The sequence below is a fragment of the Leptopilina boulardi genome, unplaced genomic scaffold (genome assembly GCF_019393585.1).
Source record: "Leptopilina boulardi isolate dan_hultmark-lab unplaced genomic scaffold, ZJU_Lbou_2.1 LbouV2_341, whole genome shotgun sequence".
Lineage (NCBI taxonomy): Eukaryota > Metazoa > Arthropoda > Insecta > Hymenoptera > Figitidae > Leptopilina > Leptopilina boulardi.
In genome coordinates, this window is record NW_026137909.1 from 2,980,819 (window position 1) to 3,253,992 (window position 273,174).

The 273,174-nt window shown below is 28.9% G+C and overlaps 10 protein-coding genes across 18 annotated transcripts; 7 read left to right on the top strand and 3 right to left on the bottom strand.

Annotated features, from left to right (window-relative positions):
• The first annotated feature begins 2,449 nt into the window (after positions 1-2,449).
• LOC127285793 (E3 ubiquitin-protein ligase Bre1) lies at positions 2,450-29,176 on the top strand. 2 transcript variants are annotated; one of them, XM_051311968.1, is made up of 14 exons: positions 2,450-2,981; positions 9,063-9,249; positions 9,343-9,531; positions 9,612-9,733; positions 9,907-10,269; positions 10,730-10,903; positions 19,498-19,887; positions 19,995-20,269; positions 24,140-24,293; positions 25,710-25,823; positions 26,044-26,225; positions 28,037-28,257; positions 28,357-28,451; positions 28,658-29,176. In XM_051311968.1, the coding sequence occupies exons 1-14, from the start codon at positions 2,832-2,834 to the stop codon at positions 28,937-28,939; spliced, it is 2,898 nt and encodes a 965-aa protein (XP_051167925.1). In that variant the 5' UTR covers positions 2,450-2,831; the 3' UTR covers positions 28,940-29,176. The 2 variants fall into 2 exon arrangements, with proteins under 2 accessions (XP_051167925.1, XP_051167926.1); XM_051311969.1 differs by having other exon boundaries at positions 26,062-26,225.
• LOC127285794 (pre-rRNA-processing protein TSR1 homolog) lies at positions 28,996-170,579 on the bottom strand. Of its 2 annotated transcripts, none has more exons than XM_051311971.1 (12): positions 170,335-170,579; positions 162,293-162,563; positions 124,541-124,784; positions 90,552-90,746; positions 89,819-90,061; positions 88,162-88,330; positions 74,566-74,754; positions 73,929-74,155; positions 73,359-73,622; positions 72,721-72,831; positions 72,427-72,634; positions 28,996-29,472 (listed from the first exon to the last, which is right to left on the bottom strand). In XM_051311971.1, exons 1-12 carry the CDS (start codon positions 170,438-170,440, stop codon positions 29,318-29,320), a joined length of 2,382 nt encoding a protein of 793 aa, XP_051167928.1. In that variant the 5' UTR covers positions 170,441-170,579; the 3' UTR covers positions 28,996-29,317. The 2 variants fall into 2 exon arrangements, with proteins under 2 accessions (XP_051167928.1, XP_051167927.1); XM_051311970.1 differs by lacking the exon at positions 28,996-29,472 and adding an exon at positions 55,415-55,777.
• LOC127285798 (odorant receptor 9a-like) lies at positions 34,828-48,558 on the top strand. Its single transcript, XM_051311979.1, has 9 exons — positions 34,828-35,016; positions 37,281-37,400; positions 37,480-37,594; positions 37,843-38,104; positions 40,249-40,374; positions 40,446-40,536; positions 47,729-47,865; positions 47,970-48,108; positions 48,159-48,558. The coding sequence occupies exons 1-9, from the start codon at positions 34,873-34,875 to the stop codon at positions 48,234-48,236; spliced, it is 1,212 nt and encodes a 403-aa protein (XP_051167936.1). The 5' UTR covers positions 34,828-34,872; the 3' UTR covers positions 48,237-48,558.
• Positions 106,192-130,943, top strand: LOC127285797 (antifreeze protein Maxi-like). Of its 3 annotated transcripts, none has more exons than XM_051311976.1 (10): positions 106,192-108,420; positions 109,762-109,951; positions 110,106-110,195; positions 110,297-110,395; positions 110,520-110,632; positions 128,308-129,187; positions 129,365-129,493; positions 129,596-129,874; positions 130,225-130,449; positions 130,519-130,943. In XM_051311976.1, exons 6-10 carry the CDS (start codon positions 129,004-129,006, stop codon positions 130,938-130,940), a joined length of 1,239 nt encoding a protein of 412 aa, XP_051167933.1. In that variant the 5' UTR covers positions 106,192-108,420; positions 109,762-109,951; positions 110,106-110,195; positions 110,297-110,395; positions 110,520-110,632; positions 128,308-129,003; the 3' UTR covers positions 130,941-130,943. The 3 variants fall into 3 exon arrangements, with proteins under 3 accessions (XP_051167933.1, XP_051167934.1, XP_051167935.1); XM_051311978.1 differs by having other exon boundaries at positions 106,194-108,420; positions 130,529-130,690; XM_051311977.1 differs by lacking the exon at positions 109,762-109,951.
• LOC127285802 (recQ-like DNA helicase BLM) lies at positions 139,093-140,529 on the top strand. The gene is made up of 3 exons (XM_051311985.1): positions 139,093-139,787; positions 139,890-140,180; positions 140,256-140,529. Exons 1-2 carry the CDS (start codon positions 139,278-139,280, stop codon positions 140,145-140,147), a joined length of 768 nt encoding a protein of 255 aa, XP_051167942.1. The 5' UTR covers positions 139,093-139,277; the 3' UTR covers positions 140,148-140,180; positions 140,256-140,529.
• A 2,462-nt stretch (positions 170,580-173,041) lies between the features above and the next one.
• Positions 173,042-188,989, top strand: LOC127285723 (ankyrin-3-like). Its single transcript, XM_051311861.1, has 2 exons — positions 173,042-173,173; positions 183,016-188,989. The coding sequence occupies exon 2, from the start codon at positions 183,080-183,082 to the stop codon at positions 185,417-185,419; it is 2,340 nt and encodes a 779-aa protein (XP_051167818.1). The 5' UTR covers positions 173,042-173,173; positions 183,016-183,079; the 3' UTR covers positions 185,420-188,989.
• A 785-nt stretch (positions 188,990-189,774) lies between these two features.
• Positions 189,775-197,408, bottom strand: LOC127285713 (lysosomal acid glucosylceramidase-like). Its single transcript, XM_051311851.1, has 12 exons — positions 196,238-197,408; positions 195,903-196,164; positions 194,632-194,745; positions 194,466-194,556; positions 193,830-194,384; positions 192,973-193,733; positions 192,594-192,912; positions 192,173-192,435; positions 191,663-192,094; positions 191,510-191,577; positions 191,076-191,365; positions 189,775-189,877 (listed from the first exon to the last, which is right to left on the bottom strand). Exons 6-12 carry the CDS (start codon positions 193,013-193,015, stop codon positions 189,775-189,777), a joined length of 1,518 nt encoding a protein of 505 aa, XP_051167808.1. The 5' UTR covers positions 193,016-193,733; positions 193,830-194,384; positions 194,466-194,556; positions 194,632-194,745; positions 195,903-196,164; positions 196,238-197,408.
• Positions 197,409-208,536: 11,128 nt separating this feature from the next.
• On the bottom strand, positions 208,537-231,254 carry LOC127285814 (lysosomal acid glucosylceramidase-like). 2 transcript variants are annotated; one of them, XM_051312001.1, is made up of 8 exons: positions 231,150-231,254; positions 224,210-224,276; positions 216,452-216,764; positions 214,575-214,837; positions 213,818-214,249; positions 213,424-213,503; positions 208,865-209,151; positions 208,537-208,767 (listed from the first exon to the last, which is right to left on the bottom strand). In XM_051312001.1, exons 2-8 carry the CDS (start codon positions 224,250-224,252, stop codon positions 208,665-208,667), a joined length of 1,521 nt encoding a protein of 506 aa, XP_051167958.1. In that variant the 5' UTR covers positions 224,253-224,276; positions 231,150-231,254; the 3' UTR covers positions 208,537-208,664. The 2 variants fall into 2 exon arrangements, with proteins under 2 accessions (XP_051167958.1, XP_051167957.1); XM_051312000.1 differs by lacking the exon at positions 231,150-231,254 and adding an exon at positions 230,716-230,763.
• Positions 231,255-235,335: 4,081 nt separating this feature from the next.
• LOC127285812 (serine/threonine-protein kinase tousled-like 2) lies at positions 235,336-249,079 on the top strand. Of its 4 annotated transcripts, none has more exons than XM_051311997.1 (2): positions 235,336-235,501; positions 246,294-249,079. In XM_051311997.1, the coding sequence occupies exon 2, from the start codon at positions 246,370-246,372 to the stop codon at positions 248,539-248,541; it is 2,172 nt and encodes a 723-aa protein (XP_051167954.1). In that variant the 5' UTR covers positions 235,336-235,501; positions 246,294-246,369; the 3' UTR covers positions 248,542-249,079. The 4 variants fall into 4 exon arrangements, with proteins under 4 accessions (XP_051167954.1, XP_051167955.1, XP_051167953.1 ...); XM_051311998.1 differs by lacking the exon at positions 235,336-235,501 and adding an exon at positions 235,753-236,233; XM_051311996.1 differs by lacking the exon at positions 235,336-235,501 and adding an exon at positions 236,518-236,698.
• Positions 249,080-259,844: 10,765 nt separating this feature from the next.
• On the top strand, positions 259,845-266,350 carry LOC127285818 (60S ribosomal protein L35a). Its single transcript, XM_051312006.1, has 4 exons — positions 259,845-260,000; positions 262,467-262,708; positions 265,851-266,009; positions 266,268-266,350. Exons 2-4 carry the CDS (start codon positions 262,469-262,471, stop codon positions 266,289-266,291), a joined length of 423 nt encoding a protein of 140 aa, XP_051167963.1. The 5' UTR covers positions 259,845-260,000; positions 262,467-262,468; the 3' UTR covers positions 266,292-266,350.
• The last annotated feature ends 6,824 nt before the right edge of the window (positions 266,351-273,174 follow it).

Below are 273,174 nucleotides of genomic sequence, written 5' to 3' on the forward strand. Positions count from 1 at the left end.
GTTCCAAAATTTCATTTAAGCGAGATATTAAAAAAATTCGACTTCATCCTGTACATTTCTTAAGTTTGTTGGTGCACCGCTTAATCGACATTTTGGATTTCTCCCCACCCAACTTGAACAACCTAATAGGCCTAAGCACAATAGGTTGATTGTGATGCATGAGATAGAAAAGGATACGAATATATCTCTGTCCTTTTCTAACTCATGTGTCACCTTTGCGAACGTCTTTCGCGAACCTATTGGGATATGAAATACTGCGATACGCCATCTGGTGACGACCTCGTGGTGTCAGCCATTTTTCGTTTCGTCCTTTTTAAAATATATGTAGAAGAAAGAGATAAAAAATCAAGATGGCTGACGCAACGGGGTCAGTTTCCCCATAATTCCCTATGATTTCAGATCCCAATTCTGCTTAGGCCTAATCTCTGGCCACAACAAGTGTACATTTTCGTTTTAAGGTGCTTTTATATATTTTTGGTTTTTGACGAGCTACAGGCCGTTTCCCAATTGGGATTTTTAGGGCATCTTTTGATTAAGTTAATTCTTGGAAAGTATGCAGTGTACTTTTTTTCGCATGGAAAAAATGACACTGCATACTTCCCGAGTATACCTTTATCAAAAGAGCGCTAAAAATCCCAATTCGGAAACAGCCATACATTTTTAACGGAGAATCACTGAATTTGATTGGCTCTGACAAATATTCCATTTCCACCGTTAAAATGAAAAGTTGCTTTTCATTGTCCCCATTCGCAATTTGTCATAATTCTCGTCAACTACCCCACTCTGCCCTAGTAAAAATTTAGTAATTTTATTATTAATATTAAAAATTACTACAAAGTTACTAAATTTTTACTAGAGCAAAGTGCGAGTATTATGACAAATGGCGAGTGGGGACAATGGAAACCAACCACTGCCTATTTCGGAAGGTTACCATTTTCCACACTCGCCATTTGTCATAATTCTCGTCAACTGCCGCACCTTGCTCTAGTAAAAATTTAGTGCTATTATAGTAACTTTTAATTTTAAGTATAAAGTTACTAAATTTTCACTAGAGCAGGGTGCGGTAGTTGACGAGAATAATGATAAACGGCGAGTGAGGATAATGGCAACTTTTCGTATACGTTTACATTTATTAAGGGCCCGTTCCATGTTGGCATCAAAGATTCAACAAAAAGCGAAAACCACGTTATTGAAAGAGATAAACAGATATCACTCTCTCTTTTACTCACATGGTTTACGCTTTTCGCCGACGCTTTTACGTTTATATGAGACGAGTCCTTTAGGTAGTTCACGATGGATGGAGGAAAATCCAAGATGGCGATTATCTGGGACACAACTTTACATTGGAAATATGTGGGATAAAATTTTTTTTTTTAATATCTCGCTTAAATGAAATTTTCGAACTTAAGTATATTAAGGCGCCGTCTTATGACAGCGTGAAAACCCCGGCGTAAAAGCAGAAAGCATGTGAATGAAAGAGATAGTGAGATATGTTCATCTCTTTCGTTCTCATGCTTTCCGCTTTTACGCCGACGTCTCACAATGTCATGGAACGGCGCCTTTAGGCAATAAAATAAAATTTGCTTTTATTAATGCATTGAATAGTTCTTTAAAAATAAAATGCTAACATAATTAGGTTCGAAAATTTCATTTGAGCGAGATATTTAAAAAACTAGGTTTTATCCAATACACTTTCAATGTAAATTTATTCCCCAGATAATCGCCATCTTGCATTTTTCTCCAGCCAACTTGAAGGTTGGTTTCCATTTTATTGTTAAAATTAAAAATTACTATAAAGTTACTAGATTTTCACTAGGTAAGGGTGCGGTAGTTGAAGAGATTTATGACAAATGGCGAGTGAGGACAATGGAAACCAACCCGAACTACTAAAGGCGCTTGTATACCTCACCGATCCCGAGTATACTTGCGTCGTGTACCATTGGATTAAAAGAGACGGAAATATCTTTTGTCTCTTTTATTCCATTGGTACACGACAGAAGTATACTCGGGATCGGTGAGGTATACAAGCGCCTTAAGGCTGCAGTAGGCCTAAGCAGAATGAAATCTCTAATCATAAATCTTAAGCTTTTACATGAGAGAGAAAAGGATAGAAATATCTTTTGTCCTTTTCTCTCTCATGTAAAAGCTTACGATTTACGATTATAGGGATTTCATTCTGCGCAGGCCCAGTCCCATGGCAGCGTTTTGCGTTTTGTCACTAGATCATGAGTGTAAAACAGATGCAAAGAGAGAGAGAGAGAGAGAGAGAGAAATTTCCATTTAACAAACATTTTATATTTCAGATCTTCTACCATCTAAAATTTGAACTAGTAGCGCTACGTCAAAAAAGTGAAACATTTGACAGTCAAAAAGATATCTCATTCTTAGAAAGAAAGTTTCCTCCTTACCCTCTCTACCCCGCCCAAGTTCTAGACAATTTGTCAGATTTCAAGCCGATAGTCGGCAAGCTTTACTTAGATTTTTTTCTATAAAAAAATAAATTTAATAAAACGATTAGAAAAAAAAATGCTCTCATATTTAATTAAAAGTTTTCATTTTTATTTAATTCGCAATATAGAGAAAATTTAGAAAGATAATTATCTTTTTGTAACATAAAAATTCCTATTCATATCCATATTAAATGCAAAAAATTTTTTACACAACAAAGATACAATTATTTTGAAGCTTGTATTTTTATTTTTATCATTAAGTGCAAATTATTTATTTGTCATAAAAGAGAGTAATAACTTTTTTTTCGTGTGAAGTTTGTCATTTAATTGTCGGTTTACTCTTTAAATTGAAAGAAAAAAAGTAAATAAATTACATTTAAAATGTCTAAACGATCAGCAGAAGGTGGCGATTCAAGTTCACAGCCTCCAATTAAAAAAGTTCAATTTGAACCAATTTTAATTGGACCCATTTCAACACTTGAAGAAATGGACATGAAAGTTTTGCAGTTCCAAAATAAAAAATTGGCTCAGGTGAGATGATTTTTTTTTTTTTTTTTGTATAATTATAAGTGTATATAGAGGGGACAATGAGAAATATATTGAAAATCGAGGATTTCTCTATAGTTTGAAAGTGAAAAGATGGAAATTTTCTATTCCTTTCAAGTGTTTACTTTGTATTTATTAAATATTTCGTCTTAATCCACTAATATTTGCGTTCCATTCTAGGAGAAATTTACCTCATTTTGGAGTAACATCAACAATTTACATGAAACTTGATAGTATTATACTTTTTTTTGGTAAAAAGCTCCAAAAAAATAAAATCAATATTTTGAGTAAACACAATTGTTCACTGAGAAAACAATTTATTTAAATTGAAAAGGAATTCTTTTATCTTAAACGGATTTTCCTTATTTAATATTTAAGACGATTTTCTTTTGTGATAAAGGGAAAGTTCTTTAAAATATATCCTTTAATTATTAAAAGAAATTATTTTACTATCAAAAGGAAATATTTTGGAAAAAAACAAATAGATTATTATTTTTTTATTAATTATTAATTATTTATTAATATTATTAGTATCTAATTAATTTATTATTATTTATTAACTTTAAATAAAATAAAATTGAATAATAAAAATTAATAATAATAATTAGTTTTTTTAAAAAAACTTTAAATTCAATTATTTAAAAAAAAAATGTTATCTTACATTATTTGTTAAATTATAGTTAACCAATAATTTTCACAAATTTCTTTAAAAATTGAAATTGTTAAAACTTGTTTAATCAAAAATTCTGTAAAATTTAATTATTGTTTAAAATTAAAAAAAAATCTTGACAAATTAAAATTTTCAATAACTTAAAATCTTTTGAAATTGAATTATTTTTAAAAAAATTTCAACTGTAACTTTTTCAAAATTCAATTATTTTTAATAACTTTAATATTTCCAGGCCTCAGATTATTAAGATTATTAAGATTATTATAAATTTTTTTACAAAATTTTTAAACACTACGTTTTTTTTATTATACATTGCAAATCTTCTTCAGATCTACTTTATTTCAATTATTTAACAAAAATTTTAACTAAAATTCTTTATTAAATTAATTATTACTGTTAATAATTTTAATGAAATTCTTCACAAATTCAATTATCTTAAAAACTATTTTTCAATTACAATTTTTATAAAATTTAATAATTGTTTATTAATTTAAAAAAAATAGCAAATAAAATTACCAAATTTTTTAAATTCAAAATCACTTGAAATTTGATTATTAATAATAATTTCAATTATAACTCTCTCCTGAAATTCAATTTTTTTAAATGATTTTTATAATATTCTTCAAAAATTCAACTATCTGAAACCATTTTTCACTTAAATATTATTTTCAAATTATTCTATTTTTGTCTACAATTTCTAATAAATTTTTTCGTGAAATTATCAAAAATTTTAATTTAAAAAAATCACTTGCAATTTAATTAATTTCAAAAATCTAAATTTAAAGTTTTTGAAAATTCAATTACTTTAAAAAAATGCTATCTAAAATTATTTAATAAACTAGCAAAATTAAACGCGCGCAAGCGCGCCAAATTGAGTATTTAATTGTTTGTTATAAAGATAAATAAAAGATTAATATTATCAATAATAATTTAATTTATTAGAATATTATTACATATTAAATGATAATAATGAAAATTATATGTTTACAGGCCTCGGATTATACGACTTTTTCCGACTTTTTTTTCAAAAATACGACTTTTATCGACTTCTTTTAATAAAATGCGACATTTTTTTTACATTTGAAAAAAATGTAAATAAAATACATGTTTTTAGTATCAAATGTAGATCTTCTTCAGATCTTCTTCAAATTCAATTATTTAACAAATTTTGAACTAAAATGATTCTTCACTAAATTAATTATTTTTAATAATTTTAATGAAATACATCATAAATTCAATTATATCAAAATTATTTTTCAATTAAAATTTTTATGAAATTTAACAATTGTTTATAATTTAAAAAAAAATATTACAATAAAATTGAATTATTTTTTAAAAATTTCAATTCAAAATAAACTAAAATTCAATTATTACCTAAAATTTTAATTCAAAATCAATTAAAAATCCAATAATTATCCAAAATTTTCAATTTAAAATTTAATTATTTACCAAGTTTTCAATTTAAAATGAAATAAAATTCAATTATTTTCTAAAATTTCTATTCAAAATTAATTATCCAAATTTTCAATCAAAAATGAACTTAAATTAAATTATTATCCAAAATTTCAATTAAAATTCAATTATTTCCCAAAATTATCAATTCAAAATGATTTGTAATTCAATTATTTTTCAAATTTAAAATCAAATAAAATTTAATTATTCTCAAAAATTTGAATTCAAAATTAATTGAATTTTCAATATTTTGAATTTAAAAGCATCAAAAAATTAATTATTTCTAAAATTTTCCATTGAAAATTTTTTTATTGAAATTTAATAATTTCAATTATAACTCTAAGGAAATTCAATTATTTTTAACTATTTTAATAATATTCTTTGAAATTTCAACTATCTGAAACCATTTTTCAATTAAAAATGATTTTCAAATTATTGTATTCTGTCCGCATTTTCGAATAAATTTTTAGTGAAATCATCTAAAATTTTAATTACAAAACACTTAAAGTTTCAATTAATTTCAAAAATCTCAATTTTAAATCTTTGAAAATTCAATTAAATTTAAAAAATGTTTTCCAAAAATTGTTTGATAAATTATTTTTAGTTCTGTAAAATTTAATAATTGTTTGAAAATTAACAATATCTTTTGAAATTGAATTATTTTTAAAAATTTCAACTTTAACCCTTCGAAAAGGATTATTATTAAAAAAAAATTTTTTTATTTAAAAATCTGTAAAATATTTTTGTTAAAATTAAAAAACAAATCCACTTTTTTTGGAATATAAATCGACTAAAACGACTTTTTGTGTCTTTAAGTTGATTCGAGGCCTGTGTTTTTATAATTAATATTTAATACGTATTCGTTGGCCCCTGGTACCTTAAAAATAAATTTTTTTCAAATTACTATCTTGTACGAAATTTCCTAGCGCATCTTTTTTCTCATCATAAATTTTTTGTATTTGTATACAATTTTTGAATGAATATACAACTTTAAAAAAAATTTCGTTGGTAAACGTTGTGTACTTCAGCTTCGTGAATTAAATTTTCGAATTTGGAATTTGAAAGAAACTTATTCCGAAATTTGGAAACACAATTATACAACTTTGGCAAAAATGAGAAAAAGAATTGTCAAAATTTGACACGTCATAAGATAACTATTCCAAAAAAACACGTGAAATCAGAAAAGGCCAACTTCAAGTTAGGACAGAAGGACAGACCAAGCATTTTATTATTATACATATAATTATTTTTAGTTTTGTAAAATTTAATTATTGTCTGAAAATTAACAAAATCTTTTGCAATTCAATTATTTCTAAAAACGTCAACTTCAACTCTTCCAAAATTATTATTTAAAAAAAATTTTTATTTAAAAATCTGTAAAACTTGATTAAGTATTGTCTGAAATTTTTTTGACCATAAAAACTAAAAACTATGACAAAATTTTAAATTCGAATAAATTGCTTAAATCAGACTTCATAAAATTATAAAAATGAAACTTTAAGAATTATTTTCGTAATTTGACATACTTAAATAAAATTTTGAAAATTTGTCTTACAATTAGTTCGATTCTGAAATATTCGAAATAAATTTACTTGATAATATTCATTATAGAATTATTCTCATTACAGAATTGATGAAATGAATTAAATATCTAATAACATTAGTTATTTAAAGTAAAATATGTATTAACCAATTAAATTTTGTTACAATAAAGAAAATCGACTTTTTCGACTTTTTTTGGAACATAAATCAACTAAAACGACTTTTTTTATGCCTTAAAGTCGATCCAAGGTCTGAAATTAATTTTTTGTTAAGAGGTGTCAATTTTTTTTTTCTATCATTTGGGATCTAAAATTATTGTGAATTATCAAAATTTAAAAAAAAATTTTTTTTTGTCTTTTAGAAATTTTATTTTTTGAAAATATTAAAATTTTTAAAAATCCATACGATTAATTATTTAATTGTTTAGAATCAAGAAAAAAGCCTAAAAAAATTACCGATAAAAAGTAATAAAAATTGTAGACGGTGAATTACACTGGTAATTATAGTAATTTTCAACATCTTGCATTATATTTATTATTTTTCATTGCTAAATTCTATACACTTTTTTTTCATGAATTTAAAAATTTACTAATTGTCGATGCTTTTAATATTATTAAATAAATAGTAAAATTTCTAATTGGAAGAGACAGAACCTTTATGCTTGAGCATAGAAGAAAATAAATAAATTGGTGCTTAATTTGAATAAAAATTTTTTAAAATAATTAAATTTTAGAATATTAGCTGTTATTTTTTACAGCAATAAAATTTCAGACAATTTTCATTTGAAAATTTAAATAATTGAATTGAATTCATGAAAAACTTTATACAAATTTCTAAAAAGAAAATTTAATTTAAATTTTTGAAAATGATTTGATATTTCAAAGAAATGCAATTAAAGTTTTAGGGGCCATTCATTAATTACGTAAGGACGATTTTGGCTAATTTTGACCCCCCCTACCCCCATGTAAGGATACATAAGATTTTTCGGACCCCCCCTCCCCCTTCTTACGTAAGTTTTTAACAATATTAATGTAATTAAAAAATTAATTACATCAATACAAATGGAAAATACTAGGAAAAATCTTACGTAAGATTAATTTGTTGAAAAACAGGATTATACTGGATCAAAAAATGATTTATTTTATTAATAATAAATCACAAAAAAAATTACAGACGTTTCGACACCAAACGTTGGTGTCCTCTTCAGTGTATATAAAACATCTGTTGAAACAAAAAATACAATTGCCATGAATTTGTGGATTCTAACCTCCATAATGTTGAAAACACTTTTTATTGACCAATTTAAATTTAAAATAATTTTTATAAATTACTTACCATATTGAAAATTAGAGGGAAAATTTTTTTGTAAGATTAGCTTCTACCCCCCACCCCACGTAAGACCATGTAGAGATTTTATAAACCCCCCCTCCCCCTAAGGACCCTTACGTAATTAATGAATGGCCCCTTTTAATATCAATCAATTATTTTTAAAAATAATAAATAATACATCTTTTTTTTTTGAATAATATAATTATTATTTGGATTTAAATATAAATAATTCAATTTTGAAATATTTGTAATTGAAAGTTTTCATATTAGTTTAAATGATTTTAAATTAATTTTAAAAGTAATTTAATTTTCCAACAATTTAGAATTATTTCATTATAAATATTATATTCTTGAAAAATATAATTACTAATTTTGGCATTAAGTTTTAATAGCATAATTATTTAAAACCATAATTGTAACTTTTTTGAGAGCATGAAACGTCTTTGTGAAAAACATAAAGTTCCTCTTTTTACTAATATTATCCCGTTATGTTATAAATTAAAGAAATCATGAATTTTATAGTAAGAAAAAGTTTATTTTGTTGAATTTTCATTTTTTTGTTTTACTTCTTTTTATTTTTCGCTATGTGATGCGCTCCGAAGAAAGGGACCTTAGAAGCAAAAAAAATTGTAGGTTTTGTTTAAAAATTTTTTGAAGTAAAAATACACAAAGAGGATCAACTTTCAATACGTTTATTTCTTCATTACAACCAAAGTATTCAATAAAAACTGATTTCGACTTTAAATAAATAAAAAGAAACTTTTAATCAAGGTGAAAGTCCCGTAGACATAACCTAAAATTCGTTTACTTTTAAGGTCCCCTTCTTCAAAAAAAATGATTCTTTAATGTAAGCTCTTAATAAGTTGTTAAAAAAATTTATTAAAACTAATCAATAATTTTTATTTTGTAACAATTTTTATTAGGGTCCAATAGACCCTAGTGTGATAAATACGTGTTTTTACACAATTGTGACTTAATTTTTTTTATTTCGGCATAGTGTGAAATGTTTTAGTTATTTTAAAAATTATTTTATTTTATGAACCAATGAATAAAAAAAAAATTTTAATTTACAGAGATTAGAGCAACGTCATCGTATGGAAGCTGAACTCCGTCAAAGGATAGAACAATTAGAAAAGCGTCAAACGCAAGACGATGCAGTTTTAAATGTAGTCAATCGATATTGGAATCAATTAAATGAAGACATTCGTGTTTTACTTCAAAGATTTGATGCCGAAACAGCCGATGAATCAGAAAATAAAAGTAAAAAAAAAAAAACATTATTATTTTATTTTTTTGCACAACATTTTTGAATTGAAATTTTATTAAAAAAAAAATAAAATTAATTATTGACAGATGAAAGTGAAGCCACTACCTCTTTTCTCATGCAACTTTCGTCTTGGGATAAAGAAGAACTTGACGATAAATTGGCTAATCGAGTTCAAGTTTCAAAACGTGCCGTTTCAAAAGTTGTTCAAGCCTTCGATCGACTTTCTCAAAGAAATGAAAAAATTACTATTGCTCTCAAAGGCGAATTTGAAGGAGGTATTTTTCTTTTTTTAATTCAAATAAAAAAAAATTAATAAAACGGCTTTTGAATTAAAAATATTTTTTTTGCTTTACAGAAGAAGCACCAAATATCGATGAAGTTGTACGAAACGCAAATACGGAGATTCAAACGGAAAATAGAAATTTACAAGCTATTAATCTTCAGCTTCATGAGAAATATCATACAATATCGCTTAAGGTAATTATTTAATAATCAAAGAATTTAAAAAAAAATTATTAGCGGAAAATATCACTTTCGAGAAAATTTTAAAAAATGTAAACTTTTTCATAATAAAATTTTTTTAGTATAATTTTAATAGAAATTTATTTTTTTAAATTAGTTTAAAAAAAGGAAAAATTCTACGTTTTTAGATGTCAGAACTTCAGGATACAATAACGGGCAAAGATACGTTAGCGGCTGAATTGCGAAATCAAGTCGATGATTTACAGTACGAATTAAATAAAGTTCGTGCACGAAATGACAAATTGGAACATCATTTAGGAGAAGCTATTGAAAAATTAAAAGCATTTCAACAAATTCATGGATCTGATGATAAGGGTAGTAATAAATCGAATACAATTGTTCCTTCCAGTGTATCGCAGACAAAAGTCGAAGATCTACAGAGAGAATTAGAAGAGACACGGGAAATGGCTAATAATCGACTTCAAGAACTTGATAAACTTCATCAACAACATCGCGATGCACTCAAGGAAGTTGAAAAATTAAAAATGGACGTGAGTAAACAAAAATTATTTTTTTTTTCTTAAATTTTGTCAACATAAATCCTAATTTTTTTGAAGGTAAAATTTTTTATTAATAGAAATTTTAATAGATTCTACATTCATTTTATTGATTTTATTTTCAAATTAATAAAAAAAATTTTTATTTAAACAAATTATTATTAAGCAAAATTTTCTTTTAATAGAATTTCTACTTAGTCGATTTTTTAAATAGTAAAATTCCACATTTCATCAAAAACTTTATTTGTTGAAAATTTTATTTGTACAAATTATCATTTAAGAGAAATATTAAATCACAGAATTTTTATTTGACCGAAATTGCAAAAAGCCGAACAAATATCCAACAAAAAAAAAAAAATTGTGGCTCATTCGAAACGCTTAGAGCAAAATTTTGTGATGTGTAATTTTCATTTTTGTTTTAAATTAATTTAGAACGAATGTTATTTTTTTTTAGATTCGACAGTTGCCAGAATCTGTTATCGTTGAAACTACCGAGTACAAATGTTTACAATCACAATTTTCTGTTTTATACAACGAATCAATGCAATTGAAAACACAACTAGATGACGCCAGACAACAATTGCAAACAAGTAAAAATGCTCACTTACGGCATATTGAAATGATGGAGGTAGGTTTCTACTATTAATTTATTATTTATTTTTTTATTCACTTAGAAAATATCAAAGTTCTTAGAGATATTTTATTTAAATTGTACACGGGTTTACAAAATTTTTACCCTTCATTAAACGAAAAATACATAATTTGTTGAAAGAAAAGAAAAATTAACAGAAAAGTTGTCCTTGCAAAAAGAAACATACAAATTAAAAAATGTGATCATTAAAATCACTCCAAGTGACTTAAATAAGTAGAAAGTTCTTGCGCAAATTCACTTTTAGAATTATTAATAAATTCCACACTTTAAGCATGATTCGCTTCACGATAAAGTCGAGTGAGAGGTGAGTTACTACCTAAATTTGTGCTGTGGAATGGCACTTTAACAATGGACCCTTTCCCTTATGGAAATATATGGTATCCTCATGATTGACCGCAGTTCCAAATAATCATGACTAAAGTAGTCAGTACCAAGTTGTCTGGCAGCAAATCTCAAGAAAATATTCTAAACTCTCTCAAGCCTCACTTTCTGATATTCATACTGAGAGGAATATATTATTGATAAGAAATCTACATGAGGCCTGACAAGAGAAAAGAACAAAATCAATAATTTCCCAATAACAATCGTTATAGTTTAGAGCAGGGTCACAAGTCACGCTGCCGATTAACCCTCGTTAAAGGAGCACCACAGATGTTATAATAAAAATTTATTATTTTAATTTTCCTATGAAATGACATTATATTACATTTATTTACATTTAAAGGCAAAAAATTCTTAATAGACCACATATAAACTCTATCCAGGTCCTCTTGTAACGCATAAATGCAAGATAAAGAAGTGATTAGTTTAGAAAATTTTAAGTCGTCTGCATAAACAAGAAATGTGATATGAAGAAAATAATTTTTGATATTATTTATATATATCAGAAAAATAAGAGGACCAAGATAAGAGTCCTGCGGTACAGGTCCGAGAAGAGTCAGAAGCGTGCCCATCACGATGATCGATCTGGGACAAAGAGACTCCTCCTGGCGTCACTCAAAGAAGGTCTATAATAAATCGTTGTCAGTCTTGCAGATAGAATCCACTCATTCGTTATTAAAAATGTCCGAGTGTGAAAAAACCCAGAGGAAGCAAAAAGTGGGAAAAGACTGGATGAGGAGAAATCAAGTCAAGAATCAAGTATATAATTTCGGGATTTTCTTTGTAAAGTAAACAGTTGTGAAAATAAGAGATAACTGCAAGTGAATCTGTTACAATCAGAATAAGTTGAGGATTTAAGGTCTTAGCATAAAGAATAGCTCTGAAAATATTAAAAGTTTTTGCTGTAAGGATAGGGGAAAAAGGTTACAAAGGAATACTATGGGAGTATTCAGTAGCTTAATCGAACAAGGCCACAGAAGCCAACCCCGAGTCCGGATACAGAGATACGTCGGTATAGATTAATCTGTAATCAGAATAGTTTGTGGTAATCAACTGATAAAAGCAGACCTCAGAGGAAGAATGATTCTGCATTTCGTGGCCAGAGTGGCCAAACTCCGTTTTATAGCAGAGTTCAACAATAGTGTAAATGTGAGAGTATGAATTGAGGAGCGACAGTTTCTCCAAGTTAAAGCTAGGCTTATTTCTGTATGCTTTGCGGAGCAAGAGTTTAAGGCTGAGGATAAATGTCACAAATTAGGTTACGGTATACACAAAAGATGATTGAATCACTCACCACTATATGTACATTAAGAAAGGACTTCCTAGGTTTTGAGAAAATACAGCAGGTCTTGGTTTGTGCGACATCCACGCCAAGTTCCTTCAGCGAGATGGTCAAGCGGCTGAGAATAAAGAATAAACTTGAATTCGCGCAAGTAAAGACTGAAAAGAATGGGTTCCGCACGCCATCCTGCGGAACACCAACACTATAAGTTCTGAGGTTGGAGCAATCTGCATCGAAAGAGATGCGTCTATTAGCTGTAATAAAAGAAACGAAATTAATTTTTTTACGAGGGAAGTGGAAAATCTGCATAACTCTGGAGGCCTACTTCTAAGTCAGGTACCTGAAACCCTTACTCGCAGGTTATGTTGGGATGACCGCTCTTGTTCTGTCCGACCCACTCATCCTCCTGTCGTCCTCCGTCATCATTACTTGCGAAATGAAGGACACGATGTTCCTCCAAGAGTCAGCGCTCTGCAAGATAATAGAAACCAACTGGAGTTTTCAACTGCGACTTCAGTGACTACAGCCGAGAACATGGCTTGCCTAAGTTCACGCCAGTGCCCGCAAAAAAGAGAGTGTGCTCCGCGTCGTCAACGACCCGACAACGCTTGTGTAAGGTAGTAGCCAACTTCGCCGTGTTTTCTTTCCAACCATGTTGCGAGGTGGAGAATCAGGCGGTAGGTCCACCTACCTTTTTACTCCCCATCCCATATTTTCTGCTATTTCTGAACAAGTCTACTTCTGGACTCCCTGCGTATTATCGGTTTAAGTCTATTGCTACGCTCTGAAGTAACCGCCAGATCTTTGTTAAGGTGGAAAATTTCTTTTCTTGACATCGCCAATAAATTTATTGGCGGTAATCTAGCGAGTACTAGAACAGCGCAAGTAGACACCGTTTTGAAGGCTGACACTATTCTTTGTACTGGGTCTCTCTGTATCGCGAGAAGCCTGTTAGAGATGCTGTGGATTTTTAAGGCCGAAGCCCAATCAGGGCCAGCATAAAGTTGCTTTGCTTGAACCACTGTCGCCACTAGATTTCGTTTCTTTTCCCTGGGGCCACCGATATTGGGCATCATCTTCGAAAGGTTTCCCATGCACAATTCGACCATTGAGATATGATACATTGAAAAGATTCTGTTCACATATCAGCTTAGGGATGATTAATTTCAATGTCATTGGACAAACACCTAAAAGAAACATGTGAAAAAAGTGAAATTAAATTATTTTAAGCAAGCATTTATTTGAAATATTTTAAAAGACGTCAATGTTCGCTATTATAATATTATAATTACACATTTTTTATTGCAGAATTCGAAAGAGTATATTAAATATATTCTATTTTTCTATACAGTTAAAATTCGATAAAATATAAGTTAGATCCCTCTTCGATTCGCGGCTTCAATTCTGATCTCGATATAAGACACATTTTGCAGAATTGATTGGATGCCGGAGACAAATATCCGTAGACATCACTCACTGCTAATCCGTCTCCAGAAAGCGTTGTGAGAGTAGTATAATTTTTACTCCTTCGTCAGATTCCAATTTAATCAAATCTAGCAGGAAAAGCTTCAATATTTTTTTAAATCCGTGTTTCTTAACATCTTCGGTATAACTTGAGGATACGACATGAATGCTGCTGTCACCAGAATTTAAATGTGGAGGCAGATTTTGAATTCGAAAGTAAATTTATGAATTCCAGTTTTAGAACCAATAGGATTTACTATTTCGAAGTCATCGTAATACAGTTCAATGCGAATCGCGTGTCTATATGTTTGCAAAGATGTGTGATTCTTATAACATTGACCATCCATAAATCCTGCTAAAATATTTTCTTCAGACTCCCTTTCCGAAAGAATTTCACTGTTTGACAATACCATAGTTAGAACATCGATTATAGGAACGTATTGAAAAGTTTCGGAAACTTCGCTTGGCAAATAAGTATTAGATTCTTTATCCCATCGTTGATTACCTCTTTTACCTAGAGGTTCTATATAATTGTAATATTCTTTGAGGGAATCAATTTGTTGATCTAAAGATTTTAAATTTTGGTAAGGACTGTCGAATTCAAAATGCTCTAATAAATCTTTTACCTCTGCTTCTTCTCTCATGTCACGTCGATCAAAGAACTGAGTAACAAGATTTTTAAAATAATTTACAACCTCAAACAAAAGTTCTTCTGACTCATCAATTACTTCCGAAAGCAAAGCAAAGCTTCTTCTTCTTCCGGAACTTGATTTACTGCTTCCACTTCAGGAACAGCTTCATTATTTTCATAATTTTCTATACCAAATCTTATTTTAGATTGAACTCTTGCGTTTTCTTTGTTCAGTTCCTTACATTTTTTATTTTCTTCATGGACATCAACATCACTGCTAATGTAAATCTTTCTCGTTGTTTTGTCCCAAAGTCTGTAGTTCGAAGATTCACCATCATATCCAACAAAGATAACTTTTTGCGATTTCGGATAAAATTTTCTTTTCTCTTTTGGAATGTTTAAATTAAGCATCCGATTCGAACACTTTTAAATGCGCGATTTTTTGTTTTCGGTTAAACCATTTCTCGAAAAGTGTCATAATTTGACCTGGCTGGATCACTCTGTTAAATATATAACACGCTGTGTTGACTTCCTATGTCCAGAGTTTCTTTTCTATTCCACTGCTGATCAGCATTGATCGTGCACTTTCCACAAGTGTTCTGATTTCCCGTTCAGCCCTTCCATTCTGCTCATGAATATAGGGAGTAGAAAATTCATGCACTATTCCATTTTCTTTAACATGCTTGGAAAATGCGCTACACGTGTATTCAGTTCCATTATCTGAATGCAACACTTTAACCCTATTTCCAGTTTGTTTGAAAATAAAAGCTTTAAATTCTTTATATTTGCCAAATACTTCGAACTTGTGTCAGAGGAAATATACTTTTCTAAAGCTTGTAAATTTATCCTTGAAAGCCACAAAAAAATTTGAACCTCTTGGTGATTTAATATTTACAGGTCCACACACGTCTGTGTGTATTTTCTCGCCTGCCTTAAAACACTTTACATTCTCGATTGAATAATGTGGTTTACGAGATTGTTTTCTCATTACACATACTGCACAAAAGAATTTGTTATTTTTACTGTCCAAAAAATCATAATTAGTGAAAGCTTTACCTGTTTTTACTACAATTTGAATATTTACGTGTCCCATACGCTTATACCAAAGCTTTAACATGTTCATTTTATCCGTAACTACGCAGAATTTCACGGGCATTTTTACTGTAAATAGCATTTGAAACAGATTCTCGTACCGCTTTCCAATTGAAGTCACTTTTCCACTAGAGTCACAAATCTCACATCTGTCTTTATAACTGTCGTATGAAAAACCTTTATTGTTCACTGATCCGATGGAAAACAAATTTATTCTCAGTTCAGGCACTAAAAGCACGTTTTTCATTTATCTCCTGACGCACTGTTCATTTACATTTTCAATAATTGTCACTGTCCCTATGCCAACTGCACTTAACACTTTGTCATTTGCAATTTTCACAACATGATTTTCAGTTAAAGGTTCAAAGCAAGCAAAAAACTCTTTTCTACAAGTCATATGCATACTTGCACCAGAATCAGCAATCCACACATCAACATCTTTCGTTGTAATTTTTGAATGTAGTACTTGTACATCACCTGTGTAAACTACTGTCTTCGGTATTGACAGTTCACTTTCGCTTTGTCTAAACTGCCTCTAAACATCATTAACAACTGTATATTATTATTGTTGTCACTGTCCACTGCACTATAAACTTCTTTATTATTTGTCACTACTTAATTAGTGACATCACTGATGTATGCTTCTTGTTCTCCTGTAGATTGTTTCTTTCCGCCTTTTTCTGCTTATAATCTTACGGGACATTCGCGGAACCAGTGTCCTGTTTCTTGACAGTATGAACATTTTGTCCGTTTTTTAAGGGCTTCAATTTTATTTTTCTTACTTGTTCCCTCGTTTTTCTTGTTCTTTCCTTTAGGATCGTGGATATTTCTTTTTAACTCGAGTGCCTGAATTTGAAGAGCTATTAATGAAGCATTTTCTTCCGTTTCAGTCATCCGCTTGTCTTCACGAATTAATCGAGCAATGAGAGCATCATTTTTCCTTTCAGCTTTCCACAGAAAAAATCTGGTGTTATTTTTGTTGCGGGTAATTTTCTTAAATGCTGAAACCCATAAGATTTAACCCAGATTTAGGGTGAAATTTGTTGCGTGTTATTTTAACACCAATTCTGGTGTTAAAATAACACTTTGTTTTTCTCGGCATGCATTGCCAAGCCATTCGGAACGTAGAAAATTTTGGTGGTATGCTGCTTAATACTTTGATTCCACTGCTGTATTAGAGGGCTTATCATTGTGATCTGCAAGCTTTTTACAGATAGATTCAAATTCTTCAATTTGCTGCGAAATTAATTCTCCTTTTTTTATATGAAAAGAATAACATTGTTCCCACGCACACACGCAACCATGCTACATACCTGAACCATACAAAATATCATTCATTCTACAAGAAATTTAACAGAAGTATTCAGAGGATCTAGAGTTTGTGTGTTATTCAAAGAACGTTTTTTATTTTCATTAATTTGTTTAAAGTAAAACTGACTGTTTTATTTTCAGCATTCTGTTTTAGGTAAATGAGGGTAATATGTCTCCGAATGTCAGGGCAGGCGATTGAATATTTGTGGATTTTTCCATTTTGTTTCACTATTATATTATTTGTGTGGAATTGTTTATCAAAATATTCGCGTTTATTTAATTACAATTTAACTGTTTTCTAGAAGACAGAAGTTATTTGAAGTTAAATTTATTTTATTTTCATTAGTTATCAAAATAAGAGTATAGCAGATATCTGTATACAGAAGTAAACACAAGACGATTATTTGAATTTCTTTAATTTTTTATATCTTACTTTACCTGATTTGAAGGAATTATACTTGTATGCAAGGATCTGAGTTAAAAGGACGTTGCAGCACGTTGTATGACCCAGTAGTTTGTCTTCTGGTTGCAATTCTGCTGCCCGCTTCTCAGTTGAACCCTACGTGCACGTGGTTATTATATGCTAATTACGTTGTTCTTATTATTTCAGAAATTATAATCTATTTGTTATTTTTAATTTCATTGATTTATTTATGTATTTTAATCCCTCTATCTTTTTCGATAGAACCACGTACTGCGCGCGAAATTTTAAAAAAGACAAATAAATTAATTTTAGTTATTAAATACGTAGTTGGACTTAAAATTCCATTATTTTCAAAAATTTCAATTTAAAACCTTTTAAAATTTAATTATTTCTATAATTTTCCATCTAAAACTTTCTAAAAAAATAATTTCAACTATAACACAGGCCAACAAAATTTACTTTTCATGCACATCAGGTTTTCGAGTTATTCTAAACTTAAAGTGCAAAAAACCCGTTTTTAACTATATTTGAAAACATGCAACATCTAAAGACAATTTTTTCTAAAAGGTAAATATTGCATCTGAAAGTGCTACTCTTCCCCTTTAAAAGCCATTTTGAAAATTTAAATGCCTTCATTTGAGTCATTTGAAATTGGCACTACAATCTTAAAAAATGAAAAACCGACAATGAATTCTAGGTAGATTAACAATAGTTCTAGAGTTCTATAAATTTTAAAACAATAGTTCCATAGATTTAGACCAAAAAACGTGATATTGAAAAAATAAGGTGCTAACTTCACCCAGCACTATAATTTTTGCAAAAAAGAATTCTGAAATATTATTCCTATAGAAAATACAGAGTTCTAGAGTTCTCTTATAAAACAAAAAATAGTATCCGTTAAATGGATTATGTTTGGATATATTATTCCATTAATTTTCACAAATAGAGGAAAAGGTTCCTCCTCCTCTACTACATTGCTATTTTTTTATTATGAAACAAATATTGATCAATATTTAGTTTTACATTTTTGATTTTAGTAATTATCGGCTTGTTTTTTTTATTTTTAATATTTTTTTTTTAGTTTGTTTCTTTTCATTAAATTTTTTTTTCTGTTATTGTTTTTATCTTTTTTTGTTTGTGTAGCCTTATTGGCTACTTCAATTGTTGTGGTTTTATTAGTGATGCAGTAGTCGCTGGCAGAGATTGTTAGAGGACCTGCCTCATCTGTTGCGCCATCGCACACAGTACTCGTCGCCTGACTTTTTTTTATTATTAATGCCATCTATAGAAAAAAAATAGAAAAAAAATTTTCTTTTGGCTATATATAAAAAATAAAAAAAAATATATCTCTAATTTTTATTAATGCATGCGTATTTTACAGATTTAAGATTTGTTTTATTTTAATCTATAATAATTGTTGTAATACTAATTTTATGATAAGTATTAGCACTGTAGCATACCTCAAAATTTAGTCAATTACAAACACAATTTCTTTTGACAATCACGAAATAGCACTGAATTAACCAAATGACAGTTTGTACACTACAATTTTATGAATTTATATTTTCCTACTTAATTTTGATATTTCAATTTTCTTTTGATTATTTTTAATGTATTAATATAATTGGTTTCTGTTATAATAAGGTAATTGACCAATTATATTATTTATTTGATTTAGGCGCTATTTATTTCAAATTTGAAAATATATAATTATTTATTATGTATATTTTTTTTTTTTAATTTATTAGGAGGAACAATTTTAAAAATTTTTTTTTTAAATTGTTCCTTTTTGTATCACATATATTATTTAATATAAAACACATATTTTTTAAACATTTGTTTTTATATCAAATAAGTTCGCCTCGAGTACGGAACCCTTGATTTCAGTGCGAGTGTAACTTGCACTTGTCCGATTTTTTGAGTTAATTAATATATCTTATGATGTAAATAATAAATTGTAATTTAAAATTAATTTTTCTTTTTAGAGTGAAGAACTTATGGCTCAAAAGAAATTACGCGGAGAGTGTATTCAACTTGAAGACGTTCTAGCCCAATTACGTAAGGAATATGAAATGCTACGTATTGAATTTGAACAAAATTTAGCAGCAAATGAACAAACAGGACCAATAAATCGAGAAATGAGACATCTAATAACTTCACTTCAAAATCATAATCAACAATTGAAAGGTGAAGTTCATCGTTATAAACGAAAATATAAAGACGCTTCAACTGAAATTCCAAAATTAAAAAAAGAAGTCGAAGAATTAACTTCAAAACTCGGTCAACAAAATACGCAGGACAATAAAGAAGGAAATAATTCTGATGGCAGTGGCAAAGAAGAAGATCCTTCTAATCCTGTACCTGGTTCGGCTCAGGTAATTTTATTTTTAGTTTTTTAAATTTATTTACTATCTACTTCCGGTTAGATAAAAAATTAATTTTTTATAGAAGTGAAAAATTTGAAAATTGTTTTTTTTTGTAGATAAAAGAAGAAAGTAATGTATTAATAAAACGAGAAGTTGGAATTGATGAAGAATTAGAGACAATTGAAGTGGGTGAAAATGAAGGAAATAAAGTAGCTCATGAATCATCTACATTAACATCACCAGTATTAAAAAAAGAAAAAGACATTAAAAGGGAGAAGGATATGAAAAAGGAAGCTGTAAAAACAGAACATCGTGATCCAACTCATAGAGCATCGAAGGATGCTAAGGCTGTGGAAGCGGAAATTGTTCGAGATTTAAAAGCGCAACTGAAGTAAGTTTTTTTTTTTAATAAATCAAAAATCAGTTTCTATAGAACTGTGAACAATTTTTTTTTCAACTTATGAAAAATAAATCTCAACTCTTTCACACGCCTAGGGGATAAATATTTATTTCACAAATAAAAATCTCAAGAACTTTAATAAACATCAATGTTATTTTTTTTAGTCGACTTTAACGTATTTTTTTAAGAATAGATACTTTCACAATACAAAGTGATTTTTATGTTTAGGACCCCCTAAAAAAATTTTTTTTTTAATTCCACTTTTTTTGTTTAAAAAACGAAAAAAATTAAATTAAAAAAAAATTTTAGGGGGTCCGGAACATAAAAATGACTCTGTATTATAAATCGATTGTGTCCAAGACTTTCTATTGTTTAGAAGAAAAATCTAAATATTAATTAAAAACTCTTAAAATAATTTTTAAAAAATTTCTAAATTCTGGACAAATTTATTTAGAACAAAGAAGTTATTGGTAGTTCTTGAACCGATTAAAAAAATTAAGAAAAATTACGTAATTTTTAAATAAGTTCGTAAAAGTTTGAAATTTTGATCAAAAAAAGTACGAAAATTAGGTACTTTTGCCTAAAAATAAAATTATGTTGTTCTTTTACTACATACCGTCAATCGTGGCTATAACACTAAAAAAAAACGCTACTTTTTTTACTTCACAAAAATTTAGAATTTAAATTTTTTAAAAATATTTCACCTCTTGCGTTATGTTGTAGACATCCGTCTAAAAGTATCCTGTAAGTTAAATGACAAAAAAAAAAATTTTTACCAGAGTTTTAGTAACTTGAAGTGGTGAGTATAATAGCCCCAAACGTGAGGCTATTATATTCAGTTGTTGTTCCTCAACAAAAAAAATGTTGAGGATATATTATAAATAAACAAACATTACTGAGTATAATAGCTCCAAACGTGGGGAAGGAAAACAGCCCCGCGTTTTGGGGCTATTATACTCAGTAAAGTTTGTGTATTTACAAAAGATTCTCAACATTTCTTTTTTATACAGCTTTAGCTATATGAAATCTTTTCTGCAGATAGTCTAGATTACGATTAAAAAAAATTGAAAATGGAAAAAAAAAATTTTTTTATAACAATTGTTTAACAAATTTTGAAATTAAACATTGAAATTTTACTAAAATCTATATTTATTAAAAACGGTGTAATTTTTTTTTAAATGATATTTTTTAGGTTAATTAAACAACATAATTTAATTTTTAACATGCTCTTTATGTTAATTTAGAAGAAAAAGTTACAGAATTAACTTTGAAAAACATATGGGCGATTCCACGTGAGATTTACCTTTGACCTTTTAAATTCGTCTAAATATATTTTTTCTTATTCTTTGTAGAAAAAAAAGGTTTACGTATTTTATTATTTTTTTATAAGTGATTTTTAAAAATCTGATTTTTTCAAGTTTTTTTTTTGAAATACACATAATTTCAATGACATGTGACTCTAAAAGTATTGAATTTAGGAATTATGATTAAGATACAAAAAAATTTCAGTTTTTTATTGACTTTTAAAATATGTTAACGAAAAAAAAATTTTGGAATTTGTTTATAAAAAACAGCGATTTTTCATAAACAAATTAAATTTTTTTAAATTTAGGCGCGATTTTTTTTATTTTTTTCTTTAATTTTTACACACATGAAAATAAAAAGAAAATTTTGTAATAAGTTTTGGAGTGGGCCTGATGATCTTTTTGTTTATATGATTTGTTTAAAAAAAAAATTTTACTTTTTTTTCGTTTTTTTTTTTATTTTTCAAAATGAAAAGTGTTTTTGACACTAGGATCTACTAGTAAACTCATAGAAAAGCAAATTGAAATACATTTTATTTTGAAAAATAAAAAAAAAACTAAAAAAAAGTAAAAATTTTTTTTTAAAACAAATTATATAAACAAAAGGATCATCAGGCCCACTCCAAAACTTATTACAAAATTTTCTTTTTATTTTCATGTGTGTAAAAATTAAAAAAAAATTTTTAAAAATCGCGCCTAAATTTAAAAAAATTTAATTTGTTTATGAAAAATCGCTGTTTTTTATAAACAAATGCAAAATTTTTTTTCTTTCGTTAACATATTTTGAAAGTCGATAAAAAACTGAAACTTTTTTGTATTTTAATCATAATTCCTAAATTCAATACTTTTGGAGTTACATGTCATTGAAATTAAGTGTATTTCAAAACAACTTGAGAAATTCAGATTTTTAAAAATCACTTATAAAAAAATAATTAATTTTAAGAAGTGAGTATAATTACCCAGAGAATTTTCGTTTTTTAGTTTTTCACACCTCTTAAAATACGTAATAAAAAATCAGAACTAAATTGACAACATTTGCAATATTTTGCGAAATACTAGAAAACTCTTCGAAATCCAGTATAAAGTTTTGCGAATGTGAAAAAAAAACTTTTTAAGACTTTTTTTACTTTATGAATTTTTTTTAACGTTCTGACAAAAAATTAAGTAATAACATTTAGGGCCCTCTGTAGTAAAACTATCAAACAATATTTATACTAAGCGGCAAGTTTAAACATTTCATTATAAATATTTTATTAATTAAAAACTGGTACTGGGTATAATAGCCCCTAGATGAGTAGAATCGCCCCAGAAGAGATATATTAAATTCAATAATTTTAATACGTTCTATAGAATTATTATAGTGAATTTCTATATTCTAGTCAAATTCCAAAGAACTTTTTTATTTAGGTCTTTAAAAATTTTGCTTAAATTTGTAATTAATAACTCACGGTGCGCCAGAAGGTGGTTTTAATAAAAATGAATTGGCACTTAAAAATTCTTTTTGATTATGATTCTTAGATGAATAACAAACATTTCTCAATAGTTTTTAAAATCAGTTTACGTGCACGATTTAAATAAAATTGAGTTTTTATATAAAAACAGTGTTTTATGGGGAATCAGAATTTATTTAATCTAATAAATACTGTAATAAATGATAAAATAATTACTTATTTTCAATTTTACATATAAATAATTATATTGCCGTAGTGTGTGTGTCCAATTTTAAAAAATTAAATTTTAATGTTAAAAGAACGATTTAAAGAGTGACAAAATTTATTTAAGAGAGTCGAATGGTCTCTGAAATTTTTTGGCAAGAAGAGACCTTTAAGTATCGCTCTATAAAAACGGCACTAAACGTGAAAATGATAAACATTGATTTTAAAATACTTTCTTCTCGAAAGACGGACACTTTTTACAAAAGCAGCTAGAGATCCTTATCTTATATAAATTTCCTAATTCCGAAAGATTATGCGAATCCATACAAAAACACGATTGCAAAACGAAAAGTAATATAATGACAGGTACATTACCTCCTGCCGCCGTCAGATGGCAGCAGCAGGCAGGTCGCACAAAGTCGCGATAATTAAAGCTCTCTTCTTGCCAAAGAATTTCAGATACCGTTCAACACTCTTAATGCATAAATATAAAAACGAAACAAGAAAATAACTTCATTGTTAATAAATTTATATGAACCCAAATCTAAAACATCTATTATCTATACGCATATAAGTATACATTAAATGAATTCTGGTTCCTCATAAAACACTATTTTTAAATATTTAAAACTTAATTTGTTTTAAATTGGGCACGTAAGCTGATTTTAAAACCTATTGAGAAAAGTTTTTTATTCATCTTAGAACCATAATCAAAAAGAATTTTTAAGTGCCAATTCATTTTTATTTAAACCTCCTTCTGGCGCACCGTGAACTCTAAAAACAAAAAGAATAACTGTAGCTTTATTTTTTTTTTTTTAATTTTTGTTATTTCTGGGTAGTGAAAGAGTTAAACAAATTTTTTTTTACCAATATTTTTACATTTTTAATTTTATTTTTAATAGAAAAGCCGTTAATGAAATGAAGGAAATGAAACTGCTTTTGGATATGTACAAAGGTGTGGGAAAGGAACAACGCGATAAAGTTCAACTTATGGCTGCTGAACGTAAAACGAGAGCTGAACTTGAGGAATTGAGACAACAAATTAAGAAAATACAGGTACAAAATTGTTTATTATTAAGGGTCCCTATCCCATTAACATAACCTTAAACTAAAAAGTTGTTTTCAACAGGAAATAAAACTGTAAATAAAATTAATTTCAGTCAAATTCGAAAGATTCAGTTGTACAATTTTCATAGAAATTTGATAAAAATTATAATTTTTCACTAAATTTTAAGAAAAAAAAAACACAAAATGATTATTAATTATTATTTAACAACAAATTTTAACTGAAAATAATTTTTTTTTTGAAAATTATATAATTCGATCTTTTGAATTTAAGTGAAATTAATTTTTAAATATGTCTTTAGTTCTGTTAAAATCTAATTTTTAGTTTGAGGTTAAGTTAATGGGTTGAACGTTGAACCTCCTTGGGTGTTTTCGGCATTCACCTCAGAGTTAACTCTAGAGTTAACAGTGGTGCTCAATGATATTATCAATGAAAATTTATTTACCTAAATAAAATAATTGATTTTCTATTTTCATCACCCTGAGTTTGAAGTTAGTTGTCCTTGTTTGCTTACTTTTTTTTAATTTATACGTATTTTTTGTTTTTCATTTAAAAATGGAACATATTTTTGCTACCCATAAACGTGTTATTTTTTTAAAGTTTATAATTTTCAAATTTTTCATTATTTCCCTAACTTTAATTAATCTGAATTGTTTTAGAAACTAGATTATTTATTTTAATTAAAGTTGTTTTTTATAAATAAAAAGTTAAAATAATTTTTAATAAAAATAAATTATTATGTTTCAATTTACACTTTTCAAAACAAACAATTCGTTCACAAATTTTGTCGACCATTAAAAGTTAGGACTGACCCTTTTTCTTTACTCTCGCAAGAAAACAGAGTTAACTCTGGGTCATCTAGTAATAAATTTTTGGGGACTTTTATGAAATCTAGAAACAAAAAATTTTATTTTAACATTACATTACTAGAATAAAAGGCCCGTTTCACATGTTGTTACAATTGCAAACCCTGCGCCAATCAAAATGAATCGTCTATGCCAAATTGCCAATCAACAACGTTCACAACCAACAGACGAACTGAAAATCAAAATTTACATTTGAGCACCACTGCTAACTCTAGAGTTAACTCTGAGTGAATGCCGAAAACACCCCTTAAAAGTAGATGTAAATTAAATTTTATTTTTTTCAACATAACATTTTTTGCACAATAGCTATTAGTAATTAGTTTCTAATTTTAAATATTTATTTTATTATACTAAGATGTATGGAGGCTTTAAATTATTTAAAATTAAATTTCATTAAATTTTTTGTTTACGTTAAAAAACATTTTTTAATTTCGAAAAATAGAGAAAAATATTAATTTTTTAAAATTTCTTGTATACATTTCTTTAATATGAAGAATATTTTACATAAAAATACAACAAAAAAAATTTTTGTTTTTAAAGGAAAGTAAACGAGAGGAGAGAAAGAAACTAGCGGACGAGGATGCTCAAATGAAAATCAAAAAATTAGAGGAACAAACGTATTCATTACAAAAACAAGTTGCTTCTCAGAAACAGGTAATTAATGTTTTCCCCTGATTTTTCCTTTAGTTTTGCGCATATACCACCAATGAGATTTAGTTTTAAAATATTTTCATTCTTTTTTTTTTCTGAAAAAAGGAAAAGATTGTTTTATTTTTAATTGAAAAAACTTATTTGGGGCGGTAAGTGCGCATGAACTTTTAATTAAGTTGTTATCAGAGACTATGAGCTCGAACGGTGTTGTAACGCTGAACAGAGTTGTGTGTGGCTTCAGGAGGAGGAAGCTCTACTTAACGAAATGGAAGTGACAGGTCAAGCATTCGAAGATATGCAAGAACAAAATTCAAGGCTGATTCAACAATTACGAGAGAAGGACGATGCTAATTTCAAATTGATGACGGAGCGCATAAAAAGCAATCAATTGCATAAACTTGCGAGGTTTGTATTTCAAGATTTAGAGTTCTTTTTTTTATGGCATGTAAACGCGAAATGCAGCTCAACTTTAAAAAAAAATTTATTTCTTCCCTTTTTACCAATTTACCTGATTGTTAATTTGACAGTGTTTTATTCTTTCACTCGCGAACTATTTTAACTTAATAGTAAGCAATTGATTTTCCTCAAATTTTATCAGAAAAAATATATGCCAGTTGAATTTTTTCACGATGGAATATTAAAAATGATTATTTTTACAGGATGTCTAACGGTTAGGAAAGTCAGGGAATTTCTTTAATTTTCTGGAATTTTTTTTAGAATAAATTAAAGTAACTATTAGAGGACGCATGAATATGTTTTAAAAATCATTAGTTAGAATTTTCATTTTATGGAATTTCATTTGTCATAATTATTTTTGAGCCAAATTTTTATTTGTTCGAATTAGTATTTTGCAGAATTTTCATCAAAACAATTTTCTATATTACACAATTTTTATTTTAACCGAAAATTCACTTCACAAAATTTTTATTTGTTCGAATTTTTATTTGTCAGAATTTTTATTTTGCTCAAATTTTCATTTAACATAATAGACATTTTAAAGAAATTTTAATTGGGTATTATTTCATTTTATAGAATTTTCTTTCAGATGAATTTTCATTTGTCCGAAATTGTAAATGGCCGAACAAACAACAGACAGAAAGATTTCGGCGCGATTTTTATAATCAACCAATCACAATTTTTATGGATAATTTTTGATTGATTGATTGATTGATTTTAAAAATCGCACCAAAATCTGTCAGACTATTGTTTGTTTGGCCATTTCCAATTTCGGACAAATGAAAATTCTATCTTATATATAAAAATTCTGTAGTATGAAAAATCGGCTCAAAAATAATGATGACAAATGAAATTCCATAAAATAAAAATTCTAAATAATGATTTTTAGAACATAATAATACGTCCCACTATTAGTTTGAAATTTTTTTTTTCCTTTTTTTCCAAAGCAAATGCAAATTAAAAATTTGGCCTTTACACTCAATTATTAAGCAAATGTGATATATCTTATATTTATTAAGTTAATAATTATTTACTACTATTTATTGAATCTAATAAATGATTTTCTGAACTTTAAAGAATTAATTATTTTTTTTCAGTGAAATATTTGGTTTTTTAATATAAATAAAAATTATTTGTTACAATTTTATTTTACCGGTTCAACTTCAAATAAAGTAAATTATTCATTAATAAGAATAATTATTTTCTTATTTAATGCTAATACCCACATTTAACTTATAAAAATTTTTACTGCGTCGAATCTTAAATTATCGAATTTCTATTTAGCAAACTTATATAAAGTAGATTTTATATTATGCAAAATTTTCAATTTACATTTAACTAAAATTCGATTTAATTTCTATTTAGCAGAACTCTTATAAAGCATTGTTTCTAATACTTCTTTAAAAATTTTAAATTAATATAATTTCAATTTAACGAAATTTATGTCTAGAAAAATTAACAAAAAAAAAGAAGAACTTAGTAGAATTTTTTTTTTAAATGAGAATTTTGTTAAGTAAGAATTAGTACGAATTAAAATTTTCTTTAATAAAAACTTTGTTAATTAAGAATTTTGTTAAATAGAAATTCTGTTAATTGTGGATATATTCAATGACAATTCAGTTAAGTAAATATTTTAATAAAGAGAAAAATAAAAAAAAAAAAGATAAAACCTAAACATTGATTTGTTTTTAATAAATAAATTTTTTAAAACTATTTCTCGCTGGAATGTCTCATTAATTTTAATGATCAACGTTTTTCAGAGAAGAAAAAGATGTCCTAAAGGAGCAAGTAACAACATTGACAACACAGGTAGAAGCTGCTAATGTCGTTGTACGAAAATTAGAAGAGAAAGAACGTCTATTACAAAATTCTCTAGCAACTGTGGAAAAAGAACTTGCACTGAGACAACAAGCCATGGAAATGCACAAGCGAAAAGCAATTGAAAGTGCCCAATCTGCTGCTGATCTTAAACTTCATTTAGGTAATTATTATTAGATTAATTCTTATTTTTCAGTCTTTTTCTTAGACGAGCTTGAGAAATTTGCAGTTAAACATATTTTTAATTGTTTTTTTTTTTTAGAAAAATACCATTCTCAAATGAAAGAAGCACAGCAAGTTGTTGCTGAAAAAACCAGTTCTCTTGAAGCTGAAGCATATAAAACGAAGCGTTTACAGGTAAATATATTTTTCTATAGTTAACATTGTCTACTTATTAATTCGCATTTTTTTTTTAGAATATAAAAACTATTTCTATATTATTAATATTAATAATATAAATTTATTAACATTAATAATTTCATTTCACTGAAGTAGATGATTTATTTTATTTATTTATCTAGTAATTTATTTAATTTAATCATTATTTTTCTTTAAATTTCTAGGAGGAAATAGCGCAACTACGACGAAAGGTGGAACGAATGAAGAAGATTGAATTGGCGGAGACGGTGGATGAAGTGATGGCCGAAGAACTCCGAGAGTACAAAGAAACGTTGACATGTCCCTCGTGCAAAGTGAAGAGAAAAGATGCTGTTTTAACAAAATGCTTTCATGTATTTTGTTGGGATTGTTTGCGCACACGTTACGAAACACGACAACGCAAATGTCCAAAATGCAATTGTGCCTTTGGGGCCAATGACTATCATAGACTTTATCTTTCCACTTGAGAGAAAAAACGTCGGTCTTAAATATAATTTAATGCCTATTTGTAAATACGTATTAGTACACATGCATGTTCGAAAACATTCGATTAAATTTTTTTTACTTTATTATTATTTTTTTTTTTTGTTACTAGTTTATTCATTTATGCAGACGTGAATTCAAAGCAAATGAATTGCAATTAAATGTATGTAAGTTGTGTATTAAAAATAGTAATTTATACAGTAAAATAATTATCATATTTATTCGTAGTATTTTTATTTTTTCCAATTAGAAAATAATATAATTTTTCGAAAAATAGTGAAAAAAAAGTACTTAATACTAAATTATAATTTTTTTTTATATTTATTAATTTGCAAAATAACCATTTTTAATTTTCTTCAACTTTATTTCATTTCTTCATCAATGAAATTCGATGAAATCGTTGGGAAGTAGGTTTCATACTTCCATTTAGGAAAAACTCTCTTGTAGAGTTTCATCAGCACAGTGTCTTGTGATTTCAATTGACCATCAAAGTGACATTTCATGTGACCATGTGTTCCTGTTGAATAAAATTTTTTTTTATTTATTTTACAATATATACATTTTTATGTATTTTCTTATATTATTTCATATATCAAAATATATTTTTAAAAAATTTTTTATCACGTTTTTCATATGGGGAATTCCACGGGAAATTTCCATTCAAAAAATTTTTTTTTCCCAAAACATTTTTTTTTCGAAATCTATATGAAAAATAAGAAAATACTTATTTTTTAATTTGATAAAAAAAATGAAGGAAGTTATGATTTTTTAAATTTTAACGTCATCAACGGCAGTGTATTTTTGAAACATTTTTTTATCTATTGTACGAATGAATAAAAAAATATGCTGTAGGGTCGGTTGGGGTAAATGGGGACAAAAGGTTTTGGAGCTTAATTTACAGTTTTTAAAATTAACTTCAACGTCAATATTTTTACCTCAGATCACCTACAAGAGGTTTTGATTATTGCCAAGCTTTTATCTTGACAATTGGCAGCAAGATAAAAAAAGTTATCGCTCAATGCATAAAAACTTGAAAATCAAAGTCAAACTATTTTAGTATTTTGTCTCGCATTTCAAAGAAAACAGACTTCAAAATCATACCAAATTTTTTTTCTTATTCCTTATGACTCTTATAACAGAAATTCTCTTGAATTTTTGATTATTGTCAATTTCGTTAATAATGACAAGCTGTCCCCATTTACCCTGAGTTTTCAAATTTTTGGGGTAAATGGGGACAGCTTGTCATTATTAACCAAATTAACAAAAATCAAAAATTCAAGTGAATTTCTGTTATGGGAGTCATAAAGAATAAGAACAAAATTTGGTATGATTTTTAAGTCTGTTTTCTTTGAAATGCCAAAGTTGTATAATTGTGTTTCCAAACGGAATAAGTTTCTTTAAAGTTTATATTCCAAAAAAGTGGATTTGTTTTTTATTTTAACAAAAATATTTTAAAGATTTTTAAAAAAAAAAATTTTTTTTAAAATAATAATCCTTTTCGAAGGGTTAAAGTTAAAATTTTTAGAAATAATTAAAATTTCAAAAGATATTGTTAATTTTCAAACAATTATTAAATTTTACAGAACTAAAAATAATTTATCAAACAATTTTTGGAAAACATTTTTTAAATTTAATTGAATTTTCAAAGATTTAAAATTGAGATTTTTAAAATTAATTGAAACTTTAAGTGTTTTGTAATTAAAATTTTAAATGATTTCACTAAAAATTTATTAGAAAATGCGGACAAAATACAATAATTTGAAAATCATTTTTAATTGAAAAATGGTTTCAGATAGTTGAATTTTCAAAGAATATTATTAAAATAGTTTAAAATAATTGAATTTCTTTAGAGTTATAATTGAAATTATTAAATTTCAAAAAAAAAATTTTCGATGGAAAATTTTAGAAATAATTAAATTTTAGATGCTTTTAAATTCAAATTATTGAAAATTCAATTAATTATGAATTCAAATTTTTGAGAATAATGAAATTTTATTTTATTTTAAATTTGGAAAATAATTGAAATTCAGTTCATTTTAAATTGAAAATTTTGGGAAATAATTGAATTTTAATTGAAATTTTGGATAATAATTTAATTTAAGTTCATTTTTGATTGAAAATTTGGATAATTAATTTTGAATAGAAATTTTAGAAAATAATTGAATTTTATTTAATTTTAAATTGAAAACTTGATAAATAATTAAATTTCAAATTAAAAATTGTGGATAATTATTGGATTTTTAATTGATTTTGAATTAAAATTTCGGGTAATAATTGAATTTTAGTTTATTTTGAATTGAAATTTTTAAAAAATAATTCAATTTTATTGTGATATTTTTTTTTTAAATTATAAACAATTGTTAAATTTCATAAAAATTTGAATTGAAAAATAATTTTGATATAATTGAATTTGTGATGTATTTCATTAAAATTATTAAAAATACTTAATTTAGTGAAGAATCATTTTAGTTCAAAATTTGTTAAATAATTGAATTGAAGAAGATCTGAAGATCTACATTTTATACTAGAAAAATGTATTTTATTTACTTTTTTTTCAAATGTAAAAAAAAATGTCGCATTTTATTAAAAGAAGTCGATAAAAGTCGTATTTTTGAAAAAAGTCGGAAAAAGTCATATAATCCGAGGCCTGTAAACATATAATTTTCATTATTATCATTTAATATGTAATAATATTCTAATAAATTAAATTATTATTGATAATATTAATCTTTAATTTCTTTATAACAAACAACAGCAAGACTTGCAAAATAAAATGGTCTACTGGACCCATAGTATCAGTTAAGGGTTAAAAATGGTTAAAAAAAAATAATCATGAATTTTTTTTAATCCAAAAATTTTGAAAATTTTTCTCAATTAAATTTTGAAATATTCTAAATAACATTTTTTAAAAATATTTTAATGAATTATTCTTAATAAAGAATTCTATTTTATTTATCACAAATATTTGGTTTGTTATTAAGTTTTTATATGATAAAGTAGTAAATAAAACAAATTTAGTTTTTAATATTTATTGAAAATATATTTATTTCAAAACTTTTTTTAATTATTTGACTCAATTTAATGAAGAATATTGACCTTGGATAAATTTTTTAAGAGACTTTTTTGTTCTTTAAAGTCGATCCGAAGCTTGATTCAATCGAATTTTCATTTCGTATAGAGTTTTTATAAAAGCGAATTCTATCTATTAATTAAAAATTAGTTGAAATAGAAAATTAACTAAATAAAACTTCTGCTAAATAAAAATTAAGACAAGTGAAAATTCGATTAAATAAAAATTCAGATAAGTAAAATTAAATCAATAGAAAAATTTAATTAAATAAAAATTCTATTAATTAGAAATTCTTTGAAATAAATATCAGTAAAAATTCCTTTACATTTAAATTTTGTTTAAAAAAAATTCTGTTAAATAAAAATTTGCTCAAGTAGATAGATGAAAAATCAGATAAATAGAAATTTTATTAAATGTAAAATCAATTGAAAAATTCTTCGTTAAGAAAATTCCATTCATTATGAATTTTACTTTATAAACTTCTTACACGGGGGTTTTCTGGGTCGCTGATTACGAATCCGGTGTCCGTTTTTCAAAATTCAAAATGGCCGATCCAATATGGTGGAAGAATTTTAAAAAAATCGTTCGGTATCGCTTGAAAATCGTTTCTCGGGAGTTTTTGGGATCGATGATTACAAATTGGATGTTACTTTTTCAAAATTCAAAATGGCGGAACCAATATGGCGGATATATTTTTTGAAATTTGACGGTTTTGATTGAAACTCGTTATTCAGGAGTTTTCAAGGTCACTGATTACGAATTTTATATTAGTAGGTTGAATTAATTTTTAATTTTCCTGTCTGCCATATTGGATCCGATATTTTAAATTTTGAAAAACTTACATCAGATTCGAAATCAGCGACCCCAAAAACCCCCGAGTAACAAGTTTCAAGCGAATTGCATTTAATTTTCTAAAAGTCGTCCGACATATTGGATCCGCCATTTTGAATTTTTAAAAATAGACAACGGATTCGTAATCAACGATCCACAAAACCCCTGAATAAGAAGTTTTAAGCGAATTGCATTTGATTTTTTAAAAGTCGTCTGCCATATTGGATCCGCAATTTTGAATTTTTAAAATCTGACACCGAATTCGTTATCAGCGACCCGGAAAACCCAAAAATAACATGTTTTAAGTGAATTTTTAAAAATTTGTCGGTCAAATATTAATTTCTTATAATTTTTTTAAAGAAAAATCAATTTGTTTAAAAAAATAAAATGCAGAATATGTGGAAAAAATTCTAAAAATAATTTTAGACGTTTCTGATTGTAAAAAAAATTATAACTTAATTTTCATTATAGGTTAACAGAAAATGCATTTTTATTTTAAAAAGTACTAATTTTGTTGTTTTCTGAAAGTTAAACAAATTTGTTTTTATTAATTTTTTAAACAAAAAAAATTTTTTCTTATTTGTATGCTATTAGGTCTGGAAACATAAAAAATTTCGACTTCTATTGGTTATTTTTTACTAAAAAAATTAAAAAACAAAAAAAAGTTGGGGCGCTCAGCGTCCCACCATACAGCAAAAGGGTTAAGTAGAAATTAGATTTTGTTGACGTCGAAACATAGAAAAAAATCATTTTTAATTTGAATAATTTCATTTTGCGGTTTCTTGCAAGAAATTAATTTACAGAATATTTTATTATTAACTTAATTGAAATATTTTGTATTTATTGATGTAAGAGATTAAAAATTCATCAAAATAGATTTATTATTAGGATCTGGAATTTTTTTTAAATGGTCTTGAAAACCTGGAAAAGTCATGAAATTTGAAATTTCGAATTTTTTTCGTGTCAACTCTGTTAAATTATGTTCAACAAAACATTAACTGGAATACATCAAAAAAATAAATAATCCCGTATGGGAAATTTCACAGATTAGACCAGTTTGAGAGTTTGTAACCTTTTGAAAATTTTGAAAATTACTACAAAATAAAATAATTTCTTGTATTGCTTTATTATTGATGATTGATGATTCATATTAGAAGTTCCTATAAATTACATCATTTAACTTTTAGAACTAATTCTATCAATTAGAAATTTTGTTAAATAACTTTTCGGTTAAATAAAAATTCTGTAGTATGGAAAATCGCTTATATGAAAATTATATCAAATAATAATTCTAACAAATAAAAATTCATCTGAAAGAAAATTTTATTTAATGAAATTCTACCCAATAAAAATTCTTTAAAATGCCTATTATGTTAAATCAAAATTCGAGGAAATAAAAATTCGAACAATTGAAAAATCTGTGAAGTGAATTTTCGGTTATATAAAAATTGTGTAATATAGAAAATTGTTTTGATGAAAATTCTGCAAAATACTAATTCGAACAAATAAAAATTTGTCTCAAAAATAATTATGACAAATGAAATTCCATAAAATGAAAATGCTAACTAATGATTTTTAGAACATAATTATGCGTCTCTATATATGAATTATTTACAGCAATTTTACATTGGACTTAAGTAAAGTAATTCTAAAATTATTTCCTTTAATGATAAAACTCTGCACATGAAATATCCTTTCGCGATGTTTCACTGACGGAGATAAAGTTTGAAATGACTAGAAATCAATAATAGTACGAATAAGTGTATCCTCTTTTCCTTCGACAATTTTTCTGCAGGAATTGTATAAATGTCAATTTCCATGAATCTAAAATTATTACAAACTATAGTCCTGACAATGTTTCTATACTACATTTAAATTACTTTCCTAGAATATTTCATTTTCTTGATAATATTCCATGAATAATAAATCTTTTACTCGCCTTATCATAACTTCTATGTCTATAGCCCAAAGCAGAGGAAACTTAATTCATTTAATATTGTACTACTGTTATAAGATATGGACTTCTTTGATAATAGTTGCTTCAGATTCACTAAAATTTTCTCTTGTATTATTGGACAATGGCCTTATCAAACGAAAGCGGAAAAAATTATTATTTCATCTATTTATATATTCCTAAACTCAACTTTCATTTCGGTCACGGTAATAAATTAAGAGTTAAATTTTTTTTACTTTTCAAAAACATTATATCGTTTAGCAATTTAAATATATACAACTGATTATCTTATAAAGTATAACAAACGTTTAATTTTACATATATCATTTTCAAAGTATAAAATAAATTTATAAAATAATTTTTCAAAATTTCTTCTGCAATATTAATTACACAGCCACACACACAAAAAAAAGGTTTTGATCTGGGGGTCTGACTATGCCTACTTTATGTTTTTTGGGTCGCTGAATCCGAATTCGAGATCCGTTTTACCCCATCAGATCAGGATTTTGAGATAACCTCAAAAAACCAATATGGCGGACATTTTTTCGAAAAATTCATCGTATTTGCCTAAAACTCAATACTCGGGGGTTTTTGGGGTCGCTGATCACGAATCTAATGTCAGTTTTTCAAAATTCAAAATGGCGGATCCAAAATGGCTAACACATTTTCGAAAAATTTATCGGATTTGCCTGAAACTCGTTACACGGAGGTTTTTAGGGTCGCTGATCACGAATCTGATGTCAGTTTTAAAAAATTCAAAATGGCGGATCCAATATGGCAACCAAAAAATTTTAAAAATCCACGAAATTTGCTTAAAACTTGTTACTCGGGGGTTTACGGGTCGCTGATTACGAATCTGAAGTCAATTTTTAATAATTCAAAATGGCGGATCCAATATGGCGTACGACTTTTTGAAAACTTAATGAAATTTGCTTGAAACTAGTTGCTCGGGGGTTTTTGGGGTCGCTGATTACGAATCTGAAGTCAGTTTTTAAAAATTCAAAATGGCGGACACTTTTTCGAAAAATTCATCGGAATCGCCTGAAACTCGCGTTACTCGGGGGTTTTCGGAGTCGCTGATTACGAATTTGAAGTCAGTTTTCAAAAATTCAAGATGGCATCGTAACAAATTTCTTAAGTGTATCTGCCATGACGGCATTTTTCGAAAAAGTGTCCGCCATTTTGAATTTTGAAAAACTGACATCAGATTCGTGATCAGCGACCCCAAAAACCTCCGAGTAACGAGTTTCAGGCAAATCCGATGAATTTTTCGAATAAGTGTCCGCCATATTGGTTTTTTGAGGTTATCTCAAAATCCTGATATGATAGAGGTAAAACGGACCTCGAATTCGGATTTAGCGACCCAAAAAACATACAGTAGGCATAGTCAAATCCCCAGATCAAAACCTTTTTTTGTGTGGCTGTGTTACCCCTCATAACAAAAGGATATCCCTAGGATATCCATAGGATATCCATATCAATGGTCGATATCCTAGAATGGTCCCAAGGATATCTTGAGATATCCCTAGGATATCCAAACCGCCGGTCTGTGGGACATCAACAGGACATCCAGAGGATATCCACAGGATATCCCTAAGACATCCACAAAATATCTATTGGATATTATATCGCAGGATAACCATGGGGTATCCTCAGGATGTCCGTGGGATATTCTTAGGATATTCACGGGATATTTAATATCTCAACATATATTTTTAAAGGTTAAAATTGTTAAGCTAATATAATAAATAATAATATAATAAAAACAAAAATCTTATGAGCTTCTAATTTATTTTAAATGAAGATTTGAAACGCATTTTTCAAAGTTTTTAAATAAACTCATGCACTTAATGTATAATTAATATTAATAGTTATTCGTTATTTGCGGGGAAGAATTTATATTGTTTAAAGCCAATTTATTTTCTGACAATATTAAGGATATAAATAAAGGAATGAATCACGAATGAGAAAAAAATTAGTTAATAATTTTTCAAATTAAACAACTTTCTCGAAAACAAGTTGCATTTTATTTTTTATTCACACTCGTAGTCTCATAATGACTTTAAAAACAGTATCCTGAGAATATCTTCTTGACATCCAGAAGATATACTGAGAATATCCTGAAAATATCTGTGGGATATCCTGATGATATCTGTGGGATATCCTGACGATATCTATGGGATATCTGGAGGACATTTATGAAAGTCTATAGAGATATCCAGAAGATATCCTGTGGATATCCTCAGATATCCATGGGATATCCAAAGGATATCCAAACCGTCGATTTTTTGGATATCCTTAAGAGATCCTTTTGATATCCATAGGATATCCCTAGGATATCTGCGGGATATTATCAATATATCCCAAGATATCTTGTGTTATTAGGGATCTATCAGTGTTTAAAAAATGCATTTACTGTAGAAATTTAACAATTAACTGTTAATTTTTTAATAATAAGTTAATTTAACAGATAATTGGACTTTCAACGTTAGAACTTAATTTTGATGAATTAATAAATAATGTAACTATTATCATAACCAACGTGGGAATAATGATAAAATTATTAAATTGCGTCTACAACAAAAAAAAGGTGTGTGTTTATCAATTATTAAAACAATTTCAAAAAATATAATAATATTTATTTTTTGATTTATTTTTTATAAAAATAGATGAAAGACCTTCTTAATCGTTTTAAATCAAATTGGACAATGATGTCAGATACAGAAATTCAGACACTGCAAAAATTTTCAGAAACAGGGAAATTGGTTGTTATAACATATGCCGGTAATTTTTCAAAAAGTCCTTTGATAACACTTTTAGAATCAAGTAATTTTTCCTTTAATTTAAGCGTTTTGAAAATTAAACATTAAAAGAGAATTTTAATTTATAAGTAAAATATTTATCGACAAAAGTAAACTATTCTGCATCAATATAATTATAAATATCATCGAGTACAAATTTTTAAATATTTAGCCTTCGAAAATGAAAATACACATTAAATTACTAAAGACAATTGAATAAATTATTTACAGCTGTTGTGTATTCATCAATGTGCATTTATTTAATGTCTTCATATGTTCCACAAATACTTGATATTATTAAACCATTAAATGAATCTCGTCCAAAAAGAAGGGTTTATAGATCAAATTATTTAGTAGATGATGATGAATATTTTTATACTCTTTTATTTCACGAGCAATTTTGTTTTATTTTAAATATAACAACCGTAATTTGTGTAGATGCACTTTACGTAAAGTATGTTGAACACGTTTGTGGAATATTCTCCATTTTACGGTATACAAAAAATAATTTTATTTGTATTACTTAAATTCTAAATTTACAATATCTGACCCAATATTTCTGAAATGAGCCACTAATTTTTCGATGACGAGATTTATATATGTCATATCAATTATTTTTTAAAGCATTATTTTCGAATCAAAATAAGATCCTAAAGTTGTTTTGCAAAATTTTAATTTTTTTAAGAGTTATTGTTTACACAATTTTTATAAGCATCCAATTAGTAAAAAAAGCTTTTCTACGGTTCTATTTGATGGATTTTGCTAAAATTTGGTATGAGTAATATACAATAATCATATTGCTTTCAAACAAAAAATTTGATTTTGTCTATAATTTGTTTAAAATAGCAATAATTATTATAAACAAATGAAAATATAATAAACTTCTGTGCCTAATTTCGTATTTTTTCTTGTGAATTCTTTATTTCAACACGAGTATTTCAAAAAAAGAAAAGTCAGTTTATTGCATTAGGTCAAAAGTTATTAATATATTTGTTATCGCGCTCCTCCAACTAACTGCTACAGTGGGACGAAAAACACGGCCGTGAACAAATTAACATAGAGCCTACAATTTTTTTTCAATTGTTTATTTAATGTTAAAGTTGAAAAATTATTTTTTCCTCAAAACTTTGTAAAAAAGGCGATTATTAAGTCAACAAGGACGAAAAATGTTAACGTATTCACCTAGAGAGTTAAATTTTTTTTGGATAATGTAATCAGTCCCAGATAGCAAAATGCGCTCACAGTATCAGACATGTAGCTAGCACGCGTGCCGTTCAACCCGTACGCGTGCTTTCACTGGACCAAACAGATGCGTCCTCATATGCGACGCATGTGAGTCGCACGCATGATGGTCCAATAAGTTTAGATCATATTCTATTACTAATTTAAGTTAAAACGAATATAAATATATTACGTGATGCTGAAATGTAGAAATTGTCGTTAAACTTGACTATTAGACAAATTAATATACTTGTAGTGTAAACTTTAAACTGTCAATTATAAAAGAGTAATTTCTAAATAACAAAAACGCGTTTTGACCCCAGTGACCTATACAAGAATTTGTATAAGATTAATGTTACCTACATGAAAGGAATTTTCTGCGCATTTTACAATAGTTTCGGTGCCATATACGCGAATTCTACAAATAACTTGTTTTGAAAAAAAACAAACTTCCATTTTAATTTGGTTAAAGTCATTCTGTCATTTTAGCAATTTATTTATTTATAACAACAAAAATCTTAAATTAAAAAAGTTGTAAAAATGACAGATTTAATATTTTCTAAGTTGATTTTTTTTGTTATCTTGCGATACTTTTAATCAGTAATCTTAGTGAAATTTAATGATTTTATAAAAAGGAAATACAATTTTTAATGATTAAATTTTAAGGTTATGTTTTAACATTAAACGGAAAATGAGAATGTTTATACTAAAAGACTAATATGACTAATATTATTTTGTTTGGATAATTAATTTTATAAAATTTTTCACAAAAAGACGTCTTATTGTGAACCCATTTGAATATACAACATTTAACAAATTCTTTTGCACTTGTGTGAAATTTGTTGTTCACCTTGACTAATAATATTGCACATTTCGCTCAATATGTCATCAATTTCGTAATTAGAAACTTAAATAAAAAAAAATTGTTCATAAAACTTGTTTAAACAATTAAAAATAATTAATTTATAATAACTATTGAACTGGTAATTGATTTTGCATCTTAAATAAAAAAATGGGTAATAATCGCCTTTTCTAAAAAGTTTCGCTGGTTTTAAGAAGGAAAACAAAATTTTTGCAACTTTAACATTAAATGAACAATTGAAAATTTTTTTTCCAAAAAACAAAAACAAATACGTGGTACATTACTCATACAAAATTTTAGCAAAATCCATCGAATAGAACCGTAGAAAATGCTTTTCTTTACTAATTGGATGCTTATAAAAATTGTTTGAACAATAACTCTTAAAATAATTAAAATTTTTGCAAAACAACTTTAGGATCTTATTTTGATTTGAAAATGCTATAAAATTATTGATATGACATATAAAAATCTCGCTATCCAAAAATTAGTGACTCATTTCAGAAATTTTGAGCCATATTTGTAATTTAGACAATATAATTAATTTTAATGTGCAGGAATCGAATAGAAAATATTATGAATATTTTTGATTTGGAATATTCCGAAACTCATACATTCATAACAGATGAACAAATTACAAAACAAGTTTCACTTTGCATTGCTTATCATCGAAAAGCAATCAAGTATTTATTGAGTGACAATTAAATATAATTTGAAAATAACAATTTTATTCATATTTGTTCATTTTTTTTAGATGTGCTGAATGTATCAAATCTATTTATGGAGTTGCATTATTTATTGAAGTAGGAATGAATATGGTATTATTGAGCGCAACCGGATATGTGGTATTAAGAGACAAATTTTTTTTAATTCATTCTAAGAATCATCGACATTGTACTAAATTTAAACATTCATTTGAATAAAATTAGATCAATGTCACTAAAAAATTCAAAATCTGAACTTAATTAAGGGCCTTTATATTTGTAAATGCAGATTCCATGAAAAAAAAATAATTGACATTGAAAAAATTAAAATATATTATTACACAGCCCCACAAAAAAAAAAGTGTCATGTACTTTTGACCAGAATACCCTAACCCTATGTATTTTGACGCGCTGAACGCACGAATCCGAAGTCCGTTTTGCTCCATCACGTCAGGATTTTTTTCTAACCTCAAAAAACATGTCGGATTTTGAGAAGTAGGCGATTTTTTTAAAAATTGATGTATTAACTTCAAACTTGGTATCTGGGGGTTTTTTGTTTTGCTGATTACGAATCTGAAGTTAGATTTTCAAAATCAAAAATGGCGGATCCAATATGGCGGACGAATTTTGAAAAAATTTTAAGATTTACTTCAAACTTGGTATCTAGGGGTTTTTTGGGTCGCTGATTACGAATCTGATGTCAGTTTTCAAAAATTGATAATGGCGTATCTAATGTGGCCGATAGAAGTCCATGTTGGATATGCCATTTTGAATTTTTGAAATCTGACATCAGATTCGTAATCAGTGACCCAAAAAACCCCCAGATACACTATTGCACATTAATTTTTGAAAAATTTCGTAAAATAATGTCCCCCTACCAAAAAAAATTCAAGGGGTATTTCCCCCCCATAAATCAGCTTTTGGGGAAAAACAAAACATACGTGTCAAATTGTTTTCAAAAAACTACAAAACTGCCAAGTTTCAGAAAAATCGGCGTATGGCACTTCCCTAGTGTTACTTGTCAGCAACTTAGAAAACCTGTAGATACCAAATTTCATAATAATCTGACAGTTTTTTAAAAATAATTCCTTAATATTGAATCAGACATATCGAATTTCGGAAATCTGACATCAGATTCGTAATCAGCGACCGAAAAAACCCCTAGATACCAAGTTTGAAGTAAATCTTAAAATTTTTTCAAAATTCGTCCGCCATATTGGATCCGCCATTTTTGATTTTGAAAATCTAACTTCAGATTCGTAATCAGAAAAACAAAAAACCCCCAGATACCAAGTTTGAAGTTAATACATCAATTTTTAAAAAAATCGCCTACTTCTCAAAATTGGACATGTTTTTTGAGGTTAGAAAAAAATCCTGACGTGATGGAGCAAAACGGACTTCGGATTCGTGCTCAGCGCGTCAAAATACATAGGGTTAGGGTATTCCGGTCAAAAGTACATGACACTTTTTTTTGTGGGGCTGTGTTATTAATAATATCCGTTGGAAGAATATATACCGATTTTCAAAAAAATGTGAAACTTTCAAAAAATTTTTATTTATACATTTTGCATATGACCAAAATTTTCTACATATCGCTACCTTTAAAAATGGCTAAAAAATGATCAGACTATGGCGACCAGTTAAGGTTAAAAAAAACTTTAATATTATCGAAAAAAGTATTATTTTTTTAAATACAATATTAATGACTTTTTAAATAAAAATTCACCACACAAAGTTTTTAAGATACTTGATAACAAAGATATTAATAACATCATCGACTGATGGTAAAAGTAGGAATATGATGATATAAAAAATTGCCATCACAAAAATATACATTCCCGATTGATTGTAAAACAGGAAAATGAAAATATAAAAAATTATTGACATGGAATTCTACATTTCGGTCATTCGGTAATGTAAATTTCTATGTCAGTATTTTTATATTTTCAATTTTCCTGGTTTACCATCAGTCGGTAATGTAGATTTATATTTCGATAATTTTTATATTTTCATTTTCCTGTTTTACCATCACTCTGTAATATAGATTTCTATGTCGGTAATTTTTATATTATCATTTTCTTGCTTTTACCATCAGTCGATAATGTAGATTTTTATACCGGTAATAGATTTTTATATCCCGTGTGGGGTTTGCTGGTCTCTTATCGGGCGCTTTCCCGGGTGGCGGAAAGGGTGATCAAGGTATACCAAGTTGGTTGTAAATCCGAAGTGGATATTAAAACCAGCAAAAGGAAAGGAGAGGATAGGGAAAGGAAATGGACGGTCTAAGGGAGGGGGTTATTTCATGGAAAGTATAAATATTAGTGAAGGGGAGGAGGATGAAGGGGGGGGGAGAGGAGGAAAAGAAATTGGTGATCGGTAGAGCACTCGGGGTCTGATCCCTTCGACTGCTGGTCGGACTCTTGTATTTGTCCTGTCCTTGCACCTGCGGCCTCCTGAATCCAGAGGATGCTCTGCTGCTTGTGCGGTATCAACCTTGTGGCTTAAATGCACTTCCCTGGCGGATTCGATTTGCGTAATGTCTACTTAACTAAGCGGACTTTAGGTAGACATTAGGTAGACATGTAAAAAAACGTATAAAAAAGCTATTAATCGACTTATTATGATAAAAAAAAGTTGATAAAAGGGTAAATGAATGTTTATAGAGTAAATTCGTACAAAATTTGTAATTAATAAAGCAATAAATAATTAATAATGAATGGAAATGTGCGCGAGGTACCTGATCAGTTCAGCTGTACAATTATTTTCGTGCTATTTTCATGAAAAGAATATAAATTAACTGCAAAAACAATTGATATTTATAAAAAAGTGTAAAATTGATTTAATTTTATTGTTTGCAATACGAATTATTAAATAATAATTAAGTTTTTATCAAATGTGAATAGTGTTGTGAAAACCTGTGAAAACTAATGAGTTACTACATTACCGATCGCATATGATAATAAAAAGTTCTCGATGAGTGTAACAAAAAAGCTGCAATCATGTCCGTAATTTTGGACGAGAAACAATTATGAAATCAATAATTATTTGTATAACTTTATTCTGCATTTTAAAATTCACTTTTTATTTTCTTTCAAAGCAAAAGCTTGGAAGAAAACATGCTCGCACTGTATTGTAAAAACTGGTGGCGCCATCTCTCATATGCGATCGGTAATGTAGTAACTCATTAGTTTTCACAGGTTTTCACAACACTATTCACATTTGATAAAAACTTAATTATTATTTAATAATTCGTATTGCAAACAATAAAATTAAATCAATTTTACACTTTTTTATAAATATCAATTGTTTTTGCAGTTAATTTATATTCTCTTCATGAAAGTAGCACGAAAATAATTGTACAGCTGAACTGATCAGGTACCTCGCGCACATTTCCATTCATTATTAATTATTTATTGCTTTATTAATTACAAATTTTGTACGAATTTACTCTATAAACATTCATTTACCCTTTTATCAACTTTTTTTTATCATAATAAGTCGATTAATAGCTTTTTTATACGTTTTTTTACATGTCTACCTAATGTCTACCTAAAGTCCGCTTAGTTAAGTAGACATTACGCAAATCGAATCCGCCAGGGTTGGTTGCCAAACGAGGGCAGAGACCTTCCTAGCGCGGGGATAAAATCCCGGAGTCACTGGGGGTTCTAAGGAATGGCAGTTAAACCTGTCTTGCGGATGGGGACGCTGGTTATCCGTCTCGGTAGAGGAGACTGTAGGACTCTCGGACGGGTCAAATTTCGGGTTTCTGTCCTGCATTAGAGGGGTTTCGGCGCCCTGCGTGGTCCGGACCATAACCTGAAAAAAGGGGGGACTCCTTTCTTCCTGTTTCTCGCTGATTCCTACTCTTCGTTTTTTAATTTATTATTTTATTTTTATCCGTTTTGATTTTTTATTTAATTTTTTGTTTTTTTATATCTTCATTTCCTTTTTTTCTTTTCTTTTTCGTCTTGTTTTTATTTATTTTGTTTTGTCCTAATCGTTATTTATTTGTTTATTTTATGTTTTATTTATTTATTTTACGACTTTTATTTTGTTTTCTTGTTATATGCTTTTTACTCCCTGACAGACCATGGACACGAAGAGGCGCTTGGTGAGCCCCAGAGGGGCGTTCTCACCTTAGGCGACTTGCCCCTCCACAGACGATGCGCTGGTGAAACAAACTAAATGGATTCTCAAAAAACAATTGATCTGGAAAAACCCCCTCAAATTCCTAAAGAATTTGAGGTAACAGCCGAAGTTTATCAGGCCCCTCTGAAAATAATGAAGGGGTAATTGGTACTATAGCTTCGGCAGTGCAGCAGACAAGAATTTCTGTCAGAGGAAACAGGAGAGGTTCCTCCACGCCCTTGTGGGTAGGACCATGCAAGCTGCTGCTTGATATTGTGGAGAAACTCAAAGGAAGAATGGAAGCCTAGATAAGGCCATTCATGATATTGAAGGGGCGTTCATTAAAAATACCCCAAATGAACTCAAAGAAAGAGTTAAGGTGGCCAAAGAAGTGTACAGCACGGCAAAAAATGCGGGCCTTGCCGTCGGGTGCTTGGCTGGTAAACTCCAAAGAACTTTAGAAAAGCTGAGTACACCTAGGACGAAAACCAAAAAAAGTGCTTAGAGCAACACCCCTAGAACTACAGGGACACCCCAGTTCAAGCGGGGGGGACAACACCCCTCGGCACAAGCCCTGAAAAGGGGAGCTTCGACCTATCCAATAGAGAGAGTGTCGAAGAAGAGGACTTTTGAGGAAATTCAACAGGAAGCAAAATTCTTGCCTGTCACTGAACCTTAGACGGAAAAAGTCAATGCTAAGGGGAAGTGGATAAAAGTATCCTCAAAAAAAGAGAATAAGGAAAACGAAGGTAAAAAAGCCTCTTCCTCAAAATAACTGAGGAGTACGGAGGCTATCACGGTGACGACGAAGAGAAATGAATCCTACGCCGACATCCTGAAGCAATTGAAGACGTCGGTCAACCCCTTCGAGACCAGAGCCGAGGTCCTGGCAATCAGAAGAAAAAAGAAGCAGGAGTTGCTTATTGATCTCAGGAAAAACCAAGGGGTAACAGGTTTCAGAAAGAAGTTAATAAAAAATTAATTTTTGGGTTCAATGTTTTAGGTAAAAAGTATAAATTTTCATCAATTTTTTTGATAAAAAATGTATTTTTTACCAATTTCTTTGATTAATAAATGAATTTTTTTGATGAAATAATACATTTTTTTCACCATTATTTACATATAAAATTAATTTTTTTCAAATTTTTTTTTGATAAAGAAATTAATTTTTTATTAAAATAATAATTAATTAATATTTTTTAATATTAAATTAATTAATAAATTAATAAAAACATAAAAATTTTATAATTATTCAACATTAATCATATTAAAATGTATAAAACTTATTGATGTTAATAATTATATTATCAAATTCATCATTTTTATAAATTTTAGATAAAATTTCAATTTCGATCTCGTGCTCTACGAATGCTCCGCCAATTTCTTGCAGCATTCGCATCATACAATCTGCCAGGGAAGTGAACAGATTCTTCAGGTACCTTTGCTAAGGACATGTGGCTGAGTCCTGTAAAGGACCAGACAGGAGTAAGGCATGCTGGAGGTGTGGTTCTTCAGACCATTCCCACAAGGAATGCAAAAGCCAGTATAAGTGCTTAACTTGTAAGGAAAAAGGTGTGAAGGAAACAAACCACAACCCAGGATCTGAGCCCTGCCCAATATATAGGGAGGAACTTCGTAAGCTGAAAGCAAATTAAGTTTTCTCCAAGTCAACCTTGGAAGAGGCAGCATCGTACAAGACCTCCTGATGTAGACTGCCAGGGAGAGAGGAGATGATATACCGATCGTGAGCGAACAGTATAAGAAGCAAGGATTCTCAAACTGGTTTCAGGATGCATCAGGGAGGTCCGGTATAATGATATGCAATCCGGCATTTTAGATAAACTGCTCTCCCTGCACGGAAGCTGTGCACGGAGAGTGGTTTCAGCCTACAGAACGGATTCAATGAGTGCAGTCCTAGTTCCGGCGAGCACTCCGCCAGTAGATTTATTTGCGAGAGAAAGACAGGAGGTCTTCAGGCTAAGGAAGGACCTAGCGGGCTCAATGAAACAAGGGAATTGCAATAGCCTAAAGGCGGCTATTCGCAATGAAGCGAGGAAACATCTCGTTAAAAGATGGCAAGAGAGATGGGATGGGGATTTAAAAGAAAGGTGGACACACCGCCTGATTCCTCACCTCGCCACCTGGTTTGATAGAAAGCACGGCAAAGTTGGGTATTATCTGACACAAGCGTTGTCTGGTCATGGTTGTTTCGGCCATTACCTCCATAGATTGAAAATAAGAAAAGCTTCGAAATGCGTGTACTGCCATGCTCAAATCGATGACGCAGAACACACGTTATTTTCCCGTGAGCACTGGAGCGAGGATAGAGAAACCGTGTTTACGGCGGATGAGACTCGATCGATTCAACCCCGATACCATGGTCTCTGTCATGCTCCAAAGTCATAAAGGTTATGTCGACAAAAGATAAAGACGGAAGACCTGGGTCGACCTATGCAGGAGTAGAACCCTGCACACCTCGGAGAAATTGTTGCGCCTCCTTGAGACGGTCTGATCCTTGGAGTTGTAATTCCCTCCTTGATGTAGCGGATTTCCACGCTTGCCCTTGCAAAAAAGTTTTTTATATAAAAAAATCAGTTTTAACCTTGGAGTAAAAAAATATTACTTTTTTCGATAATATTGCAGGTTTTTTTTACATTTGTGGTCCCCATATTTAATATTTAAAAAGTGTCATATATGGCATTAAAAAATAGGCAAAATATAGTGCTTTTTTAAATTAAATCTATTTTAGGCAAAGGGGGTATTTTTTTGACAAAGAATGCCCCATATATACTTTAGTAGATCACTTAAAAAATTTTTCTATATGTTTCAAATTTCATTTTTTTTATAAACAAATAAATAATTAAATTTTTATGTAAAAAATTGACTTGCGGTTCATATACTCTCCATTTTACGAAATAGCGGTTGTAATACATACATTAAAGAAAATTTTTTGGATTTTTATTTTATTTTCAAATTTGTCAGTACAGACAGTTCGCCCATTTTGAACCGCTGGAATTTTTAAACAAGTGGACCACTTTTTTAACTATGGTTATTTATTTAAAAATATTACTAAATAATTTTTTTAGGTATTTTTTATTTATATTTAATTTTTTTAAATGACAATTAAATATTTTTTCTGGATTTCTATTATTTTTTATTCTCGGTTATAAATGTCCGTAATAAAATTAAACTTTAATTTTTGTAGTGTGCTGTAAGATTAGGATCATTAAATCAATTTATACAATTGGTTCCCTTTGCTTCAGGACAGGTGTTACATTTTTTCTTCAATGCCGTTCCAGGACAGCAATTAATTAATTTTAGTGAAGCAATTGGGGATTCAGTGTAAGTTATCAAATTTTTTGTAAATCTAAACAAAAAAAGTAACTTAATTATAATAAAAGACAAAATTAATATAAAATTATAATATTAAATATTAATTACATCAGATGCAATGCACAATGGTATAGAATGCCTATAAAAGCGCAAAAGCTTTTAATTTTAGTAATGTTTCGAAGTTTTCGTCGTCCTTGTACAATTCATGCATTTGGTGGAATTTTTACACTTTCCGTGGAATTATTCAGTGCGGTAAATATGTTAATTATTAATTTAAAATTAAAATTGATTATATTTTTCAGGGTATGAAAGCGTCAATATCATATTTTGCAGTTTTATTATCAGTCAGCCCTACTAAAAATAAAGACACAGAAAGTTAAAAAAAATATTAGTCAGAATTTCTGTCGTTTTGAGACTGTTGTTGTTAAGATTGCAGTAACAGAACGTCAGTTAGGACAGGTTTAATCAGGAAACTTCGACAATTTTTAAAAGTTTATATTTATTTCAACACTATATGTTTGTTTTTCACGAAATCAAATTATTAATATATGAGTTTATTATGTTTACAATATAATATATCTTTGAGAACTTAAATTTAAAAATGATAACTAAATGATCCTTAAAATTAAAAATGATAAGTTTTCGACATAAAATGTTTTTTATAATAAATTTTAGATATTTGTTATCGTAAAAAATTGCATATATGTATTACATATTAAAACTGAAAATTTTATGTTGATAATTGAATTATGGATTCTATTTATTTTTATGATAATTATTTATTTGAAAAAGTATAAATTATAATATTCACTTATCACAGCCCAAGAAGCACGCAATATATCCTCAATATCAAGGTAATATTACACGTGAGATTCATAATACAACGCTGTAATATTACAGTAATCTTACAGTGATCTTAAAATGTCCGCCTCAAGGTTACCGGGAATATTACGGTAATATTACAGTAATATTACAGACTGATTTGAGTTATTCATAAAGCATAAAAAACGTAAATATATTATAAGTCAATTTGGCTTGTTGGAAAAACTCTGGACTCGTGTGCTTTGAGTTCGGGGTTCGATTCCCTGGATGGGTAGATTTTTTTCGTAAAGAAATGTTCCCATAATATTACTGTAATATTCTCTTGTAATATTACCTTAATATTACGGTATAATATTACTGCAATATTACTGTAATATTACCTTAATATTAGCGCGTAATATTACAGTAACATTACCGGTAATATTACCATGAGGCGGACATTTTAAGATCACTGTAAGATTACTGTAATATAACAACGTTATATTACGAATCTTACATGTAATATTACCTTGATATTGAGGTAATATTACGTGCTTCTTGGGAGTTCTTGTTTTCGGAATTTTGACTGAGAAACATCGTCTCTCAAATATTTAAATTCATATTACATTTCAATATATATTTCTTGTAATTAAAGAATTAATAGTTAATTATCATATAAAGTTTGGATATTTTCTCAACATTTAATAAATATTATCTAACAAATTGTAAAATATAGTTTTTCCTAAATAATTTGAATTTGAGAACTAATTCTCAGCCGGGGATATAAATATTTTTTATTTAAAAAGTAATTTTAAGTCGGGGATAACTCGTTTCTAGAAAGGTTGATTTTTTGCCAAATCAGTTACGTATACGAATCAATTACTGCAATTTTACGGTGGACTTAAATAAAGGGATTCTAAAGTTATTTCTTTTAATGATAAAACTAATATATTTTCCAGGTTAAGCTTTACAACATTTTTATATAATGCCTGAAAATTAAAATGAAATAAACTACAATTATAATTAATTAACTACAATTATTATTTAAATTAAACAAATTTTTTTTAGTTTAGTTATTTTGCTCTTGTTTAAAATGAATCTACTCTTAAAGGGTGTCAGTGGAAAGGGTGAGGATTAACAAAACAAAACTACAAACTTGAGAAATAGAATAATTCTTTATTATTATTATTACTTACTTACTTAATGCTATTCACAAAACCTTGACGCACAGAAAGGTTTTTTGGTTAAGACTTCGAAATTTCCCAGGCCGCAGTCGTAATAGAACTGAACTGAGGTTCGCCTCAGGTGGTAACTTATTTTTCCCAACACAAGTAATTAATGAATTTTCCAAAAATTTCAAAACAAGTATAATTAAAATGAACAAGGTTTCCAACATAAACGTTTTAACTCAAAAAAATTATCAACAGCTCTTTAAAAAATATATTTTTACTCAATACAAATAAATTATATTTATATTTTGAATAAAAAAACTTCTTTGACTGCAAATTTAAATTTCAGAACAAATCTGTATCTATTATTATATTCGGCTTTATGAGTTGCAAAATTAAAAAAAACGGCAACTTTCTAGGTACATTACAAAAAAATATAGTAAATAATACATTGATTAAATAATTCCCAAGTAGCACGGAATATTGTTTGAATGTCACGGTGATATCAAGTGGGAATATTCTTGTGACATTCAGGCGATATCCGAGGGGGAATTTACTCAGGTAGTCAAGTGTAAACTCTTCCTGTAATAATTGTGTAATATCGTGTAATACCGTGTAATAATGCGTTATTACGGTACTGTAATAACGCAAAAAAATCTGTAATATCTCTGTAATAATGTGTAATACTCTCTAATAACGTGTAATACTTAGTAATAAAGGTAATATGAGGTGTATTGCTGGTAGTCAAGTGTACACGTTTTTAACTTGTAAATTCCCCCTCGGCGATATCATAATGTCCGCTTCATAGGGACATTCCACGGTGATATTTCTGAGACATTCGTATGATACCGAGGGAATATTTCCGTGAAATACATGTAATATTGAGGGGATATCCCTGTGATATTGAGCGGAATATTCCTCTGATATTGAGAGAATATTCGAGTAATATTGATGAGATAATTTAAAAAAATCTAAAAAAAATTTTTTCTATTTTTTTTTCATTTATTTATTTGTTTATTTAAATCAAAACAAACAACATTTTTGAATTTTATAAGTAAAAGGAATATTCTCTTAATATCACTGGAATATTCTCTCAATATCAGAGGAATATTCCCTCAATATCACAGGAATATCCTGCTCAATATCTCACAGGGATATCCCCTCAATATTACATGAATTTCACGAGAATATTCCCTCGGTATAATACAAATATCTAATACAAATCTATCTTTTTTTTGATAAGAAGAAAAATTCGATCAATGGAAGGTAAAGAAAACACATAAAACAGATTTATGTTATTTTGTCAAGTTGCGACGTTTCCATGGTTTGGTTTACCCTCTTCTTTAGGCTAATTTATTCAGCAAAACACCAAATTAATAAATACACAAAATTAAACACATAAATTAAAACACTAGAGTAGAAGGGGGTAATGTAGTGCACTGTTTTTCTAACGGCTCCCGTAGTCGTATTTTTCAACCGATTTTGATCGATGACCGATCATTGGAAAGATAATTTATTAAGCTACATTTATGCTGTACTGCATTTTTTTGCAAGAATTAATGGTGCTGAGCTATAGCCAAAAAACTGAAAGTACTTTTTTTGATGTTTCAAAATTTGTGGGGAAATGTAGTGCACAACATTCTAAGTGCAATAAAAGCACCAAAATATTCAAGGAACGATAGAAAACTAATTTATTTGAAAAAGTTAAGAACTATTAGGTACATAAAATATATAAAAAATTCAAAAATAGTTATTTGTTTAAAAAAAATAAGAAACTGCTAAAATCTGAAAAAAACGTAAACATGAATACAAAATTTTTTTATCGACGAGGACGTTTAGTTCTGTGCTTCAGGACGACTTCATTAACGTCCTCATCGCTAGGTAAGGATCACTCTGAATATTACACATACATTTGAAATGACGCGAGAAGCATAAATAAACAAAAAAATACATACGAATGACACTCCGTCAGTTGCACTACATTTCCCCCAACCGAGTGCACTACATTTCCCCACGACACTTATTTCACGTCGATTACAATAACTAAGTAAATATAAAAAATATTGCCAAAATAATACCAGATTTGTATTCAAACAGTTTTTGTGACAGGTGCATAATAACAACCGTAATGGCTGACATGAGCATGACTTATCACCACACAGCTCTTATACCAACGGCAAGTAATTCGATTCATTCGCTTAGTCGGTAGAGGCGCTGCACTACATTTCCCCCTGCACTACATTACCCCCTTCTACTCTACATTGCAACTAGTCAATGTTAGAATCCATCTTTAAAATTATCGTTAAACATTAAAAAGTAAAACACTACAAAATTAGATATGCGACAATTTTCGTCATTTCAATGCGAGCATCAAGTTAAAATTACTAAATGATACTTAAAACAAAATCCAGACATAATGTTCACTGTAGCCGATAAGAGTAATTCTACAGTTTGCCTTTATAAATCTGTTTACTATAAAAAAGTAAATGATCTCCTTTCAGATTCTTCAACATATACTATTCTTACGAATAACCCATTGTCTGATCTTAAAGAGAATATTTCAAAAATTCTTAAAAAGTTAAATGACAATGATTTTCTTCAATATAAATACCATAATAATCAATTAACCTTAACAGATACAGTTTTACCAAAGTTTTACGGCCTTCCAAAAATTCATAAAGAAGATGTTCCTTTTCGTCCAATAGTTTCTCTTATAAATAGCCCAACTCATTTTTTAGCAAAAGTTTTGTATAATGAACTTAAAAACAACATTAAAGTCACAAATTCTCATATTAACAATAGTTTCGATCTTATTGAAAAATTTGATAAATTAACTATTCCTGACGATTATGTTCTAATGTCTCTTGATGTAAAATAATTGTTTACTAAAATTCTTCTCAGTTTAGTCATTGAAGGTCTTGAATGGAGAATTACATCTTTGTCAAATTGTAAAATGCTTTTCTCCGAAATAGAAAAATGTATAAAATTTATTTTTAATAACACGTTTTTTGTTTTTGATAAAAAATACGATAAACAAATTGCTGCCACTCCAATGGGTTCTCCCATTTTACCACTTTTCGCCGATATTGTAATGGATGATTTGGAATGTGATTGTCTTAACATCTTAAAATCTCAATATGATTGTATTCCATTATTTTACTATAGATATGTTGATCATTATCATTTGCGTTGATAAGAACCATATCGACATGGTCATCAACATTTTTAATTCTTACAATAATAACTTACAGTTTGCTCATGAACTACAAATGGATAATAAAATTAATTTTCTAGATATTACTTTAAATGTTATAAACAATAAATTAACAAATAACTGGTACCAAAAACCAATATCTTCAGGTAGACTTATCAATTACTTCTCAAATCATCCAATTCAACAAAAAATCAACATTGTATACAATCTCGTTGACAGAGCCATTCTTCTTTTTCACCATTGGTTTCATAAGGACAACTTATCAAAAGTAGAAAAATTTTTGATAAATAACGATTACCCCCATCTTTTTTATAAAAAATATATTAAAATCCGTTTAAACAAAATTAGATTTTAAAATAAAGACTCGAATTCCAAAAAAACACGATCTCTGGTTTATAAACAAATTCCTAAAATTTGTTTACCGTTTAACAATTCTCATTTTGCTAAGTTGTCAAAAATTATTAAACCACATAATATTCATTCCATTCCGATTGTTAATAAAAATCTCAAATCTATAACAAAACTCGGAAAAGATAAAACCGAGAAGTGTCAAGAAACGAATGTTGTTTACAAATTTAATTGCAAGAGTTGCCCTGCAAATTATATTGACCAAACAAAACGTTCATTGAACACACGTATCAATGAACATAAAAATATTGAAAACGATAAATCTGTGGTTCGTGCACATCAATTAAATTTTGATCATGACTTCGATTGGAAGAATACCATTATACTTGATCGTGAAAAAAATTTTAAAAAACGCTCTCTTTCCGAAATGATTCATATTTTAAGTAACGATTCTACAATTAATAAGAAAGAAGATATTTGTTTTGTTAATAAAACGTATTTCCCTCTTATTAGAAAATTAAATTCATAATAGAATCGTGAAGGTCTTTTCCTCTATACACTATTTACCTATGAGTTCATTGACTTCCTTTTTTTAACATGTGTGGTATTCCTACAAAACAAATTTTAATTCAGTTTTGACTTAATGCTCGCATCGAAATGACGAAAATTGTCGCGTATCTAATTTTTGTAGTGTTTTAATTTTTAATTTTTAACGTTAATTTTAAAGATGGATTCTAACATTGACTAGTTGCAATGTAATATTATTTTAAATATTCAGGTATTATTATTATTTAGTGTTTTAATTTATGTGTTTAATTTTGTGTATTTATTAATTTGGTGTTTTGTTTAATAAATTAGCCTGAAGAAGATGGTAAACCAAACCATCGAAACGTCGCAACTTGACAAAATAACATAAATCTGTTTTATGGGTTTTCTTTACCTTCCATTGATCGAATTGTACTTCTTATCAAAATATACACTTGAAAGGGAATTTCTCATTCATATTTAAAATCTATCTTTTATTATATTTGGATTGATAAATTGCAAAATTAGAAAAAAAACTGCATCTTTCAATAGGTGCAGAACAAAAAAAGTTAATAAATAACAACAATAAATTGTTTAAACAAATAAAAAATACAATATAATATTTAAAACCACGAAGTAACGAGTTTCAAGTGAATTCAATGTATTGTAAGAAATTATCTTACCATAAATTTTAAATACTTGAAACTGAATTAATAATTCATAAACAGCGTATATTTCTTATCAAAATCGCCAAAGATTCGTAATCAGCGACCCTAAAAACCACTGAGTAACGAGTTTCAAGTCAATTTAATGATTTTTAATTAGAATTGAATTTGACAATGGACTAAAAAAAACATTACCTATATGCTCATTTTGTAACAAAAAAGTATCTTTTTCGAGCACAGTGTTTAAATTCAAATATTATTTTAATACATTACCTATATGCTCATTTTGTAACAAAAAAGTATCTTTTTCGAGCACAGTTTTTAAATTCAAATCCTTAGTCGCCAGGAACAATGAAAAAATCTAACAAAATATTTATCGGCAGAATGTCAGTGCTGTCCTTTTTCTACACTACCAAATAAGAACTTGTCTATATATTAATAAGAAAGCAATAAATTTTAGGTTTTTAATATTATAGAAATTATTTCTTAAAAATAAAAAATTTCATATTAGGAAAAACTATCGGTCCAATAGATAAAACATAATACAAATTATTCTTTAATTCGTCCTAGTATATATACTTTTATTATACAAGTTGTTTCACTATTGAAAATTAATAAAAGAATTTATATTTTGGCAAAAATAAAAGGATACTACATATATAATTTCATTTACTATAAAAATATTGAAAAATATTCATGAAACAATCATCAAACGTCTAAATGTAATCTTCGTGCGCAATAATTAAATATATTTTTGTACTTTATTATTATTATTATTTTTTTGTTCCTTGTTTATTGATTTATACAAATCTAAATTCAAAGTAAATGAATTGCAATTAAATGTATATAAGTTGTGTATTGAAAATAGTTATTTATACAGTAAAATAATTATCATATTTATGCGCAGTATTTTTACTATTTCCAATTAGAAAATAATACAATTTTTCGAAAAATAGTAAAAAACAATAGTACTTAATACTAAATTATAATATATTTTTTATATTTATTAATTTGTAAAATAAACATTTTTAATTTTCTTCAACTTTATTCCATTTCTTCATCAATGGAATTCGATGAAATCGTTGGGAAGTAGGGTTCATACTTCCATTTAGGAAAAACTCTCTTGTAGAGTTTCATCAGCACAGTGTCTTGTGATTTCAATTGACCATCAAAGTGACATTTCATGTGACCATGTGTTCCTGTTGAATAAAATTTTTTTCATTTATTTTACAATATGAGGCAAAATTCCTGAAATGTCCGAACAAAAAATTAAAAGTTCTCCAACTTAATCCATAATTTTCTAAAATGTTGTTATTGGTGGTAAAAGTCTAAAAATCAATTATTATTGAATTTAATAAAATAGTTTTTGAATTACAACATTTTTAATTTTTGACTTTTGAAAAAAAAATTTTTTTTCAATGTACAATATTTATAAGTAGAATGCATAAAAGTTAACATATATATAATGATTTTTAAAGCTTTTTTGACGAGCTACACGCTGTTAATGAAATTTTTTGTTTTTAAATAACATTTGACCTTGAAATTCAAGGTCAAAATGTTAATTTACGTTTATCTCAAAATCGGATTTTTTAAAATTGTTTTTAATTATCTCAATGGAAAGCTTGACTAATTTCCTACAAAACATGTAATTTTCAGAGTGGGATCTTTTAAAGTTTTTGAGATATTAATTAATTAATTAATTAATGTTTATAACAAATGAAATATTTTACAAACGAATAAAGTTACCGTAATTCTGAAGTTAGTAATTGAAAGTTAACGTAATTCCGCATCCAACGAGCCCTATATGAAGTATTTTGGATAAGTAGATTGTTAATAAACAATTAGTTAACATTGCAATTGTTTATTAACAATCTACTTATCCAAAATACTTCATATAGGGCTTGTTAGATGCGGAATTACGTTAACTTTCAATTACTAACTTCAGAATTACGGTAACTTTATTCGTTTGTAAAATATTTCATTTGTTATAAACATTAATTAATTAATTAATTAATATCTCAAAAACTTTAAAAGATCCCACTCTGAAAATTACATGTTTTGTAGGAAATTAGTCAAGCTTTCCATTGAGATAGTTAAAAACAATTTTAAAAAATCCGATTTTGAGATAAACGTAAATTAACATTTTGACCTTGAATTTCAAGGTCAAATGTTATTTAAAAACAAAAAATTTCATTAACAGCGTGTAGCTCGTCAAAAAAGCTTTAAAAATCATTATATATATGTTAACTTTTATGCATTCTACTTATAAATATTGTACATTGAAAAAAATTTTTTTTTTCAAAAGTCAAAAATTAAAAACGTTGTAATTCAAAAACTATTTTATTAAATTCAATAATAATTGATTTTTAGACTTTCACCACCAATAACAACATTTTAGAAAAGTATGGATTAAATTCGAGAACTTTTAATTTTTTGTTCGGACATTTCAGGAATTTTGCCTCATATATACATTTTTATGTATTTTCTTTTATTATTTCATATATCAAAATATATTTTTAAAAATTTTTTTATCACGTTTTTCATATGGGGAATTCCACGGGAAATTTCCATTCAAAAATTTTTTTTTTCGAAATCTATATGAAAAATAAGAAAATACTTATTTTTTAATTTGATAAAAAAATGAAGGAAGTTATGATTTTTTAAATTTTAACGTCATCAACGGCAGTGTATTTTTGAAACATTTTTTTATCTATTGTACGAATGAATAAAAAAATATGCTGTAGGGTCAGTTGGGGTAAATGGGGACAAAAGGTTTTGGAGCTTAATTTACAGTTTTTAAAATTAACTTCAACGTCAATATTTTAACCTCCGATCACCTGCAACAGGTTTTGAGTATTGCGAAGCTTTTATCTTGACAATTGTCAGCAAGATAAAAAAAGTTATCGCTCAATGCATAAAAACTTGAAAATCAAAGTCAAACTATTTTAGTATTTTGTCTCGCATTTCAAAGAAAACAGACTTAAAAATCATACCAAATTTTTTTTCTTATTCCTTATGACTTTTATAACAGAAATTCTCTTGAATTTTTGATTTTTGTCAATTTTGTAACAAGTTGAGAGTAGGAGAGTGTTTGGTGTATTTTTGAGGGTTATAAAATAAAGGAAACAGTAAAAAGTGAGCGTGGGTGTTTTCTTTTATTGGAGCAGATCCCGAAGAGATTCCTGTCCATTTCGAGTAATCACAACAACGGGGTTTTTGTCAACTTGTTGGATTCAAAGAGTTTGGAAGGATCACCAGAGGGTCTTTTTGTGAATTTGTCGTCGTAGGTAAATCCAACTTTGTTGTGTCGTGTCCCTTTTCTCGACAGAATCTTCTCTGAGAGTTATTTTGTTGATTTTGAGGTTATTTTGTGATTTTTCTGGTTGTAACGATGTGAATCGTTACTTATATTAAATTGCGTGAGTTAGCGTCTTATCCCTCTCGATCAGTCAGCTGTTCGTTTGTTGTCATAGCAAGTCTCGAGATAGGAATTCACGCACGTGTGTGTAGAGTAAAGGTCTCATTGTCAGCGTTGGTTCCCGTTTCCCGAGACAGGTTGCCGCCAAGTTCGTCAGCGAAAAGGATGGAGCGACAGGGGTTGACAAGGATGGATTTTTTATATATAAAGAGTATTTTGTTTTCGTCAGCGTTAGTATTTGATCGGGTAAAGTGGATAATTTTCCGGAATTAGTTTCGTTATCGCGAAGAGTGAAAAATTTGCTTTCATCGACAATGGAGGTATATCAGCGTCACTTTGCGAAACTTTTGGAAAATCCGAATATTAGCGCAAATTGGCAATCGATAACGCGTATGCCTATCAGTGACGTCGTGAGAGAACTGATGAGTCATAATGTGAGTACATTAGGTTCGTTGCAGGTATTGCGCGAGCGTTTATTGCGTGCACGGGCAAGACTAGTTTTTGGCGAAATATTTTTTGTTCCGTGGATAAAAAGATTTGATGCTAGCGATTCGGAGGAGGTTTTTCTAGTGGAGGCTATGCCGGATCTAGATAAATTACCTATACCGGAAGTGCATTTGACAAACGATCAAATTGACACGAACGACGAAGTGGGGGTGAATCTGGGCGATGACGTTGCCAGCGGCGTGGATTATAACACCGGGTTAGATCAGCAGATACTAACGACTAGTGAGTCAGCGGGTATGACTCCAGCCATAATATCAGCGGCTGATACGGCTGTTAGCAGTGCGGTGTCTAATGTAACGTCAGTAGCGCCGACGGTGACAAGTGGAACGTCTGGGACGTCTCCAACAGTAACTTGGGCATTACCGAGCTCTGGCGTGGCTACGCCAAATTTTGTGCCACCTATAGGGAGGTTTAGTCAATTCGACACTCGAATGTGCTATATCCCCATAACGGTACGGTGTTTACCCATAACACTAATACCGAGGTTAATTGGGCGCCGAGGCCTCCCGAACAAAATAGTCAGCGTCAGGGACTAGCGCTACGGAATTCAGCGTCGACTCCGCCTATGCAGGGTACCGATAGTAACCTAGGTTTAGGTACGGTACCAAAAGTTTCACAACCACAAAACTCATTCAGCGAACCTCCCTTAAGTTTCCCAGATCAGTGTCATGATCGCGTGTCCGGTCTGGTCAACGATATTAAAAAGGTTTTAGACCCGCCCGAAAGCGATGAGTGGGCAAAGAGACCCACACAGCACAACATCTTACACCAGGCCTACAGCAGGCTTACATGTAAGGTTTGTAAGGTAACATCGTAAGCCCATAGTAGACTTACAGTAAACCAAAAATGTCCGCCTTACAGTAAGCTTACATGGTAGGGTCGAGGTAAGCTTACATGGTAGGGTCGAGGTAAGCTTACACGGTAAGGTCGAGGTAAGCTTACACGGTAAGGTCGAGGTAAGCTTACATGGTTGGGTCGAGGTAAGCTTACATGGTAGGGTCGAGGTAAGCTTACATGGTAGGGTCGAGGTAAGCTTACATGGTAGGGTCGAGGTAAGCTTACACGGTAAGGTCGAGGTAAGTTTATGAGTAAAGGCTGTGGTAAGGTTATTATTAAGTTGTAAGGTTGAGGTAAGGTTGTGGTAAGCTTACAAGGTAAGGCAAGTTATATTCAAATAATAATATTAATAATAAATAAATATTCAATAAAAAAATTTTTCTTTTGCCTTATTCTATTTTGGGAACCTATCATTTCGCAGAAAGTTTTGAAAACAAATTTAGGAGGAGTAGGATTCGAACCCGGGACCGAAGTATATACCTAACAACCTAACCAACTGAGCTAAACGGGGAACTGACAATGAGAAAAGTAATCTTACTTTTAAAGTGGAACCAAGAAGATAATCAACTCCTTAAAAGCAAGATTACTTTTCTCATTGTCAGTTCCCCGTTTAGCTCAGTTGGTTAGGTTGTTAGGTATATACTTCGGTCCCGGGTTCGAATCCTACTCCTCCCAAATTTATTTTCAAAACTTTCTGCGAAATGATAGGTTCCCAAAATAGAATAAGGCAAAAGAAAAATTTTTTTATTGAATATTTATTTATTATTAATATTATTATTTGAATATAACTTGCCTTACCTTGTAAGCTTACCACAACCTTACCTCAACCTTACAACTTAATAATAACCTTACCACAGCCTTTACTCATAAGCTTACCTCGACCTTACCGTGTAAGCTTACCTCGACCCTACCATGTAAGCTTACATCGACCCTACCATGTAAGCTTACCTCGACCCTACCATGTAAGCTTACCTCGACCTTACCGTGTAAGCTTACCTCGACCTCACCGTGTAAGCTTACCTCGACCCTACCATGTAAGCTTACCTCGACCCTACCATGTAAGCTTACTGTAAGGTGGACATTTTAGGTTTACTGTAAGTCTACTATGGGCTTACGATGTTACCTTACAAACCTTACATGTAAGCCTGCTGTAGGCCTGGTGTAAGATGTTGTGCTGTGTGGGGAGGTAGGAGGGAGGAAGCTAAATCTTATGGGGGGAGCCATATCGGTAACACAGAGCAAAATTTTAACTATGGGGAAAACCGGGAAAATAGCGCGAATCAGTGTAGGGATGGCCTTTCACATAGCGGTAACTCAGCGCGAGGCCATTATGCAGCACTTTTAAACTTGTCTTCGGATGAGTCAGGATCGGAGGACGAATATGGCCCAAACCAGGCTCACTATGGGCAGGGACCGGGTACGCGCGAAATCTCGGGTGCACGCGCAGCTAAGCTTTTAAAGAGCTGGAATTTAAAATTTTCAGCGTCCGATAAAGAAGATCCGGGCGAATTTTTAATTCGCGTGCAGGATTGTAGAGAATGTTACCAAATCTGCGACCAAGAGCTACTAGCGGCAATCCCTAGCGTGTTATTAAATTCAGCGAGTCGTTGGTATCATGTCACCAGAAGAGAAATTAGATCGTGGCGAGTTTTCAAAAAGTTATTCTTAAGAGAATTCAGCGGCGATATCTACGAGGAGGATTTGTGGGAAGAATTAAAAGCGCGCACTCAGGCAAAAGAAGAGCGAATTTCTTCTTATTTAAGCAGCCTTCGTTTAATTTCTCAACAATTTAAACGTCCGATTTCAGCGTCTAAAATGTTGAAGATCGTGTTTAGAGGGTTGACACCATAGTACCGCCGATTCATAGCAACGTATGAGAACATTTCGCTTAGCGAATTGGAGAAAACTTTGCATCGCTACGAGCACATACGCGAAATAGATAAACGTTATGCCCCACCTCCCCCCAAAGATAAAATGAGAGTACCGTCAGCGGCTCCTTCTGGAGTAAATAAGGCGCACAAAATAGATGCGTTATTAGATATTTCAGCGTCGGAATCGGAAGGGGACGGTAGTGCCCCCAAACCCCCCAAAAAGAAAAAGAGTAAGAAAAAGTCTCCGAAACAAAAGGATTCATGCGTGAAGGAAAACGAACCCGTGGTTGAAGCATTTAGGGCGGATCAAGCGCCACCTAGGGGAACTAACGGGAATCAATCTAAGTCGTTGCCTCCTAGACCTGCTCAAGGTGTTCCCAATAGCGGACCACCCAGACCCCAGGTTGGACCTAATTATGGGCAGAAGCGTGGCCCTCAATGGGGACCTAAGAGTGATGCTGGTCAGTCAGCGTCAAATCAGCGTCCGTACTTTGCCCCCTGTAGTGTCTGTCAGGTGGTCGGCCACCGAGCTTCAGCGTGTCCGATGAGAGTGTGTTTTGCGTGCAATAAGGCAGGTCATTTTGCAGCGCAATGTCCAAACAAGGGACAGCCCCAACAAAGTGTTGAGAGTTGTCAAGTATGCGGTACCCATGGGACAGTGTTTTCACAATGTCCGAACTGTGTCGCGTTAAGACAGTGGATGGAAAACTGTCAAGGGGGGGGGGGATCCAATGACCTTCCCCCCCGTTAGCTAATCAGCCTCGATAGTCAGCGCTCCATTCGTTAAAAATGATTGTTTTCTGCGGGTTAAATTAATGGAATACTCGGAACCAAGCAACGATTCGGGAAGTAGTCAGCGTATTGTTCAGGGGTCTGAACAGCGTATAATTAGCGCCGACTTTGCGACTAGTGAGGACGTGTGTCGTGGACAACGCCCAGAGTCACTAGTGAATGATGTTCAAAGGTTTGAACATACTGTTCTAAACAGCAATAATATTCCGATTAGGGAGGACGTGTGTTGTGAGCAACGTCCAATAACTAGTGTTATGTTCTCGACAGTAGCGGTTTGCGTCCAGACCCCGAGAAGATAGCGCCAGTTGTTGAGTACCCTGCACCGCAGAATTTAAAACAATTAAGGCGTTTCCTCGGTATGGTCGGATGGTACTCGCGTTTCATTGAAAATGATAGCGAATTAAAGGTGCCATTGTTACGTCTGTTACGGAAAGACCGAAAATGGGAGTGGGAGGACTACCAAAATGAAGCGTTTTTGGCATTGAAATCTAAACTGGTATCAGCGCCGGTTTTAGCTCGACCTGATTTTAGTAAACCGTTTACGATTCAATGCGACGCGAGCGATTTCGCGATTGGGGCGATCCTTACCCAAGAGTCAGCGGATGGTGAACACCCCATAGTTTATATCATTAAAGCGTTATCAGCGTCTCAGAAGAATTATAGCGTGACCGAGAAAGAGTGTCTTGCACTGCTTTGGGCCATCAAAAAGTTTAGACCGTACATTGAGGGGTATAAATTTACGGTGATTACGGACCACAGCGCGCTTAAGTGGTTACGTAACCTCAAAGACCCCACAGGTAGGCTAGCAAGATGGGCCCTCGAGTTATAACAGTGGGATTTCGATATCGTGCATAGGAGGGGAATTCACCATAATGTTTCTTTATGCTTTATCGAGAATGTTCGAAGAAAGCGAGGAACTGTCTGCGTTCGAAACGGTTAGCGACCCATGGTATTTAAAACGTAAGGAATTAGTCGAGAAATTTCCCTAACGTTTTCCAGGGTGGACGGTAGAGGGTGATAAGTTGTATCGACACAAAGCTTGTCCGATTTTGTCGCCCTTCTCGAACGATGAAAAAGGTTGGAAGTTAGTAGTACCAGCGGAATTTAGAGAGCGTGTCATTAGCGACGCACATAACGAGTTGTCAGCGGGACACTTAGGTGTCGAGAAAACGTATAAGCGCGTTGCTGATGATTATTATTGGCAGGGAATTTGGGTCGACGTCCATAATTTCGTTAAGTCGTGTGATGATTGCCAGCGTTTTAAAGTGTCTCAGGAGGGACCTCAAGGGTTGATGGGTCAGCGTGTGGTTGAGCATCCGTGAGTGGTAGTTGCGGCGGATTGTATGGAGTTTCCGCCTAGTAAGAGTCAGTGCCGCCATCTAGTGGTGTTTCAGGATTTGTTTTCTCGGTGGATCGAGGTCAAACCGATTAGGTCAGCGGACGGAAAGTCGATAGCCCGAGCTTTCGAGGAATTAGTAGTATTTCGTTGGAACACTCCGCGTTTTTTGTTGACCGATAATGGTAAAGAATTTGCCAACAAAGTCCTGAAAGCTACATTGGAAGAATATGGCGTGCAACATTTGACGACTCCACCCTACCACCCACAGGCCAACCCGGTGGAGAGGAGTAACCGTACCCTCAAAACCATGATCGCGACGTTCGTTGGTGCGGACCATCGCGACTGGGACAAACATGTCCATGAGTTCCGACATGCTGTTAACACGGCTGTGCAGTCATCGACTAAAGCGTCGCCAGCGTTCTTGAATTACGGTCGTCAGCCAGAGCCGGTCAAGAGTCTACGTCGTGAAGTCGAGAAAATAAGCGAAATTCAGCGTCTTGATCCGGAATTATGGGTCGATCGCATGAAATGTTTGGACGCTTTGCGCGATCTGGTAGCCAGATTTATAGATTCAGCGAGGGAAAAGCAAACGGCTCACTATAATCGGAATAAGCGTGAAGCGGTTTTCAGCGTTGGTGATCGTGTTTCATGGCGGACACATAAGTTGTCTAATGCGGCACAAAGGTTTTCGGCCAAATTAGCACCCAAGTATGAAGGTCCGTATGAAATAATAAAGCAGTTGTCAGCGTCGGTTTACGAGTTAAAATCCGAAGATAATCGCCGTGTTGCTAAGGTGCATGTTTCTGACTTGAAACGGTTTGTACCTCCTCGTTGCGGGCATTCTTAGGGAATAACAACTTGATGTTTATTTGTTTCAGGTGTTGAATGCCAGCGTGCCGTCGGGAGTCGGCAAGGAGTCACCATCCCCGCAATTCTAAGCGTGCCACCAGGAGTCATAAGATGTGGAGGAGTTCCGCCGCACACCGTCGACAGTGGTCGGGTCGGCAAGATGTGGCTCGCCGTAGCCTTCCCGAATTCCCGCCACGCATGGATGTCGCCCGGAAGTATCTCTTGGACGAAATTGCGGAGGCAAGCGAGGCTTCGTCGCCAAGAGCTTCCGGGGCGAGCAAAAAATTACCGTCGGTGTTGGCGGAAAGCGCCGTAACGCGGTCTCTCGGTGCTGTCCCCAAAACGCAGCGTCAGAGGTCAGAGTCCGTTTCGAAGGCAACGGATAAACCTATCGTCCGGAGCGTCGAAAAGGTTCGAATCCCGCTTGAATCGATGGCTGAGAGCAAGGAGGCTCAGGAGAGTCGGCAAGCGGTGGCCGAATTGGACCAAGTCCTTCTGGACTCTCCCCCCCCAGAAAGAGAGGTCCAAGGTGGACGAGCTGAGGGCCAGGCAGAAGGAGGAGATTCGTCGTCGGAGGGAGGGCCAGCTCTGTAAGGAGGATTTCGTTTCTGGGCGCTCATCATCGGCGGCACGAGCCGTCCGCTCAAAGTTGTCCGCAGAGCCTGAACCAGGACCTCCATTACGGTCCTCTACGGTAACCACTACATGTCAGCGCCGTTCGAGATCCCCGCAATTTCAGCGTCCGTCCAACCCGTCAGCCAGTCAGAGCAGGTCGGACGATCGAGCTTCTCTGCCGATCATTCGACATGGCAGAATGTTTGGCGGATTGGACGTTATTCCCACGGATCGGGAATTGGATTCGCCAAAGAACGCGTGCCATAACTGTGGGCAGAAGGGACATCGCTTGACGGAGTGTCCCCAAGAGTTGGGCTCGTTCTGTTGGAATTGTGGCAGGCGAGGAGTTGTCCTCTCTTCGTGCCCACGTTGTGCCAGGGTGCACAAAAAGGACATGGTTCGCCAGTTCGGTGAGGCCAGTTATGATGAACATCGGCGACGTCGCGCCGACTATTTCGAGGAGTGGCACCAAGTTCAGCAACAATATGAGCGAGGTATTCAGCGTGCGTCCCTGTTGCGGGACACTGACGCTATCCCTCGTCCGTCTCTCGTAGCAGGGACAGCGGTTAGTCGGCCTTACAATAGGGGTACTAATCGAGGTCTTTTACAGATTAGTGCCTCCGCCGATTTGCCTTCATCGAGCCCTTTGTCAGCGTCCAGAGAGAGTGGGTCTCTTCTGGAGGATTTGCGGCTATTGGAGAACCAGTTGGCCAGAATAATTGGCTCAAATGGCGCGGGCTCAATTTTTGGAGGAGCGACGGCCCAAACACTCCCCCTATTATTAGTTTTTGTATCCCCCCCTCTTTTGAAATAAATCTGTTCTTTGATATCGGCGTTTAATTTCGTTTTGGGTTTGATCGGCGATAATAGCGGGCTATTATCGGCCTAGGGGAGGGATTTGTAACGATGTGAATCGTTACTTATATTAAATTGCGTGAGTTAGCGTCTTATCCCTCTCAATCAGTCAGCTGTTCGTTTGTTGTCAGCGTGCTATGAACAGGTGTTCATAGCAAGTCTCGAGATAGGAATTCACGCACGTGTGTGTAGAGTAAAGGTCTCATTGTCAGCGTTGGTTCCCGTTTCCCGAGACAGGTTGCCGCCAAGTTCGTCAGCGAGAAGGATGGAGCGACAGGGGTTGACAAGGATGGATGAGAGCGGGCCCTCTTTTTGGTGGTGATTTTGGGCAGTTTTGGCGGGGTCGATAGTCTGTCGATATTTTGCAGTGATCGAGTCAAGTCATTATTGTCCGTAGTTGTACATACTAATTACTTGTCGTTATTGTATTAAGTGCAGTTGCACAGTATTATTATCTCAATTATTATAATAAATAGAAGTTAATTAACAGTAGTTTAAAGTGATTTTCAATACCCTTGACTATATTCTGTCAGCGTCGTCGTCGTCCGGCAGTCCTTTGGTCAACGTAGCTGAGTCGTATTGTAATCTTGTGAATCATAAATGCACCAGTGATTCTTGTTGGTTGTGAATCTCCCTTTGAGAATTTTTCTTAGTAAGTTTTTGAGTGTTTCGATAATGTGGACGGTGCAAGCGGGTTTTCCATAACGCGCGAAAGTCCATCATTACATGGCTTACCAATTCCATTCAAAAATTGGCTGGCGTCTAACAATTATCACGTTGGGTTATCTTTTTGTAACTTAAAAATGGGTTGTTAATTAAGACATATTAAATTAATTCAATAATTTCGTTATAATCTTAATATTAAAGTCTTGTCACAGTAACCCCACAATTACAAAAAATACAAATAATATTTCCAAATTTCTATAAAATTATTAAAGATTCTAATATTGATAAATTTACTATAAAACTTATAGATTTAATTTATATTTTACATAAAACAGACGAATTTAAAATTACAAAAAATAATTTTATAATTCAATTTCAAGTATCAGAAATAGAAATAAAAAAAAGTTAAAAATTATGATGAAATATTTGAAATTTCTTGTAGTGAACCGAACTGTTATATATTTGAATCGTCCGCACTATTATAGTTATAACAAGCGCCGCTAGTCAGCGAGGTCGCTACACGAGAAATGTTCGTCTCCTCTTTACATATATTTATCATTATTCGAATACGAAACGCATCGCGAGTTCAGTCTACAAAGAGTGCTTTGTAAAGTGAAAATAAACGAAGATCTGTATGAAAAGAAAAAGTGACATTGAAATTAAAATTGAATTCAAATAAGATGAGAAAATTAAAATATTAGAAAAATATTTGATATTTTGTAAAAATAAAATTAAAATTAATAATGTATGCATATAAATAAAATTAATTAATGAATGTATACATAAGAAATTATAAATGATGAGAAAATAAAATAAAATTAATTAAAAAGCGCTAATACACAATCAATATATTTCAGAAAATGACTCATTAGAAAGATTATGGAATGACTTGAACCATACATTGGGTTTAAATAAAAATCACCCGAATGATGAGATTATAGTAATAATAGAAAAAGATAATGTGACACTAAAAGTCAAAGATAATGGAGTTTATCGTACAGGAAGAGTTTAGAAACAATATTATATAAAATGCATTTTTTTAAAAACTCTTGAGTATAAATTATAAAAACGAGAAATTTACATTGAGGTATGTACTTGATGTTCAGTATATACCAAAATGTATCTTAGATCAAATACTATGATGGTCTTGCTGTGCGGATTATTTGGTATTTGATCGTTCTTCAATTAGTCATACTTGATGTACGGTCAACTAACTTTAGAACATAGTCCTTTAAAATTAACATATTAAAATTAATTTACTATAGAAAAACGCATGATGATAAATATGGAATGAAAGGCGTTACAGTCGTGGTACGAAGAGCAAATTCTACAAGGACAAACTCCGATCATGCCAAGGACTTTCTCGGGAAGTTCGGTAACAGAGTTAATGAAAATCGATGAGGTAGATGAGCTAAATGAGGTGTTAGATGAAGATGTTGAGATGAAAATCAACAATGAAAATCTAGAGACAGGTGAGACAGGAGAGAGGAAAGAAGAGAAAGATGAGAAAGAAGAGACAATTGGTAAACAACAAGATGCGAAAACCGAACTTCAAAAATACGGTAATTTAAAATCAAACTCTGAAAAGCTTAAACCCAAACCTATTATTACAAGTGAAAACAAATGTAATATAAATATTCAAAAATTTAAATTAACTAGAAATACTGAGACCTCTAATACTGTTTCCCAAATTAATACAAATAAAACCCTTACAGTTGATCATAAATTCGAAATACAAGATAACAAAGTCGATAAACTTCTTGGCGTGATACATAATTTCTGCAATCTTTCGGTGAAAACGGTTGAACAACTATCTGGTGCTGTTGTTCAAATGAAGGAGGTTCTGATCAACATCCAAAAAAAAATCTGTAAACTCTGACACTTTAAAAGATTTGTCGAGTTTATACAGAGAAAATTACGAGAGACAATTAGACAAAACTCATGACACGGTGTGTATGTTGGGCGATATAGCCAAAACATTTCAAAATGCACACAAGGACACAAGACAAAATATAAGAAAGATAAGCGATGAAAATCCAACATTGCAGAAAAAGGAAACAAGTAATCTAAAAGATTAGCTCACAACTAAGATTAAAAATAAATTAAAAGGGACTGTTGAAAATTTTAAAGAAAAAGATACGAGTAATAATTCGATAAATAAAGAAAGTAATATTAAAAACGTCAATGTCAATGACATAGTTAAATTTGAAATAATAAACAAAGGGGGGAATTACAAAAGAAATTATAAATTAACAAATAATGTTAAATTTGAAAATTTTCGAGATTATTTCACTTCGGAGTTGAGATCCAATGACCTTTTGCATGTGATTGAAGAGAATCATAATAACGATGAGATTAATGAAAAATTATTAAGTGAACAAAAATTTAAAGTACGTGATATTTTGATTAATCATTTGGATAATAATTATCATGCAAAGGTCATGCAATTTCAAGATTCGAAGGAAATTTTAAACAAACTTGCTGAAATTAAAAGATGCGAAATTAATGTAAATTCACATTCAGTTAAAAAACAATTATATAATATGAAATATATATTCGGTAAAACAACGGCGGGAGAATTTATCGAAAAATTTGAAGATACTATAGGAAGCTATGAAAATGCTGAGGGTTCTGTTCCTTTTTCTGACAATGAGAAAAGAGATGCATTTTACAATGCAATTATGGTTTCAGTACCTTCTGTACAGACCATTGAATTTGTTTCTAAAAATACGAAAGGTAAAAGTATTTCTTATGATGACCCTGGCGGATTCGATTTGCGTAATGTCTACTTAACTAAGCGGACTTTAGGTAGACATTAGGTAGACATGTAAAAAAACGTATAAAAAAGCTATTAATCGACTTATTATGATAAAAAAAAGTTGATAAAAGGGTAAATGAATGTTTATAGAGTAAATTCGTACAAAATTTGTAATTAATAAAGCAATAAATAATTAATAATGAATGGAAATGTGCGCGAGGTACCTGATCAGTTCAGCTGTACAATTATTTTCGTGCTATTTTCATGAAAAGAATATAAATTAACTGCAAAAACAATTGATATTTATAAAAAAGTGTAAAATTGATTTAATTTTACTGTTTGCAATACGAATTATTAAATAATAATTAAGTTTTTATCAAATGTGAATAGTGTTGTGAAAACCTGTGAAAACTAATGAGTTACTACATTACCGATCGCATATGATAATAAAAAGTTCTCGATGAGTGTAACAAAAAAGCTGCAATCATGTCCGTAATTTTGGACGAGAAACAATTATGAAATCAATATTTATTTGTATAACTTTATTCTGCATTTTAAAATTCACTTTTTATTTTCTTTCAAAGCAAAAGCTTGGAAGAAAACATGCTCGCACTGTATTGTAAAAACTGGTGGCGCCATCTCTCATATGCGATCGGTAATGTAGTAACTCATTAGTTTTCACAACACTATTCACATTTGATAAAAACTTAATTATTATTTAATAATTCGTATTGCAAACAATAAAATTAAATCAATTTTACACTTTTTATAAATATCAATTGTTTTTGCAGTTAATTTATATTCTTTTCATGAAAATAGCCCGAAAATAATTGTACAGCTGAACTGATCAGGTACCTCGCGCACATTTCCATTCATTATTAATTATTTATTGCTTTATTAATTACAAATTTTGTACGAATTTACTCTATAAACATTCATTTACCCTTTTATCAACTTTTTTTTATCATAATAAGTCGATTAATAGCTTTTTTATACGTTTTTTTACATGTCTACCTAATGTCTACCTAAAGTCCGCTTAGTTAAGTAGACATTACGCAAATCGAATCCGCCAGGGGAGTTAAAACTATTAATTATGCAGGATGAGACAACAAGAAAAGAAAAAGATGACGAGAAAGATGTGAAAGCTGCAAATATGATCAAGAAAGAACCAACAACGAGGTGTTTTGAGTGTCAACATTCAGGACACAAAGCAGCAGACTGTCCTAATCGTGGACTAGGATACAAATGTTACAAATGTAACAAATTTGGAAATCACATTGCTTCTCAATGTACAAACAATAACAAATTATAGTTTTAATTTACATTTTACATAAAACAGACGAATTTAAAATTACAAAAAATAAGTTTGTAAGTCAATTTCATGTATCAGAAATAGAAATAAAAAAAAGTTAAAAATTATGATGAAATATTTGAAATTTCTTATAGTGAACATAATTTAATTATAAAAGTAAAAAAAAATAATTTTAAGTAAAGAAGAGTTAATATTAAAATGTGTACATGTGTACTGTAATGTAATAATTAATAAATGAAATGAAGTAAAAGTAATAATTAAAAGTAAAGGTATAAGAATATTAGTAACATTTCAAGATTATAAAATATTTTGTTTTTTGATAATTTTATACTTTTTTATGTATGAATATGTTAAAGAGTTAAACTTGTGAATTAATGAATATAATAATTATATAGAATGTTAATTAATTAGAGAAAATTTTTTTGAACGCACTTATTATTTTATTTTAATTTATTAAAATAAAACAAGAAAATATATAGTTCTTTTTATAAAGCCTGATAGCATCGGATATCATGATAGCATGTAAATATCCACGGATATGTGACGAGAAATTTCAGGATATTCTGTAGAGCGGAAATGTCAATATGCATATTATATCGCAGGATATCCTTAAAATGTACAAAAACATATCCCTAGGATATCTGTTGGTTATCCGAAGGACATCCTCAGGATATCTGGAGGACATATTAAGTGTATACATAAGACATCCTAAGGATATTCTTAGGATATGCTATGGACCTACTTAGGATATCCACAGGACATTCTGTAGATATCTAGAAGACATGTTGAGGATATCCAGGGGACATTGTGTTGATATCGGGTCTTATTTTTTCTACAAAGTACTAAATTTACACTAACTTAAAAACAGAAGCTTAAAATTAATTATTAGGAGATTGTAAAAAGAAATTGTGTATAATCTTAAATTAGGTTTTAGTTCAGTTCGTTAAATACTACACATTTCCTTTGTTGTAATTTATTTTAATATTAGTTTCTTAAATTAATTATGGCTTTGAAACTTCTGTAAATTTTTTTTAAAATAGTCTTATTGCTCAAAGTGTCATAGGCAGTTTAAAGAAGGAAACTTTTTCCAATTTTTATTTCAGAAAATACTTGATAAGAGAAAATATGGGGGTGAGTATTATTAATTATTGAAGTTATTAAAAACCATAAATCTGAAAAGATCACATCATAATCGAAGTGATGACGCTGCCTCGAGTATAGTTGTTAAAATTTTTCATTATTTAGTATATTTTTCGTCATCTGATTATTTATAGTTACAATTTTCATCTAAAAAAAAGAAAATTATTTTTTTCTTTTGTCTTAATTCATATAATAAAATATATTTATAAAAAATTTGAAAGCTCGTGGTAACATCACCTAAAAAGAGCCGTCTTTTTACGTACAACTAAATCAATCATTTACACAAGATATCTAAATTTTTTGTCTTTATTTGGGAAGTTAATAAACTTATTGCGAGAATGGGTGTGGAGAAGTAATGGAATTTAGAGGGAGTTAAAAACGGGGAAATAACTTTTATTGGGAAGGGGGAAACAGTCATTGACTATGTCCTTGCAGAAAGGAGAACGAAGGAGTTGATTAGAGAAATGAAGGTGGGGAGAGAAGTGGATTCGGGACATTTTTCTTTAATAGTATAATTAAAAGAGGGAAGGAAGGGTTAATAGGAGAGAGGAACAAGAAGAGAGAAAAAAAACGGGAGTAAGATGGACAATTAGAGCAAGGAACGGTTGCTGGAATTCGAAGAGAGGATGAAGGAGAAAACAGAGAAGTTTAAAGAAGAAGGATGAGAAGATTTCAGATTGGAGAGGATGATAAGTATGACGGAGAAGGTAAAAAAGAAGATGATAAAGAAGGAAGAGGAGAAAAAAGGATGGTGGGATGAGGAATGTGACAATCTCCTTAGGAAGAAGATAGTGGAGGGATGGAGCAGGAAAGACAGTATAATGAGAAAGATATGTGTAAAGTCCTGAAAAAAAGATAATAAAAAGTAACAATAATTATTTTCTCTCACCCAGTGGTTCCTTTATATGTCCCCTTCGTCCAAATTTGGTTACAACTTGAACAGGCTTAAACCAATTGATATCTTCACGATTAAAAAACATAAATCTAATGACTGCTGATCGTTTATGAACTTTGAATGGATGACCACTTAAAATAACTCGTTTTACAACCAGCCTGTCTGCATTTGCAGATAGAACACTGCCCGTTGCAACCAAATCCTAATTTGTATAAAATTGAAAAGTAACTTCTAGTAAAAATGTAATTTAAATTTAATTTTATTAGAAAAAATAACCTTAGAACTTACCAGAGTACCACTTGCTTTTTGACGAAAGCATAAAACCGGACAAGGCGAGTACATGATAGGCGCATACATGCTTGCAGCGACTGTACTTTCTGGTTGAATAAATCTTTCATACTGAAAAATAAAAAAAATTTCAATCGTTACCATCTTTGATGATTTTATAATAAAAAAATTATAGTTGTATTAATTATAGTTTTTGGGTTAAAGTATATCCTGTCATTGCAAATCAAAAATAAAATCTATTAGTCTTTGTCTCTACCTGTCAAGTTTATTTGTAAAATGACTTTCTTCAAGAAGATGCAGAAAAATCTGCTGGATATAGAAACTTGGTCGATATTTTAAAATATCCTGAAAGAAGCTCGTAAGTAGAACAATTTCTGTATAAATTCATGAAATGATCAAAAACGTTTACATTAGATTCTTTTACTAGTTAAAGAAATAGAAGATTATCTCAATCTTTTGTCACGGAAAAATATTTTATAGCGTCATTCTAAAAATTGTCAAAATGCATCCAATAGAATAGTTTTTCAAGTTTTAAATACAGCTAGCAGTTCCGAAAGTGAATTATAGGTCCCAAACTAGGATGGTGTTTTAAGTAAGGAAAATAAAAAAAATAATAATGAAATTTTAATTAAACATACCTTATGTTTATTTCCATTGGTGTGTTGACTAAAGATTGGACAATTCGAAAATCTCCTGAATCCACATTGAAAGATTAAACGTTCTTTCGATTTTATTGGTATTAAACTTTCACCTGCTCGTTTAAGAACTACATTTACAAGTGAAATTTTTTGTTCATGTGGAAGCAGACCAAAAATAATTAAAGGACGATTCTGTGTGGAGCAGTACATTTCAAACATCTGTTTACTAAAATTTTTCACATGAATTGTGATATAGGAACCCGGCTGAAAATAAAGTATAATTAATGATTATAATAATCTTTCTTTTCATTTATAATAGAATTTTTTGGTATTAATAATTTTATTATTCTTATTATAATTACCAGCTAATATTATTAATATCAAAAAATATAAACAATTAACAATGCTATAGTAAAAACATTTCACTTCGTGTGTAGAAAGATAGTAAGAAATATATAAAATCAATGTAAATCTGAGTGGTAACGTAATATTTATTTTGAATTGAGCTGTCAGTATTTCAAAGAATTCTAAACACAAATTTTGTTAACTGTATATAAAAAATTATATTACCGAAACACCATCTTCTTTATTCTCAGCATTCTTTAAAATTCTTTTCCGTGTTCGTTCAAAATTCTCAAATTGAAAAATTCTAGCATAATCTCTAGGTAAATTTTCCTTTACATCCCAAGGTGTTGTTCTGAAAGATTCCAAACCTCGATACTTTTGAAATCGAAGTTTAGCAAGCATATTCTGTGGAGTGTCTAATTCATCAGGAAATTCTTTATCTGCCTTTGCCTCTATAAATGAAAACCATAATCATAGAAGTTTTAACATTTATCTTAAAATGAAACATTATTTTAAATCTTCAAATAGTAAGTGAAACAATTATTGCAAATATTTTCAGACTTTATTTACAATCATTACTGCAAGTAATATCGTTTACTTAATTAAAAATTATTTATTTAAATTACATATATTTTAAAGTAAATTTATTTTTAACTGTAGTTTTTGGGTTCAATGTACTAATATTAATTGTGTACGTAAATAAATTTGGGAAAATAATCTTTGTATTCCTTTTTTTTATTCGCATTTAAATCAGACGAAAATCAGTCAATTTAGTTTTAATATATATTAAAATAATTTAAAAACTATACAACATTCTTAAATTTCATGTTATAATTTTTAAAAATAGAAAAACAATTCTTACCTTTAATTTTTTTAAGCTCTTTTATTTCTTCTAGAATGTCTATGTCTTCGTCATAATGATCGTCATTAAAAGGAGCGTTTAATGCCACTGACTCGTACTCCTCATCGTCTGACTTGTGTTCGTTATCGGAGTCAATATCATCCTCAACTGACATTTCATCTTCCGACTCAGATAAGTCATCAATATTTTCTAAAATAATAAAATTTTGTTAACAATTGTAAATTTTTTCTAAATTAATATTATAAAAATAGTTAAAACAAATATTTGAAGTGATAACGATACATTGCAATTTATTTCCTTAAAATAAATTCGCAATTTCATGAAAAGTTAAAAATTTGATACCGTCACTACGCATAGTAACGGGGATGCATCAGGAAGATGGAACTCACGCACATTTATGAGCGTAAACTTTCGTTTCCTTATGCATCCCTGGCTTTGGCTGAACCATTGGCCACACGCTTTCCTGTACTTTTCCTTCATTTTCCTTTCTAGCGCCTCCCTTTCGCTTTTCACTGTTTTCCGCTTTTCTTCCCTTTCAGCAATCACGCCGCGTCAGACGCTCCACTCTCTTTTCGCTTTCCTATTCGCTCTCTCCTATCTCTCCGTGCGGCCCTTTCCTTTCTTCCACGCACCGTTGTAGCCTTCCGGAGTTTCTGCCCCTCATGGATGGTCCCTACTACGAAATACTGACGCTATTTTGGGTCCGTCTCTCGTACCAGCGATGTCAGTCAATCAGTGTAGTGATAAGAATATTAATCAGCGTTCGTTGCAAATTAACGCCCCCTCACACTCGTCACAATTATCAGCGCCCAGAGAGAATGGTTCTCTTCTGAAAGATCATCTCTTGGAGAACCAGTTGGACAGTTGGCTAGAAGAATCGGCTCAGGTGGCACGGGCTTAATTTTTGGAAGAGAGGCGTCTATTGATGAACATTCGTTCATCGTTGGTAATTTGTTTTTCTTATAAATCTTGTGGGATCATATTTGCACCAATGGTCCAGTTTGGTTGGAATCATCCTTTGTTGATTTTCAGTGAAATTCGAAATAAGTATTCAGAGTTTGATTAATGTGGACGGTGCACGCGGGTCTTTAATTATTCGCGAAAGTCTACCATTTTAATTTAATTTATTTAGAAATGTTTGTCAAATGACTTTAAGCAATAATAATGTTGACATTCATGACATTACAGTCAATAAAAACAAGAGTAATTCTTGGAGATCATTCAAAAACGTAAAGTAAGTTTAATGGTCAGAATTGTATTTTTTCAATTTTTAAAAGAATATTATTATATTCAGTACCGTAAAATGAGGTAAAGTCGGTGTTTGAGGGTAAAGTTGGCCGGCGCTTTAAATCATTTTAAAGTTTAACTATTACTTTTTTCCAGAAGAAATCCGAGTTTTATTAAAAATGTAGTTAGAATTAATGTAAATTAATAAATGCAATACAATATTTAAGTGTTTAAAGCGCCGGCCGACTTTACCCGCAAACGCCGACTTTACCTCATTTTACGGTACCTTAGGAATAAGAAATTAATAAACTATTTTCTATATAAACATGTTATTTATCAGTTACCTTATATATTTTAAATGAGCTATTAAATAGAATTATTTTTAATCGTTTTCATTTTATATCACAGCGAAGGAAAGGCGGACGTGAAGACGTTGTTCTCGGTGAGGTCGGTAAAATACTGAACCTCGACGAGACCATCGTCGATACAAAAGTGGTTGAGGCAGTTCGGGTAACACTGGGCAAGACAAGTCTAGAAATGTCATGCCAAGTCTTCACTCAGTATGGTCACAACAAGATGGCGATTCAGCGACTCCCGGAAACGGAAGCAGAATCCCTTCAAGGGACCAGAAGAGTAAAGAATAGCTGGGTCAACTGCAGAGTTCGCGCCAGGTTGGAAGTAGAGAGGTGCTATAGATGCCTCTGCTACGGACACCTGGCCGGAGAATGCACCAGCCCCGACAGGAAAGCTGCTTGCTGGAGGTGTGGCAGTCCGGACCACCGGAAGACGGAATGCAAAGGCGAAGCCAAGTGTATTACGTGTTCCGAAAATGGGATGAAGGACTTGAAACACTTTCCAGGAAGCAGGGCTTGCCCAGTTTACTGGAAGTTGCTCCAGGACCTAAAGTCCAGAGCTAAGATTTCTCCAAGTTAACCTCAGGAAAGGAAGAATCGCGCAAGATCTCTTGATGCAGACTGCCAGAGAAAGAGGAGCTGATGTGCTGCTTTTCAGTGAGCAGTACAAGAAGCCGGAATTCTCTGTCTGGATTGAGGATGCATTAAGAAGATCAGGTATACAGGTGTGTAACCAGGACATCACCATTGGTGACTTTCTGGAGACAGATAAGGGGTTTGTTTGGGTAGAAGTGTCAGGTGTACGTATATACAGCTGCTACTTCTCCTTAAACGATCCCTTTAAAAAATTCAATGCCGAGGTTCAAGCTCTTGAAGAAAGCGTTAGAGCTTTCGGCGGCGATGTCCTCATTGCGGGAGACTTCAATAGTAAGACGCTGGAATGGGAAGAGAACCGTCTAGACAGGAGAGGAACCTTGGTATCGAATATAGTCGATATAATAAGAGAATGCCCTGCAGCGAGGAGGAATTATACCCACTCTAAGGGAGACCTCCTGCTGCAAGAAGAGTGGCATAAAGCCAGACAGATCTTCAAGCGGGCTATAAGGAGTAGCCAAAGGAAGTGTTGGAAGGACCTGATCGGAGAAGCGAAAAATGACCCATGGGGGTTGGCTTTGGTGGTAATTTTTAAGAAATTAGTTTTGCGGCGAAAACCCCTGTCTTAGGAAGGGGGATAAACCCCTAGATAAAGTCTCATCTTTTAGAACAATTTGTCTATTGAAGGGATTTTGCTCACTTGTAGCCATAGACATACGAAACGCGTTCAACTCCGCGAGATGGGATATTAGTATCGAGGTGATAAAACGTAAAGTCGTGTAAACCTATCTGTTGCGAATGATAGATGACTATTGTAACGAAGCATTCGTTAGGGCCAGTTTCACCAACGGTCGGTTAACCTCGGATCAACTAACCTAATTCATCTCTTGATCGTCAGAGTTGATCGCTCGTACGTTTCACTAGTCTAATCGTAGTTTAAGGTGATCGCGTTTAGTTAATCCATACTTCCTAGCATTCCCTAGCCGTTTTGCCGCCTGATTTCAGTTTTGTGTTTATACAGTGTAACATTGTATAATTATATTTTTTGTTAAAATAATGAATTTTAAAGTTCCAATGGATAAAAAAATCAGGACTAGAGAGCCCAATTTGCTCAGTAGCGAGCGAGAGGCTCTGCTGACGATAATCCAGGATCATCGTCATATAATTGATTGTAGGAAAACTGATGGTGTCAGTTTAGACAGGAAGAAAGAGGAATGGAGAAAGATATGTGATAGATTTAATGTGATATCGGGCATACATCATCGAGAAGCTAGTTTTCTCAAACAGTCGTGGGAAAATATTAAAAAGAGAGTCAAGAAAGATGCTGCAGAAAGAAAACTGCAAACCTTCAAAACAGGTTTATACATTTCATAACCTCAAAGTTACACGTTAGATTTGTTTACTAATTGCAATAGAAATTGACACTTCTGAATATAAACAAACATACTGAATAAATAAAAAGGAAAAAAAAACTGATATGTTTCGGAAATTAATTAATATCATTAATAATAATTAATACCTTTCTTTGTGTTTTTGCAAAATGAAAGTTTTTGGTTTATTTATTATATACACTTGATTCAGACGAATGTGTTTTATAATTAAAATTGTAATTAATTTAAATCTAAAGTGTACTGAAAGTATAAACAGTATAAAAATTGTTCTTTCATTTGACTTTTATGTTAAATAAAATATGTTACATAAAATTATTAGGATGGTTTAAATGCAGAATAACATGAAATTACAGGGTTTTTTGTAATAAATATTTTGCTTATGTATGTATGTATATTTAATAACCTCAAAGTTACAGGAAATACTAAAGTAAAATTTTTTTCAATGTAGGTGGTGGTCCCTTTAATAAACCCAAAGAAGATCCTGAAAGTGACAGAGTTCTCGGTTTGCTGCAAGCAACAGCTTCAGGATTCAACAACACCTATGATGGAGATTCTTTATTTTTAACGTCACCTTGTAAGTTTTCAACCTAACCTCGTTATTCACAAAAACAAGTAGATAAAAAAAAGAAATAGATTTATTAAAAATATTTTGTATTTTATTATGAATAATTATAAAAATTAATTTATGTTATGTAGTCAAGTCTGATGCCAAAATATTGGACCCATCTGCATTTGAAGATGATGAAATGCAAGAAAGCAACGCAGATGACGAAAAAGATGAAGAGGTAATGACAAAATATAGTCATGAAATGAAACGTTTGACTTTTGACAAGAAATAATATCTAATCTTTGTTTCCAGACTAAAACTGTGAAGGATTGGTCTCGATACACCCCCCAGATGCTACGACAACCGATTAGCCAGGCTCTGAAAGTTGATTCTACAAATGACAAGCAATATCATGGTAAGATTAATAAAAGGAAAGAAATCGTATAATTTACAAATAATCTTTATTATAATCAATAATATCGAATCTGGTAAACCTAATTTTAAAAAAATTGGCTTACGTTTCAGAGTATGTACCATCTGAGGAAACCACACAATCAACCACTCTATCAACACCGGAAGCAGGAAAAAAAATGTCGTTCATTTCTGAAAGGATGAGCAGAAGGAGGCTGGTGCTTCCGAAAAAAGTAGTTGATCCATCCACGAATGAGGCTAAAATAAAAACTTTAGAAGGTACCTTAAGAATCGCCGAGGAGCAACACGAGTTGAATATGCAGCACATAAAAGAGGAGCACAGCCTTAAAATGCAGATCCTACGAGAGCAAAATCGACCGTTTAAGAAATCAACTTAGTTCAGCCGAGTTGAACGTAGTTTTGTAGATGGTGAAACTTGCGCGGAGACTTGATCTCGTTCAACCTCTACTATGAACGCGTTCAATGCTTGAACTCAGTTGGTGAAACTGGCCCTTAGTCGGTTGTTGGTCTTGCTTTTCTATGTGGCAGTCTAATTCAGTTGCTTTCGCGAAATCTGTCAAAGGACTGATTTACGCAGGCGTGACGTACGAACGTTCACGGGGGGCGGCGAATAGGGCCGAATAGTCATTTTCGTAGGCTAGGATTGTCCGTAGGAGTGAGAGAGATCGAACCATATTGGAGATCCAAGGACCGGCAGGGGGATCTATCAGCAGTTCGATTTCCCGATTGATATTGAGCGGACGTGCTCACAAGTTCGATTACCCGATGGATATTGAGCGGACGTGCTCACAAGTTCAATTACCCGATCGATATAGAGCGGACGTGCTCACGATTTCAATTATTTTCTAATATATATTTTGCGTTATATTTTATTATAATTCGTTTAGTGGTTAATAAATAGTTTGTTTGTTAAATTTTGGAGTGTTTTTCGTTAAGAGTTTTTCTCCTTACTAATTCTTTCCAATACTTGAGAAGCGGCCTCGGTTTTGAGTCAGCTGAGCGTCCTCAAGGTAAGTGTGGTTAGTGTTGGCCTGTCTCAACGTCCGGCATCAGATTTTTGTGTCTTGGAGGATCCCCTTGTGAGATTTGTTAGTAAAAAAGAACCTTTTGAATTGGCGGGTTAGATGCCAGATTTATTTTAATTATAAATTCAAAAACCACGTTACACTATCTCAGCGACAGATGGGTTGTTTACGAGAGCGTTGCATGTCATATCAAAGAAGAGATGACATGCGGTGCTCCCCAAGGATCGAAAGTGGGTCTAACCATATGGAACGTCATGTATGACGGTTTCCTGAGGTTGGACTTACTGGAAGATACGTTTCTAACCGGGTTCGCGGATGACGTGCTTTTGATTTGCTGCGCGGACGAAATTAATCTTTTACAAATAATACTCGATGATAGAGCGCTCGCACAAGAAAAGACGGAGCAGTGTGCAGGATGTGTTTCAAATAAGGTAGAAAAGAAAGGAGCGATATTTGTCCTTTTCTAAATCATTTGAATCATATCCTGCACACTGCTCCGTCTTTTCCTGTGCGAGCAGCCATAGTCTGCGACGAATGAGGTCTTGGTTGAACCGACATTGTCTGAAAATTGCTGTCATGAAGACCAAAGCTCTGCTCGTCACGGCCGGAGAGCCTTCCGATTCCCGGGGTTGGAAATTGGAGGATCTGTAATTTCATGGGGGACAAAACTGAAGTACCTGGAAGTGACGTTGGACAAACGTTTGCTGGACGGGAAGTCGATCGCACTTAAAAAGAGCGTTCGGCTTCTTGGCGTCCATATTGACGACGGGTTCAAGGTCACGACTCACTGTGTAAAGACGGCAGACAAACTAAAAGGACTCATGGCAGCCATCCGACGAGCGGCTCCCAGCAAGTGGGGACTACACTTCCGGACGCTAAAAATGCTGTACCGGGGTGTATTCCCCTCCATTGCGGGTTACGCCGCTGGCGGATGGGCTGACCTTGCTACGAACAAGGACCTACAAAAACTACGGACGGCACAGAGACAGGCTTTGTTGATGCTGACCAGGGCCTATGCCACAACATCAGGCAGCGCGCTATGTGTCATCGCAGGTGTCTTACCGGTGTCGCTCTACCTGAGCGAAAGGCTTGCGATGTACCGCGTCCGGAAACGCAAGGGATTCCGTCATGGAGAGCTTTCTGTGCTCGCGGAGAACGTCGACAGAAGGACGAAGGGTATGGTGAGGAGGGAGACCCTCCGTATGTGGCAGGAGGCCTGGACAGGTGACACTGTTGGAAGGGTGACGCATACGCTGATCCCCAACATTCAGTGTCGCCTGAAATGCCAGTGGATCTCCCCTGGGTATCACACGTCGCAGATGCTGACTGGTCACGGAGACTTTGGCGCCAAACTTTGGAGCTTTAGTCTCGGTGACGGGCCTGCCTGCTCGTGTGGGGACCCGGAGGAGACCATGATGCATGTCCTGGCTGAATGCCCGAAGTTCGCTGCCGAGCGCCAAACCTTGAGCGACGGCATAGGTGAGGCCGTGGGCTGGCCGGCGGCGGCTCGGAGCTTGCTGAGCCTGCGCGGCTATCCCCACTTCGAGAAGTTCGCCAAGTCGGTGGTGGATAGCAAGGAGGCGCGATGGCGACGCGGAAGCGAAGCTGGTAACGTTCCTCCCGCAACATGACTTCGAAAGGAGTCCGGCGAGAGAGAACAATACCCAATGGTAATAATTGTCCCGTATACGACCATATGGAAATATGGTCCGACGGGACAGATTTATACCAATGCGCAAATCCACCTGCACTCGACCATTCGCAAGACTGGTCCGGCAGGCAGGATGAATCCGCGAATAACAAGGGGACAACATTCTTCCCACATTGACCACTAGAAATAGTGGTCCAGTGGGAAAGAATAATGCCAGGGCGTTATCTATCTGCCTGCATTAGTCTAGTCGTGAGACTAGTCCGGCAGGCAAGAATAGAATGAATACGGTGGCAACAACCCATCTGCAATTGACTAATATATAATTAGTCCGGCAGATGAGGTTAATGCGCGGATATTAAGGAAAGCAACATTCTTCCCACATTGACCACTAGAAATAGTGGTCCGGTGGGAAAGAATAATGCCAGGGCGATATCTATCTGCCTGCGCCAGACTAGTCGTGAGGCTAGTCCAGCAGGCAAGAATAGAGTGAACACGGCGTCAACAATTTTACCGCGCCTGACCAGTATAACACTGGTCCAGCAGATAAAATTAATGAGCGAATAAATAGGAGGGCAACATTCTCCCCACAATGACCACTAGAAATAGTGGTCCGGTGGGAAAGAATTATGTCAGGGCAAACTCTGCTTGCGCTAGACTAGTCGTGAGATTAGTCCGGCAAGCATGATAAAGACCATTTTTTTTTTTTTTTTTTTTTTTTTTTTTTTTTTTTTTTTTTTTCAGGCCTACCGGAACATCGGTGGGTGGAGCTTAGCTCGGAGACGGAACCTCCACGAGGTCCCCGCTGGGTACTTTGCTTCCCTTCTCCCGCTCAAGATTTTCGAATCTTGCACGGGCGAAGGGAAGCAATGCTAACCGTCTCCTCCCGGAAGGGCACCCGGCCTTCTTCGCCGTTTTGGTCCTTAAGGACCTTACAACGGCAATTTTTCCATCCTCTTTCCCCATGGTGCATCGGTAGTGAGGAGGCTTGCCAAATCACCGCCGTTTCTCCAGGTCAGCAGTGTTTTCGCTGGAACGTAGATAAGCTTTTAACATCGGGAGTATAGTCCTTAAGGACCCAGGTATCCCAGTCGGCTTTGTCGACTCTAGCGCAATTCTGGACAAACGTTTGAGTTTCGGACAACATTAACATCTCGTCACTCCAAGCCGAATGCATGGGAAACCTTTCGAGGATGATGCCCAATATCGGTGGCCCCAGGGAAAAGAAACGTAGATTAGTGGCGACTGTGGTTCAATCAAAGCAGCTTTATGCTGCCCCTGTTTTGGCTTCGGACCTAAAGTTCCACAGCATCTCTGACAGGCTCCTCATGGTTCAGAGAAACCCGGCACGGAGAATTGTGTCAGCCTTCAGAACGGTGTCTACTTACGCTGTTCTGGTACTCGCTGGATTATTACCGCCAATGGATTTATTGGCGATGGAAAGGAAGAAGATCTTCCATCTTAACAAAGATCTAACGGGTACTTCAGAGCATAGAGATAGACTCAAAGAGATAATAAGCAGAGAGTCCAGAAGTGGACTCGTCTAGAAATGGCAGGAGAGATGAGATGGGAAGTCTAAAGGTAGGCGGACCTACCGCCTGATTCCCTTCCTCGCCACATGGTTGGATAGGAAACACGATGAAGTAGGCTACTACCTTACACAAGCGTTGTCAGGTGATGGTTGTTTCGGACAGTATTTTTATCGTTTTAAAATAGAAGCAGACGCGAGATGTGTGTATTGCAACGTTTCAGGCGTCGACGAAGCTCTTTTTCTGCGGGCACTGGCGTGAACTAAGGCAAGCCATGTTCTCGGCTGTAGGCACTGAAGTCACAGCTGAAAACATGGTCTCTATTATGTTGCAAAGCGCTGACTCTTGGAGGAGCATCGAGTCCTTCATTACAAAAGTAATGAGGACGACAGGAGGAGGTTAACTTGGAGAAATCCTGCTGCTCGGCTGGGTCCACGCGGTAGACGGGGGAGTCCTTAACTGGCTCTCCTTCTTCTTTCGCTGGCACTCAGTTAAGGATTTAGGACTGAGAACAAAGGTAAGGAGACTTCCACTGGCGATGTATAAAGCTTAAAGCAGTTCCGCCAGTTGAATTACAGTCCCAAAAAGGGTGTGGTTTTTAGTGGGTCGGCCAGAGCAAGGGCGGTCATCCCCACATAACCTGAGAGTACGGATATCTGACTTGGAAGTAGGCCTCCAGGGTTATGCAAATTTTCCACTTCCCTCGTAAAAAAATATTAAAAAGTTATATTACGTTTTGTAGAAAACTAGAGTCGTATATTACGTACGTAAATTAAGTAAAAAATGTAATGTAATTTACTTGAGGTATATTACGTGCGCAACCCTGCCGACATGTCATATAACCGAAACGTCATTTAATCGAATTATTATTTAACCGACATGACAAATTACCGCCATGTCATTTAAACGAAAAATCATTTAACCGACACCACAATCAACTGACATGTCCAATAACAGAATTGCAATTTAAGTGAAACGTCAATAAAAAGAAACGACAATAAACCGACACGCCATTTAACCGTCTCGTCAAATAAGCGACTCGCCAATTAACTCGTCATTTAACCAAAATGTCAATAAACAGACATGTCATTTAACCGACACGTCATTTAACAGCATTGTCATTTAACCAAAATGTCATTTAACTGATACCATTTCAGTATGTGAGTTTACTTTCTATTGAGTATATAGTTTCGTCGGTAAAGTAAAATTTATTTTTTTTAGAAGTTTCGATTTTATGATTGTATTTTGGAATTTTATTGCTTACGAATGTTTCGGTTTCTAAGATTTTTGGAAAAATTGCATTCTGTATATGCTGACCACTTAAGGTTTCACGTTTCATTATCTGCATAAAAGAAATCAAGAGAAAAACAGATACATTATGAATCGGTAAATGAAAAGAAAGAACATTTTTTTTCAAATAAACCGATGTTTTTTCTTTTAAAAAGATAAGAAACGCGGAAAAATTAAATATAGAGAAAAAAACTAAAGTCGAAAAAATGACCAGATGTAACACAGTACAATTTTCTCGCTCATTAACAAACACTTCTCCTGGCTCTAGCCTGGAAGAAGAGTTCTTTGAGCTTGTAAAAGCCGCGACTGAGCATGTCCGCGCGTCGAATCCAGGTTCGATCTTTTTTTAAAGTAAACTTCGGCGGAAGAAAAATATTTCCTTAATTCTCCAATTTAGCGTAGTTCAGTGGAAGGCAACTTGAGTGAGGATTCTAGTAAATTGTACGCGCAATTAATTTGAATTCTTGTTTCTCAACTGGACAGTTTGTATCTGAGGTATCTGCGTCATCCCAACTTGGTGGACCCACAAGCGCGAGAGTGCTACCAACCTTTTGTTTTGTCCGTTGAACTGAGTCGTAAAACCTATATGAGGACGACGTACAGCGGTAGTTTTAAACATTGGAGCGTGAGTGATTCTAATCGAAATTATTTAATCTCGACTCGAGAGACATTGACTTTCCTTGAAAGCTTGAGATTCAGGTGAAATAAGAGTCATGGAACTGGGCAATAAGGCTAGGGATCTGATTAAGCTTCATATTATGGGTGCATCCCCTACGTATGCAATAAACTTGCATTAATAAAAATTAGAGATATATTTTTTTATATATAGCCATAAGAAAATTTTTTTTATTTTTTTTCTATAGATGGCACTAATAATAAAAAAAAAGTCAGGCCACGAGTACTGTGTGCGATGGCGCAACAGATGAGGCAGGTCCTCTATCAATCTCTGCCAGCGACTACCACATCACAAATAAAATTATAACAATTGATGTAGCCAATAAGGCTACACAAACAATAAAAAATGAAAATAATAATAGAAAAAAAAATTTAATGAAAAGAAATAAAATAAAAAAAAAATAAAATATTAAAAATAAAGAAAAACAACAAGCCAATAATTACTAAAATTGAAAATGTTAAATTAAACGTTAATCAATACTTGTTTCATAATAAAAAAAATAGTAATGTAGTAGAGGAGGAGGAACCTTTTCCTCTATTTGTAAAAATTAATGGTATGATATACCCAAATATAATCCGTTTGACGGATTATACCCAATAAAATTTTTTTTTTTACATATTTTATTTTTTATTTTTTTTACATAAATTATAAATCTGCCTTCTCCTATTTATTTTCATTAGCATGTTTTAATTAAAATTAAGGGGTAACACCACTCTAGCGGTAAGAAAAATAGCCTAACTTTGACGATTTATATTTGCAGTAGGATAAAAGGAATAGGATTTTTCTTCAGATAGGTTTATTTAACACATATTCAAGTATAAAAAATAAATTTAATATTATTATTTTAATATAAAATGGCGGCGATAGAGTCCGGCTCAAAAATCTTGAATTTTTAAAACACCTACACGGGAGGACGATTTTCTAGAAAGGTGTAAGACCTAAAACAAAAATCCAAGAATTTTCTGAATCTCTACCCTATTGACTATGGAACTACGTAGGGGTTTTTTTTTAAATCAAAATTTGTACAAATGGTAGCACTTTGAAAAAAAAAATCGATTTTTTGCCAAAAAACAAGCAGTAAATTGTTTATAAAAAAAAAGTTTACATTAAATCAAAAAACGGCTACGTAGTTCCATAAAGAAGGTTATTGTGTAGTTACTGTTAAAATTTCAGATCAATCCATGCAACGGTGTTCGAGTAATCCGTCCTCCCAGTTTGAAAAAAGTGGTTTCGAGAAAAACGCGTTTAAAGTAGAACGAACACACAATGGGCCAGCAGACCTTTACAATGTTCTAAAATTCATAATTTCCGGAGTACAACAAATTTAAAGCTTTTCATGACGAATTCTATAGTTTTTGGGGTCACTGATTACAAATCTGTAGTCAGATTTTGAAATTTTTTTTTTTTTTTTTTTTTGAAAATATGGATTTTTTCAAAGGCGTTGTTCAGTGCCTATATGGTGCATTAGTGACACTCAAAGGGTTAATAAATTTTTTTTCGTCATAGGATCACCTGCCTATTGTTTCTACAATGCTAAAGTACATTTTAACAAAAAAAAAATAAATCGTTTTTTTGAAAATTCTAGAGTGGTGTTACCCCTTAAAGATTATAATTATTATTATTTTTTTGTTCTTTATTTTTTTTCAAGATGCAACAACAAAACATAAATGAAAATGACATAGTAACAGGTTATGAACAATATCCTGAAATGGTCCTAAATATAAAAAAGTATAAAATGAAAATTATAAATGCAATCAACCCATCATCCATAAAAGCTAAATTAATGGAGAGAGAGCAAACACAAATGGAAATGAAGAAGGAGATTTCCAACTTTTATAAAGATAAAGAGGATCAACATAGGATCACAAATTTAAACGACAGAATTTTGGCGGTCCCTATTATATATAAACAAGAAGTAGATAGTTATGAAAGGGGTTATATTATTTTAATAAAAACGGGTATGCAAGATCTAGTGTTGGTATACAATATTGACGAACATATGCATACATATATAAAAAAAAAATATCTTTCATATTATATATAAATTCTTAATTATCCCTAAATTTACTCTTAAAATCGCCTTAAGTGATATTTGTCCACCACAACGTAACATTTGGGAGTCTGGAACAAATTACAGATTCTAAGACTTTATAAAAAATATTGTGGTAGACTTTTATATTAAAAAAATTGTAAATCATCATTATGTGGGATGGGCAAAAATCAATCAATTATCCTCACTAGATGATTGGCTAGTGGAAAATGAACTTGCTATAATCAAACCTGACACTTACGATTTATATATGAATTACGATGAGGTGGAAGAAGATTTTGATGAGGATGAATTTGAGGATGAACCCATAAGAGCCCCAGGAGCATAATAGCTCAGTAGTGTAAATAAAATAAATAAATTTTTTTTTCTTTATAAACGAATGAATTTATTCATAAATTAAGAAATTCATTCGTTTAGGGGGGCATTTTGGAGTCAAATTTTGTAAATTTTTCTTTTTAAAAAAAATTTTTTTTTTGTTTCTCTCCATCTTTTTGCTAATTGAAATTAATTTTTTTTTTAAAACAAATAAAATTCCTTTTATGTTAAAAGAATTCATTCGTTTAAGGGGGCATTGAAATGGTATTTCAATAGTCATAGCCATAGCTTCATATTATGGGTGCATCCCCTACGTATGCAATAAACTTGCAAAAAAATGTGAAGTTTAATCAGTACACAAAAATGAAGATTAATGATGCAAACATTATCGATGTAATTGAATATTAGTTTTAAAGAGAGACTTTTGGAAGCTTGTTGCCTATCTAATCATAAAATAGATAATTTCAAATAAAATAATTTTCTAGTTTGTAACAATAAAATATTTAATAAAAATCTAACCAGCATCTTCATCGGGAATCCAAGCGGCTTGATATACTGATGTTCCTTTAGGTACAACTTTAACTAATTTTTGTGTTGTAGAATTTTCTGCTTCAATTAATTCGTCTTCTGTAGGCCAAGTTTGTTCTGCATCCATTGGATCTAAGATATTTTCTGCTTGTAGAGATTCCTTTAATGAAATAAATTACCATTAACATTTTACAAAACAAAAAATTTCAATATTTTGAAAATGCAGAACATTTTACATCCTCATCATTAGAACGAAAAGATGAAATTAGAAAAATTGCTCATTATTATTTTCTTACTTGTAATGAATTGTATTACATCTGGCTATATCTACATTTATCTTTTCTTAAATTTTCAAACATCTGTTGGCAAGAGTAGCAATCTCTTGTAAACATTATATTGCATAATATAAAATTGCATAATAATATTGCATTATAAACATTATATTATATTGCATTATATTGCATTTTATGCAAATATTGCATTGATAAATATAAAATAAATATAAAATATTACACGAAATATTGCATTTTCCTATTGTATCCGGGCCTGGAGACGAATATTATTAAAAATTATAATAAAAAAAAGTAACTAATAAAAATTAATAATAATTATTTAATATAAGATTTAAACAATATATAATAAATAATAAATATTTTTAAACTTGTTTAGAAATAAAAACAAAACAACAGTACGGAAAAGTGAAAAGATAAATCAAAATTATAATTAGGTATTTCAAGTTGGGTAAGAGGAAATTAACTGTTCCAACAAAAACCAAAAAGATGTAAAGTTAATCCTTGAATTGGTTTCATGGATTTATTGAACACGACGAAAATTCCTAAGGAATCAAGAAGACCTTATTTTGTCAAAAATATTCACATTTTACAAATTTAGAAGCTGTAACATTTTAATTTATTAATAGAATTTCGTCTGAACCTTTATGTAAAATATTAAAATGGTATTATAAAGAACAATTCACAAAAATCAAAGAAAAAAAATTCATTCTTTATATAAATACTTCAACGATGTACATGACGGTTACGCCAGACGTTAAAATTATTTTACTTATAATTGTGTACATAAAGCAGTAATAACATTAATTTTAAATAAAAAAATTATAAAAAATCATTTTGAAGATATGAATGTAGATAAATAAAAATTATAATTATGTATTTCAAATTGGGAGAGAAAATGAAAGATGGCCATAAACCGATGTATAAAGAATATATTGAAATGTATCGAATGAAATGTAATGTTTTTAATATATGGGAACCTTTTTACCGGCCGTTAAATATATTTTTTGTTGTCGACGCCCATTTTTAATTCGATTTTGGAATTTTCTGGTAATGTTTTTCGATTAAAAACATAATCGATGAAAATTATTTTGAAAATATATACGGTATTAAGGATGCAAAAGGTGTTCGCGTTATGATTATTTCTACGTCTCGAAACACAGTATTGTCATCGTAGTCACACGGTTCAAGATTCAATTGAATTAAACGTATATCGAATAATAAAAAAGAATTTTAAATTTGAGCCAGCTTGCAGTGGAGCCTTATTCTTAAATTAGAAAATATGACTTAATAAAAATCTATTGTCATACATGAACATTCAATATTTCATATCGTTAATATAATTTTGATCGCTTTACCTGTTTACTTGCATCTGCTTCTTCAAGGATTTTAGTTACAGTTTCACAATCCATAGTATTATTTTCTACACTTGATTTTGATTTTTTTCTCTCTTTTTCGAGAGAATATGGATCTTCTGGAGCATCAATTCGAGATATTTGAAAATCTCCAAATCCCGTTAGATGGATAAGCTCATTAGCTGACAAAGGTTGCCCTCTTAAATATCCAGACACTTCCAGTGTACCATTATTATCGTCCGAATTCTGTGTATATAAAAATTTTTAAGCTTTAACAAGGGAAAAAATTAGATTCTATATAGTTAAATACGCTTAGAAGATTCAAATATTTTGACTTATTCTAAAAGTAATTAAATTTTAAGTAAAATAAAAATATTTATTAGAAAATCGTTCTCACTGTGTGTAATAACCGCAACTTATTATTTGCAAAATAATTATGTTTTAAGTAAATATTTTAACATTTAGGATGAAAGTCTCCATTATATTATTTAACATATTTTAAAACGAATTTTATTTAATTCAGATTTTCGTTATAGATGTAAATGTATTGACTTAAAACAAAATATATAAAAACTATTATTAAATATCGTTTCATAATTGAGTGTTATATTATTAATTGCTTAACACATAAAATCCTAGGTTAAAGTTCAGTTGCATGCTCTTCTTAGTTTGAAACTCAATAAAGATGAGCCCAGATTTTTTCAAAAACATGCAAAAATTACAAATAAATATTTACTTGTGAAGTATATTTTATTGTCTCAGCAATCAAATACGGTCTTCTGCTTCGATAAAAAATCTTTTTTTGCTTTTGAGATCCAATGCGCCGCAATATATTTAGTCCATCCATATTATTATCTAATAGTAATATTTTCTCATCAGGAAGCCATTTTGAAATTTCATTCTCAACGAATTGTTTATGCTTTTGTCGTTTCTGTCCAAATAAGAGAAAATGAAAAAATAATTATAACTGACATGATTATTTACATAATAAAAAATAAAATTTATGAGGAATTTTACGAGATGGGATTAAATTATGTACTAAGATATTAATGTCATAAAAAGCCACTGTATTATACAAATCCTTACTTATATGCATGTATGTATATTTTTGGAAGGTTATTTTCATTTTTTTCTACTTTCAAAAATATAAATAATATATTTAAAAGAAAAACTCATCATTTAGTAAGATTTTCTTTTATAATGTTAACACGGACCAAATAGCATAGTATGTCATTAAAATATCATAGGGATATTTATGGAATATTCTCTTAATATCACTGTGGAATATTACCATGAGTCGGTGATTTTGATTTTCTTTAGGGGAGAGGGCCCTAAGATGGACATTTGATATAAAATTTTCGTATAAGTATATATCGCCTCGTGATTTTTTTACTGATTTAGTTTGTTTAGATGAAGCTTTTTATATAAACATGGATCGAAAAGAATTATTTTTCTTTCTGTAACACATATCACGTGGATTTTTCGTTTTAAAAAGTTTTGTAACTGTTTTTATTTCAGTCGGTAAAATTATCTATATCTTTGATTTCGAATAGGTGCATATCGTAATAACCTTATTTATTTATCGTATAATAGTATTCTAAAATGATTCGGTTGACAGTGTGTTTGTAAGTAATTTTTATTTGCGCCAAAAAAATGGGGTCATTGGTCCCAAGATGGACAGTCTGGTGTCCCTAAGATAAATATCACACCTTAATTTCTTAACTTTATTTATTTTTAATGTTATAGTTTCTTAATAATGCTCTAAGCCCCATAATTGAAATTTTTTCTTTTTCTACTTCGAAATTGTGTTGTTATCAATAGAGAATTAAAATCTGTCGATAGTTACCGACAGTTCTAATCGTTATTTGTAATTTCTTATATAGCCAAAATCTGCGGACCCTGGTACAAATGTCCGAATTGTGACTCAGACAATTCAGCTTAGAGCTGGATTTATTGTTCATTTCTTTTAATTATTTATAAAAAATAACTAATCTCTTATTAAATAAATTATAAATTAAATAAATTAGATTGGATAAATTAAATAAATTAATTAAATTTAATTATTCTCGTTAAAATTAATTTTCATACATTATTTAATTTTTAACATTTAAAAAATGTTAGAACTTTTAAAAAATATAATAAAGAAACAGATCGAGTCAACATGTTTAGTTTTTCAATAGTTTTTCGATCTTGTATTTTGAGTACAGTTTTTGTGGTTACAGTCATACTAATAAAATATAAATTACTTCTCATTAAATATTATTAAAGTTTAACAACAGTAGTTCGGTTTATTTCAAATTAATTGAAATAACTCGTTTTTTCCCCATAGGTCCAGTCATCGATGCAGAGCATAACTGTAAGTCATTTTATAATTGTTTGTAAGATTCTTTTATCATTATTGTTAATATAATAATGATAATAAATAAAGTTTTAACAAGTAAGATAAAATATGTCATAAAGAAAATCATTAGTGTTAATAGTTTATAATATTAAAATATAATATTTCATTATTGTTAATTTATTGTTTACGAATTATTTATAGTTACCATGAACTCTCTTTTTATTAAAAAACCCATCCCTCTCCACGACCTGCATAACTGACTAGCACCGGCACGTGCAGAAGACTTAGTTAATAATTCTTATTGGTCGATCTTAATTAATATGTTATTAGTTATAAGTTTAAGATTTGTTTATTTGAGATTTGGATTTAGTTTAGTCCGGTTGACAATACCGGAGATAAAAAAGTTGTCTGGCGCCCTTCCATACCGGGGATCGTCCATAAGAATAAAAGTTAAGTCGCACAGTAACGTTTTGCTTATTTTGTTATTTGATTTTTCTAAGATTTAAAGTAACATAAATTAAGTTTCAGAATCGAGTCATTTTGCATTAAAGTTTGAATCCAATTTCGGCCAAGTTAATAATTTTGATAAATAGAATTATTTGTTGTTTGTTATAATAAAATTTAAAAATCAAGTTTGAGAGTAATTTTAGAATCGAGAAAAATACGTTACAATTTGGCGCCCAACGTGGGGCAACACGTTTTACATCCCTGATAAGAGAGTTCAAATTTTGTGTAAAAATCTTTATATTCAAGTTCAAAAGTATTTTGTTGAAAGTTCTTACTTAAATGCTACAGTTATTTTGACCTATGGTTTGTAATAATTCCAATTGTTTAGTTAAAATATTATAAAATTCTTGATTGTTTAATTTATAATAATAAATTGAGTTTCAATTAATAAAAATTTTCCAATCACCTCGTGTGAGAATAATTTGCTACAGAAGGTTGGTTACAGAGAATAAATGTTTAAGGAAATACTAAATTACAGATTATTAATTTTGTTAAAGTTACAGATAATCGTCATCAACTTCTAAATAATTTATTACGAGGAGGTTGATTTCGATTTCAAATACATAAAATTGTGTTAAGAAACCAAAAAAATTCGCGAAAGTTAAAAACTTCAAAATTATAGAAATAAAAAATTGTGAATTTGTTAAATTAAAAAGAAAAATTATTGAGAATTGATAAGTGCGAAATTAAAAATTTTAAGTTAAGAATTTAATAAAATATTTCGAAATATTATTTGCTTTTAATAATTTTATTTCGATAATAACTTGTTGTCATGTTATTGTTCATTTAATTAAATTTTATTTTCAGCTTAAATACAAGTCAATATTATTGTTATATATAATATAATTGTTATAATATATATATATTATTTTGTGTAAATTTTTTTCGGTTATTCTTTTGGCTACAGAACCTGTGCAGTGGTGGATACAGATTTTTCTTTTTTTTTCTTTTGGTGAAAACTTTGATTTTTCTGATTGTGTGTGTTGCTTGGAGGATTTGGTTCTCCCAATTGTTCACAATTGTGTAAGATGGAGGCAGACAGCACCACCCCACCGGAGGAGGACTTTAACATCGAAGTCCTCAATGTCTCTGAATCGGACGAGGAGTGGCACGACGTGGAGGAATGGGAGGACATCCTACTGGCGGATCCTGACGAGGAAGTCCAAATCCCCGCCAGTCCCAGCCCCTCGACCAGCTCAAGCTCCTCAAGCATTGAGATACTTGACTAGCCGGAAGCTGTAAACGGGGATATGGACATCGAGGAGGTACCTCGAGCACCGTCACCATTCGAATCCGATGACGAAACAGTGGAGATGGAAGATCCACGTATCCCCACACCTCCACCGTGGAACCCGCCACCACCAGAACGGAACGGACCTGGAGGGATTCCTGGACCACCGGAGGAAGTTGAGGTGAGGCTGGAGGAGGACCCATTCTGGGACTCGATCTGGCCGTTCATTCCTTCGCTGGTCTGGTTGGAGCAGTACCGTCCTGGCCTCTTCAGGGCGATCCATGAAATGGTGGCTCGCTACAATCGGAGTGCCCAATCGATGGAGGACTGATCTCGCGGGACGCTCGGCCCTACCCACAGAGATTCAGGAGTGGCCACTGGAAGAGCCGACGATGGTGGACCAGGAGGTACAGACGGAGTTCGTTGCCGTTGAGCGGTCAACTCAAACGACTCCCCTGACTCCCGCACCAACAGCACCACCATCGCCAGCACCAACATCGCCGGAAGAAACTGAAGAGCCCCCGGCCTTGATGGAGTTGGACCCAGTATCCTCGGCTTCGGAGGATACACCGGAAACGGTGGATCCGTTCGGACCCTTCCCGAAGCCCAAAGTCCGGCCAGAAGAACCCCAGTGGTGGTCAAGTCACTCCGAGGAGAGCTACCACCACGAGCGACGCTACAGAAGACCAAGCCGCCGAAGCAGGAGTCGCGACGGCAGACTCAAACCCACACCTGGGACGAGTCGCAGCCGACCTGCTTCGTCCGTTGGGTTGATGACAGTTCCGAAGACGAAGCACCTGGAATGTCATCGTACCCTGCTCCAGCTGCATCGTCCCCCCCGCAACGTCTATGCTGGAACTGTCATCAAGAGGGGCACAATTTCAGCAGCTGCACACAATCCAGGCGGAGGGTCTGCCAAATGTGTGGAAGACATGGGCACACCACCCGAACGTGCCCACGCTGTAGCAGCAAATGGGAGGCGATGGGATTGTATGTCCCTAGATACGGTACCAACATCCCTCGCGACCAAGACCATCATCGCCACCGCCCATATTAAGGATAAAGATTTCATTTCCTTAATTCATTTCACTTAATTACTCAATTCACTTTATATTTCACTTCATTTTCACTCATTTCACTTTATAATTCACTTATTTCACTTTATAATTCACTTTATATTTCACTTATTTCACTTAATTTCACATATTTTACTTATGTTTAACTTGGATTTCACTTATTGTTAATTTATAATTTCACTTAATTTTTCGAAATATTACACGTAAATATGTGTGTTAATTGAAATGTGAACCTTTGGATCATCTCAGGCCTTAATTTATTTAACTTTTCACTCCGTTATATTTTTTCCTTGTGTAAATTGAAATATGAATCTTGTAGCATTTCGAGTCTTAATCTATTTCAACATCTCTTGTATATCGCACTTAAATTTCTTATTAAACTAATAATTGTTAAATTGTCGACGATTTTAGTCCAAAAACGTCATTGTCATTCACTGTGTAAAGGGGGGGGAGTATGATAGAATCATTACACAAAGCAAAAAAAAACAACTTTGTAAGGACTCATGGTGAGAAAAACGAGTTACAGTTAATGCTACAGTTAAAATCGGTTTATAACAATATCATTTTTTTATTTTAATCACAACATTTCCAGTATATCGCTTTTATTAGACACAGGAATATTTAACTTTTCACTCCGTTATATATTTTTCTTGTGTGTTAATTGAAATGTGAACCTTTGGATCATGTCAGACCTTAATTATTTAACTTTTCACTCCGTTATATATTTTTCTCGTGTGTTAATTGAAATGTGAACCTTTGGATCATGTCAGACCTTAATTATTAAACTTTTCACTCCGTTATATATTTTTCTCGTGTGTTAATTGAAATGTGAACCTTTGGATCATCTTAATTATTTAACCTTTCACTCCGTTATATATTTTTCTCGTGTGTTAATTGAAATGTGAACCTTTGGATCATCTCAGGCCTTAATTTATTTAACTTTTCACTCCGTTATATTTTTTCCTTGTGTAAATTGAAATATGAATCTTGTAGCATTTCGAGTCTTAATTCAGCTTAGAGCTGGATTTATTGTTCATTTCTTTTAATTATTTATAAAATATAACTAATCTCTTATTAAATAAATTATAAATTAAATAAATTAGATTGGATAAATTAAATAAATTAATTAAATTTAATTATTCTCGTTAAAATTAATTTTCATACATTATTTAATTTTTAACATTTAAAAAATGTTAGAACTTTTAAAAAATATAATAAAGAAACAGGTCGAGTCAACATGTTTAGTTTTTCAATCATGTGTTTTGAGTACAGTTTTTGTGGTTACAGTCATACTAATAAAATATAAATTACTTCTCATTAAATATTATTAAAGTTTAACAACAGTAGTTCGGTTTATTTCAAATTAATTGAAATAACTCGTTTTTTTCCCCATGGGTCCAGTCCAGAGTTGCCAATGACCCTACCTAAACGCAACTGCGCTTGCGCTACAATCACGCTCTTATACGTCGAAAAAAGCGCGCATATATGAAATGCTTAATAATAAGAATACATTAAGAAAGCAATATAAAAACATTTTTACTTTTTTATTTATTGCTTTTTGTTAATTATATTGCTTTCTAATATAAATTTTTTTTTTTACACTCTTGCGTCTATAATAATAATAATAATAATAATAATAATAATAATAATAATAATAATAATAAATTATTATTATTATATTGACAATGTAAATAAAAATTAGAAAAATAAGTATAATAAAATTAATTAATTGTTAACAATAATAATAAATTATCATTATAATATTGATAATTATAATAAAAATAATAGAAATAATAATTACAATGATAATGATATTATATTAATATTATTGTATTATATAATTATAATATTAACAATAATAAATTATTATCATTATTATTATTATTATTATTATTATTATTATTATTATTATATTGACAATGATGATAAAAATTAGAAAAAAAAATAATAATAATTTTATCATATTTATAAAACATTATTGGCATTATTTTTGTCACATTATGGATAATAAATTATCTATGATTACATTACATCAATATATACATATATATTTCAAAAAAATGCAGCGAAATTTTTTTGTATTTTTTTATGAATTGAAATTTTTCTCAAGTATATACTAAGGTGATTTTTATGTTCCAGAACCACTAAATTTTTTTTTATTTCCATTTTTTTCGTTTTTTAAACAAAAATAGTGGAATTAAAAAAAATTTTAGGTAGTCCGGAACATAAAAATAACCCTGTATATTAGTATAATAAACGAAACCTGTTCTCAAATATACATATATACATATATTTGAGAAAAGCTTTCAATTGTTTTACTGCTATTGACAGACTGTCTATTCTGCTACTAAAAAAGCAAAAAAAATTTCGCTGCAATTTCCAAAAATATCTGGCTGGAGAGGTGTTCTACTGATTAATTGGAGGTACTGTGAGTAGAAAATACGTTTTATTATATTGACGTTTGATTATCTCAATGTGATTTTTAATTTTGTTTGCGTGATTTTTTCCAATATAAATTCATAAATTTGGCTGTCAAACAGTTTCATTCAATTCACATTTTCATTAAAATATTCGTCTCACGAAATTAAAAATGAATTCAGCAAAGCATAAAAATTTAAATGCTTCTAAAAAAAAGAAAGAACTAAAAAATTCAGTAAATTTTCAAAATTCTTGGTTAAAGGATTCGCGATTTAAAGATTGGTTGCAACAGAATAACAGTAACGCGAAAAAAGCATACTGCGCTGTTTGCAATGTTAATTTAGTAGCAAGAAAATTAAATATTATAAATCATGGCTCTCGTGCGAAACATATCGCGAAAAGTTTGGCTGCAAATGAAATTTTGAAAACTTTAATTGCAACTGAAACATCAAAAATTATAAATGATGATGACGAATTAAAAAGAAATATAAAAATTGCTGAAGTAGCTTTAGCATCATTATTTGCTTCTCATAACATTCCTATCCATATGGTAGGAATTGTAGTAACTCTTTTAAAAAAAATTTTCAAAGATTCAAAAATTGCTGCGGGGATAAATTTAGAAAAAACATAATGTTCTCAGATTATAAAAAATGTTTTAAGTAAAAGGGCTGAAGAAAAAACAGTAAATTCTTTAAAAAATAATAATTTTTCTGTTTTAGTAGACGAAACGACAAATACTGATGAAAAACTTTTGTGTGTTTTGGCACAGTATTTTTCACCGGAAAATAAAATTGTAACAGATTTGTGTGACTTAATAGAACTGGATGCTAAAGACTGCAGAGCAGAAAATATTTATAGTTCTTTAAAGTCAAATTTGATTAAAAAAAATGTTCCCTTAAAAAATATTGTCGGCGTTGCATGTGATAATGCCTCGGTTATGGTCGGTTGTAAAAATTCATTTTTTTCAAAATTAAAATCAGATGTCCCAGATGCAATTTTAATGAATTGTATTTGTCATTCGTCACATTTGATTGCGAAAGACAACTGCAATAAACATTTACCACGTTTCTGCACTCAATTATTATCAATGATTTCTACTTATAAACGTGTTGCTCATTTGACTGAAATTCAGGAATTTTATTCAGGTGAATCAAATAAAATTTTAAAACTTGCTACAACGAGATGGTTATCTCATCAGCATTGTATTGAAAGAATTTTAAAATATTGGCATGCATTAACAGATTATTTTAATTTAGAAGTCCTAGAATTAAAAAGTCAGTTTTTAAATAAAAAGAAAAAAAATCAGATTTTATCGGAAAATAATAATTTAAATGACAATGAAATAAATGAACAATTAAATATTTCAGAAGCTGAAAAAATTTTGAATTTTCTTACAAATAAGGAAGTTAAAGCATATATGCTTTTTTTGAATTACGCACTTAATTATTTTAACACATTTAATGCTGAATTTCAGTCAGGAGGCAGTCTTGTTGACAAAATTTCAGAACGCAGCCAACAGTTATTTTGGCAAATGGGAAAAAATTTTTTAAAACCGGAAGTTTTTTGTAAACCGTTTTGGAGTATTAAAAGTGATGATTTAGAGAATCATATAGATTTACAATTTATTTCTTTGGGCTTTGAATGTGATAAATTTTTGGAAACAATGGAACTGCCTATTGTAAATATGATTCGCAAAACGTGTTTAAATTTTTATGTATCTGTCACTTTGGATATTCAGAAACGTCTTCCTGCCTATAAATGACAATTTGTTGTCTAATTTAACATTCTTGCGTCCTGAGATTGCAATGAATCCTCAAACTAGAGTAAAAATTCCTGATTTATCAAATGTAGCTAATTATTTCGGATATTATGATGAGCATGATTTAAAAGAAGAATGGAATGTTTTACCTCAGTTATTTGAAAATAACTTGGAAGACATTTCACTCAAAAATGATTTAGTTAATTTCTGGTCAAAAATAATTGATTTGCGTTTAGTAACCGGTGAGATGATGTTTCCAAATTTGCGATCGGTTGTAATAAAAGCTCTCAGTTTGCCTCATTCCAATGCAGGCGCAGAACGTTTCTTTTCAATTGTAACAGATGTGCGATCAAAGAGAAGAAATAAAATGAAAAATGATATGCTAACTGCAATTTGCAGATTTCGCACTAGTTTACAATCACGCGGTCTAGATTGCACCTCCTTTGAAATTGATAATAGGCATTTGGAACTTATGGAACCTTCTAACTTATATTCTGATTATTCACAATATAAGAATAATAATCCTTAAATAATTTTCAGTAAAAAATTATACATTTTTCATTTTATAGTTATCTTTCTTTGAAATGTCACATCGCAAATAATTTTTTGTTTCAAATGCTAATATTATTCTCTATTTAGGTACGTTATGAGGTTCAAAGCAGCTTCAATTTTTTTAGTTGGTCAAATATAAATTTAGAGTTTTAAAATCTTGTTTTAAAATAATATGTATTGTTTTTTTCTGTTATATATTTTATCTTTTATTTAGTTTATTAAACAGTAAAAAAATGTAAATATGAAATTTTAGAAATTTTAATTAACATAAAATATATTATTTATTTCTAGTATATATTATATTGTATATAGTTTATTAAAAATTTACTTTTTAGTAAAATAATTTAATTCTCATATTGCTTCATAGGAATATATTTTCTGAAAGCAATATTAAAATTTTTTATTTAAGAAAATATAAATAAAATCAATAACATTTAATTTTTTATTTATTTTTTATTTTTTTATTTAACAATTATTTAAAATTCATTCAAAAAAGCCTTTTTTTATTATTTTTTTATGGGGGTAAGGGTATTATCAATATTATTTTATTGTGTGCACCCAGAGTTGATTATAGCGCAATATATAGCTTCTAATCAACTAAGACCGTAGTAAATCCTACAAGAGGTACCCCTGTTTTTGCAAAAAACTACGGATCTAGAGAAGAATAACTCGAAAAAAATCATAATATATAGCTATATATATTGTATATAGCTATTACTCTAAATATGATAATTTAATAATTATTATTCAAATTATTATTATTATCATTGATAGGGAGACAAATTATTTATTAATTATTTGTTAAGATCATTATTTATTAATATTAATATCAATATAATAAATATTAATATCAATATTTATTAAAATCATTATTTATTAAGATGTCAATATAATAATAATAATTTATTATTATAGACGCAAGAGTGTAAAAAAAAAATTATATTAGAAAGCAATATAATTAACAAAAAGCAATAAATTAAATAGTAAAAATGTTTTTATATTGCTTTCTTAATGTATTCCTATTATTAAGCATTTCATATATGCGCGCTTTTTTCGACGTATAAGAGCGTGATTGTAGCGCAAGCGCAGTTGCGTTTAGGTAGGGTCATTGGCAACTCTGGTCCAGTCATCGATGCAGAGCATAACTGTAAGTCATTTTATAATTGTTTGTAAGATTCTTTTATCATTATTGTTAATATAATAATGATAATAAATAAAGTTTTAACAAGTAAGATAAAATATGTCATAAAGAAAATCATTAGTGTTAATAGTTTATAATATTAAAATATAATATTTCATTATTGTTAATTTATTGTTTACGAATTATTTATAGTTACCATGAACTCTCTTTTTATTAAAAAACCCATCCCTCTCCACGACCTGCATAACTGACTAGCACCGGCACGTGCAAAAGATTAGTTAATAATTCTTATTGGTCGATGTTAATTAGTATTTTATTAGTTATATGTTTGAAAATTTCAAACATATAACTAATAAAATACTAATTAATTTAGTCCGGTTGACAATACCGGCGATACAAAAGTTGTCTGGCGCCCTTCCATACCGGCGATCGTCCATAAGAATAAAAAGTTAAGTCGCACAGTAACGTTTTGCTTATTTTGTTATTTGATTTTTCTAAGATTTAAAGTAACATAAATTAAGTTTCAGAATCGAGTCACTTTGCATTAAAGTTTGAATCCAATTTTGCCAAGTTAGTAATTTTGATAATTAGAATTATTTGTCGTTTGTTATAATAAAATTTAAAAATCAAGTTTAAGAGTTATTTTAGAGTCAAGAAAATACGTTACAATACATATGTATAATGATAATTTTTATTAATTTTTGAAAAAATTCAAAATTTTCAAAAATTGTTAAAAATCAATTATTTTTGAAAAAAAAAATATTTTTCAGTGAATTTGAGTTAATATAGTTGAAAAATGCAAGTTCTAATGATTTTTGATAATTTTTATTAATTTTTGAAAAAATTCAAAATTTTCAAAAATTGTTAAAAATCAATTATTTTTGAAAAAAAAATTATTTTTCAGTAAATTTGAGTTAATATAGCTCTAATTTAACTTTTGAGCAAAAAGTGAAAGAAACGGAAATTAAGATGACGGCTTTATTTGTTGAAAATAATATTGCCTTCAGTTTATCTTCAGAGTTGATTAAATTTTTTCAAAGTTTAGATCTGACAAACATTGGCTTGTTCGTCATCATTGCATTGTAGTTATTCTTAAAAATTGGGAATTAATCATCAAATTTCTCATGCTTGTCGAATCGGAAGACAATACTCAAAAAGCGAAAAATTTACGTTAGTTGATGCAGGACCTGTTAACTTAAGCGTATTTTCTTTTCTTAAAATTCACATTAAATACCTTTAATTCTTTCAATGCCACGTTTCAAAAGCGTGAAACTTTGATACAGGAACTTCAGCCTCGATCAGCCGGTTTTTTATTTTGGATTTTGGAAAAATATTTAAAAAGTGCATTTCTTCAAACACCTACAATATTTTTTGAGTCAGTTAGAGCTATAAGGTTTGAAAAAACTTAAAATCAATAGGCAGTCGAAAATATTAATATTGGTAATGAAACGCGCGAATATTTAAATTTACAAATTTCTGATGGAAATTTGAATAATGATCAAGTTGACGATTTTTTTAAAAACGTTTTAGAATTTTACGTGACAGCAAGTTATGAAATAATCAACCGATTGCCTTTTGATGATCAGTTTCTTGCTTGCGTTTCAGTTTTCAAAGCACAAGAATTTCTTAAAGGTGACAGGGATTTAACGATTCAAAAAGTTTTCAAGATTGTATGTGATTTGAATGTGCAATTGGATATGTTTAAGTTACGTAAAGAATGGCAGGATGTGTATGATTTCCCTTCTGATGAAAAAGAAGAATTATCTAAATTATCTTTCGATGATATGTGTATCAAAATTTGTCTTTCTGCAAAAGGTAATGGTAGTTTAAAATTTCCGAATTTAACAAAAATTTTGAATTTAGTGAGGACGCTTCCCCATTCTAATGCTGAGGCTGATAGATCATTTTCCATGCTCAAAGAAGCAAAAACTAGTAAATGAAATCGTTTGGCGGTCGATACTCTTAATTCAATTTTGGTTGTCAGATTAGCATCAGCTCATTTACAATTAATGAATCAAAACATTTATACTTCTAATGTAGTTGATAGAAGGGCAGAAAAAGTAAGGTTATTTACAGTCCTTTAGGTATTTTTGTATTTCTGTATGGTGGATTAGGCCTGAAGCACTGTAAAGATGTGTATCTTGTTTTAAGACATACACTTTAATGACATTTTTTATTTTTTCTAGTCTTGAAAACATTTAAAAGATACAATTTTTCATGTTTTGGGGATACCACAATAACTATGTACATTTCAAAGCCAATATTTCTCTAAAATAATTTTTAGAAGTTTGCTTTGGAAAGTGCAATCTTTAAGGATTAATTAATTTTCACTTAAAAATAATCATGTTTTTTATCCACTAATTTTACAACTTATGCTATTTTCATTAAATAATATATTCAATTTCACAAACCGCATGAAACTTTAATTAGTCTTCAAAGAGAAAAAAAAACGCGCCACAAACTCTACCTCTAGGGTGGTTAGGAACCGAGTTTAATAATATATACACTAAAAAAATTTATTTGTTTAAAAAACAAAATAATTGTTGTTAGAATAAAATAAATTGTATTTGAGCCAATAATTTCCGTATTTGAAAGAAATACAATTTAATTCGCTAAAATAATATTTATTATTCAATACAAATAAACACTTTCATTATAATAAAAAGTAATCAATTATTTGAAACAATAAATTTGTTTTTTTAGTGTAATTTAATTATATGTTTAAATGTTAAAAAAGAAATTTTTATTACTACTTTTATAAAAAAAGTTTAAAATTGTTCAGTTACTACTTATAATAACAATCGTCTATTTACTACATTATTATAATGTTATTGTTAAAGACGGATGTTGATTAACAAAAAAAATAAAATAAAGTAAAATAAATTTTGAAGAAAAATAATAAGATTAGAAACAACACTAATTTTTATTATTAACAACCCGCTTATTCGGTAAGCGTAATTGCTCTTCGCTACACAAGATAGAAAAAGGTAGTGGACTGTTGCTTAGAGTGTTATCTATTCAACACCCCCGGGTAGACGGTATTTCGTTGAAAATGTTCACAAAGAAAGAAATGAGATAACACAAATAAAGGTGATTAAATAAATTGAGAATTGAATTGACATAAAATAAGGTAACATTTATTCATACAACCCCCAATAGAAAATACATGCAAAACCCCAATTGATCTTTAAATAAAAAATGATTACAATGGAAAATACTGCTACGTTAAACTACTTGAATTGATAATTCAAGTCTCACAAAAATCATATATTATGAACACAAACAAAAGATCAATAATGAGTGTAGGATTTTAATAACAACAGCAAAAAATTAATTCGTGTAAATGAAACAAGTGTAATAGTGTTGGTTTTATGAGATTCTGTAATTTCCAAATTATGAATATAAATTCAAGACAACTCACCCAAATAATAATAACTAAAATGATACCGAAAAGTATCAAATTACTTTCTCACTCTCAGAAGTAAAATTGTTATCTGTCATATGAATCTGCAGTATGCGGAAGCTATCTTTCCACCTTCGTTTATTTTTATATATTTTCTTTTATCAAACTTGTTTTTGTTAATTGCCTTCGGACAATTATTTCAATATTTCAATTTCTGTTTATTAAAAATTCAGAATATTGGGTCACAAAATCTGAATTTTCTGAACAGTAAACTTGAAATATAAACAATTGCGAATATATAATAAATACTTTAGACAAGAAATGGATTCTTTACTTTAACAATTAGACACTTTATACTTTTCAGATAATCTTCTTGATTTTAATGAACTTTTATGTACTCGTCGACTTCACAGATTGTGGAATAAACACTTATATTTTTAATAAATAAAACTCGATGAACTTCAACCCTTACTATGGGGAATAAATGATCCTCTCTACCACTCTTAGTGGGAGTTAAACTTTAATATTCATCCGCTCCTTGGCGGGAAATACATCCGCTCTGCGGGAAAAACAAATTAAGACTCCTCGAATAATAATTTGGTGGCAACGATCACACCCATTTGGTATATAATTTTAGGTGGTGGGAGGGTTGATTTTGCAATCAACACCTCGTTGTTTCCATGCAAGTTTTAGCAAAACTTGCATTTTAATCGTGGCGTGATCGGTTCAACCACCTTTATTATCGGTATACTTTATATGTTTCCTCATTTTCCCAAAATAATGTGGCAACTCTTTGCAGTGTAAGTCCCACAACTTGCGAAATCGACTGTTAATTTAGTTTGAATTATTTCGCAATATGAAGTTCAATAATCTGAACTCATTTGCGAAATAAACTTTGATTTAGAAATTAAATAAAAAATGAATTTATAAATATTTATTGAATTAATTAGAAATATTATTTAACTATTCTAGTGTCTGAAACTTAGTATGTGTGTGTGTTGTGTGTTGTATAGACGTATGTATATAATTGACAAATAGTTGTAACGTTGATAATATAAATATTATTTTTAATAAATAATATTTATCGCCTAAAAAAATTTAAAAATTACGGAAATCCGTCCGTAACAAATACCCCCCTTTATTCTGGCTGACGTCCCTTGGCAGCCTGTGTAGGTGTGATGTCATCTATTTATAATTTTTTTTTTACAAAGGGTCCTTTAGTGGTTTTACATTTTTTAAATGTTTACAAATTGTCCAAGAACGCAAAATGTTGTATGTTGTAGATTAGCTGAAAAAAAAGAATCTAACGAGAACTGATTTTCCTTTTATAATGATAAATAGTCGTTTCCTCTTTTTTTTTGTTTTAGGAAGATTTTTAGGGATAGATCAAATAAGTTCTCGTCCTTAAAAGAAAAAAAAAATGTTGTGCGTGTAGACAGAAATAATAAAAAAAAACTGATATTTTTCTAAAAAAAAAGAGAAATAAAAGCATAAACTCAAAATCAGCAAATTATTAAATTTCATTGTTTTGATTACGTTATAAATTGGTATTTATGAAAAAAAATATTAGAAATTTTTTTGTTAAGTTTGGTTAATTTAAAATTATTATATAATTATCAATTTTAATAGTTTACTAATTTTGCTCAAGTTAAAAAAAAATAACACATAAATTCAAGTGTATGGAATGTATTTTAAAATAATTAAAAAGAAAAATGAAATATTGACTCTTGATTTCTTTTCCAAAAAAAAATGTGTCATATATTTCAATACGTATCCATACATATATATATTTTGTTGATGAATGCCCCCAAAAAAATGAAAATAATTGATAGCTGTTTTGTTTCAAATTATAGATAAAGAAATTAAATGAAAAAATTTATAGCTATATATAAATATATATATAAAATAATAATACAAAAATATGTTGGAGATAAAGTATTTTAAAAAAAAATGTTCTCCAACCCCTAACCCTCTCTCTTTTCTTGCTGTCGTCCCTTGACAGCTCTCTTTTTTTTTTTTTTAATGAAGGTGAGAAAAAGGTTAGTAGAAATGAATTTGATTCACGTTATATATTATTCATACTAAAAAAAAATGTGTCGCATTTTTGTATTATATTTTATGTAAAAATTGCTGATCCTCTTTTATTTTTGTTAGTTTGCAGAAAGTGTTTCCTTTAAGTGTTCGTTTATATTACGTGATCAGTCTTTCTATAGTCTTTCTCGAGTTCTAAGCTATATTACAAAATTTTGTTTCATTTGTTATTTGTTTGAAGTTTCTTTGTGCAATTTTTTTAACAACTTATGTCTTCCCAATCTCTTTCTTTCGACTCTTATATGATGGCCCTTGAATTGGCTAGGAGTGGCGTGGTGGATGTGGCGGGTTTTTTAGTTTGGAAGAGGTTCGAGCTGGAGAAATTGCAGTCAGATAAAGTGTTGAGTGGCTGACGTGGGTATGTATTTTGTTTAATTACTTCCTTTCCTTTTTTTTTTTATATAAAATGTTTTACGTTTATTTAATTGTGATTTTACTTAAAACAAGAAAAATTTGTTTTAGGGTTCAAATTTTTATACCTGAGTGGGTAGATGCTCCAGTTAGAAACCCTTCTTTCTCTAAATGGCCCTTGGATTCGGTGGGTATGCGGAAAGCAGTTAAAAGCGATGTGGGGGAGGTTATTTGGCACCAGGAGTACCGTTGGAGTTGGGATGCAAAAAAAATATCAATACCGTGGTTACTGGGCGCCAGCATCCTTTCAACACCCCACCTTGTGCACAGTTCCTGATACCTTGGAAATTGAGGAGATTCAGGGCTGTTTGGGTGTTAATATCTCCAATTAGTGAGTATTCTGAATTTATACATTTGTAATTTTGCGTGAGTTAATATACATAAAAAAATAAAATTTTAATTCTTAACGTAAATGTCTTCCCCTTTTTTTTGTAGTCCTTATTCTCATTTACCCGCTTTTCCGAGGACTTATGGGCCACGTCCTACTGATCCGGCATTAGAATTAATCTTTTGTCAAAGATACCGAGAAAAGTGGGAAGATTTTGTTTTAGTGGGCAGTAGGTGGGAGACGGTAAGTTCCCCCACTTTTTTTTTTGCTTTACAAAATTTTGTTAAAATAAAAAAAAATAAAATGTTTTTCTCTTTTGTTTTGTTTTTTTCAGAGATGGGCTTTACGCATGCCGGTCATCTGGCATGAGTGCTAATTTTAGTTATTTATTTATTATTATTATTATGTATTGTATTTTAAAAAGAAATTCCGCTTTTCCTTAATAATAAAAAAAATCTTTCACGTTTTTAGAATTAAATATAACATTAATTAATAAACAATATTGAGTTTTTATTGTTGATTTTAATAAAAATTAATAATTGCACTGTTCGTCTCTTTTTTTTTGTTCTATACCCCCTTTTTTTTTTTTTTTTTTTTTAAATTAAACAACAAAAAAAAATTTTTTAAATAAATAAAAGAACGAAAGTTCGTTTGTTTTCATGGTTAGTGTGCTGTTAAAGGTTGTGGTTATTTTTACTATATATCTTTTCTTTTAGTAAAATTTATTAATATATATTAAAAAAAAAAACGATAGGTTTTTCAATAATTTTTTTTTGAATAATATCCTTATAAATAAATAAATAAAAAAAAATACGCAAAAAAAACTTGTTGTCTGATAATTGAAATATCTTTGCCGCTCTCTTTTATTTTCTGTGCTACCTATAGTACTTGCGTACTTATGGTAAGCCATTAGGCTTTACATTGTTCAGCAATTAATCCTCGCGGTGGCAGCATCTTGCAGCCCGTCGCGGTTTCCTTCCCCCTTCGTTTCTACCTCCTTCTAATCCCTGTTTCTTTTTCCATTGTTTCGTTTCCGCGCGGTCCTAGCGGCACGCAATAATTATATCGCGTTTCATTTTTTTCTTTTCGTTTTTTTTTTATTTTAGTGATTTGTGTGATTTTTTTGGTGTTTGTTCTCTCCCTTTTTTGACAGTGTAAAGTGGTTAAAACAAAGTGTATGTGTAGTGTATTTACTCTAGGTCCGCCCTTCCCCCCTTTTTACTCTGTTTTCTTTTCTGTGTTCGATTCGAAGTGTTTACTGCAAAAAAAAAATTTTTTTTTTTTGGATTACGTTGGATTATTTGTTTAACTTGTGTTTCATGGATTAGTTCCAGAATTACAACATCGGTAAGTCTCAACAAATAATCCTTTTCATATATCTCCTTCATATATTTTTTATATTGAGTAATTACCAATTTTAATTTATATTTGAAGTATAAGTATAATTTAAAATATTTTCATTTTTTCCTTTTTTATTCTTTTATATTTTTCTTTTCTTTCCAACTTATTCTTTCAGCTTTTGCTGAGTTTTTTTTTTTTTTTTGATAAGCCGTCTCTCTCGCGTGTCAAATTTCCCGCGGTCTTTGCGAGGTTGCCATGTTTAATCTTTTTCTTTTTAATATATTTTGAATTTAACTCTCCCCAAAAAAATTCTTTTTATTTCTATTTTTTTTTATATTTAATGTGATATTACCCCATCGCAATATCTAATATTACATCTATTATTTTATACAACATTCCATCATCCATATAATTGAATTATTCAGATACGTCATTTAATTATTCTCTCTTTTCCTTTTTTTTTTTATATATAAATAATTTTGAATGTGAATTTATTAAAATATGAATTTTAAATTAATTTTTTTGAATCGTTGTGAAATTATTTTATTCAAACTTATTGATATCTTTCAAAATTTTAATTGATTCTTGGATAAATCTTTGAATTGAATTTTGTTTTAAAATAATTAAAAAAAAAATGAAAAACTTTCGTTATTATAATTATTAGTAGGGAAAAAAATTTTTTTTTTAAATATCAGTATTTCTTGTGGTTAAAAAAAAATCGTAAAGAAAAAAAATTAGTCAAATGATATTGGCCTTGTAGTGGGGTTCCGCGCTGAACGCGTTGAGTGTAAGCTCCCCTCGCGTCCCTCGACCTTGTGCGAGAGAGAAAGACACTGCGTGCTGCAACTCCCCGTTCACTCTCTCTCTCTCCAATGCACTTTGCTCACAACCTTCTGTCCTCTCTGTTTTCTCATTGTCTTTCTCTGTTACTCTTATGCCTAATGTATGTGTGGCTTTATATTATTTCTCTCTTAGTTTTTAACGTCGTTTAGCGGCATTTATTTTATATCTTTTTATTCTTATATTTTTTTTTTTTTTTTTTTTTTTTTTTTTTTTTTTTTTTTTTTTTTTTTTTTTTTAAATTAACTCCCCAAAGAAAGATGCATTACCCTTGTTAGTTCTATCCCTTGATTAATATAATATATATTTTTTCTCTTTTTTTTTTTAAATGTCATTTAATCAATTAATCAATTAATTACTTAACCAACTCAAATTAATAACTACTTAAATCAATAATAATCAAATGTTGATTATTAGTTAATAATTAATTGTTCCCTCCCCAAAAAAAACATACTAATTATATTTTAAACTTATAGTTTCTTAATTTTTCTCCCCTTTTTTTTTTAGTATTATGAGTTCCCCTGCCTCCGGCTCCAGTGATTTGGAGTTTGTTTCCCTTACTCGCCGTGAGGTCATTGTTTGGCCCGAGGTAGAGATTGATTCCACTTGTAGTGCAATCAGTGACGCCTCTACTCTACCCTTACTCACTAGTACCCAATCAGTGACGCCTCTACTCTACCCTTACTCACTAGTACCCGTAAGTGTCTATAACTACCCCTAAAATTTAAAAAAAAAATAATGTTTTGCATAAATTTTTTTTTTTTTTTTTTATTTCATTTATTTAATTTTATTTAGTTTTTTTTTTTTATATATTTTTTTTTTAAAAATATTAAAAAAAATTTTCTTTCTAGCCGTCCAAAGTGAAATACCGGACACTCCTGCTTCCCCTGATCCTGTATTTGAGGCGTATTTTGACGCCCATGCACGACCTTATAGCCCAGGTTAGTAGCCTCCCAAAAAAAAATATATTTTTATACCCCTATATTTTACCCCGTCCTCAATTTTTATTGTAAAAAAAAATTTTTCCTTTTTTTTTTTCTAGCCCCCCTTTCTACTGGTGTTGAATCCGTTGGATCTCGCTTGACACGAGCCAGCTCCACCCAGACCAACCCCTATTTTCCGGAGGGTTTACCTTTGGAAGGTATTAGCTTATTTTTATTACTTCTAGTAATTCAGTTAATGTATGTATGTAAAAATTATAACTTTTTCACTACCCCCTCCTTTTTATATATATTTTTTTTTTTTTTTATTTTTTTTTTTTTTAGAACCCCCTGCGGCTGACGAGCAAGTGGTCCTGCAGCTGATCGCTCAGCGTAGAGTCTTAGCTGATGGTACCATCCGAACGGAATATCGGTGGGCTGGTCCTAATTTTTATTAAGTAAGTTTACCCTTGTCTATTTCTAATTCGCCCTGTTCTTTTTTTTTTGTGGCGTCAGCTTTAAAGTAAGTATATATTACAACCGTAATTTTTTTTTTATGAATGTAATTCTAATAATGTGCTGATTTTATTATTGTATATATATGTATATCTGTATGTTTTTTTTTGTTGAATACCCCTTTTTCTTTTAGAACCCATTTTTACATTACTTGTTGACCTGCAACTGGGCTAATAAGATGCTTTTCCCTACTCAGCGACAAACATCTTAATTGTGGTTGTTTATACCTAGTTGCGCGTGCATAAATATGCATTAGTGGCAGCTAATATTTGTAAAAAAAAACAAAAATCCTATATATATAAAAAAAAACATATATTTCCCCCCCTTTTTTTTTTAACTTAAATCTATTTTGTTAGTTCTTTCCCCTTTTTTTTTTAAAAAAAAAAAATGCTACTATATACAACTATATACCCAGAAAAAAAATATATATATTGGATCAACCCGATCTATGTTATTATTGGTTTAAAAAAAAAATGATTATTTTTTTTTTTCTTCTTTTTAATGGACTTTTACAACTGGGCACATTACGGTTCTTCTTTTTGGTTTTGGTGTAGGTGTCCCTGAAGTTAATACTTGAATAGATTCTGAAAAGCTGGCTGTAGCTTCTTCTTTTGTGGATGTCGTAACCTTTGTTTGATTTATTTCGGCTGGAATGTCTTGGGATAAATCTCTTAGTGGTACTTCATTTGTTTTGTCCTTTCCATTCAGGATATTGTTTATGGTTGTGGATCTTTTCTTACAAGTAATCATAATAATTATCGCTGTTGCTAAAATTGCTATTGTGGTGACCGTGCCCTAAATTCCTATCATTATTGGGGAATACGTCTCATTGAGTTTTTGGTTCAACACACGTTGGCTTTGTTCTTCGAATTCTTTCTCTAATAATTTCAGTTTTTCGTCTGAATCCGACTTTTTCCATGAAAAGAATTTGTTGTCGTTTTCTACTACTACAACCTTCCGACCTACATCTTTCAGTATCAATGATACATTTTCTAACTTCAATTCGAGTTTGGGTTTATAAAGATATCTATACGGATTCTCTTTAATTTGAAGACTCGGCAATTCTATAGTATCTAACTTAAGAACACATTCTCTCGCCACATGTACAATTCCTATACCTGCCAAAGTATAAGCTTCGGCTTCTCTCTGTGGGCAATTCAAATACACTATTTCCGAATGGATAAGAGAGTATAACCAACTACCTGTTGTGATCAGTGGTTCCCAAAGTGGTTGTTGATTTTTAGTGAACCTGATGTCACAAATTTTTAGGGTTTCGTTGCTTGGATTTCTTCGAGGCTCGGCCTCACAACCCGGTACTGACAGAATATCGTAAACTCCATGCATGTGATAACATATGTATTTATCTTCTATCTGCTTGCAGCTTTTAAGTTGTTCCTCATTTAGATAAAAATAATACCTTTCATCGCTTGTAATTGCTAGATATTTTGCATATGCTGATATATAAGCTCTAGTTCCGTTCTCTCCTGACTCTTGTAAAACCGGCACTTCATGCATCTTATATAATGTGTAAATTCTTTCTTCCACCAGAGGAATATCTAAGGTTATAATCAAATTATTCTCGCTAGTGTGTATGTCTGTTTGTGAGATTCTATCCACATCTGAAAGTGTTATATCGTCTATAGGTACCGGAAAGTCCACGCCCTTCAAATACTTCTTCGCCTCTGTTGCTATGTTTACTAGTTGTTCGTCTGTTAACAATTTAGGTGACAATTTTCCTTCTTTCGCCTTATACATTATATCAAGTGTTTCACTTAGACTGTGTTCGTAAATCCCTATTTCGCGGTTCCAATTTTCAATGGCATTCCTAATATTGTTCAAATAAGCTTCGTGATCCAATTCCTTTCGTAAACGTAAAATTTCATCCTCAAACGCTCTTAAATTTTCCCTGAACTCTTGCGATTGATTGTGTTGTTTTTCGGCTATGTCATACATTTTGTGTAATTCCGCTCGGACTACATGTGTTTGTTCGCCCATTAGATGAGAAATATTCCTTTGAGCTTCATTGAGTTCTGACATAACCGCCTTATAGTTTTCTCCTTCTTCGTAGGTTAAAACTCCGATCGTGGGGCCTATCAGTTTTCCTAGTATCCCGATTAATGGTGCACTTCTTTTGTTAATTCTGTTATTTAGGAATTCTCGTTTTGTTGACTCCGAATGTTTTAGGGCTTTGATAACCCTTTGTACTTCTTTCCAGTGCAATCTAGCTATTTCCAACCTATTTTTCAAGCCTTCCGTGTCCGCGAAGTGATGACAATTACTGCCCAATATTTTCCTACATGGCTCGTTAGATCCCATTACGTGTTTTTCGAAAATTGGTAGTTGGTTTAAGAAATCTTCCATGTCTAAGACAATGGCTGTTCTCCAAAACCTGGTGGTTCTTAGTACTGTGGATATTCTTTCATAATAAATGCCTGAACTTTTGTTCATTGGTATTATAGTGATGCCTGAATTTTGTCCTCTGACTGCTAATAAGATCCCGGTTAGAAATAGCGCTATCCCCTTCATTTTCGGCTGTGATTCTGCAACCAAAATTTTAAACTAACGTTTAGTTAAATTTGCTAATCTATTGGGTTTGGGCAGAAACCGTCTTTCTATTCTATAGCTAGTTTAGCTAAACTATCGGCTTCTTCGTTGCCTTTAATTCCACTATGCCCTGGTTCATAAATTAGTTCTACTTTAATCCCTGTTATATTGTCGTTTAGTTTGCTAAATATTTCTTTACTAACTACAGTTTTCCTTCTATTAGTTTTCCACCCATTTTTCTGCCATTTTGGTAACCAGCTCAGGTAACCATCTATCGCAAACTTAGAGTCGGTGTGTATCCTGACTTTGCATACCCCTTTTTTCTTTAATATGCTAATTGTTTTCACGATAGCTTCTATTTCTGCTCCATTATTGGTTTGTTTTATCTTCGCTTTTTCACTGACATTGAGAGGATGTTGTTTATTGAACCATATTCCTATACCTGCTCTCGCTGATTCTTTGCCGTTAGCTTTACAAGCCCCGTCGGTAAAAACATGTATGAAACCTTCCCTATCTTCCAGAAATCCTGCTTCGTTTTCTAGTCATAAGTACGCCTTTTTGACTTGGTCTTTGTGTTTTCTAAACCTTTTTCCTTCAGCGTCGCATAGAATTAAGTTGCTATTCTCAGTGATGGAAATAACTTCGTAGGGTCCATGATAATAAGGTTCAAACTTTCCTGCTCTGACCTCTTCTTTTACATCTACTACATCACCTACTTTTATATCCAACGGTCTAGCTTGTTGGTCATAAAGCTCTTTTGATTTAATTTTAGCGTCTATTATATTTTTTGCCGCTAGCCTCCTGATTTCAATAAGCCGCGTAACTAATTCTTGCAAATAGGATTCGTACGTTGCTAACTTCTCTTCTGTGGGAAAAGATGTGGGAATCCTTGCCTTTTTCCCAAATACTACCTCATAAGGTGTGAATTTAGTCGCATTATGTACTGAGGTATTGTATGCTAACATCGCAAAGGGTAATAAGCGATCCCAATCGTCGTTTGAATTAGCGTAATGTCTAATGTATTCTGCTAATACGGCATGGCTTCTCTCTAGGGCACCATTCGTTTGTGGATGATAAGCAGTAGTGGTTATTTGTGACACTTTAAAAAGTTTGGCTAATCATCTCATTAAATTGCTGGTGAACATTCTACCCCTATCTGTTAGGATGGTTTTAGGTGCTCCATAAATTGAAAACAAGTGCGTTGCTAGAGCGTGAGCTATTGTCGTCGCACTTATGTCTGGGACGGGTATAAATATGCAATATTTGCTTAACTGGTCTTGCATAGTCAATACGTGACAATTTCCATCCGCCGTAGTGGGTAATTTTCTTACCGTATCTAGGCACACTTTGTCGAACGCTTCTAGGGGTGTATCGGTTATGAGCATTGGTTCTCTATTTTTTGTTCGTATTATCTTTCTTTGCGCGCAACTTCTACATTTTCGGATATATTCAGTAATATCTTGTTTTAATCCTGGCCATGTAAATTTTTCTCTGATTCGCTGGTACGTTTTGTTTACCCCTTTATGACCTGCTATTAAACTGTCATGGTATTCTGATATTATTTTCTCGCGATATTCCTTTGTGGGAATGTTTATTTTTCCGTAGCATAACTTAATTTCGATTTCACTGCTGAGAAATGTTGTTACTAACTTTTCTATACCTTTTTCACCCCATTCATCCAATAAGTCACCATAGCGCGACACCCTGAATCTTTTTATTCCCTCTTTGATTAAAATGCCTTTAAGATTGTGCAAAGCGAAATCTAAATCCTCTTCGTTTATTTTTTGATCGCATTTTTCTGTTATAATTACGGTGAAAGTCCTATATTTCCCTTTTGGCGTAATTAGAACCTGTCCTACCCTCGGTTTGCTACTTTTTATTTCCTGCAAATCTATTCTTCCTGTCGCTATCAACAACTTAATCGTTGGTGTAGATGGCTCTGCATCTGCTGACATAAAATGAACATAATTGTCCCTATTATTCGTTAATGGTCCTCTATCATAGGTTAGAACATTCAACCTATCTAGTTCAAATTCCTTTTCATCTTGTTTCGTATTTTGGAAAGGAGGTTCTCGAACGTCAATGTGGGGCACCGCTATGTTTATCCCAGGTTTGAACCTTATCTTATTTTTATCAGGCACCCTTTTTACTTCGTTCGTTATTATTTTACGTGGAACCACTCCCTTTTGCCTAGGCTCTATTTCTAAATCGTCTAACTCTGATTCTTCCCGAATCGGGTTAGGTACATAGGGGGTTGATTGAGCATTAGGTCTCGCCCTTGAGATGGGGGTGTCGAAAGTGACTGTTTTCTTACTACTTATAGCGTCTTTTACCGAATCTCTAGTTTCTTTTTCTAAATTGCTATTCTCCGAAGTGCTTTTGTCCGGTTGATTTATTTGTTCTGAGATTTCCTGTAAGTCCGCTATAATCTCATCTATTGATCTAACTTCGTCCTGATCTATTTCTTCTTCATTTTCTATTTCTTCTTCATTTTCTATTTCATTCGCCTGTTCCTCCACGAATTCGTCATCCCAAAAATATGATTGATGACCGGCCATTGATAAATCGAAACGCTTGATTGATTCTCTAATACTATCTGCTATTTCTTGGTTGGGCCTTTGTGTATTATTCACTGTTTCGCAAATCGTTATATCCTCTTCATTTTCTTCTTCTGATGTATCTACGGGAGGACTTAAATACACCTCGATTTCGTCGCTCCTGATAGGTTGTATAACTCTATTAGTGCTATCGCTTTCGCTTGATTCGTCATCAGTATCCTCTGCGTTCGTGTCATTTAAAGACGGTAACATACTATGGCTTTTTCGCAAAATCGGTACATCTTCTGCCTCTACTCTAGTTTCTGACTCCGTATCCGACTCATTACTTTCTGAGACGAGTGTGTCATAAATAGTTTTTGAGTTTTTTTCCGTAACGACTACCGGCTCGGTTTTAGTTCTCGGCCTTAACCTTGACGCGATGGGTGTAAAATTCACAGGCTGTATTGCTTCTTTAGTTTTGGTTTTCCCCGGTGGTCTACCCCTTTTAGGTTTATTCTCCATTACTGTGCCTTGCTCAATATCTACATTTGTGTCAGATTTAGCCCTATTTCTAAAATAGTTAGGCGCTCCTGTTTTTGTCTGTCCTTTACTCGTTTTTCCCGTCGAAGGACCCGCTTTATTTTTCTCTAGCAAATTGTTTAACACTTCACTAGCTCGCTTTTTATTACAATTAGCTGCACTACTAATTGGTAACACATGAATAGTTTCCGAATTTTCTTCTATTTCGTCACTTGAATTATCGCTAGACACCACGCTATCGCTAATTTCCTGAACACTAGTCGTAGATTCTTCTTCTTGTGAATCGGACTTTTCTTCTTTTGGATTTTCCGATAATCCTCTTAACCAGCGGTTTATTTTTCCCGGTTTACATTCGAAATCATAATGGTAATCCTGCAATCGCAATAACCATTTTGTCATGCGCGATGTCGGTTTCCTAGCCTCGTTTATGATTTTTAACGGCTCGTGATCACACGCTAGTATGAATTTCCTGCCATATAAATAGGGCCTAAAATTTTCCAACGCGTAAATTACAGCTAAACATTCTTTTTCCGTTGGATCGTAATTTTTTTCCGCCCCCACTAAAGTCCTAGAAAAAAATGCAATTGGCAAATCCATGCCATCTTTTTCTTGTGTGATTACTGCACTAATAGCATGTTCACATGCGTCCGTGGTAACTTTAAAAATTTTTGAGAAGTCCGGGTGTTGCAAAATTGGATTTCTACATAACTCCTTTTTTAACGCGCGTAGACTTTTCCTTTCTTCGGAGTCCCATTTAAAAATTTTGTCCTTTTTTAATAATTCATACAGAGGTTTCGCGATTTTAGCGTAGTTAGCTATAAATTTCCGATAGTAACCGGTGATACCTAAAAACTCACGTATCATTTTTTGAGTTTTTGGTGCTGGAAAATCCTTTATGGCTTCTATTTTCTTTGGGTCAGCTTTTATCCCGTCCTCCCCTACTAAATGCCCTAAGTAAGCTACTTCTTTGCGCAGAAACTCACATTTCTCTGGTTGTAGGGCTAACTTAGCATTTCTTAATCTCTCTAATAAACGTATAATGGTTTTATCATGCTCCTCTAACGTGGCCGAGAATACTATAATGTCATCTAAGTAAACAAACAATTCTGGTCCTTGTAAACCCGTCAAAACGTTATCCATTAGTCTTTGAAAAGTGGGAGCCGCATTTTTGATACCCATGGGCATTCTTTTGTATTGGTAGTGTCCCCTGCCCGATGAAAACGCTGTCTTGTGTTGATCTTCTTCTGCCGTACCTATTTGATGATACCCCATAGCTAAATCGAAAACGGAGAAGTATTTAGCGCCCCCTAGCCTCTCCAAGATTGTACTAATCAGGGGCATTGGATAGCTGTCTCCCTCCATTTTATCGTTTAGCGCGCGAAAATCGATAACTAATCGATATTTTTTATTTCCCTCCTTGTCTGCCTTTTTCGGTACTATTAAGACAGGTGAATTGTAACTTGAATTTGAGTTTACGATCAAATCATCCCCGTACATTTTTGCTAGAAGTTTGGCTCCGGCCTCCTCATATTCAGGGGGTTGTCTATACTGCCTACATTTTATTGGTTTATCGTCTGACAGTGGAATGTAATGTTTCACTAAAGGCGTGACTGGCAATTTGTCGCCAGGTACTAGAAACCTATCTTGTCCTAAATCTATCCATTTTTTTACGTAACTTAATTCTTCTTCATTCAAGCCCTCCAAATTCATTTTGTCAAGAATTGCTTTAACCCTTTGTTCCTTAACTTCTTGTTGGTCCTCTTGTTGATTGCTAAAAATTTCTTTTTCATCTGCATAATCAAACGGATAAAGCTGTTGGGGGAGTATAGCTACTTCGATTTCTTTTTCCGTAGTATTAATTGCCATAATTTTGCATTTTCCTTTCTTTTGTTTTACCAATGCTTCACCTAACATTAACCCGGCTGGGGCTTCTATTCTCGGTAAATATCCCTCTTTAAGGTCTTGATTGGCTACTGGAATGTCTATTATTTGCCTAGTTCTAGCCTTGATTCTAAACAGACGCGGTACTGGTTTAACCTCTTTCCTCAAACTATGTCTAGCCTCATGTGATTCCTGATCTATGAATGGAATGGGTTGTACCGGTCTCGATGCAGTTATGAGTGAATTATAAAAAAAATTAATGTTGGCCCTTTCTTCTCTTAAATATGGCCTTCCTATAATGCCGTCTGTTCTGACCCCAAAATTTGGTTTTACTACATGAAAAGTGTATTGTTTGTCAAATATGGTAATATCAACCGTACCTAAGGTATAAACCCTTGTTTTTGACACTCCTGTCATGTATGACGCTTCGGAGGTTTTGACCGGTGCATCCGGGCTTAAAGCATCTGATTTTATAATATTTATGTCCGCCCCCGAATCTACAAAGAAACTAGCTTTTCCTCCTACCAAATAATTTCCCGGTAATTTTACTGCGGGCGATTCTGTTACCGTTTCGCTTATTTTGAAAATGACGGGTTTTCCTGGAAACGTACCGCTATTGGACGCATTGCGTTGTTCGAGCTCGTCGTTGCGTCTTCCCGACGAGCTAGCTCCCAGTTTAAAGGACGGTTAGTGTTATCCCTTTCTACTGAATTTGCTCTACTATTTTGATACATGTTTCTCTCTCCCTTTCTATAATCGGTTGGGTATCTATTTTCCCAGCTTTCCCTATTTCTGATGTTGCTATAACGGTGGTCTTGCGAATACCTGCTAGGACTTGGTTGCCTATTTCCCCAATTATTGCTATTCGCGTTAGGGTTATAAAGTCTAGGGTCGTCATAGTCATTGCTGCGCCCCGTATTGTCTACATGGGATTCTCCATAAATATTTTTCCCATAGTTCCTATCGTAACTTCTATCGTTTCTTGTCTCGTAACTGGGCTGGTAGTTACCTAGATCTTGATACCTCCCCCTTCTAGACCGATTTGTAACCTGATATCTATTTCTATCCCTCCTATCTTCGTAGTCTCGATTATCTCTCGCACCATTTTGCATTCCCCTAGGCTGGGGCCCTCCCCCCTGATTTTCGTTGTTATAGTTAGTGATATATGACGCATAACCCCCGTTAATAGGTTTCATTTTTCTATCCTGCGCAGACTTCGCACATCTATAAGCTTCTTCTAAATTCCTAGGGGCGCGTGCGTCAACCGCATTGATGATTTCATCAGGCAACGCCCCAACAAATGTTTTTAACGCCGTTTGCTTTACTACATTCATGGTTACTGTCTCTGTATTAGCGTCGAACGTAGCGCGTAGGGCTGCACTTGCCCCGCTAAGCAGTCTTAACAACCTGTCATATAGGTCGGCTAGGTTCTGGTTCCTATACATTTTTAAATTCATGATTTCCCCATAATATACTTCAAACGGTTGCCCGGGCGCGAATCTTTCTTTCAATAAATCTATTATATCTGTGAGTCTTGCAAATTGTTTATTGTCGGTGCAGTCCCTTGCTGCTCCTGACAATTTTCCTAGCACCGAGGCGATTAAAGTTCCTTCATATTCAGGAGGGAAAGTTAAAGCTGCCATTACTATATCCTGTATAAAATCTTTAACCGACATGTTCCTTCCATCGAAAACCCTTATCTGTTGTAGAGCGGTTTGTATATTTAAAGTATCCGCAATAGATCGGGCAGCGGCAAAACCAGCATCTTCTTCGCCGTTTGCGATAAATGGTCGCTGAAGAGGTAGCCCGGAATGGAAACCTAAATCTGTCCTATCTCTATACAGTTCTGCTACACTTGATGCATTTAAATTTTCGCGTCTATTGTCCGCGAAAGGGTTGTCAGCGTGTCCATGGTTGTCGCCACCATTACCGGATTGACGGCGTTCCCCGTTTCGTTCCTGGTCCGTCATGGTCTTTCGCAAAATAAAACGCAAAAATCAAAAATAAACAAAAAAAAAATTTTTCAAAAATTATTCATCTTCTTGATAATCGCAAAAACTAACACTCTTATTTTCTTGAATTATTATTTCGTAAAAAAAAATGCCATTTTAAAAAAAAATACTCGTGTTACTCTGTAACACGACACGGTTTCTTATTTCGTATTCTCTATACTCTTTACCGCAATTGAAAGAAAATCGCACTCAAACGTCTACTGCTGTTTGATTAATAAAACAACTGTGTATCATCTCTTCTAATTCTTAAATCTAAACGCACAATAAAATCTCAATAATTCGCTTTTATTATTATTATTAACGCAAATAAAATTCTTTTTAAAGACCCATTGTAACTCGTATCTTTTTCTTTTATTATTATTTTAATTCTTTCACCTATATATATTCTGTCTATTCAGCACTCTGGCCGCGACTCGGTTCTCGTAGTGTTTTGTAATATGACGAACACACTAACCCCGTAAACTACCTAGCTACTGTAGGTCATTGAATTCGCAACAAATAAATAAGTCGATTAATTACCCGACATTTTTAACTTTCGCAACGATTGCGCTAATGTACTATAACTATTTTCTGAACGCGTATCTTTGATTTTTTCTTTTTCCACGAATAATTGTCTTTTTACCGCATCGAATTTTTCTGGACTAATATTTCTTCTCGTTAAGATTTGTTCTCGAATTTTATTCTGTTTTTCGGATTTACTCTCGTGCTCGTACTTAGAAAAATTAAACATTTAGAATTTTTAATTCAACAACAAAAATTTAAATTCGCGTTTTGTACTTTTCGTACTTTAATCCTCTCACTTGCCCAAGTGGCTACACACTTCCGGCAAGGTTAAGTCGAGGAATTTTTCCCGAATTTTTAGAGAAACCAGAGCTTGCCGAATGCAAGGGTAGTTACTGTGTCTCGGTTCGACGTTAGCGAACTAAACAAAAAATTCTACTCGCGCACTTGACAAAAATCCCAAAAAAAAAATTTTGTCTGAAAATTAAAGCATCATAACATCGACACAATAAATAAATTTTTCAATTCAATAATTGTTCATGGTGTATAAATTCAATTGCATCATTTTTTTCATCATTTAAATCCTCAGTGTTTAATGTGTGTTTGTAATTGTGTTTTTAAAACATGTACATTTTTAGAAAGAAAATTTATTTTTTTCACTCTTTACTGATCTCTCATTTTTCTCTCTTTTAAATTATTTTCTCAAAAATATGAGCGACAAATCCCACCGCTGCCACCATTTTGTTAAAGATGGATGTTGATTAACAAAAAAAATAAAATAAAGTAAAATAAATTTTGAAGAAAAATAATAAGATTAGAAACAACACTAATTTTTATTATTAACAACCCGCTTATTCGGTAAGCGTAATTGCTCTTCGCTACACAAGATAGAAAAAGGTAGTGGACTGTTGCTTAGAGTGTTATCTATTCAACACCCCCGGGTAGACGGTATTTCGTTGAAAATGTTCACAAAGAAAGAAATGAGATAACACAAATAAAGGTGATTAAATAAATTGAGAATTGAATTGACATAAAATAAGGTAACATTTATTCATACAACCCCCAATAGAAAATACATGCAAAACCCCAATTGATCTTTAAATAAAAAATGATTACAATGGAAAATACTGCTACGTTAAACTACTTGAATTGATAATTCAAGTCTCACAAAAATCATATATTATGAACACAAACAAAAGATCAATAATGAGTGTAGGATTTTAATAACAACAGCAAAAAATTAATTCGTGTAAATGAAACAAGTGTAATAGTGTTGGTTTTATGAGATTCTGTAATTTCCAAATTATGAATATAAATTCAAGACAACTCACCCAAATAATAATAACTAAAATGATACCGAAAAGTATCAAATTACTTTCTCACTCTCAGAAGTAAAATTGTTATCTGTCATATGAATCTGCAGTATGCGGAAGCTATCTTTCCACCTTCGTTTATTTTTATATATTTTCTTTTATCAAACTTGTTTTTGTTAATTGCCTTCGGACAATTATTTCAATATTTCAATTTCTGTTTATTAAAAATTCAGAATATTGGGTCACAAAATCTGAATTTTCTGAACAGTAAACTTGAAATATAAACAATTGCGAATATATAATAAATACTTTAGACAAGAAATGGATTCTTTACTTTAACAATTAGACACTTTATACTTTTCAGATAATCTTCTTGATTTTAATGAACTTTTATGTACTCGTCGACTTCACAGATTGTGGAATAAACACTTATATTTTTAATAAATAAAACTCGATGAACTTCAACCCTTACTATGGGGAATAAATGATCCTCTCTACCACTCTTAGTGGGAGTTAAACTTTAATATTCATCCGCTCCTTGGCGGGAAATACATCCGCTCTGCGGGAAAAACAAATTAAGACTCCTCGAATAATAATTTGGTGGCAACGATCACACCCATTTGGTATATAATTTTAGGTGGTGGGAGGGTTGATTTTGCAATCAACACCTCGTTGTTTCCATGCAAGTTTTAGCAAAACTTGCATTTTAATCGTGGCGTGATCGGTTCAACCACCTTTATTATCGGTATACTTTATATGTTTCCTCATTTTCCCAAAATAATGTGGCAACTCTTTGCAGTGTAAGTCCCACAACTTGCGAAATCGACTGTTAATTTAGTTTGAATTATTTCGCAATATGAAGTTCAATAATCTGAACTCATTTGCGAAATAAACTTTGATTTAGAAATTAAATAAAAAAATGAATTTATAAATATTTATTGAATTAATTAGAAATATTATTTAACTATTCTAGTGTCTGAAACTTAGTATGTGTGTGTGTTGTGTGTTGTATAGACGTATGTATATAATTGACAAATAGTTGTAACGTTGATAATATAAATATTATTTTTAATAAATAATATTTATCGCCTAAAAAAATTTAAAAATTACGGAAATCCGTCCGTAACAGTTATGATTTTAAAAAATATCTTTTTTTACTTATAGTGATTATAGTGATAGGTTTAACTAATTTAATATTAATTATTATCACCATTAATTTTATTTTTCAGTACTATTTATATATTACATTCTGTATATGTAATATATTATATTTATAATATAGTGTGTATATATATATAGTATATTTATTAATAATTTATTAATAAATATCTATAATAACAGTATAGATGATAATTTTTTTGGATTTGCATAATTTAGTCAAGATGTTATTTGTTTTTGGTATCCGTTGAAACACGTGTCCTGTACAACACATATCGACACATAAACATCGTGCAACATAATTTGAATTATGTTTGGTTTCATGGAATTTTTGGGAAAATTATTTTTCTATTATAATTTTTATTATTTTTTTATTTAAAATTATTAAATGAGAGTGGAAATCCATATTGTATTTAAATCTGATGAGGCCCGACGTTGACGGGCGAAAGCTCATTTAATAAGAATTTTAAAAATAAAATGTGGATTTTTACCAAAAACAAATAACATCTTGACTATCTATAATAACATTAATAAAAGTATATTTATATTATAAAGAATTCAAAAGTTCGCGCGTGAAATTAACCGGCTGTCGGTTTATACTTGTGTGTGTGGCTGTATGGAGGGAGGCGCACGGGCGGCATGGTGGGAGTGGAATTGGTGTGCGGCTTGGCATCACTGTCTCTCAAGGAAGTTACTTCTCTGACTAGCCTTAGTTCTAACCCGCAACAGTTTGTACTTAGCCAATCTACGAAAGTTTGTACTTAGAAAATTTACGTCAATTTGTTCTTAAAAAAATTCCGAGTTTTCATACTTAAAGAAATTCCGAGTTTTCATACTTAGAAAAATTCTTAAAAGTTGGACTTAGAAAAATTTCGCGAAGTGGAAATTAGAATATTTTCGAATGTTTATACTTAGAAAATTTTCTGAACATCAGAATTTGAAATTTTTACGTATTTCTCACTTTACATAGTTTGTGTATTACAAGTATTTTCTTGTATTTTGTGTTCTCAAATAAAGTTATCTATTAGTATTAAAGTTGTGACTTCTCATCTTTGGTGAAATCAACTATGGTATATCCTATCCACATTAATTTTCTTAATTAGAGACAACATTAGATTCCGACGACGGTATCACACTCACGCCGTTACGGAGACAGTTGTACTTTTATACGGTATGCACCATTTTTTAATATTCTAAAACGTTTGGATTGTAAAGCACAAAATAAAAACTATGTCCATCTTGGGGCCCTCTCCCCTATATATTACAGAAATATTGCAAATAAATATCCCCATGATATTCAAGTGATATAATGTGATGTTAGGGAAGAATAATAATTAATCAAATAATCGTTTAATGTTATTAACCTTTATAGGAATATTCTCCAAATTTGTAAGCGCTACTGCAGCTGCGGGCAAACCTTGAGCCAGAACTGTTGGTAAAATGTTTTGTCCCCATGAATCAACTACTTTTGATATATCACCTTCATTGTTCGTTTTTGCAGAAACTAAAAACATAACTGTATCAGAGACTTTTGCAGCATCCAAAGTCGAAATTACATCACCAACTGGAGGTATAATTAAAGAGAACCGTCGTTTAATTCTGCTAATGCTATGGACAAAATAGAATAAAAATTTAGAATACATATAATATGAATCTTTGATGGTCAGGGACAAAAAATGTGAGATAAAAAAAATTTTTATACTAAACATGAGATAAATGAATCAGTTGTTAGTATAAAAAATTATACACAAATAATTAAAACACATACATTAATGTTGAAACTAAAAAATCATTGAACAATATAAATTGTATACAGAATATAGTCACATATTAATAGGTGTCTATACAACAACACGAATATTATTTAATTTAACAGGATTAAAATTTAAAAATTATAAAAGGTCTAGTCAATTTTTTTTTTTATGTACAAAAACATTCTTTTTTTAATTTCTTAAAAATTTATTTACAAACTACATAGATACATAAATAACGTACTATAATAATATTTACTTTTTAATAATATTTTGTTAATTTAGCAACAACGTTGTTACTAGTTAAAAAGAAGAAAAGAGAATAGTAGAATTCTGGCTTGAACCACATTTTCAATGGATTTTTTATGTGGTAATGTTTGATTGGATGGTCTTGCAGATGTTTCTGATTGTTGACAATAACCTTAATTTGGACTATGTCCATCCCAATTTTTAGTAGTATATCCCTTACTACCTTGGATTATGGGGTCGTATCATAACCTTCATCTCCAGGAAAATCTAGTAGGTATGAGCACTCTTTCTTGTTTTTAACTTCAATAAGAAGTACTCCTCTTGAAGATCAAGGACAATTTGGAGTGCTGCAAACTATTCGTAGGCCAACTATTTTCATTATATCTGTCCCTATCTTGTCGATTTTACGGAACGAATTTTTTTACATTTCCTGACATTTTGACGGGGTACTCCTCTACTGAATCGTCATTATCCAAAAACAACTTCACCTGGTCTCTTGGTGTTGAAGCGAGTTCCACAACTCGGTATGTATTTTCTTCCGTAATATTTTTTAATATCTCATGTAACAAGTGGGATTTCCCGGATCCTGATGGTCCAATAAGGGCAGTTACCACCTTCCTAGTATGATCATCTTTCAGGTTTTCCTCACTTGTTGCGAAAACGTTATCAAATACGAAAAAGAGACTCCATTTACTTTTGACATTACTTTGACGCTTTTTCCAAATACTTTTTTCCTCCAGTTTCATGTCAACGATGTTGAATTTTCCAAACATCTTGAGATATATTTCTCAAACCGTGACCATAATGGACTATCTGAAACAATCTTTGAGAGAAATATATAATTCGAAAATTTCTTATAGTTTAAAAGAATATATAAATTTAAAAATATATAAAAATACAAATATATAAAAATACAAATATATAAAAATGCCACTTGTTTTGCTTTTGGAGTCGATAATTTGGAGATTCAGTCTTAGTTTTACGGGGACTATTCTAGTCTATTGTCTTTGTTCGTTAAAGTCAAATTGTGTGATGGAAGCAACAAACAAAAAAAAACAGCGCGAACGCGCCAGACTAAGATGCGATGCAATCGATATGGGAAATTTAAATAACGAAATACCAGAATCCCAAAAAATTTTAATTTGGCCATTTGTTTTGAAAATTTGTTTCTTAAGTTTAAAATAATCGAACTGATTAAAATTTTCACTATTTCTACCACTCAAAACGTTAATACTTTGTATTTTTATAAACAGAAGTTGTTTTCCAAAAGTTAATTGAATTTTGTATTCCTTTCAACATATGGAATTATATTTTCGAATTATTAATTTTGTCTTTCGTTTGTTGTCGGGAAAATGATTAAGAGTTACCTGCTTACTCTTTTCCCCACTTATGCTAATTTCTGGAGGAACTGATTAGGTGGAAAAAATTATCCCTATTTAGCAGAACCTAGCTTCGCGAAGATGCTTGACCATACGATCACTTGTTTCCTGGATTGCTTCTGAATCGCTCTTGCCTTTTGGTTTCCTTTTGCTACATAATTGTGAAGTGGTTACAGTTTATATTATTTTTGTAATTTAGAAAAATTTTGTGCTGCGAATTGGTCATTATTCTCTCAATTGTTCAACAATTGTATATCTAACGGAGCAAGACAACAACACCACACCGGAGATGGGTTTAGATATAATCGAAGTTCTCGATCTCTCCGACTCCGACGACGAGTGACAAAATGTGGGAGAATTGGAGGATTATCTGCTGGCGGATCCCGATAAGGAAGTCCCATTCCCCGCCAGCCCCTCGACAATCACCTAATCTACTTTACCAACATATACAAACTACTAATTAAAAAACCAAGGATGGGAAGATACAGCAAAAAATCGTTGACACATAAAGTTATGACAAATGGGAATTATGTCAAATGAAAATTATGACAAATGAACAGTATGTCAAATACACATTATACTAATTAAGCGTTATACCAATTAAAAATTATTACAAATAAACATTATGTCATAAAATAGTTATGACAAATGAACATTATATCAAGTACATTTTATACTGCATGATAATTATGACAAATAAAAATTATGAACAATGAACATTATGTCAAATTAAAATTATGTCTAATGAACATTATGTCAAACTTAAATTATGCGAAATAAACATTATGTCAAGTGCTTATTATAAAAAGTTAACATTATGTCAATCAGTAATTATGACAAATAACAGTTATGACTAATAAGAATTATGACAAATGAGCATTATGAGAATTGTAAATTATGACAAATTAACATTATATCAAATAACAATTATGTTAAATTGAATTTATGCCAATTAAGAATTATTATAAATGAAAATTATATTAAACAATCGATGTGACGAATAAACATTATATCAAATATATTTTATACTAAATGATAATTATGCCAAATAAAAATTATGACAAATGAAAGTTATGACTAATAAGAATTATGACGAATGAACATTATATCAAATACATTTTATGATGAATGATAATTATGCCAAATTAAAATTATGATCAATGAAAATTATGTCAAATAAAGATTATGACAAATGTATATTATGCCAAATAAAAATTTTGACAATTGAAAGTTATACCGAATATAACTTATACTAAATAAACATTCTGTCAAATGCGAATTATGCTGAATAATTAGTATGTCAATTAAAATTTATGCTAAAGTAAAATTATGACCAAAAAAATTATGACAAATATTGGTTATGTCAACTGGTTTTATGTCAAATGAATATTATGACATTTGAGATTTGGGGAAAATTACGGCACCACTCACTTTCACTCCATTTTCACTCCACTTTCACTTTTACACATAAAAAATCATCTAACTTTAAAACCAACTGACCAATTGATTTGTGCAAAGGATTTTTGAGCTCTCAAAACTATTTGCAAAGCCAGCAAATTGTGGAAAAAATTTTGTTTGCAAAATTTTCTATGCTGGTGATTAATTGCACCTTTTGCAAACAAAATTTTTTCCACAATTTGCTGGCTTTGCAAATACTTTTGAGAGCTCAAAAATCCTTAGAACAATTAAATTGTGAAAAAAAATTTGTTTTCAAAATTTGCAAAAAACTAATTTGTTTATTTAATGTTTTAGGAAGGACACGTTTGATAAAGAGGACCATTCTGCAGAAATCTACACCATCAAAGACAATATTGTCTTCGGCAACGAAGCGTCAGAAATGGCCCCGAGGTTGCCGAGACCACTCCCTAATGACGTTGTTTCAGAAAAAAGGTCCTTCCGGACCTTGGCCAGGAAATTAGAAGTCGCCGGAAAGCAGCGTTACAAAACTTGGAAGGGGAAAGCCGCCTCCAAAAAGTTCTGCTCACCTTCTTCGGCACCTAAAAAAACTCTAAAAAAAAGCAAGTTCGCCTTCTCCGACTTCTTCTTCTACACCTTCCGCTGCACCATCGTCGTCGCCTACACCTTCTTCGGTACCTAAAAAAACTCTAAAAAAAAAGCCAGTTCGCCTTCTCCGACTTCTTCTTCTTCTACACCTTCCGCTGCACCATCGTTGTCGCATCTCTCAATGGAACCGAGAGCCCGTCCGTCTTCGGTTGAAAAAAGAAAACGTTCTCTTTCACCGCCAGGAGCACCTAAGAAATCGATGAAAAAAAAGCCAATTCGCCTTCTCCGACTTCTCCTTCTTCTACACCTTCCGCTGGATCATCGTCAACGCCTGCCCCAAAGGAACCGACGGCCGGTTCGCCTTCTCCGATTCCCGCTGCAGCAACACCTGGAAGACCCTTATTCGTTCCAAATGAACGATTACAGAACGGTGTAGGTAAAAACATGTACGTGTCTATTAAGATAAATGACCTTGTGTGGGGCCAGTATGGATCTAAGGACAAGAATGATTCTCCGGTCCCCATGGAAGTAGCAGAGAGCATTCCGTCAGGAAGTTCCACCACCGTCGAAATCATATCCATTTCTGATGACCAAGACGAGGAGGAAGTTGACGAACCATCAGTGGAATGTAAGAAAATGTTTTTGTTTTTTTTAAATTAAAACTATTGAGTCACTCAAAGTAAAAATATATGTTACTTTGAGTGACTCCAGTGATATTTGACCCAAAGTATCACTGGAGTCACTCAAAGTAAAAATATATTTTACTCTGAGCAACTTTAATCAAAAAATTATTTTAACTTTGCAGCCGGTCCCGAGGGCGTCCAAGAAATAATTGGAATGGCCATAGTGGAGGCAGCAGCAGCAGAAGCAGGTAGAGCTGCTGGCACTACAGCAGGAGCAGCTGCTGTTATAACATCAGTCGCCGATGACGATAGTAAGTAACGTTATTTTTATATAATTCTAATTCGCAATACCCGTGCGAATTAGAATTATATAAAATTATATTAACGACATTATAATAATCATTCTTTTTCAGTCTCCATTCGTGATCGGGCGACAAATGCGGCAGCTGGAGCTGCTGCAGGATTCGTTGCCGGTGAAAATGCCGGCATTGCTGCCGGAGCGGAGGCCCGTACTGTGGCTGCAATTCAGACCGCAGTTAAATCTAATGAAACGGATTTGATAGCTACAGCTGCAGCCATAGGTGCCGGCGTCGGTGCAGAGACGGGTGCTGCAGCTGGTGCTTCTGCCGGTGCTGCTGCTGGTGCTGCTGCTGCGACAGTCATCGTGAACATTGATGACATATTATCACTACGTAAGAAAATTTTTTTAATTAAAACTATTGAGTCACTCAAAGTAAAAATATATGTTACTTTGAGTGACTCCAGTGATATTTGACCCAAAGTACCACTGGAGTCACTCAAAGTAAGAATATATGTTACTTTCAGTGATTCCAATGATACTTGACCCCAAGTACCACTGGAGTGGAATGTGAGAAATTTTTTTTTTTTTTTAATTAAAACTATTGAGTCACTCAAAGTAAAAATATATGTTACTTTGAGTGACTCCAGTGATATTTGACCCAAAGTACCACTGGAGTCACTCAAAGTAAGAATATATTTTACTCTGAGCAACTTTCATTAAAAAATTATTTTAACTTTGCAGCCGGTCCATCTGGAATTGGAAGAACTGGTGGTTTTTCCATCACTTCCGCAACTACGATGCCGGTCGCCGCTTTCGTCCCTGCGGAGAAGAGAAAGCGGGAAGAAGATTCCGACTCTTCATCGATTGATGGCAGCGAGTCAACCATCCCCGTCTGCCCGGGAAAAAGGATGATGTCGAAATCTTCTTCACAACCCGTTTCTCTTCCGCAGTTTGGCGAAGCGTCGAGTAAGTATATTTTTAAATATTAAACCCTTTAATAACAAATGCACGAAATAAATGGTTTACTATTTTCAGCATCACGTAGTTGCTCTCAACCCTTAACAAAGAAGGTAAAACCACTACCAAAATTTGGACGCCTTGAAGAAGGAAAACTTGCGTGGTGCCAGTACGGCAAGAGACTGGTGAAACAGCCAGTATTAATAATAAAAAAACCGCGTAGCGCATCGGGCAATTTTGCAGTACAATTTTTCGATGTTTATCCCTGCATAAAAAATGTCAAGTTATATCAAACTTCGGTAAAAAATTTGTTCGTATGGTCGGATTTTAATGTGTTGACGCTGATAACCCAGCACCGTCAACACAATAATGAAGAAGCATACAAAGAATATATAACATCTTTGAAAAATACCAAATTATATTTGAAAGAAAAACGTATACGCAATGTAGAGGTCAATGACCTCACTTTGTTAAATTTTGCGCCATTTAAAAATATATAAAATAAAAATTAAATTATAATGAAAACAAAATGTATTTATTTATTTATTTAACTCCTGTCAAATAAATTTTCTCTAAAGAAATTCTTTAACCACAGTGATTCCGGAGTTAATAATAAATTTTAAATTGTTATTAACTCCAGAGTCACTGTGGTTAAAGAATTTCTTTAACCAAAATGAGTGCACATAAGCAGTAAATTTTCCAAGTCCGTACTCGCCGCTGCTACATGAAAACTTTAACTATGGTGAGCCCTATAATTTTTAAATAATCCCGCCAAGTACACGTGCTGCCATCGTTTGTAGATAATGTCATTTTCTCTTTGCTCTATAGTGAGAACATGTTGCAACATTTCCTGACCCTAGAGAAAAGAGAAAATGACATTATCTACAAACGATGGCAGCACATGTACTTGGCGGGATTATTTAAAAATTATAGGGCTCACCACCGTTAAAGTTTTGATGTAGCAGCGGCGAGTAAGGACTTGGAAAATTAACTGCTTATGTGCACTCAGTCTGGTTAAAGAAATTCTTTAACCACGGTGAGGCTGAAGTTAAAAACAATTTTTTAATTGTTAATAACAATTTCCGAACTTCCCTTGGTGTGGAAATGAGAGAGTAGGTCTCTATCTTCAATTTAAGCCACTAGTTGCAATAATTTGTAGATATTAAAAAAAGTTGTGTCTCATATATTTATCAGGAGTTATCTTGTATAGGTCAATTGTATAAGTACAGTAAGACATTCCTGAGTAATATTTGAAACACGACTTTTTTTAATGCCAATAAATTATTGCAACTAATGGCTTAAATTGAAGATAGAGACTTACTTTCTCATTTCCACCCCAAGGGAAGTTCGAAAATTGTTATTAACAATTAGAAAATAGTTATTAACTCCAGCCTCACCGTGGTTAAAGAATTTCTTTAACCAGACTGAGTGTACATAAGCAGTAAATTTTCCAAGTCCTTACCCGCCGCTGCTACATCAAAACTTTAACGATGGTGAGCCAAATAATTTTTTAATCTCTCATTTCCACCCCAAGAGAAGTTCGAAAATTGTTACTAACAATTAAAAAATTGTTATTAACTCCAAATTTATTGAGACATTGCAAAATTCGTAAAGTTACTGAACCTTCGCTAATTTTTAATCCTTTCGGTTTTATTAACTTATTTTTAATCCGAAAACCTTTAAGTTTAAAGTTGGATCACTTCAGGAATTGTGCCTTATATTTAAATAAAAAATATTTTTTTTTAATTTTCTTCTCCATATGTTCTTTTTTATGTAAAAAATTTTATGTAATAAAAATATATCATATTATTAAAAAAAAACACATTGGAAGAAACCCTTGGCTGGCACAGACTCACAGTTTATTTAAAATGAAGATAATTTTTACAATAAAAAAAGAAAAGTCATTTTTCAAGATGCAAAAAAATTAAAAAATATTTTCTACGCTATCGTTTCGAAAACGCACTTTTTCTTATAAAAAACGGCTTTAATTATTCAAATCCTTAAATAAATTTAATTTAATTAGGTTAAATTATACCATTTTACAGATTTTTTTGACATGAGTAAAATGATTTTGCTTTATTTAATATTTTCATTGGGTTATGAAATTTATAAAAAAAAGTTACATTAGCTTGTATTAAAGAAATAAAATGTCAATAACATGATTCAATTAAAAGTGTTAAGAATTTAAACAAATAAATAATTTTATTCCACTCAAATCATAGTTATTTAGAGAAGGAACTTTTTAGGCTTAGTTACTCTTGTGAAATTTCGTTTACTCGTAAAGTATTGAATAAGACTGTATAAATTGAATAAGTTTGAGTGTTTGACAATATTTTGGATGTGCTTTAAATTACTATTTATTAACTTACTGCTCGAAAAAGTAAAATTTTATCTCCTAATTACACTGGTCGATAAAAAATGATTTTTGTCTATATCACGTATCGGAACATAATATTCTGATAAATTTTTCATTGCTGAATTCAAATCTGACATCAAAAAGTGCCCATCATGTCGAGATTTTGAGAAAAATTGGACTAAAAAAACCTTCTTTTAGCCCTGTTCTGATCACATGTAGAGAGTGATCCCGAGGTGCTAGAAGTCTCTCTTTAGGTTTAAATTAAAGAAAATATTTGTATTCAGCGACCCCAAAAACAGTAAGTTCCATAACTAAAAATTATAAATAATTGGGCCTCTGTATACCACTGAATAGGTGCATGTAGAGTGTGCGCGCACGAAAAAGTAATGCTACATGAAAATTTTTGATTGATTCTAGATTTTTTCAATTTACTTTCATTAAATGAAGGTTCATGATTTAATTTAAGCCTAAGGAGAGACTTTTTGAATCATTTTTGGTGTCGACCAGTGTTACCGTCAATTAGGGTAACATACCTTAGAAGGGTTAATTAGAAATACTTAAAATTGTGCACTTAGTTATTTAACTTTAGTTTTAAACAATTAAAACATGTTATTAGAAGATTTATAACATTTTTTTAAATCATACAATATTTCTTCAATAAATTTCATTTGTCTGGAATTAAATTAAGTGCTCAAAATTACAAATTAATAATGGGTTTTGCTCTATAAGATTGTATAAGGCTGAATTATTATTTATCAATTATTTTAAAATAGTTTAAATAATCACATTGTAAGAAAACTGTTTCATGAATAATCAGATTCGGAAGGTCTTAATTTTACTAAAGAAAAGGCAATAAATATTAATAAAACATGATGATTTAAATAAAGCTTTACTACTCGCGTAAGTGACAATGAATTAGAGGAACTCGTGATGTACGTTTCAAGCAGTCGTTTCTATACAAATTATGTTATTAACATATTGGTTTCACAGTAAAAATTTGTATAAACAAAATTAACATTTATTAATAGTCTCTTCTAAGTCCTTTTCATTGACATGAAGCAAGCTTTCAATGATTTAAACTTCAGATTATTATATTCCAGAAGTATATAATACAGCGTACACAAAAAACATAAAAGCAGATTTTGTGACGCGTCTATGCGTTCAACAATGATTACTTAATTTCACCAAAGTTTATCAAAATATTTATATCTTTCATCTTAATTGTCCTAATGCTTAAAGCCATTGTAGGATTTAATCATATTCCATTCGAAAATATATTTCCTATACCTTAATTTATTTAAGATTACAAATCTTTGTAGGCTGATAAAAAATCCACAATATATATATATATATCTTTTTTTGTTCTTCTAATAGGACATTTGCTTCTCAAGCATTCTAGCCGTAAGTAGTTCGACGTGCGGGAATCTCATCCGCACATCGCCCTCGGTGCACGGTTATGTAAACCGCACTCACGGCCTTTATTATATATTTGCTATGTCAAGTTCTGGTGTCTCTTAGACATTCTGTTGCCGTTTTAAGTTTGCATCCTTTTTTCAAAATTATTTAGACACACAACATGTTCATTAAAATTTATGGCCTTTAATACAAAATTAGACGTAATAAAAAGATTTTCTTTCACAATCTGACTGTTCATATTTTCAAATTAACTTTTTAATCAAGATGCAAAAGATTTCTAAGAAAAAATAGAAGACTTAATAAAACTGATAAATAAAAATTATTGCTTTTTTCTTATGAACACATTATTTCTGATATTTATGATTTGAAGCACATGAGTAGTAAAAAGAGCAGCAATATTCTTTCGCACATCCAATACAATACTATGACACATCTAAATGAATTATATTGAACTAAATGGTTTATTTAGATTTAGCCACATTTAAGTACACGTGTTATTTGTGCTTCGAATTTAAAAATCATTTTTCAATGAAATTCACGTACAATTACACGTGTATTTGATGATTTCATATTTTCCGAAAGCTTCAAAATGTTTTGTAACGTGCAAGTCATTCTTTGATTTTAAAATTAAATGTCTCACCAAAACTCAACGTGTAATTACTCGTGAAATCGACACTTTCTTTTATAAAGTTTATAATATATACTTTAAATCTAAAAATCAATTAAATCTACATTGAACTCCATTACACGTTTATTTGAAACTTTAATATTTTTTCGAAATTTTGAAAGTTGTTTAACATAGAATTATACGTGTATTTAAATGAAAGACAATTTTCAGGTATTTCTTGATCAAAACTTTGATTTATTTTTAATAACAAATCAAAATTTTGAACTAGAAATACTTGAAATTTTTTTCTTATTAATTATGTTATGGATCACAATTTAACCTGACTTAAATGTATTTAAATACTTTGAAAATTAAGAAACAATTTTCTCTATTAATTTCAGTTTAAAAATAATTCCCCTCATTTAAATACACGCATAATAACTTTTTAAAACTTTCAAAAAAATATTAAAGTATGAAATATACATACGTAAAGTTCTTTGAAAAGATGATTTTTATATTTAAAGTATAAATTACACGTGTAATTACATGTTGCTAAATCTACACGTGTATTTTTTACAGGAGTGTCTTTTTTTAAGTGAATCATGTTTCTTCTATAATTAAGTAATAATTTACCAAAATTCGTTCTCTTAATTGTAAGATTTGAGTGGGAAAACTTGAAATTTGTAAAACGTAAATTTGAGAAAGTTAGTCAGTCTAAATGTTATAACTGTTGATGATCGAATTTTATTTTTAAAAATTACTACCTAGACATTTTTTTTCTAAGCTTTATACAATTTAAGTGTGTATTATTTATTACTTTAAAAGTGAAAAAACTGGCTGATTTTTAGTATAACTATACTAACTTGAATTTTTTTAAAATAGATTTCAGGAAATTACAGTAAGGCTTCGTAATTAAAGGTTTGCTCGACTTTTCTACTTTAAGTGACACAACTGAAGAGTTATTTAACTTCATTTACATTCTAGAGTTTAAAAAATTAGTATATTATGAAATATTTTTTTAAATCAAAAACAAGAAAAATAAACATTAGTCGTTCACTGTATGTTCATAAAAAGGGTAAGTTAAATTTAAAAGTAATTAAAAGAACATTGCTACATGAAATGATTCATGTATCAATTTTTCAAAAATTTCCAAATGGTATTCCATTTGAAGCTCATGGACCAATTTTAGCTATCGTGTAAAATAGAATGAGAAAGATTCATTGAAAAGAATGATTGGCAGACTTTTTTCATTTTTCGACAACAATTTTCCAATTTGAATTGATTATAACTTTTAAATGGAATTGAAAAAACCTAGTTTACACGAAACCTACACATGCAAGGAACTTACTGTCCAAATTTGAAGTTAATTGGTTGATTAGTTTTAAAATGAGAGTGTGACAAAGTTGAAAATATGGAGTTTTGAGAAAAACGCGTTTAAAGTTTTATAAGTAAAAATTAAACAAACAAGTGATTTTTACTCAATCCGGTATACTAGCTACATAGATCATTCTTTGGCTTCTAAAATATCACTTTCAAGTAATCTATTGCCAGTCAAGTACAAGTCCGTTCACTGCTAACCGATCGGTATAAACGCGTGCGTTCGCGAGCTCGGTGAGTTGTTGCTTGTTGTTACTCAATTTATATGAGTTCTAGACCTAGGAAATACTTTAGAATAACTTTTCCGTGTTCTTAAATAGTTATACTAACTAAAGCGCGTGAACGTTGTATTTCAAACGTTAAATAATATAATTTTTCATTATAAATTTATAAAATTTATTTCCATAATAGTTTCATTTCTATAACCAAGTAAAAATAAATTTGCGCGCGTGTTCTCTCCTCATGCAATCTTTGTATCATATTGTTACAAATAACAATCTCAATTTTTATTATATTTTACTTATACTTTACTTTACTTTTTGAAAATCTCATAATTTTATCTATAAGTTAATAGAATCAATTATTTTATTATTTAAAACTATACACTATTTCAGTAAATCAAAATTGACAATAAATATTATAATTCAAAAATTTTGTAAAAATGTAATATTTGATAATGTTATATCAAAAAAGCAGCAGAACTGCAAGATAAATAATTATTTAAATATCAAATATTTATTATTTACAAAAATTCAAATACTGTAGAAAAACATTAAAAATCCTAATGTTTACTTCGTAATAAAATTTGTTTTGTAAAATATTAAAATCTAACCTTTAATTTTTATCTTCACATGTGTTTTGAAAATATAAACACAAAGACATACAAAAAGCACACTATAATAATTTTTTGTTATTATTGCAAATCTCGTAATATATAATACCTTACCTCTTAGCCGATTCCGAAGGTACATGCGGCAAGCCTCCGCATGGTGCTCTCTAGGGTGGGCATATATTATTTTTGCTAGCTCCCTCCCATCTTGCATGTTAGCATTACTTTTAAATTATAATTTTATTGAAAAATTCTTGAAATTTTTTTTTGTTTTCCGGTACCTAGAAAGATGCAGTTTTTTTCAAATTTTGCTATTATATTATGCTTGTTAAGTTGCAAACTTAGGAAAAAACTGCATCTTTCTAGGTGCACTACAAAAAAAGTTAATAAATAGCAACAATTATTTATTTAAACAATTTATAATAATAGTTATTGTAAATTTAATTATATATTTTATTTTATTTATAACTTTTAAATTAATAACTTCGAAGAAAAGGTAACAAATTTATAAAATTTTGCTACTGTCTATGTATATTTGATAAAGTTATAAATCATTAATAATAAATTGTTTAAACAAATAAAAAATCAACAAAACCTTAATAAAATATATTTTTTAGTAACATATAACTTAAAATTTGTTGTTATTAGATGAACCATGAAAAAAATTCAAAAAATAATTAATGGCTTGGTTAATCCAAATGAATACAATCAATTGTTTGATGAAGTAAAATTGACTAAAACCGCCACAATGGAGGATGGGCGGAAATTAGCGTCCATTCTGTACGCATATCCTAGAGAGCACCATGCGGAGGCATGCCGCATGTTCCTCCGAAATCGGATAAGTGGAAAGATATTGTAGGGTAAAGGCACCAGTTTTCGAGGATGAACCAGTTCTCGAGTTACCATGGTAACAACCTAAAATATTGTCTTTGAATAATTATTTTCTTAGTGAATTTAAAATTTACTTATTATATTTTACATGTACAACACATATTAAACCTAATATTTATTATTAATCAAATTTTTACTAAGATTTAATGTTTATAGAAAGAAATTAAATTTGTTTACTCGAGAAATGGTTCATCCTCGGAAACTGGTGCCTTTACCCTATATAAATGTATTTTTGCGTAAAAATTACAGGGAATTGGAGTTGATGATCAATTTTTATCAGATTTTTAAAGATAAATTATAATTTTAAGGGAAAAATGTATTTTTCCGCAAAAAACGAAAAAATTTTATCTAAAGTGATTCAAATTTATACATTTTGACGTATTTTTACGTTCTTGATTTTTCTGGTGCTGTCAAGAAAAAACTAATAATTTTAGAAAAAATCATGAATTTTCTCCCAATAACCAAAATAATTTTATCTAACGGGCTTCAAATTGATTATTTTTACGTATTTTTATGTTTAGATTATAGAAATAATTTAATACACATGATAAGAAGTGGAAAAAATGGACTTTTTCCTTAAGGTAGTATTACACTTTACACTGTCAAAAAAAATCGAATTTTTTTTTTGCATTTTACTGTTCTAAATCATCTTGGAAATATAATCCCAAAATATTAAATCAAAATTCGACGAAATAAAAAAGTTACAGAACAAAGTGCAGCGCAGTGTATTTACGCGCACAGCGACAGTTTTGCGTTTTTTATTTAAAAAGAAGTATAATTTGTTTACTTAAAAGTTTACAAAATTTTCATATGCACCATTCGAAAGAACGGTTTTTGGCACATAAGAAATGGCTATTGCAAATTTTTTTTACAGAGTTTAATTGCGAAAATACTGCGTCATATTTTGATAAAAACTTGTACATTTAGGAGTTTAAATTTTAAACGCGTTTTTCTCGAAACTTCAATTAAGCAAATTATACAACTTCTGAGCAATGAATATATTAATCAGAGTGGTATTATATATTGCGGAACGGTTGACAATGTTCGAAATTTACATAATATTTTACATCAGAATAATATTAATTCTGTAATGTATTATGCTGAATTACCAGAACTGATCAAAACTACTACTTTTGCTGAATGGAAGAATAATAATGTAAATGTTATTTGTACATTACGAGTTATGAAATTCACTATGTAACTACATCCAAGAAAGTGGACGACGTGGAAGAGGCAGTGAAGTTGCTAATAATATCTTGTTTTATAATTATAATGATTTTGATCGGAAATTTAATTCAATCTTAAAGTCAACTGTAACAACTGTTGTTATTAAAAACATTTTAATTAAGAATTTAATCACAATGTTACAATACTGCGAAAATATATCTATTTGTAGATATAAGAAAATGTTGACATTTTATGATCAAAATCATGTTAACCCCGATAACATTGTCATTTTCAATAACGAAAATTGGAGCTCTACTAATTGTGACATTTGCACACATCAAAATAATGTATCTTTTGTGGCATGTAATACAACTGCACAAAAAATTGTCACATGCATAAAAGAATGCAATGAAAATAATAAATTTTTGAATTATAAGACATTCATACCCTTCTTAAAAGGAAAGTGTACAGTTGATGTATTATTAAATAAGTTGCATGAATCTGAACATTTTGGAAAATTATGTTCGTGGTCCGATGGACAAATTAAAAGATTGATGCTTCTTTTATTGTCCGAAAAATTAATTTCCATAAAATTATTAGATAACAGAGACAATGATTATAATATTCCTTTAACGTACAATAGCAACATTCCATTTTTATTTGAAAATCCAACAATTGTAGTTGATGATATCTTACAAATGACGGTAATAGTTTTGTTTCTATATTTGTAATACCTTTTTTTCATTTTTTCTTATGAACTATTATATATAAACTTATATGGTTACAAGAACTTTTTTCTTTTACAGTTACAACTTTCCGTAACTAACAATGAGAGAGCAAACTTCTTAAATATCACTTTATATCGCATTAAAGTAATGTGTTATAAACAACTTCGTTTTGTTGCGGATCTTTTTTCTATAAACGAAATTTGTATAAATACATACAGAGTAAGAAACACAAGGAAATTACGTGCATTATCGAAATTGTTACCAACAACAATGGCTGAGTATAAAACAAATTTCTCAAATAATGAAGAAGATGTAATTTTACAGGAATGGGATTAAAGTTTATTTGATGTTATACAAACATTTAATGAGGTACTTCTTATTTGATAATGATTTTTTCGTCTATTTTTAATAAAATCTGTATTACTATTCTTTTTTGTATTACAGATGAAACGAAGATATGGATATCAATAATTTTTAATATGTTTTCAACGTAAATAACGATAAAAATATTTAGATATGTACTAACTTAACAACCATAAGTGAAATACATAAATATTATTTCACACATTTATAATTATTAATATAAATAATGTAGTACTATATTATTTCATGTTATTCATATGATATTATACCTATAAACATTGAATTAATTCTAATGTTATTTACATTGATAATATTACTTTAAATACATTAAAAATAATTTCCAATTTTTAAAGACATATGATAATATTTATCGAAAAAATTTGTATTTACTATTTATTTACTTGTTCTTTATTATTATGAAGTAGTTTATGAAGAAAATATAGAAAGTAATTTTTTTTATAATAATGAATTATAATTTTAAAAAAACAATGTTTATTTGTCTATTATGTAATACTGTGAAAATATAACAATAATTTATTATTCACTATCATTTATACATGCAATAAACTATTATACGTATATTATTTTTATTGTAATATTTATTTTTCTTTTGATCTTAGCATAACATTTAATTATTATAATTTTCATATAACAATAAATTATATTCATAATAAAAAGTGTATATAATTAATTAAATATAATTAATATTAATACTAAACAATTTTAGTATATTATTTTCAAATTTATTTATGGTTTTAAAAACAACTTTAACATTAAATTTACTAAACATTCTAACCAAAGTACTTGAAAATTTATTTATATATAGAAGTGATATAATTTTTGAAAAATCTAAGTTCGTTTCAACTTTATTTGTATTATCATAATATTCTATTCTTTTATTAATATATTTATTTAAAAAAACACTAGGATATCCATTTTCTAATAAAGTGTTGTAAACAATGTTTATTATAATAAAATTTAAAAATCAAGTTTGAGACTAATTTTAGAATCTAGAAAAATACGTTACAATTTGGCGCCCAACGTGGGGCAACACGTTTTACATCCCTGATAAGAGAGTTCAAATTTTGTGTTAAAAATTTTTATATTCAAGTTCGAAATTGTTCCGTTAAAAGTTCTTACCTAATGCTACAGTTATTTTGACTTATGGTTTGTAATAATTCCAATTGTTTAGTTAAAATATTATAAAATTCTTGATTGTTTAATTTATAATAATAAATTGAGTTTCAATTAATAAAAATTTTTTAATCACTTCGTGTGAGAATAATTCGCTACAGAAGGTTGGTTACAAAGAATAAATGTTTAAGGAAATACTAAATTACAGATTATTATTTTTGTTAAAGTTACAGATAATCGTCATCAACTTCTAAATAATTTATTACGAGAAGGTTGATTTCGATTTCAAATACATAAAATTGTGTTAAGAAACCAAAAAAATTCGCGAAAGTTAAAAACTTCAAAATTATAGAAATAAAAAATTGTGAATTTGTTAAATTAAAAAGAAAAATTATTGAGAATTGATAAGTGCGAAATTAAAAATTTTAAGTTAAGAATTTAATAAAATATTTCGAAATATTATTTGCTTTTAATAATTTTATTTCGATAATAACTTGTTGTCATGTTATTGTTCATTTAATTAAATTTTATTTTCAGCTTAAATACAAGTCAATATTATTGATAATACCATTGTTCCCTAAAATTCTAATTTAATTAATTGTTTTGAAAAATCGTATTTCTCAATTTTCAATAATGGAATTGATTAAAATTCACTATTTCTGTCAATCAATATTTTAATTTTGCCTTTTCGTAAATATAAATGTTGCTTTCCAAAGTTAATTGGATTTTGTTTTTCTTTGGAAATATTGATTTCTATTTTCGAAATATTAATTTTCTTTCACCGGTGGGGAAATGAGTAAGGGCCACCTCCTTATCTATTTTCCCCACTTATGCTAATTTTGGAGGAAATTGATTAGGTGGGAAAATCGCCCCTACAATGAAGAGCCTAGCTCCGTGAAGACGCTTGACCATCTGATCACTTGTTTCCTGGATTTCTTTTGAATCCGTTTAACCCTCATCAGTTTTCAGTAAATACTCTTATTCAATTTAAACTTGATTAACTCATTGTTAGTGCCTTTATTGTGATTTATTTTGTGTAAAATTTTTTTCGGTTGTTCTTTTGGCTACAGAACCTGTGCAGTGGTGGATACAGATTTTTCTTTTTTTTTCTTTTGGTGAAAACATTGATTTTTCTGATTGTGTGTGTTGCTTGGAGGATTTGGTTCTCCCAATTGTTCACAATTGTGTAAGATGGTGGCAGACAGCACCACCCCACCGGAGGAGGACTTCAACATCGAAGTCCTCAATGTCTCTGAATCGGACGAGGAGTGGCACGACGTGGAGGAATGGGAGGACATCCTACTGGCGGATCCTGACGAGGAAGTCCAAATCCCCGCCAGTCCCAGCCCCTCGACCAGCTCAAGCTCCTCAATCATTGAGATACTTGACTGGCCGGAAGCTGTAAACGGGGATATGGACATCGAGGAGGCACCGCGAGCACCGTCACCATTCGAATCCGATGACGAAACAGTGGAGATGGAAGATCCACGTATCCCCACACCTCCACCGTGGAACCCGCCACCACCAGAACGGAACGGACCTGGAGGGATTCCTGGACCACCGGAGGAAGTTGAGGTGAGGCTGGAGGAGGATCCATTCTGGGACCCGATCCGGCCGTTCATTCCTTCGCTGGTCTGGTTGGAGCAGTACCGTCCTGGCCTCTTAAGGGCGATCAATGAAATGGTGGCTCGCTACAGTCATCGCGACAATGAGGAGTGTTACGCCGAAAATCGTAACATAAATAAATAATAGTTTTATTTAATTTTTATCAGTTGAGACTAGTCTTAACATTAAATTATCATTTTTGTCACCTAAAGGCGTAGTGTTACAATCTTGAAATTCCGATGCATCAGCAGAAGGATGCTAGATCGTTCTTACCACTAAGATTCTTTTAATGGGATTATTATTTATTTAATATGTCCAGTATAATTTATGCAGGCTTTTGAGCTCGACATGAATTCGACATGTGTATGTCTGTACATATTTATGCGTAATGGTACATAGGTGACTCCCATAATTAATTAAAAGAGATACCTATGCTCTTTATTGCCAAAAAGGGTCGTAATTTCGTCAATAACGTCGTCGCAAGAGCCGCGACCATTGTAGAACATTAGTAACCTTGCGGCGACGTTACAGACCAAGTTCGTAAATAAATAGCGAATCGCAATTTTGCGAAGGATGCGAATTAAAGATTCAGAATTCTGGCATCGTTATGAAGCGAATGGACATTGTTGCAATGTTACCAACTTGTAACTTTTGTCGTTAGCGAACCGCAATTTTGCGAATATTGCGGTCTCAATAATATACATTGCCACAACCTCCTGAAGCTGATAATTCATGCTAAAATCTTGTTAAATGGTAAACAGCCGAGACATCGGCCAGAGACCTTCCAGCAACGTTGCGAGGTGCTATTGAATGGGTAAATATGTTTAAATTAAGTGTTACGAAATAAGCGCAGATTTTATTTTAAAATCATTAATTAGTTTATTAATTACTAAAATATGTCATTATATTAATCTAAATAGGTCATGCCGCATCTATATTGTTGATATAAAAGAATGTTTAAATTTTAAATTATTAAAGAACTAAATTTAAAATTGAAATTAAAATAAAAAGAATCGAAATTAAAATAGTATTTCTGTGCCGTCTAGTGGGGTTACCACTGAACGCGTTCAGTGGAAGCTCCCCGCGCATCCCTCGGCATTGTGCGAGAGAGAAAGAAGATATGCTGTACCAGCAAATCTTTCTCTCTCAGATACATTAGAGCGTGCGTCTCTTTCCACCTAGCGAACCTTTCTCTCTTAGACTAACGTTTCTTTAAGCTGTATCGCTTCTCTCTTACTCCACAGACCGTTGAGTGCATGGCAGTCGTTGGTTCTCGCATACTCATTTGGACTATACGCTACAGGTACCTATACATATGAGTTCGGGCTATAGGCGCTTACATGGTACGCTATATTCCACAGTACCATTACACTCTTATTCCCCTCACCTATTCTTTCTCCTTACCTCCCTTCTTCCGTCCAAGCCTACAAGCTATGCAATACAGTGCTGTCAGATTAAAAGCACGTGTATTTATTTATTTTGAGTTATGCTACTGCTCAATTCCAGATCAAAATTGGGTATGAAGTTGAAATTAAAATATTTTACCCAATACTGGAATTCAAACAAAATTAAAAGGATGTATTTTAAAAATTAAACATTTTTAAAGATACATGTACAGTGAATGTACTAAGGATTTTCCTATAAGGAAAATTATTATTTTCCAATTAATTATCCTTTTAGGATAATATATCAATTTTATTAATTATTTTAATTGGAATTAATTTTAACTCCAATTCTCGAAATTATTTAGCAACTTCCGTTCAAATGTGAAGTCAGCTAAAAATCGCATGGCAACAGGCCCCTGAGTTCCACCTCTATCTTTACAAATTTTCCTTAGTTTGCAAAAACTAGCTTAGTAACAATGTCCAATACCCTTGTTACCATTTCCACCTGTTTTCCAAAATTACGATTCAGCATTAATTCCCACTTTAGATCCCTAAGCGTACCTACGAGGCATCTCTGGCCCATTTCTCTATGTTCAGTACGGTCTTGGTGAAACACGGAATAACACCCGTGCCTCTACCAATTAAAAAGCCAACGCGCTCCCGTCCGGTACCAAGGACCCGCTTTAATTGTATGCTTATACGATTACTGCGGCCGGACGTAAAATAAAAATTCAACTTACTCCGAAGTCCACGGAGGCCGGTTGAAATCAATTCGGGGAGAAGTTTTAAGGGAAGTCGCTTTCCTTATCTTTGTCGCGAGACCAGCCGGGTACGTGTAGGACCCGCGCCTGCCCTTGTAATTGACGGTCAACAAATTAGAGTAAAAGGGTGGATTTGTCTGTCCCTGTCTAGTTAACGCGAAAACGACATACGGCAAACCGCTAATGCGCCACCTGAGTGAATGTGAGAGGACACAAAATTATAATAGTTTTTTTTTATTTTATTGAATGTTTTGCCCGTCGGCAAGTGATTGTAAGGGGCGAGAAGGTGTTCAACCCTCAACTAACCGACGGTAGAATAAGGAACACGGAACGGTAAGTACTCAACGTATCGTTTCGAACTAAAACTCAATTTCATTTGTTAAATTTGATTATTTCTTTTTATGTCTTGCTAATTTCTTTTTGATAAATAAAATTTGTGATTTTTTTTCCTAATTCTTTGCTAATTAATTCTTTCCCTCTATTCTATCCATGACAATTTAATAAAAGAAGTCGCGGTATATTTTCTAATTCAACCTAGAAAATATCAGCATTTTAGCGAAAACGAACCCATGAATATAAACTTAAATCCAAATTGGATTTAAGGCAGTTTGAACCTCCGAGAACTCTTGAAATTAGGGCCATCTCAAAAGCCCCCAGTTTCTTTTAATAAATTATTTTTAAGGTAATTTATTTCTATAGACAAATAATTTCTTCGGTTCGTAACAAGGAGTGCCCACTCCGATGGAGGACTGATCTCGCGGGACGCTCGGCCCTACCCACAGAGATTCAGGAGTGGCCACTGGAAGAGCCGACGATGGTGGACCAGGAGGTACAGACGGAGTTCGTTGCCGTTGAGCGGTCAACTCAAACGACTCCCCTGACTCCCGCACCAACAGCACCACCATCGCCGGAAGCAACTGAAGAGCCCCCGGCCTTGATGGAGTTGGACCCAGTATCCTCGGCTTCGGAGGATACACCGGAAACGGTGGATCCGTTCGGACCCTTCCCGAAGCCCAAAGTCCGGCCAGAAGAACCCCAGTGGTGGTCAAGTCACTCCGAGGAGAGCTACCACCACGAGCGACGCTACAGAAGACCAAGCCGCCGAAGCAGGAGTCGCAACGGCAGACTCAAACCCACACCTGCGACGATTCGCAGCCGTCCATAAGAGCCGACCTGCATCGTCCGTTGGGTTGATGACAGTTCCGAAGACGAAGCACCTGGAATGTCATCGTACCCTGCTCCAGCTGCACCGTCCCCCCCGCAACGTCTATGCTGGAACTGTCATCAAGAGGGGCACAATTTCAGCAGCTGCACACAATCCAGGCGGAGGTTCTGCCAAATGTGTGGAAGACATGGGCACACCACCCGAACGTGCCCACGCTGTAGCAGCAAATGGGAGGCGATGGGACAGTATGTCCCTAGATACGGTACCAACATCCCTCGCGACCAAGACCATCATCGCCACCGCCCATATTAAGGGTAAAGATTTCATTCCCTTAATTACTCAATTCACTTCATTTTCACTCATTTCACTTTATAATTCACTTATTTCACTTAATTCCACTTATTTTACTTATGTTTAACTTGTATTTCACTTATTGTTAATTTATAATTTCACATAATTTTTCGAAATATTTCACGTAAATATTATTCACTTAAATTATTATTATATTATAATAATCTTTGTATTCATTCCTTTATTCATTCACATTTTCTTAGCACATAAAATTTCTCGTTATTATTAGATTATGTATTTGATAATGAGGGTTCTCGAGGGTTTCTACCTGCAATTTGTTTCGTCAAAAACAGCCTACGGTTGAGGGTTTATTTTCTATTATTGTTTATATAAGATGGTCGATGATCGGTTAATTACTGTCATGTAAGGGGAGGTGGTGTCCCTCATCTTACCAGCCGCGCCCGAGTTATAACCATGTGCTTATACTGGAGAATTAAAATGAAGTAGAAAATATTTGGTTTTGAAAACTTGGTTTGGTTTTGAAAGAAAACTTTTTAATAGCACCTTTGGGTTAAATTGGTTTAAAACACATCGTATAGGTTTATTGTACCAAAATTATAAAACTTTTAAATATTAACATGTACATTTGGAACAACATATGCTCGTAATCGTGAAATTCTGGGAAATATGTCAAAAGAAATTAAAAAATGTTTATATTTAAAAATTTGGATGAATAACTCATTGAGAGTTATAAAATAATATTGTCATTAAGCCTGAGAACGCCACACAGGCCCCCGCTGTAATTGACTTACTTGAGGTCCAAGCTCAGGTCAAGCCTGTAGAGCAGGAGTACACCAGCTATGGGATTCCGTTTAGCAACGGCGCTAAGTAGTGCTACGCTACGCTACGCTACGCTTAGCTACTCTACGGATTCTTCTAATTAAAAAACAACTTAAAAACAGGGTAGTACAACACAACAAAATACAGTACAGTACAGTACAGTACAGTACAGTACAGTACAGTACAGTACAGTAATGTAAAAAGAATTGTAAAAGAATTGAACAAATTTAATTAATCGTAATTACACCATAACTCGGCTACCTAATTCTTTGTAATTCGATCTTTAAATTCGCGAGAGATATCTAAGAAAAGGGAATAACGTTCCACATTAAAAAAAAACAAGTTTAACTTGGCTATTTGAACCGGAGAGATTTGAATTTTAGGAATAATGACACAAGTAAATTTTTAAAAATCAAAAATTAAATAAATCTAATTTTCAAAACGCAACAAATAGATGGTTACAGTACAGTACAGTACAGTACTTATATTACAATTTAAAAAAAACGAACAATCATCTCCATGCTTAACATAAACATTTATTTTAAACCACCTCCATAACAACAGTTGCTATGGTAACCGTTTCCATAGCAACCGTTGCTAGGGTAATCAACAACACTAGTAGATCCCAACAGGTGGTTGTTGGGTGTCGACGAGTCTCATGTCTCAATTTAGAGAAGTCTCAAGCCTCAATTGCGACAAGTCTCATGTCTCAATTGAGACGAGTCCTAAGTCTCAATTGTGACTTAAAACTCGTCAATTGAGACAAATCTCAAGTCTCATTTGAGAAATAATAATTTGCCTTTTCAACAGGCAAGGGGTTAACCACTTTATTTTAACCCTTTTATAACCCTTGGATACATTGTAAACAATTTTTACCGCCATCTTAAATAATTATGGTAACGAAAACTAAAAAAAATTTGATTTTTTGAAAAAAACTCAGTGTATTCTCCTCTTAAGTGAATTTGAATTTGTGTTATAGCTAGTGACTTTGCGCTACGCTCCGAAGCGATTACACCGTAGCGATTTGGAACAAAATCTTGACCAATTCGCTAACTCGTAGCGCCGATAGACTTTGTTTTTTATCTTACACGCCACTAATTAATTTTTTTGACAAAATTCAAACAGGAGTTGATCTTGATTATCATATACAATAAGTCTGTAAAAAAAATTAATTTTTTAGTGCTAATTAATGCAATGCGCTACTTAGCGCCGTTGCTAAAAGGAATCCCATAGCAGTTCCCTTTACAGGACGCAATCCCTGATCGCCCGTTTTATACACACAGGCTTGGGTTGAGGGAAATTTGTTTTCTATTATTGTATACGTGACATAGGTGATGACCGTTTAATTCCCGTGTGTGGAAGTGATGAACGCATACTTTATTTACCAATGGCTATGCCCGATAACGCCACTCAGGCCTGCCGCAATGTGTGCCTTATGCGAGATCCTAAAATAGGCCCAGTCCGGTAGAGTATAGGGGTATAACACTTTTCCTCACAGAAGTGGAACGGCTACTAAAGAAAACTTGTATATATACTTTATATTCCCAGTAAAAAAAATTGGGAGTAAGCGAAAAGAATTGGTGGTAACTTAAGCTGAATTAAGTTTGTCGGAAAAACCGAATTGGAACGTTACGGTGAATTATTTTTTTCTTACTCTGGACTCGTGTGCTTTGAGTTCGGGGTTCGATTCCCTGGATGGGTAGATTTTTTTCGTAAAGAAATGTTCCCATAATATTACTGTAATATTCTCTTGTAATATTACCTTAATATTACGGTATAATATTACTGCAATATTACTGTAATATTACCTTAATATTTGCGCGTAATATTACAGTAACATTACCGGTAATATTACCTTGAGGCGGACATTTTAAGATCACAGTAAGATTACTGTAATATTACCTTGATATTGAGGTTATATTACGTGCTTCTTGGGAAATGTAACCCTTCTCATTTTGTTTAATATAAATTTCATTAATAATTAATTAAAATTTTTAAAAAACTATGGTATATTTTTATTTTTTTATTATTTTTATTATTGTATTTATATATTTTTTTTAATTATTTTTTTATTTCTTTATTATTATTTTATTATTATAATTATATTATTATAATATTATTATTAATTATAATTAATAATGCCAAATACTCCGATATTACTAAAATGGCTAGTAAAAGCAGGACCAAGTTAGGAAATATTAACATTTTCTGCCAAGTTAGGACCAGCTTAGGGCCAATTATCATTTTAGGCATACCTTGGGGATTTCTACTCGGGCAATGTTGGCCAACACAGTAAAAAAAATGGGAGTTAGCGAAAAGAAATGGTGGTAACTTAAGCTGAATTCGGTTTGGCGAAAAAACTGAATTGGAACGTTACGGTGAATTATTTTTTTCTTACCGTGAATTCTTTTTTGTTGAACATTTGATTTGACGTTTGTTTATTTGAGTTTGCATTATAAATAAATAGAGTAAATGTTTCGAAGTGTAAAAAAGCCGATTTGCACTAAGAAATATATAATTTTTTAAAAAGAAATTTTTTTTACACTTCGAAACATTTATTTTATTTATTATTTATAATGAAAACTCGAATAAACAAACGTCAATTTAAATGTTCAAGAGAAAAGAATTTACGGTAAGAAAAAAATAATTCACCGTAACGTTCCAATTCGGTTTTTTCGACAAACTTAATTCAGCTTAAGTTACCACCAATTCTTTTCGCTTACTCCCAATTTTTTTTACTGGGATTATAAAGTATATATACAAGTTTTCTTTAGTAGCCGTTCCACTTCTGTGAGGAAAAGTGTTATACCCCTATACTCTACCGGACTGGGCCTATTTTAGGATCTCGCATAAGGCAGACATTGCGGCAGGCCTGAGTGGCGTTATCGGGCATAGCCATTGGTAAATAAAGTATGGGTTCATCACTTCCACATAATGGAATGTATTGTTATTTTTTTTAATGAATTGTTAACAATTGTTTATTGTAAAAAGGTGTGTTGTCGGAAAAAAAATTAAAGATAGTTTCACATTAATTTTGATAGAAATTTAAAAGTTTGTATTTTTTTTCATTTTTTTAATTTTTTGAAAAATTTTCATAATTTTCGTTCATGTAAATATAAATATAAATTTTTTGATTTAAAATTTTTCTTATGAACATAAATGGATAATGACAAATATATATATACTTAGATGAATTGTTATTTTTAAAAGTTTATTTAGTTATTTATTAATTTTTTTTCAGAATTCTAATTGTCATAATTATGGGACTAGGAGCAAAGGATTGTCTAATATTGTTTCGCCTTTGCCGTATAGTGTAAAAAAAAGTCTTTAGCTTCAAAAAATTCATTTCCAGAGATTTTTGAAATTTTTAAAAATTTTAATAAATTGTATTTCAATAATGAAATAAGAAGTGAATTTACTTTTGTTTATGAAAAAAATGAAGGTTAATGCAGCGTTGACTGATTTTACCAATAAAATTGTAAAAATATCCTGTACGCTTCATCTGAAAAGTAACAATGAAATTGATATTAAAGAAATTAAAGAATCTTTATTGCATGAAATGATACACATCTTTATTTGGCAAAATTTTGGAACAAAAGATTGTAATGCAGTTTATCATGGATTACAATTTAAAAAAAAGATGAAGGAAATAAATTTGTTAACAAAAAAAGATGGATTTCAAACCACTATTGAGCATAAGTGTTCAAAAAAAGTTATACTTAGACCTTATCATTGGGTTTGTAAAAGTTGTAAGTTTGAAATTCAATTAGTAAAAAGAAGACAACCTTTTTTTACAAGGTGAAAATCATTAAAAACCAAGATCAGATGAACATTGTAAAAACAATGTTTGGCAATGTTTATCTCATCCTGAGTTAAAATACAACTCTTTGCAAAAACAAAAAAATGAATTATAAAAATTTTTTCATCTTTTTTAATATTGATAATGGTTTTTTTATTCAGCAGTATTTTTGTTGTTTTCTCTTTTTTCCATCATTTTTGTTAATATTTAATATTGTAATTAATTTTTTGTTTTTGTTAAAATTTTGTAGAATAAAATGAGTTTCAATTTTTGAAATATTTTTTTTAAAGGGGTGTTAATTATGTATACAATTTTTTAATTTTATTTTAGAATCTTCGTTGTAATAATTTTTTTTGTAACATATGTTATTATTATTATTATTATTATATTCATTAAAAGAAAATTTATTAATTTTTTTATTCACTTCTTTTTCATTGGGTAAATCAATTTTATTGAGTTTAAAAAAAAAGAAAATCATTCTATAACAAATGGTCTTTCTTAGGACCGCCAAATATTTTTACGTTAAAATAATTACGTTCTGTAATCAAATTGTGGTAATGTTATGAACTAGAAGAAATTGATGTTTAAAAGTATAACTTCAATTTAAAGGCTTTAGATTTCAAAATTTCTTTCCTCATTATGGTACTCAAATTGTAATGATATGAAATACAAGAAATTGATGTATAAAAAAAAATTATTTTTTTATGTTTTGTCAATAATTGAATTTTTTTGAAAGTGAAAAAAAAATTATAACTTCAATTTAAAGGCTTTAAACAAATTTATTTATATAGAAAAAAGTTATATCCTCTTTCTATCATAGACTTGGAAACATCAGTCAATATAGGAAAAGGAAAGTATAGCTCACTGGGATATAATTAGGATACATTTTTCCTTATTGAATAAATTGACCAATTCTTTTTTTATTATATTCCTTGGCTCATCCTGAGTCTATTACACCCCAAAAGAATGAATCGCATTCAATAATATTATAAATAAATATCGTATTTTTTTGCAACAATACTACATCGACGGAAGTATAAAGTTTTTAAACCAATCGTAACAAATATGTCCGTCGCGCATGCGCAAATTACTGTTTGACTGTACTGGAAGTAATACAATCATAAAAATTATAGAATAATAATCTTTGTATTCATTCCTTCATTCATTCACATTTTCTTAGTACTTGAATTTTCTCATTGTTATTAGATTATATATACATATATATGTATCTTTACTTTGATAATAATTAGGGTTCTCGAAGGTTTCTACCTGACATTTGATTTGTCAAAACAGCTTTCGGTTAAGGGTTCGTAAGATGGTCGATGACCTTTTAAATACTGTCCTGAAAGGTGAAGTTGTGTCCCCCACTTTACCAGCCCGGTTTGAACAATCACCATGTGGTTATATGTACTGGAGAATAAAAAACAAGAAGAAAATTTTTGGTGCCAGCACCATTGGGATAAATCGATTTACAACACATCATGTACGTTTATTGAATGGAACTAAAATTATATAACTTTTGAATATTAACATTTATTACACAGTCCTGCGAGGGTGAGTTTCTAGAATGGCTGTACTTGTTCCTTGTAGTTTTTTATGCGCTGAAAACAAATCTGACCTTAAAAATGCTTCATCACGTCAGGATTTTTAGTAAATGAAGCCTAAAAGGTAAAAAATGGCCATTTTAGCCATTTTTGATAATTTTTTTTGGGATAGAAATTTTTTCAATTTTCGACGAAAAAGTCGCATAGTACAACTCTTTAGCTTTAAAACCGATTTTTCAAAATTATTGTACGATTTTTTAAAAAAAAGTTATGACATTTTAAAATTAACAGTTTCAGTTACGCCAATAGACGTTATACCCAACGAATCTTTAGACAGTTCTTGGGAAAAATATTTTCTAAAAAATCTTGTTTCTATCTTATTGGCTTGAAATTTGTTACTCGGGGGTTTTTGGGATCGCTGATTACGAATCTGAAGTCGGATTTTAAAAATTCAAAATGTCGGATCAAATATGGCGGACAAATTTTACAAAAAATGATCTAATTTGCTTGAAACTCGTTACTCGGGGGATTTCGGGGTCGCTGATTACGAATGTGAAATCGGATTTTAAAAATTCAAAATGGCGGATCCAATATGGCCTGTCTTAACTGGTTCAAAAACCTCAGAGAAAAGAAATTTTATTGAAATTCTTTCAAAAATGTAGGCCATTTTGGATCGCACATTTTGAATAATTAAAACTGACAATAGATTTTGTATAAGTGACCACAAAAACCCTTGAGTTACAATTTTCAAGGTATTCCGACAATTTCTAATAAAATACGTCCGCCATATTGGATCCGCCATTTTGAGTTTTGAAAATTTGACTTCATATTCGCAAGCAGCGACCCTAAAACCCCCGAGTAACAAATTTCAAGCGAATACAATGAATTTTTAATTTTTTCTGACATATTGGATCCGCCATTTTGAATTTTTAAAATCCGATTTCACATTCGTAATCAGCGACCCCGAAAACCCCCGAGTAACGAGTTTCAAGCAAATTAGATCATTTTTTGTAAAATTTGTCCGCCATATTTGATCCGACATTTTGAATTTTTAAAATCCGACTTCAGATTCGTAATCAGCGACCCCAAAAACCCCCGAGTAACAAATTTCAAGCCAATAAGATAGAAACAAGATTTTTTAGAAAATATTTTTCCCAAGAACTGTGATTACAAGAATTTTTGACAATTTTTAAAAATATTCAAAATTTTTTGAGATATCTCTAATTAAAAATTTATGTCATTTTTTTAAAAAAAAAACCATGTAACTTTTTTTCCTGTTATCCAAATGAGATCAATTTTTTTCAATTTTCTCACAAAAAGATGATATTTTAAGAATAAAATAGTTCATGAAAAAAAAAAATTTTTTACCCGGAAAAAAGTCAAAAAAAAGTTAATAAAAAGTGCAGAGGAAAATAAGTTAAATAATAATCATTATCGAAAATAATATAATATGGAAAAAGATTAAACAACGCTAATTCACGTTCATGTAAGACTATCATTGTTGCATTAGTTAGCTGAATTATAGTTAATGAAATTTTTTATAGGTGAAACACATGTAAGTAAATTTTTTAAAGCAATAAACTAAAATAAACGATATGTTTTAAAAATTGGCTTTATCAACAGTTTGAAAGTAGAAGAAGGATTCCATGTCGAACATAGAAGAGTATTTTATTTTAAGTAATAAAGATTTTAAAATTATTGAAAATGTAAATGAAATGTTAAATGATATGCATATGTATAAATTTCAAGAATTATCAAAAAATGATTCAAATTCTCTTTTCATTATGCAAAGTACTTTTGTATTTACAAATGTTTGATTTAATTGTTCCAATTAGAGAAAGAGATAAAAATATTCAAATAGTTTTTAGCGGTAATAACAATTCTGGTCATTTGATTTGTGTTTATTACGATGAAGTAAGACTTTATATTTTTGATAACCTTAATGCAGGGTGTTCGAATATTTTCAAATAGAATATTTAATTATATTGTTCCTTTTTAAACCAACAGAATTTTTTGTAGATGTTGATCAAGAACCGGTTGGTACAGTTAAGTGTGAAGTATAATGCAATAGCATTTGCAACATCTGTATTGGTTAACAGTGTAAATTAAAAGATTAATTTATGGAACTGATAATAATGTAATGAGCAAGCATTTGATATCATTTTTTGAAAACAATTAATTAAATCATTTTCCGGCATTTAGAATGTCTAATATTAGGATTTCGATTTATAGAGAATGATTGGAATTGTCTTTTCATATATCGAGCTAAAGAACTTCAAAATGGTGAGCTAAACCTTTCATATTTTGTAAAGACTTTTCCCAGTAAAAATGACAACAGAGTTCTGTCTACTGAAACTAAGAATGAAAAGAAAATACCCAAAGAAAAAAATTTGTCCTGTAAGATGAAGAAATTATCTACAAAAATTGACGAGGGATTTACATGTTGATGTAAATTCAGTATGCACAACAGAAAATAATAAGAAAATAATTTCTAGTCTTATTGTTAGGGAAAATTTTAATCCCATGACATATCCTACATTGTTTCCTTTTGGTGATCCTGGATGGACTGTTAACCTTAAGCATACATATCTTAAGCGTACTTGTAAAATAATATTATTATTTTTGGGAGATCAAAAGTCCAATAAGTGTCCGTCAAATGAAAATAAATTTTTAATTTTTCATAAAAAATTGTAGATATCGCGCGCGTTTACGCGCGTTTCTTATTAAACTAATAATTGTTAAATTGTCGACGATTTTAGACCAAAAACGTCATTGTCATTCACTGTGTAAAGGGGGGGGGAGTATGATAGAATCATCACACCAAGCAAAAAAAAAAACAACTTCGTGAGGACTCATGGTGAGAAAAACGAGTTACAGTAATGCTACAGTTAAAATCGATTTATAACAATATCATTTTTTTATTTTAATCACAACATTTCCAGTATATCGCTTTTATTAGACACAGGAATATTTAACTTTTCACTCCGTTATATATTTTTCTCGTGTGTTAATTGAAATCTGAACCTTTGCATCATCTCAGACCTTAATTATTTAACTTTTCACTCCGTTATATATTTTTCTCGTGTGTTAATTGAAATGTGAACCTTTGGTTCATCTCAGGACTTAATTTATTTAACTTTTCACTCCGTTATATTTTTTCCTTGTATAAATTAAAATATGAATCTTGTAGCATTTCGAGTCTTGATCTATTTCAACATCTCTTTATATCGCTTTTACTAGACACAGAAACTTTCACTTCGTTATATTTTTTTTTAACTTCTTTCATTTTTACCACCCTTCAATCAAATAACCCTTAACTTTTTCACTCCATTTTATTAGTCTTCACCCATTCTATTTTTGAATAAAATTTCAGTTGGTAAGTTTCCCATTCAGTTTTAAATAACCAGTTAAGAGTTTAGTCAATAATTTCTAGATCAGTCTTAGGTTTTTCGAAACATCACTTCCCTTGTTGGTAAGAGTTTAAAATTTTGTTTATCTCCAGAGCACTAGCTCGGTAACGGGAGTGCACCTTGTATAATAGTCACAATTAATAGTTTTTGAAAAATATTTTGGCATTTTTGATTAAAGTTCAGTTAGTTGGTGTCCCGATTTTAGAGAAATAAAGTAAATAAAATTTTTTTTTCTTTTTCTTCAGTAATCTTTTTCGGTTGGGGCGAGTTGTGACGTTATTTTTTGTGATTTACGTCACAATTGCACCACTCGCATTTAAAATTTTGAATCATTCTATTTTTGAGTTTCGCTATAAATAAAAATTTGATGTAACCCCGAAATTCTGGGAGAAGTAAGGTAGGAAAAGCTTTTGATTGGTTTAATTTAAAGAAAATCGTTGCGTCATCTAGTGTCAATTTAGAGTGAATTGAGAATTTTAGTTTTAAAAACACTCTCTTGCCATCCAACCCCCATCGAGTCAACATGTTTAAGTTTCAATAGTTTTCGATCATGTGTTTCAAGTTACAGTTGGTTGTGGTTACAGTCACATTAATAAACTTAAAATTAATTCTAATAAAACATTATTAAAGTATAACGACAATAAGTTAAATTTACTTCAAACTATTTGCAATAACTCGTTTTTCTACCATGGGTCCAACCAGCATCACGCAACATAACTGTAAGTTAATCTTTATATAATTGTTTTTGTAAGAATCTTCATTATTCGATTAAACTGTTATTACCATTACTATAAAATAATAAATAAAATTTCGTAAGAGCGATTTAAATTGTCATAAGGAAGTTAATTAATGTCAATGATTTATTTAATAAAATGTACCATTTCTTTTATTTCTAATTTTTGTTTATGAATTATTTATTGTTATAATGAACTCTCTTATTATAAAAACCCATCCCTATCTCCACGACCTGCATAACTGACTAGCACCGGCACGTGCAGAAGACTTAGTTAATAATTCTTATTGGTCGATCTTAATTAGTATTTTATTAGTTATAAGTTTAAGATTTGTTTATTTGAGATTTGGATTTAGTTTAGTCCGGTTGACAATACCGGCGATAAAAAAGTTGTCTGGCGCCCTTCCATACCGGGGATCGTCCATAAGAATAAAAGTTAAGTCGCACAGTAACGTTTTGCTTATTTTGTTATTTGATTTTTCTAAGATTTAAAGTAACATAAATTAAGTTTCAGAATCGAGTCATTTTGCATTAAAGTTTGAATCCAATTTCGTCCAAGTTAATATTTTTGATAAATAGAATTATTTGTTGTTTGTTATAATAAAATTTAAAAATCAAGTTTGAGAGTAATTTTAGAATCGAGAAAAATACGTTACAACATATATATATAAGCGCGGTTTCGCGTTGAATATAAAAACGCGAGACTATATTAATAATAAAAATTACATTTGATCCGCGAACAACCCTTTATTTAAACAATTTAGAGAAAAATAAAGCGCGCAAGAGATCCGGAAAATAGAAAAGATGAGAAAGTGTCAGGCGAGAACGAAGGGCCTGATGCGCTGGAGTGGGGAAGGGGTGGGCCTAATGCACGAGAGAGCGTAGGCGGCGCGTGGAAGAAAGGAAAGGGCACGCGGAGAGAGTGGAGAGAGAGAATAGGAAAGCGTAGAGAGAGTGGAGCGTCTAACGCGGCGTGATTGGAGAAAAGGAAGAAAAGCGGAAAACTGTGAAAGGAAGGCGCTAGAAGGAAAATGGAGGAAAAGTACAGGTAAGCGCGTGGCCAATGGTTCAGCCAAAGCCAGGGAGGCATAAGGAATCGAAAGTTTACGCTCATAAATGTGCGGGAGTTCCACCTTCCTGATGCATCCCCGTTACTATGCGTAGTGATGGTATCAAATTGGACATTTGCTTCTCAAGCAATCTAGCCGTAAGTAGTTCGACGTGCGGGAATCTCTATTTCTAAACGTTTCGTGCTTCGCCAGGATACAATTATGAATTTGTAAATGTGTCGGGTCGCTCCATGATACTTTTGGAAATTCGTAAACGTGTCCAGTCGCGCCACGATACGATTATGAATTGTAAATGTGTCGGGTCGCACCACGATACGATTAAAAATTCTTAAAATTCAACAACATTTCGTGTCCGAGACAGTCCCTGATATTGAAAGTATATATGTGACGCTCCACGAGAAAAGGGACCTTACGTACTTTTGACTTAAGGTTCATTCTCTGGGTCAAGTCACTGTAATAGCGAACCTTAAGTCAAAAGTACGTAAGGTCCCTTTTCTCGTGGAGCGTCACATATCATAACATAAATTTTTTCAAAAATTAACTTGAAGTTGATAACTGGGTGCCACTTTCAGTTTCATTCTTAAGCTTTATTGTAAAGGTAAAAAAATGAAAAAAGTGTCCTTTCCTTTTCTACGAAATTCAAGGACGTATTATCTCGAAGGAATTTCACCGGCTTCGTCAACGGTAAGTGTTGAATACTATTTTTGGGATCTTCTTTCGTCTCAACGTCACCAATTTCACGTCCTCAATTTCACCAATAAATAATTTTACTTTGATACTTGATCGGACGATGCACACTATCGAAAGTAAATTAGAACATTATCTTTAAACTGGTGCTAAAATATTGGATATTATTAATGCAGCTATAAAAGGACAGTTACATCCAGCATTGATTACATCTGATCAGCTTTCACCTATTATGAGAGATATTCAAGACAACCAATCTAACTTAGGAATTTCCATTCGGGGTCCAAATTATAGTATCGATGAGCTGATTGAAATTTCGCATACTTTAATTGTGCTAGAAGATTTACACCTTAAAGTTTTAGTGGACATACCCTTTACAATGGAGCCTTTGTATTATATTTACAAACTTCACCCTTTTCTGTTTATCAAGCAATCCTAGGATGTGCTGCCAGGGCACCAACTTTACCAGCATTGCAAGCGCGGAAGGGGACCTCCGAAATAATCTACGAATCGAATGTGGATCTAAATTTGATGGAATTAGCACCAATTTTAGGACAGTGGAATGAAACAGGAATTGAATCGTCAACAAACCTACAAATTAAATACTACAAAAATCCCGAAACTCTTGATCAACTAGAGCAACAACTAAACGATCTATCTCTTCAACGCCTAGAAAGGAGTAAAAAATGGTAGACCTCTAACACATATGTCAACTATCTGTTAATTACTGCAGGAATAGTTGTCACAATTTATTACGTATATCGGCTTTATATTATTACTAAGAAAAAAAACCTTTTAATCCACTCCCCCTTAAATAAAGAACAATTGATTTTAGATATAATTGTTAACACTAACGACAAAGTAAAATCAACTTCAACAATTAACAAAATGAAAAACTCAGAAATAGCAACTCATTCTGAGTTAAGAAAAAAAGGTAATCGTTGTCAACGGTCTTCGCTGTTTGATCACAGTCCTTAAACATTTTAGATATATATATATATAAATATATATGGGTCATTCCACACGAAATCAATCACCTTGCGCTCAGAACACTTTTTAACGAAACAATTTTTTCAAAGCGGCAACAAATAGGTGATAATACAACATTTAAAAGGTCATGTGGTTCGATTAAAAATTCAACATAGCGGACAGTTTTTTGAAAGTGACTGTTATCGCTTGAATGTTACTAATCAGGGGTTTTCAGGGTTGCTGATGAAGAATCCGATGTCGGATTTAAAAAATTCAAAATGACGAATCCAATATGACGAATCCAATATGACGGACAGTTTTTTGAAAACTGACTGATATCGCTTGAAAGTTACTACTTAGGAAGCCTTATAGCAAGACTCGGGCGTCCGTCCGTAGTTCTTAAGTCTTATGCTTAAGACTGAAGCATAAGACTTAAAAATTAAGAATTAAGAAGTAAGACTTAGGAATTAAGACTTAAGAATTAAGATTTAAGAATTAAGACTAAAGAATTAAGACTTAAGCATAAGGCTAATAAAAAATGATTATGATTACTTTGTAAATTAAATTTACAATCGGTTTAATAATCTTTGTCCACGTGGAGATTTTTATATAATTGTATATAATATATAATTAAATTTATATATTCGTTTAAAATTTTTGTATTTATTGCTCCTCTCAAACCAAATATGTGTACATCCACATGGACTCTCTTTTGTTAATTTTTTTAAACTTGTAAAAATGTTCGCCTAATGAGGGCTTTACCAAGCCGAAACATGTTGCAAAGGACCCCACACTAAATACACAGAAAATGGTTTAAGGTTAAATTTGGCTATATTTTGAAAATTTTTAGTTGTAAGTTTCCTGATTGAAAAAAAAATGTCGAAACAACGCTGCGCCTAATAAATTTACGTATCTAACTTGGCTAGAAAGTCTTTGTTTCATCGAATATTATAGAAAACTTTTATTAAAAAAAATTCAGTGACCTCTGGACAATTTTTTTCAATCAGGACACTTTCAACTCAAAATTCTCAAAATATAGCCAAATTTAACCGTAAGCCATTTTTCTGTGTATTTAGTGCGGGGCCCATTTACTTTTATACTCATAATACTCATAATGATTTTTTAAAGAAATTGCATTTAATAACTGGTTCAAATCAGAATACTCAAGAAATTAAACAAAAGCAAATTATATACTTAATGACAATATTACAATATGTCGAAAATATTAATATTTGAAGATATAGAGTAATATTGTGATTTTATAATTTTGAAAATGTATATATATATATATATTAGGGCGTTTCACGAAAACCTTTTCTTTCGATTTTCTAAAAGCTTAACCCGGAATTATACTCTTTTTGACCCAAAAAATATGTCAGATTTTTTTCAAATTTTTTGAAGGTCATTTAGAGGTCGCTATTTTGATTTTTCTGCAAAATTTGTGCTTTTTCTTAAAAAAAATTTATTATTTTTATTTCTACATGTCCAGGTTCGTTAAAACTATGCAAATTACTAGTTCAGGTTACCGAATTAGTAAAAAAAATTATTCCGAGAAAAAAAAAAAATTTGAAGCTTATTTTTTTGACATTAAATGAAAAAAAGTCTATCTGCTGCAGGTTAAAAGTTACTTTTTTAAATTTAAAGCCGCTTAAAATATGTAATTCATTTTTCGATTTCATTTTTCATTTCATTCTTTCTAAAAAAGAATTATGTATTTTAAGAGGCTTTAAATTTAAAAAAAGTAACTTTTAACCTGCAGCAGATAGACTTTTTTTCATTTAATGTCAAAAAAATAAGCTTCAAATTATTTTTTTTTCTCGGAATAATTTTTTTTACTAATTCGGTAACCTGAACTAGTAATTTGCATAGTTTTAACGAACCTGGACATGTAGAAATAAAAATAATAAATTTTTTTTAATAAAAAGCACAAATTTTGCAGAAAAATCAAAATAGCGACCTCTAAATGACCTTCAAAAAATCTGAAAAAAATCTGACATATTTTTTGGGTCAAAAGGAGTATAATTCCGGGTTAAGCTTTTAGAAAATCGAAAGAAAAGGTTTTCGTGAAACGCCCTAATATATATATATATATACTTACTCAGCAATGGCAATGTCATTTATGTAACATATGTCAAAATACATTCAGACATAGTACCATTGCTGTGGGAAATACAATTTTACAAATTCATGCATTAATTTCTGAGGTATTAAATAATAATGCAATGGATTTAAAAAACATTATTATTTTTCTTAAAGGCAAATGTACTTCACACATGATTATTAATAATCTTTTTAAAGTTAATGGCTTTGGATTGCTATGCAATTGGAAAGATGGACAAATTAAAAGATTATTAATAATAATGTTGTCCAGAAAAGCATTTAACATTAATTGCAATGTACCCATGATTAATAATTACAATCTCATTATTAATCCGCATTATGCAAATATTCCAAACATAATGAATGTATGTATCCCATTATTCGAGTTTCAACATAAAATAGGGAAAATGAGTGAGAAAAGGGGGAATTTTTTAAAATAGAAGAATAGGGGAAACACTGTGAAGCCTGCTTTTGGCTTTGACAGTACAATCAATAGTTTGTCTAAAATTAAAATTTTAAAGAATTCTATAAAATATGAACGGACAATCTCGTCTTCGCTGTTAATAAATTTTAAGTACTACATTATGCTTAAAAATTACTAATATAATTTAAAAAAATGACTTACCCCAGGTGAATAGAACCACAAGGACTAAAGCTAATATTTGCACTTTCATCGACATTTTTAAAAATAGATACGACATTGTTTGTATCTAACTCCTTCTGTAATGGAATTAAAGTCACTAAAATTGGAGGTGCTTGGACACATCCAAAACCACGTTTAGCTTTCAATACTTCATCTCGTTTATTTTGACGTATTTGCTGTGCCTGATGACGTCGAGCTTCTCTTCCTAACTCGCCTTTTATGCGTTTTGAAAGAGTTTTTACATTAACCTTTCCTAAAATTAGAATATAATAATTTAATTTAATTTACAATAAATAATTTTAAAAATAGAATGCTTTTATTATGGCGTCCTTAAAAGTAATAAATAATAGAAAAAATTCTAGAACTGTTTAAAAGTTCAATAAAAAAAAACTTGAAAGAAATTATGTTTGACAAAATAAGTTATATCATTCCAAACATTTTTTAATTCAAATTCAATCAAAAAAATCATTACAGTTTTGAGTATATTTTGAAGTTTGATTTTTTTAGGTTCAAGAAAAATTAATTTGTAAAAACATTCGAAGTTGAAAAAATTTATCCATTGTAAAATTTCAACTTTAAATGCTTCTATAAATTAATTTTTCTTGAACTTAAAAAAATCAATTTCAAAAAATACTCAGAACTGTGATGATATTTTTGATTGAATTTGAATTAAAAAATGTTCGGAATAATGTAACTTATTTTGTCAAACATAAATTCTTTCAAGTTTTTTTAATGTTATTGAACTTTTCAACAGTTATACAATTTTTTGTTTTATAATCAGGGTGTTCAGCAAGAAATACAGAGAAAAATTCCATGACTTTTTCCTAACTTTTTTTCCAACTTTTCTTTAATAAATATTTAATATTAAAAAAATTAAAAGTATCAAATATTAAAGTATTTTTAAGATAATAAAAAATATTTTATTTATTAGCATTATAAAATTTTTCTTGTATCGAAAAATTTAAAAAATTCTTAAAAATGTTTATTTTTGGCAAATTTTTAAAAAGTTCCCTGACTTTTCCCTGACTAAAAAATTTCCCTAACTTTTCCATGACTTCCTTGACCTCTGGACACCCTGATTATTTATTACTTTTTAATTTTTTTAACTAAAAAAATAGGACTTTAAATGAAAGCATTCTAATAACAATTCTAGAAAATTTTATAAATTTTTATAAAATTCTATAAATTTCTATAAAATTCTATAAATTTCTATAAATTTCTATAAAGTTCTATAAAATTTCTATAAAGTTTTATCAATTTTGTAGAAAATTCTAAAAATTTCTAAAAAATTCTATAAATTTCCAGCTATTTCTGTAAAGTTTTTATAAATTTTCTTGAAAGTTCTATGAAGTTTCTTAAAGTTTTAATGAAATTTCTAGAAATTTTAGTAAAATTTCTAGAAAGTTCCATGAAGATTCAAAAAAGTTTTCTTGAATATTTTAGAAAATTCTGTGAAATTTGCTGTCTTGCGAAGTAAATATGTATAAATTTGAAAAATGTTTGTGTTTTTTTTTGGGGGGGGGTTAATTAGTGGGTGGGAGTTTAATAAATGTATCCATCATTATAAATATAAAATAAATTATAATCTAATTTTTAACAATATCGTTTATGTTTATTATGTGTATATCTATGTATACTGTTGTTGTTATGCGATGATGGACTGAATGACCTTGAAACCAATTTCAAATAAAAGCTTTCTAAAAATTTATTTGATTACAATAAATTAATTTTTCTAATATAATTGGTTCATTGAAATACATTTTTTGGTTAATTTAATTACTTATTTTGTTCGAATGTGTTAATGTGATATTTTATACAAATTTTATTAATTAATTTATAAGTTATTATAAAAATTGATTTCTAATTTATTATAAATTAATTTTTAAAAAAGCGTAAAATTACATTAATATTAAAAATTACATTTTATCTATCTTAATGTTTATTTTTATGCATTTATTTGAATGAACCAAATTTTTATTTTAATTAACTAAACTTTTTAATTGTGTAAAAATAGATTAATTAAACAATTTGGTTAAGTCAATAAATTAATTGAAAATAAAACTGAAAAAAAATTCCAAATTTTATTCCAATTATTTAAAAGGAAAAAAGAAATTAATGATATATTAATTTATTTTTTAATTTTATTTAAAAATGATATAAATAATCATTAATATTAAATATATAAAAAAAATTTATTGTAAGAGAATTAAAATACATTACTAGTCAATATAATACAATTATGGTAAAACTCTTGATGATTTCAAGTTTTTTTTTTAAATATCCCAAGTAGAAATATCCGTAGCTCGCCGTAATTAAACACCGGCATGGTACTGATCCAATACTGGCTGTCGGTATTGACTTTCAGTACTGGCAGTGTACTGACTAATACACCGAATCAGTACTATGTCGGAGGTAAAAAAATATTAAAACCAGTACTGGCAGTACACTGTCATTCACACCGAATCAGTACTATGTCGGTGATAAAAAACATTAAATGAAAAAGTCTTTAAATTATTCCAATAGGTAGAAAACGATGATTTTTTATTTAAAAAAATGTATATTAATTTCTTTCGAATACTTTCCCTCAAAATTTTGGATGTAATTGTAATGTATTATTATATACCTATATAAAATATATTTATGTTTTTTTAGTTATTTTAGTACTCATTGAAATATGTGCATTAAGTTATTTATCATGCATACAATAACAATAAGTTGAGAATTTTTTTCTAATAGTTTTAAAAATAAAGCAAATGTAATTTTTTCACTGTAATTTTTAAATATTATTAATAATTAAATATTAAATTTAAAAAATTTTTCACCATTCATATTTTACAGTCGTCTTTTATTAACTTATTTTTAATTATGTAATTGATCAATCATTTTTGTCTGTTTTAATATTATTTACGGTAAAAATAATTTATTAAAAATATTTAACTGAAATTGATATCCAGTTTTATTTCATTAAATCTTTGTAAAAATTGAAAAAATTTTGTGAGTTTAAAAAATTTAAGAATAAATTCATTTTATTTTCGTGATCAATAGATAATACAAACTTTGAAATCAAAACTTTTGTATTAGGTGAACTACTTCAAGTCAGCACTTCAAGCCAGCGCGGCTGTGCGGTATGCGTATCTGACTTGCGTTCTAAGGGTTTAGGGTTCGATCCCCCATGCGTGCGAGATTTTTCGTTCTTAGTTTTAAGTGTTATAAGTACAATATTTGTTCATGTGTAATATCAATTATTAAATAATTATTAAATTAAGTATAAGTGCAAAGTAAAAAAAATTAAATATTATGAATTTAAAAAAATAAAAAAATTTACAACACAAATTATTTTTTGTAAAATAATTTATTAAAAATAAAATAATTTAATTAATATAAATGATCATTATTATTTTAATTATTTATTGTTAATAATATTTTATATATTCTAAATAACATTAACTATTATTGGCTTCACATTACCTGTTCGTGGTAAAAATGGGAGTAATAAGCTAATAAGGATGAAATTTGCATTGGAAAGCGTGTTTTAGCATTTTGTAAAAAAGTGAGATTTTAAGTCCGGATGAGTACTTTGCCAGTATTATGCCAGTATTATTCTAGTACTACGTTAGTACTGGTGAGCGGGACAAAATCAGTACTGGACAGCGTTACCAGCCAGGGTTGGTCCACTACTGGCCCAGTACGGCAGTCAGTACCGTTATACTGACTGGCAGTGTTGGGTCAGTACTATGCCAGTGGCACATTTCTACTTGGGATGCAAATATTTAAAAATGAAAAAAAATTATTTAAATTATAGTCAAAAAGAATAATTTAATTTCATAATTTAAAAAATTTCTAAATTAAATAATATTGTTTATTTTAAAAATTAAAAACAAAAATAAACTTTATTTCAAGATAAATTAAATGAATATGATTTAAAAATTGAATGTTAAAATATTGTTCAATTTTAAAAATTAAATTTAAAAATAAATTATTTTTATAAATTATGTGTTATTATTATATAATAACAAAATGCTTTGTCTGTCCTTCTGTCCTAACTTGAAGTTGGCCTTTTCTGATTTCACGTGTTTTTTTGAATAGTTATCTTATGACTTGTCAAATTTTGACAATTCTTTTTCTCATTTTTGCCAAAGTTGTATAATTGTGTTTCCAAATTTCGGAATAAGTTTCTTTAAAATTCCAAAATTCAATTCACGAAGCTGAAGTACACAACGTTTACCAACGAAATTTTTTTTAAACTTGTATATTCATTCAAAAATTGTATACAAATACAAAAAATTTATGATGAGAAAAAAGATGCACCAGGAAATTTCGTACAAGATAGTAATTTGAAAAAAATTTATTTTTAAAAATTTATTTTTAAGATACCAGGGGCCAACGAATACCTATTAAATATTAATTATAAAAACACAGGCCTCGATCAACTTAAAGACACAAATAGTCGTTTTAGTCGATTTATATTCCAAAAAAAAGTGGATTTGTTTTTCATTTTAACAAAAATATTTTACAGATTTTTAAATAAAAAATTTTTTTTTAATAATAATCCTTTTCGAAGGGTTAAAGTTGAAATTTTTAGAAATAATTAAATTTCAAAAGATATTGTTAATTTTCAAACAATTATTAAATTTTACAGAACTAAAAATAATTTATCAAACAATTTTTGGAAAACATTTTTTAAATTTAATTGAATTTTCAAAGATTTAAAATTGAGATTTTTGAAATTAATTGAAACTTTAAGTGATTTTTAATTAAAATTTTAGATCATTTCACTAAAAATTTATTAGAAAATGCGGACAAAATACAATAATTTGAAAATCATTTTTAATTGAAAAATGGTTTCAGATAGTTGAATTTTCAAAGAATATTATTAAAATAGGGTCAGCCGGGGTAAATCCGAACGGGGGGTAAATCCGAACGCTAATTATTTCAGCTTAATTAAAATTTTTAAAAATAAGTTCGATATGAGAATTTTTACCTCAGATCCTCTTCAAGAGATTCTAAGTATTATCCCATGTTTCGTTTGTTAATTAGCAACAGCATAAACAAAGATAACGAGTATTGCAAAAAAGATTGAAAATCAAAGATGACACTCTTTCAGTATTTTGTCTCGTATTTCAAGAAAAAGAAGCTAAAAATTTATTTTATTATTTATAATTGTTTGTTATGAATACTAGAACAGAAACTATTTTTCATTTTTGCCTTCTGTAAAATTTTATTAATAATATCAGACCGTTCGTATTTACCCAGGAAAATTGGAAAACCGGGGTAAATCCGAACGGTATTTTCAATCATTTTTTTTTACATCAGAGCCACACAAAATTGTTTTTATTTCATTACACTATTATTTTAACATTATAAAAGTACATAGAAAAAAGTTTTTTTTTCTATACGTATCCTCGTTAGTAATTAATAAGCAGAAACTTAATCTCTGTTTTCTCGAAGGAGTGTTTCAATTTTTTTGCCAAATGGTTTGTTGAAAAAAGTTTTTCAGGATCTTAATAAAATTTGGTATTCTACGGTTTTTGGGGTCGCTAATTACCAATTTCAAGTCAGTTTTCAAAATTCAAAATGGCGGACGAGAATTAAAAAATTCATTGGATTCGCTCGAAAATTGTTACTCGGGGGGTTTCAGGGTTAGCAAATTTGATCATTTTTAAAAATAAGTTTTAGGAAAGTCCGCCATTTAGAATTTAAAAAATTTGACTTTTATTTTTGTATTTACATTCAATCACTCCAAAATACTTTCTGTACCAAGTTTTGCAAAAATCCGTTATGATTTGATAAAGTTATTGAAGGTTTTAATTGTGTAATGCATTTTAATTTTTAACCTGTTTGATTTTTGTATTTATATATGATGCATTATTACATAATAGGTTTATTATCGTATTTTTTTTGAGTTTTTATATAAGTTTAACAATTGCAATACATTAAATTTATTTTCCCTAAGATTTTTCTGAAATACAGTGGCGTTCGTATTTACCCCGGTATTTTAGGAAAGTTGCAAAATATCGAGGTAAATACGAACGCTAAGTTTCCTGCGATTGTAATTTATCAAAAATTTTTGCTACCCCATAAAATTGTTCTATGGAAGTAAAGTAACAACTTCATGCACCAGAATACCGGAAGTATTTTTTTTTTTAAGAAAAAACTTATGTTATTGTTGAAACTTACTAAAAGCGTTCGGATTTACCCCGGTTGACCCTAGTTAAAAATAATTGAATTTCCTTAGAGTTATAATTGAAATTATTAAATTTCAAAAAAAAAAAATTTTCGATGGAAAATTTTAGAAATAATAAAATTTTAGATGCTTTTAAATTTAAATTATTGAAAATTCAATTAATTTTGATTTCAAATTTTTGAGAATAATGAAATTTTATTTGATTTTAAAATTGTAAAATAATTGAATTTCAGTTCATTTTGAATTGAAAATTTTGGGAAATAATTGAATTTTAATTGAAATGTTGGGTAATAATTTAATTTAAGTTCATTTTTGATTGAAAATTTGGATAATTAATTTTGAATAGAAATTTCAGAAAATAATTGAATTTTATTTCATTTTAAATTGAAAACTTGGTAAATAATTAAATTTTAAATTGAAAATTTTGAATAATTATTGAATTTTTAATTGATTTTGAATTAAAATTTCGGGTAATAATTGAATTTTAGTTTATTTTGAATTGAAATTTTTAAAAAATAATTCAATTTTATTGTGATATTCTTTTTTAAATTATAAACAATTGTTAAATTTCATAAAAATTTTAATTGAAAAATAATTTTGATATAATTGAATTTGTGATGTATTTCATTAAAATTATTAAAAATAATTAATTTAGTGAAGAATCATTTTAGTTCAAAATTTGTTAAATAATTGAATTGAAGAAGATCTGAAGATGATCTACATTTTATAATAAAAAAGAGGTATTTTATTTACATTTTTTTCAAATGTAAAAAAAATGTCGCATTTTATTAAAATAAGTCGATAAAAGTCGTATTTTTGAAAAAAGTCGTATAATCCGAGGCCTGTAAACATATAATTTTCATTATTATCATTTAATATGTAATAATATTCTAATAAATTAAATTATTATTGATAATATTAATCTTTAATTTCTTTATAACAAACAATTAAAGACTCAATTTGGCGCGCTTGCGCGCGTTTAATTTTGCTAGTTATAATAATAATTATTATTTTTACTGTATTATGGGCTGTACAACATATAAATAAATTAATTAATTAATTAATTACTATAAAAAGAATACAGGGAAATTAAATGATAAATTAAATGATAATCACTTTTTGGAGTTAGATGAAAAAAAAACAAAAACCTTTATTTTAACAATAAAAAATATTCGAATTTTTTAAAAGTCTACAGTGACTTAATCTTTTAAATTAATATAAAATTACAGTGTAAATTAAATTATTTGTGACGCTCCACGAGAATAAGAAGTTGAGAAAAAAAATTTTAGGTTATGTTTGTGATTTTTGAATTGAAAATTCACAAATAGAAACAACTCTTAATGCAAATTACTGATGTTTAAATTTTCATTACATAAAAAAATATTTAATAAAAACTAATTTTTCTTTTACATAATTTAAGATGAAATAAAAGAAATTAAAGATTAATAATTAAAACAATGTAAACCTAACCTAAAATTGTTTGCCTCTAAAGTGCGTCTTTTTCCTCGTGGAGTCTCACGTATTTTAATTATTACATGAGCAAAATTAATCAATTAATGAAAAAGGTGAAAAAGGCAAAAAAAAAATAATAAAATGGGAGTAAAAATTTTTTCTCGTACAGGAAATTTATTTTTTTTTCTGAAATTATGAAAGCAAAAGAGCACGTTTTTCATTTTTTTTTTAAGAAACTAAAAATTCCAGTCAATTTTTTAAAAATATATTTTAGGCTTAAAAATTAAATAAGTTAATAAATTTTATTTGTATTTTTATAAGAAATTTAATCGATTTCCACGTGACTTTCGCCGGGTTGAGGTTATGTTAGGAAATATTAATATATTACCTTTAACCTCGTTACTTATAGCACCTTTACTGCGATGTCTGCCGGTTTTATGAGTTTTATTAACTTGTTTAAATGCACCAGGACGATGTGCATTATGTTTCGACATTTTAAACTTTTAAATAACTATTTAAATTCCTTTAAATAAAAAAATTAAATACAAATTAATTTATCATTTAAATACACGTACTGCACGTGTATCAACACTTTACACCATGTTTGATAAAGGATTCGCTCTTCTATTTTTTTTTATGTTTGCTTATGGTGATTCTTCAATAAAAGTCAATGAGTGCGCAGGGTTGTGTATCTATAACGTCAGGCGTCTGCTCCTAGTAAAATTTTCTAGTGAACTCGAAACTGTAAATGAAATGAATCGAGATATTTCAATTGAGATTTAAAAATTTAGATTCAGATTAAATTTTAAATTAAATAATTGAAATACATTTTCCCTCTATTTTAAATTATAAAATATATGTTTATATGGAACGTTCCACGTCAAGCGGAACAAATTTATAATTAAAACGTTATAAAAGTAGCAAAAAATGTTCAAATTATCTCTAAATTAAGTACTTTTAATGCTAAAGTATTACAAAATGAAAATATATGAATCATTTTTAAAAATTCAAAATGGCAGATCAAATATCGTAGAAAAATTGATTAAATTCGCTTGAAACTTGTTACTCGGGGGGTTTTCGGGGTCGTTGAATAAAAAAAATTGATTTAATTTGTTTGCAATTTGTTACCCTGGGGTTTTTATACTCGTTGAATACGAATCTAAAGTCAATTTTTCAAAATTCTAAATAACAGAGCCAATATAGCCGACAATTTTTTAAAATACAATAATTTGTTTTAAAAATGTAGGCAATATTGGCTCCGCCATTTTGAATTTTGCAAAACTGACCTCGGATTCGTATTAAGCGACCACGAAAACCCCCGAGTAATGAGTTTCAAGAGAATTTAATCAATTTTTCTACTATATTTGATCCGCCATTTTGAATTTTAAAAAACGATCCATATATTTTCATTTTGTAATACTTAAACATTACTAATGCTTAATTATTTGATATTATTTAGAAACAGTTTTTTTTAATCTTGTAAAATTATCGTTAATAACACAGCCACACAAAAAAAAAAAGTACCCGGGCCGAGGAATGAGACCACCATTTCTTGATGTATTTTGATGCGCTGAACACGAATCTGAAGTCCGTTTAGCTCCATCACGTCAGGATTTTGACATAACCTCAAAAAACATAGCTGATTTTAAATGACAGGAGAAATTTTTTAAATAATGGCAGATTTGTTTGAATCTTGTTACTCGGGCGTTTTTGGGGTCGCTGATTACGAATTTAACGTCAGATTTATAAAATTCAAAATGGCGGATTCAATATGGCGGACGAATTTTTAAAAAGTAGTTGGATTTTTACGAAAATTGGTATCTAGGGGTTTTGGGAGTCGCTGATTACAAATTTATCGTCAGATTATTCAAATTCAAAATGGCGGATCCAATATGGCGGACGAGTTTTTAAAAAATAGTTGAATTTTTATGTAACTTGGCCGATACTGGGGTTCCGAGTCCCTGCATCGTAATACGTTTCCTACGTATGTCTGCCATGACGGCATCAAAGCCATTATCCAGGGACTTAGCCGGATAGCGGACAAACTCCGTTGTCCACCGTCACCGCGTGGAGGTACCCTGGATGCAGACACATGTAGAAACATAAAGATATTTGACCACCGTATTATATCTGCCATTTTACATTTGAATAATCTGACGTTAAATTCGTAATCAACGACTCCAAAAAACCCCATGATACCAATTTTTGTAAAAATCCAACTACTTTTTAAAAATTTGTCCGCTATATTGGATCCGCCATTTTGAATTTGAATAATCTGACGATAAATTTGTAATCAGCGACTCCCAAAACCCCTAGATACCAATTTTCGTAAAAATCCAACTACTTTTTAAAAATTCGTCCGACATATTGGATCCGCCATTTTGAATTTATTAAATCTGACGTTAAATTCGTAATCAGTGACCCCAAAAACCCCCGAGTAACAAGATTCAAGCAAATCTGCCATTATTTAAAAAATTTCTCCTGTCATATAAAATCAGCTATGTTTTTTGAGGTTATGTCAAAATCCTGACGTGATGGAGCTAAACGGACTTCAGATTCGTGTTCAGCGCATCAAAATACATCAAGAAATGATGGTCTCATTTCCCGGCCCGGGTACTTTTTTTTTTTTGTGTGGCTGTGTAATTGTAAATGATATTTATTAAAATTAGCGTAAAAGTATCTCATAATAATATTAATTATGTGATTAAAATTATATTTATAAAACAACAATTGTAAATAAATAAATGACGTGACAGTAGGCGTTTTCCATATTCTCGCTATGATTACTCAGTTAGCATGAAAAGGTTCTTAACTACAATTTGTCATAAATCTCTTCAACTACCGCACCCTGTTCTAGTGAAAATTTAGTAACTTTACTGTTTAAATTAAAAGTTACTATAAAATTACTAAATTTTCACCAGAGCAGGGTGTGATAGTTGACGAGAATTATGACAAAAATGGCGAGTGGGGACAATGTAAAACAACCATTCCTATCAGCGCTCATTCAATATACGTGGTCATTTTTAGAATTACACTTCAATTCATAAAAATGGTATAAATATTTTTAGGAAAGTTTATAAAACTCGGACATCTAAACATCTTATACATTGTTTTTCAAATTTTCTGTCATAATAAACAAAATAATAAATTGCAATTATTTTTATATTTGAATTACGAAATTAAATTGTCAAAGTAAAAAAAATGGAGAATATTTAAACACATATCAGGTTTGTTGAATTATTTTTTTCCCCAAAAATTAAACTTTTGTTTTGTTTTGTCATTCAATTTAGATATATAGAAACAAAAACCAATTAAGGTCATGTTGCACATTCACGAATTTTGATATATGCGGAAAAGTGCAATGAAAAAATTCAAGGTCATCTAACATAACCTTTATCACAAAAAGTTTAAAAGTTTTTTTTAATATTTAAGAAAGTTTTGATTTTAGATATTAAGAAAAATGTTTAAGTAGAGAAAATATTATAAATAATTTAAAAATTAATTATTTTCTTTTTTGCTTTTTTTTACGAAAATTTTAAAATACGCATTGGCTTTTTGGTATGTTAATTGTTTTAAATTAATTATGTTTTGGGAATTTCGCTCAATTGTCTTTTCAATATTTTATAATAATACAATTTTATTAATACTCATTTGACTGAATTTGTTATTTAGTCGAATTTTTAAATACAAGAATTTTTATTTGTACTAATAATTGTCATTTGATAGAAATTTTATACACCAAAATGTCGTCTTAAATAAAAATTTTTTTTACTTTTACCTATCTACAAAAATTTAATTACTTAACAAATTTTTAACTAAAATTCTATGCTAAATTAATTATTTTCAATAATTTAAATAAAATTCTTCAAAAATTTAAGTATCTGAAAATATTGTTTAATGAAAATTTTTTTCTTTTTAAATTCAATAAAAATGTTTTCATTGTCTAAATAATAAAATTTCATCAAATCAAATTACCAAAAATTTAAATTCAAAATTACACGAAATTAAATTATTTTCAAAAATCTAAACTTAATAGTTAATATTACTTTAAACCAATAATTTACATTACCTAACTTTCAATATTTATTAAAATTTACAAAAAAATCAATTATTTAAAATACTAGAAAAATTAAACGCGCGCAAGCGCGCCAAATTGAGTATTTAATTATTTGTTATAAAGAAATTAAAGATTAATATTATCAATAATAATTTAATTTATTAGAATATTATTTCATATTAAATGATAATAATGAAAATTATATGTTTACAGGCCTCGGATTATACGACTTTTTCCGACTTTTTTTTCAAAAATACGACTTTTATCGACTTCTTTTAATAAAATGCGACATTTTTTTTTATATTTGAAAAAAAATGTAAATAAAATACATTTTTTTAGTATAAAATCTAGATCTTCTTCAGATCTTCTTCAATTCAATTATTTAACAAATTTTGAACTAAAATGATTCTTCACTAAATTAATTATTTTTAATAATTTTAATGAAATACATCACAAATTCAATTATATCAAAATTATTTTTCAATTAAAATTTTTATGAAATTTAACAATTGTTTATAATTTAAAAAAAATATATCACAATAAAATTGAATTATTTTTTAAAGATTTCAATTCAAAATAAACTAAAATTCAATTATTACCCGAAATTTTAATTCAAAATCAATTAAAAATCCAATAATTATTCAAAATTTTCAATTCAAAATGAACTGAAATTCAATTATTTTACAAATTTAAAATCAAATAAAATTTGAATTCAAAATTAATTGAATTTTCAATAATTTAAATTTAAGGGGGCATATACAGTCACGAGGCCAAAAAAGACGCTTTTTCTTGATTTTTTTTCTCTTAAATGGTTCAATATATTTATTTAAAAAGTTTTGCATGTTATTAGTAATGTTTTAAAGAAGAGATTTTTATTTTTGTGTAGAAAAATATTAATAATAATTTGCTTAGTTATTAACAATTATTTTACATGAGTTTAAAAAATCGATGTTTAGCGTGGACACGATAACAGATGCCATGATCATCTGAAATCAAAAAGCAAAAAAGATTTTGTTATTAGAGTCCTTTCTCTCGGGAGTGGACGAAGGAATTTCAAAAAAATTGAATTTTAGATTTTTTAGAAAAGTTTAAATTTTAGCTAGTGATTTTTGTTTAAACAATCGACTTTTTTTGTTGTTGTAAAATGTGTTCCAGTAATTGAAAAAAAAAATCCTTCGTCCACTCCCGAGTAAATCTTATCTAAAAAAAGTGTGTAAAATTTTAAAAAGATCGGTTCACAATTTTGTGAGATATCATGTCCACCGACTTTGAAAACACTGTTTCGAGAAAAACGCGTTTAAAGTTTTTAAAGAGGTTAAGACTCATAATTTTTTTATTTTTAACTTACTCAATATTTTCGATTCCAGGACCATAGTATAACTCCTCCAAAGTCTCTCCAAAGTCTAATATATCAGTTTGGTGCTGCCTCCGAAGAATTCTTGCCTCCCGCGTAGCAAGTTGCGCTTTTCGTTCGGCTTCAGATATTCTCTTCTCATCCGCTTGACAGGCGCTTCAAAATATTCTATCTCATACAATTTTCGTTCAAATCTATTCAAACCTTCGGGAGAAGTGTTTTGAAATGTTGTAGATTAATAAAAAAAAATATTTGAAAAATCGATTTTTTCAAAATTGTGACTGTATATGCCCCCTTAAAAGCATCTAAAATTTTCCATCGAAAATTTTTTTTTTGAAATTTAATAATTTCAATTATAACTCTAAGGAAATTCAATTATTTTTAACTATTTTAATAATATTCTTTGAAATTTCAACTATCTGAAACCATTTTTCAATTAAAAATGATTTTCAAATTATTGTATTTTGTCCGCATTTTCTAATAAATTTTTAGTGAAATCATCTAAAATTTTAATTACAAAACACTTAAAGTTTCAATTAATTTCAAAAATCTCAATTTTAAATCTTTGAAAATTCAATTAAATTTAAAAAATCTTTTTCCAAAAATTGTTTGATAAATTATTTTTATTTCTGTAAAATTTAATAATTGTTTGAAAATTAACAATATCTTTTGAAATTTAATTATTTCTAAAAATTTCAACTTTAACCCTTCGAAAAGGATTATTATTAAAAAAAAAATTTTTTATTTAAAAATCTGTAAAATATTTTTGTTAAAATAAAAAACAAATCCACTTTTTTTTGGAATATAAATCGACTAAAACGACTTTTTGTGTCTTTAAGTTGATTCGAGGCCTGTGTTTTTATAATTAATATTTAATAGGTATTCGTTGGCCCCTGGTACCTTAAAAATTAATTTTGAAAAATAAATTTTTTTCAAATTACTATCTTGTACGAAATTTCCTGGCGCATCTTTTTTCTCATCATAAATTTTTTGTATTTGTACACAATTTTTGAATTAATATACAAGTTTAAAAAAAATTTTCGTTGGTAAACGTTGTGTACTTCAGCTTCGTGAATTGAATTTTCAAATTTGGAATTTTAAAGAAACTTATTCCGAAATTTGGAAACACAATTATACAACTTTGGCAAAAATGAGAAAAAGAATTGTCAAAATTTGACACGTCATAAGATTACTATTCAAAAAAACACGTGAAATCAGAAAAGGCCAACTTCAAGTTAGGACAGAAGGACAGACCAAGCATTTTATTATTATATAATTTTTTAATTAGGAATTCTGTAAAATTTAATTATTCTCTGAAAAATTTAAAATTATTTTTGATAAATTAAAATTTTTTGAAATTCAATATTTTCTTAAAAATTTCAACTGTATCTCTTTCAAAATTCAATTATTAAGGGGCACATGAATATCCCATCAAAATCATTAGCTAGAACTTTCATTTGTAAGAGTTTTATTTGCCAGAATTTCTTTTTAGACGAATTTTCATTTTTCGAATTAGTATTTGAGTTACTTTCTTTGTAAACGAAATTTTATTTAACATAATTTTTAAATAAAGAATTTTTATTTGACATAATTTTTATTTTAACGAATTTCTTTTTATCCACCTTTTATTTAAAAGTATTATAATTTTACTCAATTTTAATTTAACAGTGTCGCAATATTATAGTGGGAACAAAGATATGAGACACAGCAAATACACGAAAAGTAATATATTTAAGTAAAAGCAAATTAACGCAAGAGAAACTTGCACATTGTACAAAGGATTACAAAGAACTGAACTGATAGAAAGATTAAGGAAACAACTAGAGACATCTTTAGACTAAAAAGAGTTTGAATCGAATATAGAGCCAAATTTAAATTGCGACACTTCCCCACGAAAAAAGCTCTTTTTAATTGTTACTGTCCGCACAATTCACTTTTAAGAGTCCCATAGCTTGAACACATTTATCATGACGCGATTTTGGTAAAAATTTTGTAAGCACGTCTGCCAGCATGTCTCCCGAACTCACATGCTTTAATGTCAATTGCCCGGACTCGACGACTTCACGAACGAAATGATGCCTCACATCAATGTGTTTTGTTCGCGAATGGTGAACAGGATTCGCTGCCAATTTTTGGGCACTCATGTTGTCCACGTGTAATTCGATCGATTCTGCTTCAGACACATCGAGTTCCAGGAGAAAACGTCGAAGATGAATGATCTCTTTGGCCGCTTCCGCCATGGCCATGTATTCTGCCTCGGTGGTAGATAGTGCGACGGTGCGCTGCTTTCTTGAATCCCAAACGATAGCACCTCCGCCGAGAAGAAACACGTAGCCCGTGTATGACCGCCTGTCGTGAATTGAGCTTGCCCAATCGGCATCTACATAACCAGAAATATCGCTACTGCCGTGTTTGTAGAGAATTCCACAGTCAATTGTACCTTTCAGGTACCTCAACACTCGCTTTGCTGCGTTCCAATGGAGCTTCCCGAAACAATCGTTGAACTGGCTGAGCACACATGCCGTGTGAGATAGATCTGGGCGCGTCGAAACGGATAAGTAGAGTAAGCAACCTACTAGTTCACGATAGGGAGGTTTTTCCCCGTCTGATTCCTCCCACACTTTGTCCTTGATCAGCTGCGTTCGTGGATCAAGAGGTGTTGAAACGGGATTACACTCGATCATACCGAAACGTTGAAGAAGACTGGCGATGTACGTCCTATGATTCATGAAGATTCCTTCGTCGTCTGTGATGAAATCCATTCCCAAACATCGTTTTACATCCCCGATGTCTCTCATGTCAAAGGCTTTCGATAAACCGCGTGCAAATTTCATGATCTTCTCGTTGTCCTGACATATGATTAGTAAATCGTCCACATAAATCACGATAATGATCAATTTCCCATCTTCGTATTTCAGGTAGATGCAGGGGTCTGACTTTGTTGGTCGAGCTCCTAGTTTCCGAAGTTCTTTATCCAGGTGTCTGTGCCAAACTCGAGCTGCTTGTCTGAGACCGTACAAGGCCTTTTTCATTCGGCAAACGACGTTCCGCGATTTTAGACACTTTAACATTTCTTCGGCCTTAGTCACCCACTCCCCTTCTCCCCTTCTTTCGTCGACGATGAACGCGAGTACTTTTTCCAAACACTTCGGCACTTCCAGAAAAACCTCTTCGTCTAGTTCTCCATTGAGATAGGCCGTTGTGACGTCGTACTGCCTTATTTTCATCCCTCTTTGTGCTGCGATGGCGATTGTCGTACGTATCGAGCTGAGCCTCGCGACTGGAGCATAGGTTTCGTGAAAATCTTTTCCGTGTTGTTGTAGGAATCCTTGTGCGATGACCCTGGCTTTCTTCTTTGTGATGGTTCCACTGTCGTCGATTTTCTCTCGCAGAATAAAACGGCTACCGATGGTTTTTATTCCTGGAGGTTTTTCTGCTAATTCCCATGTATCTTTGATGATGATTGACTTCGCCTCATCAGACATTGCCACCAACCATTCTCGTGACTCTGGACCAGTGAGAGCTTCTTTGATTGGAATCTCTGTCAAGTAGGCGATGTCATCTGTTGATTCGTCTGCAAGGGTTGCTGCTGTTTCTCTCACCTTTCTCGGTCTTCCTGGAAGTCCTGTTCGCACAACTCGTGGTCTTCCTCGTCTGTTATCAGGGCGTGGATTTTCAGGTGGAAAACCTCTGAAGTCCTCTTCGTCAGATTGTTCCTGAGCGTTCTCCTCCTGATCATCTTCTTCCTCTTGCTCGTTGAATTCCGGTGTTGAATATCTGCGAAGGTCTACTTCGATTGAATCCGATGGTATTCTTGTCTGTTCTTGAGAAATTTCGTTAACTGGAAAGACATCCCCAGATTGTGGATCCGGTCTGCGTGCGAGTCTGTCGGTGAATTTAACGTCTCTGGAAATTATCGCTTTGCTTTCGGAAATTACCCACACCCTATATGCCTTGGACTCCGAACTGTATCCCAGAAAAATTCCTTCCCGCGAACGAGGTTCCAATTTTCCGATACCAGGTGATCTATCCATAACGTAGACTTGACATCCAAAGCGTTTAAATTCGGACACATTTGGAATTTCCCCGTGCCAAATTTCGAACGGCGTTTTTCCTCCTAGCTTCCTCGATGGTGATCTGTTTCGTACGAAGTTCGCTGTGTTGACAGCCTCGGCCCAAAATTTATCAGGTAGTCCTGATTCAATCAGCAAACATCTCGCTGTATCCATGAGGGTTCTATTTCGGCGTTCCGAGACTCCGTTTTGCTGCGGGTTATATGGGGCGGTGAGTCTTCGCAGAATTCCGTGTTTTAGGAGTATCTCGTTCAAACTTTGATTTTCATATTCTTTTCCGTTGTCAGACTGTAGTATTTTGACTTTCTTCCCCTTTTGCGTCTCCACCATTGCACGAAAATTTTCAAATTCTTCAGCAACTTCACATTTTCGACTTAAAAATCTGACCTCGCACCAACCAGATGAATCGTCGATGAACGTGAGGATATAACTCTTTTTCCCGTGAGAAAGAACGCGCATGGGTCCACAAACGTCCGAGTGAATCAGATCTCCTACATTTGTTTTCCTGTCTGATTCTTTAGGAAAAGGGGTTCGACACATTTTTCCCAGAATACACGTGCTGCACTCGAAATCTTTATTTATATTGCTCACTGTAACACCTTTAATATTTCCGTTCTTGATCGCGTCGCGTAGATACTGAACATTTAAATGTCCCAATCGAGCGTGCCAATCTTCTAACGAATTTTTCTTCGGGGTTCGCGATATATCAAGATCCGATACCGTTCGACATTCTTGATCAACCGTATTTTTGAGGTAGTACAGTCCACCCTCTCTTTTTCCCGTGATCAAAACGTTGCCGTGTCCGTCAATTACTTTTGCACTGTATCTGTCGAACACTACACTATTACCTTTGTCGGTAATCTTTCCCACTGAAATTAGGTTCGACCGAAGATCTGGGACGTATAACGTGTCACTTAGTTTTAACGTTTTTGTGTTTTTCTCTGTGATTAATTTCGTCTCCACTACACCTTTGCCCAATATATCCGTGTGTGCACTACTAGCAAGGTTTAGCTTTCGTTTTTCGTTATCTCGATTCATTTCCACGAAACACTTTAAGTCACTACACATATGTGACGTGCAGCCACTGTCCAGACACCATTTCTTTCCCCCCGCACTCTCACCGGTTACGAATGACACATCCTTCGACGATTCTGGTTTTGTATACAAACTCACGTCCTCGGTGACACTTGCAGATTGGTTAGATGAGTTTTTCGTACCTGTACAATTTCTTGCTCGATGACCTATTTTTCCGCACTTAAAACATTTCATTTTTGAATCATTTCGCGTCACACTGTCCCTTATATTCTCCTTGTGTTGTTTACTAAATGCACTCTTGTTTTTGAATTTCGTAACAACCATCGCGTTTTGGGAAGATCTCTGATTTGCCTCCTTCCGCGCTTCTGATTCCTCAGTGACTTTAATTCGAAGAGTTTCCAGTGATGGCAGCTCATCCCGCGATGACATTGCACATCGGAAGTTTTCGTAGTCCTCCGGCAAACTTCGTAGAAACATGATAGCCAACAGATCTCTATTTATAACTATATCCAATTCTGCCAACTTATCAACGACATCGAGGAAAGACTGTGAATGCTGCCGAACGTCTTCGCCATTTTTCATTTTTAGAGACATTAACTGGTTGAGAAAAGCGGCTTTTCTCGCCGGTCCCTTGGATTGGTATGTGTTATCCAATTTGACCCATATCTCTCGAGCTGTTGTACAATCTTTAATAAGCTTAATTTCCGATGGACTAATTGCGAGAACGATATCCGACTGCGCTTTTAAATCGGCATTCGTCCATTGATTTGCAGCTTCTTGTGTCGTTTCATCATCCGCTTGAATCTCGGGTTTCGTTATTGTCCCACTCGCGTAGCCCCACGCATCATTTTTAATCAGTAGAGCACGCATCTGGAGTTTCCAGGTGTCATAGTTCTCTTTTGTGAGCACCTCGAAACGTACACCGGATGTACTCATTTTTCCCGATTACGCGAAAAGGCACGCTAACCTCAAAAATGCTCGTTACCGAAAAACGTTATCGAAACGAAACGCGATTACGTAGTTATTAGCGCACCTGGGCCCATAACCTGTCGCAATATTATAGTGGGAACAAAGATATGAGACACAGCAAATACACGAAAAGTAATATATTTAAGTAAAAGCAAATTAACGCAAGAGAAACTTGCACATTGTACAAAGGATTACAAAGAACTGAACTGATAGAAAGATTAAGGAAACAACTAGAGACATCTTTAGACTAAAAAGAGTTTGAATCGAATATAGAGCCAAATTTAAATTGCGACAAACAGAATTCTCATTTAACAGAATTTTAGTTATTCGAATTGTTTAATGTCACAATTTTTAATTTATCGAATCTCCATGTGTCAGAATTTTTATTTACACGAATTGTTATTTGATAGAATTTCTAAAACAGCGAATTTTCATTTGATAGAAATTAGAAATGGCCGAACAAACAAACGTCAGAAAGATTTCGGCGCAGTTTTTAAAATAGACCAATAAGAAATTATTAAGAAAATTGTGATTGGTTTATTTTAAAATTGGCGCCGAAATCTTTCTGTCGCTTGTTTGTTCGGCCATTTGTAATTTCTGTCAAATGGAAATTCTCTGTTTTAGGAATTCTATTAAATAAAAATTCGTGTAAATAAAAATTCTGACACATGGAGATTCGATAAATTAAAAATTGTGACATTAAACAATTCGAATAACTAAAATTCTGTTAAATGAGAATTCTGATAAATTAAAATTGAGTAAAATTATAATAATTTTAAATAAAAGGTGAATAAAAAGAAATTCGTTAAAATAAAAATTATGTCAAATAAAAATTCGGTATTTAAAAATTATGTTAAATAAAATTTCGTTTACAAAGAAAGTAACTCAAATACTAATTCGAAAAATTAAAATTCGTCTAAATAAAAATTCTGGCAAATAAAATTCTTACCAATGAAAGTTCTAGCTAATGATTTTGGTGGGATATTCATGCGCCCCTACTTTTCTGACAAATTAAAATTCGATGATATTGACATTCAGGCAAATTAAAATTCGATCAAATTCATTTTCTGCGCAATTAAAATTCAATTAAATTGACTTTCTGGCTAATTAATATTCTGCTGATTAAAATTCTATCAAATGTAATTTCTAACAAATTTGTTTTAGAGCTTATTCATGTGTCCTAAAATTCTTACTAATTTAAATTAATGGCTTACTTTTATCTAATTCAGATTTAGAGAGTACAGTGGTTTGAAACTTTAGATTTAGGTGGACAAAAGATGAAAATCGAAAACTTTAAAATAATTTTTTTTAGTGATTGTATATTCTATGGTATCTAAAACATTTTTTTTTTTTTGCATATTTAAATCGCTGAACAATTTTCTGATGTATCAATTCATGAAACAGCAAGAGAAAAACATAGCATGACCTCTTGCAAAAATTTTTCAATTTTTTTGTAATATATTTTTTGTAAATAATATCAGAGATATAGGAAATAAGTTGAAAAATTTATTTTGAAATATTTAATTGCATTAATTGAATGATTTCATTAATATAAAAAAAAATATTTTGTTTTTTTTATAGATTTTTCAATTTCAATCAATGTGAACAACTCAAGGAATCTCTAGAAGAAATACAAAAATCGAAAATGTCATTAAAAGAAAATCAAATTTTAGAAGCTGCTTGTTTTTCTGCTGATGTGAATAAAGTAAGAAATCTTCTCTCTCATAATGATTACACTGATTATCTTGATTCACTTAATGGCTATTCATTGCTTCAATTTATGCTTAAAAATTGTATATTTTCATCAGAAAAATTTGAACAATTACAAGTTACTCATGTGACATATATGAAGCATTTATCACAATTTCTCAAAATTTCCAAAATTCTATTACAATACAATATTCGTGTAAATGAAAAATCTCAAGATAAAATTAATACACCACTTCATCTTGCAATTGAAATTGAAAATGAAGAGATTGTAAAAATTTTATTATCAAAAAATGCCAATGTTAATGCAAAAAATCATAATTGCGATACACCATTACATCTTGCTGTTCGAAAAAGTTGTAAACAAATAATTCAACTTTTATTAGCAAATGATGCCGATACAAAAATAACAAATTTATATGGTCAAACACCACATGCTGTAACTAATGATATAAGTATGAAATCATTTTTAAATATTCATGAATTAAAAAAATATTTCGATAATGGTGGTGATATTGAGGAAAAAGATATTGATGATTATACAGCGTTACATAAAGCCGTTGAAAATGAATATTATGAAGTTGTTGAATTTTTATTATCAAAAGGTGCAAATATAAATGCAATGACAGAATTAAATGAAACGCCACTTCATATTGCTGCACAAATACGTAATAAACGTATTGTTATTCTTCTTTTAGAAAAAGGAGCAAATATTAATGCAATAACAAATACAGGCGATACTCCATTGCATTTAGCAGCAAAATGCCTTTATCCCCATGACAATGGTGAGACATTAAAAATTCTCATTAAAAATAATGCAAATTTAAAAGCAAAAAATAATTTTAATTTATCACCATTAAATTATTCCGTTAATAATCAATCATCAAATGATACAAAAATTCTCCTTGGTGATAATCCTGATCGATGTGATAAAAATTTAAAAATAATATTTTGTCTATCATTTTTAGATTATGATCTTAGGGCCGAATGTTTACATAGAAATAATAAGGATAAACAAACAAAATGTACAAGTGAATTATTTTATGAATTAGATTTTAAAATAACAATCGATGACTTTGATAATAATTCAATTCCAAAGGAATTGTATTCAATTAATTCCAATCAATCAAGATGTATTCAAAATCTTTTCAATAAAGAATCATCAAGTGATGAGAATATAAAAGAATTTCTTCAATATCAAATTTTAATAGGCGCCATTAAACATGGATTTATTGATATTTTTTTTAATTTATTACCACCATTTTGTAATGTTAATACTCGATTGGATGATAATTATACATTATTGCATTATGCCTGTGAATATGGACATTTATCAATTGTTAATGAATTATTGAAACGCAATGCAAATGTTAATGAAATTGAAAATAAAAATAAAATGTCACCACTTCATTTATCAGTTATGAGAGATTCGGTGAAAGTTACAAAAATTCTATTGGAAAAAAATGCTTCTATTGATTCATTTAATGATAAAAATGAAACACCACTTTTTTTGGCTATTCAAGAAAATAATGTAAATTGCATTCATTTACTTTTAAAAGCTGGCGCTAATGTTAATTCAATTACTAATAATAATGAAACACCATTACTTAAAGCTGCAATTAATTGTGATTCAACTATTGTTGAAATGTTATTACACTATGGTGCAATTTTAGATGAAAATAGATCAATATTTGAAGATTTAATATCAATATATATTCGTATTAATACAATATTTTTATTATATAAATATGGAGCAAGTGTAATTGATTTGGATCCAAAATTATTTCAAAATACAAGTTTATTTATAGCATTAAAATTAGAATCAATTGCTGCTAGTTCAAGGGATTTGTCATTTTATTATCAAGATTACCCAAAAATGATTGAATATCATGGCGAATGTCGCGCGGAAATTGAAAAAATGAAATTAATGAAAATTAATGAAACTGATATGTCAATATATAATTTATTAATTATAACACATAGACGATTGGCTCGTTATATGAGAAATAATTTAATTTTCGATTTTTTAAATTCAATGGATTTTGAAATGATATTTCCAAAATATGCCAAAAAATTGAAAACTTGTGTAATAAGAGGAAAACTTGAGAAACAATTAATAGAATTGAGTTACAATTGTTTAGAGACTATTTTCAAAAATCAATTACCCACTATTGTTATAAGTGAAATTTTATCGTATTTGGATACTGCAGATCTACATCGATTAATCATCGCTTCACCTATTGATCCAGAAGAAAAAAAATTGGTGCAATATAAATAGAAGAAAATAAAAAATTCAATTTTGAATGCCGATTCGATTCTTTAAGAGAAGTTTTGATACAATTTTATAATTTATCAAGTTTTATTTTTACCAACAGTATACATTGAACAAAAATTGTATATTTATATTTGAAAATTTTTATCATTTTCGGAATTTTTGTTTTAAATGGAAAAAAAAGGAGATACGTATTTTTTTATTTTGATTTTAATAAATATAATTAAACCGCAAAGTCTATGAATTTTTACATATATTTTATATGTAAAAAAAAAATTCTTACTATAGAATTGTTAAAAATCAATATTTTTTCGACCACTTTTCTTCCAAAAATGTTGAAAGAATAACGTACAATTCATTATTTATAAATTTTTATTGCTTACTATTTTTTAAACGACCTCATAAACTTTCAAAAAATATGGGGTCTGTATTTATTACACGAACGGAGAATTTTAAGCGTGATACAACGTCTTTTTTAATTAATTATATATCATTTTTATAAGATTTTTATTTTTTGGAACGCATGATTATGTTTTAAAAATCATTATTTAGAATTTTCATTTAATGGAATTTCATTTAGTCATAATTATTTTTGTAGTCGAATTTTCTATATTATAGAATTTTTATTTGCTCGAATTTTCACTTAACATAATGGAGGCATTTTAAAGAATTTTTATTGTGTAGAATTTCATTTCATAGAATTTTCATTTGTTCGAATTATTATTGTAAACGAAATTTTATTTAACATAATTTTTAAATACCGAATTTTTATTTGACATAATTTTTATTTTAACGAATTTCTTTTTATCCACCTTTTATTTAAAAGTATTATAATTTTACTCAATTTTAATTTATCAGAATTCTCATTTAACAGAATTTTAGTTATTCGAATTGTTTAATGTCACAATTTTTAATTTATCGAATCTCCATGTGTCAGAATTTTTATTTACACGAATTTTTATTTAATAGAATTCCTAAAACAGAGAATTTCCATTTGACAGAAATTACAAATAGCCGAACAAGCAAGCGACAGAAAGATTTCGGCGCCAATTTTAAAATAAACCAATCACAATTTTCTTAATAATTTCTTATTGGTCTATTTTAAAAACTGCGCCGAAATCTTTCTGACGTTTGTTTGTTCGGCCATTTGTAATTTCTATCAAATGAAAATTCGCTGTTTTAGGAATTCTATGAAATTAACAATTAGTGTAAATAAAAATTCGAACAAATAGAGATTCGTTAAGTTAAAAATTCTGACGTTAAATAATTCAAATAACTAAAATTCTGTTAAATGAGAATTCTGATAAATTAAAATTGAGTAAAATTGTAATACTTTAAATTAAAAGGTGGATAAAAAGAAATTTGTCAAAATAAAAATTATGTCAAATAAAAATTTGGTACCTAAAAATTATGTTAAATAAAATTTCATTTACAAAGACAGTAACTCAAATGCTAATTCGAAAAATGAAAATTCGTCTAAAAAGAAATTCTGTCAAATAAAATTCATACAAATGAAAGTTCTAGCTAATGATTTTTATGAGATATTCATGCGCCCCGGATTTTTACTTAACCGAAAAATCACAGAATTTTTTAATTGATAGAATTTTCATTTGCCTAAAATTGCAAATGGCCGAACAAACAATCGATAGAATTTTTAAAATCAACCAATCAAAAATTATCCATAAAATAATTGTGCTTGGTTGATTTTAGAAATCTCGACGAAATGTTTCTGTCGACTGTTTAGGGTACGGTCACACGACTTTTGGAAAAACCATTCTTGTCTTTCTCTCTCCTATTACAGACGCATAAGTTTGTCTCACTCTGCATTTTCCGTCTTTGGGAAATGTAAGAAAATGCAGAGTGAGACAATCTTATGCCTCTGTCTTAGGAGAGAGAAAGACATGAATGGTTTTTCCAAAAGTCGTGTGACCGTACCTTTATTCAGCCATTTGCAATTTCGGACAAATGAAAATTCTATCAATAAAGAAATTCTGTTAAATAATTTTTCGGAAATGAATTTTTGGTTATGTATAAAAATTCTGTAATATAGAAAATCGTTTTGATGAAAATTCCGCAAAATACTAATTCGAAGAAATCAAAATTCGGCTCAAAAATAATTATGGAAAATGAAATTCCACAAAATGAAAATTCTAACTAATGATTTTTAGAATATATTCATGCATCCTTTTATTTTGTACTTTAAACTTAAAATTAGAATATAATGTAATAAAGAAATATATTTTTATTTGAAATGAAAGTTTAATTTTCAAAACGAAATGTAAAATTAAATTTTAAATCTAAAATTAGTTATATAATAAGATACTTATGATTATCCAATTATTATTATTATTATTACTATTATTATTATTACTATTACGATTATTGAATAACGAGACGAAAAAAAAACAAAGTAACAGCTCCGACAACCAAGTTTGTTTCCACCATTATACATAGAGGATACTGTCAGCGCTGTACTATAACATGTAGTTAAATCTTTAACTGGTCGGTAATATAGAAAGCTATAAAAAATTTCATTTCCAAATATGAAAAAAATAAATGTAGCATCGAGACTAAACCTAAAGTAATCGAATAACACAATAGTATATTGTGCATCTAGGGAGGAAAATGGTTGATTTCCGCGAGTGTAACTAATTTTTACTCAGCTTGTATATCTATACATACAATAGATATAGATATACAAGCTGAGTAAAAATTAGTTGCTACGCTGGTTGTAGAGGCGCTGAATGTTGTCATTTCTATTCAATGGAGTTGCCCGCTCCTGAGCGAGAACTGCAAATACACGAGACGGAAATCATTTTCCTCCCGAGTTGAACATACTATTTTTTCTAACACACATACCGAAAGTACATATGACAACAAACTTACAGAGACGCCAAGCGGAAAAAGTGTACACTATTGTTTACGTGATTATCGATTTTAAATTTGATTCGATATATCGAAATATCAACATTAAACTTAAACATCGATATTTCGAATCGATAGTTTGACAGTAAATTCAATAATTTACTGTTCTTGTTCTTCTCAATGTTCTATAAATAACAGAAATAAAAATTGACGTTACGGGGAGGGAAAGTTACATTCCCTCCCTGCTAGTGATGTCACAGGGAGGGAAAGTACTTTTCCTCCCTCGCCGGGAAAGACATACTTTTCTCCCCCTTTACAGGTAAGAAATGGTGTACTTTCGGTGCGTGTGTTAGAAAAAAATATTTAAATAGCTTTCGAGAAATCGTTTTCGATATGAATGCCAATTTTTCTGACTGATTCGGGTACGTTGTCACACGTCAATATGAATTATATTTTTTTTAAATTGCTTATTATTAATTTTATATTGATTTGTCAACTGGAGTTTTTTTTATTTTTAACTAAAATAAGTATTATTATTTATTTACATATGAAATTTTGAAATTGTTTAAATATTTTACAATTGTTATTGTTTAACTATTTTTCAAATTCAGATGATTATCGTTTTTTCGTCATTTTTCAATTTTTATTTGCGTATTTCTGTAAAGAGAAAATATATAATTAATGAACAAAAAATAAATTAATTTAAATAAACTGTTTTTAGTTTTTTTTTATTATCTCCCGTTAGAAAAAGATAATCTCGCCGCTGTTTCCAAAAAATCTTATGTTTTTAGATTTATTAGTATTTTGTCTCTATAATTTTAACCCCAAACCAGCGGCCTTTTGAATAAGAATTTGGCCCAATTTTGAGGTTATGTTTACATATTTTTTTGGTATTTTGGTCCTGAAAATTGACAATGTTAACTTAATCTCCAATAAAGCACCATATGAAAATTCGATGAATTAGAAAATCTGCTAAAAGTTCAGGATAAATATAGTAATTCTATAAAATATAAGAATTTAGTTATAAATACAAATTCTTTGATATTAAAATTGTTCTCATAAATAAAATCCACTTTATTTAAAAATTCTGCTAATAATATAAATTCGATTATTTTTAAACAAAAATTTCAACAATTCTAATTTGGGGAATATTTATGTCAAGGAAACAAGTTGACAATTACTGTGTAAAAAAAATTTTCTTTTCGTTATGATAAGAGTTTAAAATTTTTTTAAAAAGTGATAAGACATGTTATATTAGGTCATTTATCTTAGAAAATTATTTTCTATATTTTATCGCATATACTGACAATATTACCATTGAATTTTTATAAAATAATAAAAAGTCTTTGAAATCTGAATTATTTTTTATTTTAAAATTGTCTATTTTTGTATTATAAAATATTTTCATCAAATTTCTTATAAATTTATTGAGAAATTTAATTTTTTAATTGAATAAATTAAAAATTCGCAAAATAAATGTAAAGTTTATTTTTATTTTAGCGTTTGAATATTATTGTATTAAGAGAGAATTCTGTGATATCTAAATTAATGAATCCTTCATATTCATCGGCAATTCCAATCTTGTAGGCTAAACCATTTCTGAAAAATAAAAATAACAATATAAAAGTAGAAGTATAAAGATAAATTTTCAAGTAAAAAATAGAACAGAGTGAAAATGCAAATTTTTATTTAAATATTCAAGCTGTGAAGAAACAATTGCTATTTGACTATATTAAAGGGGAAAAAAAATCATATATTTAATATAGAAATATGTTTCATGTTTTCAAAAGGTTTTTATATCTTTTAATTTCATTGATTTTTAACCTTTTAAGGTACGAATTAATAATCGCAATACCATTCTTTAGTCATATATTATTTTTACATTTTTAAAGTCGTTGATTACGAATTCGGTGTCAGATTTAAAAAATTCAAAATGGCGGATTCAATATGGCTGACGACTTTTGACAAAACTTAACGTATTCATTTGAAAATAGTTACTCGGAGGTTTTCTGGGTCGCTGATTACGAATTCGGTGACCGTTATTCAAAATTCAAAATGGCCGATTCAATATGGCGAAAGAATTTCAAAAAAAATCGTTCGGTATCGCTTGAAAATCGTCACTCGGGAGTTTTTGGGATCGCTGATTACAAATCTGATGTTACTTTTTCAAAATTCAAAATGGCGGATACTTTTTTTTTTAATTTGACGGTTTTCCTTGAAACTCGTTATTCAGGGGTTTTCAAGTTCGCTGATTACGAATCGAATATTAGTAAATTGAATTGATTTTTAATTTTTCTATCCACCATATTGGAACCGACAATTTAAATTTTGAAAAACTTATATCAGATTCGAAATCAGCTACCCCGAAAACCCCCGAGTAACGATTTTCAAGCGAATCCGAACGATTGTTTGAAAATTCGTCTGCTATTTTAGATCCGCCATTTTGAATTTTGAAAAACTGACCTCAGATTCGTAATCAGCGACCCCGAAAACCCCCTAGTAATAAGTTTCAAGCGAATTGCATTTGATTTTCTAAAAGTTATCCGCCATATTGGATCCGCCATTTTGAATTTTAAAAAACGGATAACGGATTCGTAATTAGTGACCCCGAAAACCCCCGAGAACTCATTTTAATGTGAATTGCATAACATTTTCAAAATGTCGTCCGCCATATTGGATCCGCCATTTTGAATTTTGTAAAACAGACATCATATTCGTATTTAACGACCTCAAAAAAAAGGGCGAAAATAATTATCAAATCTTTATCTGAATTAAAATAATTATAAACTGCTCTTACTTGTTATAAATCACAACAACAGTCTCTTTCTGTGGTGTTTCGAAGGCAAGAACTTGAATAGCGTCAAACAGTGGCTGCAAATTAATTCTTGTATGTATTCTAACTGATCCAGGCGGTATGAATCGACTAAAATGTTGAATAATGTAAAATAAAGGAAGCTTGTAAAACTGATCGTTTTTCGCATCGACAATTATTGAAGTGCCGTGTTTCTTCTTTGATAAATTTGGTCCTCCATCTTTGTTTAAGGCTGGATTCAAATTTATCCAACCAACAATCCAGTGTTTAAAGAACTATAAAAAAAAAATTCATAGAAATTGATTCATAATCAAAATGGTGTGTTCACTTTAACTTGTCAGGTAAAAAAGTATCGTAGAAAAAAAATTAGTTTTACATCGCATAAAAAAAGTGAAAGAATTATTTTAAAATGAAATTACCGAAAACATTTCCAGAATATAATTAACTGACTGATCCCAACAATTATAGCATGTTTTCTTTCTGAAAACTTAAAAATTTTCTTTTTAATTTGAAACTTTTTGTTCTTTTTTTTTATGAATTCGAAGAATTTTGTTAAAAAAATATATACTTACATTCAGAGGCTTCTGTCATGAGAATATATTTATCCGGATAGTTTTTGTGAATTTTATCAAGAACATTTTTTCTTGTTATTGTAGTGTAATGATAGTGAATAGCAGTTCCCTTAATAAATGGTTTGGCAATTTGATGTTTCATTACTTTTTTCACGTACCAAGACACTGAATCAAGGGAATCATCAAGAATTAGTATTCGAGTTTTATTATGTACTGAGTTACTTAAAGATGGTCCCAAATTTCTGCCAATAAATTTTGCTGCACCAAATGGTGTCCATGCCATTGTCATTTCGTGTGTTACTGGATTTAGAGCATTTTGCGGTTCGTTACCTATTGAAAGACCCCAAAATTCCATGCCAAATTTATTGTATGCATCCAAAAATTTTATCATATAATCACTAAAAAGTTGATAGTACTCTTGTCGCAATACACCTAGGCAACAGAATTTACATTTTGATTATTAAAACGTCTTTTCTTTACGTAATTTAAGATTCTAAGATAATAATATACCAAATCCTGAAAAAGATTCCTGAATTTTCATCCATTTTGGTGCAGACCAAGGAACAGCAATGAGTTTTAAATTTGGATTCAGTAACGCCGATTTTTGCAGTAGAGGAATTTTATAATATAGATCTTCGGGAGCAAGTGCAAAATGCTCAAGGGTTTTGTCATTATTTACATCATCAAGAGAATATCTTCTTGTAGAAAAATCAGTCCCTCCAATGGGAACTCGACTAAAGCTATATCTGCTACCTTTCTCTCCAAAATAAGAGCTACAAGAAAAATTATACCTAAATCTTATTGTGGTTTTTAGATAAAAAATAATTTGATTGCGGCAAAATATATTTTATATTAGAATCACATGAGAAAAAATAATTGATTTTTTTGATATTTTCAAAGATCAAAGTTTTCTAAAGTGATTTTCCCTTACTGAATTAAATTGTCCTGAGTGGAAAGGCTAACACTTCTAATATTAATTGCAGCTGCATCTGTAATAGTTGCACCAAAACCCATAATTGTCTGATATTTTATTCCACGAATAATGGATATTATAGAACCATTTGTCTTCAATTTATTCATATAGCCTTTTGTATAATTCATACGTTCGCCAAATTTATCGCTCATGTACCAGTGATAAGTAAATTTTTCTGGTGGTCCTTTGTCTTCAATGAAATCACAGTATGTCGCATTGCAAACACAAGCAATATTATCGTGTCCGAAATTATGAGACATACACTTGTTAGCATTACCTGTTTAAAGAAATGTTTATTTTTTTTTAAACTCTTTTTCATTCGGCAAATATTACAAACCTGCAGTAATAAATGTAAAAATCACAACTGTCCACAGCATCATATAATTTTTAATTATCAAGAAGAATTATTCTATATTTGTTTGCTTTTTTTCAATTATGTAGCGGTACTATATTCTGACGAAAAAACATTTTCTGCATAATTGGGTCGTGGAACAAAAAAAAGAACGATTAGCTCCGGTGATGAATTGCAAAAAAGTAAAAGTTGATAATTTTTTTAAAAAATATTGTTCAATTATATCAACATAGATAAGAAGCATACAGTTTTAAAAAAGGTAATTTTTCGAATGTTTTCAATTTTCTTAGATTTTTAGGTAAAAAAAAAATATTTGCAAAATAGTAACATAAACGTAACCATAAACCAGACTGTTTCGGACTAATTCCTGAATTTTAACCAGCAGGGTTCAGCCTTTAACTATATTAAAGCTTTTAATATTTCATATTTTAGCCATTTATCAAAAATCTGACGATATCATATTTCGGATGTTCAGTCGTACAAAAATTCTCTTCGAAGTTACATATTCATTGGTCGGAAAAAGTTTATAATTGCAGGCCTATATTATTCAGGAACAAGAAATTGCAGGAGAAATCAAACAAGTTTGTGTAAAAGAATATCGTTTAATAAATATTATTCTTAATTCTTATGTTTGATTATATAATTATGGTCATTAATTTTATATGTAAAATGTATCCTATTACTTATTTGCCAATTTATCTAATAGACAATATCATTGTACATACGGAAACCGTTACTCGAAGAACCTACACAATATAAAAAATATATTTATATATATATATATAAAATCTATTGTGAAAGGTCATTAATTTTTTTTCTTTTCAAAAAAATATACTTCTTACCGAGGCGAACGTTTGCAAGGATAATGCGCAAACTTTTCCTACATTTATTTTGCACAGATTAGAGGATCTTATGAACACAACAAGAAGAGATTTTCTGAGTGCATCTGGCATTTCGTACCAACAACTGTTATAACTAATAAAATTAATTTTTCTTTTGTAACTTATATCCTTGTTGAAAATCTTTGTACAAGATCTTGTACAAAAAAATGTTAGCTGAACTTGTACCATTCCTAGTCATGAACTTGAAATGAAATGTTCTTGTACATGTTTTTATGCAGGATTCATGTATACATTTTCTTGTACAAGATCTTGTAAAGGTATATTCTGTAAAGATAATTAATATTATTATTGTACATGAATAGACAGAAGGTTATAAATGAATAAATTAAGAAAAAATATTTTTGTAAAAATGATTTACACATTTTCAGAGATTATGTAACTGTGATCCATTAATCTTTGAGCGGGAAAACTATTCAGGTAGAAAAGACCAACCATTAGTAATCCAAAGTTTGCGCACCTCATAGCATCGTTGATTTTGTTCAAATTAATTATAATCTATAAATATATAATTGTAATTAAAAATATTTCTTTCATTGATTTGTTCTCTAGTTTAAATGAAAACTAGAATATAGTTACCTGTGATGCGACAAATATTATTATTGCAGCATTAACTCCTACAATAAAGAAAAAATATACAGAATATACATCATTTAGTCTATCCGCAAATCTAGAAAAAATAGAGTATTTTTTAATTTAAACATTTTATCTCACATATAATTTATTCATGAACAAAAAAACTAACGTTAATGCATCGTTGTACTTGTGAATGCAAAAGCAGATTTCTTCATATACTAGTTCGTTATAACGTTTTTCTTTCAGTCCGCTATACTTGCTTCCGATCCTCTCAAACCGATTGCTGTTAAATAAATTCAATATCAACGTTAAAGGCGCTTTGTACAACTTCTCCGTTTCTGAGTATATAAAGAGTTTTCACCAATTTTGATTGGCTTTGTAATGGAAAATTCTCAAGAGAGCCAATCAAAATTGGTCAAAACTCTTTATATACTCAGAAACGGAGAAGTTGTACAAGCGCCTTTACGGATCATTCACAAATTACGTCACACTCATAGGGTGAGAAAAAAATCAAATTTGTTTGTATCAAAACGTGACATTAGGAAAAGAAGAGTCTAAAATTGTTACAAAATAGCGTGCGACGTAGTTTGTGAATGATCTCTAATAACACAGCCACACAAAAAAAAAAGTTTTGATCTGGGGGTCTGACTATGCCTACTTTATGTTTTTTGGATCGCTGAATCCGAATTCGAGGTCCGTTTTACCCCATCAGATCAGGATTTTGAGAAAACCTCAAGAAACCAATATGGCGGACACTTTTTTGAAAAATTCATCGGATTTGCCTGAAACTCGTTACTCGGGGGTTTTTGGGGTCGCTTATCACGAATCTAATGTCAGTTTTTCAAAATTCAAAATGGCGGATCCAAAATGGCTGACACATTTTCGAAAAATTCATTGGAATCGCCTGAAACTCGTTACTCGGGGGTTTTCGGAGTCGCTGATTACGAATTTGAAGTCAGTTTTCAAAAATTCAAGATGGCATCGTAACAAATTTCTTAAGTGTATCTGCCATGACGGCATTTTTCGAAAAAGTGTCCGCCATCTTGGATCCGCCATCTTGAATTTTTGAAAACTGACTTCAAATTCGTAATCAGCGACTCCGAAAACCCCCGAGTAACGAGTTTCAGGCGATTCTAATGAATTTTTCAAAAAAGTATCCGCCATTTTGAATTTTTAAAAACTGACATTAGATTCATGATCAGCGACCCCAAAAACCCCCGAGTAACGAGTTTAAGGCAAATCCGATGAATTTTTCGAAAAAGTGTCCACCATATTGATTTTTTGAGGTTATCTCAAAATCCTGATTCAGCGATCCAAAAAACATAAAGTAGGCATAGTCAAACCCCCAGATCAAAACTTTTTTTTTGTGTGGCTGTGTAATTTCGTATAAATCTTTAAAAATATGCGTTGAAAAATATTTAATGTTGAAAATATTCTTACCCAACAGCGGCAAGAAGTCCACAAGTATGTTGCATAAGTGACAAATATATTGTATAAGCAGAAACAAAAATTGTAGAATTCACATATAAAATTAGCAAATTATATATTAACATCCAATAATAATAGTCGTTGTTAAAAGTTAAATACTCTTCTGGTACTAGGAATGAATCTATCGTTTTGTTGGATTTTAGAATAAACGAGTGATAAATTATTGGAGTAACTCCTAGAAGGGTATAAATAATAGCAGAAGCACAATAAGCAGCTATAAACATAAAAAAAATATTTTATTACAATATATAATTATTTTAATCCTCATAATAGATAAATTTATTAACCTGCGTATATGTAATTAATTCTTTTTCCTTCTTCTGATAACTTTTCAAGTAGTTTTATCTGTGGTTCATTATACCAAAGGCGCCAATCATATGAGATTTGTAAAAACATTTTATTTATCTTAATCAAAAAAAAAAATATAGCTTGATTTTCGGTTTACGGTTTGCAATAATTTATAGAATCAAAAAAATTGATATTAAAAATTAATTATTTAAAAAAATTTAACATAAAATTCAATAAAGGTTTTCATATGGAATCCCATGTGAGTATTTACAGTAAGGGGTATCTTTTTAACAATTACCTTTCCATCTTTAATAACAATATGCAATATATCGATTATACCTAATATAAAAATTGAAATAAACGAAGTAGAATAAATTACTGCATCTAAATCTTCCCAATTGCGAATAGTATAAAGAATCTGAAAATCAGTAAACAAATATAAAAAGTTGAAACTGTTTTCCAATATGTGATTATAAATTTCCCTTAACTTTATGTTAATTAAATTTTATTGTTTTACTATTAAAATTATATTATTTAAGAGGAAACTATATGAAGACAACAAAAACTTCTTCTAGTAACTCGGAAATTGGATTACTTCCTTAATTATCGAATCACAGGTTTTGTTTATACTTTTTAATATTGTAGTGTTCAAACTATTAAATAAGCTTGTCAGAAAGTGTTTCGAAATTTACAATACTTTTTTACATTCATACAATTTTACTGGAATACGAGAGTAATCCTCAAATTCTAATCTGAAATCAAAAGGTGAATAATATTTTTAAAATTAATTCCTGAGTTCAGTCACTGTTAATGCTGTTATTCCAGTGGGCACATAACGTTTTATGTTCCAATTTTTAAATAACGTTCTGAAAAAATGTTCCATGTTCGCCAAATGTTCACGGAACATAAAACACCCTTAGAATCCCGGGATGAAAAATGTAGGTATTCCAAAAGTAAACTTGAGTCACATAGTATTCGAATAAGTATTCCTCCGTGCCAAAAGGTAGACTGTGGAATACTTTGAGAAAAGTTACTAAAATAAACTGATGTAATACTAAGCTCTACCACAAAGAGAGGAGAGTATACCGTTCGTATACATTGGGATATTATATGAATTTTTCCAAATTATCTTGTAATGAACTCCAACTATAGTGTTCTAATGATGTCTAATAGATGTCGCATTGTCATATAGACAAAAATTCTTCTTAATAATAAATGTGAATAAAAATAAATAATATTAAATGATAATTTATTCATTGAATATTTTTTGATACATATAAACACCAAATATATACAAATTTTTTTTCTTAAATAACGTAATTATACATAATGTGTAATACTTAATTAATTAATATACAAGTTAAATAAATAATTAGATAAACATAAAGAAAAATAACTATCTGAATTAAATATTTGAAGCGATAAGTAATATGGTATATCCTTTATAAAACTCATAATTCCGTACCTGAAAAAAATTTCAATTTTAAGTTGCATTCTAATTAATGATATATTTAAATATTTTAATGTTATTAAATTATTTTTTATAAACAATTTTTTTGTTATAATATTTTATACAATAATTTATTAAATGAACTATTACAATTGGCAGTGAATACAAGGTTAACATTTATAATATTAATATTATATTATAATATTTAATAAAATATAAATTTCTGGTTAAGTAAATAAAAAATATATGATAAACTTACTTGATTTGCTTATAATTTATTCAGCATATGATTTCGTACCATCCGATGGGTAATTTGTCATTAATGAATTGTGTCACTTAGTGCAGGATTTTTTTAGTTAAAGAATTATCTTAAACTTCAAATTATTTCGTTTAATAAAAAACTTTGAATTTTACATTAAAATAATAATTAATGAATAAATTCTCAATAAATTTTTCACTTTAACTCACTAACTACAGACTGTAGGTTCCCCTTCGTTCCTGGCAAATGCTAGAAAGCAACTGAAAACTTGAAGGTCTGCCTTAGAAAAATTTTTGAAAAAATACTAAACATTTAAAAACATTTTCTTCGTCTCTTTGCATCTTCAAAATTCATACATTTTCTATCTAAATAAATCTATAAGAAAAAAAAAGTACCGAAAAACTCATAAAATAGGACCTTTTGCATCGAGAAACCCTTGACTGGTCATCCTAATGCAAACCAGATGTGGCAAACCTTTAAAAACGAAAAAATACTCCAATCTCTACTTTAGAGTAAAAATATTTTGCAGTATTAATAAAAAATCTTTCTTCTTGTTATCACTTATGTTTAGTAGTTCTTACTCAAAATATAATACTAAAATTTAAATAAAATACAGTAAATCTCAGTTGATTATGTATTATTTTATTTATTTATTAGTGTCATTCTAATTTTTTACTTCTGCCATCTATGTGTTGTATCACCAATTAAGTATCCAAAAATTCAGAGACTGCAGTATTCATTTTATTTACTCCGGAAGATGTTCTTACCTTTAAGAGACTTCTGAAGACCTTAGAGATTACTCTGAACACTTTGGTATACTTAGGAAACTAAGATGATCCATTTGAAGATACAGCTTATTGTTAGTTTACTCAGTGTACTGTCATATGCGTTTCGAATATTACGGAAGACGTTCAGGTATACATTGGAGATTATGTATACAAGTTATAATACTATTTGGTATACTCTATATACTTTCAATACCGTTTGGAATACTATTTCGAATATTCCGATTACTGCGTTTACTTATTCGAATACTATTCATTTTATCCCAGGATATTATTTTAACAGACATGTACATTGTAAAAATAATTTAGGAACATTGAAACAGAGTACGGATACATAATATATTAGTGATAATAAAAAAATTCCTCTTTGAGTGCAACTAAATCCAGAATTAGTCCAAATTAGGGTAGAGTCAAATGCATCAAATTATAGGAGATTAGCGGAATATGTCACTTATTTATAGGCCGCAGCATTTGCGTTGAGTTTCGTTACGCAAAACGCAACGCAATTAAAATATTTTTTCAACATTTTTAGAAAGTTAATGTCCACTCAAATAACGTTCTGAAAATATTTCATGTTCGCTAAACGTTTTCGGAAAATAAACGTCCTTAGAATATGTTATTTTAACAGACATGTATATACGTTCTAAAAACGATTTAGAGAAACTTCATTGGAACATGAAGAGTTTCGTTTAGAGAAAAAGTTAATTGTACGCTTGCATCATGTGAACTGAATACAATATACATATGTTTTTGAATAAATAAATTTTATTTCTTTGACAGAAATATTCTTAATTTAAAAGTACATTTTTCAATATATCTCTTTCGAAATATATTTTTTTGTTCCATTGTACAAAAAGTATGTCATTTCGGGCACTTAGTGCGGATACGCAAAGTAACTGATTCCCACACGGAGTCGGTTGTGCCCTCAAATGACATACGTTTTGTTCACGTAGGACAATTCTATTATGACCGCGTAAATGTTTTTCTTACTTACAATTATAGCTAGATTATTACGCAAAATATATTATATTACTTATTTGCCATTTATCTAATGGACAATATCATTGTACATACAGAAACTGTCGCTCGAACAACCTACATAGTATAAAAAAATAAAAATAACAGTATGAAATGTGAATGAACACTATTATTATATATTAGTGCATGAAATTCCTTACCGAAGAAAATGTTTGTAAGGATAATACGCAAACTTTTCCTACATTAATTGTGCACATGTGAGAGGCTCTCATTAACACAATAAGAAGCGATTTTCTTAGTGCAACCGGCATCTCATACCAACAACTGTTATAACTAATAAAATTAATTTTTCTTCTTTTACTTGTATAATTATTATTATTATAGGTTTTTAAATAAATAAAATATGAATATATACAAAAATACTTTTGTAAAAATAATTTACATATTTTCAGAGATTATGAAACTTTGATCCATTAATTTTTGGGCAGGGAAACTGTTTAGGAAGAAAAGACAAACCATCAATAATCCATAGTTGCCGAATTCTATGGCATCGTTCCTTTTATCCAAATTAATAATGAACTGTATAATTATAATTATTAGAAACAATTTTTTTATATTTATTTGTAATTTAAATGAAAAAAAAAATATACCTGTGATGCAACAAACACTAAAATTGCAGCATTAATTCCAATAATAAAGAAAAAGTACACAGAGTACACATTATTTAATTTATCTGCGAATCTGAAAAAAGAAAATTTCTTTAATTTAAATATTTTACAGCACAATCTATTTATTTTTTTAGAATTTAATACTTTTTTTATTTTGTACTCTTACGTTAATGCGTCGTTGTACTTGACAATACAAAAGCAGATTTCTTCATGTACTAGTTCGTTAGAACTTTTCTCTTTTGATAAGATATATTTACTTCCAATCCTCTCAAACCGATTACTGTTAAAAAGAATATTTCATTTAAAAATGATATATTAATTTCTCTGAGTCAACAAAATAGAATAAGAGAAAAAGAATTCTTTTTACGTTTTATAGCTTCAGACACTAGAATTTTATTAAATTAAAAATTATAACACAGGCACAAATACATTTTAAAAAAATTAAATAGTAACATTATTAATTTACCGATAAAAAAAGAAATTGAAATTAAAATCACATCGATTGAGGTCGCAAAAGTCAGTTAAAAAATTTTTAAAAACACTTATTGTAAATAATAAATGGATATCCAAAGTGTTAATTTATGCAATATTTTTGAAAATTTCACAGGTATACATGGTTTTTTGTTTGAGATATCAGAGTGGTTTCCAATGTATTTTTGTGTGCTTACCTATCACTTTAAAAATTAGTGGTATTATATTTATATATTTTTAATAAAAAACACTGAAATTGGTGAAGAAGGTAAGATTTTATTAAATTTGAATAATTTACTAATAAACTGAGACTCTGATTAGTATTTAATATTAAAATAAGAGTTTTATAAAAAAAATACAAGTTTGAGCTGAGCTCAATGTACCGAGTGATGAAATCATCATTAATATTAATATTTCATATAATTGCATGCATTATACAATAATGACAAATGGATTCCACGGAAGATATCTTATAGAACAATAATATTTTTTAATGTTGAAAATATTTTTACCCAACAGCTGCAAGGAGTCCACAAGTATGTTGCACAAGTGATAAATATATTGTATAGGCACAAACGAAAATTGTTGAATTCGTATAGAGAAAAATTAAATTATAAGTTAATGCCAAATAAAAATAGTCATCATTAGAAGTTATATATTTTTCTGGCATTTGATATGAGTCTCGTGTTTTGTTGGAGTTTAAAATAAATGAGTAATAAATTATTGGTGCAACTCCTATAAGAGTATAAATTATTGAAGAAACACAAACGGCAGCTATAAATTTAAAAAAAATCTGATTTAATAACCCACATAGCACAATAATCTGCTGTAAAGTTAAGCGAATGTAGAAAGATGCCAATGCAGGTGTTGAAAAACATATGCGCAGATGTGTCAAATTTTTTGTAACGATTTTCAAGCAAATATGTTTAATTTTTAAAACTTCGTCCACCTTATCAGATCCGCCATTTTGAATTTTGAAAAATAGATACCGGATTCATAATCGCAGCGACCACGAAAACCCCTGAGTAATGATTTAAAAGCGAATCCGCACGATTATTTAAAAATTCGTCTGCAATTTTTGGATCTGCCATTTTTAATTTTAAAAAACTGACTTTAAATTTGCGGATCAGCGACCCCAAAAACCCCCCAGTAACAATTTTCAAGCAAATATGGTTAATTTTTTAAAATTCTTCCGCCATTTTGAATTTTCAAAATCTGACGTCTGATTTGTAATCAGCAACCCCAAAAGCGACTTTTTGTGGTTTATTATTGTACCCTAGAGTGTCAAAAGATGAAATATTTTTTGCAATTATATTTGCAAAATATTGAAATTATAATTTAGAATTAAAATATTGAATATTCTACAATTAAATCTTGATTTTTATGGAATTTAAGCAGCTGGTTCCCTCAGACCCAGGTCAGGCACGTGAGGCTTAACCCATATCCCCTTTCAGCAGAGTATAATCTGCTATGTGACAATTATTTTAATAATATTCAATGAAGATATAAAATATATTAACCTGCGTATATGTAATTAATTCTTCTTCCTTCTTCGGAAAATTTTTCAAGTAGTTTTATCTGTGGTTCATTATACCAAAGGTTCCAATCATGTTTAATTTGTACAAATAGTTTAGTTATCTTTAACAAAAAAAAATTAATTAATTCTCAATATAACCGCTGATAGCAAAATCAATTAATGAATTCCCACGTGAAAATATTCCCGGGAGTTGATTCCCGAGAAATTCCCGGGAACTGAGCAGAATAAAGTTTTCTAATGTAAATTAAGTTCCTACGAGATGTTCTGGTTAATTCTAGTTAATTTCATTGAGCATCCCACGTTAAAATGTTTTCGTGAGAACTTTTATGAATTTCATGGGAATTTTTCATAAATTTTCCAAATAAATTTCAGTTTCCGATTGACCTATTTTGGATCTTTTTTCTGTCAAATAGAACAGAATTATTATAGAATATTCTAACAAAGTTTTAGATGTCTTTAAACGGCATCTATTTGCGAATTTAAAAACGTATTAAATTGAAAATTCTAAATTTTGAAAATGAGCAATCTCTAGACGGTAGAAAGTGTTCATGTTCCTAATGAACACAAAATGTTACTCTAAATGAACAGTGCAACACAACTTTACGACGATATTTTGATTTAATTAAATACTAAAAAATGTTTCTTTTTTAATTTTAATTTAGTAACTAGCGATGTATTCCTCGCTCGCTAACGCACGCTCGGTTAAAATTGTACTTATTGTTGTTTACTTATTGTAGTTTATGTATATTATATATATAATTTATGTTTTAAATTAATATATAATTAATATTGTATAAAATTTATCTTAATTTTGATCAGTTTCATTGAAGGATGAAATGACAATTGTTAAATATTAGATTTTTTTTATTATAATTATGACAACAATATTAATTATATTATATTATAATATATTTTTTTTATCTTAAATTATATTATATTATATTATATTATATTATATTGATGTAAATTGTCCCACAAACACATGTAGATTTTGCAAATTTTTGAGAAAAATATTCGTAATAAATCGAAATACTTTTTAAAATATCGGTTTTTATTTTTATTATCTATAGTAAACCGTTATAAAGAGATTCTTGTTTGATTTTACATATATTACTAGTTCTCCGGAATAATGATGTATTTGAATTCAATAATAATATTGTTAAACGAATGACAGGTGAACCTAGAGAATATTTAAGTATAGATTCATCTGAAGAAGATGAAAAGTGTGACACAATAACTAACTTAATACCAATTGAAGTATTAAATAGTTTAACTCCAAATGGACTTCCTCCTCACAAATTAATATTAAAGATTGGTGCAATTGTGATACTTTTAAGGAATATTAATTTAGAAAGAGGTCTTTGTAATGGAACAAGACTAAAAGTTATTAAAATGGGAAGTTTTTCTATTCATGCACAAGTAATAACGGGAAATTATAAAAATGAGATTGTAATTTTGCCACGAATTACATTGTCACCGTCTAACGAAGAAATACCATTTCAAATGTCAAGAAAGCAATTTCCAATAAGGCTTGGATTTGCTTTAACAATCAACAAATCTCAAGGCCAATCTTTCCAAAAAGTAGGCATATACCTTCCTTCACATGTTTTTAGTCCGTGACAATTATATGTTGCTTTATCAAGAGTAACTTCAAAATATAATCTTAAAGTATTATTATATAAAAATTCAAGTATTACACATAGCGAAAAAGGAATAAAAAAAAGATAGGCAATGAAAAAGAAATTTATGTATGAAACATTGTTTACCAAGAAATATTACAATAATATTTAACACATGTTTTAAAAAAATTCGACTACGAAGAAATCTACTAACTCTACTTTATATATAAATTAATTCATTGAATTGGAAATGGCTGCGCTGAACTGTAACGGCAGCGCCATAAAAAAATAATATAATTATTATTATACTGATCATATCGCATAGAAAGGATTAAAAAACCATTTAAAAGAAAAAAATATATAAAATATGCTCCCTCATTAACAAAAATATATAAAATATAATCAAGTAATAACAAAAACTGTAAACTGGCTGCGCTGAGTAGTAACGGCTGCGTAACATCAAGAAAATAATATAATAAATTATAATAATTTATTAATAACATCACTCATATAAAACTAAATTATAAAAAATTAATTTAAAAATTAATAAGAAATAAAACAACTTACGAAAATTGCAGAATGGATGCGATGAATAAGTTAAAACATATTATAACTTTACATTATTGTAAATGAAAATTAAGTATTAAAAATAAAAAAATCAATATTTTTCTAAGTCTCTAATTTTTTTGGACTTATAAGAAAAAAAAAATAGTTTGTAAGATTTTCTAACAGCATATATGAGAGATTATTTTTCAATCGCCCCAGCCCAAAAAGTCAATGTTCTGGGATTGGCTTCATGCTTTGGTAAATTGTTCTCCTATATGATAGTAATAAATCCCTAAAATATAAACTCATTAAAAACATATTTGTAGAAAGTAGAGGTGGTTGAAGTTTTGACGTTAAGGGTAACATTGTCATATTTAAATCCGTATAACTATGACAAAAGTTTATGGATTTTAATTTATCTATAATGAATTTTAATGCATTTTTCACGTACTTTTCACAAATGTATACGAAATTTAAAAAAAAAATTTTTACCCCTTTTTTTTCAAAATCAACCCTTATTTTTCGATTTTCACCCCTTCGGGTATTTTTTATTTTTTTTTTATTTTCATTGGAAAGCTGAGGTTTTTTCCCATGAGCTATGTAAATATGAAAATAGGACAACAATAATTTTGTGAGAAACAGAATATTAAAGTAGGCGGTGTCGATAAGGAGTATACCTGGAGACCATATTTGAGGATTTAGGTAGGCACCGCCTAATTTAATATTATGTTTCTCGCAAAATTATTGTTGTCCCACTTTCGTATTTACATAGCTCATGGGAAAAAACCTCAGCTTTCCAATGAAACTAAAAAAAATTTTTAAAAAATTCCCGAAGGGGTGAAAATCGAAAAATAAGGGTTGATTTTGAAAAAAAAGGGGTCAAAAATTTTTTTTTTAAATTTTGTATACATTTTTGAAAAGTGCGTGAAAAATGCATTAAAATTCATTATAGATAAAATAAAATCCATTAACTTTTGTCATAGTTATACAGATTTGAAAATGACAATGTTATCCTTAACGGCACCCTTATCGGCACCGCCTACTTTAATATTCTGTTTCTCACAAAATTATTGTTGTCCCATTTTCATATTTACATAGCTCATCGGAAAAAACCTCAGCTTTCCACTGAAAATAAAAAAAAAAAAATACCCGAAGGGGTGAAAATCGAAAAATAAGGGTTGATTTTGGAAAAAAAGGGGTCAAAAATTTTTTTTTTTTAAATTTCATATACATTTTTGAAAAGTACGTGAAAAATGCATTAAAATTCATTATAGATAAATTAAAATCCATTAACTTTTGTCATAGTTATACGGATTTGAAAATGACAATGTTACCCTTAACGTCAAAACTTCAACCCCCTCTACTTTCTACAAATATTTTTTTAATGAGTTTATATTTTAGGGATTTATTACTATCATATAGGAGAACAATTTACCAAAGTATGAAGCCAATCCCAGAACATTGACTTTTTGGGCTGGGGCGATTGAAAAAGAATCTCTCATATGCAAAGTATTTTGATTTATTTGAAAATAATTGAAAATAGATTTTTCAAGGACGGTGTCGAGGTCACGAGGTCGGTGTCGTTTTTCGAAATTTGTTAACTTAATATAATAGAAGATGTTTCGTTTTAAATTAAGAAATGTTAAAATTATTAAGTTAAAAACATTTGATTTTAATGACACTTAAAATTAGACACAATATTATAGGTTACTAACTAAAAATTGAAAAAACAACAATAAATAATAACAAATAATAATAAAAAATTGAAAAAATCAAAAAATTATTAAAAAATTGCAAAATAACCCTTTTTCGGGTTAAAATTGAAAAATAACCCTTTTTCGGGTTAAAATTGAAAAAAGATGTTGCATAAAAATAGTTTGTAAGATTTTCTAACAGCATATATGCAAAGTATATTGATTTATTTGAAAATAATTGAAAATAGATTTTTCAAGGACGGTGTCGAGGTCACGGGGTCGGTGTCGTTTTTCGAAATTTGTTAACTTAATATAATAGAAGATATTCACCTTATTGTTATGCTGACTTACACTCGATCAAATTTGACTATTTATCAATCCAACTAGCATGATAATGTTGAATGATTTCAGATATTGTAACTTATGCTATACTACTTAGTTTTAGGAGTACTTATGTACAAAAGGGCTTGTCCCGAATATTTGAATAAATAAATAAATAAAATAAAAATGAAAACATAAAATTATTTATTAATTGAGCATCAATATTCTTCGCAAAAAATAAACATTATTTATTTATTGATAAATTTTCTTCTGAGCATTTAATTGAATAAGTTAGTATTTCTTAAAGATTCGATTCGAGCCCATGTTAATTCTTATGGAGCGGTTCGAATTTTAAAAACTTGCACAGCTCTAAAAATAACACTTTTTCGGGTTAAAATTGAAAAAACATGTTACAAAAAAAAGCATGTAAGATTTTCAAAGTATTTTGATTTATTTGAAAATAAGTGAAAATAGTTTCTCCAAGGACGGTGTCAAGGTCACGGTGTCGGTGTCGCTTTTGGAAATTTGTTAACTTAATATAATAGAAGATTTTAAAAAAAGTTGAAATTTTACTATAAAATTCGCGATAAGAGTAGTAAAAAAAAATTAGGTTTCATTATTATTCATTCAGATTAATAGAGTGGGATCTAGTTTTATTTCGAGATTAAACTAAAATCATTCTTAAATTAATATGAAAACCTATTTTAATTTTTGACATTACCCAATTTGACACTATACTTTTTTGAACTATTACCTTTTCATCTTGAATAACAATATTCAATATTTCGATTGTACCTAATGTAACAGATGACAGTACTGAAGTAGAATAAACTACTGCATCCACATCTCCCCAATTGCGAACAGTATATAGAATCTAAAAGCAAGTAAACAAATTTAGAAAATTTTATAATTATAATCTATACATTTGATTCGCAAGTAAGTCCGGCTGTAAAAAGTAAATTTGCAAAATTATATACACCTACTGCTGAACGATTATAACATACATCTTTATATTTACAAAATAAAATTCCTGAAAAATATGACTTGTATATTATATTTTACAAAGTAGTGGAAATTTTGAAAAAAATATTTCACACTTCTATAAGCATCAGGAAAAGTACCAAGTACAAACAAAATCTATGATTCGGTAGTTCAAGAAGAATGAAAAATTATTTTTTAAAGAAAACATTCAGTTTAATTGGAGTCTTTTAAATATTAATTGTAAATTCAGTAGGAGACTTCTTTCTAAAAAAAATGACGTGTATTTTAAATTCAAACAAAAAAAATATACCAGTGGTGGAAAATTGCTAAATTCAACAAGAAAAAAAATAAATCGGCGTATAATTTTCTCTCCCTTTGATTGATGTGGCCAAAAACCGCAGGCTCTTAATAAAACTTGGTTGACTCTATAGAAATAATGATCGAGCTCCATACCTGCTCAACTATCGACAATTAACTGAACTGTGTAGAGTATATAGAGTATTGAGTCTATAGAATATTAAATAAATTTCATTTTACACTTCGTATTCTCTTCACGGTTATTAAAATAATTGCTGTAATTAAAGTATAGCTGCACGTTTATTTATTATTCTCAAGCTCCTGCGACAAGTAAACGTTTTATACTTTTGCATAATTAAATCGCGTGTGTCAAGTTTCCCTAGAATTTCAGACACACGATTTAAACTGAAATTAATGATTTTCTCTGCCTATACATAGAATACAAAGTAATATTGCGGATTTTAATTCTATTCTCTCCAATTATTAGAAACAATATATATTGATGTAATATAGTGGATGAACGTCCTTCGACAATCAAAATATTTAAATTTGTAATATTAAATATTTTTTCCTTTCATTATTTTGATATTAGAAATTGAGATTTTTTTGATTATTTTGAAAGTGAGGATATAAAGAAGACAAAATCATTCTTTCAATTTTCTTAATAAAGGAAAATAAGTATTACTAAGAAATTATAATTTTTTTAATCTACTTTTATTTTTCGTTCTTAAATCTAAATTTATTTTCGGCTAAATCAATTTTATTTTAGTCTTATGATTACGCATTAATGTCGGATTTACATATAAATCAAATAATTATATTAAGACGAATAGACAACTGTATTTATCGAAAGTGGCGCTAATTGAAGATTGATTATTCCATTTTTTGAGTCGACTAGATCAACTTCTTTAAAACTTCCACTCCTAAAAAAAAGAATTATTAATTTTTATCGATTTTAGTTTTATAATTCTTTTTATGATGTTAATTGCTTTTAAATATTCATTACAGTAATTTAATTACCTGTTATATATTACGACAACGGTTTCATTTTTTGGAGTTTGAAAAGCAACTGACAGTAGAGGATGGAACATTATCGAACTGTCTTTACTTGCAATTCGAACAGATCCACGAGGTAAAAATCTGCTAAAATGATGAAGAGCGTAATACATTGGTTGTTTGAAAAACTCATCAGTCTCTGGATTGACTATAATTGGAGAATCCACATTATTATTAATCCAAGTGGGTCCACCCGTTTTATCTAAAGCTAAATTCCAATCAATCCATCCTGTTGACCAATGTTGCAGATTCTAATGCAAAATCATGGATATAAAAGTTTAAATGTATTCAACATTTTCTGGATATCGTAAAAAATTAAAAATTAGTTAAATTTTAATTGTATCCTGTTGAAAATTCCTATGAACAAACATACATAGGATCCTATTACGAGTAAGTAGCATATGTTCCTCCGTTAGAAACTTTTAAAGTTTCCTTAACGAGTTCGTTCTTACGTCGTTACTAGTATATATATATTCCTACGTGTGATCCTTAGTATGTTGACCCTATTGAAAATTCCTATAAAGTTTCCCACATGTGATCCTTTAAAACGAATCTATTAGGATATAGTTTATATAGGGGAGAGGGTCCCAAGATGGACATTTGATATAAAATTTTCGTATAAGTATATATCACCTCGTGATTTTTTTTACTGATTTAGTTTGTTTAGATGAAGCTTTTTATATAAACACGGATCGGAAAGAATTATTTTTCTTCCTGTAACACATATCACGTAGATGTTTCGTTTTAAAAAGTTTTGTATCAGTTTTTAAGTTTTTATTTCAGTCGGTAAAATTATCTATATTTTTGATTTCGAATAGGTGCATATCGTAATAACCTCATTTATTTATCGTATAATAGTATTCTAAAATGATTCGGTTGACACTGTGTTTGTAAATAATATTTATTTGCTCCAAAAAAATGGGGTTATTGGTCCTAAGATGGACAGTCTGGAGGTCCTAAGATGGACATCACACCTTAATTTTATTTATTTTCAATGTTACAGTTTCTTAATATTGCTCTAAGCCTCATATAATTGAAATTTTTTCTGTTTCTACTTCGAAATTGTGTTGTTATCAATAGAGAATATGATTGCGTGTCATAACTGTCAGAGAGAAGTGCACTTAAAGTGCGCCAAAATCTGCGGACCCTGGTACGAATGTCCGAAATGTGACTCAGACAATTCAGCTTAGAACTGGATTTATTGTTAATTTCTTTTAATTAATTATAAAATAATTTATCTCTTATTAAATAAAATATAAATTAAATAAATTAGATTGGATAAATTAAATAAATTAATTTAATTTAATTATTCTCGTTAAAATTAATTTTCTTACAATATTATTTAATTTTTAACATTTAAAAAATGTTAGAACTTTTAAAAAATATAATAAAGAAACAGAAAATTGGTTTAAAAATCCTTACTTGATATTTTATTTTTATTTTGCTCGTTTTTTAATTCATTTTATGAAGGTGTCCATCTTAGGGCCACTTTTTTTCAAATCGAAATTTACAACAATTTGAAAAAATTCTTTAAAAAATGTTTGTTTGCAAATTAAAATGTTTTCTTTATGGCCAAAGGATACCTTATTTATTTTACTTTCATACGTTATGCACTATTTTTAAATATCCTAAAACGTTTGGATTCTTGAGCACAAAATCAAAACTATGTACATTTTGGGGCCCTCTCCCCTAGTTTTCTATATATTTTCCTACGTAGGATCCTACAAATGATGTCACAAAAAATAAAAATTAAAAAAATTTTTGATAATTTTTTTTTATTTACGTCATTGTTACCTTGCTTGTTTTTCAATTTCTAGTATTCTAAAGGGTATAAGTGCCCAAAATATTAGGCCCAATGTCTGGGATTGGGCTCAACATTTTTTGACAAATAAATTTTATAAAATCTCATCTTTTAGGGTTTTTGGGATCTCAGGATTAGAAATTCAAAGCTACTTTTCAAATTCGGCACAGGGCCCAATGTAAGATTCTGCATCCCAATGTGAGGACTACAGTAAAAAAAATTAGTTTCCATCCATTTCGTAATCGTTATATATGAAATTCTGGGCTTAGTCTTGTGGTACAAATTTCAAAAATATTGGGTCCAATTTGAAAATTAGCTTCGAATTTCTAATCCTGTGATCTCAAAATCCCTTCAAGATGCGATTTTTTTAAATATTTATTTATCTGTAGAAAAATTTTGGACCTAATATCTTGGATTGAGCCTAATATTTTGGGCTCTTATACCATATGTCTGAACGCAGAATTTCATGAGGTTTACGAATTTGATACTGAAAATTAGTGGTCTCATTTAAGAAAACTACTTTTTTCATTGTAGGGCCCAACTTTTTTGGTTTCGAAGATGTACATCTTTTTGTTTGGAACAACTTTTATCTTGAACATTTTTTTACGAAAATTCGTACTTTTCGAGATATTTGCAAGTTTTCATACTTTTGGAACACCCTGTATAAACTATATCCTAATAGATTCGTTTTAAAGGATCACACGTGGGAAACTTTATAGGAATTTTCAATAGGGTCAACATACTAAGGATCACACGTAGAAATATAATTGTGACGCTCCACGAGAGAAGGGACCTATCTCCGAAATAATATTAGGTTTAGTTTTCATGTACGGTGCACGGAAAACTGAGCCTAATATTATTTCGGGGATAGGTCCCGTCTCTCGTGGAGTGTCACATATGTATACTAGTAACGACGTAGGAACGAACTCGTTAAGGAAACTTTAGAAGTTTCTACGAAGGAACACACATGCTACTTACCAAGAGCAAGGTACGAAGGAACTAGTGAAAGAAACTTCAAAGGATACCACATAGTAACAAACTAATAAAGAGTACTGTAGGTACGAACTAGTGAAAAACACTTCAAAGGATATCATGTAGGAACACACACTACTTACCAAGAGCAAGATATGTACGTACTTGTGAAAGAAACTTCAAAGGATACCACGTAGGAGCACACGGTGCGCCAGAAGGTGGCTTAAATAAAAATGAATTGGCACTTAAAAATTCTTTTTGGTTATGATTCTTAGATGAATAACAAACATTTCTCAATAGTTTTTAAAATCAGTTTACGTGCCCGAATTAAATAAAATTGAGTTTTTATATAAAAACAGTGTTTTATGGGGAATCAGAATTTATTTAATCTAATAAATACTGTAATAAATGATAAAATAATTACTTATTTTCAATTTTACATATAAATAATTATATTGCTGTAGTGTTTGTGTCCAATTTTAAAAAATTAAATTATAATGTTAAAAGAACGATTTTAAGAGTGTCAAAATTTATTTAAGAGAGTCGAATGATCTCTGAAATTTTTTTGGAAGAAGAGACCTTTAATTATCGCTCTATAAAAATGACACTAAACGTGAAAATGATAAACATTGATTTTAAAATACTTTCTTCTCGAAAGACGGACACTTTTTACAAAAGCAGCTAGAGATCCTTATCTTATATAAAATTCCTAATTCCGAAAGATTATGCGAATCCATACAAAAACACGATTGCAAAACGAAAAGTAATATAATGAGGGGTTCATTACCTCCTGCCGCCGTCAGATGGCAGCAGCATGCAGGGCGCACAAAGTCGCAGCTGTTATTAGATTACTTTTCTACTTTTTGTTTTGCAACCATGTTTTTCTATGGATTCGTACAGTCTTTTGGATTTAGGAAATTTAGAAGATGAGGATTTTGGCTGATTTTGTTAAAAGTGTTAGTGTTTCCAGAAAAAAGTATTTTAAAATCAATACTATTTCACGTTCAGAACGATAATTAAAGCTCTCTTCTTGCCAAAGAATTTCAGATACCGTTCGACACTCTTAATGCATAAATATAAAAACGAAACAAGAAAATAACTTCATTGTTAATAAATTTATATGAACCCAAATCTAAAACATCTATTATCTATACGCATATAAGTATACATTAAATAAATTCTGGTTCCTTATAAAGCACTATTTTTAAATATTTAAAACTATTGAGAAAAGTTTTTTATTCATTTTAGAACCATAATCAAAAAGAATTTTAAGTGCCAATTCATTTTTATTTAAACCTCCTTCTGGCGCACCGTGAGCAATCATTATTTAGCAACAAAAAGGTACGTACAAAATTTGTAAATGATCTTATTAAGGTTACCATGCAGGAACCTATTTAGGAACACTTTTATACAACATTTCGTAAAAAGCATCCCGTGAAGAAACACACACAAGATCATCTATCGGATTCACGTAGGATCTTACATTAAAAGTTGATTATAAAAGAACTTGTAGATGATCTTACACAGGAAAAATCGTGAGATACCCTGTTATAATTATTTTAAACATGTGGGAAACCATGATAGTTCACACACAAGTTCCTTACAGGATCCTTTACAAAAGGATCCTGTGTGATAAACCATATTCCCTCCATACGAGGGAACTTACGAAGGAACTCGAAATAGGATCCTGTGTGTGTTCCTTCACAGTAATTTTCAACAGGGATATTTAATGGAATTTAAAAAATTTTACCTCTATTATCTGAGTTACATAGGACTCAGCTCTGTCCCAGTTTCCAAGTCTGACCTTTGGATTTTGCCATGGAAAAGATCCTAAAAATGTGGGACAAAGTACATAAATTAAAAACTAACACAGAAAATTAAAAGGCATTAAAATAAGCTGCAACGCTTCTTATTTTAATCCAATTTTGCTTATTTTAATCCATTTTGGTATTAAAATAAGCAAAATTGGATTAAAATAAGAAGCGTTGCAGCTTATTTTAATGCCTTTTAATTTTCTGTGAATATACCATTGGTAAATTATTATTTAATTAAAATTCTTTTTGTTATTTCAATCAGAAGATGATTTTTTTTTATTGCAGATTGAGATATACTTTAAAAATTTCATCTTCACTATATAAACTTACCTTCACAGGATTCTGTTATTAGAAGAAATTTGTCGGGAAAATGATTGTGAGTAATATCCAAGACCTTGGCCGGAACCAATGAATCCCAATACCAATGAATGCCAATGCCACTAATATATTTTTCTGCAAGATTATTTTTAAAAATCAAATCAACAGACCAAGGAAGAGCGTATCTTTGATCATCAACAGTAATAATGAGAGTTTGATTATGTTGTGAATTAGCTAAGGATGGTCCCAAATTATTTGCAACCCAATTTCCAAGACCACTCGATGTCCATCCCATTGCATTGATACGATTGATAGGATAGTACGCATTGGATGGTTCATTACCAGTTGAAAGAGCCCACATTTCAAGTCCTTCTTTTTTATAATTATCCATAAATTTGAGAATATAATCCGTGTACACTTGATAGTATTCTTTTTTAAGAAATCCTATGAAAATTTAATTTAAAAAATAATTTATCTTTAGATTCTTCTGTTTTTTTTTTAAACAATTACTTTCATTTCAGGAATTAATTTCCATTGACAATTTTTTGTAATGCATTTAAATTAAATGCTTGATATGGAATTCATTTATATTTAATAGAAATTTATTAAAATTCAATGAAAATTTTATGAATTATGATAATTTGAAATGTTAGTTGGTTCTCTCATATTTTTTAATTACTATGAAAATTAAAATTAAAAACATAATATTAAATATAAATGTATAAACTATTTTTTCGTGTTTAATAATAATTGTTATATAGAAATTTACCGAAACCAGTGTAATAGTCATTGGTTTTCATCCATGCAGGAGCGGTCCAAGCAGCTGCCAAGAATTGCATCTCAGGATTTATCCTCAAAGCTCTCTGCATCAATGGAATTTTAAAGTCCATATCTTCAGAAGCAAGACTAAAGTTTCTTAATAGAGTATCTTTATTAATGTCATCGTATGTGTAAAATCTTGTCGAAAAATCGGTACCTCCAATAGGTACGCGTCCAATGTTGTATCTACTTCCATCTTCACCAAAATATGTACTGTAAAAATTAATCTATCTACATATTTATATAACTAATTTTGTCATTAAAATTTTCTTTAATTTAATTTCTATGAAATTATTATAACAAGCATGAGAATTATAATTTAATTTATGTTTTTCGTTCCTTTTGCCTTTTGTTTTCGTCTATAAAATTTAGGAAAAAAAATCTTTAAACTATTATAACTTTTAAAATAATTTAGATGTCTCATTACTTCTTTTTGCATTTGCAAGAGTTTTTTTTTATTTTTCTTTTAAAATCCGTTGGAAAAATTAAAAAATGTTCAAAATTAACAAAATGGCGGCCATTTTAATAAAAAAAATTGTAATTTTAAATTACTCAAAAACCTCACTTTTTTTTGCTCAAACTTTTTTTGTGGATTGTCTTCACCGTGAAGAATATTTTTTAATAACTTGTATCCAATTCTAGTAGCAAAGAAATAAATTTTTTTTTTTTATTATTTTTTAAGAAAAATTTTTTTTTCCCTTCTACGCAGAAATAAAAAAAAAGCAAATTCTGTTGCATAGTTAACTCTTTAAAATGTCGTCAAACCAGAAGGACAGCATTTATGCAATTGGGTGTAAATAAATATTATTCAATGTACCCATCCCAGGTGAAACGATTTTACGGAAACTACTCCACGGAAATTCCACACGGAATTCCGTAAAAATTATTTATATACGGAATTCTGCAAAAATTTCCGCAAAATTTTTGAAAGTTCTTTTGTAATTTTGCGAATTTTTTATAAGAATTACACACATAATCTCTATACAGAATTGCACAAAATTTTTGTTAGAATTTCACAACTGTACACTGAAAAAAATTTAGCCGAAATCCTCAACTACCTTTTGTTAATTGACTTGAAAGTAGTAAAAGTAACTACTTTTTTGGTTATTTTAACTATGTGCGTGTAGTCAATTTAACTATTTTTTATGGAGTTAAGAATTAGTAGTTAATTGTACTTAACAAAAGTAGTTAAATTAACTTCAAAAATTAGAACAATTACAAAATCTCCTTGACCCAACTAAATTCTTAGTTTTTTAAACTACTTTTTAATAGTCCATACAACTTTTTAAATTCAGTTAAGGACCTATTGAACTATGCAGGGTAGTTAAAAAGTAGTCAAATCTACTAGTTTTTTTATTGAGTGTATTTTTTACTGATTTTTTTGTAATTTTAAAATAACTGCTGGTGGATACACTGAAAAAAATTAGTCAAGAAATTCAACTACCGTTAGTTAGTTGACTGAAAAATAGTAAATTTCTTTTGGAAAACGTTTTATTGACCTCTCAAATAAGTTCGACTAGATATTAATTAATCTATCATAAATCCTATATTATATTCACCAGGAACATCATCGTCAACTAGTTTTCGTTATAGTAGCAGCAGTTATTTTAAAATCACAAAAAAATCAGCAAAAAATAAAGTTGTGGAATTTTATTGAAAATTTTGTGCAATTCTGTATGGAATTCTTCCAAAAAAATTTGCAAAATTAAGAAAGAAATACTTTCAAAATTTTGCGGAATTCCGTATAGAATTTTTGCGGAATTCCGTATGGAACTTCCGTGGAGTGATTTCCGTAGAATCGTTTCACCTGGGTATGCCTTTTCTTACTTGAATAAGTTTTCTTGAGTAGTTTCACTGAGATTTCTAATATTAATTCCAGCAGAGTCTGTAAAGGCACCGCCAAATCCTTTTATTTCCTGATATTGCAATTTATGATCAATTGTAATGGTTCTCGATGACGTCGAAGTATTACTCATTTTTCCTACTGTTAGGTCCATTCTGCGTCCAGATTTTGTTGATGAGTACCAAAGAAAACTTCTAGGTGCAACATTAGTTTCTGGAGTGGAATCGCAATATGTGGAGTTACAAACACAGACAATGCTGCCATCTCCAAAATAACGAGGAATACATTCATTGGCGGCTATAAACATTTAATTATAGATTAAATTTTCTAATCGGGAAATGTTAAACTGCAATTTGTCATTTAATAGCGAAAATTAGAGTCAAAGAAATAGGTCGCGGCTTTAAGACTAAAAGTTCAAAATAAAGATGTTTAGGTTATATAACGCGTTAGTTATATTGCTTTTATTCTTTGTAAAATGAATAATTCAATTTTCAAAATTTATGTGTCATAATTTATTATCATTACTATTTGATGAAATTTAATAAATTTCATTATTTCAAATAAGCGCGCGCTATTTTATCCTGTGGGTCAATTACGTAACTTTTTCCGGATTCCACGATCCGGATCCCACATTTCACATTCCATATTCCGGATAATACATTCCGGATCCCACTTTTCACATTCCGGATTCCGGATAATACATTCCGGATCCCACTTTTCACATTCCGTAATCCGGATTCTACTTTTCATATTCTGGATTCCACACTTGGAATTCCACTTCAAAAATTCCGGATTCCACATTCTATATTCTGAAAGTGGAATACGGAATGTGAAAAGTGAAATCCGAAATGTGGGATCTGCAATGTAGATTCCGGAATGTGGAATATAGGATCCGGAATACGATGTCTTGAAAGTGGTATCCGGAATATGGAATCCGCATTCCACATTCGAGATTACACTTTCAAAACTTTGTATTCCGGATCATATATTCCACATTTCATATTCCACTTTCCAGATCTCACATTTCGAATTCCACATTCCGGATTCCACTTTCAGAATTTAGAATCCTAAATTTTCGAAGTGGAATCCTAAGTATAGAATACGGAATGTGAAAAGTGGAATCCGGAATGTGAAATACGAAATGTGGGATCCGGAATACAGAATTTTGAAAGAGAAATCCAGAATCTGTAATACGGGATTTTGAAAGTGCGATCCGGAAAAAGTTACGTAATTGACCCCCTGAGCCATCAGTGGTTCTTAATGTTGAGTTACCGTCTATCGAGGCTATTTTGTTATTCCAGGGGCTATTATACACAACGCCCGTTTTTAAAATAAATTTAATAATTTCATTTAATAAATTGAATTTTCTGCAATTTTTTGTGAATAAATTATAAAGTAAGTATTAGTTTCAAAAATTTTTTACTTTTTTCCCAAATCAAATGCAAATTAAAAAGTTGGCCTTTACACTCAATTATTAAGCATATGTGATATATCTTATATTCATTAAGTAAATAATTATTTACCACTATTTATTGAATCTAATAAATGATTTTTTTTAATTTGGAACAATTAATTAATTTTGTTCATTGAAATAATTGGTTTTTTAATATAAATAAAAATTATTTGATAAAATTTTATTTTATCGGTTCAACTTCAAATAGTCAATTATTAATTAATACGAATAATTTATTATTTAATGCTTATAAAATACTTATAAAAATTTTTACGACGTCGAATCTTAAATTATCGAATTTCTATTTAGCAAAATTTGTATAAAGTGGATTTTATATTATGAAAAATTTTCATATCGAAGAATTTACATTTAACTAAAATTCGAATTAAAAGAATTTTTATTTAGCAGAATTCTTATGATGCACATTTTCTAATATTTTTTTTTAAATTTAAATTAATATAATTTCAATTTAACGAAATTGATTGGTGTATTTTATTGTATAGTTTATAATTGTAATGGTTTTTACCTAAAAACAAATAAATTGAATTGAAATTGAATTGAATTTAACGAAATGTATGTCTAGAAAAATTGCTAAAAAAAGAACTGAGTAGAATTTTTCTTAAATGAAAATTCTGTTAAATAAGAATTAGTTCTAATTAAAATTTTCTTTAATAAAAACTTTGTTAATTAAGAATTTTGTTAAATAGAAATTCTGTTGTATGTGGATTTATTCAATGACAATTCTGTTAAGTAAATATTTTTGATAAATCAAAATTTACTAAAATAAAAATTCTGTTAAAAAAATTTTTCTTTGTGTAATTTTCTTTTTTGACATAAATTCCGTTAAATTGAAATTGTATGAATTTGATATTCGATGTACCAGAAAATCTGCTTTATATAATTTTACTAAATAAAAATTTGATAATTTAAGATTCGACGCCGTAAAAATTATTTTAAATTAAATGTTGAGAATATTTATACATTCCCAATTAGTTTATTTATTTTACTTAAATGTTATATTTTTTATGATACATTATTTATATGGTTTAAATACATTTGAAATTAGTGGATAATAGACAGGTAAATGATTTAATGGTATCAAAGTAAATTTTATTTGATCAAAATAAAAATATTTTAGTGTAATTTAGGTCAGGAAAAAGTCAGTGAAAAGTCAGGAAATTTTTTCCTAGCAGTTGTTATAGTATTTTTCATAAAGTATTTGAGTTTTATGCAAAGCAGATAAATATTGTCAAAATTGACTTCTGATGATGTATTCGAAGTTTCCTACCTTTTTATTGTATACTAGCAAAATTAAACGCGCGCAATCGCGTCAAATTGAGTATTTAATTGTTTGTTATAAAGAAATTAAAGATTAATATTATCAATAATAATTTAATTTATTAGAATATTATTACATATTAAATGATAATAATGAAAATTATATGTTTACAGGCCTCGGATTATACGACTTTTTCCGACTATTTTCAAAAATACGACTTTTATCGACTTCTTTTAATAAAATGCGACATTTTTTTTTACATTTGAAAAAAAATGTAAATAAAATACACTTTTTTAGTATAAAATGTAGATCTTCTTCAGATCTTCTTCAATTCAATTATTTAACAAATTTTGAACTAAAATGATTCTTCACTAAATTAATTATTTTTAATAATTTTAATGAAATACATCACAAATTCAATTATATCAAAATTATTTTTCAATTAAAATTTTTATGAAATTTAACAATTGTTTATAATTTAAAAATAAAATATCACAATAAAATTGAATTAATTTTTAAAAATTTCAATTCAAAATAAACTAAAATTCAAATATTACCCGAAAATTTAATTCAAAATCAATTAAAAATCCAATAATTATCCACAATTTTCAATTTAAAATTTAATTATTTACCAAGTTTTCAATTTAAAATGAAATAAAATTCAATTATTTTCTAAATTTTCTATTCAAAATTAATTATCCAAATTTTCAATCAAAAATGAACTTAAATTAAATTATTATCCAAAATTTCAATTAAAATTCAATTACACAGCCACACAAAAAAAAAAAAGTACCCGGGCCGGGGAATGAGACCACCATTTCTTGATGTATTTTGATGCGCTGAACCCGAATCTGAAGTCCGTTTAGCTCCATCACGTCAGGATTTTGACATAACCTCAAAAAACATAGATGAATTTAAATGACAGGAGAAATTTTTTAAATAATGGCAGATCTGTTTGAATCTTGTTACTCGGGGGTTTTTGGGGTCGCTGATTACGAATTTAACGTCAGATTTATAAAATTCAAAATGGCGGATTCAATATGGCGGACGAATTTTTAAAAAGTAGTTGGATTTTTACGAAAATTGGTATCTAGGGGTTTTGGGAGTCGCTGATTACAAATTTATCGTCAGATTATTCAAATTCAAAATGGCGGATCCAATATGGCGGACGAGTTTTTAAAAAATAGTTGAATTTTTATGTAACTTGGCCGATACTGGGGTTCCGAGTCCCTGCATCGTAATACGTTTCCTACGTGTGTCTGCCATGACGGCATCAAAGCCATTATCCAGGGACTTAGCCGGATAGCGGACAAACTCCGTTGTCCACCGTCACCGCGTGGAGGTACCCTGGATGCAGACACATGTAGAAACATAAAGATATTTGACCACCGTACTATATCTGCCATTTTACATTTGAATAATCTGACGTTAAATTCGTAATCAGCGACTCCAAAAAACCCCATGATACCAATTTTTGTAAAAATCCAACTACTTTTTAAAAATTTGTCCGCCATATTGGATCCGCCATTTTGAATTTGAATAATCTGACGATAAATTTGTAATCAGCGACTCCCAAAACCCCTAGATACCAATTTTCGTAAAAATCCAACTACTTTTTAAAAATTCGTCCGCCATATTGAATCCGCCATTTTGAATTTTATAAATCTGACGTTAAATTCGTAATCAGCGACCCCAAAAACCCCCGAGTAACAAGATTCAAGCAAATCTGCCATTATTTAAAAAATTTCTCCTGTCATATAAAATCAGCTATGTTTTTTGAGGTTATGTCAAAATCCTGACGTGATGGAGCTAAACGGACTTCAGATTCGTGTTCAGCGCATCAAAATACATCAAGAAATGATGGTCTCATTTCCCGGCCCGGGTACTTTTTTTTTTTTGTGTGGCTGTGTTATTTCCCAAAATTTTCAATTCAAAATGAACTGAAATTCAATTATTTTCCAAATTTAAAATCAAATAAAATTTCATTATTCTCAAAAATTTAAATTCAAAATTAATTGAATTTTCAATAATTTGAATTTAAAAGCATCTAAAATTTTCCATCGAAATTTTTTATTTTTGAAATTTAATAATTTCAATTATAACTCTAAGGAAATTCAATTATTTTTAACTATTTTAATAATATTCTTTGCAATTTCAACTATCTGAAACCATTTTCCAATTAAAAATGATTTTCAAATTATTGTATTTTGTCCGCATTTTCTAATAAATTTTTAGTGAAATCATCTAAAATTTTAATTACAAAACACTTAAAGTTTCAATTAATTTCAAAAATCTCAATTTTAAATCTTTGAAAATTCAATTAAATTTAAAAAATGTTTTCTAAAAATTGTTTGATAAATTATTTTTAGTTCTGTAAAATTTAATAATTCTTTGAAAATTAACAATATCTTTTGAAATTTAATTATTTCTAAAAATTTCAACTTTAACCCTTCGAAAAGGATTATTATTAAAAAAAAAATTTTTTTATTTAAAAATCTGTAAAATATTTTTGTTAAAATAAAAAACAAATCCACTTTTTTTTGGAATATAAATCGACTAAAACGACTTTTTGTGTCTTTAAGTTGATTAGAGGCCTGTGTTTTTATAATTAATATTTAATAGGTATTCGTTGGCCCCTGGTACCTTAAAAATTAATTTTGAAAAATAAATTTTTTTCAAATTACTCTCTTGTACGAAATTTTCTGGCGCATCTTTTTTCTCATCATAAATTTTTTGTATTTGTATACAATTTTTGAATGAATATACAACTTTAAAAAAAATTTCGTTGGTAAACGTTGTGTACTTCAGCTTCGTGAATTGAATTTTGGAATTTGGAATTTTAAAGAAACTTATTCCGAAATTTGGAAACACAATTATACAACTTTGGCAAAAATGAGAAAAAGAATTGTCAAAATTTGACACGTCATAAGATTACTATTCAAAAAAACACGTGAAATCAGAAAAGGCCAACTTCAAGTTAGGACAGAAGGACAGACCAAGCATTTTATTATTATATAATTTAAGAGAAACGTGTAAAAAACGAAAAAAAAACAGGATACTCTGGGTAATTATGAGCATACTTTAAAAAATCAGTTATTTATTAAAAATTTTGATTCACAGAAAAAAACTAATCTCAAATTGAGTACGAAATTTATACTCAATTTGATACGTATTAAAAATGAGACAAGCAGATGGCGTCACGTTCTATGTCATTTAACATGAACTCATTTTGAGATGCAACAAATATGAGTCCAACTTTGTTCTGCATTGTAACATATAAATAATTTTAAAGTGCATTACTTTTATACGTTTTTATGATACTTTTATGTATGAAAACTATAAATATGTAAATTGCATTGGATGCAAAAGTAACACTTAAAGAAAAGTAACTATTCAACTTTCAAGTTTATTTTCACAATTTTTTCTTAAAATAACTTAAAAATATTATAGGAAACCATCCCTTATGAAAATTCCTTATAAGAAAATAATGTTAAAGCTGAAATGTTTTCAGTATAATGTTTTTTGTATAATATTTTCGCGATTATAGGTAATTTTTTATAAGAAATTCATTATAAAAATTTTTTTTCTCAAATAATTATAAAAATATAATTATCAAAGACTCTGTAATTAAATCATTACAATTTTATAATTATGAAAATGTAATTATAGAAAATAAAATTTTTCACGTGCAAAAATTAATATATTATAAAATTAAAATTATAAAAATTTAATTACAGAAATTAATTAATTTTATATTTTACTGATAACTATATATAGTTTTGTAATTTTGTATTTTACTGATAACTATATATAGTAATCAGTAAAATACAAAATTAATTAATTTCTGTAATTAAATTTTTATAATTTTAATTTTTGCACGTGAAAAATTTTATTTTCTATAATTACATTTTCATAATTATAAAATTGTAATGATTTCATTACAGAGTCTCTGATAATTATATTTTTATAATTATTTGAGAAAAAAAAATTTTATAATGAATTTCTTATAAAAAATTACCTATAATCGCGAAAATATTATAGAAAAAACATTATACTGAAAACATTTCAGTTTTAACATTATTTTCTTGTAAGGAATTTTCATAAGGGCACATTGTTTACTTGATCTAAAATATATTAATTTATGGTTTTTGAATAATATAATTTCTAAACTTTCAAATATAAGGTGCCTGTAATTGTTAAAAGATAATGTTTTAATTTTCTAATTTGTTTAAAAAAATTACTGTTTGCGCTCCTTTTTTTTTAATGTACTCTAGATTATCTATAAAAGAAATTCCATATACCCAAAAGCCATTAAAAAAATTTTCGCTCTACTTTATAGAAGAACAAACTTTGCTGTGTAGAATAGCCCCAACTGAGTATCATTATATGCATTACTTTACGTTACTACAATTTCGACAAAAAAAAAAAAATTTTTTTTGTTAAACTACAGGAAATCTTCAAAGTTATGTCCACGACCTAAATCAATAGTTACATTTTTTTTTAATTCTGAACTTTGGTGAAGCGTAGAGTAAAAAAATGTCTTTTTCCTGATCATAATAGCCCCAGTTGACGGTAGACGAAACCAGAAATTTAAAATCGGGAAACCGGACGTTTTATAGAAAACTGATTTTTAATTTTTAAAAGTAGTACATGCGCTATTATATAAGCGTTTTATAAAAATAAATAAATAATTCCTTTAATAAAATAATTTTTGACTTAATTAAATTTTATTTATTTCAAAATAAAGAAATTATTGGTTTAAATGCAGTTTATTTGATTTAAGAAAATATTTATTTCATAAAATAGTTGCAACACACTGAAAAAATTATATTATTCTAATTTTAAGAATAAAATATGTGTGGAAAATATTCTTAAAATTTAGAATTATAATTTTTTCAGTGTAAGTAATCGATTATTTGAGACAAATAAATTTTTGTTTTTCAGTGAATATATAAAAATATATTTAAAAAAATTTATGATTGTTAAATAAAATTGAAAGAAAGAATTTACCTGCTAGTGAAAATAAGGCGAGGAAACACAGCACGAGCATCATGATGATGTTTTCAACTACAGACTGCTTTTGGGAACAAAAAATGTAAAACTGTAACATTTATTTAAATATATTATATCGAATATAATTTAAATACATAAGCATTTGTCCATGACTATGTAGGGTACTATGACGTTTGTGAGATAAGAATTTATCATTAATATATAATCAGTAGAATTTTCTTATTTTTTTATTCCAAAAATTTTTGGCGAAATATGTTTTTTTGGAACAGAAAGCACTATTTCAGGATAATTAGATTTAGTTACATATACACAGAGGGTGATTTTTATGTTCCGGAATCACTAAAAAATTTCTTTTTTAAATTATTTTTATTTTTATTTTTATTTAAACAACGAAAAAAAAATTGAGAATAAAAAAAAATTTTTTAGGGGGTCTGGAACATAAAAATCACTCTTTATATGTATTGAATTATTACTTTTTTAAACTTTTTTACAATAAAAAATTATACATGTACTAGAGGAAGAAATTTAAAATGAAATAACATAATATTTGTTTTGTTTCTTAAATTACATCAAATGAAGATAATATAGATAAGATTGTATATGTTTTAAAATAAGAAGATTTGCACGTGATATGAAAAAAAGTCTCCAAATAAAATGTAAAATAAAAATAAATTTATTAAAATAAGAGAATAAGAAGAGAATCTGTAAAATGAAAAGTCGAAATTGTGAATTAGAGAACAATTTTTTACCCACCCAAAAAATAATTGTCACAGATCAGCTGTTATATACAGAACTGTTACAAATTTTTTAAAAACATGAAAACATATTTTTTTTTAACGGTAATTTAATTTATTTTAATATAATTTCGTGAATAAATCAAAATGTTTTTCTTTGTATTCTTTTTAAATAAAATTTTTGCAGTTCTGAAGAGGACAGTAATTTGTTTAAAAAAAAGGGGGAATAGGGGAAATTTTATTTGAAAAAAGGGGAAAAATAGGATAAAATCTAAATGTATATTTTCCTTAATCAAAATGCTTTAAAATTGTTTTAAATTACACTACCGGTGAAAATTTTGAGACCACCCCCAGATAACAAACGTGTCTGGCACGTTACAGGCACAACGAGCGGCGGACCGTGTTCCTGCTGTAACGTACCTTTTGTGCCACCTACTTTATGACAAGACCGACAGTGCCAGCATCGTGCTCGCAATATTCCTGACATATTATCCGGATCTTTTGTCCAGGATATATCTGCCAATAGGCTTGTTTAAATTTCCGTTTTTGAATCTTCATTATAAATAAAAAAAGTATTACTTTCACTAATAAAATTAAATAATTTATAAATAAATTAATTTTTATTGATATTTTATTTTTTTGTAGTGATAAGCAAAACAAGTTTGCAATAATTTTTTTTATAGTTCAAAATATATAAAAATATAAATAAAAGAATAAATCTAGGGATAAGAGAAAATAACAAGATTTATTAAAAAATAATTCACAAATTTTTAAAAATGTAGAATACTTTTTAAAATATCTAAAAAATCATGAATACAAGATTTAAAAAGTAAAGTAAATTATCAAAAAGATGAGAAAAATATAAGCCAACAAATTTTTAATAAATTAAGCAGTTTAATAATAATAAAAATCCTAATAACTTAAGTTTTGTAAAATACACTATAGAAATGTTCAGAAAAGAAAATTCTTAAAATATAAGAAAGTTAAGGAGATTATTCATAAAATGAAGGAGTTTAAAAAATGTAAGAACAAAGCTTTAAAGAACGAAAAAAGCTTAAAATATTTAAAAATGCCCAAAACAAAAACTAAACAGCTTTAAATTTTAAAAAAATTATGAAATGTTAAAAATTGTATAAAATAAAATGTTGTAAGAAAATAAAAGAATATATAAACGAATATAAAAAGAATCTGAAAATTAAAAAAAATTGAAATGATTTACAGAAATATTTTTAAAAAATTAAAGAAAATGTTATAACAGAACGAAAAACTATTGAAATATAGGAACGATTGGGAAATTTGTAAAAATACAGGAAAAAATGCAAAAAAAAACTGACTAGAATCTATTAAAAAAAAAATATAAGGAAAAAGTTATTCAGTTTAGAGAAGGGACAACATTTCTAAGAAATGAAAAAATTATGAAAAACTATAAAATTTATTAAATGAGCAAAGAATGATAAAAAATTATAAAGGAACTTAACAACAAAATGAGAAAATAACGTATAAACACACACAGCACATGATATTTTCTAAATATTTCTGAAATATTTCATTGAAATTTTGAAATATTCCAATGTAAAGTCCTTGAAATATTGCTGAAATTAGGGAAATGTCCGCCTATAAGTAATATTACCGTGTAATTTTGCTGAAATATTTCATTAAAATATTATAGAAAAATTCCAACTTAAATGATGCTAAGGATCCTAAGGTGTTGAACATGTTAGAAAATAACGATTGATTTCGTATTTTAAAAAAGTTTCTAACTTTCTTTGAAATATTTTCTGAATATTGCAGAGTCTTCATTTGTAATATTGCAGGAGTCTTAATGTGTAATATTTCAGCAAAATTTCACGGCAATATTTCTTATAGGCGGACATTTTCCTGTTTTCATCAACATTTCATGAACCTTGCATTGAAATATTTCAAATCTTTCAATGAAATATTCATGAAATGTTTATGAAATATAATGTGATGTGTGGGAAAAAAAGAAAATCCTTAAAAAAATTAAACGATTAACTGAAAAGTTTTTAAAAATTGTACTAAATATTAAACAAATAAAAATTCATGAAACGAATTGAATTAATTGAATAATAAATTGAAAATTGGATGGAATAAATTTAAAAAAACTATGAAAACTTTTAATAAAGGTAATAAGTTTGACTTCGAAATATTTATTTTGTCTTACTTTAACAAAGAAATAAATTAATGAATTAATAAAATAAAGATAGATTTAATTATTAATGTTACATTGAGAATTTATATCGATGGCTCCTAAATGAAAACACGTTATTCGCGAGAGCAAACAAAAAACACCCTTATTTACGAAAAAAAATAGAAAACTCATCTGAAAATTTTGTATCCTAATTTTCTTAACTTTTGCTATGTTTTTATTTTAAGCCAATATCAAATGTCTAAATAAAGTAATTTAAGGATACAACGTTAGTTTGACACAATATAAACGTTTAAATTAATTTAAATTTTAATGTATCATTCATACTTTAAAAATAACCATTAATTAAAATTGTAACATAGCCTTCAAACAACTGTCATTTTGAATAAGATGTTTTCTATTTGTTTTTCTTAATAAAGTGTTTTCTATCTGCACTCGCGAAAAACGTGTTTTCATTTAGGGGCCATCGATATAATTTACAAGAATAATTTTAGAATTTCTTTTCTAACTTGTTTGCTACTTAAGTTTGATGAATTCGTAAATATAATTAATCATTAGTGAAAAATTTATTATTTTAATGAATATAATATATATTGCATTTAACAATCATGCGATTATACGAATATTCTTAATAACACAAAAAATAATCATAGAATATCTTGAAAATTATTACAATCTATATAATAATATTCAAAATGTTTGATCTATTTATAATAAAAATAATTAATTCTAAGAAGAATATTTGAATAAATGAAATTTTGAAAAACAATAATTTTAAATAAAAGTATTTTATAGTTCATTTTTAGGACAGAATTCTTGTAAATAAAAGCAAGTGCGTTGATAGATCAGTTGGTTAGGCATTAGGTTTAGTTTGCATTAGGTCGCGGTTTCGATTCCCCTTGCGTGCATGAGATAATTTAACTTTAAGATAAGTATTGTAAATAATCATACTGAATTAAATATATGCATTTGCGTGATTAAATTCCGAAAACAGCTCATTTTTTACTAATGAAATATTTTTGAACACTATTTTTTTTAGCTATTTAATCAATGAGATGGTTGATTATCTGATAAAAAAAGTTACCAGAGCACATTTTCAAAATGTTAATCAGCACGTGTAATTTTTTTACTGAAATTGTTTAAATAATCATTAAACGTATCTACATAGACGCAATTTCAATTTTTATTTTAGTAAAAAACATTTTCTGTACTTTAATGGATCGGACCGCGGGCGGGCGATATCGCCAGCAATGGCGCGTACATTGCGCTGCTTATGTGCCGGCACGTTGGTCCGATCAATCGGACTGAGGTCCGGCACACGGCCTGCTATTATGCAGGCATTTTGTTATCTGGGCCCATTTTCTTGATAAATAAAAAACATCTTAAAACATAGAAAGTATAGAAACCAACATTTTTTTTCCAAATTTTTCAAAAAGGTGATAAATATATAGAGAAAAGTGAGATTTAAAGAAGAGATTTTCCCAGTATAGTAATAGTATAATTAATTTTTTTTTTTAAATGTCATTTTCAATTTTTTATAAAAATGTGAATTGCATACATCTAATAAATAAACGCTTTTTATTTTTTAAACTTATTTTAAAATTAATTTTCCACAAAATGAAAATAACTTCTAAACTAATTTTTTTCTTGAAAAATGCAAGTAATTTTTTATTTTATCAAACTGAAAACCGTCTTGTAAAATATACAAAAATTGATTTTATGTATTCGCACATTTTTCAAGGAAACTGAAATTTTTAATTTATTTAAATTAAATTTGTTTAAATTAAATTTTAAAATTAATTTTCTTTTAAAAAAAGAATTCCAAATTTTCTTAATTCAGGCCTCGAATTGACTTCAGAAAGAGAAACAAGTCGTTTTAGTCGATTTTCATTAGATTACAACAAAAATCGAAAAAGTCGATATTTTTTATTTTTAATAAATTTTATTAGTTAATAACTAACTGACAAATTTTCAAGATTTTAATTCAGTAAGACAAATTTTGAAAAATAATAATTTAAAGTTATACTTTAAAAGAAGAAAAAATTCCAAGTCATTGTACAAATTATTCGAATTCAGAATTTTGGCATGTTTTAAATAATTAAATTTTCAAAGAAATTGATGAAAATATTATTGAAAAAAATTAATTTATTCATTGAAATTGTAAATTTGAATTGCTGAAAATTATTGACAAAATTTTACACAGTAATTAAATTTTAAAGAATTTTTAATAAAAAGATTTTAATTTTTGAAAAATTTTATTAAAATTATTGAAATAATTAATTTAGCGAAAAATTTAAAAAAAAATTTTTTTAGTACTCGAATTTGGAAGAGATATATTTAAGTTTTTCAGAAATAATTAAAATTTCAGGAGATAAACAAAAAGAATTTTGGTAAATTTGAATTTGAGGAAGATTTTTTTACAAAGTTCAGAAGATAATTGAATTTTAAAAAAATTTTAATTTAGAAAAGGGTTTCTTAATGGAATTTTTGAAGACTTCGATTAAAGTTATCAGAAATAATTAATTCAACAAAGAATTTAAGTTGAAAATTTGAAAAATTATTAAATTTTAAAATAGTTGCAGTTACTGAATGTTATTTTGCATTTTCATCCCAAAAAAGGGTTATTTTGAAATTTTATGCAATTTTTTACGAATTTTTGGATATATACCTTTAAAATTACTCTATTTTTAAAAAGTTACATATAAACAATTTTTTTCAATTTTTTTAAATTATTTATTGTTGTTTTTTAAATATTTAGTTAGGAACCTATAATATTGTGCCTAATTTTAAGTGTCATTGAAATCAATTGTTTTTAACTTAATAATTTTAACATTTCTTATTTTAAAACGAAATGAATTTTAGAAAAATTTGTATTGAGAAAGTGTTTTAAATAATAAAATTTTCATAAAATTTCAAAACAAATCGATTTATGTATATATATAAAGTTTACATTTTACCAATATTTATAAAATTGATCGGGTATTTTTATTTTTAACATTTTGAATTTTTTTAAAACTAATAATATATATTTATCATATGATGAGGAAGCTAAATGGTCATGAAATGAACAAATTTTTAACTTTTTTAAATGAATTAATATTTTAAGATTTTTTTTATTTTCATATAGAACAACAATTTACCAAAGTATCAAGCCAATTCAAGAACTTTTAATTTCTGACTGGGCCGATTGAAAGATAATTTCCCCATATATATACAATTTTTTTTTAGTTCTTCATCAAGAGCAACATGAGAGGTAGGTTTTTAATATATTTTTATATTTTATTTTTTTTAACACATAATATATATTAATATAGAATAAGAAGAAAATTATTTTGCGTTAAAATAATTTTTCAATGAAAATTTTATATGGAATGGCCCCCACTTGATATTTTCAAAATACCTAATTTTACCATCACTAAACGTTACTTTAGGCCTAGAATGAAATCTCTAATCGTAAATCTTAAGCTTTTACATGAGAGAGAAAAGGATAGAAATGTCTTTTGTCCTTTTCTCCCTCATGTAAAAGCTTAAGATTTACGATTAGAGATTTCATTCTAGGCCTAATTTCAATAAAAAATAAGGTTATATCAAAAAATACGCACATGGCAGTCATGGCACTCTATTTCATACAACATGCGTAATATGACATCTTCAGTGCGTCCAGTCTACACATTTCAAAATTCTATTATTTACCGATAGAAAGTACAACTTTTTACAAAAAAGCACAATTTTATCAATTGGAGCAAATTTACTAAAAAAAAACTAGTTTATCAAGCAAAGATATGTTCATCATAAATCACAAGCTATACTTTAGCGATAAGTAGTAAATCTGCATTATCGACAGTCGCTAACTAGTTACATGCATGAATGTATATATATATATATGAATAATATCATAGCGTTCATTCATTTCCGCGATCGGAAGATTCACGTTTCGGAAAATTTAATCTCGTAATTTATTGTTGTTCGGTTAAATACGGTCATAAAAGATTGTAGTGTCAAGCAGATAAGGATTATATTTAAAATAACTTTTTACTACTTCGTTAATTCAATTGTTTCACGGCATGGCACCGGATTTTATTTTAGATATACCCAGATTTAGAGTCGCCATCATTGTTCTCATACTCAAGATACAATACGGGTGAAAATCTAGGGAAATTACTTGAAATCACCAATCTTTCTATTGATTTCGAGTAATTTCTCTAGATTTCCGCCAAGATTGCTTTTTAAAGAAATTTTCGGCAAAACAAGTGTGAGTAATGTATAATTGGTGAATTATAAAATTTAAGAAAAAAAAATAATTATTATTTAAAATTAATTATGAAAGGGTCAATTTCAATATAAATATTATTTTATCAATGCCCTTAAGTGTGTCATGATATTTAGTTATAATGGTTAGTGAACTGACATATATCTAAGAACCTTAGGTAGAAATTTCCCTAGGAAGCCATCTTGAAAGCGGAAGTAACCCTTTAAAAAAAAGGGCTTAAAAAAAAATTCCCGCCGGCATAAACTTCCGGTTTAGTACCATATCATATTAATCTAGGGAATTTTGTCATAATCCATATTATAAATGAATTTGCCCTAGAGAATTTATGAAAATATTATTTCAAGTTGGCAGTAATTTATTTTTATTGTTTAAAGATAATTTCACACACCGGTGACTAAAATCGGCTTTAAATCTATTTTTCAGGTATCCCACATTATTGGAGACAAAAATTGCAGACATGGATTATTAGATTTTTAAAGGAATCAATTAATTCAAGTAAGAATTTATTGTCAACTAATTCTTTCTTAACTATTGTTTTCCGAATCTTAGACTTTTTTTTCTTCTTTTCATTTATGGGAAATCTAACCTCTGAAAATATTCTTCATTGTTTTATCTTTTCAAATATAAAATATATTTAAATTTTTCCCGCGAAAAATTTTAAAGGTAAATTTACAAAGAAAATAAAAATTATTCTTTTCAGTTCTTGAGATTATTTTTTCATTTAATAAATCTTTAGTATAATTTTTTTTTATTTTCGGCTAATGGCAGTCGATAAAGTAGAAATTTACCTATACAAGTATTTTCGATTGATCAATTAAATTTGGAATGATTTATTTTGTAATTTTCAGTTTATAGATTTATAAAATTCAATAAATAGTAAAAATTTAATAAATTTAAATTTTTTTCTATAAATTAAACTATTTTAATAATAAATTTTAAAGACTAATCATTTTTTTTTTGGCGGTAATTTCAAATAAAATAAAATTTTGAATTTAAATATAATTCTAATTCATTAAAAGATTTATTTTTAAAATTTTTTTCTGAAATTTACAAGAAAATTGAGTTTTAATATGAACTGTATGTAAATAATTTTTTTATTTTATTTTTTCCTTCGATTTATCTAAGATTGACTTTTTCTCAATTATAATTTTATGTAAAGAAAAATTTCAGAGGTTCGAAACAAGAGTTCGAACGCAACCCTGAATTTCTCCATCGTAACGCCATCTATTAACAATTATTCAAAACTACAAATCAAAAAAAATTAACAGATAATCTAATTTATTGTACAAGTCGTGGTACAAGTTCAGAAAGAAAAAATAATTTTTAAAATAATAAAGTAAATAATAAATTAAATTAAAAAAAATTTTTTTTTTTACTTACATTTGATATAAAATTATTGTATTTCTTTATTTTTCATAAAAAAGAGAAAATTAAATTTTAAAAAAAATTATTTTAAACAAATCTAATTTTTTATTTTTGAAATAAGAGTTCATTAATTAAAAATTACTTACATATATAGGTAAAGGGTGGAGTAAAACACAAAAATTAATTAAACTTCACGTTTTCTTGTTTTTGAAAAAAAAAATTTATTGAAAATTTTTTTGTGAATGTGTTATAATAATTTTTAACTTTTTGAATCAATTAAATTTGAATTTACAATTTGTTAAAATTCATTAAATTATTAATAAATTTAATCATATTAGATAAATAATTGAATTATCAGTTAATAATTTTGATAAATTATTATTTATTTGAGAAAAAATAAATTAATTACAAAATTACTACCTAATAAATATTATTTATTATTTAATAAATTTATAAAGAAATTTAATAAATAAATAAATAAATTAGAAAATTTCTAATAAATATAAATATTCTTTAATTTATCAGTTATAATTTAATAAAAAAAAATTTTAAAATAGAAATAAAAAATTTATTTTATGAAAATAATTAACTTATTAATAAAATTTTTATTAATATTATTGTAAATTAATATGTCATGATTTTGTTAATTTTTCATTAAATAAAAAAAAAATATCAATATTATTTATTATAAATCTTAGTAATTAAATTTTATTTAAAAAATAATTGAATAATTTTTAAAAATTTCTAGTAGAAAATTTTTCAAATTAAAAAAAATTGAATCAATTTAATTGAATTTTTTAAAATAAAATAAATAAAAATGTCACGTTTGATGCAAATTTCTTGTATACAATGAAAATATGAATATTTAATAGTATTTTATTTAATAAATAAATAATTTATAATAAATAATAATTCTAATAATAATTAATTACTGTTAAAAATTAAATTAAAAAAGATTTTAAAAAACTTTATTATTTAATATTTATAATATTAAATTAAGTATAAATACATTAAACTAAAATTATAATAAATAAATATTATTTTAAATATAGCATTTTAACATAATCGTTGATAATATTAAATAATACATTTAAATAATTATAAAATAAAAAAATTATTAAATGAAAAAAATTATACACCCAGAGAAAATATTTCTTTGATTTAAAGAAACCAGTTTCTTTGACTTGTTTTCTTTAATTCAAAATTAAATTTTCTTTGAAACAAAAAAAGTTTCTTCGATTCAAAGAAAATTTCTTTGATTCAAAAAAAATGTTCTTTGAATGAAAAAAAATTTTTTGCATTAAATCGAAGAAATCCTAACATTGATATAGGGTCAAAGAAAAATTTAATTGAATTAAATAACAAATTTCTTTGAAACGAAGTTAATTTTTTTTTGAATCAAAGATAATTTGTTTGAAATAAATAAATTTTCTTTGAATCAAAGAAAAATTTGACAAAGAAATTGATTTCTTTGAATCAAAAAAATCTTTTTTCTCGATGTATAATTAAAATTAAATACACCCAAAGAAATGTTTTATTTGAACTAAATATAATATATTTGAGTTAAATAAACGTATATTTGTCTTATAGCCTACTAGTCTATTTATTTGACGTAAATTTTTATTTTATTTAAATCAAATAAAAATTTATTTAAATTAAATAAAAATTTATTTGAATCAAATAAAAATTTATTTAAATTAAATAAAAATTTATTTGAATCAAATAAAAATTTATTTAAAATAAATAAAAATTTATTCAAATCAAATAAAAGTTTATTTAAATTAAATAAAAATTTATTCAAATCAAATAAAAGTTTATTTAAATTAAATAAAAATTTATTTAAATCAAATAAAAATTTATTTAAATCAAATAAAAATTTATTTAAATCAAATAAAAGTTTATTTAAATCAAACAAAAGTTTATTTAAATTAAATAAAAATTTATTTAAATCAAATAAAAACTTATTTAAATCAAATAAATATTTATTAGACTGTGAGATTTTAACATAATTTTTTTTTTCAATTATTCAAATGAAAGTCAATTTTTTTATTTTTCATTGTAATTTTTTTTTAATTCTTTATTTTTAAATATTATTAATTTATTTTAAACTTATTAGAAACTTAATTTAACTTATTATTTATTATATTTTATAAAAGTTTATAAATTTTGTTTTTTTTTATATATATATTTATTATTTTTTAGTTCTTTGGAAAAAAAATTTTTCTAGTTACTTTTTATTTTTAAATAATGTATTATTTTTTTTCTGTATTATAAAATTATGTCTGTATTATTGGGATAAAAATTTTTATACAAATTTTTTTTTTTTTATTCAAATAAAATTCAAATTCAATTATTACATTCAAAAATTATTTTGAATTTAAAAAATTTGTTTTTTTTTAAATATATTTTATTGTATTTTTTTTTTTTTAATATATAAATTATATAATTGTATCTCTATATTATTGGTAGAAAAAAAAAAATTCTTGCGCGATATACCAAACGAGGAAAGGAGAAAATGGTATGAAATTGACATTTCCTTCTTTATCCCTTGTGTTTATGAATGAACGGGAGGAATCACTAGATTTCGCCGGTCGTTCAGTGTGTGTAGTTTTAGTAACTTTCAAGTCTCGTCGTGTGTCGTGAGAAATTTTTTCACTTCCCAATATATATATATATATATATATACATATGTATATATACATATACATATTCAATAAGAAAAATATCATCATGAGATGAATTTATTATACACGGTAAATGTTTTTAAATATTAAAAAAATTATATTATGAAAAACGAATTGGTGAAGGGGATAATAATGGAAGGGTTTGGGGGGGGAGGTAAAGAAAACGGAAAATTCAGTGTGAAAATAATATATATATATATGCAAAGAGATGAAAAATAATTGTGTGTGCACCCCGCATGAAAATTCCCCAGAACTTCTCCACCCTGTTTATATACATATATAGACGAAAAGCCCTTTATCTCGAACGCAGTCTTTCAAAACCGTTGAGAACACAACCCTCGCGTTTTATATATATATATATATATATATGTATATATGTGTGTCTCATCGCGATTTCACGAAATTCCATATAATATTTGTTTACGCAGGAAAAATAAATTTTTTTCGTCTCAATGTTTTGGGACGTAAAAAAGAAAGATGAAAGTTTATAATCGCAATGTATATTAAACAATACACACGGGAGTAGTTGTTTCTTTTTTTTTTTTTTTTTTCCTTTTTTTTTTGGGAACAAAATGTGAATTATTCGGTTGTGTTCCGTTTCCGGCTCCAGGAGTGAGAGACAATTTTTTTTTTTTTTTTTTCATGTAATTTTTTTAATACGTGAGTGTTATTGGTGTTTGATAAATATTTGCAGAGCCATTTAAATCCATCATCATCATCATCATCATCATCATGCTACGTCGCCCAATTTAGTTGAATCCAAGAGAAACAAAAAAAAATCGTCTAACCTAAAAAAAATATGTAAGTTTTTCCCCATTGTGCGAATTTTGAGCGTTAGGAATGAAGAAAAAATTTTTCTCTAATCGTGTGAAAATAAATGTGAAAAAGAGATTTGGTTTTTTTTTTTTTTTGGCAATTTTTGTCAGAAGTGAGGACAAGAAAGAGGGAGGGAGAGAGAGAGAGAGATAGTAAAGAGTGAAATAGGTATAGAGTGTGTTGGTTCTTATACCAAATTCCCGGTGTCAACTCTCCACACGGGGTTTCTCTCTCTCTCTCTCTCTTTCGATGGGATCCGAATTCCTGACGTCAAAGAGCCAATATGGCGTCTACAATATAAGCAGGTAGACCCTAACCTCAAAAACGTGAGTTTCATTTTGTTTTCTAATACACCGACAGTTGGACTAACTTTGACCAACGGAGATGAAAATTGACGAAATATCACGCTTAAAAGCATCCCATCGGCTAATATCTTTAATAAGGAAACAAGTAAGTCTTTCTGTTTTTTTTTTTTTCATTCGCGTGTGTAAAATTCGCGACGCTTTTCAACGACGCTTTTCACGATCATAGAAGAGAGAGAGAGAGTAAGTGAGTGAGTGAGTGAGAGAATTGAGCCGATGAGAGACACTTGGACAACAAAATTTTAACACTCGCGATTTTATACAGTTCTTTTCCTTTATATGTTATATATATATATATGTGATGAAAAGGGAGAGAGATACATATATCTAGTGATTGTTTCGCGATAAAAATTCGAGACCTTAAAAAAAAAAAAAAGGAACAATTTTTCTTCTTGAATTATTTTACATGTAATTTCGTGAAACTCGCGAGCTTTTTCTCTACCGAAAATTGCTTTTTTTTTCTAGTGTGTTTTATATATGTAAATAATATGAGAGGAAAAGTGAAATAGTCGATGTAGTGCAAAGGGAACTTTGAAGAAGACGTGTGTCGTGTTTAATCGGCAAAAAAAAAAAAAAAACGACGAAAAAAAATCTATTTTTCTCCCGAAAAAAATCCAAATGTTTCTCCGTCTTTTTTCCAAATGGACCTGGAAACGTAATTATTTATCGAATAGTTTTCGATTTACAGGAAACTTTGGGTACGTTTCTGATTGTTCTCTTTTTTTTCACTCCCTGTCTCTCTTGCTCTCTCTCTTTCTTTCTCTCTCTCTCTCTCTCTCTATTGCTTTATTTCTCTCTCTCTCTCTTTCTCTCTCATAGCCAACTGAAATCGATTCAAAGGGATTTTTACGCTACCGGAAAATTGTAGTATTTTTTCGACAGTGCACCACATTCGGAAAATGAAGCCGAGGATTTTTTTTTTTTTTTCTTTTTTTTTTTCCTCCTGTTTTCACGCACACACAAGTCTCATGATATCGATTAAGTGTAGGGTCAAGTTCCCGAATTTGCGAGACTCACTATTATAACTGGACTGTATATACTTGATGTTTTAGATGCATATATATATTATTATTATTATTATTTGATCGATTTATTAAGTAGTATTAATAACCCATTTATTTGTTTCGTTGCCGATTTTCATTTGACATTATTAGAGATGAAGAAATTACATAAACCAAAATCGATATTTTGTTGTTATTTATTTGTTTTTTTTTTATTTTCTTCAAATTCATGATTTTCTATTTTATTTATGACTATTTTAGAAAATAAATTGCATTTTCTTTTTAGTTTTTTCAATTTTTTTTTATTTTCCGGAAAGTTTAAATTTAATTATTTATTTTTGTATATTATTATTATTATTATTGTTATTGTTATTGTTATTGTTATTGTTACATAAACTGAAAAAAATTATTTGATTCAAATAATCGATTACTTAACTATTGTCAAATAAATATTTAATTTGTATTAAATAATTATTATTTATGTCAATTAAGTGATATTTGTTTCAAGTAAATATTTATTTAAATAATAACAATTATTTGAATCAAATTTTTTTTTCCAGTGTATTATTATTCATTATTATTAATTAATTAATTATAAATTATTATTATTTACAGGCCTCGGATTATATGACTTTTTCGACTATTTACGACTTTTTTGAAAAAATATTATTTTTTTAGACTTTTTTTTTACATTTTTAAAAAAAAAATTTTTAAACTACGTTTTTTTTTGTATTTATTTTTATTTATTTATTATTACACTTGTCTATGGATATAATAATGCATACAAGAGGAATTCGTTCGTATGAGAAATATAACAAAAATAAAAACAGAATTAATATAAAACAATATAAAAATATACCATCTATACAATTTGACGATCAACTAAAATTTTATTTAGCAAATTTTTAACTACAATTCTTCATTAAATTAATTGTTTTTTAATAATTTTAATGAAATTCTTTATAAATTAAATTATTTTAAACTCTATTTTTCAATTAAAATTTTTTTTAGAATTTAAAAATTGTTTAGAATTTAAAAAAAAAATTAAACAAATAAAATTACCAAAAAAAAAATTTTAATTCAAAATCACTTGAAAATATAATTATTTGCAAAAAATTTCAATTATTATTAGGATGATTTTTATAATATTCTTCGAAAATTCAATTATCTGAAAGCATTTTTCAATTAAAAACTTTTGGAATTCAATTTTTTTTAATGTGATTTCTAATATAAATTTTTCATCAACAGAAATCACTAAAAATTTCTCTCTTATTATAATTATTGTTTGAAATTTAATACAATCTTTTGAAATTCAATTATTTTCAAAAATTTCAATTTAAAAGCTTCTAAAATTTGCACAACTAAAATTTTTTGAAATTTAATAATTTCAATTATAACTCTCCTGAAATTGAATGATTTTTAATGATTTTTATAATATTCTTTTGAAAATTCAACTATCTTGAAACTATTTTTCACTTAAAAATGATTTTCAAATTATTGTATTTTTGTCTGCAATTTGTAATTAATTTTTTAGTGAAATCATCAAAAATGTTAAATTAAAAATCACTTGCAGTTCAATTCTGTAAAATTTAATTATTGTCTGAAAATTAACAAAATCTTTTGAAATTCAATTATTTCTAAAAATTTCAACTTTAACTCTTTCAAAATTATTTTTGAAAAAATTTATTTAAAAATCTGTAAAACTTGATTAAGTATTGTCTGAAATTTTTTTTTACCATCAAAACTAAAAATCATGACAAAATTTTTATAATTCGAATAAATTGCTTAAATCAGATTTCAAAAAATTATAAAACTGGAACTTTTAATGAATTTTTTTTTTAGAAATTTGTCCTAATTAAATAAAATTTTCAAAATTTGTCTTACAATTAGTTTGATTCTGAAATATTGCCAATAAATTTTCTTGATAATATTTTTATAGAATTATTCTTATTACAGAATTAAAAAAATGAATTTAATATCTAATAACATTAGTTATGTAAAGTAAAATATTTATTAACCAATTAAATTTTGTTAAAATAAAAAAAATCGACTTTTTTCCCTTTTTTTGAAATATAAATCGACTAAAACGACTTTTTTTTGGAGCTTTTATAATCGATCCGAGGCCTGTATATTGAAATTATATTTTTTTTGTTTTAACTATTTAATATTATTTTGTTTGCCAAATATTATTATTGAACATATTGAAAGTGAAATAAAATTAAGATAATTTTTCTTTAAATCCCGCTACTTTAAAGTCAGAAAATTTCACAAAAATAAGTTGGAATTGAAATTTTCTCTCTGAATATTTATTTATTTATTTAATATAGATAATATTGAAATAATTGTACTTTAAATAAAAGTTTCTTTTAATATTAATGAAAGATATAATGCTAAATAAAAAAAAAATAAAATAATATTAATCCTATTGAAAGACCAATTTTTTTCTCAGATTTATTTACAATCTAAAATTGTTTGATGTTATCAAAAATTTAAGAATAGGAAAAATTTTAAGAAAATAATTTTAAATTTTAGAATTTTTATGTTTTTAAAAAATGAAAATTTTTGTTAAAAATTCTTTACAATTTAAATTTTTATTCATTTTTATTTATTTTAATTTTTAAATTCATATAGTTTAAAATTATAAGAAAAACGTGTTTCAAAATGTTACATTGAAAAATATAAAATTGTATAAGAATTTAAATATTTTAAAGTATTACCAGAGAAATTTCAATTAATCAAAATTTACATTTTAAGTAAAGTTGACAATTTTTTTCCGACCTTTTTTTTGTGGAATTTACACGTAAAGAAAATAAATAAATCAAATTTTATAAAAGGCTAAATCTATTTCAAATCATGCAGGCCGACTAACTTCAAGTTGTAGATTTAACTAACACTGAAATATGTTATTCTATATGAAAAACGTATTTTTTTATTTTTCATAAAATTTATTTTTAACGAAGTTATGCGCATTTGAAATTTTAATGATAAAACTAAAAAAAAACAATTTTTGAAAAATTGTTTTGATTGTATTTTTTTTTTCTTTTCAGTGTAAGCAAAAAATTTTTTTTGGATGTTATTGGTCCCGTTTGAAACTTGCAAAAAGCTTAAAAATTAACGAAACTAGAGATTATTTTCCGAAAATATTTAAAGTTAATTTTGTCAAAAAAACCCCCACTTATTTTTTCTCCCAAATTTTTACCATAAATTCGTACCAGTATGGACAGTATTTGAAATTTTTTTTAAACGTAATTTTGATGTAAAAATAGTAAAAAATTAAATGATATTGATTATAATAATAATAATAATACATAAACAAATAGTATTAAATAAATAATAAGAAAATAATTTTTCCATGTAAAACATAAATATGTAACATCAATGATAAATTCTATTTAATTATGATTATATAAATTTGGTTAAATAAAAAATTAAATATAAATTTTATTTCGTACAGCATTAAAAATTCTAAGAAAAAAAATTGAAAAGTTTGATTAAATTCATAGTATTTCTATTAAATGAGAATTTTAATTATTTATTTAATTAATTGAAAATTTATTAAGATTATTATTTTTTTTATTTATTGAACTTTTATCATCTCGAAAGTATGAGATTGTCTTTTTTTTACATATATATATATATATATATATATATATATATATATATAAAATTCCCATTTGGGAAAATTAAATCACTAAAAAAATTGACATTAAAATATATTTAAATATATAATACCTACATTTAATTTTTAAACTCTTTCTTTTTTTAAATTTTTTTACTCCCTGAAAATTGTTAATTGAAAACGAATGAAAATAACGTTGAGGCTCATTTCAGTTTTCAAATATAAAAATAAAAAACATGTTTTGTTTCGGTTTTATATATTGCAAAGGTCCAAAGCAAAACAAACCGAAAAAAATTGCATATAGAACATAATTTTTTAACTTCAATGGAGTTTGTCATTTTATTAAAATATTTTGAAAAATTTCTCATTCTCTATAATATTTTTATTTATAATTTTTATAAATTGTAATTTGTTATTTATTAAAATAATTGTAATTTTATCAATGAAAATTATTATTTTAAAAAATTTCTTTTTGATACATTTTAATTTTTTATATTGCAATATTTTTTTTTATAAATTTAATTAAATTTTCTTATTATTTATTATTATTATTATTATTATTATTATTATTAAATTGAATTTCGAAAAATATATTAAAAAATAAAGTCTTTTTTAAAAAAAGAAGAACTATCATGCCATTAAATATATTTATAATTAATGCTATCATTTTATTATTCCGTTAAAACAATTTTAATGTTAAGAAATATTTTCGATAAAAATTGAAATAAAATTTTTTCATTTATTTATTGGGCTTTGCCCGTATATTTTCAATAAATAAATAAATAAATAAAAATAAAAATTTTGATAATGTTGAATAATTGAATTTTTCCATTTATTTTTCATAAATTTTAATTTCATTTTAATTATAAAGAAAAAAATATAAAATAATTATTACTGAATATTTATGATTAAAAATAAATAAATATTTAAAGAAACTTATAATAATGAGGAAATATTATTTAGGTATGTAAATTAAATATTAAAATAATTAAAAAATTTTGTTTAAAAATTCAAAATTTACCCCTCTAATTTGAAAATTTAATATATTTTTGACTTTTTTTTTTTTTTTAATAAAGGAACCTTTTTATTATACATTAAAAATTAAAGTGTAAACTTTTAATAAACAAATTAAACAAAATTCTGTTTTTTTGTTTTCGAAATATTAATTAATGTTAATAAAAAATGAAATATTTTATATTTACTTACTTTTAGAAATTAATTGAATATAATAAAAAAAATGTTAAGTTTTACATTTTACAGAAAAATAAAAATATGTTTCTGTTTTTTTTTTCGTATAATTATTAATATATTTAAAAGAGGAAAATTTTGTAAATTGTTTTCGCCTCTGATTTGAAATGAAAATGGCGGACGTGGTCACGACTCACATACACACATTTTGTGAGATACTTTCCGACTTTGAGAGTGCATTCTCATGAGAAAGAGAGAGAAAGATACATGTACATAAGGAAATGCAACACTATTGTTTTCGGTGTCGATAATTTCTTATTAAAAACTTTATATTAAATTTTGAAATTAAAGTAATTTAGAATGTTATATATTTATATTTTCTTGAAATTGTAATATGTTTACATATTATTTTTATTTTTTATTTATAAACTATTTTTGAATTAAAAATTTTATGAAATATAACAATTATTGTTTATAATTAAAAAAAAATCATCAAATAAAATTATTAAAAATTTTCAATTTAAAATTTAAATTTAAATTTTTAAAATTTAATTATTTTTAAAATTTTCTGAAATTTAATAATTTTTACTATAATTTTTCCGAAATATAATTAATTTAAATTATTTTTATAATAATTTTCGAAAATTCAATTGTGTGAAATCAATTTTTAATTGAAAAATTTTTAAATTCAATTTTTATCTATAATTTCTAATAAATTTTTCATCAACAAAAATCAGGAAAAAATTTGAAAAATCTAATTTTTAAATCTTTGAAAATTCAATTACTTTTAAAACATGTTAATTTCAATTCTATAAAATTTCATTCTTGCCTGAAATTTTACAAAAAATTGAATTATTTTCAGAATTTGTTAATTAAAATTTTTTTAATTTACGTCTTTGATTCTGAAATAGTTGAAATAAATTTTCTTGATAATATTCCTATAAAATTATTCTTATTGAGAAATTAATAAAATAAATTTAATATAATTGAAATTTACAAAAAAATTTTTATATAAAAATCTTCAAAAATTTAATTACTTCTATAAATGTTAACTACAGCTTTTTTAAATTTCAATTGTTTAAAATTTTGTAGAAATTCGCTTTTTCGAAAATCTATCAATTTTCTAGAAATAATTCGTCGGAAACTTCAAATTCGACTAATCACAATTTTTTTTTGATAATTTCTGATTTGACAAATTTGAAGTTTTCATCGAATTATTTCTGGCAAAATTGATTTTCGATTATTTGCATTTTCTAAAACATTAACATTCGAACAAATAAATATTCTGCAAAATTAATATTCTAAAGAATAAGATTCTATCAAATCATAATTTAAAAAAAAAAATTTTTTAGAGCTTATTCATGTGTCCCTTCTTAACCTTTTGAAAATAAGTGTTAATTTCAGGCAACATGAACCCTTTTTTTTTTGTTATCTTAAGTTCCTTGATTTTTAAAAGTAAATATTTATTTATTTTTATTTATTTATTTGGAAAATATTAGACCAATATTTTTTAGGTTGGTCTAATAAAATTTCCAATTCTAAACTCTGGCTTTGAGACAAAAAACCTTAATTAGTTTCGCTGAAAAACTTGATTAAAAATTAAAAATTGTGATTTTTTAAGAAAATAATTTGGTTCTTAAAGGAGACCTCAGATTATACGACTTTTTTCGATTTATTTTAATAAAATGCGACTTTTTCGACTTAAAATGCAAATCTTCTTCAGATCCTTCTTTATTTCAATTATTTAACAAATTTTTAACTAAAATTCTTCATTAAATTAATTATTTTTAATAATTTTAATGAAATTCTTGACAAATTCAATTTTCTTAAATTATTTTTCAATTAAAATTTTTATGAAATTTAATAATTGTTTAGAATTTTAAAAAAATAGCAAATAAAATTACCAAAAAATTTTAAAACAAAATTACTTGAAAATTTAATTATTTGCAATAAACTTCAATTATTTTTAATGATTTTTATAATATTCTTCAAAAATTCAACTATCTGAAACTATTTTTTACTTAAAAATGATTTTCAAATTATTGTATTTTTGACTACAATTTCTAATAAATTTTTTAGTGAAATCATCAAAAATTTTAAATTATAAATAAATAAATAAAAATCACTCGAAGTTCAATTAATTTCAAAAATCTAAATTGTAAATCTTTCAAAAATTCAATTACTTTTAAAAAATGTTATCTAAAATTATTTCATAAATTATTTTCAATTCTGTAAAATTTAATTATTGTCTGAAAATTAACAAAATCTTTTGAAATTCAATTATTTCTAAAAATTTCAACTTTAATTCTTCCAAAATTATTTTTAAAAAAATTTATTTAAAAATTCTGTAAAACTTGATTAAGTATTTTTTGAAATTTTTTTGACCATCAAAACTAAAAACCATGACAAAATTTTTATAATTCGAATAAATTGCTTAAATTAGATTTCAAAAAATTATAAAACTGGAACTTTTAATGAATTTTTTTTAGAAATTTGTCCTGCTTAAATAAAATTTTGAAAATTTGTCTTACAATTAGTTTGATTCTGAAATATTGAAAATAAATTTTCTTGATAATATTCATTATAGAATTATTCTCATTACAGAATTAATAAAATGAATTTAATATCTAATAACATTAGTTATTTAAAGTAAAATATTTATTAACCAATTAAATTTTGTTAAAATAATAAAAATCGACTTTTTCGATTTTTTTTTGAAATATAAATCGATTAAAAGGACTTTTTTTTGGGGTTTTTAAAATCGATCCGAGGCGCCTGTATATTGAAATCTTTTTTAAGGGATTAGACCACTGTGAAGATCGAAAATCAGACCCATTTTTAAGATCTTTTTTTTTTCTAAAACAGAATGAAATGAATTGAAAAATCAATTATATATTATCGTTAAGTACATATTAAACTACCAAAAAATTACAGGGTGTCTACTAGTCCTGGAAATGTCCTGGAATTTGAAAAAATGTCCTGGAATGTCCTTGGAAAGTCCTGGAATTTTAATTTTTGTCCTTGAATTTTTTATATTTTGCTTTTAAATTTACAAAAATTTCTAATTTTGTCAATCAAGTGAAAAAGAATTTCTTTAAATAAGTAAAATGAAAATTTACTTAAGTAATTAATTAATTTTTTTAATAATTTCTGAAAACAATAGTTAAACTAAAAAATTTTTTATTCCTTAAAGTCATCCAATTTAATGTTCTGGAAAAATAAGAAATTTGTCCTGGAATGTCCTGGAAAAGTCCTATAGAATTTTAATTCAGATTTTTAGTAGACACCCTGAATTATTTTCAAAAGGTAAAAAAATTAAAATGACGGCGTTGATCCATAAATACTATTTTTTTTTATGGTAAGGTGTACGGCCGGTAGAAATTTTTTTTCAGTTTTTGACTTAGAACAAAAAACCAAATTTTTTCTTAATATATTACTCAAAATCTGTGGAATTGAAAAAATTGATTTTTGTAAAAAAATCGGTACAAAATTATTAATAAAAAAAGAAAAAAAAAGTTTTTGTTGAAAAAAAAAACCTTTACGTACTTCCATAAAGAATGTTATTCTGAAGCTGTAAACCAATTTTTAGCTCTAATTTTGTCAAAAATAGGAGAAAATTTACCGGCCAGTTTGTAAAACTTGATTTTGAGAAAAAAGCGTACATTTCTGTGATATACAGAACCGTATATCCGGATGTAAAGCTTTTAAAAATATTTTACCTCTATAATGATTATTGTTTCTCATTTCTAACACCCTAAGGCACCTTTTTGGCAAAAACAAAAAAAAAAACAGTGGTGTAACTGTTAAAACTGAAATAATAATTTTCTTCCAATTGAAATGAGATTAGTGGACTAATTGATAAAATTTGTTGACAGATGGATAATGACGGCTGACTGCCGCTGCTGCTGGTAACCGGCGGACTCTCTCTCTCGCGGTGGCGCTGGCGTCAGGATGGAGCACCTCCAGGCCGCCCTGGACCCCAGGAAGCAGGAACTATTGGAGGCCCGCTTACTTGGAGCACGGCCGTCAGTAGGGTCACAGATCCAGACGGGACCTCAGTCCTCGGTAAACTCTGGTCAGTCCGTACACAGTTCAGACTCTAACATGAGCACCGGCTCAAATCACAGTGATAAAGAAATAGATCCCAATACTCCCGAGAAAGTTCCAAGGACACCATCGGAACGTAAAAGAAGACGCAAGGCTGATGACTCAGGCGGTGGTTCCGCCTCCACAAAACTCTCACGACCAATGATTGCAATTGATAAAAAAATCAATGACTACTTTCCAAAACCATTAATATCACCTCAACCATCGCCCCTCGCCGAATTTTCCCTAATGCAACCACCACGATCTCACATTCAATTACCCCCATTGCCACCTGGTAATATGGTTCATAAACAAATGCAAACCGAGCTCACTTGCCAATTAATACAAGAACTCGAGACACAAGCGTCATCTGATCTTGAGCTTCATAATAATAAAATTGACGAGCTCAATCGAACCGCGGAGGAATTAAAACATCAAGTGGCTAGTCAAAAGAAAGTCATTGAGGATCAAAAATTGCATATTAATAAGTGTATAGAAGTTGTGAAAAAACTTCTCCAGGAGAAGTCGAACATTGAAAAGAAGGAGGCGCGTCAAAAGTGTATGCAAAATAGACTGAGGCTTGGACAATTTGTCACACAAAGGGTAGGTGCAACGTTTCAAGAGAATTGGACCGATGGCTATGCATTTCAGGAGCTTGCACGACGTCAAGAGGAAATAACAACGGAACGCGAGGAAATTGATAGACAAAAGAAATCGTTATTAAAGAAAAGGCCCTCAAATTCAGAGACGGGACGTAAACGAAATCAGGCACAATCGGCATTACATAATGGCACTGAGGCGACATTCCTCAAACCCGACGCTGTACCCGGCTCGTACACATGGCAAGAGTATTATGTCGCTGATGAAATTCTCAAACTTCGTCAGAATGCCCTTAAAAAAGAAGACGCTGATCTACAACTCGAAATGGAGAAACTTGAACGCGAACGTAATCTTCATATACGTGAATTAAAACGAATTCATAATGAGGATCAATCGAGATTTAATTCACATCCGGTTCTTAATGAACGTTATCTTCTTTTAATGCTCCTTGGTAAAGGTGGATTTAGCGAAGTGCATAAGGCATTCGATCTCAAGGAGCAACGTTACGTTGCGTGTAAAGTTCATCAGCTTAATAAAGACTGGAAGGAGGATAAGAAGGCAAATTATATAAAACATGCTTTACGGGAGTACAATATTCACAAGGCATTAGATCATCCACGTGTTGTTAAACTCTACGATGTTTTTGAAATTGATGCAAATTCATTTTGTACTGTACTTGAATATTGTGATGGTCATGATCTTGATTTTTATCTCAAACAACATAAAACAATACCGGAAAGAGAGGCGCGCTCAATTGTCATGCAAGTTGTATCGGCACTTAAATATCTCAACGAAATAAAACCACCGGTGATACATTATGATTTAAAGCCAGGTAATATATTATTAACCGAGGGTAATGTTTGCGGTGAAATAAAAATCACTGATTTTGGCCTCAGTAAAGTAATGGATGAGGAGAATTATAATCCCGATCATGGTATGGATTTAACATCGCAAGGCGCTGGTACATATTGGTATTTACCACCAGAATGTTTTGTTGTTGGTAAAAATCCACCGAAAATATCATCAAAAGTTGATGTTTGGAGTGTTGGTGTGATATTTTATCAGTGCCTCTATGGAAAAAAGCCATTTGGCCATAATCAAAGTCAAGCAACAATTCTTGAGGAGAATACAATATTAAAAGCAACTGAGGTACAATTTGCAAATAAACCAACAGTTAGTAATGAGGCAAAAGGTTTTATAAGAAGTTGTTTGGCTTATCGAAAAGAAGAAAGAATTGATGTTCTTACATTGGCGCGACAAGAATATCTACAACCACCAACACCTAAACATGGCCGACAGGCAAATAGTCAACAGCAACAGCAACAACAGCTCCAGCAACATCAACAACAACAGCAACAACAACAATTGCAACAACAGCAACAAACGTCATTTACAACCGGTATGTTCAGCGGGATGAACGCCTCGAGTAGTTCGTAGTGAAAATTACGAGCCAGAGCCAACGAGAGAGAAAGATAGAGAACACTGGAACTGATATACATATATATATATATAAATATTATTATTAATTAATAAAAAAAAAAACAAAAAACTGATTAAACTCAACAAAAAATGAGGAAAGTGAATGACATTGTGTAAAAATGGAATTCATGATATTGTGTAAAAAAAAAATGTATGTTTTACATGTTTTATTGCAGAACATGAGTGAGAGTGTGTGTGAGTACGAATGATGAAAAAAAAAAAAAAAAATGCTTGATTCGCAAGTGTAATTGAATGATTTGGAAAAAAGAAATGAAAAAAAAAAAGAAAAAAACCTTTGCAAATATTATCGTGTCACTTTACGTCGTCTGCTTTAGGTAAAGGATAATGATATTCATTAAAGGTATTTTACTTGTTGTAGGAATGAAATATTTATGAAAAAAAATAATAAAAAAAAAAAAAAAAAAACAACAACAACAACAACAACTGGGCGGAAAACACTATTGTAAAAATTAATAAACGACGCATTAATAGATTATCACGTTTTTTACTTTTTCTTTTTAGTAAAAAAAAAAAAAATAAAACAAAAACAAAACAATGAGAGTGTGTTTGCGCGGGCTTTCAAATATTGTGAAAGAGGGGGATAAATTCTTTTTTTTTTTTTTTTTTTTCGTGGAACTGTGATTGGAGCGTTTCGTTTCTAAAAAAGAGGGGGAAAAAAAGTGATTTTTTCTTTTTTTGATAAAATGGACATTCTTCTCAATTTTATTTTGAGCAAATGAAAAAAAAAAGAAATTGCAGGGAGGAAAATAGAAAAGAAAAATTAAGTCATTTTTGTTTACTACTTTCAGAGTAAATTCTAAACTGTTTGGAATTTCTACGCATTTCTGGCAACTTTTTTTTTACGGAAATTGTAAAAAAAAAATACTATTTCAAAAAGTAATTTTTTGTAATTTTTAATTCAATTTTTTTAATAATAATATTAATATTATTATTAAATTTATAATAATTATATTTTTTTACAGAAATAGTAAAAAAAAAATACTATTTCAGAAGTAATTGTTTGTAATTTTTAATTTAATTTTTTTAATAATAATAATAATAATATTTTTATTATTATTTTAATTAATTATTTTTATAATTTTTTGCAACTTTTGCAAATAATAAAAAAAAAATACAATTTACAGAGTAAACTTAACTATTTCAGGAGTAATTTTTTTCTATCGAAACAAATGTTGACAGAGATGCGCAAAAGTTTTGGATAATTTAGATTTTATTTTGTAAAGTATAGAAAAAGTTAATTTTTTTTTTTTTTGGTAAATTCAATTATTCAATTATTTTAGTGAAATTAATAATATTTTAATTTAGAGATTTTTCATTTTGATATGAATCGTAGTTTACCAATTATTTTATTTATTTATTTATTTAGAATTAATCTCTAAATTTTAATTCTCTACTTTTTTTGTCGATTTTCTTTATAGAGTAATTTTTATGTTCCGGACACAGTAAAAAATATTTTTTTTTTTTAATTTCACTTTTTCTTGTTTAAAAAACGAAAAAAAGTGAGATTAAAAAAAAAAAGATTCCAGAGTCCGGAACATAAAAATCAAAGAAACATTTATTTATGCAAACAATTTTTTGAACACATTTGTTTGAAAAAAAAAGATTTATGCATTTTTTGCTACTAAAATTTCAAGACTAGAATTTTATTTTTCAAATCGAATAATAAAAATATAAAAAAAAATATTTGAATTTACAAAATAATTTAATATTAATGTAATTTTGAAATTGCAAAATAATTTTTCTTTAAAAAAAAGCTATTGAATTTAAAAGAAAAATAATATTCTATACTAAATAAATATTGCGAATTTAGAAAAAAATGTTCCCATAAATAGTCTATTTTGACTTCGGGAAATGTTTTGAAATAAATAAAATTGGACTGTAATCGATTTTTTTTTTAATATTTTGAAATTTAATTCTTAATTAATGTCAATGATTAAAAAATTCAAATTAAAAAAAAATATTTGAAAAAATATGAAAATATTTTGAAATTATTTAACAAAAAAAAAATTGAGAGAGAATGTTCATTCCCTTCGAAAAAATCGATTTTTTTTAAATTTAGTTTTTTTTTTGTAAAAATATTTTCCTTATGTAAGCTTTAGAAATTTCAGAAACTTTTGCCAGATATTCAAATTTTTTTTTACATAATTTCTTTATGTAAAAAAGAAAATTTAAGTAAAAATTCAATTTTTTTTAAATATTTAGGTTCTGAAATTTGTAAATATTGTAATTTCTAATTCTGAATTATTAACTATTTGCTTTTGAATTAGTAACATTTAAATAATGGATTTTTCTTATTTATTTTTTTTTTTTTACGAATTAGGAAACTTCAACTAATTTAGAATCAAATAGTCATTAATTTAAATTTAGTTAAAATTTTAATTAATTCAGATTTGGAGAATATGAATAAAACATAATGTAAATATTTTTGAAAAAAAAATTATTGAAGGAAATTGATTTATTAGTCGGAGAATATTGTTAATTTTTTTCATTCGACAATTTTATATAGGTTCACTACTGACTATTCAATTTGTTGCTTTTTTTCTCGCTTAATTTGATGAAAATTAATTTATTAACAATTTGAGAAGCATATTTTTTCTTCAAAAAAACATTTTAATAATTATTATTCTTTTTTTTTTTTTATTGAATTTAAAAAAAATTTTAAACCCTTTGCAATTGAGTTTTTTAGTTTAAAAATTCAACGTTTACCGGGTCTTAAGTTAAAAGTACAAAATTTTAAAGCAAATATCTCATTTTCTTGCACATTTATCATCCTTTTGGAACTGTGTGACTTTGTCTATAAAATAAATAAATAAATTTTCGAGAAATGTTAGGGATTTTGAAATTTTTACCGTATTTTAAATTTACAAAAGGGAACATTTTCTAATAATAATAGTAATAAGAGAAAAGAAACTCAAATTTGTTTTATGCCAGAGAACGATTTTAAGGTCAATAAAGTGGATACAAAAAATATTTTTTAAATACATAAATTTGAGAGACAAAAAAAAATACATAAACAGGTCAACAGGTTAAATTTACAAATTATTTTTGTTTGAAACAATATTTTTCTCAAATTAATTAATTTAATTAATAATTAATTTTCAAATTAATTTTTTTTTAATATTTACAATTTTTAATAAAAAAAAAAATAAATACTTCTTATTTTTCTATAAAATCAAAAAAAAAATCTAGTTCTCAAATGGTTAAATTTAGTATTCAACTGTAAATTATTATTTTTTATTTCAACTGATATTTTATATATTTATGTGTTTAAAAATTTATTTTTTTAAATTTTTTTTGTGACAATTTTGTATTTTTTGAGACATAAAATATGCCCAAATATAAATTCTGTAATTATTTATTTTTAACGTTATTAATGGGAAAAAAAGATAAAACATTTTTAAGAGAATTTTTGGCCACATTTTAAAATTGTTGATTTGTACAAAATGTAATTTTTTTCAATTCTTTTTTTTTTCAATTCTTTTTTTTTCAATTCTTTTTTTTTATTTATTAATTCTTTATATAATGAAAACATATTATTGAAACAAAAAATAATGTTCAAACTAATGAATTTGATAATTTTTATAAAATGAAATATGAAATTTTTTTTTTTTTTTTTGTATAATTAAAAATTTTAAACGTACTTGAATACTCACTTGTAATTTATGTATAGATATTTATTTATTTTAAATCAAAAATTTACACTTTCAAAACAATTTAAATTTATACAAAACAAAAAAAAAATTGAATTTCACACTTTTTTACCTATTTGCAAATTTAACAAAAATTTAAAAATGCAAAATAAGAAATTAAAAAATTTCATTTTATATTTATCGAAAATCCCTTAATGTAATTTATATTTAATTAAATGCATTTTTAATTGAAAATTAGTAAAAATTAAATTTATTTTAATTTACAATGAGAATTAGAATTTACATTTCAAAATAATATTTTGCTTAAATTTATAAATTCAGTTTTAAATTTTCAAAACTAGTTTTTTTTTTAATAGCAAATTTTGAAGTTCGTTAATTATTCTTACTTTTGAAAGAAAGAAAATTATTAATAGAAAATTTAAATTGAATTTTTAGAACAAAACTAATTTTTTGTTTTTTTTAAAGCAAGAATTCAAAATGTAATTTTTTTTTACATTAAATTAAAAAATATTTTGTATCTAAAATTCTCTTAAAAATATATTTTTCTTTCATTTCTTTTTTTGTTTGATAAAACTCCGTCTATAAATATAACTGAAGTATTTTAAAAATAACATTTGGTACAAATTAATAATTTTTGAAAAAAATTTATAATTATTTTAATTTGTCGAGAACAAAAAAATGTTGAATTTAAATTAATTGCAAAATTAGTTAAATTTTTGTTTACAAATGTAAACGTACTTTTAAAAATAAAATTTGTTTCCAGTAATATTTATAAAACTTTAAAAGAAAAAATTGATTTTTGTAAAAAAATTGATTTAAAAATGAAATTTAATATGTTTTACTTAAATTACCAAAAAAAAAGAACATTCAAAAATAATTTTAATATAATATTAATTATATTCAATTGTATAAATTATTGAAAAATTTTAAATCTAAAATTTTTTATTCCTTTTTTTATATAAACAGTATAAAAAAAAAAGTTTTAAGTATATTAAAATTAAAATTCTATTTTATGCATCAAAAATGCAAATTTTTTTTTTGACAATTAATATTGTAAAAATATTCTAAAAACTAAAAAATTTCAGAATAATCAATTTTATATATTTTTATTAATTCGAATCTTTTTTAAAAGATTTTTTTGTATTGAATTATTATTATTATTATTTTTATTTGTATTAAAAATTTATTTAATCTTTAAGAAAAAAATGAAGATGTTTTCGTAGAAAGTCACAGAATATTAAAAATAAAAGAAAAAAAAAATTGTATGTCAGTAATGTGGAAAAATCCTAAAAAGTTTTTTTTTATTAATTTTTGCATTTTTATTTTTTGGTAAATTTTAGATTTTTTCTTACTTTATTTTTTTAATGGAAATAAGAATTGTTTTGCTTTTTTTACTTTTTTTTTTTGGAAACGAAACGATTGTTCAATTAAGTTTCAGTTTTAGAAACACAATATATAAATGAAAAAAAAGTCTCTTGAGATATCGATAAAGACTGAAGTGAAAATATAAAAATGAATGTTTAATGAAAGTTTATTATTTTTTTTTTTTTTTTTTCATTATCTGAAGTAAAACGAATATTGTAATCAATATTGTCAAATACGTTATTTGGAAAAATTGCTATCTTTTAAAAATAGTACAATAAAAGAAAAAAAAATAGACGTGAGCTATTTGATAAATAATGTAAATAGTATGGACTTTATCACTAATTTCTAATTTTTTTTTAGAAATTAAATGTTTATAGTGTGTTGAATAATTTTTTTTTTATTTTTTTTTTATTCGAATTGGAAAAATAATTTCAATTTCTCTTTTTTTCGTATATGTTAAGTTAAATGTCATATTAAATAAGTTGTATTTTGTATAGAATTTTGTTAAATATATATATATATTTTTTTTTTAACTTAAAAAGTACGAAAATCAAAAGAGTAGAAATTTTTTTTTTTTTTTGAAAGAATTTGTTGAAAAAATTCTCACTTTTTAATAGATAGTAATTTTTCGGATTCTTGAAGAAAAAAAAAAAAATAATTGACAAAAGTGTCAATTTCATCTGTATAATAAATATAAACGTTATTTTAAAAATTCGATTTCCATCAAACATGAAAAAAAAGAAGACAGTGCGAAATTTAGAAAAAAAAGGTCTCAGTTTTCTCATGATGGAAAACATTTTTTTAAAAAAAAAAACTACTCCAATCACAGTGATTTTTTTTTGATAAAAATCAATTGTTTTGTACGATTGATAAATAAATTGTGTGAGCGGTGATTATAGGTAAAAAAAAAAAAAAAAAAAAAAAATTGTATCGTCGAGAAATATGTTTATAAGACGCCGATGGAGATTTTCATTGTGGAAATAATGTGATTAAACTCTTATTTTTTTTTTTTTTAAATTTTTTTTTTCCCTCTTTTTCTTTGAGGTTTATTTTGAGATGCTGAGACTTCTGTGATGGTATTCGAAATTGTCTGTATACTAAAATTACAAGTCCTTTGTAACTAGGAATTATAATAATAATATTATTATAATGACTTTGAAAGATTGTATTGATTTTAAAATTCCAAAGTGCAGAGAGAGTGAGAGAGAGAGAGAGAGAGAGAGAGAAAGAGAGAATTTGAAGAACCTTGGTATATTTATTATTGTCATTATCTTTCTTATTATTACTATTGTCATTGTGATAATGATAATGACTTTTATTATTATTATATTATTATTATTATTATTATGTAATTATTATGAAAAATTTGTTGATTCTGTATCCCAGTTTTTCAGTTTTAACTGTTGAAACCTTTCTTTTTTTTTAGATTTCTTTTGAGTCTGAAAGCTTTAAATCTTAACAATTCACAAATTGTAAACACTTTTTGAAGATTTATGATAGTAATAAAATTAGATAATGTACTTTATATGATATTTTTTTTTTTAAATTTCAATTTACGTCCAAAAATGCCCTTTATTTTTCAAGAAAAAAATTTTTAATTAATTCTATAATTAATTTTAAAAAAAAATTTTTCTATAGCAAATTATTTTTTTTTTTTAAACTTTGAATTAGACGAAAAAATGTTTGAATTAGGCGCCAAAAAAAATTTTATAGTTGTCACCTTTTGGTGGAAAAAAAGATTACGATTTTGATTGGACTGCAAAATTCGGGAGTGGCCAATCACATTGCCGATCGATCGCAAATCTGCAGTTCGTTGTGTATATATATATATATATATATAGTATGTGCAGGCGGTCTTTGGCCTTTGTTGACCTTGACGACCTTTAAATGGAAAATCGACAACGCCTTTTACTTTCCACTTTTTCTCTGCCTACAAAACTTTTACTCAATTCAAGGTTAAACTTTAATCGATATCAATTTTCGCAATCAGCTAAAATACATTTAATATTATATACATATATATATATAAATAAAAAAAGAAACTACATTTGAATTTATTTTCATAGAAATGCAAAAAAGTACATTAATATGAAAATTTTTTTTTTTGCAAATAAAATTTGAGTAAAATATTAAAATAATAATATAATAATTAATTAAAATAACATATGTTTTGAAATATTTAGAAAATATATCATTTCAAACATAATTCGAATTTCGCGCTATGAATATGATTTATTACCCCTGAAAAATCAACAAATTTTAAATTTTGCATTTAATTTTTAAAATGAATATTTTTTTCATATCCATGCTCTTGTTAAGAATAACAACAATAATAATAATAATAATAATAATAATAATAATTCAATTATAGTTATGTTATTAAGTTACGATTACACCTAGAAATAAAAGATTTTAAGGTGTTTTCATATATCTTAATTGCATTTAGATTTATAAATGGACGAATCCAATCAAAGATTTGCAGGGGAGGGGAAAACATTTTAAAAAATATAGTCTCATCTCTTTCTCTCTCAAATAAATATAAAGGTGAAATCATAAGTTGGTGGAAAGAGTTGAATTTTGTAACTAGATAATGAGTGAAAAAGAGTTGTGGAATTGGCTAAACTTCAATATGCCATCTAGTGTTTACCTACTTCTGACAACCATTTTCGTCTTTCTTTAATTAACACGATAGAAAGAGAAATAAAAACCAAAATGTCTGACGAAGTAGATAAAAATCACTAGACCGCCAATTTCATGTTTGTCATTTTTGCACTCCTGGTCTAGTTCTAAAACGCAATTTTTCATCATCATGTGATTGTACCTTAAGGGTGCGGTCACACTTCGTAAAGCAAGCATAGGGCCGTTTTCGAATTAGGATTTTTAGCACATTTTTTCATAATATGTATTTGAGAAGTATGCACTGTCCTTTTTTTCGCACAGAAAAACAAGGACACTACATACTTCCCTAGTATACACTTTTTTTTAAGTATGCGCTAAAAATCCCAATTTGGAAACGACCTAGTACTTTATGCATCAATTACACAGTATAATCGACTTTTGGGCTTTTGCACATTGGCACCACAAATATGTTGCATTTAAGGGTTCGGTCACACTATCTCATGCATGCAAAAAAAAAAAAAACATTTGGTTCGTCACACTTCAACGAAATCTAGTGAATGTTTAGTAACTTTCTAGTTACAACCGAAATTTTTGGAAAATGGTGGATTTCCATTGTCCCCACTCGCCATTTGTCATAATTCTCGTCAACTACCTAGTGAAAATTTAGTGACTTTATTGTTAAAATTAAAAGTTACTAAATTTTTACTAGAGCAGGGTGCGGTAGTTGATGAGATTTATGACTGAATTTGATTGCATGGTGAAACTTTTTATTCTCTCACGATTTTCTGCTTTGCATTCTGCATTCGCGCCATCATGGAACTGCACCCTAAAGGTGCTTTTATACCTCCAGTATTTTGGTTAAGCAATCCGCTGGATTGGATTTTCACGGTTGTATCACTGAATTTGATTGGCTCTGACAAATATTAGATTTTCACCGTCAAAATTAAATTTTGTTAGAGCCAATCAAATTCAGTGATTTCTCCGTGAAAATTCAATCCAGCCGATTGCTTGATCAAAATACTAGAGGTATAAAAGCACCTTAAGCAAATTGATGTGGAATCTCCTTATTGGGAACCGCAGGACTGCGATACGCCATCTGGTGTCGACCCACTTGTGGTAGCCATTTTTCGTTCCGTCTCTTAACATATGCTTAAGAGAGATCCTACGACTAGAAGTATCATTTATTATCATTATTTTCGCATCAGTAACAGTGAGGTTAGGTGCGATACAATATCTATACTAGAACGTCATTTATCACGACAGGACAACGATCACACCACGGCAAAGGGACACCATCTCATCGGATAAAGTAAGTTAAGCATTGTTGTACACGGTTGGTACTTGAATTGGTGACCACTCGATGAATTCGATCAAATTAAATAAATAGGTAAAAAAAACTTCTGGCATTGACGTTCGACGAATTGTTTTTTTAAATGAAATTTTATTTTTGGATCGAGTCACGTAGTTTGACGTTACACAATTCCACAAAATTAATTATTATTATTATATTTTATTGGGATGTCCGCTGGGGGCGTGGCTTAGCATTTTATCCTACGTTCAGTAGTACCATTTTTCACCACTATGTCTGAAAGTTACTCTGATTGGTTTAAACTGGACAAAAATTGACAAACATCCTACTTTCAAGGGTTAAAAATTTGTCCAACAGAGAGCGCTTCACAGTAACGGACATCCCAATAATGTGGTAATTTTGCCGTGTTTAGTTTCAATTAAGTGTGTAAAAAAATAATTTTTACTTTTATTGTGCCTGAACACGGCAAATTACATATTATAAAAAATTATTATAATAAATTGGGAGAATAGATATTTTCATGCTGATCGATCTGTCCTTATCTTAGCGCTTGCTTAGCGCATACAATGACGCATGAGTTGGAAGAGGACAGAATGATCAGCATGAAAAGGTCTATAGCGAAACGTCAAACTGCGTTATGTGAGTAACTGTGTTATTACCCATAAGCGTAGGTTGGAAACAATCATGGAGCATTTACACCTTCGGTAAAAAATTTTCTTCACTTTGCATTTTCCGAAATACACTTACCTGATTGGTTGTCCAGAATCTGATTCATTGTGGACAACTAATCAGGTAAGTGTATTTCGGAAAATGCAAAGTGAGGAAAATTTTTTGCCGAACGTGTAAATTCTCCATCAAACAACGAGTTGTTTTGTCCCGGTCCCCACTACTGGACTAATCAGAAAAGGCAGTTCCAGAATAGGTGCAAAAGTCAAGTACAAGTCCAAATCCTATGAGTGCAAGTGAGATAAGTAGTCTATCTATCTCTCTTGCACCAATGGGATTTACATTTGGACTTGCACTTGTACTTGGCTTTTGCACCTATTCTGGAACCGCCTTCTCCAATATGTTCCAAAATGTTTGCGTTGCGTGTCTGACACGTTTGTTCGCAAGCGAAGTGACGTCATCAAAGCATTGATACCAATCGCGAGCAAAAAGTATGGTTTAGGTTTCTCTTGTCCCTGTTTTCCAACTTTACAATTTTTAATGCAAATGTTTCTCGACGGCTTTTAATAATTTTAATTTTTTAATATTTATAATTAAAAAATTCAGTGTATTAAAATCATAATACAAACTTTTTGTTCACGATTGGTATCAATTCTTTGATGACGTCACTGCGCTTGCAAACCAACGCGTCAGTCACGCAACGCAAACATTTTGAAACGTATTGGAGAAAGGCCTTTATGTTGCGCTCCCAATGGGACCCTAAGGCTAGTTCCAAAATGGAGCCAAACGCCACGCAAAGGGGACGCAGCCCCATTTGCTTAGCATTGCGATGAGACGCGTCTGCGTTTTGCTCCATTGTGGAACCAGCCTAAGAACAAGCGTTGCGTATACGTCGCGTTGGTTCCCATTTAATTTAGCATTGGTGACGTCTTACGTCTACGTTTACGAATGATCTAAGGCTGGTTCCACAATGGGCTCGACGCAAGGCAAACGCAGCGTTGACGCGACGCATCCCCATTTGAAGGCCTTTCTCCAATAGGAACCTAAACTTTTGCGTTGCGTGACTGACGCGTTGATTTTAGCATTGGTTGCCAATAGCAACCGACGCAATGCATACGCAACGCAAGAGTTTAGGATCCTATTGGAGAAAGCCCTTGATTAGCATTGGGATGCGTCGCGTCAACGCTGCGTTTACCTTACGTCGAGCCCATTGTGGAACCAGCCTAAGGTTCCTATTGGAGACGCACCATTAAAGGCCTGAGCAGAATAGAAACGTAACGTAAACGTAACTCTTTATTATTATGTAGGCGTTTGTTTGGTTTTCATTGTCCCCACTCGCTCTGTTGAAAATTTAGTCATTTTATAGTAACTTTTAATTTTAACAATAAAGTCACTAAATTTTCACTAGAGCAGGGTAAACACCGAATTAGGGCTCTATCACAGTGAGCACATTTGCAGAATAGATTTTAACCAATCAAAATGAAGTCTCTTACGGAAAATATTGTCTTGCCGCAAGAAACTACATTTTGATTGGTTTAAATCTATTTTGCTGATCTGCTAAAATCTTCTTCTGTGAGAGAGAGCCCTTAATCCGAAACGGACTGTTGAATTTCAGATCTTCCTTCCTACCTGAATTATGATAGGTACCCATCCCTGTAGACAAAATCAAATATCTACCTTATCGACAGTAAATAAATTACTAACAATAGTAGGTTTGAGAATGGCCACTAGAGCTCGTCTTCTTTTCTAATTGCGTTTCTTTTCTTTTCACGCCGTGTAAGAAGTCGGTGAGTTTCATTTAATAAAATTTATAAAAAATTTTTAACGAAATTTACAAAAATCATCAAAGAAAATCGAAAACTATAAATTTATATTGAAAATTCATTTTGTGCAAAGTGTTATTTTCTATTGTTTTGTTATAGATGATGTATTTTTACTTTTGATTTTGTTGGATTGTAAATGCAATCTTGATTGTAGTGTCATTTTATTGTGAAAAATGTGTTTCTTCTAAATAGTAAATTTCTAATTTTTAAAAGTGTTTTTTTTTCTATATACTCACAATAATTTTTTAATTTCAAAAACATCTTTTTTATGGTGTTATTCTTTTTGAAAATATAAAAGAAATATTGTTTACGTACTTTTCAAAACAACCATAACCTTAAAAGTGTGACACTTGCACCTTTTGATTTTCTTTTATAAATTTTTGTAATTTTCTTTTTTAGATACATGTAATAGTCTTGATTTTTTCAAAATATTCACTAAAAACAATGTTTTGTTTTAATAATTTTGCCAATTTTTTTTTTTAGTAGGCGCGTTTTTTATTAGTTTTAGAAATGAAAACGACTTACAAATAATTGTGATGTTATTTTTTTTTATTTTTCTGTTAAATTTTGTTTTTAATATAATAATGAATCAATCATTGTTAAATAAAAATTGTTGTCTCTGAAATTAATAATTTTTTTATTAAAAAATAATATTAACGATCTATTTTGAATTTTTGAATGAAATTATATTCAAATATAATTATAATTATAGTTGAATATTATATTTTAAAAGTTATTTCTATTATTTATTTTATAATTAATTTTATTATTTTAGTATTTCCAAATATTTTTGTTTATTATTTTACTTTTATTTTATTTAAAAACTTTTTAATTCTAAAAATAAATTTAATAATTTCAATTATAATTCTTCAATAATTTTTATAATATTCTTTGAAAATTCAATTATCTCAAAATATTTTTCAATTAAAAAATTTTTAAATACAATTTATGTCTTTAATTTTTAATAAATTTTTTCATGCAACAGAAATCAACAAAAAATTCTAAAAATCATTTGAATTCAATTATTTTCAAAAAAAAAAACATCTAAAAATATCAACTGTAACTCTTCTAAAGTTTAATGATTTTAAATTATTTTTATAATATTCTTCAAAAAATTCAATTATTCGAAAGCAATTTTTTAATAAAAAAAACATTTGAAATTCAATTTTTGTCTTTAATTTCTAAAAAAAATTCTTCATGAACATAAATCACTAAAAATTTCAATTAAAAATCACTTGAAGTTCAATTAATTTGAAAAATCTGAATTGTAAATATTTAAAAATTCAATTACTTAAAAAAAAATGTTATCTAAAATTATTTAATAAATTATTTTCAATTCTGTAATATTTAATTATTGTCGACTTTTTTTTAAATTTAAAAAAAAAAATTTAAACTAAATATGTATACAAGTATACAATGCAAATCTTCTTTATTTAAATTATTTAACAAATTTTTCACTAAATTAGTTATTTTAATAATTTTAATGAAATTCTTGATAAATTCAATTTTCTTCAACTATTTTTCAATTAAAATTTTTATAAAATTTTTATAATTGTTTATAATTTAAAAAAAAATTAGCAAATAAAATTACCAAAAAAATTTTTAATCAAATTTACTTAAAATTTAATTATTTGCAAAAAAATTTCAATTATTTTTAATGATTTTTATAATATTTTTTGAAAATTCAACTATCGGAAACTATTTTTAACTTAAAAATGGTTTTCAAATTATTCTATTTTTGTCTGCAATTTTTAATAAATTTTTTAGTGAAATTATCAAAAAAAAATTTTAATTAAAAATCACTTGAAGTTCAATTAATTTCAAAAATCTGAATTGTAAATCTTTAAAAATTCAATTACTTAAAAAAAAATGTTATCTAAAATTATTTGATAAATTATTTTTAGTTCTGTAAAATTTAATTATTGTCTGAAAATTAACAAAATGTTTTGAAATTCAATTATTTCTAAAAAAAATTTTAATAACTTACAAAATCATTATTATTTAAAAAAAAATTATTTAAAAATCTCTAAAACCTGATTAAGTATTGCTTGAAATTTTTTTAACCATAAAAACTAAAAACTATGACAAAATTTTTAATTCTAATAAATTGCTTATATCAGACTTGAAAAAATTATAAAAATGGAACTTTAAGAATTTTTTTTTAGAAATTTTTCCTTTTTAAAGTTTCTTGATATTTTTATAGAATTATTTTCATTACAGAATTTATAAAATGAATTTAATATCTAATAACACTAATTATTTAAAGTAAAATATTCATTAACCAATTAAATTTTAAAATAAAAAAATCGACTTTTTTTTGTGCTTTAAAGTCGATGCGAGACCTGTTATTGAGGAAAAAATTATTAATATTGATAAAAATTTAGAGATGCTGCGTGTGAACTTTATATTTATATTTTGAAAATTTTACAGAAATGGCTGAACAGACAGGCAAATCAAAAACAAAGCCAGCAAAGCCGGCAGCGGAATCAGTTCCGCTAAAGAGAAGGCCTTTCAAAAGGCACGGCCGGTTATATGCAAAGGCTATTTTCACTGGTTACAAAAGAGGCTTGAGAAATCAACATGAAAGTACGGCCCTTTTAAAAGTTGAAGGAGCACGATCAATAAATGATTCCGATTTTTATATTGGAAAACGATGCGTGTATGTTTATAAGGTAATGAATCATTTAAAAAAAACAAAAAATTTCTCTATCTCAGTAAAATAGGATCAGTTGAGGTAAATGGGAACAAGAAGTGTTGGAGCTTAATTTACAGTTTTAAAATTAAGTTCAACGTCAATATTTTAACCTCAGATCACCTGCAAGAGGTTTTTAGTATTGCCAAGCTTTTATCTTGACAATTGGCAGCAAGATAAAAAAAGTTGTAAATTCAGATGTTCATTACATGAAAATTTTACTTCCTCGTGGAGAAAGCAGTAACATTGACATAAACATACAAAAATAATATAATAATATAAACATTTGAGTACCTATACATTTGAGTTAAATTTAATAAATTAATGAAAGTTAAAAAAAAATTCACATTTTAGCTGAAATTTCTAAAAATTAATGAAAAATAATATATAATTTATAATTATTTACAATTATATCGGTTTGTTTAAATGCAAGAAACACAATTATTTTATATTTAAACTTGAATTTAAATAAATACAAAATTTTTCAGCTAACATGGGAATTTTTTTTTTTTATCTTTCATTAATTTATTAAATTTACCTCAAATGTATACTTTCGATTCGTTTTCATGCAAGGAATACAATTATTTCATATATAAACTTCAATTTAAAAAATCACAAAATTTTATTGCCAAAATGTGAATTTTTGATTTTTTAACTTTCATTAATTCTTTAAATTTACCTCAAATGTATACTTTATATATATCAATCGATTCGTCTTGACGTAAGGAATACGATTTTATAATATATAACCTTAAATTTTTCTATTTAAAAATTTTTTCGATTAAAAAAAATTTTTTTGAAAAAAGACGATAAAATTTTTTTTTGGGGGTATTTTTCAAAATCCTTTGGTCAGATTTGAGATAATAATATGATAAATGAGCCTACCAAAGTTTATCTAAATCCATTGAAACCTGTTAAAGTTATCTTCTAAAAAAAAGGGATCCACACACACATACATACATCCGGACAATTGATCAGGATCTCATATAACATGTTTCTATATAGAAAAAAATTTGTTTCCGCCACTTTGAAAATTTTTATAAACGAAAGGACTACAAAGCTTCCTCCACGAGGAAGCAAAAAGTTTATCGCTCAATGCATAAAAACTTAAAAATCAAAGTCAAACTGTTCCAGTATTTTGTCTCGTTTTTTAAAAAAAAACAGACTTAAAAATCATACCAATTTTTTTTCTTATTCCTTATGACTACTATAACAGAAATTCACTTGAATTTTTCATTTTTATGGGTCATTCCATTTTATTTCACCTATAGTCGTTGCAGCCTATTTTTAGAAAAATTTGATATTTCGTATTAATGACTTTGAACATCCGTACAATTCATTTTTGACAATTATTTTATGAATTTTTTTTTATTTACGTTGAAATTTAGTTTTTAAGTTGAGTTGCACGGAAAATAGGTTAGTTTGACAACTTTGGAAATTTTATAAAAAAGAACAGAAATAATTTAGTTATTAAATTTTTTTTTCATTGATATTTGTTGAAAATAGTCTAATTTACCAATGTTAATTGATAATTGTGTAAAAAAGGTTAAAATACTACGTGAAAATTAATATTCAAACTTACTTGTAAAATGTCAAAATTTGTCACATTTTATTTATATTTTCCAAGAAAGTTTATAAATATTATAAAATTCATTACTACCTAACAATAAGTACTTTCCAAGTACTTTCACATGATAATGTTGGCTTTTTATTTTTATAATATAGAAATATGTGAAATTTTACTTTTAATGTTGAACTTTTCAGGATTTTATCAGATTTTGAACACTTATATCTTCGCAGGCGATTAATGAAAAAATCTCATTTTGGTTTTAAAATTTAAGTTAAATCTTCTTTATTCATCTTATCAAAATTTGGTGATGGAGAACGAGCTATTTTTTATTTTTATTCACTCTAAAAAATTCACCGTAAAATACAAATTTGAAGTGTTAAAAAACAAGTATTTTTATAAATAAAATTCATACAAATAAATCTATATTGAGAAAACCAACTTCAGTTTTATAAAATTACTTGTTTTTTAATCTTTAAATTCGTATTTTAAGGTGGATTTTTTAAAGTGAATAAAAATAAAAAGTAGCTCGTTCTCCATCATCAAATTTTGATAAGATAAATAAAGAAAACTTAACTTAAATTTTAATACCAAAATGGGATTTTTTCATTAATCGCCTGCGAAGATATAAGTGTTCAAAATCTGATAAAATCCTGAAAAGTTCAATATTCATGGTAAAATTTCACATTTTTCTATATTATAAAAATAAAAAGCCAACATATCATGTGAAAGTACATGGAAAGTACTTATTGTTAGTTAATAATAAATTTTATAATATTTATAAACTTTCTTGGAAAATATAAATAAAATGTGACAAATTTGGACATTTTACAAGTAAGTTTGAATATTAATTTTCACGTAGTATTTTGACCTTTTTTACACAATTATCAATTAACATTGGTAAATTAGACTATTTTCAACAAATATCAATGAAAAAAAATTTAATAACTAAATTATTTCTGTTCTTTTTTATAAAATTTCCAAAGCTATCAAACTAACCTATTTTCCGTTCAACTCAACTTAAAAAATAAATTTCAACGTAAATAAAAAAAATTTCATAAAATAATTGTCAAAAATGAATTGTACGGATATTAAAAGTCATTAATACAAAATACCAAATTTTTCTAAAAATAGGCCGCAACGACTATTATAGGTGAAATAAAATGGAATGACCCTACTACAATTTTTTTCAAGTTTTTTCATCACTTAATACAGTAATATATTTAAGGAAACTTTTTTCTTAAAACTTGCTTAGAAACTATGCTGTTCCCATTTACCCCAAATTTTTATGAAATTTTCTAAATTTTGGGGTAAATGGGGACAGTTTCATGTGTTTAAAGCTTATCTAAATTTTTTTCTGCTACATAAAATTAATCCTGGGAATGTTAATAACAACTTAAAAAAAATAAACCCGCAAATATTACCTTTTAAAGAAAGAAACTTAAGTAATTTGTGAAAAATAGCGATTTTGTCCCAATTTACCCCAACTGACTGTAAATATAAACAATAAATAAATTGATTGATAATCATATTAATTTAAATTATTTGATTATAGGCGAAAAATAAGACCCCAGTTCCCGGCAATAAGACGAAAAAAACAAAAGTTCGTGCTATCTGGGGTAAAGTTACACGTCCTCATGGTAACAGTGGATCAGTTCGAGCAAAATTCAAGAGAAATTTGCCTGCTAAAGCGATGGGACATCGCATAAGAATTGTAAGATTTCAAATCACTTCATTTTTATTTTTATTAGAAACAAAATTTGCTGTTTATTCTATTATGATTGAATTTTATTTATATTCTATTTAGTATTATTTTTTTTTATCAAGATGATAGTTTAATAACCATGAATAAAAAATTCAGGATTCTTATTATTTTCTTAAAATATTTTAATACTTTTTGTCATAATTAAATTATGAAAATGTTTACTTTAAAGTTCATAATTTATAATATTTCTTTTTTCTTGTGTTACAGATGCTGTTCCCAAGCAAAGTATAGAGTTTGTTAATGTATAAAAAAAATAATAAAAAAAAATAACCTTTTGGTACAAAAACAAATTTTTTTTGTGTTACTTCATTTAATCACGTTTAATCATATAGGATTAGAACAGAAAACTATAATAACTAATTGTTAAATTATTTTTAACCAATAATTTTCATTAAATTCTTCGAAAATTTAATTATTTAAAACAATTTTTAATTAAAAATTCTGCAAAATTTAATTGTTATCTGAAATTTAAGGAAGTTCTCCCCCTCCAACGTCAGTCAAATCAATGCCCATTTAAGTTTTCATTTGTATCACGTAGTACTAGCTCAACGCTTGGCAACGTTGGATTATATTTCCCCCGTTCCGTTTCGTGTCGTCTGCTATTGTTTGATTTATTTTCGTTAAATAATAATAATTTATTATTTTAAAAATCTTAATTTTTTATAAGCAAATTCAAATTATTATTCATTATTATGAATCTTTGAAGAATATACTATTATATGTATATACTACTTATATTACTTTGAAATTTCGCGCTTTTTCTATACCTAACCTACAAGACGCAACGTTGCCAAGCGTTGTGCTAAGTAATTTCTGATTGTCAAAATACGGTGTTTTTTTAGACAAAATAATTAATTGTGAGTCTCCTAAGCCAGGTCTGATCAATTTTATTAAAAGTAAGTGAACATTGGCTATTAAACTTTATGTATATAAAGTTCCAGTAATATCTTTTCGTCAGATTTTTCACAATTTGAGATTTCAGACCAAAAAATTCAATTTCCCATAAGAACCCGTGTTAAATGTGAAAAAAGAAAATTATTTATATCTTTTGTCAAAATCCACCTAGACCTCTAAAAATTTAACTATATCTTCTTTAAACCATTATCTATCAGTTTATCAAGTTTGATAATTAACTCTTCGTCATTTCTGTTTGCGAGAGAACTTCCTTAAAAATATTCTGATAAATTAAAATTTTTTGAAATTCAATTATTTCTAAAAAAAAAATTCAACTGTATCTCTTCCAAAATTCAATTATTTTTAATAATTTTATTTTTTTTTTAATTCAACTATTTAAAAAAGTTTCAAATAAAAAATTTCAAAATCTAGTTTAAATTTCCAGTGGAACGAATCTTATAATTGAATTCATTTTTATTAAGTGGAATTAATAAATTGATACTAATTCAACGGAGTGTAGGACTTTTTTCAATGAGTGCAACTTTTTACGGATAAAATGAAATTTATTTCGATTTTTATAGTGTAAAAAAATAACTGATAGATTAATTTATTTAATTTTTATATGATAAAGAACAGAAAAAAATTAGTTTTGAATAATTTTTAATAAATTTATTTTTGCCTTAGATTACAGTTTTAAATTTTTATGAGCTAAAATTTTAAAAATTCTTCCAACTTAAAAATTATTTTCATTATTTGACTCAACAATTTCACAGGAATTAACTTTAAATATAAGTTTTTATAAAACTGATTTTCAAAGTTTGTGACAATTTCAACACAAAAATTTTATTGAAAATCTGAAAAAAAAATTCTATAAATTTACTTTAAATTAACAAAAAAAAAATTAAAAATAGTTCAGAAGAAAAAATTTTGAATTTTTTTAAATCCAAAGATGATGAAAATTTTTTTTCAGTTAAATTCTGAAATATTCTAAATAACATTTTTTAAAAATATTTTTCATGAATTATTCTTATTAAAGAATTCTATTTTATTTATCACAAATACTTGGTTTATTATTGAGTTTTTATATGATAAAGTAGTACATAAAACAAATTTAGTTTTGAATAATTTTTACAAATATATTTATTTTAAAACATTTTTTTTTCATTATTTAACTCAATTTATAAAGAATTGACATTGGATAAACGTTTTTGAAAAGATACATTTTTTTGTGCCTTAAAGTCGATTCGAAGCCAAATTCAATCAAATTTTCATTTCGTATAGAGTTTTTATGTAAGTGAATTCTATTTATTAATAGAAAATTAAGTTGAAATAAAAATTTAGCTAAATAAAAGTTCTGCTAAATAAGAAATTAAGTTAAGTGAAAATTCGATTAAATAAAAATTTAGATAAGTAAAATTAAATCAATAGAAAAATTCTTTGAAATAAATATCTGTAAAAATTCATATAAATTTTGTTAAAATCAAAAAAATCTGAATTAAAAATTCGCTACAGTAGATATATGAAAAAACAGATAAATAGAAATTTCCCTAAATGAAAATTGAAAAATCAATTAAACAAAAAAATTTTCAGTAAGAAAATTCTATTCTATTTTTGATTAAAAATTTCTGAAGTGGATCACCTAAATTAAAGATGTACTGTATTTGCTTGGCAATATAGAAAATTAGAACATTATTATGAGTTGAAAAACTGCCTCAAAGGATTTTTCAAAAAAATTAAATTTCTCAAAGTTATAAACAATTGAAGTTTTTTTTGTAGTCTTAAGTTAAAAAATGAATATCTTAGAACAAAGTGAACGGATCTTTATAAAAAAATTGGTATACTTACACAGAAAATGATACAGTTTTAGTTGAAAATTTGAAAATTAAAAATTTTTGATTTTTAATAATTGTTATTGCAAAATTGTTTATTTAAAAAATAAATCATGTTCTCGTTGTCGTAGAAAGTTGATCAAAGTTTATTGGAAAGGAAATTTAATAAGGATTCGAAAACCGTTTTAAAATTTCGTTGATCGCAATTAGCAAAAAAGTTATCGCATTTTTTGTGCGGCGCTGCGTGTCTCTAGCGCTAACACTCTCTAAATGTCAATTAGTAAAAATGTTTACTAATATGAATTAGTGACTCACTTTTTGCTTCTAAATTAGTGAAATTTTACTAATTATTAGTAACTTTTACTAACAATTAGTAAAATTTAACTAATTCTAAAGCAATAAGTGAGTCACTAATTTAAATTAGTAAATATTTTTACTAATTCAGATTTAGAGAGCATGCAGAATGTATTTTGCTCAAAAAGTATGGAAATTATATACTTGCCGGAATTTTTGTTGTGTCGAATTAAAAATTATCGAATTTACATTTAGTAGAATTTAAAAAAAGTAAATTTTACAATGAGCTCAATTTTAATATCGAAAAATATCTATTTAAAAAAAATTCTTATTTTATAGAATTTTTATTTAACTGAACTTTGATAAAGCAGATTAAAAATATATCGAATTTTCAAATAATACAATTTCCATTCAATAAAATTTATGTCTAGAATAATTTTCATAAAGAAGAATTTTTATTTATCAAAATTGTTTTTTTGTCAAATTTTTATTTATCCGAATATTCACTTAAAATTATTTTTATTTAACAGAATTTCCAATTAAAAGAATTCCTATATAACAAAATTCCTATTTAACAAAACTTTTATTAGGAAATAAAATTTTTTTATATTTAATTTTTATTTAAGGCCAGGTCCAAGTGAGGCAGCGCCATCTACATTGAAACTAAAATTTTGGAAAATTTTCAACAGCCTTTTCTTGAAAACAAGAAGGTAAAATGCTTTTTCCTTTATGGATAATTGATTATTGGCAAGATATACACCAGCTAAAACTTTTTTTGAGTTAAAATAATGAAAAAGATTTCATGTCAATAAATTAAATATGAGAACTTTTTTCACAAAAACTGTAACAGTACTTTCTCAGAAATTACAATCAAAAATGCAATTTCCATTTGGAAAATTAATAAACGCTAAAAAATACACGACCTAAGATTTACCAATCACGAAAATAACAAAAAAAAGTATTTTAACATAACATATTTTACTCATTATGACAGCCGTTTGGCCGGTTATATATGTCACCAGACGTTTCGCAGTTTTGCCGAAAGGAGGAGATTGGCGCTGTTGCTAACCACCTGAAATACATAATCTACCAAAGGGCTGTCACAATCAGTAAAGCAGTATCAATATGTTAAATATTTAATAAAATTTTTTTTTGTTATTTTCGTGATTGGTAAATCTTAGGTCGTGTATTTTTTAGCGTTTATTAATTTTCCAAATGGAAATTGCATTTTTGATTGTAATTTCTGAGAAAGTACTGTTACAGTTTTTGTGAAAAAAGTTCTCATATTTAATTTATTGACATGAAATCTTTTTCATTATTTTAACTCAAAAAAAGTTTTAGCTGGTGTATATCTTGCCAATAATCAATTATCCATAAAGGAAAAAGCATTTTACCTTCTTGTTTTCAAGAAAAGGCTGTTGAAAATTTTCCAAAATTTTAGTTTCAATGTAGATGGCGCTGCCTCACTTGGACCTGGCCTTAAGGGTATGTGGGTACCTCCCACGTGACCTAGTATGGGAAAATGTGTTTTGGTAGTATACATTTTACTCTAAAATGAGAAAATATTTCTGTCTAAAATTTTGAGGGATGATAGATTTGGGTTCAAGGAATCTCGCTGTTTTCCGAAAAATACATAATTCTGCGTTAAATTATTAAAAAATGAAGTTTAAAAAGTTGCATTTTTAAACGAAAATGAAAAAAGACAGCGGCACATACACAGACGTTGCGTGAGAATTGCGAGATTCCTTGTACCAAACAAAATCATTGCTCCATAATTTTAACACGAAATCATTTTTTATTTCAGAGAAAGTTTGAAATCACAAAAAAACGTCCTTTGCCCGCATACCCTTAATAGAATTGTCATTTAACAGAAATTCTACTTAGCTAAATAAATTTTGTATATTATAATATTAATAGATTTTAGTTATCGTCCACCAAAAATTGGATGAAATGAAAATTATTTTATATTTTCTTTTATGACGATAACTAAAGCAGGAGGCTGTCGAAAACTAAAACATATGTAGATTTTGTGTATAGTATTTCTTAATAAATTAATTTAAAAAGAAGTATTATTAAATTTAATTTAAAAGTAAATTAAGAAAAATATTTTTTATTAATGTACCTTAACTGAAATTTGAATAAGTTGCAGTTAAAATTTTTAGAATTAAATAAATTTTGGAGATTTCAAGTAAAATTTTTTAGAAATAATTGAATTTCAGGAAATTTTAAATTGAAACTCATAAATCACATTTTATTAAAATAAGTTTAAAATATTCTCATATATTTGAAAAAAAAGTCGAATAAGTTGTGCAATTCGAGGCTTAAATTTTGCATAATATGTACATATTTACGAAAATTTGTGTTTCAAAACGCGATTGAAAAAAAATTCTTACACAAAATATATGAAAACTCCAGGACCTGATGAAAAATTCAAAAACTTTTCCATGTTTTCCAGGTAAAAAAAAAAATTCAAGGACTTTTTCAGGTTTTCATGGAATTCAAGGTCGCTAGACCTTATACTACACTCCATGTTTACAGTGTTGGTTTTTTTTTTTAAATTAAATAATTAATAACAAAAATTAAGTTCCACAAATTGAGAATTCGCAGGATTTATTAAAAGATCTACAGAAACAATCAGCTCTCACTGTTTTTTCATTTTTTCCTTCATTTATCTTTTTTGAGCTTGACATTAACTATATATAATATATTTATATTTATACATATATATAATATATAATTTGTATTTTTGTGTTAGCAATTCAGTTTTTATCGTCAATATTTTTGTGTACACATAGTAAATATACATTGTTATATATTTATTTATTATATATATATATTAAATAATAATTCATGAACGCTTAATTGGCAATTGGTATTATGATATTTACAGATGACTTAAATGACACTAGGCATTAGACCGTAGATTTCATATAAATATGATTAGGCTGCCGTCATGAATTATTCGTTGACTTAAAACATATTTGTATGTATATATATTTTTTTTTGTTAATTAATTATTTATTTATAATTTCCTTTGTTTATCTCACTCTTCTGTTCGACGAAAGTTTATCAATCAACATTTAACTTTCTCGTTTATTACAAAATGAAAAGTTATCGAAAAATGAATTTTTTTTTTTTTTTATTCACAGTAAATAATATTACGGAGCAGATGGATTTTTTTTTATCTACTTTCAAATTTACTGATCTCATTTTTAAAAATGCGATCATCAGTCGGATATTTATTCGATAACTTTTTTTTAAAAAGCATTTTTCTTGACTCGTTTTACTTTGTGCGAACAAGATATATATCGACAATACTTTACAAGTTCGAGAACAAAAATAGAAGAGAAATCTTGCTTTATTTCAGTTTTTTTTTGTGCTGTAAAATGCATGTTATTGTTATCTTTGGTCCTTAATCTGTAAATATTATCTCGTTTTTGTTCACGCAAATAATAATAAAAAAACGATTGTTGGTGACTCTTGTTTTACAATGTTAAAACACAAAGTACATTATTATTTTATTATATAAAATACTTATTCGAATTTCGAAGTATTGAGTTTTTTTTTCTAAATTGAAAGAGAGTGTCATTAAAAATAAAAGTATACATAATATCACTTAATTCAAAATAAAATTTTATAATATTTTCAAATGAAAATGAAATATTATTAAAAATTAGTTTATTAGAAAATAAACCACAACAAATAATTTTAAAATGATCTTTTCTTGTTCAAAATATTTTTTAAAAAAAACTTTTCTTCTTTTATAAAGAGATAAAAAAAAAGTTATCAAGACACTCTGCACGAAATACACATTGTTCACAATTTATTATGACTCGATTATCTAAAATCTATGGTAACCAGTCGCTACTTATTATATTTTATTTATGGCTCTTAAAAACAAAAAAATAACAACGACTTTTACTTTCATTATTTTTTTTTCTTTTTCTTAAAAACTATTATTATTATTATTATTATTATTAATTATTATTATTTCTCGACAGAGCATTAAAATCTCGTACGAGGTAATTTCGAAAATAGTTATTTCGTTTAGACCCCCACTTTTTTTTTTTTTTAAAAAACTATTTTATTGACTGTCT

Excerpts from the sequence above, each read along its gene's own strand:
- LOC127285713 (XM_051311851.1), bottom strand. The coding sequence starts at position 193,015 with ATGATGCTGTGGACAGTTGTGATTTTTACATTTATTACTGCAG. Across the intron at positions 192,913-192,972 it reads TTTTACATTTATTACTGCAG|GTAATGCTAACAAGTGTATG; the intron begins GTTTGTAATATT and ends TTCTTTAAACAG. Across the intron at positions 192,436-192,593 it reads ACTCAGGACAATTTAATTCA|CTCTTATTTTGGAGAGAAAG; the intron begins GTAAGGGAAAAT and ends TTTTTCTTGTAG.
- LOC127285812 (XM_051311997.1), top strand. The coding sequence starts at position 246,370 with ATGGAGCACCTCCAGGCCGCCCTGGACCCCAGGAAGCAGGAACTATTG.
- LOC127285723 (XM_051311861.1), top strand. The coding sequence starts at position 183,080 with ATGTCATTAAAAGAAAATCAAATTTTAGAAGCTGCTTGTTTTTCTGCT.
- LOC127285814 (XM_051312000.1), bottom strand. The coding sequence starts at position 230,748 with ATGTTGTATGAAATAGAGTGCCATGACTGCCAT. Across the intron at positions 209,152-213,423 it reads ATGTAACTCAGATAATAGAG|AATCTGCAACATTGGTCAAC; the intron begins GTAAAATTTTTT and ends ATTTTGCATTAG. Across the intron at positions 208,768-208,864 it reads GTTGTCGTAATATATAACAG|GAGTGGAAGTTTTAAAGAAG; the intron begins GTAATTAAATTA and ends TCTTTTTTTTAG.
- LOC127285794 (XM_051311971.1), bottom strand. The coding sequence starts at position 170,440 with ATGTCGAAACATAATGCACATCGTCCTGGTGCATTTAAACAAGTTAAT. Across the intron at positions 124,785-162,292 it reads TGTGGTTCTATTCACCTGGG|CATTAGCAGAATTAAACGAC; the intron begins GTAAGTCATTTT and ends TTTTGTCCATAG. Across the intron at positions 88,331-89,818 it reads AAGCAGATGCAAGTAAACAG|GAATCTCTACAAGCAGAAAA; the intron begins GTAAAGCGATCA and ends ATTTCATTAAAG.
- LOC127285818 (XM_051312006.1), top strand. The coding sequence starts at position 262,469 with ATGGCTGAACAGACAGGCAAATCAAAAACAAAGCCAGCAAAGCCGGCA. Across the intron at positions 262,709-265,850 it reads GATGCGTGTATGTTTATAAG|GCGAAAAATAAGACCCCAGT; the intron begins GTAATGAATCAT and ends ATTTGATTATAG. Across the intron at positions 266,010-266,267 it reads TGGGACATCGCATAAGAATT|ATGCTGTTCCCAAGCAAAGT; the intron begins GTAAGATTTCAA and ends CTTGTGTTACAG.
- LOC127285797 (XM_051311976.1), top strand. The coding sequence starts at position 129,004 with ATGTACGTGTCTATTAAGATAAATGACCTTGTGTGGGGCCAGTATGGA. Across the intron at positions 129,875-130,224 it reads TGATGACATATTATCACTAC|CCGGTCCATCTGGAATTGGA; the intron begins GTAAGAAAATTT and ends TTAACTTTGCAG. Across the intron at positions 130,450-130,518 it reads GCAGTTTGGCGAAGCGTCGA|CATCACGTAGTTGCTCTCAA; the intron begins GTAAGTATATTT and ends TACTATTTTCAG.
- LOC127285802 (XM_051311985.1), top strand. The coding sequence starts at position 139,278 with ATGTTACAATACTGCGAAAATATATCTATTTGTAGATATAAGAAAATG. Across the intron at positions 139,788-139,889 it reads ATGATATCTTACAAATGACG|TTACAACTTTCCGTAACTAA; the intron begins GTAATAGTTTTG and ends TTTCTTTTACAG.
- LOC127285793 (XM_051311968.1), top strand. The coding sequence starts at position 2,832 with ATGTCTAAACGATCAGCAGAAGGTGGCGATTCAAGTTCACAGCCTCCA. Across the intron at positions 26,226-28,036 it reads CAATTGCATAAACTTGCGAG|AGAAGAAAAAGATGTCCTAA; the intron begins GTTTGTATTTCA and ends AACGTTTTTCAG. Across the intron at positions 28,258-28,356 it reads TGATCTTAAACTTCATTTAG|AAAAATACCATTCTCAAATG; the intron begins GTAATTATTATT and ends TTTTTTTTTTAG.
- LOC127285798 (XM_051311979.1), top strand. The coding sequence starts at position 34,873 with ATGGACTTCTTTGATAATAGTTGCTTCAGATTCACTAAAATTTTCTCT. Across the intron at positions 35,017-37,280 it reads CAACTTTCATTTCGGTCACG|ATAATTGGACTTTCAACGTT; the intron begins GTAATAAATTAA and ends TTAATTTAACAG. Across the intron at positions 37,401-37,479 it reads GCGTCTACAACAAAAAAAAG|ATGAAAGACCTTCTTAATCG; the intron begins GTGTGTGTTTAT and ends TTATAAAAATAG.